A 288,358-nucleotide genomic window follows, 5' to 3' on the forward strand; every position below is an offset into this window, starting at 1 on the left:
TTAAGGAATACCTAGGATAGGTTAAGTAATCCCTCTCACCCCACCCCCCCTAAGTTTTAGATGCACTATTGTTAAGTGACTGTCCCACTGGATGTCATAAGGTGAATGCACCAATTTGTAAGTCGCTCTGGATAAGAGCGTCTGCTAAATGACCTAAATGTAAATGTAAGAATAGTGTGCCATTAGGTACACAGCCATAGGACCATAGAGAATAGGGTGCCATTAGGTACACAGCCATAGGACCATAGAGAATAGGGTGCCATTAGGTACACAGCCATAGGACCATAGAGAATAGGGTGCCATAGGACCATAGAGAATAGGGTGCCATAGAGAATAGGGTACCATAGGACCATAGAGAATAGGGTGCCATAGAGAATAGGGTACTATAGGACCATAGAGAATAGGGTGCCATAGAGCAATAGAGAATAGGGTGCCATAGGACCATAGAGAATAGGGTGCCATAGAGCAATAGAGAATAGGGTGCCATAGGACCATAGAGAATAGGGTGCCATTAGGTACACAGCCATAGGACCATAGAGAATAGGGTGCCATTAGGTACACAGCCATAGGACCATAGAGAATAGGGTGCCATTAGGTACACAGCCATAAGACCATAGAGAATAGGGTGCCATAGGACCATAGAGAATAGGGTGCCATTAGGTACACAGCCATAGGACCATAGAGAATAGGGTGCCATTAGGTACACAGCCATAGGACCATAGAGAATAGGGTGCCATTAGGTACACAGCCATAGGACCATAGAGAATAGGGTGCCATTAGGTACACAGCCATAGGACCATAGAGAATAGGGTGCCATTAGGTACACAGCCATAGGACCATAGAGAATAGGGTGCCATTAGGTACACAGCCATAGGACCATAGAGAATAGGGTGCCATTAGGTACACAGCCATAGGACCATAGAGAATAGGGTGCCATTAGGTACACAGCCATAGGAATGACCGGAATCAGAATCTCCTGGTGACTGGATGCTGGACTCTCTTAGGCCTCGTCTTCTCTCCAGGCTTCATGTTCACGTAGTCACTCCTCATCACAACGTGTTGTCTCCTCATCACAACGTGTTGTCTCCTCTCCTCATCACAACGTGTTGTCTCCTCTCCTCATCACAACGTGTTGTCTCCTCATCACAACGTGTTGTCTCCTCATCACAACGTGTTGTCTCCTCTCCTCATCACAACGTGTTGTCTCCTCATCACAACGTGTTGTCTCCTCTCCTCACCACAACGTGTTGTCTCCTCATCACAACGTGTTGTCTCCTCATCACAACGTGTTGTCTCCTCTCCTCATCACAACGTGTTGTCTCCTCATCAAAACGTGTTGTCTCCTCTCCTCATCACAACGTGTTGTCTCCTCATCAAAACGTGTTGTCTCCTCTCCTCATCACAACGTGTTGTCTCCTCTCCTCATCACAACGTGTTGTCTCCTCATCAAAACGTGTTGTCTCCTCTCCTCATGACAACATGTTGTCTCCTCTCCTCACCACAACGTGTTGTCTCCTCATCACAACGTGTTGTCTCCTCATCACAACGTGTTGTCTCCTCATCACAATGTGTTGTCTCCTCGTGTTGTCTCCTCACCACAACGTGTTGTCTCCTCGTGTTGTCTCCTCACCACAACGTGTTGTCTCCTCATCACAACGTGTTGTCTCCTCACCACAATGTGTTGTCTCCTCACCACAACGTGTTGTCTCCTCACCACAACGTGTTGTCTCCTCGTGTTGTCTCCTCACCACAACGTGTTGTCTCCTCACCACAACGTGTTGTCTCCTCACCACAACGTGTTGTCTCCTCACCACAACGTGTTGTCTCCTCATCACAACGTGTTGTCTCCTCGTGTTGTCTCCTCATCACAACGTGTTGTCTCCTCACCACAACGTGTTGTCTCCTCACCACAACGTGTTGTCTCCTCTCCTCATCACAACGTCTTGTCTCCTCACCACAACGTGTTGTCTCCTCTCCTCATCACAACGTGTTGTCTCCTCACCACAACGTGTTGTCTCCTCACCACAACGTGTTGTCTCCTCTCCTCATCACAACGTGTTGTCTCCTCACCACAACGTGTTGTCTCCTCTCCTCATCACAACGTCTTGTCTCCTCTCCTCATCACAAAGTGTTGTCTCCTCTCCTCATCACAACGTGTTGTCTCCTCTCCTCATCACAACGTGTTGTCTCCTCATCACAACGTGTTGTCTCCTCTCCTCATCAATAATATAATAATATATGCCATTTAGCAGACGCTTTTATCCAAAGCGACGTACAGTCGTGTGTGCATACATTCTACGTATGGGTGGTCCCGGGAATCGAACCCACTACCCTGGCGTTACAAGCGCCAGGCTCTACCAACTGAGCTACAGAAGGTCCACAACGTCACAACGTGTTGTCTCCTCTCCTCATCACAACATGTTGTCTCCTCTCCTCATCACAACGTGTTGTCTCCTCATCACAACGTGTTGTCTCCTCTCCTCACCACAACGTGTTGTCTCCTCACCACAACGTGTTGTCTCCTCACCACAACGTGTTGTCTCCTCATCACAACGTGTTGTCTCCTCATCACAACGTGTTGTCTCCTCGTGTTGTCTCCTCATCACAACGTGTTGTCTCCTCTCCTCATCACAACGTGTTGTCTCCTCTCCTCATCACAACGTGTTGTCTCCTCTCCTCATCACAACGTGTTGTCTCCTCATCACAACGTGTTGTCTCCTCACCACAACGTGTTGTCTCCTCATCACAACGTGTTGTCTCCTCTCCTCATCACAACGTGTTGTCTCCTCTCCTCATCACAACGTGTTGTCTCCTCATCACAACGTGTTGTCTCCTCATCACAACGTGTTGTCTCCTCTCCTCATCGTGTTGTCTCCTCACCACAACGCGTTGTCTCCTCTCCTCATCACAACGTGTTGTCTCCTCTCCTCATCACAACGTGTTGTCTCCTCTCCTCATCACAACGTGTTGTCTCCTCTCCTCATCACAACGTGTTGTCTCCTCATCACAACGTGTTGTCTCCTCATCACAACGTGTTGTCTCCTCACCACAACGTGTTGTCTCCTCACCACAACGTGTTGTCTCCTCTCCTCACCACAACATGTTGTCTCCTCTCCTCATCACAACGTGTTGTCTCCTCTCCTCCTCTCCTCATCACAACGTGTTGTCCACGCTAAATTCCAAGCATCTGCCTCTAACCCTAGGAAGCTCTTTGCCACCTTCTCCTCCCTCCTGAATCCTCCCCCCCCCCCTCCTCCCTCTCTGCAGATGACTTCGTCAACCATTTTGAAAAGAAGGTCGACGACATCCGATCCTCGTTTACTAAGTCAAACGACACCGCTGGTTCTGCTCACACTGCCCTACCCTGTGCTCTGACCTCTTTCTCCCCTCTCTCTCCAGATGAAATCTCGCGTCTTGTGACGGCCGGCCGCCCAACAACCTGCCCGCTTGACCCTATCCCCTCCTCTCTTCTCCAGACCATTTCCGGAGACCTTCTCCCTTACCTCACCTCGCTCATCAACTCATCCCTGACCGCTGGCTACGTCCCTTCCGTCTTCAAGAGAGCGAGAGTTGCACCCCTTCTGAAAAAACCTACACTCGATCCCTCCGATGTCAACAATTACAGAACAGTATCCCTTCTTTCTTTTCTCTCCAAAACTCTTGAACGTGCCGTCCTTGGCCAGCTCTCCCGCTATCTCTCTCTGAATGACCTTCTTGATCCAAATCAGTCAGGTTTCAAGACTAGTCATTCAACTGAGACTGCTCTCCTCTGTATCACGGAGGCGCTCCGCACTGCTAAAGTTAACTCTCTCTCCTCTGCTCTCATCCTTCTAGATCTATCGGCTGCCTTCGATACTGTGAACCATCAGATCCTCCTCTCCACCCTCTCCGAGTTGGGCATCTCCGGCGCGGCCCACGCTTGGATTGCGTCCTACCTGACAGGCCGTTCCTACCAGGTGGCGTGGCGAGAATCTGTCTCCTCACCACACGCTCTCACCACTGGTGTCCCCCAGGGCTCTGTTCTTGGCCCTCTCCTATTCTCGCTATACACCAAGTCACTTGGCTCTGTCATAACCTCACATGGTCTCTCCTATCATTGCTATGCAGACGACACACAATTAATCTTCTCCTTTCCCCCTTCTGATGACCAGGTGGCGAATCGCATCTCTGCATGTCTGGCAGACATATCAGTGTGGATGACGGATCACCACCTCAAGCTGAACCTCGGCAAGACGGAGCTGCTCTTCCTCCCGGGGAAGGACTGCCCGTTCCATGATCTCGCCATCAAGGTTGACAACTCTATTGTGTCCTCCTCCCAGAGCGCCAAGAACCTTGGCGTGATCCTGGACAACACCCTGTCGTTCTCAACCAACATCAAGGCGGTGGCCCGTTCCTGTAGGTTCATGCTCTACAACATCCGCAGAGTACGACCCTGCCTCACACAGGAAGCGGCGCAGGTCCTAATCCAGGCACTTGTCATCTCCCGTCTGGATTACTGCAACTCGCTGTTGGCTGGGCTCCCTGCCTGTGCCATTAAACCCCTTCAACTCATCCAGAACGCCGCAGCCCGTCTGGTGTTCAACCTTCCCAAGTTCTCTCACGTCACCCCGCTCCTCCGTTCTCTCCACTGGCTTCCAGTTGAAGCTCGCATCCGCTACAAGACCATGGTGCTTGCCTACGGAGCTGTGAGGGGAACGGCACCTCAGTACCTCCAGGCTCTGATCAGGCCCTACACCCAAACAAGGGCACTGCGTTCATCCACCTCTGGCCTGCTCGCCTCCCTACCACTGAGGAAGTACAGCTCCCGCTCAGCCCAGTCAAAACTGTTCGCTGCTCTGGCCCCCCAATGGTGGAACAAACTCCCTCACGACGCCAGGACAGCGGAGTCAATCACCACCTTCCGGAGACACCTGAAACCCCACCTCTTTAAGGAATACCTAGGATAGGATAAGTATTCCCTCTCCCCCCCCCTTTAAGATTTAGATGCACTATTGTAAAGTGACTGTTCCACTGGATGTCATAAGGTGAATGCACCAATTTGTAAGTCGCTCTGGATAAGAGCGTCTGCCAAATGACTTAAATGTAAATGTCTCCTCATCACAACGTGTTGTCTCCTCTCCTCACCACAACGTGTTGTCTCCTCTCCTCACCACAACGTGTTGTCTCCTCTCCTCATCACAACGTGTTGTCTCCTCTCCTCATCACAACGTGTTGTCTCCTCACCTCATCACAACGTGTTGTCTCCTCATCACAACGTGTTGTTTCCTCTCCTCATCACAACGTGTTGTCTCCTCACCTCATCACAACGTGTTGTCTCCTCTCCTCACCACAACGTGTTGTCTCCTCATCACAACGTGTTGTCTCCTCACCTCATCACAACGTGTTGTCTCCTCACCTCATCACAACGTGTTGTCTCCTCACCTCATCACAACGTGTTGTCTCCTCACCTCATCACAACGTGTTGTCTCCTCATCACAACGTGTTGTCTCCTCATCACAACGTGTTGTCTCCTCATCACAACGTGTTGTCTCCTCACCACGTGTTGTCTCCTCACCACAACGTGTTGTCTCCTCATCACAACGTGTTGTCTCCTCATCACAACGTGTTGTCTCCTCTCCTCATCACAATGTGTTGTCTCCTCATCACAACGTGTTGTCTCCTCATCACAACGTGTTGTCTCCTCTCCTCATCACAACATGTTGTCTCCTCTCCTCATCACAACGTGTTGTCTCCTCTCCTCATCACAACGTGTTGTCTCCTCTCCTCATCACAAAGTGTTGTCTCCTCATCACAAAGTGTTGTCTCCTCATCACAACGTGTTGTCTCCTCTCCTCATCACAACATGTTGTCTCCTCATCACAACGTGTTGTCTCCTCTCCTCATCACAACGTGTTCTCTCCTCATCACAACGTGTTGTCTCCTCACCACAACGTGTTGTCTCCTCACCACAACGTGTTGTCTCCTCACCACAACGTGTTGTCTCCTCACCACAACGTGTTGTCTCCTCACCACAACGTGTTGTCTCCTCTCCTCACCACAACGTGTTGTCTCCTCTACTCATCACAACGTGTTGTCTCCTCTCCTCATCACAACGTGTTGTCTCCTCTCCTCATCACAACGTGTTGTCTCTCTCCTCACAACGTGTTGTCTCATCACAACGTGTTGTCTCCTCATCACAACGTGTTGTTCCTCTCCTCATCACAACGTGTTGTCTCCTCCTCATCACAACGTGTTGTCTCCTCTCATCACAACGTTGTTGTCTCACAACTCCTCATCACAACGTGTTGTCTCCTCATCACAACGTGTTGTCTCCTCTCCTCATCACAACGTGTTGTCTCCTCATCACAACGTGTTGTCTCCTCATCACAACGTGTTGTCTCCTCTCCTCACCACAACGTGTTGTCTCCTCATCACAACGTGTTGTCTCCTCTCCTCACAACGTGTTGTCTCCTCTCCTCACCACAACGTGTTGTCTCCTCTCCTCATCACTGCCAACGTGTTGTCTCCTCTCCTCATCACACGTGTTGTCTCCTCACGTGTTGTCTCCTCTCCTCTCATCACAACGTGTTGTCAGTCATGTGTTGTCTCTCCTCATCACAACGTGTTGTCTCCTCTCCTCATCACAACGTGTTGTCTCCTCTCCTCATCACAACGTGTTGTCTCCTCTCCTCATCACAACGTGTTGTCTCCTCATCACAACGTGTTGTCTCCTCATCACAACGTGTTGTCTCCTCATCACAACGTGTTGTCTCCTCACAACGTGTTGTCTCCTCATCACAACGTGTTGTCTCCTCATCACAACGTGTTGTCTCCTCTCCTCACCACAACGTGTTGTCTCCTCTCCTCACCACAACGTGTTGTCTCCTCTCCTCATCACAACGTGTTGTCTCCTCATCACAACGTGTTGTCTCCTCTCCTCATCACAACGTGTTGTCTCCTCTCCTCATCACAACGTGTTGTCTCCTCTCCTCATCACAACGTGTTGTCCTGGGAATCGAACCCACAACGTGTTGTCTCCATGCTCCTACCAACTGAGCACAACGTGTTGTCTCCTCTCCTCTCAACGTGTTGTCTCCTCTCCTCATCACAACGTGTTGTCTCCTCTCCTCATCACAACGTGTTGTCTCCCACAACGTGTTGTCTCTCCTCATCACAACGTGTTGTCTCCTCATCACTCTCCTCACCACAACGTGTTGTCTCCTCACCACAACGTGTTGTCTCCTCACCTCACCACAACGTGTTGTCTCCTCTCCTCATCACAACGTGTTGTCTCCTCTCCTCATCACAACGTGTTGTCTCCTCTCCTCACCACAACGTGTTGTCTCCTCTCCTCATCACAACGTGTTGTCTCTCTCCTCATCACAACGTGTTGTCTCCTCTCTCACCACAACGTGTTGTCTCCTCACCACAACGTGTTGTCTCCTCTCCTCATCACAACGTGTTGTCTCCTCATCACAACGTGTTGTCTCCTCATCACAACGTGTTGTCTCCTCTCCTCATCACAACGTGTTGTCTCCTCTCCTCATCACAACGTGTTGTCTCCTCATCACAACGTGTTGTCTCCTCATCACAACGTGTTGTCTCCTCACCACAACGTGTTGTCTCCTCACCACAACGTGTTGTCTCCTCTCCTCATCACAACGTGTTGTCTCCTCTCCTCATCACAACGTGTTGTCTCCTCATCACAACGTGTTGTCTCCTCTCCTCATCACAACGTGTTGTCTCCTCTCCTCACCACAACGTGTTGTTGTCTCCTCACCACAACGTGTTGTCTCCTCTCCTCTCCTCACTCACAACGTGTTGTCTCCTCTCCTCATCACAACGTGTTGTCTCCTCATCACAACGTGTTGTCACAACGTGTTCTCTCCTCATCACAACGTGTTGTCTCCTCTCCTCATCACAACGTGTTGTCTCCTCTCCTCATCAACGTGTTGTCTCTCTCCTCATCACAACGTGTTGTCTCCTCTCCTCGTGTTGTCTCCTCTCCTCATCACAACGTGTTGTCTCCTCTCCTCATCACAACGTGTTGTCTCTCTCCTCACTCACCACAACGTGTTGTCTCCTCTCCTCATCACAACGTGTTGTCTCCTCTCCTCACCACAACGTGTTGTCTCCTCTCCTCATCACAACGTGTTGTCTCCTCTCCTCATCACAACGTGTTGTCTCCTCTCCTCCTCACAACGTGTTGTCTCCTCTCCTCATCACAACGTGTTGTCTCCTCTCCTCACCACAACGTGTTGTCTCCTCACCACAACGTGTTGTCTCCTCTCCTCATCACAACGTGTTGTCTCCTCTCCTCATCACAACGTGTTGTCTCCTCACCACAACGTGTTGTCTCCTCATCACAACGTGTTGTCTCCTCTCCTCATCACAACGTGTTGTCTCGTGTTGTCTCCTCATCACAACAACGTGTTGTCTCCTCATCACAACGTGTTGTCTCTCATCACAACAATGTTGTGTTGTCTCCTCCTCACAACGTGTTGTCTCCTCATCGTGTTGTCTCTCCTCATCACAACGTGTTGTCTCCTCACCACAACGTGTTGTCTCCTCTCCTCACAACGTGTTGTCTCCTCACCACAACGTGTTGTCTCCTCATCACAATGTGTGTTCTCTCATCACAACGTGTTGTCTCCTCACAACGTGTTGTCTCCTCACCACATAACGTGTTGTCTCCTCACCACAACGTGTTGTCTCCTCCACAACGTGTTGTCTCCTCATCACAACGTGTTGTCTCCTCATCACAACGTGTTGTCTCCTCATCACAACGTGTTGTCTCCTCATCACAACGTGTTGTCTCCTCATCATAACGTGTTGTCTCCTCATCATAACGTGTTGTCTCCTCATCATAACGTGTTGTCTCCTCATGGCAGCTGGAGGCGGATCATAACGTGTTGTCTGTACATGTGTCAGCATGGGTGCTTGTGGTGGGTTTGATGTGGATCGGTGTCAGCATGAGGGCTTGGGGTGGGTTTGATGTGGATTCGTATCAGCATGGGGGCTTGTGGTGGGTTTGGGTTTGATGTGGATTCGTATCAGCATAGGGACTTGTGGTGGGTTTGGGTTTGATGTGGATTCGTATCAGCATAGGGACTTGTGGTGGGTTTGATGTGGATCGGTGTCAGCATGAGGGCTTGGGGTGGGTTTGATGTGGATTCGTATCAGCATGGGTGCTTGGGGTGGGTTTGATGTGGATTCGTATCAGCATGGGGGCTTGGTGATGTGGATCAGTGTCAGCATGGGGGCTTGGGGTGGGTTTGATGTGGATTCGTATCAGCATGGGGGCTTGGTGATGTGGAATCGGTGTCAGCATGGGGGCTTGTGGTGGGTTTGATGTGGATTCGTATCAGCATGGGGGCTTGGTTTGATGTGGATCGGTGTCAGCATGGGGGCTTGGTGATGTGGATCGGTGTCAGCATGGGGGCTTGTGGTGGGTTTGATGTGGATTCGTATCAGCATGGGTTTGGGGCGTATCAGCATGGGGGCTTGGGGTTTGATGTGGATTCGTATCAGCATGGGGGCTTGGTGATGTGGATCGGTGTCAGCATGGGGGCTTGGTGATGTGGATCGGTGTCAGCATGGGGGCTTGGTGATGTGGATCGGTGTCAGCATGGGGGCTTGGTGATGTGGATCGGTGTCAGCATGGGGGCTTGGTGATGTGGATCGGTGTCAGCATGGGGGCTTGGTGATGTGGATCGGTGTCAGCATGGGGGCTTGGTGATGTGGATCGGTGTCAGCATGGGGGCTTGGTGATGTGGATCGGTGTCAGCATGGGGGCTTGGTGATGTGGATCGGTGTCAGCATGGGGGCTTGGTGATGTGGATCGGTGTCAGCATGGGGGCTTGGTGATGTGGATCGGTGTCAGCATGGGGGTTTGGTGATGTGGATCGGTATCAGCATGGGGGCTTGGTGGGTTTGATGTGGATCGGTGTCAGCATGGGGGCTTGGTGATGTGGATCGGTGTCAGCATGGGGGCTTGGTGATGTGGATCGGTGTCAGCATGGGGGCTTGGTGATGTGGATCAGTGTCAGCATGGGGGCTTGGTGATGTGGATCGGTGTCAGCATGGGGGCTTGGTGATGTGGATCAGTGTCAGCATGGGGGCTTGGTGATGTGGATCGGTGTCAGCATGGGGGCTTGGTGATGTGGATCAGTGTCAGCATGGGGGCTTGGTGATGTGGATCGGTGTCAGCATGGGGGCTTGGTGATGTGGATCGGTGTCAGCATGGGGGCTTGGTGATGTGGATCAGTGTCAGCATGGGGGCTTGGTGATGTGGATCGGTGTCAGCATGGGGGCTTGGTGATGTGGATCGGTGTCAGCATGGGGGCTTGGTGATGTGGATCAGTGTCAGCATGGGGGCTTGGTGATGTGGATCGGTGTCAGCATGGGGGCTTGGTGATGTGGATCGGTGTCAGCATGGGGGCTTGGTGATGTGGATCGGTGTCAGCATGGGGGCTTGGTGATGTGGATCGGTGTCAGCATGGGGGCTTGGTGATGTGGATCGGTGTCAGCATGGGGGCTTGGTGATGTGGATCGGTGTCAGCATGGGGGCTTGGTGATGTGGATCGGTGTCAGCATGGGGGCTTGGTGATGTGGATCAGTGTCAGCATGGGGGTTTGGTGATGTGGATCGGTGTCAGCATGGGGGCTTGGTGATGTGGATCGGTGTCAGCATGGGGGCTTGGTGATGTGGATCGGTGTCAGCATGGGGGCTTGGTGATGTGGATCGGTGTCAGCATGGGGGCTTGGTGATGTGGATCGGTATCAGCATGGGGGCTTGGTGATGTGGATCGGTGTCAGCATGGGGGCTTGGTGATGTGGATCGGTGACTTGCCATCTGCCTGTTTGTCTGTATTATCTTAAAAGCCAAATCAAAGGATCATAAACATTGATCCTCCCAAAAAATATTTGTTTCTAGAGCACAACGTGTACTTCAAAAGTAGCTATAACTAGTATAGGCCCAACATGCTGTATCTCAGCCAATTAAAAACGAGGAAACTTCACCTCAGATGATCTGTAGAGGAGGATATATAGAGGAGCATACCAGACATGAACACTTTCTTAACCCGTCTCCTCCCTCCTTTCATCTACCCTGATTTTCACGTGGACTTAACATGTGACATCAATAAGGGATCATAGCCTTCACGTGTACTTAACATGTGACATCAATAAGGGATCATAGCCTTCACGTGGACTCAACATGTGACATCAATAAGGGATCATAGCCTTCACGTGGACTTAACATGTGACATCAATAAGGGATCATAGCCTTCACGTGGACTGAGACAGACCAGCTGTGTCACGGAAAGAGCAGGTGTTCCTAATGTTTTGTCCACTCAGTTACTACAGTAGTGTACTAGCTTGTGACACGCTGGAGTAGCAGAGTAGCAGAGTGCAGCGGTTGTTTACGCCTCACATCACACAGCCCTGTTTGCTCAGTCAGGAAGTGGTTTATAAAATGAATCTCTGAACCCATCTGGTTTGTATATGAAGATACAATTAACCCATCTGTGACAGCAGATAGAATATAAATAAAAGTATAGGAGTAAACTACAGTATATCCATTCACTACAGCAGCACAACATTCACTACAGCAGCACAACATTCACTACGGCCGCACAACATTCACTACGGACGCACAACATTCACTACAGCCGCACAACATTCACTACAGCCACACAACATTCACTACAGCCCCACAACATTCACTACAGCAGCACAACATTCACTACAGCCACATAAAATTCACTACAGCCGCACAACATTCACTACAGCCCCACAACATTCACTACAGCCCCACAACATTCACTACAGCAGCACAACATTCACTACAGCCGCACAACATTCACTACAGCAGCACAACATTCACTACAGCCCCACAACATTCACTACAGACATACAACATTCACTACGGCCGCACAACATTCACTACAGCCGCACAACATTCACTACAGCAGCACAACATTCACTACAGCCACATAAAATTCACTACAGCCGCACAACATTCACTACAGCCCCACAACATTCACTACAGACATACAACATTCACTACAGCCGCATAACATTCACTACAGCCCCACAACATTCACTACAGACATACAACATTCACTACAGCCCCATAACATTCACTACAGCCCCACAACATTCACTACAGCCGCACACACAGCCCCATAACATTCACTACAGCCCCATAACATTCACTACAGCCCCACAACATTCACTACAGCCCCACAACATTCACTACAGCCCCACAACATTCACTACAGCCCCACAACATTCACTACAGCCCCACAACATTCACTACGGCCCCACAACATTCACTACGGCCGCACAACATTCACTACAGCCCCATAACATTCACTACGGCCGTACAACATTCACTACGGCCCCATAACATTCACTACAGCCCCATAACATTCACTACAGCCGCACAACATTCACTACAGCCCCACAACATTCACTACGGCCGCACAACATTCACTACAGCCGCACAACATTCACTACAGACATACAACATTCACTACAGCCCCATAACATTCACTACAGCTGCACAACATTCACTACAGCCGCACAACATTCACTACAGCCGCACAACATTCACTACGGCCGCACAACATTCACTACAGCCCCACAACATTCACTACAGCCCCACAACATTCACTACAGCCCCACAACATTCACTACAGCCCCACAACATTCACTACAGCCGCACAACATTCACTACAGCCGCACAACATTCACTACAGCCCCATAACATTCACTACAGCCCCACAACATTCACTACAGCCGCACAACATTCACTACAGCCCCATAACATTCACTACAGCCCCACAACATTCACTACGGCCGCACAACATTCACTACAGCCCCACAACATTCACTACAGCCGCACAACATTCACTACAGCCGCACAACATTCCCTACAGCCGCACAACATTCACTACAGCCGCACAACATTCACTACAGCCCCACAACATTCACTACAGCCGCACAACATTCACTACAGCCCCATAACATTCACTACAGCCCCATAACATTCACTACAGCCGCACAACATTCACTACAGCCCCACAACATTCACTACAGCCCCACAACATTCACTACAGCCCCATAACATTCACTACAGACATACAACATTCACTACGGCCACACAACATTCACTACAGCCCCATAACATTCACTACAGACATATAACATTCACTACAGCCCCATAACATTCACTACAGACATATAACATTCACTACGGCCGCACAACATTCACTACAGACATACAACATTCACTACAGCCCCACAACATTCACTACCCACAACATTCACTACAGCCCCATAACATTCACTACAGCCCCATAACATTCACTACAGCCCCACAACATTCACTACAGCCCAACAACATTCACTACTGCCCCACAACATTCACTACAGCCCCACAACATTCACTACAGCCCCATAACATTCACTACAGCCGCACACACAGCCCCATAACATTCACTACAGCCCCACAACATTCACTACAGCCCCATAACATTCACTACAGCCGCACACACAGCCCCATAACATTCACTACAGCCCCACAACATTCACTACAGCCCCATAACATTCACTACAGACATACAACATTCACTACAGCCCCATAACATTCACTACAGACATATAACATTCACTACAGCCCCATAACATTCACTACAGACATATAACATTCACTACGGCCGCACAACATTCACTACAGACATACAACATTCACTACAGCCCCACAACATTCACTACAGCCCCATAACATTCACTACAGCCCCATAACATTCACTACAGCCCCACAACATTCACTACAGCCCAACAACATTCACTACAGCCCCACAACATTCACTACAGCCCCACAACATTCACTACAGCCCCATAACATTCACTACAGCCGCACACACAGCCCCATAACATTCACTACAGCCCCACAACATTCACTACAGCCCCACAACATTCACTACAGCCCCATAACATTCACTACAGCCCCATAACATTCACTACAGCCGCACAACATTCACTACAGCCGCACAACATTCACTACAGCCGCACAACATTCACTACAGCCGCACACACAGCCGCACAACATTCACTACAGCCGCACAACATTCACTACAGACATACAACATTCACTACAGCCCCATAACATTCACTACAGACATACAACATTCACTACAGCCCCACAACATTCACTACAGCCCCACAACATTCACTACAGCCCCACAACATTCACTACAGACATACAACATTCACTACAGCCCCACAACATTCACTACAGCCCCACAACATTCACTACGGCCGCACAACATTCACTACGGCCGCACAACATTCACTACAGCCCCATAACATTCACTACAGCCCCATAACATTCACTACAGCCGCATAACATTCACTACAGCCGCACAACATTCACTACAGCCCCACAACATTCACTACAGCCCCATAACATTCACTACAGACATACAACATTCACTACAGCCCCATAACATTCACTACAGCCGCACAACATTCACTACAGCCCCACAACATTCACTACAGCCCCATAACATTCACTACAGACATACAACATTCACTACGGCCACACAACATTCACTACAGCCCCATAACATTCACTACAGACATACATTTACTACAGCCCCATAACATTCACTACAGACATACAACATTCACTACAGCCCCATAACATTCACTACAGACATACAACATTTACTACAGCCGCACAACATTCACTACGGTCGCACAACATTCACTACAGACATACAACATTCAATACAGCCCCACAACATTCACTACAGCCCCATAACATTCACTACAGACATACAACATTCACTACAGCCCCACAACATTCACTACAGCCCCACAACATTCACTACAGCCCCATAACATTCACTACAGCCCCACAACATTCACTACAGCCCCACAACATTCACTACAGCCCCATAACATTCACTACAGACATACAACATTCACTACAGCCCCATAACATTCACTACAGACATATAACATTCACTACAGCCCCATAACATTCACTACAGACATATAACATTCACTACGGCCGCACAACATTCACTACAGACATACAACATTCACTACAGCCCCACAACATTCACTACAGCCCCATAACATTCACTACAGCCCCATAACATTCACTACAGCCCCACAACATTCACTACAGCCCAACAACATTCACTACAGCCCCACAACATTCACTACAGCCCCACAACATTCACTACAGCCCCATAACATTCACTACAGCCGCACACACAGCCCCATAACATTCACTACAGCCCCACAACATTCACTACAGCCCCATAACATTCACTACAGCCCCATAACATTCACTACAGCCGCACAACATTCACTACAGCCGCACAACATTCACTACAGCCGCACAACATTCACTACAGCCGCACACACAGCCGCACAACATTCACTACAGCCGCACAACATTCACTACAGACATACAACATTCACTACAGCCCCATAACATTCACTACAGACATACAACATTCACTACAGCCCCACAACATTCACTACAGCCCCACAACATTCACTACAGACATACAACATTCACTACAGCCCCACAACATTCACTACAGCCCCACAACATTCACTACAGCCCCACAACATTCACTACGGCCGCACAACATTCACTACAGCCCCATAACATTCACTACAGACATACAACATTCACTACAGCCCCATAACATTCACTACAGCCGCACAACATTCACTACAGCCCCACAACATTCACTACAGCCCCATAACATTCACTACAGACATACAACATTCACTACAGCCCCATAACATTCACTACAGCCGCACAACATTCACTACAGCCCCACAACATTCACTACAGCCCCATAACATTCACTACAGACATACAACATTCACTACGGCCACACAACATTCACTACAGCCCCATAACATTCACTACAGACATACAACATTTACTACAGCCCCATAACATTCACTACAGACATACAACATTTACTACAGCCCCATAACATTCACTACAGACATACAACATTTACTACAGCCGCACAACATTCACTACGGTCGCACAACATTCACTACAGACATACAACATTCAATACAGCCCCACAACATTCACTACAGCCCCATAACATTCACTACAGACATACAACATTCACTACAGCCCCACAACATTCACTACAGCCCCACAACATTCACTACAGCCCCATAACATTCACTACAGCCCCACAACATTTACTACAGCCCCACAACATTTACTACAGCCCCACAACATTCACTACAGCCCCACAACATTGACTACAGCCCCACAACATTGACTACAGCCCCACAACATTCACTACAGCCCCACAACATTCACTACGGCTGCACAACATTCACTACAGCCCCACAACATTCACTACAGCCGCACAACATTCACTACAGCCGCACAACATTCACTACAGCCGCACAACATTCACTACAGCCCCACATTACATTACATTTAAGTCATTTAGCAGAAGCTCAGCCCCACAACATTCACTACAGCCCCACAACATTCACTACAGCCGCACAACATTCACTACAGCCGCACAACATTCACTACAGCCGCACAACATTCACTACAGCCGCACAACATTCACTACAGCCGCACAACATTCACTACAGGCGCACAACATTCACTACAGCCCCACAACATTCACTACAGTCCCACAACATTCACTACAGCCCCACAACATTCACTACAGCCGCACAACATTCACTACAGCCCCACAACATTCACTACAGCCACACAACATTCACTACAGCCACACAACATTCACTACAGCCCCACAACATTCACTACAGCCCCACAACATTCACTACAGCCCCATAATATTCACTACAGCCGCACACACAGCCCCATAACATTCACTACAGCCCCACAACATTCACTACAGCCCCATAACATTCACTATAAGCCCCACAACATTCACTACAGCCGCACAACATTCACTACAGCCGCACAACATTCACTACAGCCGCACACACAGCCCCATAACATTCACTACAGCCCCATACCATTCACTACAGCCCCACAACATTCACTACAGCCCCACAACATTCACTACAGCCCCACAACATTCACTACAGCCCCATAACATTCACTACAGACATACAACATTCACTACAGCCCCACAACATTCACTACAGCCCCACAACATTCACTACAGCCCAACAACATTCACTACAGCCCAACAACATTCACTACAGCCCCACAACATTCACTACAGCCCCACAACATTCACTACAGCCCCACAACATTCACTACAGCCCCATAACATTCACTACAGCCGCACAACATTCACTACAGCCGCACAACATTCACTACAGCCGCACACACAGCCCCATAACATTCACTACAGCCCCATAACATTCACTACAGCCACACAACATTCACTACAGCCACACAACATTTACTACAGCCGCACAACATTCACTACAGCCGCACACACAGCCCCATAACATTCACTACAGCCCCATAACATTCACTACAGCCACACAACATTCACTACAGCCACACAACATTCACTACAGCCACACAACATTTACTACAGCCGCACAACATTCACTACAGCCACACAACATTTACTACAGCCGCACAACATTTACTACAGCCGCACAACATTCACTACAGCCCCACAACATGTTTGCTTTGTACAAAATGTTGTTCCTAAATCACTGTCACGAGATCTGTTAAAAACCTTTATCATCTCAGAATGTTCTTGTTTTTTTGTGTGCTTTCTTAAATGAATGACAACTCAAGTAACAGAATATAAGGTATTTTAGTTTCCATGAATGACAGGTCATAATGCAGTCGACGTGACAACTAAATTACGCACGGAAAAAAACAAGCTTCATTTCTAGAAATGAGTGAATAAATGACTGTAAAATATGAAAATCTCGATCTCACCATCTTTCTCTTTGCAGTTGTTCTGTTCTGTACATGAAAGGTGTAACGACAGACGGACCGCTGTCATCCATACGCTACATTCCATCATCTACATCCCTGCAGAGCACAACGTTTCTCATTCACCCCGACGTTAGGAAACTGTTTTACCTCAGAAACCCAGAGAGGGGGGGGGGGGGCTTTGTAAAACCACACAACACACCCACTCTCACTGAACGACATTATGTATTCACCTTATGACATCCAGTGGAACAGCCACTTTACAATAGTGCATCTAAATCTTAAAGGGGGGGGTGAGAAGGATTACTTATCCTATCCTAGGTATTCCTTAAAGAGGTGGGGTTTCAGGTGTCTCCGGAAGGTGGTGATTGACTCCGCTGTCCTGGCGTCGTGAGGGAGTTTGTTCCACCATTGGGGGGCCAGAGCAGCGAACAGTTTTGACTGGGCTGAGCGGGAACTGTACTTCCTCAGTGGTAGGGAGGCGAGCAGGCCAGAGGTGGATGAACGCAGTGCCCTTATTTGGGTGTAGGGCCTGATCAGAGCCTGGAGGTACTGAGGTGCCGTTCCCCTCACAGCTCCGTAGGCAAGCACCATGGTCTTGTAGCGGATGCGAGCTTCAACTGGAAGCCAGTGGAGAGAGCGGAGGAGCGGGGTGACGTGAGAGAAATTTCATCAAATTTCCGGTGGGTCAGAAGTTTACATACAGTCAATTAGTAATTGATAGCATTGCCTTTAAATTGTTTAACTTGGGTCAAATGTTTCGGGTATCCTTCAACAAACTTCCCACAATAGGTTTGGTGAATTTTGACCCATTCCTCCTGACAGAGCTGGTGTAACAGAGTCAGGTTTGTTGGCCTCGTTGCTCGCACACGCTTTTTCAGTTCTGCCCACATATTTTCTATAGGATTGAGGTCAGGGCTTTGTGATGGCCATTCCACTCGTTTTACTGTGGATACAGGTGTTTGGAAATTGCTCCCAAGGATGAACCAGACTTGTGGAGGTCTACAATTATTTTCTGAGGTCTTCATTGATTTCTTTAGATTTTTCCTATGATGTCAAGCAATGAGTTTGAAGGTAGGCCTTGAAATACATCCACAGGTACACCTCCAATTGACTCAAATGATGTCAATTAGCCTATCAGAAGCTTCTAAAGCCATGACATCATTTTCTGGAATTTTCCAAGTTGTTTAAAAGGCACAGTCAACTTAGTGTATGTAAACTTCTGACCCGGTGGAATTGTGACACAGTGAAATTGTTGGAAAAAATGACTTGTGTCATGCGCAAAGTAGATGTCCTAACCGACTTGCCAAAACTATACTTTGTTAACAAGACATTTGTGGAGTGGTTGAAAAACGAGTTCATGATTCCAACCTAAGTGTATATAAATTTCGACTTCAACTGTGTCAGCTTTTTGAGTCTTCCATGCCTTGTCTTCAACACCCTTCTCCCTCCCTCTTCTCCCTCACTACACCCTATAAATGACATCATGGCTGCTGTACTCTGAAGAGCTGTAAACATGTTTTTAAGTCTGTGTCTGCATCCCAAATAGCACCCTATTCTATATAGTGCCCTACTTTTGTAAATGTCCCCTGCAAGGCAAACCCCTGCTCTCTGGGTCTGACTCGGAGTTGGGTTAGGAGAGAGTTGATACAGCGAACAGACTGAAGAGGAAGTGAGAGGTTTAACCACAATGTGGTGATGGTTCCACAGAACTACCAGGGGTGGTAATCATAGTCACACCAAAGCATAGACCTTATACAGCATTAAAGAAGGAAACCTCTTTCCTAGTTTAGATATCTTTATCTCTAGTTTAGATATCAGTGTGGTGTGAGCTCTGGTAGTGCAGCGTGTGAGCCTATAGGGAGGAGGTCAGAGACCTGGCAGTGTGGTGTGAGCCTATAGGGAGGAGGTCAGAGACCTGGCAGCGTGGTGTGAGCCTATAGGGGGAGGTCAGAGACCTGGCAGTGTGGTGTGAGCCTATAGGGAGGAGGTCAGAGACCTGGCAGCGTGGTGTGAGCCTATAGGGGGGAGGTCAGAGACCTGGCAGTGTGGTGTGAGCCTATAGGGGGAGGGAGGCAGCGTGGTGTGAGCCTATAGGGAGGAGGTCAGAGACCTGGCAGTGTGGTGTGAGCCTATAGGGAGGAGGTCAGAGACCTGGCAGTGTGGTGTGAGCCTATAGGGGGGAGGTCAGAGACCAGGCAGTGTGGTGTGAGCCTATAGGGGGAGGTCAGAGACCTGGCAGTGTGGTGTGAGCCTATAGGGAGGAGGTCAGAGACTTGGCAGTGTGGCGCCAGGACAACAACCTCTCCCTCAACGTCAGCAAGACAAAGGAGCCGATCGTGGACCACAGGAAACGGAGGGGCGAGTACGCCCCCAACCACATCACTAAGCTGTAGAGGAGCGTGTCGAGAGCTTCAAGTTCCTCGGTGCTATTCCTCTGCCATCATCTGGGTTAAGCGCCGCAATGTGGCGGGAGGGGGCACAAACTTGGATATGTTGGCTAAAGTTTCGAGTTCCTCGTGCCATTTGGCTGAATTTCGTTTTTTTCCTCCAGTGGTTTTACTTCATCACTGAGCTGTTCTGAATATGTACTGTATTTAGTTCCTCAACTCTGTCGTAAGGACAGCGTTCTTCTGGTAATGCTGTAGTTATAGCTTTCATCCACTAGGTGGCATATGCTATCCAAAAGGCAGGAGGATATCTGTCATCATAAGGTCTTGGTTTGAACATTTATTTGGTAAGAAGGAAGAGCCAGTCACAGTTTAACACCTCTCCCCTGCAAGGCAAACCCCTGCTCTCTGGGTCTGACTCGGAGGTGGGTTAGGAGAGAGTTGATACAGCGAACAGACTGAAGAGGAAGTGAGAGGTTTAACCACAATGTGGTGGGGGTTCCACAGAACTACCAGGGGTGGTAATCATAGTCACACCAAAGCATAGACCTTATACAGCATTAAAGAAGGAAACCTGTGTCCTCTTTGCCCTAGTTTAGATATCTGTTATCTCTGGTAGTGTGGTAAGTAAGAAGAGGAGAACGTAATGTCAGTGTCCGTTGAGACAACTAAAGTGACATTCCATCGTTCCTCTAAATCAAAGGGTCAAATAAAGTAGCTGTAGTGATGCCATTTCAGCCCCTGGACATACAGTAACCAGGTCTCCACTCAGTCCCTGGACATACAGTAACCAGTGGTCTCCACTCAGTCCCTGGACATACAGTAACCAGTGGTCTCCACTCAGCCCCTGGACATACAGTAACCAGTGGTCTCCACTCAGCCCCTGGACATACAGTAACCAGGTCTCCACTCAGCCCCTGGACATACAGTAACCAGTGGTCTCCACTCAGCCCCTGGACATACAGTAACCAGGTCTCCACTCAGTCCCTGGACATACAGTAACCAGTGGTCTCCACTCAGCCCCTGGACATACAGTAACCAGTGGTCTCCACTCAGCCCCTGGACATACAGTAACCAGGTCTCCACTCAGTCCCTGGACATACAGTAACCAGTGGTCTCCACTCAGCCCCTGGACATACAGTAACCAGTGGTCTCCACTCAGCCCCTGGACATACAGTAACCAGGTCTCCACTCAGCCCCTGGACATACAGTAACCAGGTCTCCACTCAGCCCCTGGACATACAGTAACCAGTGGTCTCCACTCAGCCCCTGGATATACAGTAACCAGTGGTCTCCACTCAGCCCCTGGATATACAGTAACCAGGTCTCCACTCAGCCCCTGGACATACAGTAACCAGTGGTCTCCACTCAGCCCCTGGATATACAGTAACCAGTGGTCTCCACTCAGCCCCTGGACATACAGTAACCAGTGGTCTCCACTCAGCCCCTGGACATACAGTAACCAGGTCTCCACTCAGCCCCTGGTCTCCACTCAGCCCCTGGACATACAGTAACCAGGTCTCCACTCAGCCCCTGGACATACAGTAACCAGTGGTCTCCACTCAGCCCCTGGACATACAGTAACCAGACATACAGTCTCCACTCAGCCCCTGGACATACAGTAACCAGTGGTCTCCACTCAGCCCCTGGACATACAGTGGTAACCAGGTCTCCACTCAGCCCCTGGACCAGTGGTCTCCACAGTAACCCAGGTCTCCACTCAGCCCCTGGACATACAGTAACCAGTGGTCTCCACTCAGCCCCTGGACATACAGTAACCAGTGGTCTCCACTCAGCCCCTGGACATCCACAGTACAGTAACCAGTGGTCTCCACTCAGCCCCTGGACATACAGTAACCAGGTCTCCACTCAGCCCCTGGACATACAGTAACCAGTGGTCTCCACTCAGCCCCTGGACATACAGTAACCAGTGGTCTCCACTCAGCCCCTGGACATACAGTAACCAGTGGTCTCCACTCCACTCAGCCCCTGGATATACAGTAACCAGTGGTCTCCACAGCCCCTGGATATACAGTAACCAGTGGTCTCCACTCAGCCCCTGGACATACAGTAACCAGTGGTCTCCACTCAGCCCCTGGATATACAGTAACCAGTGGTCTCCACTCAGCCCCTGGATATACAGTAACCAGTGGTCTCCACTCAGCCCCTGGGAGTGGTCTCCATCAGCCCCTGGACATACAGTAACCAGTGGTCTCCACTCAGCCCCTGGACATACAGTAACCAGTGGTCTCCACTCAGCCCCTGGATATACAGTAACCCTGGATATACAGTAACCAGTGGTCTCCACTCAGCCCCTGGATATACAGTAACCAGGTCTCCACTCAGCCCCTGGACATACAGTAACCAGTGGTCTCCACTCAGCCCCTGGATATACAGTAACCAGTGGTCTCCACTCAGCCCCTGGATATACAGTAACCAGTGGTCTCCACTCAGCCCCCCCTGGATCAGCCCCTGGATATACAGTAACCAGGTCTCCACTCAGCCCCTGGACATACAGTAACCAGTGGTCTCCACTCAGCCCCTGGATATACAGTAACCAGTGGTCTCCACTCAGCCCCTGGACATACAGTAACCAGTGGTCTCCACTCAGCCCCTGGACATACAGTAACCAGGTCTCCACTCAGCCCCTGGACATACAGTAACCAGTGGTCTCCACTCAGCCCCTGGACATACAGTAACCAGGTCTCCACTCAGTCCCTGGATATACAGTAACCAGGTCTCCACTCAGCCCCTGGACATACAGTAACCAGTGGTCTCCACTCAGCCCCTGGATATACAGTAACCAGTGGTCTCCACTCAGCCCCTGGATATACAGTAACCAGTGGTCTCCACTCAGCCCCTGGACATACAGTAACCAGTGGTCTCCACTCAGCCCCTGGACATACAGTAACCAGTGGTCTCCACTCAGCCCCTGGATATACAGTAACCAGTGGTTTCCACTCAGTCCCTGGATATACAGTAACCAGGTCTCCACTCAGCCCCTGGACATACAGTAACCAGTGGTCTCCACTCAGCCCCTGGATATACAGTAACCAGTGGTCTCCACTCAGCCCCTGGACATACAGTAACCAGTGGTCTCCACTCAGCCCCTGGACATACAGTAACCAGTGGTCTCCACTCAGCCCCTGGATATACAGTAACCAGTGGTCTCCACTCAGCCCCTGGACATACAGTAACCAGTGGTCTCCACTCAGCCCCTGGACATACAGTAACCAGGTCTCCACTCAGCCCCTGGACATACAGTAACCAGGTCTCGACTCAGCCCCTGGACATACAGTAACCAGTGGTCTCCACTCAGCCCCTGGACATACAGTAACCAGTGGTCTCCACTCAGCCCCTGGACATACAGTAACCAGGTCTCGACTCAGCCCCTGGACATACAGTAACCAGGTCTCGACTCAGCCCCTGGATATACAGTAACCAGGTCTCGACTCAGCCCCCCCCCCCCCCTCCTCAGATGATCCCGCAGGTGAAGAAGATGTGAAGGTTCAGGGTTGGCGTGGTTATACGAGGTCTGCGTTTGTGAGGCCGGTTGGACGTACTGCCAAATTCTCTAAAAGAATGTTGGAGGCGACTTATGGTAGAGAAATTAACATTCATGTCTCTGGCAACAGTTCAGCGGGACATTCCTGCAGTCATGCATGCCAATTGCATTCACCCTCAAAACTCCCCAGCACAAGATGCACCAGTGTAATGATCATGCTGTTTAATCAGCTTCATGATATGATAAACCTGTCAGGTGGATGGATTATCTTGGTGAAGGAGAAATGCTCACTGACAGGGATGTAAACAAATTTGTGCACAAAATTTGAGAGAAATAAACTTTGTGTGCGTATGGAACATTTTCTGGGATCTTTTTTTTCAGCTCATGAAAACATGGGACCAACACTTATATTTTTGTTCAGTGTAAAACAGTCATACTAGTTAATACATTGACTTGTATTTAAAAACATAAATTTCTGAGGATTTAGTTTAACCTCATGTTTCAATAAAATGCATAAGCCTGTTAAATTAACCATAAACCAGTACAGCCATTTCAATACTGAGCCTGCTAACTGTAGCCTGCTAACTGTAGCCTGCTAACTGTAGCCTGTTAACTGAGCCTGCTAACTGCGCCTGTTAACTGAGCCTGCTAACTGAGCCTGTTAACTGAGCATGCTAACTGAGCATGCTAACTGTAGCCTGCTAACTGTAGCCTGCTAACTGAGCCTGCTAACTGTAGCCTGCTAACTGTAGCCAATAATCTAATAGTGCATGACCCTGCTGGTCATTTATGAACATTTGAACATCTTGGCCATGTTCTGTTATAATCTCCACCCGGTACAGCCAGAAGAGGACTGGCCACCCCTCATAGCCTGGTTCCTCTCTAGGTTTCTTCCTAGGTTCTGGCCTTTCTAGGGAGTTTTCTCTAGCCACCGTGCTTCTACACCTGCATGGTTTGCTGTTTGGGGTTTTAGGCTGGGTTTCTGTACAGCACTTTGTGATATCAGCTGATGTAGGAAGGGCTTTATAAATACATTTGATATATGAAATTTGATAATCGCAACCCTATAGGCTTGACAGGCTAGCATTAGCGTAGTTAGCATAGCGTTAGAGGTATAATATAATACAGCTCTGTTATATATAACACTTGGGTTGGGAGTAGAAAATAAAGCACGATATTACCTCAGTAGAGCGAAAAATCAATAAGTTAAAACAGAATATTAGCTGGCGACATTTTGTCTTTTGTTATTCTACGGCATAGCCTAGCTTAGCTTAGCCTAGCATAGCTTAGCCTAGCATAGCATAGCTTAGCCTAGCTTAGCCGCAAACCCAGTCATCTCTATGACAAGATCGCTAACAGTTTTCACTCGATCAATTTCACTCAGCCCCTGGAGACCGCCGGCCAAGATGTAGCTGCCCCCCCTGCAGACCGCCGGCCAAGATGTAGCTGCCCCCCCCCCTGCAGACCGCCGGCCAAGTTGTAGCTGGCCCCCCCTGCAGACCGCCGGCCAAGTTGTAGCTGGCCCCCCTGCAGACCGCCGGCCAAGTTGTAGCTGGCCCCCCTGCAGACCGCCGGCCAAGATGTAGCTGCCCCCCCCCCCCCTGCAGACCGCTGACCCTGCAGACCGCTGACCAAGATGTAGCTGGCCCCCCTGCAGACCGCCGACCAAGTTGTAGCTGGCCCCCCTGCAGGCCGCCGACCAAGTTGTAGCTGGCCCCCCTGCAGACCGCCGACCAAGTTGTAGCTGGCCCCCCTGCAGACCGCCGGCCAAGATGTAGCTGCCCCCCTGCTGACCGCCGACCAAGTTGTAGCTGGACCCCCCTGCAGACCGCCAGGCCAAGTTGTAGCTGGCCCCCCCTGCAGACCGAAACAACCCAACCCAACCCTGAAACCACCCATGGATCAGCCAAAAGGCCTGGTTCCACCCTCTTCAAAAAATCTCACCGGACTGAAACATACAGTTGAAGTCGGAAGTTTACATACACCTATGTTGGAGTCATTAAAATGTGTTTTTCAACCACTCCACAAATGTCTTGTTAACAAACTATAGTTTTGGCAAGTCGGTTAGGACATCTACTTTGTGCATGACACAAGTCATTTTTCCAACAATTGTTTACAGATAGATTATTTCACTTATAATTCACTACATCACAATTCCAGTTTTCAGAAGTTTACATACACTAAGTTGACTATGCCTTTAAACAGCTTGGAAAATTCCAGAAAATGATGTCATAGCTTTAGAAGCTTCTGAGGCTAATTGACATCATTTCAGTCAATTGGAAGTGTACCTGTGGATGTATTTCAAGGCCTACCTTCAAACTCAGTGCCTCTTCGCTTGACATCATGGAAAATCAGCCAATAACTTTTGCAGACCTCCACAAGTCTGGTTCATCCTGGGAACAATTTCCAAACGCCTGAAGGTACCACGTTCATCTGTACAAACAATAGTACGCAAGTATAAACACCATGGGACCACGCAGCCGTCATACCGCTCAGGAAGGAGACGCGCTCTGTCTCCTAGAGATGAACGTACTTGGTGCGAAAAGTGCAAATCAATCCCAGAACGACAGCAAACGACCTTGTGAAGATGCTGGAGGAAACAGGCACAAAAGTATCTATATACACAGTAAAACGAGTCCTATATCGACATAACCTGAAATGCTGCTCAGCAAGGAAGAAGCCACTGCTCCAAAACCGCTTTTAAAAAGCCAGTCTACAGTTTGCAACTGCACATGGGGACAAATATCATACCTTTTGGAGAAATATCATCTGGTCTAATGGAACAAAAATATAACTGTTTGGCCATAATGACCATCGTTATGTTTGGAGGAAAAAGGGGGAGGCTTGCAAGCCGAAGGACAGTGAAGCACGGGGGTGGCAGCATCATGTTGTGGGGGGGGGTGTTGCTACAGGAGGAACTGGTGCACTTCTCAAAATAGATGCCATCATGAGGAAGGAAAATTATGTGGATATATTGAAGCAACATCAAGACATCAGTCAGGAAGTTAAAGCTTGGTCGCAAATGGATCTTCCAAATGGACAATGACCCCAAGCATACTTCCAAAGTTGTGGCAAAATGGCTTAAAGACATCAAAGTCAAGGTATTGGAGTGGCCATCACAAAGCCCTGACCTCAATCCTATAGAACATTTGTGGGCAGAACTGAAAAAGTGCAAGCAAGGAGGCCTACAAACCTGACTTTGTTACACCAGCTCTGTCAGGAGGAATGGGCCAAAATTCACCCTACATATTGTGGGAAGCTTGTGGAAGGCTACCCAAAACTTTTGACCCAAGTTAAACAATTTAAAGGCAACTCTACCAAATATTAATTGAGTATGTAAACTTAGGAATTGTGGAAAACTGAGTTTAAATGTATTTGGCTAAGGTGTATGTGTAACCGATGTGAAATGGCTAGCTAGTTAGCGGTGGTGCGCGCTAATAGCGTTTCAATCGGTGACATCACTATCTTTGAGACCTTGAAGTAGTAGTTCCCCTTGCTCTGCAAGGGCCGTGGCTTTTGTGGAGCGATGGGTAACGATGCTTCGTGGGTGTCAGTTGTTGATATGTGCAGAGGGTTTCTGTTTCGAGCCCGGGTTGGGGCGAGGAGAGGGACGGAAGCTTAACTGTTACATATGTAAACTTCAGACTTCAACTTTATCATGTCCATCAATGCAAGGTTCGGGCTCCTCACAAACACCTACACATTTCACTTCCAGAACTCAAACTGGTGAATTCTGTTTGAACTTGACACCAGTGTTCTTCAACATAACCTCTTCAACATAACCTCATAACATAATGCTGTCAACTTCAACAGATTCAAACTCATCCTCTTATCTTTCTCAATCTCCTCTCTCTCACTCCAATCTTTCTCCGTTAACCAATTTCCTGACTCCTTCTGAAAATATGACACTTTCCCAAGTCAAACACTCTTTTCAGGCTCCTTGAAAGCTAAACCCTGTATTCCCGCCACTTCAAACCAGAGACGCTCTTTACCTGAAGGCCTTCATGCCTGTCTGCCTGCTTTAAATAGCAAGCCGTGGCCACGTGACTCACTCTCTCTATGAGCGATTCATTTCCAGAGAGAAGTTGTACCTAATAAACTGTCCAGTGTGTGTATACGATTGCCTATCAAATAAATGGCGTTTTGTTTTAGCTTGGTTTGGTTGATTGGTCAAGAATGATTGCAGGGTTGGTTTCGGGCTGGACAGGAAACAGGAATTCGGGAACGCGCATCCATGTAGGCGCACTCCCGGCTGATTTCCCCGGAATGGAGCAGCGGTGAAAACCGTTCACTTCTGAACACCACAATATTGCATTGACACCCGGATTTGCGACACATTTAAGCCTACCAGTTTTTACGTTGGATTCCCGAGGAAAACGTTCTGGATTTGTGACAGTAAGTAAACGTTATCCGTTTCCTTTCTCTCTCGTTAAAGTCACCTTTATTTTCTAGCGCTGCATTTTCTAAATGATCTCAGATGTACATTGCATTGATTTACTGGAGGTTAAAATGCTGTACAATGTTGAATGTTACACTATTACATCGGATTACCACATCAGGTTACCATGAAATAGCCCAGATTTCTACAGCGGTGAGATATTGAGACATTTGGAAACACAAATGGCACATTTTGAATGCAATAATAAACCTGGATTTATCGCTAGGCCGAAAACGCACTAGGAGACCTTGCTACCATGCTCATGCATTTCAACGAAGGCAGCAGATTAGAATTGAAGGCATCTGCAGCTGGCAATTGAGTATGTAGTTTATGCCGCAGGATGGACAAGCACAGAGAGAAAGCCTTGGATAGCTCCTGGCCTGTGAACACTATTGCCGTAGAGAATAATGCCAAGTAAAGGTTTAGATTTAGTATCCTAGTCCTAATAGGGAACATGTTCCTAGTTTTTGTCTTTCGTGAATGTAAACAGTTAATTAGACAGATGATCGAGGCGCGGCGAGGCATTGACATGGGCGTGTTCTCGTCCCAGTGTTAAATGTCTGTGGGTTTGACATCCTGTCATTTCCAGACTCTCATCGCAGAACTGTTGCTTCATCTCGGACGCAATACCGAATGGGACACCTTATTAAAATGCTATTCTCAACAAACTATTCATCTTTACAAAATGTATATTAGGCTGGTTTTAGTGGTTAAAGAGAGCCCCTGTAGTGATGTTCCCTTGCCTCAGTCTGATGAGAGGCCTGTCTGATCCTCAGCATGTGCCTAAAATCTAGGTATACGGTCAGATAAAATAAAATAAAAATGTATAGACAAGCGTCCCCGGTAAATGATGACGTAGGGCCGGGTTGACTTTATCTGACGGTGTCACGCTGCTTCTACACTCAGGATTTCTAACTGGAGAATGAGCATCTAGTTTGATAATCCGCAATATTCCCAGACGAACACATGCCAGTTGTAATGTAAACCAGACTAAAATCTGGTTGTTTTTATTGGCTGAACGGGTTAATGTCATAAACATATGTAGGTTGCATTCTACACCCTGATCTCTGCATCTGCTGAATCCACCTTTCACAATAGGGCCGGAGAGCAGGGCCGGAGAGTAGGGCCAGAGAGCAGGGCCGGAGAGTAGGGCCGGAGAGGAGGGCCGGAGAGTAGGGCCAGAGAGTAGGGCCAGAGAGTAGGGCCAGAGAGTGGGGCCGGAGAGTGGGGCCGGAGAGCGGGGCCGGAGAGCGGGGCCGGAGAGCGGGGCCGGAGAGCGGGGCCGGAGAGCGGGGCCGGAGAGCGGGGCCGGAGAGCGGGGCCGGAGAGCGGGGCCGGAGAGCGGGGCCGGAGAGCGGGGCCGGAGAGCAGGGCCGGAGAGCAGGGCCGGAGAGCAGGGCCGGAGAGCAGGGCCGGAGAGCAGGGCCATAAAATGAACAACTACTGGTACAGCTGTGCTGTATTGCGTTGGATCCAGTGATGAATCTCTGCAGTGATTCGTATGTGAACATTTGCTTATGTGTGTCCTGTTTCCTTTGTGTCAGGTAGGGTAGACAACTCTATCAGATAACCCTACATAACCCTACACTGAGTGTACAAAACACTAAGAACACCTTCCTAATATTGAGTTGCACCCCACCCCCACCCCCAAACGAGAGGTTTGCCCTCAACAGCCTCAATTCGTCAGGGCATGGACTGTCGAAAGCGTTCCACAGGGATGCTGGTCCTTGTTGACTCCGATGCTTCCCACATTTGTGTCAAGTTGGCTGGATGTCCTTTGGTTGGTGGAACATTCTTGATACACACAGGAATTTGTTGAGTGTGGAAAACCCAGCAGCGTTGCAGTTCTTGACACAAACCAGTGCACCTGGTACCTACTACCATACACCTGTTCAAAGGCATTTAGAGTTTTTGTCTTGCCCATTCACCCTCTCAGATACTCAACTAGTCTAAAGAAGGCCAGTTTTATTGCTTCTATAATCAGAAGAACAGTTTTCAGCTGTGCTAACATAATTGCAAAAGGGTTTTCTAATGATCAATTAGCCTTTTACAATGATAAACTTGAATTGCTGATAATGGGCCTCTGTACACCGTTTCCAGCTACGGTAGTCATGAACAATGTCTACACTGTCTTTCTGATCAATTTGATCTTATTTTAATGGACAAAAGCATATTTTTATTTCAAAAACAAGGACATTTCTAAGTGACCCTGAACTTGTGAACAGTTGTGTATATTTGCACTTCCTGTTTTGTACTTCCTGCTTCGCTCCCACGGGGACACTTGCAATGGCTGCATCTTTGAATTGAATGGGGATGCCTGTTCTATTCCTTCTATTTCTATGGCGGCACATGCAGTTGGGAGGAGATGAGAAAATGTGCTTTCAAAAAATACTTTTTTGAGACTGAGGGGAAAAAAATCTAACAGGCATTTGTCATCGGTGAGGAATCTCAAGTCCTTCCATCCTCATCTGAAACAGCTGGTCTCTGCTGTGGAGGGGTCCTATAGACATCTAGCTGGTCTCTGCTGTGGAGGGGTCCTATAGACATCTAGCTGGTCTCTGCTGTGGAGGGGTCAGGGGATCTATAGACATCTAGCTGGTCTCTGTTGTAGGGGAGGGAACCTATAGACATCTAGCTGGTCTCTGTTGTGGAGGGAACCTATAGACATCTAGCTGGTCTCTGCTGTGGAGGGGTCAGGGGAACCTATAGACATCTAGCTGGTCTCTGTTGTAGAGGGAACCTATAGACATCTAGCTGGTCTCTGTTGTGGAGGGGTCAGGGGACCTATAGACATCTAGCTGGTCTCTGTTGTGGAGGGGTCAGGGGACCTATAGACATCTAGCTGGTCTCTGTTGTGGAGGGGTCAGGGGAACCTATAGACATCTAGCTGGTCTCTGTTGTGGAGGGGTCCTATAGACATCTAGATGGTCTCTGTTGTAGAGGGGACCTATAGACATCTAGCTGGTCTCTGTTGTAGAGGGGACCTATAGACATCTAGCTGGTCTCTGTTGTGGAGGGGACCTGTAGACATCTAGCTGGTCTCTGTTGTAGAGGGGTCAGGGGACCTATAGACATCTAGCTGGTCTCTGTTGTAGAGGGGTCAGGGGACCTGTAGACATCTAGCTGGTCTCTGTTGTAGAGGGGTCAGGGGACCTGTAGACATCTAGCTGGTCTCTGTTGTGGAGGGGTCCTATAGACATCTAGCTGGTCTCTGTTGTGGAGGGGTCCTATAGACATCTAGCTGGTCTCTGTTGTGGAGGGGTCCTATAGACATCTAGCTGGTCTCTGTTGTGGAGGGGTCAGGGGACCTATAGACATCTAGCTGGTCTCTGTTGTGGAGGGGTCCTATAGACATCTAGCTGGTCTCTGTTGTGGAGGGGTCCTATAGACATGTAGCTGGTCTCTGTTGTGGAGGGGTCAGGGGACCTATAGACATCTAGCTGGTCTCTGTTGTGGAGGGGTCCTATAGACATCTAGCTGGTCTCTGTTGTGGAGGGAACCTATAGACATCTAGCTGGTCTCTGTTGTGGAGGGAACCTATAGACATCTAGCTGGTCTCTGTTGTGGAGGGGTCAGGGGACCTATAGACATCTAGCTGGTCTCTGTTGTGGAGGGGTCAGGGGACCTATAGACATCTAGCTGGTCTCTGTTGTGGAGGGGTCAGGGGAACCTATAGACATCTAGCTGGTCTCTGTTGTGGAGGGGTCCTATAGACATCTAGATGGTCTCTGTTGTAGAGGGGACCTATAGACATCTAGCTGGTCTCTGTTGTAGAGGGGACCTATAGACATCTAGCTGGTCTCTGTTGTAGAGGGGACCTATAGACATCTAGCTGGTCTCTGTTGTGGAGGGGACCTGTAGACATCTAGCTGGTCTCTGTTGTAGAGGGGACCTATAGACATCTAGCTGGTCTCTGTTGTAGAGGGGTCAGGGGACCTATAGACATCTAGCTGGTCTCTGTTGTAGAGGGGTCAGGGGACCTATAGACATCTAGCTGGTCTCTGTTGTAGAGGGGTCAGGGGACCTATAGACATCTAGCTGGTCTCTGTTGTAGAGGGGTCAGGGGACCTGTAGACATCTAGCTGGTCTCTGTTGTGGAGGGGTCCTATAGACATCTAGCTGGTCTCTGTTGTGGAGGGGTCAGGGGACCTATAGACATCTAGCTGGTCTCTGTTGTGGAGGGGTCAGGGGACCTATAGACATCTAGCTGGTCTCTGTTGTGGAGGGGTCAGGGGAACCTATAGACATCTAGCTGGTCTCTGTTGTGGAGGGGACCTATAGACATCTAGCTGGTCTCTGTTGTAGAGGGGACCTATAGACATCTAGCTGGTCTCTGTTGTAGAGGGGACCTATAGACATCTAGCTGGTCTCTGTTGTAGAGGGGTCAGGGGACCTATAGACATCTAGCTGGTCTCTGTTGTAGAGGGGTCAGGGGACCTGTAGACATCTAGCTGGTCTCTGTTGTGGAGGGGTCCTATAGACATCTAGCTGGTCTCTGTTGTGGAGGGGTCAGGGGACCTATAGACATCTAGCTGGTCTCTGTTGTGGAGGGGTCAGGGGACCTATAGACATCTAGCTGGTCTCTGTTGTGGAGGGGTCCTATAGACATCTAGCTGGTCTCTGTTGTGGAGGGGTCCTATAGACATCTAGCTGGTCTCTGTTGTGGAGGGGTCAGGGGACCTATAGACATCTAGCTGGTCTCTGTTGTGGAGGGGTCCTATAGACATCTAGCTGGTCTCTGTTGTGGAGGGGTCAGGGGACCTATAGACATCTAGCTGGTCTCTGTTGTGGAGGGGTCCTATAGACATCTAGCTGGTCTCTGTTGTGGAGGGAACCTATCGACATCTAGCTGGTCTCTGTTGTGGAGGGGTCCTATAGACATCTAGCTGGTCTCTGTTGTGGAGGGAACCTATAGACATCTAGCTGGTCTCTGTTGTGGAGGGAACCTATAGACATCTAGCTGGTCTCTGTTGTGGAGGGGACCTGTAGACATCTAGCTGGTCTCTGTTGTAGAGGGGTCAGGGGAACCTATAGACATCTAGCTGGTCTCTGTTGTGGAGGGGTCAGGGGACCTATAGACATCTAGATGGTCTCTGTTGTGGAGGGGTCAGGGGACCTATAGACATCTAGATGGTCTCTGTTGTGGAGGGAACCTATAGACATCTAGCTGGTCTCTGTTGTGGAGGGGACCTGTAGACATCTAGATGGTCTCTGTTGTGGAGGGGTCAGGGGACCTATAGACATCTAGCTGGTCTCTGTTGTGGAGGGGTCAGGGGACCTATAGACATCTAGATGGTCTCTGTTGTGGAGGGGTCAGGGGACCTATAGACATCTAGATGGTCTCTGTTGTGGAGGGGTCCTATAGACATCTAGATGGTCTCTGTTGTGGAGGGGTCAGGGGTCCTATAGACATCTAGATGGTCTCTGTTGTGGAGGGGTCCTATAGACATCTAGATGGTCTCTGTTGTGGAGGGGTCAGGGGACCTATAGACATCTAGATGGTCTCTGTTGTGGAGGGGTCCTATAGACATCTAGATGGTCTCTGTTGTGGAGGGGTCCTATAGACATCTAGATGGTCTCTGTTGTGGAGGGGTCAGGGGTCCTATAGACATCTAGCTGGTCTCTGTTGTGGAGGGGTCAGGGGACCTATAGACATCTAGCTGGTCTCTGTTGTGGAGGGGTCCTATAGACATCTAGATGGTCTCTGTTGTGGAGGGGTCAGGGGTCCTATAGACATCTAGATGGTCTCTGTTGTGGAGGGGTCCTATAGACATCTAGCTGGTCTCTGTTGTGGAGGGGTCCTATAGACATCTAGCTGGTCTCTGTTGTGGAGGGTTCAGGGGTCCTATAGACATTTCTTTTGTTGTTGATTTATTTCACCTTTATTTAACCAGGTAGGCCAGTTGAGAACACCTTTATTTAACCAGGTAGGCCAGTTGAGAACACCTTTATTTAACCAGGGAGGCCAGTTGAGAACACCTTTATTTAACCAGGTAGGCCAGTTGAGAACACCTTTATTTAACCAGGTAGGCCAGTTGAGAACACCTTTATTTAACCAGGTAGGCCAGTTGAGAACACCTTTATTTCACCAGGTAGGCCAGTTGAGAACACCTTTATTTAACCAGGTAGGCCAGTTGAGAACACCTTTATTTAACCAGGTAGGCTAGTTGAGAACACCTTTATTTAACCAGGTAGGCCAGTTGAGAACACCTTTATTTAACCAGGTAGGCCAGTTGAGAACACCTTTATTTCACCAGGTAGGCCAGTTGAGAACACCTTTATTTCACCAGGTAGGCCAGTTGAGAACACCTTTATTTAACCAGGTAGGCCAGTTGAGAACACCTTCATTTAACCAGGTAGGCCAGTTGAGAACACCTTTATTTAACCAGGTAGGCCAGTTGAGAACAAGTTCTCATTTACAACTGCTACCTGGCCAAGATAAAGCAAAGCAGTTCGACACAGACAACAACACAGAGTTACACATGGAGTAAAACAAACATACAGTCAATAATACATTAGAAAAAGTCTATATACGTTGTGAGCAAATGAGGTGAGATAAGGGAGATAAAGTAAATACAATATAGCAAGTAAAACACTGGAATGGTAGATGTGCAGAAGATGAATGTGCAAGTAGAGATACTGGGGTGCAAAGGAGCAAAATAAATAAATAAAAACATTAGGGAATAGGTAGTTGTTTGGGCTAAATTATAGATGGGCTATGTACAGGTGCAGTGATCTGTGAGCTGCTCTGACAGCTGGTGCTTAAAGCTAGTGAGGGAGATAAGTGTTTCCAGTTTAAGAGATTTTTGTAGTTCGTTCCAGTCATTGGCAGCAGAGAACTGGAAGGAAAGACGGCCAAAGGAGGAGCAGGAGGATGCGTTTCTCTATATATATTATAGAGAAACGGATCCCCCTGCTCCCGCTGGCTTTTCATACTGTACCCGCCTGCTGTACCTGCCTGCTCACGCTGGCTTTTCATACTGTACCCGCCTGCTCACGCTGGCTTTTCATACTGTACCCACCTGCTCCCGCTGGCTTTTCATACTGTACCCGCCTGCTCCCGCTGGCTTTTCATACTGTACCCGCCTGCTCCCGCTGGCTTTTCATACTGTACCCGCCTACTCCCGCTGGCTTTTCATACTGTACCCGCCTGCTCCCGCTGGCTTTTCATACTGTACCCGCCTGCTCCCGCTGGCTTTTCATACTGTACCCGCCTGCTCCCGCTGGCTTTTCATACTGTACCCGCCTGCTCCCGCTGGCTTTTCATACTGTACCCGCCTGCTGTACCCGCCTGCTCACGCTGGCTTTTCATACTGTACCCACCTGCTCCCGCTGACTTTTCATACTGTACCCGCCTGCTGTACCCGCCTGCTCACGCTGGCTTTTCATACTGTACCCGCCTGCTTTTCATACTGTACCCGCCTGCTCCCGCTGGCTTTTCATACTGTACCCGCCTGCTGTACCCGCCTGCTCACGCTGGCTTTTCATACTGTACCCGCCTGCTTTTCATACTGTACCCACCTGCTCCCGCTGGCTTTTCATACTGTACCCGCCTGCTGTACTAGCCTGCTAACGCTGGCTTTTCATACTGTACCCGCCTGCTTTTCATACTGTACCCTCCTGCTCCCGCTGGCTTTTCATACTGTACCCGCCTGCTGTACCCGCCTGCTCACGCTGGCTTTTCGTACCATACCTGCCTGCTCCCGCTGGCTTTTCATACTGTACCCGCCTGCTCCCGCTGGCTTTTCATACTGTACCCGCCTGCTCACGCTGGCTTTTCGTACCATACCTGCCTGCTCCCGCTGGCTTTTCATACTGTACCCGCCTGCTCACGCTGGCTTTTCATACTGTACCCGCCTGCTTTTCATACTGTACCCGCCTGCTCCCGCCTGCTTTTCATACTGTACCCGCCTGCTCACGCTGGCTATTCATACTGTACCCGCCTGCTCACGCTGGCTTTTCATACTGTACCCGCCTGCTCACGCTGGCTATTCATACCGTACCCGCCTGCTCACGCTGGCTATTCATACTGTACCCGCCTGCTCCCGCTTGCTCCCACTTGCTTTTCATACTGTACCCACCTGCTGTACCCGCCTGCTCACGCTGGCTTTTCATACTGTACCCGCCTGCTTTTCATACTGTACCCGCCTGCTCCCGCCTGCTTTTCATACTGTACCCGCCTGCTCACGCTGGCTATTCATACTGTACCCGCCTGCTCACGCTGGCTTTTCATACTGTACCCGCCTGCTCACGCTGGCTATTCATACCGTACCCGCCTGCTCACGCTGGCTATTCATACTGTACCCGCCTGCTCCCGCTTGCTCCCACTTGCTTTTCATACTGTACCCACCTGCTGTACCCGCCTGCTCACGCTGGCTTTTCATACTGTACCCGCCTGCTCACGCTGGCTATTCATACTGTACCCGCTTGCTGTACCCGCCTGCTCCCGCTTGCTTTTCATACTGTACCCGCATGCTCCCGCTTGCTTTTCATACTGTACCCGCTTGCTTTTCATACTGTACCCGCCTGCTCACGCTGGCTTTTCATACTGTACCCGCCTGCTCACGCTGGCTATTCATACTGTACCCGCCTGCTCACGCTGGCTTTTCATACTGTACCCGCCTGCTCACGCTGGCTATTCATACCGTACCCGCCTGCTCACGCTGGCTATTCATACTGTACCCGCCTGCTCCCGCTTGCTTCCACTTGCTTTTCATACTGTACCCACCTGCTGTACCCGCCTGCTCACGCTGGCTTTTCATACTGTACCCGCCTGCTTTTCATACTGTACCCGCCTGCTCCCGCCTGCTTTTCATACTGTACCCGCCTGCTCACGCTGGCTATTCATACTGTACCCGCCTGCTCACGCTGGCTTTTCATACCGTACCCGCCTGCTCACGCTGGCTATTCATACTGTACCCGCCTGCTCCCGCTTGCTCCCACTTGCTTTTCATACTGTACCCACCTGCTGTACCCGCCTGCTCACGCTGGCTTTTCATACTGTACCCGCCTGCTCACGCTGGCTATTCATACTGTACCCGCTTGCTGTACCCGCCTGCTCCCGCTTGCTTTTCATACTGTACCCGCCTGCTCCCGCTTGCTTTTCATACTGTACCCGCTTGCTTTTCATACTGTACCCGCCTGCTCACGCTGGCTTTTCATACTGTACCCGCCTGCTCACGCTGGCTATTCATACCGTACCCGCCTGCTCACGCTGGCTTTTCATACTGTACCCGCCTGCTCCCGCTGGCTTTTCATACTGTACCCGCCTGCTGTACCCGCCTGCTCCCGCTGGCTATTCATACCGTACCCGCCTGCTGTACCCGCCTGCTCACGCTGGCTATTCATACCGTACCCGCCTGCTCACGCTGGCTTTTCACACCGTACCCGCCTGTTCCCGCTTTCTCTTGAGCTACGTTGTGTATAATGTAGCCTTAATAGGTGTGGGACCATTTGCAGGCAGATACGCCCGATCAATATTTATTTCTAGGTAATGTAGTAGGCCTAAACTATATTTTCGGGTTGCACCACACCTCGCGTCAGTTGGATGCCTTTTTCCACTCAGCTTTTGGGGAGGCAGTTCTCACTGACGCTGCTTTCATCCTGCCAACCTGTCACTCATGCCAGGTGGCAGTTTAGTTTTTTGGAGAGGATCCTCAAAAGTAGCCCTTCTCTCTCTCCTCTCTCTTCTCTCAACTCTTCTCTCTCTCCTCTCTCTTCTCTCAACTCTTCTCTCTCTCCTCTCTCTTCTCTCAACTCTTCTCTCTCTCCTCTCTCTTCTCTCAACTCTTCTCTTCTCTCAACTCTTCTCTCTCTCTCCTCTCTCAACTCTTCTCTCTCTCTTCTCTCAACTTCTCTCTCTCTCTCAACTCTCTCCTCTCTCAACTCTTCTCTCTCTCCTCTCTCTTCTCTCAACTCTTCTCTCTCTCCTCTCTCAACTCTTCTCTCTCTCTCCTCTCTCAACTCTTCTCTCTCTCCTCTCTCAACTCTTCTCTCTCTCCTCTCTCAACTCTTCTCTCTCTCCTCTCTCAACTCTTCTCTCTCTCCTCTCTCAACTCTTCTCTCTCTCCTCTCTCAACTCTTCTCTCTCTCCTCTCTCAACTCTTCTCTCTCTCCTCTCTCAACTCTTCTCTCTCTCTCTCTCTCCTCTCTCAACTCTTCTCTCTCTCCTCTCTCCTCTCTCAACTCTTCTCTCTCTCCTCTCTCCTCTCTCAACTCTTCTCTCTCTCCTCTCTCCTCTCTCAACTCTTCTCTCTCTCCTCTCTCCTCTCTCAAATCTTCTCTCTCTCCTCTCCTTTCTCAACTCTTCTCTCTCTCCTCTCCTTTCTCAACTCTTCTCTCTCTCCTCTACTTTCTCAACTCTTCTCTCTCTCCTCTCTCCTCTACTTTCTCAACTCTTCTCTCTCTCCTCTCTCCTCTACTTTCTCAACTCTTCTCTCTCTCCTCTCTCCTCTACTTTCTCAACTCTCTCTCTCTCCTCTCTCCTCTCCTTTCTCAACTCTTCTCTCTCTCCTCTCTCCTCTCCTTTCTCAACTCTTCTCTCTCTCCTCTCCTTTCTCAACTCTTCTCTCTCTCTCTCTCCTCTCCTTTCTCAACTCTTCTCTCTCTCTCTCTCTCCTCTACTTTCTCAACTCTTCTCTCTCTCCTCTCTCCTCTCCTTTCTCAACTCTTCTCTCTCTCCTCTCTACTTTCTCAACTCTTCTCTCTCTCCTCTCTCCTTTCTCAACTCTTCTCTCTCTCCTCTCTCCTCTCTCAACTCTTCTCTCTCTCCTCCTCTCCTTTCTCAACTCTTCTCTCTCTCCTCCTCTCCTTTCTCAACTCTTCTCTCTCTCCTCCTCTCCTTTCTCAACTCTTCTCTCTCTCCTCTCTCCTTTCTCAACTCTTCTCTCTCTCCTCCTCTCCTTTCTCAACTCTTCTCTCTCTCCTCCTCTCCTTTCTCAACTCTTCTCTCTCTCCTCCTCTCCTTTCTCAACTCTTCTCTCTCTCCTCCTCTCCTTTCTCAACTCTTCTCTCCTTATTTCACAGCTCTCCTCAAAAGTAGCCGATCTCTCTTCTCTCCTCTACCTTCTCAACTCTTCTCTCTCTCTCTTCTCTCTCTCTCTACCTTCTCTACCTTTTCAACTCTACATGAAAACACTGACTTGAAATGAATATGTGGTAGAATGAATGTAGTGTTTCTGTGTGATTGAACCTAACTTGAGAGTAAGGCTGTAGTTTTATCTGTGAGAGACTTACTCACGTTGTGTTTCTGTGTGATTGAACCTAACTTGAGAGTAAGGCTGTAGTTTTATCTGTGAGAGACTCAGTCACGTTGTGTTTATATGACTAGCCACTGTGTGTGTTTTAGTATGTCGTAATACTAAGCAGTCATGCACACAGAGCCAGAGTGAAGGTTTTGTTATGGAATAGACAGGAGGTCATTATAAACAGGTGTCCTGTCCCCTTCACTTGTAAAACATTAGCCAGAAGAACAGTTAGGTTGACTTCGAGAGACACTGTAAAATGTCCTAGGATACGTTCCAAATAGCACCATATCAGGATAGGCAACCCTGTTCCTGGAGTGCCTCAGGATAGGCAACCCTGTTCCCGGAGTGCCTCAGGATAGGCAACCCTGTTCCCGGAGTGCCTCAGGATAGGCAACCCTGTTCCCGGAGTGCCTCAGGATAGGCAACCCTGTTCCCGGAGTGCCTCAGGATAGGCAACCCTGTTCCCGGAGTGCCTCAGGATAGGCAACCCTGTTCCCGGAGTGCCTCAGGATAGGCAACCCTGTTCCCGGAGTGCCTCAGGATAGGCAACCCTGTTCCCGGAGTGCCTCAGGATAGGCAACCCTGTTCCCGGAGTGCCTCAGGATAGGCAACCCTGTTCCCGGAGTGCCTCAGGATAGGCAACCCTGTTCCCGGAGTGCCTCAGGATAGGCAACCCTGTTCCCGGAGTGCCTCAGGATAGGCAACCCTGTTCCCGGAGTGCCTCAGGATAGGCAACCCTGTTCCCGGAGTGCCTCAGGATAGGCAACCCTGTTCCCGGAGTGCCTCAGGATAGGCAACCCTGTTCCCGGAGTGCCTCAGGATAGGCAACCCTGTTCCCGGAGTGCCTCAGGATAGACAACCCTGTTCCCGAGTGCCTCAGGATAGACAACCCTGTTCCTGGAGTGCCAAGTGCCAAATGTACTGCCAGATTTTGTTCCAATTAGGCACCACACCTGACAGACGGAGCTACTTGATTGGTCTTTAACCTCTTGCTCCTACCTGACACGCAGGCGTCCCATCTAGACATCTGGAAATGCAAATGCGCTACGCTAAATGCTAATAGTACTAGTTAAAACTCAAACGTTCATTAAAATACACATGCAGGGTATTGAATTAAAGCTACACTCGTTGTGAATCCAGGCAACAAGTCAGATTTTTTAAATGCTTTTCGGCGAAAGCATGAGAAGCTATTATCTGATAGCATGTAACACCCCAAAAGACCCGCAGGGGACGTAAACAAAATAATTAGCATAGTCAGCGCTACACAAACCGCACAAATAAAATATAAAACATTCATTACCTTTGACCATCTTCTTTGTTGGCACTCCTAGATGTCCCATAATCACTATTGGGTCTTTTTTTCCGATTAAATCGGTCCATATATAGCCTAGATATCGATCTATGAAGACTGTATGATAAACGGAAAAAAATAGCGTCTTGTAACGTCATTTTTTAAAATTAAAATAGTCGACGATAAACTTTCACAAAACACTTCGAAATACTTTTGTAATGCTACTTTAGGTATTAGTACACGTTAATAAGCGATCAAATTGATCACGAGGTGATGTATATTCTTTAGCTGTCCGTCTGGAAATAATGTCCGGGTAAATCTCAACCAAAATATCCGGTCGGAGACCTGAACAAATGGCTTGTCTCTTCTTCGTTTGACCAAGAAACAAAGCCGAGGCAAATGACAAGACTGTTGACATTGTGTGGAAGCTGTAGGTATTGCAACCTCAGCCCCATTTAATGTGGTTCGCCTTTAACAATGGGTTGATGTGGCGGATGGATATATTTTTCCATTTTCAGTGATCAGATTTTCCTGCACTTTTCGATGAAACGCACGTTCTGTTATAGTCACAGCCGTGATTTAACCAGTTTTATAAACTTCTGAGTGTTTTCTATCCACACATACTAATCATATGCATATACTATATTCCTGGCATAGCAGGGCGCTGAAATGTTGCGCGATTTTTTAACAGAATGTTCGAAAAAGTAGAGGGTCGACTTAAGAGGTTAAACCCAACACACCTGGTTGGAACCCAACCCGCCTGGTCTTCCCCGGTCGGGTTGGAACCCAACACGCCTGGTCTTCCCCGGTCGGGTTGGAACCCAACACGCCTGGTCTTCCCCGGTCGGGTTGGAACCCAACACGCCTGGTCTTCCCCGGTCGGGTTGGAACCCAACACGCCTGGTCTTCCCCGGTCGGGTTGGAACCCAACACGCCTGGTCTTCCCCGGTCGGGTTGGAACCCAACACGCCTGGTCTTCCCCGGTCGGGTTGGAACCCAACACGCCTGGTCTTCCCCGGTCGGGTTGGTCTTCTTCTCGCTCCTCTGTCCCCATCGGACTGACACACTGTGTGGGGTGTCATATCTTCACATACACTATTCAAGGAAACCCATCCTACTGCCACACATGTCTGGGCAGGTGAGAGAAATCAGGAGACCATTTTTTTCTCTCTACCTCCTTCCGTATTCCCTCTACTGGCTGTAGTGTACTAAACAGGGCTTTAGACAGGGCTTTAGACAGGGCTTTAGACGGGGCTTTAAACGGGGCTTTAAACGGGGCTTTAAACGGGGCTTTAGACAGGGCTTTAAACGGGGCTTTAGACGGGGCTTTAGACGGGGCTTTAGACGGGGCTTTAGACGGGGCTTTAAACAGGGCTTTAAACAGGGCAAAGTCCACCAGTGTCAGTTGCACCAATAAGCGCACTGCAATCCTCCAGAATGACTGAGTGATACTTAAGACCAGTACACTTACACACAACCCTGAATTTGTGTCCCAAATGGCAACCTATTCCAGGACCCTGGTCTACAGTAGTGCACTATGCCCCCTGGATCCTGGTCTACAGTAGTGCACTATGCCCCCTGGGTCCTGGTCTACAGTAGTGCACTATGCCCTCTGGGTCCTGGTCTACAGTAGTGCACTATGCCCTCTGGGTCCTGGTCTACAGTAGTGCCCTCTGGGTCCTGGTCTACAGTAGTGCCCTCTGGGTCCTGGTCTACAGTAGTGCCCTCTGGGTCCTGGTCTACAGTAGTGCCCTCTGGGTCCTGGTCTACAGTAGTGCCCTCTGGGTCCTGGTCTACAGTAGTGCCCTCTGGGTCCTGGTCTACAGTAGTGTCCCTCTGGGTCCTGGTCTACAGTAGTGCCCTCTGGGTCCTGGTCTACAGTAGTGCCCTCTGGGTCCTGGTCTACAGTAGTGCCCTCTGGGTCCTGGTCTACAGTAGTGCCCTCTGGGTCCTGGTCTACAGTAGTGCCCTCTGGGTCCTGGTCTACAGTAGTGCCCTCTGGGTCCTGGTCTACAGTAGTGTCCTGGTCTCTGTGCCCTCTGGGTCCTGGTCTACAGTAGTGCCCTCTGGGTCCTGGTCTACAGTAGTGCCCTCTGGGTCCTGGTCTACAGTAGTGCCCTCTGGGTCCTGGTCTACAGTAGTGCCCTCTGGGTCCTGGTCTACAGTAGTGCCCTCTGGGTCCTGGTCTACAGTAGTGCCCTCTGGGTCCTGGTCTACAGTAGTGCCCTCTGGGTCCTGGTCTACAGTAGTGCCCTCTGGGTCCTGGTCTACAGTAGTGCCCTCTGGGTCCTGGTCTACAGTAGTGCACTGTGCCCTCTGGGTCCTGGTCTACAGTAGTGCCCTATGCCCTCTGGGTCCTGGTCTACAGTAGTGCCCTATGCCCCCTGGGTCCTGGTCTACAGTAGTGCCTCTGGGTCCTGGTCTACAGTAGTGCCCTCTGGGTCCTGGTCTACAGTAGTGCCCTCTGGGTCCTGGTCTACAGTAGTGCCTCTGGGTCCTGGTCTACAGTAGTGCCCCCTGGGTCCTGGTCTACAGTAGTGCCCCTGGGTCCTGGTCTACAGTAGTGCCCCCTGGGTCCTGGTCTACAGTAGTGCCCTCTGGGTCCTGGTCTACAGTAGTGCCCTCTGGGTCCTGGTCTACAGTAGTATGTAGGGAATAGGGTGCTGTTTGGGACACACTCCCTGCTCCCTCACCAGCAACAAGAAGATTACATTTTGCTTTTCATAAAGTGACAAAATCAGTGCTTTTCTCTTTGTCCCAAAACAACTTACTTCATTGGAAATAGACAGCGTGAATAAATCTCTGGTGGTACTCCAGTCCCGTCCAATAGACAGGTTTTATGATGGTGTTTGTGTTTTCTCTGTGAAATGTCAGCGCCAGGGTGTGTTGACCTAGCATGATGTCACCGTTCAGGAAAAAGAGACGTGTGCTAAGTACCCACAACACACCCTGTCTCTGACATTTTAGAGTGAGACTGTATACACACACACACAGGAAGTACCAGTGACGTGCTCAATATGGAAGTGGATGCTAAGGTACAGGACTGTTTTGATAGCAGACTGGATGGAGCATGTGACAGGTTTCATCCCAAAACATTTGAGGAGTTCATTAATCAATGCATTGACGATGTTGTCTGCAAAGTGACCGTACGTACATACCCCAACCAGAAGCCATGGATTACTGGCAACATCCACACTAAGCTAACAGCTGGACCTGCCATTTTCAAAGAGCGGGAAACTAATCAGGATGCTTATAAGAAATCCTGCTAAGACGTCTGACGAACCATCAAACAGTCAAAACATAAGTCCAGGACTAAGATCGAACCTTACTAGGCTCTGATGCTCTTACAAGCCCTGCCACATCTATCACAGATTACAAAGGGAAATCCAACCGTGAGCTGCACAGTGACACGAGCCTACCAGATAAGCTAAATACATTCTATGCTTGCATCGAGGCAAGCAATATTGAACCATGCATGAGAACAACAGCTGTTCTAGACAACTGGTTGATCTCACTTTCCATGGCCGACCTTTTAAACAGGTTAACATTCGCAAGGCCACAGGGCCAAATGGAATACCAGATACCACGTCCTCAGAGCATGCACTGACCAGCTGCCAAGTGTCTTCAATTACATTTTCAACCTGTCCCTGACCCGGTCTATAATAGCAACATGTTTTAAGCAGACCACCATAGTCCCCGTGTCCAGAACGCCAAGGTAACCTGCCATATGTAATGATGATGATGTTCATTGATCTCAGCATTCAACACGGTTCTCCCTCCAAGCTCAGGACCCAGTTACTGAACACCTCCGTCTGCAGCTGGAACCTGGACTTACTGACAGGCCTCCCCAGGGGGTGAGGGTAGGTGACATCCTCCACTCTGACCAACACGGGGGCCCATCACTGGGTGTACTTAATCCCGTCCTGTACACCATATTCACCCACGATTGTGTGGTCGCGCACAACGCCATCAAGTGGTGGGACTGAGATCTGACCGTGTGGTGCCATAACCTCAACGGGATCAAGACAAAGGAGCTGATTGTGGACTACAGGAAAAGGCGGGCCAGACAGGCCCCTGTCAACATCGGCAGAGTTGCAAAGAAAAAGCCATATCTCAGACTGGCAAATAAAAATAAAATAAAAGATTAAGATGGGCTAAAGAACAGAGACACTGGACAGAGGAACTCTGCCTAGAAGGCCAGCATCCCGGAGTCGCCTCTTCACTGTTGACGTTGAGACTGGACAGAGGAACTCTGCCTAGAAGGCCAAGCATCCCGGAGTCGCCTCTTCACTGTTGACGTTGAGACTGGACAGAGGAACTCTGCCTAGAAGGCCAAGCATCAAGGAGTTGCCTCTTCACTGTTGACGTTGAGACTGGTGTTTTGAAGGGTACTATTTAATGAAGCTGCCAGTTGAGGACTTGTGAGGTGTCTGTTTCTCAAGCTAGACACTCTAATATACTTGTCCTCTTGCTCAGTTGTGCACCGGGGCCTCCCACTCCTCTTTCTTTTCTGGTTAGGGCAAGTTTGCGCTGTTCTGTGATGGGAGTAGCACACAGCGTTGTACGAGATCTTCAGTTTCTTGGCAATTTCTCAGAACAAGAATAGACTGACGAGTTTCAGAAGAAAGGTCTTTGTTCCTGACTGTTTTGAGCCTATAATCGAACCCACAAGTGCTGATCCTTCAGATACTCAACTAGACTAACGAAGGCCAGTTTTATTGCTTCTTTAATCAGAACAACAGTTTTCAGCTGTTCTAACATAATCGCAAATGGTTTTCTAATGATCAATTAGCCTTTTAGAATGATAAACTTGGATTAGCTAACACAACGTGCCATTGGAACACAGGAGTGATGGTTGTTGATAATGGGCCTCTGTACTTGGATTAGCAACTGCCATTGAACACAGGATATTCCATTAAGAATCACTTGGATTTAACCAGCATTGGAACACAGGATGATGGTCATTTACAACATTTAACAATGTCTGAACACTGTATTTCTGATCCATTTGATATTTTATTGGACAGGAGTGAAAATTCTGTACTTGGATTAGCTAACAAACGTGACCCCAAACCCATTGGAACACAGGAGTGATGGTTTCTGATAATGGGCCTCAAACTTGGATTAGCTGTGCCATTGGAACACAGGAGTGATGGTGATAATGGGCCTCTGTACTTGGATTAGCTAACACAACGTGCCATTGGAACACAGGAGTGATGGTGATAATGGGCCTCTGTACTTGGATTAGCTAACACAACGTGCCATTGGAACACAGGAGTGATGGTTGTTGATAATGGGCCTCTGTACGTCTATGTAGATATTCCATAAAGAAATCAGTAGTTTCCAGCTACAATAGTCATTTACAACATTAACAATATCTGCACTGTATTTCTGATCCATTTGATATTTTAATGGACAAAAAATTTGCTTTTTCAAAAACAAGGACGTTTCTAAGTGACCCCAAACCTTTGTGTGTGTGTGTGTGTGTGTGTGTGTGTCTTTTATATAAATACATGTGGGCCAAGCTCTGTCAGGTCAGATATGTCATCAGTCTGTGGGTCTGAACGGTCCATTTAGTATTAGTTTCCTGTGTCCCAAATGGCACCCTATTCCCTACACAGTGCACTACTTTTGGGTGTCCCTAATAGGCGCTGGTCAAAAGTAACGCACTATGTAGGGGATAGGTTGCTATTTTCTTCCCAGACATGGTGTAGGGTAAAGTCATCTAGTGTAATTCTCCCTGGCCCAGTTTAAGCAGGACTCTGCCTCGACCCTCTAATGATGGGCAGTTAGTGAGATCGAATGAAGAATAGGCGTGAAGGGTTGCTTAAAAGGCCTTTTTAAACTGGAGAAGGAATCCCGGACTCACTTCGAGAGGGAGATGGAAAAGCTGGTAGTGCTCTTTTTGAAGTCGGTTCGATTTATTATTAAAAAATAATCTTGATTGATTTCGGTTTGTTTTTATTTTAAATGTACTGTGCATTATGTGGGTTGAATGCTTTAACACAGAATAAACAATAAAGGTAGATATTGCCTATTAACCATTTACTCAAATCAAATCATGTTTGTCACGTGCGCTGAATACAACAGGTGTTGTAGACCTTACAGTGAAATGCTGAATACAACAGGTGTAGTAGACCTCACAGTGAAATGCTGAATACAACAGGTGTTGTAGACCTTACAGTGAAATGCTGAATACAACAGGTGTAGTAGACCTCACAGTGAAATGCTGAATACAACAGGTGTAGTTGACCTTACAGTGAAATGCTGAATACAACAGGTGTAGTAGACCTTACAGTGAAATGCTGAATACAACAGGTGTAGTAGTAGTGACATGCTGAATACAACAGGTGTAGTAGAACAGTGAAATGCTGAATACAACAGGTGTAGTAGACCTCACAGTGAAATGCTGAATACAACAGGTGTAGTAGACCTCACAGTGAAATGCTGAATACAACAGGTGTAGTAGACCTTACAGTGAAATGCTGAATACAACAGGTGTAGTAGACCTCACAGTGAATTGCTGAATACAACAGGTGTAGTAGACCTTACAGTGAAATGCTGAATACAACAGGTGTAGTAGACCTCACAGTGAATTGCTGAATACAACAGGTGTAGTAGACCTTACAGTGAAATGCTGAATACAACAGGTGTAGTAGACCTTACAGTGAAATGCTGAATACAACAGGTGTAGTAGACCTCACAGTGAATTGCTGAATACAACAGGTGTAGTAGACCTTACAGTGAAATGCTGAATACAACAGGTGTAGTAGACCGTACAGTGAAATGCTGAATACAACAGGTGTAGTAGACCTTACAGTGAAATGCTGAATACAACAGGTGTAGTAGACCTCACAGTGAAATGTTTACTAACAGGCTCTAACCAATAGTGCAGAAAAGTTGTTTGGTGATCAATAAATAAGTAAAGAAATAAAACAACAGTAAAAAGACAATGCAAACAGGCTGGGTAGCCATTTGATTACCTGTTCAGGTGTCTTATGGGTAAAAACTGCTGAGAAGCTTCCGGCTTGCCGTGCGGTAGGAGAGAGAACCGTCTATGACTAGGGTGGCTGGGGTCTTTGGCAATTTTTAGGTCCTTCCTCTGACACCGCCTGGTGTAGAGGTCCTGGATGTCAGGAAGCTTGGCCCCAGTGATGTACTGGGCCGTACCCTCTGTAGTGCCTTGCAGTCGGAGGCCGAGCAGTTGCCGTATCAGGCAGTGATGCAACTAGTCAGGATGCTCTCGATGGTGCAGCTGTATAACCTTTTGAGGATCTCAGGACCCATGCCAAATGTTTTTATATTCCTAAGGGAGAATAGGCTTCGTCGTGCCCTCTTCACGACTGTCTTGGTGTGTTTGGACCGTTCTAGTTTGTTGATGTGGACACTAAGGAACTTGAAGCTCTCAACCTGCTCCACTACAGCCCCTTCGATGAGAATGGGAGCGTGCTCGGTCCTCCTTTTCCTGTAGTCCACAATCATCTCCTTAGTCTTGGTTACGTTGAGGGACAGGTTGTTATTCTGGCACCACCCGGCCAGGTCTCTAACCTCCTCCCTATAGGCTGTCTCATCGTTGTCGGTGATCGGTGATCAGGCCTACAACTGTTGTGTTATCTGCAAACTTAATGATGGTGTTGGAGTCGTGCCTGGCCATGCAGTCGTGGGTGAACAGGGAGTAAAGGAGGGGACTGAGCACGCACCCCTGGCGGGCTCCAGTGTTGAGGATCAGCGTGGCAGATGAGTTGCTACCTACCCTTCACATTACTGTAATAAAATGTTTTATTTAATGCCTATCCTGTCACTATTGTAGTCTAAGTATCACTTAGATCATGTATTTTCATGTAGAACATTTTTAATTAAGTAAATAGGAAAACAAACACAGTAAAATTCAACATTTTGTATAAATGTAACCCTCTGTTGAATATCCTAACAAGCCAGAACCCCAAACGCTTGGTAATTAATACCCTTCCTGCAGAGCTGCAGAGTTCGCTCGGCTATACAACCTGCAAACCCATGTCATTCCCACCAAGCACCAGGTCAGACCAACCAGTTAAATAGTAGAGAATAATACACATGGTCCTTTGGGAGTATAAACTTGTATGTGTTAAACATGCTCACCATATGTTAGTAGCGTATCCTACTAAGGCATGGAAAGAGAGCTCAGTGGCTAGACTTAGGTAGCGACTCGGCTAATTTATTACCGCACCACCTGGCACCATGGCTGTACAGCTGCAGCTAGTTGGTAAAGGAAGAAACTGTTCTCTGTATCAACTCACCATCTTCTCTCTTCAGTATCAGTCTTAAAAGAAACAGACTGGACAAGTAGATGCACAATTAATTATGGTCATTGTAGTTTTATGAGCTAAACTATGTAGAATGTTGGCTTGTTGGAAACTACAACTCCCTACAACGTTGCACAGTTCAGGCTGGATCTGATTTATCTCTAGGGAAACTGCGATGTGTGCATTGAGCTCACAGAAGGAAAACGACAACAAAATGATATTCAAATCATTTAAGTTTAGTTGTTTAAAACCCGAGAAATAACAGACAATTTGGTTAATCGCTCGGCATTAGTAGTTACTAAGTCTTCCTCCCTCCCTCCCTCCCTCCCCTCCCTCCCTCCCTCCCTCCCTCCCTCCCTCCCTCCCTCCCTCCCTCCCTCCCTCCCTCCCTCCCTCCCTCCCTCCCTCCCTCCCTCCCTCCCTCCCTCCCTCCTAAAGATCCTTGCCTCTGATCTATTCTTCCTCAAGGCCACAACCGAGGCTTCAAAACTGGTTAGCTCAGCAAACTGGGGAGCTCAGAGCTCTCAACCAGTAATACTAAGAAGGAAAATAAAATAAACTTTGAACAGTTGGGACATTTTCCTTGGATGCAATTGATGTAATGTTGGTGTCTGGAAAATGTAAGCTCACTCTATTTTCCCCTGCAGCTGGTTGCTGTTGGCCAATGCTCTGATCCTGGTGTATTGGTCTGGGGGAGGAGTCTGAGTCTTGCAGGAAATCACGCACAGAAGAGCAGTATGGCTGGTGGAATTGTCATGCTGTAGGGTCATGTCAGGATGAGCCTGCAGGAAGGGTACCACATGAGGGAGGAGGATGTCTTCCCTGTAACGCACAGCATAGAGATTGCCTGCAATGACAACAAGCTCAGTCCGATGATGCTGTGACACACCGCCCCAGACCATGATAGACCCTCCACCTCCAAATCGAATCCCACTCCAGAGTACAGGCCTTGGTGTAAATGCTCATTCCTTCGACGATAAACGCGAATCCAACCATCGCCCCTGGTGAGACACAAACTGCAGCTCGTCTGGTCCAGCGACGGTGGGTTTGTGTCCATAGGCAACGTTATTGCCGGTGTTGTCTGGTGAGGACCTGCCTTACAACAGGCCTACAAGCCCTCAGTCCAGCCTCTCTCAGCCTATTGAGGACAGTCTGAGCACTGATGGAGGGATTGTACGTTCCTGGTGTAACTCGGGCAGTTGTTGCCATCCTGTACCTGTCCCGCAGGTGTAATGTTAGGATGTACCAATCCTGTGCAGGTGTTGTTACACGTGGTCTGCCACTGCGAGGACGATCAGCTGCCCGTCCTGTCTCCCTGTAGCTCGGTCTTAAGCATCTCACAGTAAAGACATTGCAATGTATTGCCCTGGCCACATCTTCAGTGCTCATGCCTCCTTGCAGCCTAAGGCACGTTCACACTAATGATCAGGGACCCTGGGCATCTTTATTTTGGTTGTGTTTCAGAGTCAGTAGAAAGGCCTCTTTAGTGTCCTAAGTTTTCATTACTGTGACCTTCATTGCCTACCATCTGTAAGCGTCTTAACGACCGTTCCACAGGTGCATGTTCATTAATTGTTTATGGTTCATTGAACAAGCATGGGAAACAGTGTTTAAACCCTTTACAATGAAGATCTGTGAAGTTATTTGTATTTTTCTGAATAATCTTTTCTGAATTATTATTATTAGAATTATCTTCGAAATACAGGGTCCTGAAAAAGGGACGTTTGCGTGTGGCGGTAGGGCGAGCGAATCAACTAGATGTATTGACCTTAGTAGGGAATCAACTAGATGTAGGGAATCAACTAGATGTATTGAACTTAGTAGGGAATCAACTAAATGTAGGGAATCAACTAGATGTATTGACCCTAGTAGGGAATCAACTAGATGTATTGACCTTAGTAGGGAATCAACTAGATGTATTAACCCTAGTAGGGAATCAACTAGATGTATTGACCTTAGTAGGGAATGAACTAGATGTATTGACCTTAGTAGCGAATCAACTAGATGTATTGACCCTAGTAGGGAATCAACTAGATGTAGGGAATCAACTAGATGTATTGAACTTAGTAGCGAATCAACTAGATGTATTGACCTTAGTAGGGAATCAACTAGATGTATTGAACTTAGTAGCGAATCAACTAGATGTATTGACCTTAGTAGGGAATCAACTAGATGTAGGGAATCAACTAGATGTATTGACCCTAGTAGGGAATCAACTAGATGTATTGACCCTAGTAGGGAATCAACTAGATGTAGGGAATCAACTAGATGTATTGGCCTTAGTAGGGAATCAACTAGATGTATTGACCCTAGTAGGGAATCAACTAGATGTATTGACCCGAGTAGGGAATCAACTAGATGTATTGACCCGAGTAGGGAATCAACTAGATGTAGGGAATCAACTAGATGTATTGGCCTTAGTAGGGAATCAACTAGATGTATTGACCCTAGTAGGGAATCAACTAGATGTATTGACCCGAGTAGGGAATCAACTAGATGTATTGACCCTAGTAGGGAATCAACTAGATGTATTGACCCTAGTAGGGAATCAACTAGATGTATTGACCCGAGTAGGGAATCAACTAGATGTAGGGAATCAACTAGATGTATTGGCCTTAGTAGGGAATCAACTAGATGTATTGACCCTAGTAGGGAATCAACTAGATGTATTGACCCTAGTAGGGAATCAACTAGATGTATTCACCCTAGTAGGGAATCAACTAGATGTATTGGCCTTAGTAGGGAATCAACTAGATGTATTCACCCTAGTAGGGAATCAACTAGATGTATTCACCCTAGTAGGGAATCAACTAGATGTATTCACCCGAGTAGGGAATCAACTAGATGTAGGGAATCAACTAGATGTATTGACCCTAGTAGGGAATCAACTAGATGTAGGGAGTCAACTAGATGTATTGACCCTAGTAGGGAATCAACTAGATGTATTGACCTTAGTAGCGAATCAACTAGATGTACTGACCTTAGTAGGGAATCTACTAAGTGTGTGTGTGTGTGTGTGTGTGTGTGTGTGTGTGTGTGTGTGTGTGTGTGTGTGTGTGTGTGTGTGTGTGTGTGTGTGTGTGTGTGTGTGTGTGTGTGTGTGTGTGTGTGTGTGTGTACCACTGTCTAGCCGTTAGCGAAGATGTTTTTGAAATGGATAGGGTTTCTACTAAGTGTGTGTGTACCACTGTCTAGCCGTTAGCGAAGATGTTTTTGAAATGGATAGGGTTTCTACTAAGTGTGTGTGTACCACTGTCTAGCCGTTAGCGAAGATGTTTTTGAAATGGATAGGGTTTCTACTAAGTGTGTGTGTACCACTGTCTAGCCGTTAGCGAAGATGTTTTTGAAATGGATAGGGTTTCTACTAAGTGTGTGTGTACCACTGTCTAGCCGTTAGCGATGATGTTTTTGAAATGGATAGGGTTTCTACTAAGTGTGTGTGTACCACTGTCTAGCCGTTAGCGATGATGTTTTTGAAATGGATAGGGTTTTCCCAAAAACCTCAATTAAATGTTAACAACAAAGTAACCTCTGCTTACCAGAGGTGATAGTATTGGCAGAATGATCGTATTGGCAGAATGATCGTATTTTCACCATTGGGTATTTGTTTAGCAAACTCTACCATCACGTGTGCTACAGAAACCCAGCCGAACAGCCTCTTGCTAGGTGCTCCCTGGATTTAAAAATAAATAAAAAATGAATACCTTTATTTCAACAAGGAACACAGACTGACACCAAGGTCTCTTTCACAGCTGGGCCCTGCGTACACATGTTTACACATACAGTTTAGGTACAATGATTAAACAACTACACAAGACAAACTAAGCCATCACAGATAACACGAAAACATACAGCACCAGATTACATTTACACATGTTTACTTGCATTACCTGAAATAGTTACAAGCAATAAAAAATAAAAATCCTCCAATCAATGTTTAAAATGGGCGACAGGGGGACAAGAGTCTCAGGTTTAAGTTTAGTCTTCAGGCTTATTCCATAGGTGAGGAGTGTAACAGGAAAAGGCTGCCATACCCAACTCTGTGGAAATCACATGGGCCTCACGTGTAAGCCATGCTGGAGACCTGGTTTTAGGATTTATAATTAAATCTCTTGTCCAGGTGGGTTAGGGCAGTGTGCAGTGTGGTTGAGATTGCGTCGTCTGTGGACCTATTTGGGCGGTAAGCAAATTGGAGTGGGTCTAGGGTGTCAGGTAGGGTGGAGGTGATATGGTCCTTGACTAGTCTCTCAAAGCACTTCATGATGACGGAAGTGAGTGCTACGGGGTAAAGGATAGATAATAGACAGTAGCAGCAGGGTATGTGATGAGTGAAAAGAGTTAGTGCCAAAAGGGTTGATGCTGGTATAGAAGTCCTGTATGGCAGGAAGCTTGGCCCCAGTGATGTCCTGGGCCGTACGCACAACCCTCTGTAGTGCTTTGCGGTTGGATGCCGAGCAGTTGCCATTTGATGCAGCCAGTGAAATACTCTCAATGGTGCAGCTGTAGAACCTTTTAAGGATCTGATGGCCCATGACAATGGTGCAGCTGTAAAACCTTTTAAGGATCTGATGGCCCATGACAATGGTGCAGCTGTAGAACCTTTTAAGGATCTGATGGCCCATGACAATGGTACAGCTGTAGAACCTTTTAAGGATCTGATGGCCCATGACAATGGTGCAGCTGTAGAACCTTTTAAGGATCTGATGGCCCATGACAATGGTACAGCTGTAGAACCTTTTAAGGATCTGATGGCCCATGACAAAGGTCTAGGGTGTCAGGTAGGGTGAGCTTGATTTTTAGCTGTTTACAAAGTTCGTCAATATGCATTTTAAAAGACTGTTTATCATCCAACCATGTCCCTAATCCCATATCCCTATTTTAAAAGACCGTTCATCATCCAACCATATCCCTAAGCATTTTAATAGGCTGTTTATCATCTAAGCTCGTAAGTGCAAGTGTATTTTCTACCAACTTTTTGAACCTATTAAAAATCATAATGTGTTTTCTTTGCATTTAAAACAAGTTTCAGCTGTATAAAAGACCCTTGTAATATCTTAAAATCTGTCTCCAATAGTGATAATGCTTGGTCAGCCGTTAAAGCGATAGAGTACATGACAGTGTCATCAGCATATAAATGAATTTTACACTTTATTATTTCATCACTGATATTGTTTATGTAGAGAGTGAACAGTAATGGACCAAGTATAGAACCTTGTGGGACCCCTTTAACCAACTCCAATGGCTTCGAACTGGATGCCGTCGACTCTAACAGCCGCACTTCTATCCTTTAGATAGTCATGAAACCAACGACAGGCATCCAGTCCCAGTCCTATTGACGACAGCTTACACAAAAGTATCGCATGGTCTACAGTGTCAAAAGCTTTAGATAAATCTATGAACAAGGCGGCACAGTACTTTCTATTATCTAGGGCGTTAGTAATGTCATTTACAACACGTACAGTGGCCGTAATAGTACAGTGTTTAGGTCTGAAGCCAGATTGATTACTAGAAAGAGTATTGTTAACAGTTAAAAAAAAGATTGAAATTAAAGGGTAACTATCCCCAAATATCTATATTTCTCAGATATTTCCCAGACCTCAAATGGTCTCCTGAAGTGGTTTAAGTGTTGTAGTCGACTTAACATCCAATTTAGTTTTTTCTTCTTCTCCATTAAAGTGTGATTTTGTGTGTTGAATGTATTTTTTAAGATAATGTGGACTATTTACAAAATGTTTTGCCCAGGGGCACATGGCTGGCTGCTTTTTCTATTTGTCTGGCCACTCTATGTACTTGTGGAAAACACTGATCAAGCAAATCAGCCCTCGCATCACCATAGTCCAAGGAGTCAAGGGTAGCCTAGTGGTTAGAGCCTGAAAATCTGCCAATGAGCTACAGCTAGCCTTGGCCCAGGGCTACTTTTTTCATCATGACAAGATCTGAAAGTTCTGTAAAGAACCAAGGATTTGTTCTAGTTTTCTTTTTTTTTTTAACTCAACATGTGTTTTAAAGTGTGCGTGTTTGTCTGCCAGCGATAGAGAAATGGATAAAGAGCGAGTTCAGGGTAGCTGCTAGAGGAGAAGGCAGAGTACTGCATTTCATGAAGAAAAGCTGGTTGGGAAAAATGTTTTTTTAAATGTCTCTAAATTATACAAGGATTAGTGTTAATCTGTTTGGTACCTCTAATCCATGCAGTAGAACAGTGATCACTGAGTCCCAGAACATTCAGGAGATGGAGGTGCCCAAAGGTGACCCATTTCTGCAACCATACCAGGTTACAACTGTATGTTGCAGCTCAGACCCTATTATACATAATCTGGAGTGTTTGTTGTGCCTGTCACCGGGTGACACATACCACCGGGTGACACATACCACCGGGTGACACATACCACCGGGTGACACATACCACCGGGTGACACCATACCACCGGGTGAGACACATACCACCGGGTGACACCGGGTGACATACCACCGGGTGCATACCACCGGGTGACGCATACCACCGGGTGACGCATACCACCGGGTGACACCACCGGGTGACACATACCACCGGGTGAGACGGGTGACACATATACCACCGGGTGAGACTCATACCACCGGGTGAGACTCATACCACCGGGTGAGACTCATACCACCGGGTGAGACACATACCACCGGGTGACGCCTACCACCGGGTGACGCCTACCACCGGGTGACGCATACCACCGGGTGACGCATACCACCGGGTGACACATACCACCGGGTGACACATACCACCGGGTGAGACATACCACCGGGTGAGACACATACCACCGGGTGAGACATACCACCGGGTGAGACATACCACCGGGTGAGACCGGGTGCGCACGGGTGACCACCACCGGGTGACGCATACCACCGGGTGACACGCATACCACCGGGGTAACACGCATACCACCGGGGTGACACGCCTACCACCGGGTGACACGCCTACCACCGGGTGACACACCACCGGGTGAGACGCCTACCACCGGGTGAGACGCCTACCACCGGGTGAGACGCGCCTACCACCGGGTGAGACGCGCCTACCACCGGGTGAGACGCGCACACCACCGGGTGAGGGTACCACCGGGTGAGACGCTACCACCGGGTGAGACGCCTACCACCGGGTGAGACGCCTACCACCGGGTGAGACGCCTACCACCGGGTGAGACGCCTACCACCGGGTGAGACGCCTACCACCGGGTGAGACGCCTACCACCGGGTGAGACGCCTACCACCGGGTGAGACGCCTACCACCGGGTGAGACGCACACCACCGGGTGAGAGCACACCACCGGGTGAGACAACCTAATCTTGAATACAGGGTGGTATGGGAATAATAATTTACACTTCAACTTTAAATTTTTTTAAACTTTTTTTTAAAAAAATGGTACCACAAAATATGGTTGGAGGTTCACACATCAGAGAATGTTGACTTGAATGGGAATATCAATTGTATATTACTTACAGTCCTCCATAGGAAATCATAGAAATACAGATACTAGAACAGACATTCCCAATTAAGTTGACGTTCAACGGTGGGTGGAGCGACGGTCATCTTTGTGGTAGTAATAGGAAGTTAAAATGTCTATTCAATTTTAAATGTCAATGGCGTACCAGCTAAATTGCAGTGGTCTGAAAGGACAGGTCCATTCTATAACTTGCGTTTCTATGATTGAAATGACAGCCAACATTAACTCAAGAGTCTCAATCTATGGCGGGCACAACGCATACACCTCAGATGTAAATGAGAGTTTAAGCTATAATATATGCAAAAAAAACAATACATTTTTTGGGGAAAAAAATAATATATATATATATTTTGTTTAGATCTAGGTTTGACAACCCCATTTGTAAGCTTTTGTATCAAACTCAACCGTTTTCTGGGAATGAAGACATGGATGTCTCATGGTATGGTGATGCAAAATGGGTCAACACCTCTAGGCCTGAATGTTGTGGTATTCAGGTCCTAAAAGTACCTTTCTGACCGCAAATATGTGTATGGAAAGTTGTTCAAATCAAAAACGGGCGCAGTCAAAAGTGATTTGAACTAGAATAGAACGACCCTATAGGAACTGTCGACTCTATCCTTCAGCTAGCACCAGTAGAGAGAGCAGGATGTACTATACAGCCTCCTCAACCCCCCCCCATTTCAACATCTCTGTCTAATTCAGTCTGCTGGTTCTTATCAGTACTTATCTTAATATGGTTCAGTGGGAGGGCAGGAAGGTCTTTAGTTTCCAACTGTCCCAGTTGCATCAGTATCAACGGATGTTATTCTAGTAAGAAGCAGTGGTGGTAGGAGACAGTAGAGTTGGTACTATACTGGTTAGGAGACACAGTAGAGGTGGTACTATACTGGTTAGGAGACACAGTAGAGGTGGTACTATACTGGTTAGGAGACACAGTAGAGGTGGTACTATACTGGTTAGGAGACACAGTAGAGGTGGTACTATACTGGTTAGGAGACAGTAGAGGTGGTACTATACTGGTATAGTGAGGTGGTACTATACTGGTATAGTGAGGTGGTACTATACTGGTATAGTGAGGTGGTACTATACTGGTATAGTGAGGTGGTACTATACTGGTATAGTGAGGTGGTACTATATGGTCCTTCTGTAGCTCAGTTGGTAGAGCATGGCGCTTGTAACGCCAGGGTAGTGGGTTCCATCCCCGGGACCACCCATACGTAGAATGTATGCACACATGACTGTAAGTCGCTTTGGATAAAAGCGTCTGCTAAATGGTATATATTATTATTATTATATTATATTATTATTATACTGGTATAGTGAGGTGGTACTATACTGGTATAGTGAGGTGGTACTATACTGGTATAGTGAGGTGGTACTATACTGGTATAGTGAGGTGGTACTATACTGGTATAGTGAGGTGGTACTATACTGGTATAGTGAGGTGGTACTATACTGGTATAGTGAGGTGGTACTATACTGGTAGTGAGGTGGTACTATACTGGTATAGTGAGGTGGTACTATACTGGTATAGTGAGGTGGTACTATACTGGTATAGTGAGGTGGTACTATACTGGTATAGTGAGGTGGTACTATACTGGTATAGTGAGGTGGTACTATACTGGTATAGTGAGGTGGTACTATACTGGTATAGTGAGGTGGTACTATACTGGTATAGTGAGGTGGTACTATACTGGTATAGTGAGGTGGTACTATACTGGTATAGTGAGGTGGTACTATACTGGTTAGGAGACGGTACTCTGCTGGTATAGTGAGGTGGTTCTATGCCGCCTTGGGGTGGGGTGAGGGCCTTGGGGTGAGGGCCTTGGGGTGGGGGTGAGGGCCTTGGGGTGGGGGTGAGGGCCTAATGGTGGGGTGAGGGCCTTGGGGTGGGGGTGAGGGCCTAATGTGGGGTGAGGGCCTTGGGGTGGGGGTGAGGGCCTTGGGGTGAGGGCCTTGGGGTGGGGGTGAGGGCCTTGGGGTGGGGGTGAGGGCCTAATGGTGGGGTGAGGGCCTAATGGTGGGGTGAGGGCCTAATGGTGGGGTGAGGGCCTTGGGGTGGGGGTGAGGGCCTAATGGTGGGGTGAGGGCCTAATGGTGGGGTGAGGGCCTAATGGTGGGGTGAGGGCCTAATGGTGGGGTGAGGGCCTTGGGGTGGGGGTGAGGGCCTAATGATGGGGTGAGGGCCTTGGGGTGGGGGTGAGGGCCTTGGGGTGAGGGCCTTGGGGTGGGGGTGAGGGCCTAATGGTGGGGTGAGGGCCTAATGGTGGGGTGAGGGCCTAATGGTGGGGTGAGGGCCTAATGGTGGGGTGAGGGCCTTGGTGGGGGTGGGGGTGAGGGCCTTGGGGTGGGGGTGAGGGCCTTGGGGTGGGGGTGAGGGCTAACGGTGGGGTGGGGGTGGGGGTGAGGGCCTAACGGTGGGGTGAGGGCCTAACGGTGGGGTGAGGGCCTAACGGTGGGGTGAGGGCCTAACGGTGGGGTGAGGGCCTAACGGTGGGGTGAGGGCCTAACGGTGGGGTGAGGGGGCCTAACGGTGGGGTGAGGGGGTGGGGGTGAGGGCCTTGGGGTGGGGGTGAGGGCCTTGGGGTGGGGGTGAGGGCCTTGGGGTGGGGGGTGAGGGCCTAATGGTGGGGTGAGGGCCTAATGGGGGGTGAGGGCCTAATGGTGGGGTGAGGGCCTAATGGTGGGGTGAGGGGGGGTGGGGGTGAGGGCCTAATGATGGGGTGAGGGCCTTGGGGTGAGGGCCTTGGGGTGGGGGTGAGGGCCTTGGGGTGGGGGTGAGGGCCTAATGGTGGGGTGAGGGCCTAATGGTGGGGTGAGGGCCTAATGGTGGGGTGAGGGCCTTGGGGTGGGGTGAGGGCCTAATGGTGGGGTGAGGGCCTAATGGTGGGGTGAGGGCCTAATGGGGGGGTGAGGGCCTAATGGTGGGGTGAGGGCCTTGGGGTGGGGGTGAGGGCCTAATGATGGGGTGAGGGCCTGGGGTGGGGGTGAGGGCCTTGGGGTGAGGGCCTTGGGGTGGGGGTGAGGGCCTAATGGTGGGGTGAGGGCCTAATGGTGGGGTGAGGGCCTAATGGTGGGGTGAGGGCCTAATGGTGGGGTGAGGGCCTTGGGGTGGGGGTGAGGGCCTTGGGGTGGGGGTGAGGGCCTAACGGTGGGGTGAGGGGATTTTTGAAACGGTGGGGTGAGGGCCTAACGGTGGGGTGAGGGTAACTGGGGTGAGGGTTCTTAACGGTGGGGTGAGGGCTAAACGGTGGGGTGAGGGCTTAAACGGTGGGGTGAGGGCCTAACGGTGGGGTGAGGGGAAAACGGTGGGGTGAGGGGCATGTTTAACGGTGGGGTGAGGGGGTGGGGGTGACTTGGGGTGGGGGTGAGGGCCTTGGGGTGGGGGTGAGGGCCTTGGGGTGGGGGTGAGGGCCTTGGGGTGGGGAACAGGGTTTCAACGGTGGGGGTGAGGGCCTGGGTTGACAGTGAGGTTAAGGGGGGGGGGGGGGTGACGGTGAGGGCCTTGGGGTGGGGGTGACGGTGAGGGCCTGGGGTGGGGGTGACGGTGAGGGCCTGGGGTGACGGTGAGGGCCTGGGGTGACGGTGAGGGCCAGGGGTGGGGGTGACGGTGAGGGCCTGGGGTGACGGTGAGGGCCAGGGGTGGGGGTGACGGTGGGGGTGACGGTGAGGGCCTGGGGTGGGGGTGACGGTGAGGGCCTGGGGTGGGGGTGACTGTGAGGGCCTTGGGTGACTGTGAGGGCCTTGGGTGACGGTGAGGGCCTGTGGGTGGGGGTGACTCTGAGGGCCTGGGGTGACGGTGAGGGAGTGGGGGTGATGGTGAGGGCCTGGGGTGATGGTGAGGGCCTGGGGTGGGGGTGATGGTGAGGGCCTGGGGTGGGTGCTTGGGCCCCATGTGTTTGTGGAAGCTGAGACACTTTTATAAATGACTGATCCCCGTAAAGCCGAGACGCGCCGTCTCTTGTCATGTGTTAAACCACTGGTGTTAAGTTCCTTCACCAAATAAAGTGAATAAGAACTTAAGATTTTTGAAAATAAGGTTCTTGGAAATGTTCTTAATTCCAAGATAGCTAAACCCTTGTCTTAAACTCAGGGCAGTGAGAGAAAACAGCTCAGGAAAGCAATGGAACATGTTTAATTCACTCACCAACTTCATCTGAAAGTTTCCGTATTGATTATTGTAAACACAAGAACGTGTTTCAGTACTCTGTAATCTCCCTAAGAGATAAGCTAACGTGATTGCCATTGCTAGCTAGATAGCTAGCTAAAATGGTTGCTTAGCAACAAACATCTTGAAAAGGATTTGTAAGACTGTATTTGCGAAGTTCGTAAGAAAATAATTAAATCTTAAAGATATTGTTGATGAATTGCACTTACAAACTATCTTCATGAAGTAAAAAAAAAGAAAGAAAAAACCTTAATAAGAAGCTTAAGTTTTTTACGTTAAGTGTTTTGTGAAGAAGTGCCCTGACACTTTTCGTGTCTTTTATCATTTCCAGGGTATACATGGACCCATGTCTCAGCCCTGTCACCTCCTGACCACAGTGCCACGCGTGTCTCCCTGCTGCCAACCGCTCTGGACACCAACACCCTATTAGGCTTTTATTACTAAAATCATCACAGGCTAACTATTGTTAGCATAGTCATCGATTTTTAAGCCATGCCTTATCACATGGAATGTGTGTGTGTGTGTGTGTGTGTGTGTGTGTGTGTGTGTGTGTGTGTGTGTGTGTGTGTGTGTGTGTGTGTGTGTGTGTGTGTGTGTGTGTGTGTGTGTGTGTGTGTGTGTGTGTGTGTGTGTGTGTGTGTGTGTGTGTGTGTGTGTGTGTGTGTGTGTGTGTGTGTGTGTGTGTGTGTGTGTGTGTGTGTGTGTGTGTGTGTGTGTGTGTGGACTTCTAGTGAGCATCCCCATCTGGGTCTATGACCAAGCAGCCCAAATCCCAAGACTAACCCATGGGATTCAGCGATGTGTGTGGGCTCCCTGCTAGGAGATGCTCGGTGAGCCTTGTGACTGTCAACAGTTAAAAAGAGGAAACTGCTACAGGGGTTCCTAGAGGCTGGCTCAGATTACCAATCAAAACATTTTCTGCTTCAGATATGGCTTGACTGTAGTAGTGTGGGCTTTGCCAGTAGTAGTGTGGGCTTTGCCTGTAGTAGTGTGGGCTTTGCCTGTAGTAGTGTGGGCTTTGCCTGTAGTAGTGTGGGCTTTGCCTGTAGTAGTGTGGGCTTTGCCTGTAGTAGTGTGGGCTTTGCCTGTAGTAGTGTGGGCTTTGCCAGTAGTAGTGTGGGCTTTGCCAGTAGTAGTGTGGGCTTTGCCTGTAGTAGTGTGGGCTTTGCCTGTAGTAGTGTGGGCTTTGCCTGTAGTAGTGTGGGCTAGTAGACTGGGATTTGGTGTGATTAGAGGCAAGCTTTGCTGTTGTCTGCCTAGCCCACTAGCTGGTTAACCCTAACTCTTGATGGTAGAACTTCCTCCTGGGGATTATCATAAACCCTTAATTAAGGTGTACTGTAGAACAGTCTCCTTGTGATTATCATAAACCCTTAAGGCCTGTAAAGTCCATGGAGAATAAGAGAACCTCCTCCCAGCCGACCACTGAGGCTAGGAAACACTGTCACCACCGATAAATCATTGAGAATGTCAAGAAGCATTTTTCTACGGCTGGCCATGCTTTCCACCTGGCTACCCCTACCCCGGTCTACAGCCCTGCACCCCCCACAGCAACTTGCCCAAGTCTCCCCCCCCCATTTCTCCTTCACCCAAATCCAGACAGCTGATGTTCTGAAAGAGTTGTAAAATCTGGATCCCGACAAATCAGCCGGGCTAGACAATCTGGACCCTCTCTTTCTAAAATGATCCACTGAAATTGTTGCAACCTTTATTACTAGCCTGTTCAACCCAAGATGCCCAAAGATTGGAAAGCTGCCGCGGTCATCCCCCTCTTCAAAGGGGGAGACACTGTAGACCCAAACTGTTACAGACTTATATCTATCCTACCCTGTCTTTCTAAGGTCGTCGATAGCCAAGTTAACAAACAGATCAGCGACCATTTCGAATCCCACCGTACCTTCGCCGCTATGCAAACTGGTTTCCGAGCTGGTCATGAGTGCACCTCAGCCACGCTCAAGGTCCTAAACGATATCATAACCGCTATAGATAAGAGACAATACTGTGCAGCCGTATTCATCGACTTGGCCAAGGCTTTTGACTCTGTCAATCACCACATCCTCATCGACAGACTCAACAGCCTTGGTTTCTCAAATGACTGCCTCGCCTGGTTCACCAACTACTTCTCAGAGTTCAGTGTGTCAAATCGGAGGGCCTGCTGTCCGGCCCTCTGGCAGTCTCTATGGGGGTGCCACATTGTTCAATCTCGGGCCGACTCTTTTCTCTCTATACATCAATGATGTCGCTCCTGCTGCTGGTGATTCTCTGATCCACCTCTACGCAGACGACACCATTCTGTATTCATCTGGCCCTTTGGACACTGTGTTAACAAACCTCCAGACGAGCTTCAATGCCATACAACTCTCCTTCCGTGGCCTCCAGCTGCTCTTAAATGCAAGAAAAACTAAATGCATGCTCTTCAACCGATCGCTGCCCGCACCTGCCCGCCCGTCCAGTATCACTACTCTGGACGGCTCGGACTTAAAATATGTGGACAACTACAAATACCTAGCCTCCAACACTCTGCTTCCAATTTGCTGAGTAGTCTACTACAGTGCCATGCGTTTTGTCACCAAAGCCCCATATACTAACCACCACTGCGACCTGTCTGCTCTCGTTGGCTGGCCCTCGCTACATATTTGTTGCCAAACTCACTGGCTCCAGGTCATCTATAAATCTATTCTAGGTAAAGCTCCGCCTTATCTCAGCTCACTGATCACCATAGCAGCACCCACCCATAGCACGTGCTCCAGCAGGTATATCTCACTGATCATCCCTAAAGCCTATTACTCCTTTGGCCGCCTTTCCTTCCAGTTCTCTGCTGCCAATGACTGGAACAATCTGCAAAAATCTCTGAAGCTGGAGACTCATATCTCCCTCACGAGCTTTAAGCATCAGCTGTCAGAGCAGCTCACAGATCACTGCACCTGTACACAGCCCATCTGTACACAGCCCATCTGTAAATATCCCATCTGTACACAGCCCATCTGTACAAATACATAGCCCACCTGTAAATAGCCCACCTGTAAATAGCCCACCTGTAAATAGCCCACCTGTAAATAGCCCACCTGTAAATAGCCCATCTGTAAATAGCCCACCTGTAAATAGCCCATCTGTAAATAGCCCATCCAACTACCTCATCCCCATATTGTTATTTTTTTCTCTCCTTTGCACCCCAGTATCTCTGCTAGCACATTCATCTTCTGCACATCTATCACTCCAGCGTTTTAATTGCTATAATTGTAATGCATTCTTATATTGGGGTGCAAAGGAGCAAGAAAAAAATAACAATATGGGGATGAGGTGGTTGGATGGGCTATTTAAAGATGGGCTATGTACAGGTGCAGTGATCTGTGAGTTGCTCTGACACATAATATATATATAATTTCTTCATAGGATTCATGTTATATTAAATATAGTGTATCCCATTTGGTCCAAACCTTTGTCCTAACAATGAGTCAGACATGAGGGATCCAATGGAATAGTCAAAAGACACTCACGGACCCCCCGCCAATCCCACGCCACACCAAATTGCCCCTGTTCAGAGAACCGTGATGGAGCTGCAGGGTCTCACTGTTGCTATATGGTAGTCTGTCTGTGTCGTGTATTTTAGGTTATATGGTAATTTGTTTGTTGAGGTTTGTAGTATGTCTGTCATGGGAACTTGTTCTCAACTGGTACCTGGTTAAATAAAGGTGAAATAAAATATTTAAAAAATAAATGAGTTGGTGTACATTAGGTTATAATTGCCCTGAGCTGCCTGTGTGGGTGTGGTCTGAGAGCTACACTAGCTGCCTGTGTGTGTGTGGTCACTACCCAGAGCTGCCTGTGTGGGTGTGGTCTGAGCTACCCTGGGCTTGCCTGTGTGGGTGTGGTCTGAGTGCTACCCTGGGCTGCCTGTGTGGGTGTGGTCTGAGTGCTACCCTGGGCTGCCTGTGTGGGTGTGGTCTGAGAGCTACCCTGAGCTGTCGGTCATGTCATTGGAGAGAGAAAGCTCGTCTATAATCTAATATAATAATATATGCCATTTGAGCTTTTATCAGTCAGTCAGTAATGGGGAATCTCTCTGTTACTGTTAGGATTGAGTATCAGTCACAGTAATGGAATTACCCTGAAACACCTTTAAAATGTATACCAAACAAAAACCATAGATTTCAAAGTTGAACAAACCGTCCGACTCTATACTGTCGTTATCGGCTGTGGAGCGGTTTTGTTATTTATTTTCATGGCTCTTGGCCTTGAGCCTTCAGAGACCATGTCTGGTTTCTCCGTTTAGACAAAACATTCTGCAGACAGAGATACTGGTCTGTCATGGTTCCCTGTTTGTATGTATGTAGCAGACAGAGATACTGGTCTGTCATGGTTCCCTGTTTGTATGTATGTTTAAGACAGAGATACTGGTCTGTCATGGTCCCCTGTTTGTATGTATGTATGTAGCAGACAGAGATACTGGTCTGTCATGGTCCCCTGTTTGTATGTATGTAGCAGACAGAGATACTGGTCTGTCATGGTCCCCTGTTTGTATGTATGTATGTAGCAGACAGAGATACTGGTCTGTCATGGTTCCCTGTTTGTATGTATGTATGTAGCAGACAGAGATACTGGTCTGTCATGGTCCCCTGTTTGTATGTATGTATGTAGCAGACAGAGATACTGGTCTGTCATGGTCCCCTGTTTGTATGTATGTATGTAGCAGACAGAGATACTGGTCTGTCATGGTCCCCTGTTTGTATGTATGTATGTAGCAGACAGAGATACTGGTCTGTCATGGTTCCCTGTTTGTATGTAGGTATTGCAGACAGAGATACTGGTCTGTCATGGTTCCCTGTTTGTATGTAGGTATGTAGCAGACAGAGAAACTGGTCTGTCATGGTCCCCTGTATGTATGTAGGTATGTAGCAGACAGAGAAACTGGTCTGTCATGGTCCCCTGTATGTATGTATGTATGTATGTATGTATGTATGTATGTATGTATGTATGTATGTATGTATGTATGTATGTATGTATGTATGTATGTATGTATGTATGTATGTATGTATGTATGTATGTATGTATGTATGTATGTATGTATGTATGTATGTATGTATGTATGTATGTATGTAGCAGACAGAGATACTGGTCTGTCATGGTTCCCTGTTTGTATGTAGGTATGTAGCAGACAGAGATACTGGTCTGTCATGGTCCCCTGTTTGTATGTATGTATGTAGCAGACAGAGATACTGGTCTGTCATGGTCCCCTGTTTGTATGTATGTATGTAGCAGACCGAGATACTGGTCTGTCATGGTCCCCTGTTTGTATGTATGTATGTAGCAGACAGAGATACTGGTCTGTCATGGTTCCCTGTTTGTATGTAGGTATGTAGCAGACAGAGATACTGGTCTGTCATGGTCCCCTGTTTGTTTGTATGTAGCAGACAGAGATGCTGGTCTGTCATGGTCCCCTGTTTGTATGTATGTAGCAGACAGAGATACTGGTCTGTCATGGTCCTCTGTTTGTATGTATGTATGTAGCAGACAGAGATACTGGTCTGTCATGGTCCCCTGTTTGTATGTATGTATGTAGCAGACAGAGATACTGGTCTGTCATGGTCCCCTGTTTGTATGTATGTAGCAGACAGAGATTCTGGTCTGTCATGGTCCCCTGTTTGTATGTAGGTATGTAGCAGACAGAGATACTGGTCTGTCATGGTCCCCTGTTTGTTTGTATGGATGTAGCAGACAGAGATACTGGTCTGTCATGGTCCCCTGTTTGTTTGTATGTATGTAGCAGACAGAGATACTGGTCTGTCATGGTCCCCTGTTTGTTTGTATGGATGTAGCAGACAGAGATACTGGTCTGTCATGGTCCCCTGTTTGTATGTATGTATGTAGCAGACAGAGATACTGGTCTGTCATGGTCCCCTGTTTGTATGTATGTATGTAGCAGACAGATATACTGGTCTGTCATGGTCCCCTGTTTGTATGTAGCAGACAGAGATACTGGTCTGTCATGGTCCCCTGTTTGTATGTATGTATGTAGCAGACAGAGATACTGGTCTGTCATGGTCCCCTGTTTGTATGTATGTAGCAGACAGATATACTGGTCTGTCATGGTCCCCTGTTTGTATGTATGTAGCAGACAGAGATACTGGTCTGTCATGGTCCCCTGTTTGTATGTATGTAGCAGACAGAGATACTGGTCTGTCATCGTCCCCTGTATGTATGTAGAAGACAGAGGCTGGTCTGTCATGGTCCCCTGTTTGTATGTAGCAGACAGAGATACTGGTCTGTCATGGTCCCCTGTATGTATGTATGTATGTATGTATGTATGTATGTATGTATGTATGTATGTATGTATGTATGTATGTATGTATGTATGTATGTATGTATGTATGTATGTATGTATGTATGTATGTATGTATGTATGTATGTATGTATGTATGTATGTATGTATGTATGTATGTATGTATGTATGTATGTATGTATGTATGTATGTATGTATGTATGTATGTATGTATGTATGTATGTATGTATGTATGTATGTATGTATGTATGTATGTATGTATGTATGTATGTATGTATGTATGTATGTATGTATGTATGTATGTATGTATGTATGTATGTATGTATGTATGTATGTATGTATGTATGTATGTATGTATGTATGTATGTATGTATGCAGACAGAGATACTGGTCTGTCATGGTCCCCTGTTTGTATGTATGTAGCAGACAGAGATACTGGTCTGTCATGGTCCCCTGTTTGTATGTATGTAGCAGACAGAGATACTGGTCTGTCATGGTCCCCTGTTTGTATGTATGTAGCAGACAGAGATACTGGTCTGTCATGGTCCCCTGTTTGTATGTATGTAGCAGACAGAGATACTGGTCTGTCATGGTCCCCTGTTTGTATGTATGTAGCAGACAGAGATACTGGTCTGTCATGGTCCCCTGTTTGTATGTATGTAGCAGACAGAGATACTGGTCTGTCATGGTCCCCTGTTTGTATGTATGTAGCAGACAGAGATACTGGTCTGTCATGGTCCCCTGTTTGTATGTATGTAGCAGACAGAGATACTGGTCTGTCATCGTCCCCTGTTTGTATGTAGCAGACAGAGACACTGGTCTGTCATGGTCCCCTGTATGTATGTATGTATGTATGTATGTATGTATGTATGTATGTATGTATGTATGTATGTATGTATGTATGTATGTATGTATGTATGTATGTATGTATGTATGTATGTAGCAGACAGAGATACTGGTCTGTCATCGTCCCCTGTTTGTATGTATGTATGTAGCAGACAGAGATACTGGTCTGTTTGTATGTAGCACACACACACAGTACCAGTCAAAAGTTTGGACACACTTACTCAGGGTTTGGACACACCTACTCAGGGTTTGGACACACCTACTCAGGGTTTGGACACACCTACTCAGGGTTTGGACACACCTACTCAGGGTTTGGACACACCTACTCATTCCAGGGTTATTCTTTATTTGTAGTATTTTCTACATTGTAGAATAATAGTGAAGACATCAAAACTATGAAATAACACATATGGAATCATGTAGTTGCCACCCTTTGCCTTGATGTCCGCTTCGCCCACTCCCACGCATTCTCTCAACCAGCTTCATGAGGTAGTCACCTGGAATGCATTTCAATTAACAGTCTTACTCTTTTTTTTGTATTCGGCACTTGGCAGACATTATGCAAATCAAAATGTCTACAGTAACAGATGTAGCTGACGGACATTATGCAAATCAAAATGTCTACAGTAACCGTTAGATGTAGCTGACCGACATTATGCAAATCAAATATGTCTACAGTAACAATGTAGCTGACCGACATTATGCAAATCAAATATGTCTACGGTAACAGATGTAGCTGACAGACATTATGCAAATCAAAATGTCTACAGTAACAGATGTAGCTGACAGACATTATGCAACTCAAATATGTCTACGGTAACAGATGTAGCTGACCGACATTATGCAAATCAAATATGTCTACAGTAACCGTTAGATGTAGCTGACCGACATTATGCAAATCGGACCTCTGGCAGTCTCTATGGGGGTGCCACAGGGTTCAATTCTTGGACCGACTCTCTTCTCTGTATACATCAATGAGGTCGCTCTTGCTGCTGGTGAGTCTCTGATCCACCTCTACGGAGACGACACCATTCTGTATACTTCCGGCCCTTCTTTGGACACTGTGTTAACAACCCTCCAGGCAAGCTTCAATGCCATACAACTCTCCTTCAGTGGCCTCCAATTGCTCTTAAATACAAGTAAAACTAAATCCATGCTCTTCAACCGATCGCTACCTGCACCTACCCGCCTGTCCAACATCACTACTCTGGACGGCTCTGACTTAGAATACGTGGACAACTACAAATACTTAGGTGTCTGGTTAGACTGTAAACTCTCCTTCCAGACCCATATCAAACATCTCAATCAAAGTTAAATCTAGAATTGGCTTCCTATTTACAGTCAACAAAGCATCCTTCACTCATGCTGCCAAACATACCCTTGTAAAACTGACCATCCTACCAATCCTCGACTTTGGCGATGTCATTTACAAAATAGCCTCCAATACCCTACTCAACAAATTGGATGCAGTCTATCACAGTGCAATCATTTTTTTCACCAAAGCCCCATATACTACCCACCATTGCGACCTGTACGCTCTCGTTGGCTGGCCCTCGCTTCATACTCATCGCCAAAGCCACTGGCTCCATGTCATCTACAAGACCCTGCTAGGTAAAGTCCCCCCTTATCTCAGCTCGCTGGTCACCATAGCATCTCCCACCTGTAACACACGCTGCAGCAGGTATATCTCTCTAGTCACCCCCAAAACCAATTCTTTCTTTGGCCGCCTCTCCTTCCAGTTCTCTGCTGCCAGTGACTGGAGTCAAGAACTGCAAAAATCTCTGAAACTGGAAACACTTATCTCCCTCACTAGCTTTAAGCACCAACTGTCAGAGCATCTTACAGATTACTGCACCTGTACATAGCCCACCTATAATTTAGCCCAAACAACTACCTCTTTCCCAACTGTATTTAATTTATTTATTTTGCTCCTTTGCACCCCATTATTTTTATTTCTACTTTGCACATTCTTCCATTGCAAAACTACCATTCCAGTGTTTTACTTGCTATATTGTATTTACTTTGCCACCATGGCCTTTTTTGCCTTTACCTCCCTTCTCACCTCATTTGCTCACATTGTATATAGACTTGTTTATACTGTATTATTGACTGTATGTTTGTTTTACTCCATGTGTAACTCTGTGTCGTTGTATCTGTCGAACTGCTTTGCTTTATCTTGGCCAGGTCGCAATTGTAAATGAGAACTTGTTCTCAACTTGCCTACCTGGTTAAATAAAGGTGAAATAAAATAAATAAATAAATAAAATAAAAATCAAATATGTCTACAGTAACAGATGTAGCTGACCGACATTATGCAAATCAAATATGTCTACAGTAACAGATGTAGCTGACAGACATTATGCAAATCAAATATGTCTACAGTAACAATGTAGCTGAGTCGGCAGAAAGCAGAGGAGGGGAGTGGCTTGATATTCAGTGTTGAGTCCACATGACTTCTTGTTCTGCAGTCTGAAATAATGTTCCTTCCTTCTTTTTAACCATCAGGGTTGTTTTCTGCCTGACCTTAGTGGGCGGTGAGCTTGGCTGGCTAGCTATACTACACCGAAGGTAAGAACTGTAGTAGTACTTATTCTATACTCAGGACAGACGTTCACACACAGTCCAACCATCTGTCGTACTATTTCCATACCCAGCTGTAACGTTACGCCCGTATTGCTTTGCTCTTTACGGGATATTTCCACTCTGAAGGGTGGAAGGGTAGAATCATTTGGAGGCTCTTCCTAAAGCCTTTCGCCAACCCCACAGTACAGTACACCGAGTCTGTGTCCCAAGTGGCACCCTATTGTCTATATGGCCCTATGCCCCCCTGGGAAAAGTAGTGCACTATAATAGGGACATTTGGGATGCATCCCACTAAATGAAATCCCCAACAGAAACAGGGCAGGTCCAGGAACCTCCAGACTCACGCGTTAGATAACTGTTACTGTGGCTGTGAAGTGGTGCTGTGAAATGGTGACCAGGCTAGACTAGTAGGTAACCAGGCTAGACTGCAGTAGTTATGGTAACCAGGCTAGACTGCAGTAGTTATGGTAACCAGGCTAGACTGCAGTAGTTATGGTAACCAGGCTAGACTGCAGTAGTTATGGTAACCAGGCTAGACTGCAGTAGTTATGGTAACCAGGCTAGACTGCAGTAGTTATGGTAACCAGGCTAGACTGCAGTAGTTAGTTTGGTGGGTGTGTTCCTGGAAGCAGAGATGAGTGTAGCCGTCTGCCTGGGCCTGGGAAGGACTACTGCTATCACTGACTGGATTGCAGTTTTTCTTAACTCTCTGCTGTGTCTGTCTGAAGCACCACTGTCATTACTGTAGCCCCAGCCACCTGACCAGTTTGGTACACCCATCAATCCATCCCTAGCCCCCAGAACCGACTCCGGCCTGGGAACCACACCGAGAGACTGGTAGGGCTGAAGAGACTGCTCCGCCACCTGAAAACATACACCCATCAATCCATCCCAGAGAACTGCTCCAGGGCCAGAGACTGCTCCGTAGGGCCAGGAGACTGCTCCGTAGGGCCAGAGACTGCTCCGTAGGGCCAGAGACTGCTCCGTAGGGCCAGAGACTGCTCCGTAGGGCCAGAGACTGCTCCGTAGGGCCAGAGACTGCTCCGTAGGGCCAGAACTGCTCCGTAGGGCCAGAGACTGCTCCGTAGGGCCAGAGACGGCTCCGTAGGGCCAGAGACTGCTCCGTAGGGCCAGAGACGGCTCCTAGGGCCAGAGGGCTCCGTAGGGCCAGAGACGGCTCCGTAGGGCCAGAGACGGCGCCATGGAGGCAGCTCTACAAGGTCAGCATGGGAGTGTGGGTGAACAGGATGCAGGGGAAGCTACAGTAGCAAATCTCCTGTAGCAACTGGAGCCAGACACTGTTAGGGGACCGGATGCAGGGAAGCTGTAGCAAATCTCCTGTTGCAACAGGATCATTCCCAGTAACACTACACCTGTTTGGCCTAATTAAGTGATAATGCCTGAAAGCCGGCAACAGCTGTCCATACTTTGTCTAGGACCTCCTAACACCCGTGCCAATATATCCTCCTAAAACCGTCTTCCAGGACCTAACACCCGTTCCAATATATCCTCCTAACACCGGCTTCCAGGATCTAACACCTGTGCCAATATATCATCCTAACACCGGCTTCCAGGACCTAACACCCGTTCCAATATATTCTCCTAACACCTGTGCCAATATATCCTCCTAACACCCATGGGTGCCAATATATCCTCCTAACACCCGTTCCAATATATCCTCCTAACACCTGTGCCAATATATCCTCCTAACACCGGCTTCCAGGACCTAACACCCGTGCCAATATATCCAACAACATGGCTTCAGCTAACACCAGCTTCCAGACCTAACACCCGTGCCAATATATCCTCCTAACACCAGCTTCCAAGACCTAACACCCGTTCCAATATATCCTCCTAAAACCGTCTTCCAGGACCTAACACCTGTGCCAATATATCCTCCTAACACCGGCTTCCAGGACCTAACTCCCGTTCCAATATATCCTCCTAACACCGGCTTCCAGGACCTAACACCTGTTAGGTGCAACGGGTTGCCAACATATTTAAATAATGATTTCCATATTTTCATTACAACATTTTATTTTGATTAATTTATTCATACTATTTCATCCTTCCACAAGATATAGTCCTGACAAATCTAGGGTTGTCTACCCATGCCGGCTGGTTGTTAGTTCTAAATCTAGGGTTGTCTACCCATGCCGGCTGGTTGTTAGTTCTAAATCTAGGGTTGTCTACCCATGCCGGCTGGTTGTTAGTTCCATCAGAGTCGTTCAGTCTTTTAATTTTGTTTCCTCCGGTATATGTGGACGTGACCCAGTCGTTCGTTCTAAATGTTCCATTGCCATACTGGCTGGCAACGTTCTTATCCCTTGCCTGCTAGCCATCTACAGCTAACTTACAGTCACATCAACGTTCTTATCCCTTGCCTGCTAGCCATCTACAGCTAACTTACAGTCACGTCAGCGTTCTTATCCCTTGCCTGCTAGCCATCTACAGCTAACTTACAGTCACGTCAACGTTCTTATCCCTTGCCTGCTAGCCATCTACTGCTAACTTACAGTCACGTCAACGTTCTTATCCCTTGCCTGCTAGCCATCTACAGCTAACTTACAGTCACGTCAACGTTCTTATCCCTTGCCTGCTAGCCATCTACTGCTAACTTAGTCAAGTCAACGTTCTTATCCCTTGCCTGCTAGCCATCTACAGCTAACTTACAGTCACGTCAACGTTCTTATCCCTTGCCTGCTAGCCATCTACTGCTAACTTAGTCAAGTCAACGTTCTTATCCCGCCTGCTAGCCATCTACAGCTAACTTACAGTCAAGTCAATGTTCTTATCCCTTGCCTGCTAGCCATCTACTGCTAACTTACAGTCAAGTCAATGTTCTTATCCCTTGCCTGCTAGCCATCTACTGCTAGCTTACAGTCAAGTCAATGTTCTTATCCCTTGCCTGCTAGCCATCTACTGCTAACTTACAGTCAAGTCAATGTTCTTATCCCTTGCCTGCTAGCCATCTACTGCTAACTTACAGTCACGTCAACGTTCTTATCCCTTGCCTGCTAGCCATCTACTGCTAACTTAGTCAAGTCAACGTTCTTATCCCTTGCCTGCTAGCCATCTACAGCTAACTTACAGTCAAGTCAATGTTCTTATCCCTTGCCTGCTAGCCATCTACTGCTAACTTAGTCAAGTCAACGTTCTTATCCCTTGCCTGCTAGCCATCTACAGCTAACTTAGTCACGTCAACGTTCTTATCCCTTGCCTGCTAGACATCTACTGCTAACTTAGTCGCGTCAACATCCCTTGCCTGCTAGACATCTACTGCTAACTTACAGTCGCGTCAACATCCCTTGCCTGCTAGACATCTACTGCTAACTTACAGTCGCGTCAACATCCCTTGCCTGCTAGACATCTACTGCTAACTTACAGTCGCGTCAACATCCCTTGCCTGCTAGACATCTACTGCTAACTCAGTGTAACAGTGTAGACAGAACTACAGTAGCTGCGTTTTGTTTAAGCTGTTTTCATCTACAGCTAACTCAGTGTAACAGTGTAGACAGAACTACAGTAGCTGTGTTTTGTTTAAGCTGTTTTCTAGAGACATTTTATTTGGATACATTTGTAACAGTGAGCTAATGAGGCGTGATTTCGCCCGTTCATAGAAAATGTGCTCTCTCATCATTACACTGTTGTTCAGGGGAGCTAGCCAACAACACAGCTAACACAATCACTTGAGATGGAAGCTGGAAAGACGGCAAACTAGCTGCACGTAGTTTCGTTTAACCTGTGTTCTTTGTATGTATCCATAAAAATGATTTTGACCGGCTGAGAAAAGCTGCCTGCCTGTCTGTCTCATCCCAACATGCTTCTTAGTATGGGACATAATAACCTGCCCAGGGACTGCAGTTGAAAATTTGCCAGCTGTCTAAAACCTTTTACTGAAACGTTGATTAATGTCCACTGTCCCTGTAAAAATAAACTCAAACATCTGGAACTTGAATTTGGATATTGAAACAATGTTGCAAATGTTGGAGGGACACTTTTTATACATTGTCTGCTTACACAACGGGTGGGTCTAATCCTGAATTCTGATTGGTTAAAAAGAAATATATTTAAAAAAAATCGCATTCTATATCTATGATGTACATCTATGACATTAAAATGCATTTTTTTTTTAAGTATATATTTTTTTTAACCAATCAGAATTCAGGATTAGACCCACCCGTTGTGTAAGGGGTCAGGGAGCATAATAGGCTTTCCATCATGACGCAAATACAAATTCATGAAACATTATTTTTGGAGAAAGAATATCAGGATAATTTCTGTAAATTATATCATAAATAGGACTGGTGGAGTTATGTCACACATGCAGTTAGTGCAGACATTTCCATATTCAGCATCTAAAATTACAACCAACTAATTGCATGCAGCATTACTGAGGAATCTGACCCAAAATGGAGGAGGAAAGGGGAGAAGGTGAGGAATCTGACCCAAAATGGAGGAGGAAAGGAGAGAAGGTGAGGAATCTGACCCAAAATGGAGGAGGAAAGGGAGAAGGTGAGGAATCTGGAGGAGGAGGAAAGGGGAGAAGGTGAGGAATCTGACCCAAAATGGAGGAGGAAAGGGGAGAAGGTGAGGAATCTGACCCAAAATGGAGGAGGAAAGGGGAGAAGGTGAGGAATCTGACCCAAAATGGAGGAGGAAAGGGGAGAAGGTGAGGAATCTGACCCAAAATGGAGGAGGAAAGGGGAGAAGGTGAGGAATCTGACCCAAAATGGAGGAGGAAAGGGGAGAAGGTGAGGAATCTGACCCAAAATGGAGGAGGAAAGGGGAGAAGGTGAGGAATCTGACCCAAAATGGAGGAGGAAAGGGGAGAAGGTGAGGAATCTGACCCAAAATGGCTAAAGAAAAATAAATATATAACATCTTCTTGCGAAGAGACGATCATTTTTTTATTTAACTAGGCAAGTCAGTTAAGAACAAATTCTTACTTACAATGACGGCCTACCAAAAGGCCTCCCGTGGGGGATGGGACCCTGGGATATTAAAGACCCTGGGATATTAAAAAAATATAAAATATAAATATAGGACAAAATGTACATCACAATGAGAGACACTACATAGAGACCGAAGACGGCAACATAGCAAGGCAGCAACACATGACAACAACATGGTAGCAACACAACAACAACATGGTAGCAACACAACAACAACATGGTAGCAACACAACACGATGACAACATGGTAGCAACACAACAACATGGTAGAAACACAACAACAACAACATGGTAGAAGCACAACAACAACAACATGGTAGCAACTTGACAACATGGTAGCAACACAACAACATGGTTGCAACATGACAACATGACAGCAACATGGTAGCAACACAAGCTCAGTTGGTAGAGCAACAACATGGTAGCGGGAACATGACAACATGACAGCAACATGGTAGCAACATGAAATGGCAACATGGTATTATACAACAACAACAACATGGTAGCAACATGACAACATGACAGCAACATGGTAGCAACACAACAACAACAACATGGTAGCAACACAACAACAACAACATGGTAGCAAACACGACAACAACATGGTAGCAACACGACATCAACAACATGGTAGCAACACAACAACAACAACATGGTAGCAAACACATCAACAACATGGTAGCAACACGACATCAACAACATGGTAAGCATGACAACAACATGGTACAAACAACATGGTAGCAACAACATGGTAGCAACAACAACATGGTAGCAACACAACAACAAGCAACAATGGTAGCAACATGACAACAACATGGTAGCAACACAACATGGTAGCAACACAACATGGTAGCAACACGACAACAACATAATATAATAACACATACATTTAGCAGGCTTTTATAGCAACAGTCATGTGACAACAACATGGTAGCAACGTTACAACATGCTACAGAAGGACAACATGGTAGCAACACAACATAGCAACAACACAACATGGTAGCAACACAACATGACAACATGGTAACATGGTAGCTGCTTCAAACAGGGTACAAACATTTGGCAGTCAACAGCACAAAGGCCAAGAAGGTAGAGACAATAATACATCACACAAAGCAGCCACAACTGTCAGTAAGTGTCAAAATCAAATAAAATCCAATTTTATTTATATAGCCCTTCGTACATCAGCTGATATCTCAAAGTGCTGTACAGAAACCCAGCCTAAAACCCCAAACAGCAAGCAATGCAGGTGTAGAAGCATGGTGGCTAGGAAAAACTCCCTAGAAAGGCCAAAACCTAGGAAGAAACCTAGAGAGGAACCAGGCTATGTGGGGTGGCCAGTCAGTCATTATAACAGAACATGGCCAAGATGTTCAAATGTTCATAAATGACCAGCATGGTCGAATAATAATAAGGCAGAACAGTTGAAACTGGAGCAGCAGCATGGCCAGGTGGACTGGGGACAGCAAGGAGTCATCATGTCAGGTAGTCCTGGGGCATGGTCCTTGGGCTCAGGTCAGTTGAAACTGGAGCAGCAGCATGGCCAGGTGGACTGGGGACAGCAAGGAGTCATCATGTCAGGTAGTCCTGGGGCATGGTCCTAGGGCTCAGGTCCTCCGAGAGAGAGAAAGAAAGGAGAGAATTAGAGAACGCACACTTAGATTCACACAGGACACCGAATAGGACAGGGAAGTACTTCAGATATAACAAACTGACCCTAGCCCCCGACACAAACTACTGCAGCATAAATACTGGAGGCTGAGACAGGAGGGGTTAGGAGACACTGTGGCCCCATCCGAGGACACCCCGGACAGGGCCAAACAGGAAGGATATAACCCCACCCCCACACCACTAGAGGGATATCTTCAACCACCAACTTACCATCCTGAGACAAGGCTGAGTATAGCCCACAAAGATCTCCGCCACAGCACAACCCAAGGGGGGGCCAACCCAGACAGGATGACCACAACAGGTGACGCACCCCCTGTCCATGATTGAATCTTTGAATGAAGAGATGGAGATAAAACTGTCCAGTTTTTACAGCACTTGTTTTGGTACAGCCCACATGTAGCTTTTTTAATTTAATAAGTCATAGTTAATCGAGCAATAATATAATACTTTTAACAAAGCTGTTCGTGTTTAATTTACATGGTGTTCAGAGATAGATGGGAGGGGTTGAGGGGAGCTGAAGGACTGGATGGTGTTCAGAGATAGATGGGAGGGGTTGAGGGGAGCTGAAGGACTGGATGGTGTTCAGAGATAGATGGGAGGGATTGAGGGGAGCTGAAGGACTGGATGGTGTTCAGAGATAGATGGGAGGGATTGAGGGGAGCTGAAGGCTGGGACTGGATGGTGTTCGGAGATAGATGGAAGGGGTTGAGGATATGGTGTTCAGAGATGGGAGGGGTTGAGGGGAGGACTGGATGGTGTTCAGAGATAGATGGGAGGGGTTGAGTGGAGCTGAAGGACTGGATGGTGTTCAGAGATAGATGGGAGGGGTTGAGGGAGCTGAAGGACTGGATGGTGTTCAGAGAGGGGTTGAGGGGAGCTGAAGGCTGGGACTGGATGGTGTTCAAAGATAGATGGGAGGGGTTGAGGGAGCTGAAGGACTGGATGGTGTTCAGAGATAGATGGGAGGGGTTGAGGGGAGCTGAAGGACTGGGACTGAAAAACAAAAGATAACTCATGTAAAATATACTGTCTGTGAAATGTTTGTAGTAGAAAGTGGAAGCCTAACTATCGTTGTTCATTTACTGCAATTATGGGAGGGGGGGTAGGGTTAGGGGACAAGAATAAAGAAGGAACATTTATAAAAATATCCATCTAATCTATCATCCAATCTATCATCTAATATATCTATCTATGAAAATGATGCAGAAAATCATTTGGATTGTGGCTTCTATCTGCAATATTAAAGCTGATCTACTTGCTAAAAACATCCAAATCAGATCTTTATGAAGTCAGAACATACAACACAATGAAACACACACACACACACACACACACACACACACACACACACACACACACACACACACTACAATGGCTTCTGGGCTCTGCTCTTCGGGATGACGACATGGGGCTGGAGGCAGGAAGTGATGGAATGATGTCATCAGACCCTAAGGACGTTGGCTAATGGAGGGCGGGAAGTCGGCCCGTTTATTCTCCTCGTCCTAGTTGTGTTCACTCGTCCTCCCTCATCCCCGATTCAGTTCTCTTACATTTCACTCTGCTGTTCTGCCCTGACTCTGTGGAGGAGTAAGGAGAGAGAGGTTAACTATCAGTGGGGTTAGAGGGAAAGGCTAGCAGAGTGGGGCTAGAGGAAAGGCTAGCAGAGTGGGGCTAGAGGAGGGAAAGGCTAGCAGAGTGGGGTTAGAGGGAAAGGCTAGCAGAGTGGGGTTAGAGGGAAAGGCTAGCAGAGTGGGGTTAGAGGGAAAGGCTAGCAGAGTGGGGTTAGTGGGGAGGGAAAGGCTAGCAGAGTGGGGTTAGAGGAAAGGCTAGCAGAGTGGGGTTTAGAGGGAAAGGCTAGCAGAGTGGGGTTTAGAGGGAAGGCTAGCAGAGTGGGGTTTAGAGTGGGGGGAAGGCTAGCGGAGTGGGGTTTAGAGGGGAAGGCTAGCAGAGTGGGGTTTAGCAGAGTGGGGTTAAAGGGCTAGCGGAGTGGGGTGGGGCTAGAGTGGGGAAAGGCTAGCAGAGTGGGGCTAGCAGAGTGGGGTTAGAGGGAAAGGCTAGCAGAGTGGGGTTAGAGGGAAAGGCTAGCAGAGTGGGGCTAGAGGGAAAGGCTAGCAGAGTGGGGTTAGAGGGAAAGGCTAGCAGAGTGGGGTTAGAGGGAAAGGCTAGCAGAGTGGGGTTAGAGGGAAAGGCTAGCAGAGTGGGGTTAGAGGGAAAGGCTAGCAGAGTGGGGCTAGAGGGAAGGCTAGCAGAGTGGGGTTAAAGGGAAAGGCTAGCAGAGTGGGGCTAGAGTGGGGGGGAAGGCTAGCAGAGTGGGGTTAAAGGGGCAGAGTGGGGTTAGAGGGAAAGGCTAGCAGAGTGGGGGTTAGAGGGAAAGGCTAGCAGAGTGGGGAAAGGCTAGCAGAGTGGGGCTAGAGGGGAAGGCTAGCAGAGTGGGGCTAGAGGGAAAGGCTAGCAGAGTGGGGCTAGAGGGAAGGCTAGCAGAGTGGGGTTAAAGGGAAAGGCTAGCAGAGTGGGGTTTAGAGGGGAAGGCTAGCAGAGTGGGGTTAAAGGGAAAGGCTAGCAGAGTGGGGCTAGAGGGAAGGCTAGCAGAGTGGGGTTAAAGGGAAAGGCTAGCAGAGTGGGGTTAGAGGGAAGGCTAGCAGAGTGGGGTTTAGAGGGGAAGGCTAGCAGAGTGGGGTTAGAGGGGGGCTAGTGGGGTTAGAGGGAAGGCTAGCAGAGTGGGGTTAGAGGGAAGGCTAGCAGAGTGGGGTTAGAGGGAAGGCTAGCAGAGTGGGGCTAGAGTGGGGGGGAAGGCTAGCAGAGTGGGGCTAGAGTGGGGTTAGGGGAAAGGCTAGCAGAGTGGGGTTAGAGGGAAAGGCTAGCAGAGTGGGGCTAGAGGGAAAGGCTAGCAGAGTGGGGTTAGAGGGAAGGCTAGCAGAGTGGGGCGAGAGGGAAGGCTAGCAGAGTGGGGCTAGAGGGGAAGGCTAGCAGAGTGGGGCTAGAGGGAAGGCTAGCAGAGTGGGGCTAGAGGGAAGGCTAGCAGAGTGGGGTTAGAGGGAAAGGCTAGCAGAGTGGGGCTAGAGGGAAAGGCTAGCAGAGTGGGGCTAGAGTGGGGTTAGAGGGAAAGGCTAGCAGAGTGGGGTTAAAGGGAAAGGCTAGCAGAGTGGGGCTAGAGGGAAGGCTAGCAGAGTGGGGCTAGAGGAAAGGCTAGCAGAGTGGGGCTAGAGGGGAAGGCTAGCAGAGTGGGGCTAGAGGGGGGAAAGGCTAGCAGAGTGGGGTTAGAGGGAAAGGCTAGCAGAGTGGGGCTAGAGTGGGGGAAGGCTAGCAGAGTGGGGTTAAAGGAAAGGCTAGCAGAGTGGGGCTAGAGGGGAAGGCTAGCAGAGTGGGGTTAAAGGGAAAGGCTAGCAGAGTGGGGTTAGAGGGGAAGGCTAGCAGAGTGGGGTTTAGAGGGAAGGCTAGCAGAGTGGGGCTAGAGGGGAAGGCTAGCAGAGTGGGGCTAGAGGGGAAGGCTAGCAGAGTGGGGCTAGAGGGGAAGGCTAGCAGAGTAGCAGAGTGGGGCTAGAGGGGAAGGCTAGCAGAGTGGGGCTAGAGTGGGGGGGAAGGCTAGCAGAGTGGGGCTAGAGGGGAAGGCTAGCAGAGTGGGGCTAGAGGGAAGGCTAGCAGAGTGGGGCTAGAGTGGGGGGGAAAGGCTAGCAGAGTGGGGCTAGAGGGGAAGGCTAGCAGAGTGGGGCTAGAGGGGAAGGCTAAAGGGAAAGCAGCAGAGTGGGGTTAGAGGAAAGGCTAGCAGAGTGGGGCTAGAGGGAAAGGCTAGCAGAGTGGGGCTAGAGGGAAAGGCTAGCAGAGTGGGGTGGGGCTAGAGGGAAAGGCTAGCAGAGTGGGGCTAGAGGGGAAGGCTAGCAGAGTGGGGTTAAAGGGAAAGGCTAGCAGAGTGGGGCTAGAGGGGAAGGCTAGCAGAGTGGGGCTAGAGGGAAAGGCTAGCAGAGTGGGGCTAGAGGGGAAGGCTAGCAGAGTGGGGTTAAAGGGAAAGGCTAGCAGAGTGGGGCTAGAGGGGAAGGCTAGCAGAGTGGGGTTAAAGGGAAAGGCTAGCAGAGTGGGGCTAGAGGGGAAGGCTAGCAGAGTGGGGTTAAAGGGAAAGGCTAGCAGAGTGGGGCTAGAGGGGAAGGCTAGCAGAGTGGGGTTAAGAAAGGAAAGGCTAGCAGAGTGGGGTTAAAGGGAAAGGCTAGCAGAGTGGGGTTAAAGGGAAAGGCTAGCAGAGTGGGGTTAAAGGGAAAGGCTAGCAGAGTGGGGTTAAAGGGAAAGGCTAGCAGAGTGGGGTTAAAGGGAAAGGCTAGCAGAGTGGGGTTAAAGGGAAAGGCTAGCAGAGTGGGGTTAAGGGAAAGGCTAGCAGAGTGGGGTTAAAGGGAAAGGCTAGCAGAGTGGGGTTAAAGGGAAAGGCTAGCAGAGTGGGGTTAAAGGGAAAGGCTAGCAGAGTGGGGTTAAAGGGAAAGGCTAGCAGAGTGGGGTTAAAGGGAAAGGCTAGCAGAGTGGGGCTAGAGGGGAAGGCTAGCAGAGTGGGGTTAAAGGGAAAGGCTAGCAGAGTGGGGTTAAAGGGAAAGGCTAGCAGAGTGGGGTTAGAGGGAAAGGCTAGCAGAGTGGGGTTAAAGGGAAAGGCTAGCAGAGTGGGGTTAAAGGGAAAGGCTAGCAGAGTGGGGCTAGAGGGGAAGGCTAGCAGAGTGGGGCTAGAGGGAAAGGCTAGCAGAGTGGGGCTAGAGGGAAAGGCTAGCAGAGTGGGGTTAAAGGGAAAGGCTAGCAGAGTGGGGTTTAGAGTGGGGGGGAAGGCTAGCAGAGTGGGGTTAAGAGGGAAAGGCTAGCAGAGTGGGGTTTAGAGGGAAAGGCTAGCAGAGTGGGGTTAGTTTAGGGAAAGGCTAGCAGAGTGGGGGTTAGAGGAAAGGCTAGCAGAGTGGGGTTAAAGGGAAAGGCTAGCAGAGTGGGGTTAAAGGGAAAGGCTAGCAGAGTGGGGTTAAAGGGAAAGGCTAGCAGAGTGGGGTTAAAGGGAAAGGCTAGCAGAGTGGGGTTAAAGGGAAAGGCTAGCAGAGTGGGGTTAAAGGGAAAGGCTAGCAGAGTGGGGTTAAAGGGAAAGGCTAGCAGAGTGGGGTTAAAGGGAAAGGCTAGCAGAGTGGGGTTAAAGGGAAAGGCTAGCAGAGTGGGGTTAGAGTGGGGGGAAAGGCTAGCAGAGTGGGGTTAAGGGAAAGGCTAGCAGAGTGGGGTTAAAGGGAAAGGCTAGCAGAGTGGGGTTAAAGGGAAAGGCTAGCAGAGTGGGGTTAAAGGGAAAGGCTAGCAGAGTGGGGTTAAAGGGAAAGGCTAGCAGAGTGGGGTTAGAGGGAAAGGCTAGCAGAGTGGGGCTAGAGGGAAAGGCTAGCAGAGTGGGGCTAGAGGGAAAGGCTAGCAGAGTGGGGCTAGAGTGGGGTTAAAGGCTAGCAGAGTGGGGCTAGAGGGAAAGGCTAGCAGAGTGGGGCTAGAGGGAAAGGCTAGCAGAGTGGGGCTAGAGGGAAAGGCTAGCAGAGTGGGGCTAGAGGGAAAGGCTAGCAGAGTGGGGCTAGAGGGAAAGGCTAGCAGAGTGGGGCTAAAGGGAAAGGCTAGCAGAGTGGGGCTAGAGGAAAGGCTAGCAGAGTGGGGTTAAAGGGAAAGGCTAGCAGAGTGGGGCTAGAGGGAAGGCTAGCAGAGTGGGGCTAGAGGGAAAGGCTAGCAGAGTGGGGCTAGAGGGAAAGGCTAGCAGAGTGGGGCTAGAGGGAAAGGCTAGCAGAGTGGGGCTAGAGGGAAAGGCTAGCAGAGTGGGGCTAGAGGGAAAGGCTAGCAGAGTGGGGCTAGAGGGAAAGGCTAGCAGAGTGGGGTTAGAGGGAAGGCTAGCAGAGTGGGGCTAGAGGGGAAAGGCTAGCAGAGTGGGGCTAGAGTGGGGAAAGGCTAGCAGAGTGGGGCTAGAGGGAAGGCTAGCAGAGTGGGGCTAGAGGGAAGGCTAGCAGAGTGGGGCTAGAGGGGGGAAGGCTAGCAGCAGAGTGGGGCTAGAGGGAAAGGCTAGCAGAGTGGGGCTAGAGGGGAAAGTGGGGCTAGAGGGAAAGGCTAGCAGAGTGGGGCTAGAGGGAAAGGCTAGCAGAGTGGGGCTAGAGGGGAAGGCTAGCAGAGTGGGGTTAGAGGGGAAGGCTAGCAGAGTGGGGCTAGCAGAGAGGGAAAGGCTAGCAGAGTGGGGCTAGAGGGAAGGCTAGCAGAGTGGGGCTAGAGGGAAAGGCTAGCAGAGTGGGGCTAGAGGGAAAGGCTAGCAGAGTGGGGCTAGAGGGAAAGGCTAGCAGAGTGGGGCTAGAGGGAAAGGCTAGCAGAGGGGGAGGGAAAGGCTAGCAGAGTGGGGCTAGAGGGAAAGGCTAGCAGAGTGGGGCTAGAGTGGGGAAAGGCTAGCAGAGTGGGGCTAGAGGGAAAGGCTAGCAGAGTGGGGTTAGGGAAAGGCTAGCAGAGTGGGGCTAGAGGGAAAGGCTAGCAGAGTGGGGTTAAAGGGAAAGGCTAGCAGAGTGGGGCTAGAGTGGGGGGAAAGGCTAGCAGAGTGGGGCTAAAGGGAAAGGCTAGCAGAGTGGGGCTAGAGGGAAAGGCTAGCAGAGTGGGGCTAGAGGGAAAGGCTAGCAGAGTGGGGCTAGAGGGAAAGGCTAGCAGAGTGGGGCTAGAGGGAAAGGCTAGCAGAGTGGGGCTAGAGGGAAAGGCTAGCAGAGTGGGGCTAGAGGGAAAAAGGCTAGCAGAGTGGGGCTAGAGGAAAGGCTAGCAGAGTGGGGCTAAAGGGAAAGGCTAGCAGAGTGGGGCTAGAGGGAAAGGCTAGCAGAGTGGGGCTAGAGGGAAAGGCTAGCAGAGTGGGGTTTAGAGGGAAAGGCTAGCAGAGTGGGGCTAGAGGGAAAGGCTAGCAGAGTGGGGTTAAAGGGAAAGGCTAGCAGAGTGGGGTTAAAGGGAAAGGCTAGCAGAGTGGGGTTAAAGGGAAAGGCTAGCAGAGTGGGGTTAAAGGGAAAGGCTAGCAGAGTGGGGTTAAAGGGAAAGGCTAGCAGAGTGGGGTTAGAGGGAAAGGCTAGCAGAGTGGGGTTAAAGGGAAAGGCTAGCAGAGTGGGGCTAGAGGGAAAGGCTAGCAGAGTGGGGTTAAAGGGAAAGGCTAGCAGAGTGGGGCTAGAGGGAAAGGCTAGCAGAGTGGGGCTAGAGGGAAAGGCTAGCAGAGTGGGGTTAGAGGGAAAGGCTAGCAGAGTGGGGCTAGAGGGAAAGGCTAGCAGAGTGGGGTTAGAGGGAAAGGCTAGCAGAGTGGGGCTAGAGGGAAAGGCTAGCAGAGTGGGGTTAAAGGGAAAGGCTAGCAGAGTGGGGCTAGAGGGAAAGGCTAGCAGAGTGGGGTTAAAGGGAAAGGCTAGCAGAGTGGGGTTAAAGGGGAAGGCTAGCAGAGTGGGGCTAGAGGGAAAGGCTAGCAGAGTGGGGTTAAAGGGAAAGGCTAGCAGAGTGGGGCTAGAGGGAAAGGCTAGCAGAGTGGGGCTAGAGGGAAAGGCTAGCAGAGTGGGGCTAGAGGGAAAGGCTAGCAGAGTGGGGCTAGAGGGAAAGGCTAGCAGAGTGGGGAGGGAAAGGCTAGCAGAGTGGGGCTAGAGGGAAAGGCTAGCAGAGTGGGGCTAGAGGGAAAGGCTAGCAGAGTGGGGCTAGAGGGAAAGGCTAGCAGAGTGGGGTTAAAGGGAAAGGCTAGCAGAGTGGGGTTAAGAGGGAAAGGCTAGCAGAGTGGGGTTAAAGGGAAAGGCTAGCAGAGTGGGGTTAAAGGGAAAGGCTAGCAGAGTGGGGTTAAAGGGAAAGGCTAGCAGAGTGGGGTTAAAGGGAAAGGCTAGCAGAGTGGGGTTAAAGGGAAAGGCTAGCAGAGTGGGGTTAGAGGGAAAGGCTAGCAGAGTGGGGTTAAAGGGAAAGGCTAGCAGAGTGGGGTTAGAGGGAAAGGCTAGCAGAGTGGGGTAGAGGGGGCTAGCAGAGTGGGGAAAGGCTAGCAGAGTGGGGTTAAAGGGAAAGGCTAGCAGAGTGGGGCTAGAGGGAAAGGCTAGCAGAGTGGGGCTAGAGGGAAAGGCTAGCAGAGTGGGGTTAGAGGGAAAGGCTAGCAGAGTGGGGCTAGAGGGAAAGGCTAGCAGAGTGGGGCTAGAGGGAAAGGCTAGCAGAGTGGGGTTAAAGGGAAAGGCTAGCAGAGTGGGGCTAGAGGGAAAGGCTAGCAGAGTGGGGCTAGAGGGAAAGGCTAGCAGAGTGGGGCTAGAGGGAAAGGCTAGCAGAGTGGGGTTAAAGGGAAAGGCTAGCAGAGTGGGGTAGAGGGAAAGGCTAGCAGAGGAAAGGCTAGCAGAGTGGGGCTAGAGGGAAAGGCTAGCAGAGTGGGGTTAGAGGGAAAGGCTAGCAGAGTGGGGTTAGAGGGAAAGGCTAGCAGAGTGGGGTTAGAGGGAAAGGCTAGCAGAGTGGGGTTAAAGGGAAAGGCTAGCAGAGTGGGGTTAGAGGGAAAGGCTAGCAGAGTGGGGTTAAAGGGAAAGGCTAGCAGAGTGGGGCTAAAGGGAAAGGCTAGCAGAGTGGGGCTAAAGGGAAAGGCTAGCAGAGTGGGGCTAGAGGGGAAGGCTAGCAGAGTGGGGCTAGAGGGAAAGGCTAGCAGAGTGGGGTTAGAGGGAAGGCTAGCAGAGTGGGGTTTAGAGGGAAGGCTAGCAGAGTGGGGCTAGCAGAGTGGGGGAAAGGCTAGCAGAGTGGGGTTAAAGGGAAAGGCTAGCAGAGTGGGGTTAAAGGGGAAAGGCTAGCAGAGTGGGGTTAAAGGGAAAGGCTAGCAGAGTGGGGCTAAAGGGAAAGGCTAGCAGAGTGGGGTTAAAGGGAAAGGCTAGCAGAGTGGGGCTAAGGGAAAGGCTAGCAGAGTGGGGTTAAAGGGAGCAAGGCTAGCAGAGTGGGGTTAAAGGGAAAGGCTAGCAGAGTGGGGCTAAAGGGAAAGGCTAGCAGAGTGGGGTTAAAGGGAAAGGCTAGCAGAGGGAAAGGCTAGAGGGAAAGGCTAGCAGAGTGGGGCTAGAGGGAAAGGCTAGCAGAGTGGGGTTAAAGGGAAAGGCTAGCAGAGTGGGGAGTGGGGTTAAAAGGGAAAGGCTAGCAGAGTGGGGCTAGAGGGAAAGGCTAGCAGAGTGGGGCTAGAGGGAAAGGCTAGCAGAGTGGGGCTAGAGGGGAAGGCTAGCAGAGTGGGGCTAGAGGGAAAGGCTAGCAGAGTGGGGCTAAAGGGAAAGGGGCAGAGTAGAGGGGGCTAGCAGAGTGGGGCTAAAGGGGCTAGCAGAAAGGCTAGCAGAGTGGGGTTAAAGGGAAAGGCTAGCAGAGTGGGGTTAAAGGGAAAGGCAGAGTGGGGCAGGGAAAGGCTGCAGAGTGGGGCTAGAGGGAAAGGCTAGAAGTGGGGGGAAAGGCTAGCAGAGTGGGGCTAGAGGGGAAGGCTAGCAGAGTGGGGCTAAAGGGGAAGGCTTAAGTGGGGCTAGAGGGAAAGGCTAGCAGAGTGGGGTTAGAGGGAAAGGCTAGCAGAGTGGGGTTAGAGGGAAAGGCTAGCAGAGTGGGGTTAAAGGGAAAGGCTAGCAGAGTGGGGTTAAAGGGAAAGGCTAGCAGAGTGGGGTTAGAGGGAAAGGCTAGCAGAGTAGAGGGGGGCTAGAGGGGAAGGCTAGCAGAGTGGGGTTAAGGGGAAGGCTAGCAGAGTGGGGTTAAGGGGAAGGCTAGCAGAGTGGGGTTAGAGGGGAAAAGGCTAGCAGAGTGGGGTTAAAGTGGGGGGAAAGGCTAGCAGAGTGGGGTTAAAGGGGAAAGGCTAGCAGAGTGGGGTAGAGGGAAAGGCTAGCAGAGTGGGGCTAGAGGGGAAGGCTAGCAGAGTGGGGCTAGAGGGGAAGGCTAGCAGAGTGGGGCTAGAGGGGAAGGCTAGCAGAGTGGGGTTAAAGGGGAAGGCTAGCAGAGTGGGGTTAAAGGGGAAGGCTAGCAGAGTGGGGTTAAAGGGGAAGGCTAGCAGAGTGGGGTTAAAGGGGAAGGCTAGCAGAGTGTCTCACCAGTGTCGGGCTTTGATGCAGCTCATGGATACATTCCGCTCTGTTGCGCTGCTCGGGCTCAGTGAATTGAGTGTTGTGTTGCTCTACTTTAGACCAGAGCCCTAGGGGGAATACGGCGCCACTACTTTAGACCAGAGCCCTAGGGGGAATACGGTGCCACTACTTTAGACCAGAGCCCTAGGGGGAATACGGTGCCACTACTTTAGACCAGAGCCCTAGGGGGAATACGGTGCCACTACTTTAGACCAGAGCCCTAGGGGGAATACGGTGCCACTACTTTAGACCAGAGCCCTAGGGGGAATACGGTGCCACTACTTTAGACCAGAGCCCTAGGGGGAATACGGTGCCACTACTTTAGACCAGAGCCCTAGGGGGAATACGGTGCAACTACTTTAGACCAGAGCCCTAGGGGGAATACGGTGCCACTACTTTAGACCAGAGCCCTAGGGGGAATACGGTGCCATTTGGTAGGGAGGAAACTGGGAACAATAACCTGGCAGAGACAGGCTAGCTAGCAGAGTGGGGCCTTTCCTTTTGGTGTTGGTTGGATAGACTTCAGCTCCATCAAAACTAATTCAGGCACGGGGTTCAGCCTGCCTGAGTTGGCTCTGGAGCGCTCCTGGCTGGCTGGTAGGCTCATGTGGCCCATTATTGTGTGGACATTAGTCATATTTGTGTTTACTCCGGCTAGGGAGAGCACAACCATGTCAATCAGTTTGTCTGACGACATACTGGAGTGGTATTGAACAAGTGGCATTGTTCTTTGAAGGCCAAGCAGAGGAAGTGATATTGAACCAGCTAAACTACAATGCATGTACACAGAGTGTACAAAACATTAGGAACACCTTTTGCCCTCAGAACAGCCTTAATTCGTCAAGTTTCTCGTATGTTTCAAGAATGGTCCACCACCCAACCCAAAGGACATCCAGTCAACTGGACACAACTGTGGGAAAGCATTGGAGTCCGTATGGGCCTGCATCCCTGTGGAACGCTTTCAACACCTTATAGAGTCCATGACCCCGACGGATTCAGTCTGTTCTGAGGGGAAAAGGGGGGTTCAACTCGATATCAGGAAGGTGTTCTTAATGTCTTGTTCTGTCTGAACTGAAGGCCTTGCCCGTCAGAGGGGTTTAGGTTGAGACAGTGTTACAGTATTGAGTCCGGTAGTCCGGTAGTCATCTGAGTCCGGTAGTCCGGTAGTCATCTGAGTCCGGTAGTCCGGTAGTCATCTGAGTCCGGTAGTCATCTGAGTCCGGTAGTCCGGTAGTCATCTGAGTCCGGTAGTCCGGTAGTCATCTGAGTCCGGTAGTCATCTGAGTCCGGTAGTCATCTGAGTCCGGTAGTCATCTGAGTCCGGTAGTCATCTGAGTCCGGTAGTCCGGTAGTCATCTGAGTCCGGTAGTCATCTGAAGGCAGAGCGAGGCAAGGAGAGGGCTCAGGCATTGACAAAGTGGTATCGAACCAGCTTCTCCAGTACATGTATGTCTGAACGTCTCACCAGGCAGTGACAGGAAAGGGGTTTAGTGGCTTTCGATTTCTGGGAATAACAGGTGTCCTTGAGACAGTGGAGGAGACAGATACACCCCTGTAACCTATACTACAAGGCCAAGGACTTCTGTAGTGTGTGGGGGACATTTTTCCCCAGTTTCGATCTTGTCTCATTGCTACAACTCCCCAACGGACTCTAAAGAGGTGAAGGTCGAGTCATGCGTCCTCCGGTACGACCCCACAAACCTTCTTCACACCCATCTGCTTAACCCGGAAGCCAACTGCACCAATGGGTTGAAGGAAACACTGTTTAGCCTGCAGGCACCCGGTTCGCCACAAGGAGTCGCTAGAGCATGATAAACAAGTAAACCCCCACCCACCCCACCAAACCCTCCCCTATCTGGACGGCGCTGGGCCTATTGTGCCCCGCCCTATGGGGACTCCTGGTCACAGCCGGTTGTGACACCGCCTGGGATCGAACCCTGGTCTGTAGCGACGCCACAAGCACTGCAATGCAGTGTCTTAGACCGCTGCACCACTCGGGAGGTCTTTATTAAATCAAATTAAAATTAAAATAAAGTGCATGTTTTATGGAGAACAACGGAGAGTTGATAAAAATACATCTGAATTCACAGTAACTCACTGCAATATTAATGTGTAAGTTACTCTGGGCCTTGCCCTATACATTTAAGTCATTTAGCAGACGCTCTTATCCAGAGCGACTTACAAATTGGTGCATTCACCTTATGACATCCAGTGGAACAGTCACTTTACAATAGTGCATCAGAAAATACACTTTGTCTCCTGCTTTGAACTTTGGCACAGATGATATGAGAGCAACTCTGAGACACGGGTGCAGGTGTTTGTTTTGAAAAAAAGCTAATTGCGGAGGAGGCTGATTTGACAACTGTATGTAGTCAGGATGTGTAGTGCCAGTTTCTGAGAAAAAGCCACCAGAGAACAGGAACCATCTTTCCCCAGAAAGTGACAAGGTCACAATCTGAAGATCTGTTCTGCTTCCTCTTGACAACTTTGTTGACCGAGATGGTCCTGGATGAGCAGCAGCTGGTGTCTAACAACAGTGAAGTCATCAAAGGGCGCCTTGAAGTTATCCGTCAGCTTCTGGATGAAGTCAACGTGGTTGGGAACATGTTTGTCTTTGAAGATTGGTAATCCTGGGCTGCTGCTATCATATCGCAGAACTCTGCTATCATATCCCACCTATCTCCTGATTCTGCCTCCTCAACCCTCCTCTCCTCCCTCTCTGCATCCCTTGACTCTCTATGTCCCCTATCCTCCAGGCCGGCTCGGTCCTCCCCTCCCGCTCCGTGGCTCGATGACTCATTGCGAGCTCACAGAACAGGGCTCCGGGCAGCCGAGCGGAAATGGAGGAAAACTCGCCTCCCTGCGGACCTGGCATCCTTTCACTCCCTCCTCTCTACATTTTCCTCCTCTGTCTCTGCTGCTAAAGCCACTTTCTACCACGCTAAATTCCAAGCATCTGCCTCTAACCCTAGGAAGCTCTTTGCCACCTTCTCCTCCCTCCTGAATCCTCCGCCCCCTCCCCCCTCCTCCCTCTCTGCAGATGACTTCGTCAACCATTTTGAAAAGAAGGTCGACGACATCCGATCCTCGTTTGCTAAGTCAAACGACACCGCTGGTTCTGCTCACACTGCCCTACCCTGTGCTCTGACCTCTTTCTCCCTCTCTCTCCAGATGAAATCTCGCGTCTTGTGACGGCCGGCCGCCCAACAACCTGCCCGCTTGACCCTATCCCCTCCTCTCTTCTCCAGACCATTTCCGGAGACCTTCTCCCTTACCTCACCTCGCTCATCAACTCATCCCTGACCGTTGGCTACGTCCCTTCCGTCTTCAAGAGAGCGAGAGTTGCACCCCTTCTGAAAAAACCTACACTCGATCCCTCCGATGTCAACAATTACAGACCAGTATCCCTTCTTTCTTTTCTCTCCAAAACTCTTGAACGTGCCGTCCTTGGCCAGCTCTCCCGCTATCTCTCTCTGAATGACCTTCTTGATCCAAATCAGTCAGGTTTCAAGACTAGTCATTCAACTGAGACTGCTCTCCTCTGTATCACGGAGGCGCTCCGCACTGCTAAAGCTAACTCTCTCTCCTCTGCTCTCATCCTTCTAGATCTATCGGCTGCCTTCGATACTGTGAACCATCAGATCCTCCTCTCCACCCTCTCCGAGTTGGGCATCTCCGGCGCGGCCCACGCTTGGATTGCGTCCTACCTGACAGGTCGCTCCTACCAGGTGGCGTGGCGAGAATCTGTCTCCTCACCACGCGCTCTCACCACTGGTGTCCCCCAGGGCTCTGTTCTTGGCCCTCTCCTATTCTCGCTATACACCAAGTCACTTGGCTCTGTCATAACCTCACATGGTCTCTCTTATCATTGCTATGCAGACGACACACAATTAATCTTCTCCTTTCCCCCTTCTGATGACCAGGTGGCGAATCGCATCTCTGCATGTCTGGCAGACATATCAGTGTGGATGACGGATCACCACCTCAAGCTGAACCTCGGCAAGACGGAGCTGCTCTTCCTCCCGGGGAAGGACTGCCCGTTCCATGATCTCGCCATCACGGTTGACAACTCCATTGTGTCCTCCTCCCAGAGCGCCAAGAACCTTGGCGTGATCCTGGACAACACCCTGTCGTTCTCAACTAACATCAAGGCGGTGGCCCGTTCCTGTAGGTTCATGCTCTACAACATCCGCAGAGTACGACCCTGCCTCACACAGGAAGCGGCGCAGGTCCTAATCCAGGCACTTGTCATCTCCCGTCTGGATTACTGCAACTCGCTGTTGGCTGGGCTCCCCGCCTGTGCCATTAAACCCCTTCAACTCATCCAGAACTCCGCAGCCCGTCTGGTGTTCAACCTTCCCAAGTTCTCTCACGTCACCCCGCTCCTCCGTTCTCTCCACTGGCTTCCAGTTGAAGCTCGCATCCGCTACAAGACCATGGTGCTTGCCTACGGAGCTGTGAGGGGAACGGCACCTCAGTACCTCCAGGCTCTGATCAGGCCCTACACCCAAACAAGGGCACTGCGTTCATCCACCTCTGGCCTGCTCGCCTCCCTACCACTGTGGAAGTACAGCTCCCGCTCAGCCCAGTCAAAACTGTTCGCTGCCCTGGCCCCCCAATGGTGGAACAAACTCCCTCACGATGCCAGGACAGCGGAGTCAATCACCACCTTCCGGAGACACCTGAAACCCCACCTCTTTAAGGAATACCTAGGATAGGTTAAGTAATCCCTCTCACCCCACCCCCCCTAAGTTTTAGATGCACTATTGTTAAGTGACTGTCCCACTGGATGTCATAAGGTGAATGCACCAATTTGTAAGTCGCTCTGGATAAGAGCGTCTGCTAAATGACTTAAATGTAATGTAAATGTAATATCGCAGAACTCTGCTATCATATCGCAGAACTCTGCTATCATATCGCAGAACTCTGCTATCATATCGCAGAACTCTGCTATCATATCGCAGAACTCTGCTATCATATCGCAGAACTCTGCTATCATATCGCAGAACTCTGCTATCATATCGCAGAACTCTGCTATCATATCGCAGAACTCTGCTATCATATCGCAGAACTCTGCTATCATATCGCAGAACTCTGAGTTAGAAAGTCCCACTAGACATTTCCATGCTAAACATACTGGGTTAGCCCTGTGCTCAACATACTGGGTTAGCCCCATGCTAAACATACTGGTTTAGCCCCGTGCTAAACATACTGGGTTAGCCCCATGCTCAACATGCTGGGTTAGCCCCATGCTCAACATACTGGGTTAGCCCCGTGCTCAACATACTGGTTTAGCCCCGTGCTCAACATACTGGTTTAGCCCCGTGCTCAACATACTGGGTTAGCCCCGTGCTCAACATACTGGGTTAGCCCCTTGCTCAACATACTGGGTTAGCCCCTTGCTCAACATACTGGGTTAGCCCCGTGCTCAACATACTGGGTTAGCCCCGTGCTCAACATACTGGGTTAGCCCCGTGCTCAACATACTGGGTTAGCCCCGTGCTCAACATACTGGGTTAGCCCCATGCTAAACATACTGGGTTAGCCCCATGCTAAACATACTGGGTTAGCCCCATGCTAAACATACTGGGTTAGCCCCATGCTAAACATACTGGGTTAGCCCCGTGCTCAACATACTGGGTTAGCCCCGTGCTCAACATACTGGTTTAGCCCCGTGCTCAACAGACTCTCCAGTGCGTGATAAAGCTAGTGTACACATGCCTCTACTGGATATTGATTGCACACACACAGTTGATTCAATTCTGAAATATCCGGAGAATAATTTCTCTCTCTCCATTACTGTAAGTGCACCATGTCTGACTCGTTGGTGTAAGTGCACCATGTCTGACTCGTTGGTCTAAGTGCACCATGTCTGACTCGTTGGTCTAAGTGCACCATGTCTGACTCGTTGGTGTAAGTGCACCATGTCTGACTCGTTGGTGTAAGTGCACCATGTCTGACTTGTTGGTGTAAGTGCACCATGTCTGACTCGTTGGTGTAAGTGCACCATGTCTGACTCGTTGGTGTAAGTGCACCATGTCTGAGTGCACCATGTCTGACTCGTTGGTGTAAGTGCACCATGTCTGACTCGTTGGTGTAAGTGCACCATGTCTGACTCGTTGGTCTAAGTGCACCATGTCTGACTCGTTGGTCTAAGTGCACCATGTCTGACTCGTTGGTCTAAGTGCACCATGTCTGACTCGTTGGTCTAAGTGCACCATGTCTGACTCGTTGGTCTAAGTGCACCATGTCTGACTCGTTGGTCTAAGTGCACCATGTCTGACTCGTTGGTCTAAGTGCACCATGTCTGACTCGTTGGTCTAAGTGCACCATGTCTGACTCGTTGGTCTAAGTGCACCATGTCTGACTCGTTGGTCTAAGTGCACCATGTCTGACTCGTTGGTCTAAGTGCACCATGTCTGACTCGTTGGTCTAAGTGCATTATGATCTACAGCTTGTCAATATCAAGCTCAGGCTTTTCCTTTCTCAGAGTCTATACGACTAGAGTCCTACTGTGTTTCTGTGACTGTTTTGGTTTAGACTTACATGATACATGGGCACCTGATGACAGGACCTGTATACACCTACACCTTTTTACACCTAAGCGGTGTTCGAATCCTCATACTAAGCCCACTAACTGCACTATTTGTGATGTTAATTGAGTATGTAGTGTGCTTATTGGTCATAGTATGGATATAGTTAGTATGCCAAAAGTTCCCAGATGTTGTATTGCTCAAACCAACATCTACACTATACAAGTGGTGGACACTATTTCTGTTCTTTGTGGGCCCATAATGCAATTCTTCAGAAAATGGCCGTGGCTTCACAACATTTTCCGATTTATTCAGCCGAAGTCTGACGAGAGCGGAGACGAATTCATTGCTTAAACTGATTGCTCAACATTTTCGTAACATTTGTCAATGTGATGACTTTTCAAATAAGTTACCTTACACGTTTATGTTGGCTGACAATTAGTTAGCTACGCTGTCCTTATGAACCACATAGCATATCATTACAGCAGTATGTACTGGTATGTTAGCTACACTGTCCTTATGAACCACATAGCATATCATTACAGCAGTATGTACTGGTATGTTAGTTACACTGTCCTTATGAACCACATAGCATATCATTACAGCAGTATGTACTGGTATGTTGTACGCTGTCCTTATGAACCACATAGCATATCATTACAGCAGTATGTACTGTTATGTTAGTTAGCTACGCTGTCCTTATGAACCACATAGCATATCATTACAGCAGTATGTACCGTTAGCTATGTCCTTATGAACCACATAGCATATCATTACAGCAGTATGTATATGAACCTTATGAACCACATAGCATATCATTACAGCAGTATGAACCACATAGCATATCATTGGTATGTTAGTTAGCTACGCTGTCCTTATGAACCACATAGCATATCATTACAGCAGTATGTACCGGTATGTTAGTTAGCTACGCTGTCCTTATGAACCACATAGCATATAATTACAGCAGTATGTACTGGTATGTTAGTTAGCTACGCTGTCCTTATGAACCACATAGCATATCATTACAGCAGTATGTACCGGTATGTTAGTTAGCTACGCTGTCCTTATGAACCACATAGCATATCATTACAGCAGTATGTACTGGTATGTTAGCTACGCTGTCCTTATGAACCACATAGCATATCATTACAGCAGTATGTACTGGTATGTTAGCTACGCTGTCCTTATGAACCACATAGCATATCATTACAGCAGTATGTACTGGTATGTTAGTTAGCTACGCTGTCCTTATGAACCACATAGCATATCATTACAGCAGTATGTACTGGTATGTTAGCTACGCTGTCCTTATGAACCACATACCAGTACATACTGCTGTAATGATATGCTATGTTAGCTAGCTACCTAACGTTAGTTAGCGAGCTAATATATCAAACTTGCCAGTGTATTAACTTTTATACTTTTATATTTATATTTTATTTATCTAACTAACCAACATTTATTGACTTGATTATTCACGTCAATCTTAGCTTTAGATAAGTGTTATAGTCGTTGTGCGTTCTCAGTGGACATTGTTAATGAAGTCGTATGATGTCTGGCTCGTCATTTGTTAGCTATGCTAGTAATAAGTTGCATAGCAACAGCATTAACCTCTGGTAGACGGGCAAAGCGCTAGTAACTGCTTTCAATATACTTTGTATCTCTCATTAACTCGTGTTTCCTACATTTTGGTAGTTATCTACCTGTACAACGCCAGGACCAATGTACTTTCAGTCAGTCCATTTTCCACAATGTCCTCCTCCTTCAGACCTTAAGTGTGTTCATAATTCAATTCCATTACTCCTCTATACTCCCCTCAGATAGATTCGAGACGATGTCCGTCAGTAAATGTAACATGCTCTCCTCAGTGAAGTGCAAGTAGTATGAATTCCCTGACTTCTGCAGAGGAGTCACTGTTAATATGCTCTACGGCCCACTGCAGTCGTGGGTTTATCCATGCACCTTTTTGAATGCCCTGCATGAATAATCCTACTATTGCCGTAGTGGCTGTAGAAGCATTTACTACGATACGGCCACTGCGGAAGTCAGGGCTTTGCTGAGCAGAGCTGTTGTACAGGACTTCCTGCCCTCATCTACCGTCAACCGGACATGTCAATACGGAGCCCTCCGCATTGTTACAACATTTAGGCGGCGCGGTACGGAACTCAATTTGGCCTCCGCATGGCAATTGCATCACACCCATCCATACGGCGCGTCCATTTTCAGATCAAATGTGCTTTTAGCCTCACTCCCCTTCTTGGACTGTGCAGTGCATTAGTCTCTGCCTCTGCAGGGGATTAGTCTCTGCCATCCCTGCTGCCTCTACAGTGCATTAGTCTCTGCCTCTACAGGGGATTAGTCTCTGCCATCCCTGCTGCCCCTGCAGGGGATTAGTCTCTGCCTCTACAGTGGATTAGTCTCTGCCTCTGCAGTGGATTAGTCTCTGCCTCTGCAGTGGATTAGTCTCTGCCTCTGCAGTGGATTAGTCTCTGCCTCTGCAGTGGATTAGTCTCTGCCTCTACAGTGGATTAGTCTCTGCCTCTACAGGGGATTAGTCTCTGCCTCTACAGGGGATTAGTCTCTGCCTCTGCAGTGGATTAGTCTCTGCCTCTACAGGGGATTAGTCTCTGCCTCTACAGGGGATTAGTCTCTGCCTCTGCAGTGGATTAGTCTCTGCCTCTACAGGGGATTAGTCTCTGCCTCTGCAGTGGATTAGCCTCTGCAGTGGATTAGTCTCTGCCTCTGCAGTGGATTAGTCTCTGCCTCTGCAGTGGATTAGTCTCTGCCTCTGCAGTGGATTAGTCTCTGCCTCTACAGTGGATTAGTCTCTGCCTCTACAGTGGATTAGTCTCTGCCTCTACAGGGGATTAGTCTCTGCCTCTACAGGGGATTAGTCTCTGCCTCTACAGGGGATTAGTCTCTGCCTCTACAGTGGATTAGTCTCTGCCATCCCTGCTGCCTCTGCAGGGGATTAGTCTCTGCCTCTGCAGTGGATTAGTCTCTGCCTCTGCAGTGGATTAGTGTCTGCCTCTGCAGTGGATTAGTGTCTGCCTCTGCAGTGGATTAGTGTCTGCCTCTGCAGTGGATTAGTGTCTGCCTCTACAGTGGATTAGTCTCTGCCTCTACAGTGGATTAGTCTCTGCCTCTACAGTGGATTAGTCTCTGCCTCTACAGTGGATTAGTCTCTGCCTCTACAGTGGATTAGCCTCTGCCTCTACAGTGGATTAGTCTCTGTCTCTACAGGGGATTAGTCTCTGTCTCTACAGTGGATTAGTCTCTGTCTCTACAGTGGATTAGTCTCTGTCTCTACAGTGGATTAGTCTCTGTCTCTGCAGTGGATTAGTCTCTGTCTCTGCAGTGGATTAGTCTCTGTCTCTACAGGGGATTAGTCTCTGCCTCTACAGTGGATTAGTCTCTGCCTCTACAGTGATTAGTCTCTGCCTCTACAGTGATTAGTCTCTGCCTCTACAGGGGATTAGTCTCTGCCTCTACAGGGGATTAGTCTCTGCCTCTACAGTGGATTAGTCTCTGCCATCCCTTCTGCCTCTACAGTGGATTAGTCTCTGCCATCCCTGCTGCCTCTGCAGGGGATTAGTCTCTGCCTCTGCAGTGGATTAGTCTCTGCCTCTGCAGTGGATTAGTCTCTGTCTCTGCAGGGGATTAGTCTCTGCCATCCCTGCTGCCTCTACAGTGGATTAGTCTCTGCCTCTGCAGTGGATTAGTCTCTGTCTCTACAGTGGATTAGTCTCTGCCTCTGCAGGGGATTAGTCTCTGCCTCTGCAGGGGATTAGTCTCTGCCTCTGCAGGGGATTAGTCTCTGCCTCTGCAGGGGATTAGTCTCTGCCTCTGCAGGGGATTAGTCTCTGCCATCCCTGCTGCCTCTGCAGGGGATTAGTCTCTGCCTCTGCAGGGGATTAGTCTCTGCCTCTGCAGTGGATTAGTCTCTGCCATCCCTGCTGCCCCTGCAGGGGATTAGTCTCTGCCATCCCTGCTACCTCTACAGTGGATTAGTCTCTGCCTCTGCAGTGGATTAGTCTCTGCCTCTGCAGTGGATTAGTCTCTGCCTCTGCAGTGGATTAGTCTCTGCCTCTGCAGTGGATTAGTCTCTGCCTCTGCAGTGGATTAGTCTCTGCCTCTGCAGTGGATTAGTCTCTGCCTCTGCAGTGGATTAGTCTCTGCCTCTGCAGTGGATTAGTCTCTGCCTCTGCAGTGGATTAATCTCTGCCTCTGCAGTGGATTAATCTCTGCCTCTGCAGTGGATTAGTCTCTGCCTCTGCAGTGGATTAGTCTCTGCCTCTACAGTGGATTAGTATCTGCCTCTGCAGTGGATTAGTATCTGCCTCTGCAGTGGATTAGTCTCTGCCTCTGCAGTGGATTAGTCTCTGCCTCTGCAGTGGATTAGTCTCTGCCTCTGCAGTGGATTAGTCTCTGCCTCTGCAGTGGATTAGTCTCTGCCTCTACAGTGGATTAGTCTCTGCCTCTACAGTGGATTAGTCTCTGCCTCTACAGTGGATTAGTCTCTGCCTCTACAGTGGATTAGTCTCTGCCTCTGCAGGGGATTAGTCTCTGTCTCTGCAGGGATTAGTCTCTGCCTCTGCAGTGGATTAGTCTCTGTCTCTGCAGTGGATTAGTCTCTGTCTCTACAGTGGATTAGTCTCTGCCTCTACAGTGGATTAGTCTCTGCCTCTACAGTGGATTAGTCTCTGCCTCTACAGTGGATTAGTCTCTGCCTCTACAGTGGATTAGTCTCTGCCTCTGCAGTGGATTAGTCTCTGTCTCTACAGTGGATTAGTCTCTGCCTCTACAGTGGATTAGTCTCTGTCTCTACAGTGGATTAGTCTCTGCCTCTACAGTGGATTAGTCTCTGTCTCTGCCTCTACAGTGGATTAGTCTCTGCTCTCTACAGTGGATTAGTCTCTGCCATCCCTGCTGCCTCTGCAGTGGATTAGTCTCTGCCTCTACAGTGGATTAGTCTCTGCCATCCCTGCTGCCTCTACAGTGGATTAGTCTCTGCCTCTACAGTGGATTAGTCTCTGCCATCCCTGCTGCCTCTACAGTGGATTAGTCTCTGCCTCTACAGTGGATTAGTCTCTGCCATCCCTGCTGCCTCTGCAGTGGATTAGTCTCTGCCTTTGCAGTGGATTAGTCTTGGCCTCTGCAGTTGATAGCCGGGTCTGGTCTATTCAATACAGATCTAGAGCTTGTCTGGTCTATTCAATACAGATCTAGAGCTAGTCTGGTCTATTCAATACAGATCTAGAGCTAGTCTGGTCTATTCAATACAGATCTAGAGCTCGTCTGGTCTATTACTGTCTGGTCAGTCTGTGGTCTGATGAGAGGTCATTGTCTAGCATCCAAAGGCATTATCCTAGTCATATTAGATAGTTATTAACATCTTTTTAAATGTTCCATATTTCAACATTTGTAACAGATATTATAATCTCAGCTCGCAATCTCAGTGCATTTTAGAACCGTGTCTTCCTGTCATATTAGCATGTGGAGTTGTGCATTTTAGAACCGTGTCTTCCTGCTCACTGCGTTTAGTAACATTCCCTCGTTGGCCTTCCACCGTGAGCACGCTGCTGCGCCTGTGAAGAAATAGGAGTTGATCAACATGTTTAAACTAAACGTTCTGGTCTGTTCCATCAACCTTACACAGCGTGAACCTCCACTACACTACTTTGATACTGAACATGGGATCATCATGTACTTCACTGCGGTATCAGACGATCCCACTAGAGGTCTGTTCCATCAACCTTACACAGCGTGAACCTCCACTACACTACTTTGATACTCATCCTGGGGATTTAGAAGTGAGTAAATACAATTGGCCACTGAAAAATAAGTGGGTATATGGAGTACACCTGGTATAGTCTAAACTACAGCATTTTATACAACATGAAGCCTAGTGCCTGGTTACTACAGAATAGTAGAATAGTCCCAGAACAATGACTGTTTTAGTTTGAGGATGCCTGCCCAGTCAGCAGTTGGGTCCCATTTGAGTTGTATCTGTACTTAATAACATGAGAGCTCCTACACCCAGCTAGTCTCATGACAGAGCCAGAGGAGAGAGGAGGAGAGGAGAGGAAGAGGGAAGGAGAGGAGAGGTCAGGGGAGGAGAGGTCAGGGGAGGAGAGGTCAGGGGAGGAGAGGTCAGGGGAGGAGAGGTCAGGGGAGGAGAGGTCAGGGGAGGAGAGTCAGGGGAGGAGAGTCAGGGGAGGAGAGTCAGGGGAGGAGAGTCAGGGGAGGAGAGTCAGGGGAGGAGAGTCAGGGGAGGAGAATCAGGGGAGGAGAATCAGGGGAGGAGAATCAGGGGAGGAGAATCAGGGGAGGAGAATCAGGGGAGGGAAGGAGAGTCAGGAGAGGGAGGAGAGTCAGGGGAGGAGAGTCAGGGGAGGAGAGTCAGGGGAGGAGAATCAGGGAAGGAGAATCAGGGAAGGAGAATCAGGGGAGGAGAATCAGGGGAGGAGAATCAGGGGAGGAGAATCAGGGGAGGAGAATCAGGGGAGGAGAATCAGGGGAGGAGAGTCAGGGGAGGGAAGGAGAGTCAGGGGAGGGAAGGAGAGTCAGGAGAGGGAGGAGAGTCAGGGGAGGAGAGGGAGGAGAGTCAGGGGAGGGAAGGAGAGTCAAGGGAGGGAGAGGGAGAGGCAGGGAGGGAGAGGGAGAGAGGGAGAGGCAGGGAGGAGAGGGAGATAATATCAAGTCTTACTAAGGTGCTGTGCAGAGACCAACAAACCCATTTATGTTCAGTAGAAGACTGTACAGATACAGTGGGGAGAACAAGTATTTCCACTGTACATGTATGTGTTATTATACAACACAGAAATATAGGAAGCTGTTTTTGGATTTGTCTGTATTGTCAAGGAGTTTATGCTGGTTTAAAAATAGTAAAATATACGTGTGTGTGTGTGTGTGTGTGTGTGTGTGTGTGTGTGTGTGTGTGTGTGTGTGTGTGTGTGTGTGTGTGTGTGTGTGTGTGTGTGTGTGTGTGTGTGTGTGTGTGTGAACAGCAGCATTGGATGAACAAACCAGCCATCCTCCATACCATTTCCACAGTTCTTGGCAACCGTCCAATAGGAATTGAGGTTGTTTCTTCCCCTGTCCTCGTCCTGCTACATTTGCTACAGACAAACCACTGTCCGCAGGGTCGACAGAAAGCATATGTTTCCAGTATTTTTAAACCTAACTTGCGTTTCCCTTGAAAAAACGTTTGTGGGGACTCTTCAGGCATCTTTTGATGCTGGCGGGTGGGAGTCTGGTGGGCGGAGGGAGGGAGTCTGGCGGGCGGAGGGAGGGAGCTACATTAGGAGGCTGGCGGGCGGAGGGAGGGAGTCTGGCGGGCGGAGGGAGGGGGTCTGGCGGGTGGAGGGAGGGAGCTACATTAGGGGGCTGGTGGGCGGAGGGAGTCTGGCGGGCGGAGGGAGGGAGTCTGGCGGGCGGAGGGAGGGAGCTACATTAGGAGGCTGGTGGGCGGAGGGAGGGAGTCTGGCGGGCGGAGGGAGTCTGGCGGGCGGAGGGAGCTACATTAGGGGGCTGGCGGGTGGAGGGAGGGAGTCTGGCGGGCGGAGGGAGCTACATTAGGGGGCTGGCGGGCGTAGGGAGGGAGTCTGGCGGGCGTAGGGAGGGAGTCTGGCGGGCGGAGGGAGGGAGGGTGTCTGGCGGGCGGAGGGAGGGAGGGAGGGAGTCTGGCGGGCGGAGGGAGGGAGGCAGTCTGGCGGGCGGAGGGAGGGAGGGAGTCTGGCCAACTTCTGCTGAGCTAGTTTTGAGTGTTTACCTCCTTCACTCCATATATTGCGTTTTGCTCCCTCTACTTCTCGTTCTCTCTCGCTTTTCTTGTGGCAACAGGTCACATATTGCTGCTGGGATGGCACACTGTGGTATTTCACCGAGTAAATATGGGAGTTTATCAAAATTGGGTTTGTTTTCAAATTCTTTGGGTCTGTGTAATCTGAGGGAAATAAATGTCCTCTCTGTCAACTGTTTATTTTCAGCAAACTTAACATGTGTAAATATTTGTATGAACATAAGATTCAACAACTGAAACATAAGCTGAACAAGTTCCACAGACATGTGACTAACATAAATGGAATAATGTGTCCCTGAACAAAGGGGGGAGGGTCAAAATCAAAAGTAACAGTCAGTATCTGGTGTGGCCACCAGCTGCATTAAGTACTGCAGTGCACCTCCTCCTCATGGACTGCACCAGATTTGCCAGTTCTTGCTGTGAGATGTTACCCCACTCTTCCACCAAGGCACCTGCAAGTTCCCGGACATTTCTGGGGGGGAATGGCCCTAGCCCTCACCCTCCGATCCAACTGGTCCCAGACGTACTGAATGGGATTGAGATCCTGGCTCTTCGCTGGCCATGGCAGAACACTGACATTCCTGTCCTGCAGGAAATCCCGCACAGAACGAGCAGTATGGCTGGAGGCATTGTCATGCTGGAGGGTTATGTCAGGATGAGCCTGCAGGAAGGGTACCACATGAGGGAGGAGGATGTCTTCCCTGTAACGCACAGCGTTGAGATTGCCTGCAGTGACAACAAGCTCAGTCCGATGATGCTGTGACACACCGCCCCAGACCATGATAGACCCTCCACCTCCAAATCGATCCCGCTCCAGAGTACAGGCCTCAGTGTAACGCTCATTCCTTTGACGATAAACGCGAATCCGACCATCACCCCTGGTGAGACAAACCGCGACTCGTCAGTGAAGAGCACTTTTTGCCAGTCCTGTCTGGTCCAGCGACAGTGGGTTTGTGTCCATAGGCGACATTGTTGCCGGTGATGTCTGGTGAGGACCTGCCTTACAACAGGCCTACAAGTCCTCAGTCCAGCCTCTCTCAGCCTATTGCTGACAGTCTGAGCACTGATGGAGGGATTGTGCTGTCTGGTGAGGACCTGCCTTACAACAGGCCTACAAGCCCTCAGTCCAGCCTCTCTCAGCCTATTGCTGACAGTCTGAGCACTGATGGAGGGATTGTGTGTTCCTGATGTGTAACTCGGGCAATTGTTGTTGCCATCCTGTACCTGTCCCGCAGCTGTGATGTTCAGATGTACCGATCCTGTGCAGGTGTTGTTACACGTGGTCTGCCACCGTGAGGACGATCAGCTGTCCGTCCGGTCTCCCTGTAACGCTGTTTTAGGCGTCTCACAGTACACACATGGCAATGTATTACCCTGTCCACATCTGCAGTCCTCATGCTTCCTTGCAGTCTAAAGCACGCAGATGAGCAGGGACACGGGGGGGGGGGGGGGGGATCTTTCTTTTGGTGTTTTTCAGAGTCAGTAGAAAGGCCTCTTTAGCGTCCTACATTTTCATATCTGTGACCTTAATTGCCTACCGTCTGTAAGCTGTTAGTGTCTTAATCACTACCATTGTGTCACTGAGTTGTCATAATGCTTCAGCAAATGCACATTATCCCAGAGGGTGTTAGAAGACACAATGTAAGTAACCTAATTAATGTCCCTCTAACTGACCTGAAGGCCTCTGCTGATCCTACAACTAGTGTATGCAGCAGTCATGTGCCTATGAAGCAGATTTACACTGTTAGCACTGAGGCGGTGTGCCCTAGTAGGAAGTCCACTGTGAGCAGCTCACTAACATACATAACATGAGAATATTTACTTCTGCTAAGCTTCCCTGTAAAGCAATGAAAACAAGTAAGCATCCCGGAAGAAACGTGCTCAAAATAACCCACATTAACATATGTAGCTTAAGAAGCAAGGTTTATGAAATGAATGTCTACAAAATAAAACAAAACAAAATAAACAATTGGCTGATTTCTTTAGATTTTCCCATGATGTCAAGAAAAGAGCCACTGAGTTTGAAGGTAGGCCTTGAAATACATCCACAGGTACACCTCCGATTGACTCAAATGATGTCAATTAGCCTATCAGAAGCTTCTAAAGCCATGACATCATTTTCTGTAATTTTCCAAACTGTTTAAAGGCACAGTCAACTTAGTGTATGTAAACTTCTGGCCCACTGGATTTGTGATTCTGTGAATTATAAGTGAAATAATCTGTCTGTAAACAATTGTTGGAAAAATGACTTGTGTCATGCACAAAGTAGATGTCCTAACTGACTTGCCAAAATTATAGTTTAACAAGAATATGTTTTAATGACTCCAACCTGTATGTAAACTTCCAACTGAAACTATATACACATGTATTTAGTACTGTAGATATGTGGTAGTGGTGGTTTAGGGGCCTGAGGGAACACAGTCTGTTGTGAATTCTGTAATGAATGTATTGTAATGTTTTAAAATGTTATAACTGCCTTAACTTTGCTGCACCCCAGGAAGACTTGCTGTTCCTTGGCTCTCTTGCTTGCACGCTCTCTCTCGCTCGCTCGCTCTTTCCCTCTCTCTCTCGCTCTTTCCCTCTCTCTCTCTCGCTCTTTCTCTCGCTCTCTCCCTCTCTTTCCCTCTCTCTCTCTCTCTCGCTCTTTCTCTCGCTCTCTCCCTCTCTTTCCCTCTCTCTCTCTCGCTCTTTCTCTCGCTCTCTCCCTCTTTCCCTCTCTCTCTCTCTCTCTCTTGCTCTTTCCCTCTCTCCCCCTCGATTCTTCTAAGGGAAATAAATGACTGTTTTCAATAAAGACAGAAAAGCTATAAGCTGTTGGCACCGGACAATAAGAATAGTACTGTGATGGCTTCCATATGGCCCAGAGAGGGACTGACGGGGCCTCGGTGGCAGCCAGGGTCTGAACTGTCTTAGGTTCAATATCTGTTTGCCTTGCAACTTCTATGGGTATCTTAACCTTGTGCATTTCTAGGAGTCTCCTTTTGCCTTTGGTGTCTCCAGACAGCCTTCCAGGTGTGAGGTCTGGAATATCAGGAGGTGATCAGAACAGCCTTCCAGGCCTGGAGTATCAGGAGGTGATTAGAACAGCCTTCCAGGTCTGGAATATCAGGAGGTGATTAGAACAGCCTTCCAGGTCTGGAATATCAGGAGGTGATTAGAACAGCCTTCCAGGTCTGGAATATCAGGAGGTGATTAGAACAGCCTTCCAGGTCTGGAATATCAGGAGGTGATTAGAACAGCCTTCCAGGCCTGGAATATCAGGAGGTGATTAGAACAGCCTTCCAGGTGTGAGGTCTGGAGTATCAGGAGGTGATTAGAACAGCCTTCCAGGTCTGGAATATCAGGAGGTGATTAGAACAGCCTTCCAGGCCTGGAATATCAGGAGGTGATTAGAACAGCCTTCCAGGTGTGAGGTCTGGAGTATCAGGAGGTGATTAGAACAGCCTTCCAGGTGTGAGGTCTGGAATATCAGGAGGTGATTAGAACAGCCTTCCAGGTCTGGAATATCAGAACAGCCTTCAGGTCTGGAATATCAGGAGGTGATTAGAACAGCCTTCCAGGTCTGGAATATCAGGAGGTGATTAGAACAGCCTTCCAGGTCTGGAATATCAGAACAGCCTTCCAGGTCTGGAATATCAGAACAGCCTTCCAGGCCTGGAATATCAGGAGGTGATTAGAACAGCCTTCCAGGTGTGAGGTCTGGAGTATCAGGAGGTGATTAGAACAGCCTTCCAGGTGTGAGGTCTGGAATATCAGGAGGTGATTAGAACAGCCTTCCAGGTCTGGAATATCAGAACAGCCTTCCAGGTCTGGAATATCAGGAGGTGATTAGAACAGCCTTCCAGGTCTGGAATATCAGGAGGTGATTAGAACAGCCTTCCAGGTCTGGAATATCAGAACAGCCTTCCAGGTCTGGAATATCAGAACAGCCTTCCAGGTCTGGAATATCAGAACAGCCTTCCAGGTCTGGAATATCAGGAGGTGATTAGAACAGCCTTCCAGGTCTGGAATATCAGGAGGTGATTAGAACAGCCTTCCAGGTCTGGAATATCAGGAGGTGATTAGAACAGCCTTCCAGGTCTGGAATATCAGGAGGTGATTAGAACAGCCTTCCAGGTCTGGAATATCAGGAGGTGATTAGAACAGCCTTCCAGGTCTGGAATATCAGGAGGTGATTAGAACAGCCTTCCAGGTGTGAGGTCTGGAGTATCAGGAGGTGATTAGAACAGCCTTCCAGGTCTGGAGTATCAGGAGGTGATTAGAACAGCCTTCCAGGTGTGGAGTATCAGGAGGTGATTAGAACAGCCTTCCAGGTGTGGAATATCAGGAGGTGATCAGAACAGCCTTCCAGGTCTGGAGTATCAGGAGGTGATTAGAACAGCCTTCCAGGTGTGGAGTATCAGGAGGTGATTAGAACAGCCTTCCAGGTGTGGAGTATCAGGAGGTGATTAGAACAGCCTTCCAGGTGTGGAGTATCAGGAGGTGATTAGAACAGCCTTCCAGGTGTGGAGTATCAGGAGGTGATTAGAACAGCCTTCCAGGTGTGGAGTATCAGGAGGTGATCAGAACAGCCTTCCAGGTGTGGAATATCAGAACAGCCTTCCAGGTCTGGAATATCAGAACAGCCTTCCAGGTCTGGAATATCAGGAGGTGATTAGAACAGCCTTCCAGGCCTGGAATATCAGGAGGTGATTAGAACAGCCTTGTAGTTGCCGATGTCAGCCTCTACTGGTTTACACTGTGGTGGTGTTGCAGTAGACCTGGGGGGTGTTCTCTGGGGGGGTTGTTCTCTGTGGGGGTTGTTCTCTGGGAGGTGTTCTCTGGGGGGGGGTGTTCTCTGGGGGGGTTGTTTTCTTGGGGGGTTGTTTTCTGGGGGTTGTTCTCTGGGGGTTGTTCTCTGGGGGTTGTTCTCTGGGGGTTGTTCTCTGGGGGGGTGTTCTCTGGGGGGTGTTCTCTGGGGGTGTTCTCTGGGGGTTGTTGATCTCTGCACCAGACAGGATGCTCTTGCCAGCAGACTTGGGGTCCAACATGTACGCTGCAGTGTGTACAGGCTTCAATACAGACTGCTTTCTCTAGGATTTGCTTGACCTTCACTTGAACTCTGAACTCTGCATCCAGCAAATGCTGTTATTGATAAGGTATCTGATTCATCGTTTTCACCTCGAATAGAATAGTAGAGGTAGAGTGACAAGGTTGCTAGGATAGGATAAGTAATCCTTCTCACCCCCCCCTTTAAGATTTAGATGCACTATTGTAAAGTGACTGTTCTACTGGATGTCATAAGGTGAATGCACCAATTTGTAAGTCGCTCTGGATAAGAGCGTCTGCTAAATGACTTAAATGTAAATGTAATGCTTGTTGTGAGCGCTGAGGGAACTTTATGCACTGTTTTCAAAAATGTTTTATTTATTTTACTAGGCAAGTCAGTTAAGAACAAATTCTTATTTTCAATGATGTCCTAGGAACAGTGGGTTAACTGCCTGTTCAGGGGGCAGAACAACAGATTTGTACCTTGTCAGCTCGGGGATTTGAACTTGCAACCTTCCGGTTACTAGTCCAACGCTCTAACCACTAGGCTACCTGCTGGTTACTAGTCCAACGCTCTAACCACTAGGCTACCTGCTGGTTACTAGTCCAACGCTCTAACCACTAGGCTACCTGCTGGTTACTAGTCCAACGCTCTAACCACTAGGCTACCTGCTGGTTACTAGTCCAACGTTAACCACAGGCTACCTGCTGGTTACTGTTCCAACGCTCTAACCACTAGGCTACCTGCTGGTTACTGTTCCAACGCTCTAACCACTAGGCTACCTGCTGGTTACTAGTCCAACGCTCTAACCACTAGGCTACCTGCTGGTTACTAGTCCAACGCTCTAACCACTAGGCTACCTGCTGGTTACTGTTCCAACGCTCTAACCACTAGGCTACCTGCTGGTTACTAGTCCAACGCTCTAACCACTAGGCTACCTGCTGGTTACTAGTCCAACGCTCTAACCACGCGGTTACTAGTCCAACGCTCTAACCACTAGGCTACCTGCCGGTTACTAGTCCAACGCTCTAACCACTAGGCTACCTGCCGGTTACTAGTCCAACGCTCTAACCACTAGGCTACGCTGCCGCCTCTACACTCTAACCACTAGGCTACCTGCCGGTTACTAGTCCAACGCTCTAACCACTAGGCTACCTGCCGGTTACTAGTCCAACGCTCTAACCACTAGGCTACCTGCCGGTTACTAGTCCAACGCTCTAACCACTAGGCTACGCTGCCGCCTCTACACTCTAACCACTAGGCTACGCTGCCGCCTCTACGCTCTAACCACTAGGCTACCCTGCCGCCTCTACGCTCTAACCACTAGGCTACGCTGCCGCTCTAACCACTAGGCTACCTGCTGGTTACTAGTCCAACGCTCTAACCACTAGGCTACGCTGCCGCCTCTACGCTCTAACCACTAGGCTGCCCTGCCGCCTCTACGCTCTAACCACTAGGCTACGCTGCCGCCTCTACGCTCTAACCACTAGTCTACCCTGCCACCAGTTCTGTATCTTTGTTTTGTCTTCACATATGATTTGGCACAGTATCTGCAAATGTACACAGCTTTTCCTACTACATTAGCTGTAGTGAAATGTCTCCACACATCAGATAGTGCCCGTGGCATTTCCCTGTAAATATTAGAAACATGAGTTTCCTTCTGTAGGTCCATAGGTCCTTCTGTAGCTCAGTTGGTAGAGCATGGCGCTTGTAACGCCAGTGTAGTGGGGTTCGATCCCCTGGACCACCCATACGTAGAATGTATGCACACATGACTGTAAGTCGCTTTGGATAAAAGCGTCTGCTAAATGGCATATATTATTATATTATTATTATATTATTATTATATATTATGAGTTTTAAAAAACAAATACAATTCTATGTACAGATAAATAGTTAAGCAGTGAGATTAAACAACTCCTTTGTAAGATGCATGTTTTAAAATGAAACATGTATGGAAACAGGTGAATTAAAACTCCTCAGTTAGTAGGCTGAAGCAAGCTAAAACCCACATGGTAGCAAAAACTAACTAGCAGAAATTGTTAACCAGTTAAAATGATTTAAACACACATTGCTGTAGGCTACTATTTACTAGTTAACAAAAATCATGTATGTCATATAAAATATATTCACCCCCACCCAGTACTGTAATCAAAATTTAACAGGAAGCATGTAGTCCTTGGCTCAGACAGTGTAGTAGTGTGGGCTCAATAGCATCTCATTAGTGTGCAAGATCTTGACAATCAGCTGTACATGTGATGGAAGAATGCACTGTACATGCAGAGGGTAGCAATTCCATTGAATTGGGGATAGTTTAACCAAAATATACCATAAGACATAGAATTGCCTTATGTGTATCCCACAAAAAGGTTCACTGTTATAAGCAAACTTTTTAAAAATGAATTTTAAGCAAAATTGCAGAATGTTTCTGAACTTTATTTTTTACAAGAAGGTTGATCTTGACCTTTGAGCCACTTGGCAAGCAAGTTAGCAAATGAAAAATGCATAGCTGGAGCCCTGATATAATTTATTTCTTATATAGTTCACTTGTAGTTATAAGCAGTAGTATATACGGTATATATTGTCCAAACCTAATATCCATCCTTGTGTGTATGACTCATGTCTCTACTGCAGCAACAACAACATCTGGAATTATTGACCTGCTGGAGTCACTCACATATTCATTTTCTCTTTTAAAAAAAAAAAAATGTCCTGTCCTCTGCTCTGTCTCTGTCAGTGAGCCAGGCCTCCACGGAGAGCATTACTACACATGTTTTCCTCTTTGAAACGGAGAGGGAGGGAAAAAGTCTGGATCTAATTTGGACTGTACTTCTTGCTCTGGTTCTTCTTCAATACCGCAGGCAGAGAGAGGAGAGTTGGACTGGCTGGGCTGAGAGCTGTGGTTGTGTTCAGAGTTAGATGTTTGTTTTCTGAAGGGGGAACTACTGGAAGAATATAAGTTCAGGTTCTGTTGATACTCACAGCTGTGGAATTTTCATATTTAGTAGCATTGCCTTTAAATTGTTTAACTTGGGTCAAATGTTTTGGGTAGCCTTCCACAAGCTTCCCACAATAAGTTGGGTTAATTTTGGCCCATACCTCCTGACAGAGCTGGTGTAGCAGAGTTAGGTTTGTAGGCCTCCTTGCTCGCACATGCTTTTTCAGTTCTGCCTACAAATCTTCTATAGGATTGAGATCAGGGCTTTGTGATGGCCACTTCAATACCTTGACTTTGTTGTCCTTAAAATTGTATGCTTGGGGTCATTGTCTATTTGGAAGATCCATTTACGACCAAGCTTTAACTTCCTGACTGATGTCTTGAGATGTTGCTTCAATATATCCACATAATGTTCCTTCCTCATGATGCCATCTATTTTGTGAAGTGCACCAGTCTCTCCTGCAGCAAAGCACCCCCACAACATGATGCTGCCACCCCTGTGCTTCCCGGTTGGGATGGTGTTCTTTGTCTTGCGAGCATCCCCCTTTTTCCTCCAAACATAACGATGGTCATTATTGCCAAACAGTTCTATTTTTGTTTCATCAGATCAGAGGACATTTCTCCAAAAGGTACGATCTTTGTCCCCATGTGCAGTTGCAAACTGTAGTCTGGCTTTTTCAAAGCGGTTCTGGAGCAGTAAATTCTTCCTTGCTGAGCGGCCTTTCAGGTTTGTCGATATAGGACTCGTTTTACTGTGGATATTGATACTTTTGTACCTGTTTCCTCCAGCATGTTCACAAGGTCCTTTGCGGTTGTTCTGGGATTGATTTGCACTTTTCGCACCAAAGTACGTTCATCTCATTCCTAAGCAGTATCACGGCTGCGTGGTCCCATGGTGTTTATATTTGCGTGGTCCCATGGTGTTTATATTTGCGTGGTCCCATGGTGTTTATATTTGCTATTGTTTGTACAGATGATGTGTTTGGAAAATGCTCCCAAGGATAAACCAGACTTGTGGAGGTCTACAATTTTGTTTTTGAGGTCTTGGCTGATTTCTTTTGATTTTTCCATGATGTCAAGCGAAGAGGCACTGATTTTTACGGTAGGCCTTGAAATAATCCACAGGTACACCTCCAATTGACTCAAATGATGTCAATTAGCCTAAAAAATGACTTGTGTCATGCACAAAGTAGATGTCTTAACCGACTTACCAAAAGCTGTGGTTTGTTTTAACAAGAAATTTGTGGAGTGGTTGAAAAACGAGTTTTAATGACCCCAACCCATGGGTATGTAAACTTTTGACTTCAACTGTATGTGCATATTATTTGTGATTGGAAGATGGCGCCAACAGAGATGGTCGCTTCACTTTTAGTCCTTTGGAAACTATGCAGCATTTCTTTTATTTAAAAAAAATGTTTTTGTTTCATTGTTATCTCTGGAAATCTTAACTTCTTAACCTTAACAATTTCAATGGTTGAAATTGTTAACAGCCAGTGAAAGTGCAGGGCACCAAATTCAAAACAACAGATTAAATTAAAAGTTCTCAAACATAGAAGTATCTTATAACATTTTAAATGTAATCTTGTCATTTATCCCACCACAGTGCCCGATTTCAAATAGGCTTTCCCGTGAAAGCACCACAAACGATTATGTTAGGTCAGAGCCAAGTCACAGAAAAACAGCCATTTTTCCAGCCAAAGAGTGGAGTCACAAAAGTCTGAAATAGAGAGAGAATTAATCACTAACCTTTGATGATCTTCATCAGATGACACTCATAAGACCTCATGTTACACAATACATGTATGTTCGGTAAAGGTCATATTTCTATAAAAACATCTCAGTATACATTGGGCGCGGTTCCAGAAACATCTGGTGATTTTGCAGAGAACCACATCAATTTACAGAAATACTCATTATAGATGTTGATGAAAATACAAGTGTTATACATGGAAATATAGATGAACTTCTCCTTGATGCAACTGCTGTGTCAGATTTCAAAAAAGCTTTCAGAAAAAAGCAAACCACGCAATAATCTGAGTAACGGCGCTCAGAGACCCAACAAGCCAAGAATATATCCGCCATATTGTGCAGTCAACAGAAGTCCGAAATATCATTATAAATATTGCCTTACCTTTGATGCACTCACAGGAATCCCAGTTCCACAATAAATGTTTGATTTGTTCGATAATGTCCATTTATGTCCAAATAGCTACTTTCGTTAGCGTGTTTGGTAAACAAATCAAAACTCACGAAGCGCGTTCACGAGTTGCAGACGAAATGTAAAAAAGTTCCGTTACAGTTCGTAGAAACATGTCAAACGATGTATAGAATCTTTAGGATGTTTTTAACAAATCTTCAATAATGTTCCAACCCGAGAATTCCTTTGTCTTCAGAAAAGCAATGGAACGGGAGGTAAGGAGCTACCTCTCATGTGAATGCGCTTGACCAGCTCGTGGCTGCTGCCAGACCTCTAACTCATTCCCCTCTCATTCATCCCCCCTTCACAGTAGAAGCCTCAAACAAGGTTCTAAAGATGGTTGACAGCTAGTGCAAGTCTTAGGAAGTGCAACATGACCAATATCCCACTGTATCTTCAAGTTGAGTTGAAAATCGACCAACCTCAGATTTCCAACTTCCTGGTTGGATGTTTCCTCAGGTGTTTGCCTTCCATATGAGTTCTGTTATACTCCCAGACATCATTCAAACCGTTTTAGAAACTTCAGAGTGTTTTCTATCCAAATATACTAATAATATGCATATATTAGCAACTGGGACTGAGGAGCAAGTAGTTTACTCTGGGCACCTCTGGGCACCTTATTCATCCAAGCTACTCAATAATGTCCCCAGCCATAAGTCTTCTTACAAACAGCCAGGAAGAAGTATTGGATATAAAAGCGATGTCAACTTACCAACAGTACGACCAGGAATACGACTTTCCCGAAGTCGATCATCTGTTTCCATCCAGGACGTGGGATCTAATCCCAGAATCAAAAACAACAACTCTGCAGAACGGTCTCTTGGTCTCAGGCTCCGTAGACGTGCACATCGCCCCGCTCCCGAGTATACGACTCGCCAATGTCCAATCTCTTGACAATAAGGTAGATGAAATTCGAACAAGTTTTGCCTTCCAGAGAGACATCACATTGTAATATTCTCAGTTTCACGGAAGGATGGCTCTCTCAGGATATGTTGTCGGAATCGGTTCAGCCACCAGGCTTCTCCTTCTCTTCTTTCCATGTTTCTCTTCTCTGGGAGCTTCATGATTAACATTTACATTTACATTTAAGTCATTTAGCAGACGCTCTTATCCAGAGCGACTTACAAATTGGTGCATTCATCTTATGACATCCAGTGGGACAGTCACTTAACAATAGTGCATCTAAATCTTAGGGGGGGGTGAGAAGGATTACTTAACCTATCCTAGGTATTCCTTAAAGAGGTGGGGTTTCAGGTGTCTCCGGAAGGTGGTGATTGACTCCGCTGTCCTGGCGTCGTGAGGGAGTTTGTTCCACCATTGGGGGCCAGGGCAGCGAACAGTTTTGACTGGGCTGAGCGGGAGCTGTACTTCCTCAGTGGTAGGGAGGCGAGCAGGCCAGAGGTGGATGAACGCAGTGCCCTTGTTTGGGTGTAGGGCCTGATCAGAGCCTGGAGGTACTGAGGTGCCGTTCCCCTCACAGCTCCGTAGGCAAGCACCATGGTCTTGTAGCGGATGCGAGCTTCAACTGGAAGCCAGTTGAGAGAACGGAGGAGCGGGGTGACGTGAGAGAACTTGGGAAGGTTGAACACCAGACGGGCTGCGGCGTTCTGGATGAGTTGAAGGGGTTTAATGGCACAGGCAGGGAGCCCAGCCAACAGCGAGTTGCAGTAATCCAGACGGGAGATGACAAGTGCCTGGATTAGGACCTGCCCCGCTTCCTGTGTGAGGCAGGGTCGTACTCTGCGGATGTTGTAGAGCATGAACCTACAGGAACGGGCCACCGCCTTGATGTTAGTTGAGAACGACAGGGTGTTGTCCAGGATCACGCCAAGGTTCTTGGCGCTCTGGGAGGAGGACACAATGGAGTTGTCAACCGTGATGGCGAGATCATGGAACGGGCAGTCCTTCCCCGGGAGGAAGAGCAGCTCCGTCTTGCCGAGGTTCAGCTTGAGGTGGTGATCCGTCATCCACACTGATATGTCTGCCAGACATGCAGAGATGCGATTCGCCACCTGGTCATCAGAAGGGGGAAAGGAGAAGATTAATTGTGTGTCGTCTGCATAGCAATGATAAGAGAGACCATGTGAGGTTATGACAGAGCCAAGTGACTTGGTGTATAGCGAGAATAGGAGAGGGCCAAGAACAGAGCCCTGGGGGACACCAGTGGTGAGAGCGCGTGGTGAGGAGACAGATTCTCGCCACGCCACCTGGTAGGAGCGACCTGTCAGGTAGGACGCAATCCAAGCGTGGGCCGCGCCGGAGATGCCCAACTCGGAGAGGGTGGAGAGGAGGATCTGATGGTTCACAGTATCGAAGGCAGCCGATAGATCTAGAAGGATGAGAGCAGAGGAGAGAGAGTTAGCTTTAGCAGTGCGGAGCGCCTCCGTGATACAGAGGAGAGCAGTCTCAGTTGAATGACTAGTCTTGAAACCTGACTGATTTGGATCAAGAAGGTCATTCAGAGAGAGATAGCGGGAGAGCTGGCCAAGGACGGCACGTTCAAGAGTTTTGGAGAGAAAAGAAAGAAGGGATACTGGTCTGTAATTGTTGACATCGGAGGGATCGAGTGTAGGTTTTTTCAGAAGGGGTGCAACTCTCGCTCTCTTGAAGACGGAAGGGACGTAGCCAACGGTCAGGGATGAGTTGATGAGCGAGGTGAGGTAAGGGAGAAGGTCTCCGGAAATGGTCTGGAGAAGAGAGGAGGGGATAGGGTCAAGCGGGCAGGTTGTTGGGCGGCCGGCCGTCACAAGACGCGAGATTTCATCTGGAGAGAGAGGGGAGAAAGAGGTCAGAGCACAGGGTAGGGCAGTGTGAGCAGAACCAGCGGTGTCGTTTGACTTAGCAAACGAGGATCGGATGTCGTCGACCTTCTTTTCAAAATGGTTGACGAAGTCATCTGCAGAGAGGGAGGAGGGGGGAGGGGCGGAGGATTCAGGAGGGAGGAGAAGGTGGCAAAGAGCTTCCTAGGGTTAGAGGCAGATGCTTGGAATTTAGCGTGGTAGAAAGTGGCTTTAGCATCAGAGACAGAGGAGGAAAATGTAGAGAGGAGGGAGTGAAAGGATGCCAGGTCCGCAGGGAGGCGAGTTTTCCTCCATTTCCGCTCGGCTGCCCGGAGCCCTGTTCTGTGAGCTCGCAATGAGTCATCGAGCCACGGAGCGGGAGGGGAGGACCGAGCCGGCCTGGAGGATAGGGGACATAGAGAGTCAAGGGATGCAGAGAGGGAGGAGAGGAGGGTTGAGGAGGCAGAATCAGGAGATAGGTGGGAGAAGGTTTGAGCGGAGGGAAGAGATGATAGGATGGAAGAGGAGAGAGTAGCGGGGAGAGAGAGCGAAGGTTGGGACGGCGCGATACCATCCGAGTAGGGGCAGTGTGGGAGGTGTTGGATGAGAGCGAGAGAGAAAAGGATACAAGGCAGTGGTCGGAGACTTGGAGGGAGTTGCAATGAGGTTAGTGGAAGAACAGCATCTAGTAAAGATGAGGTCGAGCGTATTGCCTGCCTTGTGAGTAGGGGGAAGGTGAGAGGGTGAGGTCAAAGAGGAGAGGAGTGGAAAGAAGGAGGCAGAGAGGAAAGAGTCAAAGGTAGACGTGGGGAGGTTAAAGTCGCCCAGAACTGTGAGAGGTGAGCCGTCCTCAGGAAAGGAGCTTATCAAGGCATCAAGCTCATTGATGAACTCTCCGAGGGAACCTGGAGGGCGATAAATGATAAGGATGTTAAGCTTGAAAGGGCTAGTAACTGTGACAGCATGGAATTCAAAGGAGGCGATAGACAGATGGGTAAGGGGAGAAAGAGAGAATGACCACTTGGGAGAGATGAGGATCCCGGTGCCACCACCCCGCTGACCAGACGCTCTCGGGGTGTGCGAGAACACGTGGGCGGACGAAGAGAGAGCAGTAGGAGTAGCAGTGTTGTCTGTGGTGATCCATGTTTCCGTCAGTGCCAAGAAGTCGAGGGACTGGAGGGAGGCATAGGCTGAGATGAACTCTGCCTTGTTGACCGCAGATTGGCAGTTCCAGAGGCTACCGGAGACCTGGAACTCCACGTGGGTCGTGCGCGCTGGGACCACCAGAGTAGGGTGGCCGCGGCCACGCGGTGAGGAGCGTTTGTATGGTCTGTGCAGAGAGGAGAGAACAGGGATAAACAGACACATAGTTGACAGGCTACAGAAGAGGCTACGCTAATGCAAAGGAGATTGGAATGACAAGTGGACTACACGTCTCGAATGTTCAGAAAGTTAAGCTACGTAGCAAGAATCTTATTGACTAAAATGATTAAAATGATACAGTACTGCTGAAGTAGGCCAGCTGGCAGTGGGTGCGTTGTTGACACTACACTAATCAAGTCGTTCCGTTGAGTGTAATAGTTTCTGCAGTGTTGCTATTCGGGGGCTAGCAGTGTTGTTTACGTTACGTTGCGTTAAAAGAACGACAATAGATGGCTAGCGAACCTAGAAAATCGCTCTAGACTACACAATTATCTTTGATACAAAGACGGCTATGTAGCTAGCTAAGTAGCTAGCTACGATCAAACAAATCAAACCGTTGTACTGTAATGAAATGAAGTGAAAATGTGATACAACCTGTGAATGCGACCGGGTAGTTGAGTTCTATACAGAAGACGTTGGCTAGCGTTGGCTAGCTGTTGGCTAGCTAGCAGAGTCACCTACGTTAAGGACGACAAATAGCTGGCTAGCTAACCTCGGTAAATTAAGATAATCACTCTAAGACTAGACACTCTAAACCTAAACAACACAATTATCTTGGATACGATGATACGAAGACAGCAAAGACAGCTATGTAGCTAGCTAACACTAAACTAATCAAGTCGTTCAGTTGAGTAATAGTTTTCCCAGTGCAGCTAATCAGTGGACGTTAGCTAGCTGGCTAGTGAAGACTACGTTAGGACGGCGAAATACGATAATTACCCAATTATCTTTGATACAAAGACGGCTATGTAGCTAGCTGAGAGGAAATTGCTAGGATAAGACAAATCAAACCGTTGTGATATAATGAAATATAATGAAAAAGTTATACTACCCGTTGGAGCGACGTGCAGATGCGACCACTCGCTCCAACCGGAACCGGAAACCTAACACTAATGGTGTAATCATAACATACAGGAACTCAAATCCTTCTGCTCACCCAACCTAGAATTCCTTACAATCAAATGCCGGCCATATTACCTCCCCAGATAATTCCCGTCAGTTATCGTCACGGCTGTGTACATTCCCCCTCAAGTAGACAACAAGACGGCGCTCAAGGAACTACACTGAACTCTATGTAAACTGGAAACAATATCCTGAGGCCTGGGGATATGGGGATTTTAACAAAGCAAATTTGAGCAGAAGGATACCTTAATTCAATCAGCATATTGATTGCACTGCGTGTGGGAGCAATGCACTCTACCTTCCGAGATGCATCCCCCGCTCTCCCGTCGGCAAATCCGACCACGACGCCATCTTTCTCCCACCGTCTTAATTGGCAGAAACTCAAACAGGATGTACCAGTGACTAGAACCATTCAAAGCAGGTCTGACCAATTGGAATCCACGCTTCAAGATTGTTTCGATCACGCTGACTGAAATATGTTCTGGTCAGCCTCAGAAAACAACATTGACCTATACGCTGACTCGGTGAGTGAGTTTGTAAGATGGTGATGTTGTACCTACTAAGACTAAAACCTACCAGAAACCGTGGCTGGATTGCGGCAGAACTGAAAGTGCGAACAACCGCATTTAACCATGGAAAGAGGTCTGGGAATATGGCAGAATATGAACAGTGTAGTTATTCACTCCGCAAAGCAATCAAATATGCGAAATGCCGGTACAGGGACAAAGTGGAGTCGCAATCCAACGGCTCAGACACAAGACGTATGTGGCAGGGTCTACAGGAAATCACGGACTACAAAAAGAAAACCACCAGGGACACTAACGTCACTAACGTCATGCTTCCAGACAAACTAAACACCTTCTTTGCCCGCTTTGAGGATAATACAGTGCCTCCGTGGCTGACATGAGTAAAACATTTTAAGCGTGTTAACCCTCGCAAGGCTGCTGGCCTAAACGGCATCCCTAACCGCGTCCTCAGAGCATGGACAGACCTGCTGGCTGGTGTGTTTACGGACATTTTCAATCGCTCCCTATTCCAGTCTGCTGTCCCCACATGCTTAAAGATGGCTACCATTGTTCCTGTACCAAAGAAGGCAAACTGAAATAAATGACTACCGCCCCGTAGCACTCAAGTCTGTCATCATAAAATGCTTTGAGAGACTAGTCAAGGATCACCTCCACCTTACTGGCTACCTTAGACCCACTTCAGTTTGCCTACCGCCCCAACAGATCCACAGACGATGCAATCGCCATCACTCTGCCCTACCCCATCTGGACAAGAGCAATACCTAATGTAACAGCTTCTATCTCAAGGCCATCAGACTGCTAAACAGCCACCACTAACATCACTAACTCGGAGAGAATGCTGACCCAATCACTGGCCACTGGATCACTCGTCACGTTAAACGATGCCACTTTTTAATGTTTAATGTTTTTAATCTTTACTCAGATATAAACTCAGCAAAAAAAATAAACGTCCATTTTTCAGGACTTTTTCAGGACCCTGTCTTTCAAAGATAATTCGTAGAAATCCGAAACTTCACAGATCTTCATTGTAAAGGGTTTAAACACTGTTCCCAAGCTCGTTCAATGAGTCATGAACAATTAATGAACACGCACCTGTGGAACGGTCGTTAAGACACTAACAGCTTACAGACGGTAGGCAATTAAGGTCACAGTTATGAAAACTTAGGACACTATAAAGGCCTTTCTACTGACTCTGAAAAACACCAAAAGAAAGATGCCCAGGGTCCCTGCTCATCTGTGTGAATGTGCTTTAGTTATGCTGCAAGGAGGCATGAGGACTGTAGATGTGGCCAGGGCAATAACTTGTCCGTACTGTGAGACCGTATGGACAACTGATCGTCCTCACCGTGGCAGACCACGAGTAACAACACCTGCACAGGATCGGTTCATCTGAACATCACACCTGCGGGACAGGAACAGAATTGCAACAACAACTGCCCGAGTGCTCAGACTGTCAGCAATAGGCTGAGAGAGGCTAGACTGAAGGCTGGTAGGCCTGTTGTAAGGCAGGTCCTCACCAGAAAAATCACCGGCAACAACGTTGCCTATGGGCACAAACCCACCATCGCTGGACCAGACAGGACTGGCAAAAAGTGCTCTTCACTGACGAGTCGTAGTTTTGTCTCACCAGGGGTGATGGTCGGATTCACATTTATCGTTGAAGGAATGAGCGTTACACCGAGGCCTGTACTCTGGAGCGGGATCGATTTTGGAGGTGGAGGGTCCGTCACGGTCTGGGGCAGTGTGTCACAGCATCATCGGACTGAGCTTGTTGTCATTGCAGGCAATCAACGCTGTGCGTTACAGGGAAGACATCCTCCTCCCTCATGTGGTACCCTTCCTGCAGGCTCATCCTGACATGACCCTCCAGCATGACATTTCCACCAGCCATACTGCTCGTTCTGTGTGTGATTTCCTGCAAGACAGGAATGTCAGTGTTCTGCCATGGCCAGCGAAGAGCCCGGATCTCAATCCCATTGAGCACGTCTGGCTAGGGCATTTCCCCCCAGAAATGTCCGGGAATTTGCAGGTGCCTTGGTGGAAGAGTGGGTTAACATCTCACAGCAAGAACTGGCAAATCTGATGCAGTCCACGAGGAGGAGATGCACTGCAGTACTTAATGCAGCTGTTGGCCACACCAGATACTGACTGTTACATTTGATTTCGACCCCACCCCCCCTTTTTGTTCAGGGACACTGTAACGGCGTTCCTCTATCTCCTCCTCTGACGAAGAGGTAGAACAAGGATCGGACCAAAATGCAGCGTGATGATGATTCATGATATTTTAATGAAGGAAAAAACAATACAATGAAAAGTGAAAACCGAGACAGGAACAATCACCCAGCAAACAGCCCTATCTGGTGCAAACCCAAAGACAGGAACAATCACCCACCAAACAGCCCTATCTGGTGCAAACCCAAAGACAGGAACAATCACCCACCAAACAGCCCTATCTGGTGCAAACCCAAAGACAGGAACAGTCACCCACCAAACAGCCCTATCTGGTGCAAACACAAAGACAGGAACAATCACCCAGCAAACAGCCCTATCTGGTGCAAACACAAAGACAGGAACAATCACCCACCAAACAGACCTATCTGGTGCAAACACAAAGACAGGAACAATCACCCAGCAAACAGCCCTATCTGGTGCAAACACAAAGACAGGAACAATCACCCAGCAAACAGCCCTATCTGGTGCAAACACAAAGACAGGAACAATCACCCAGCAAACAGCCCTATCTGGTGCAAACACAAAGACAGGAACAATCACCCAGCAAACAGCCCTATCTGGTGCAAACACAAAGACAGGAACAATCACCCACCAAACAGCCCCATCTGGTGCAAACACAAAGACAGGAACAATCACCCACCAAACACTCACAGAATATGGCTGCCTAAATATGGCTCCCAATCAGAGACAATGAATAATCACCTGACTCTGATTGAGAACCGCCTCAGGCAGCCGTAGACTAATTAGACACCCCACAAAACCCCAAAACAAAAAACACACCACAATAACCCATGTCACACCCTGGCCTGACCAAATAAAGAAAGAAAACACAAAATACTAAGACCAAGGCGTGACAGACACGTTCAATTTCTGTTAGTCACATGTTTGTGTAAGTTGTTCAGTTTATGTCTCAGTTGTTGAATCTTGTTATGTTCGTACAAATATTTACAAATGTTAAGTTTGCTGAAAATGAACGCAGTTGACAGTGAGAGGATGTTTTTTTTGCTGCAAAGTTTATATACTGTATTTTATAGCATCTATATATATAGATATTCATCCCTTCAGATTTGTGTGTATTAGGTCGTTTTGGATTACTTGTTAGATATTGTCGGAACTAGAAGCATCATCTCATATGCATATGTATATACTGTACTCTACATCATCGACTGCATCCTTATGTAATACATGTATCACTAGCCACTTTAAACAATGCTACCTTATATAATGTTACTTACCCTACATTATTCATCTCATATGCATATGTATATACTGTACTCTACATCATCGACTGCATCCTTATGTAATACATGTATCACTAGCCACTTTAACTATGCCACTTTGTTTACTTTGTCTACATACTCATCTCATATGTATATACTGTACTCGATACCATCTACTGTATGCTGCTCTGTACCATCACTCATTCATATATCCTTATGTACATATTCCTTATCCCCTTACACTGTGTATAAGACAGTAGTTTTGGAATTGTTAGTTAGATTACTTGTTGGTTATCACTGCATTGTCGGAACTAGAAGCACAAGCATTTCGCTACACTCGCATTAACATCTGCTAACCATGTACGTGTTATCTAGATATATATTTATATATTTTATTATCTATATTTATATATTAACATCTGTATATAACTAATAACTAATAACATAAATAATAATAATAAAATAATATGTCAATATAGATACAGACTATTATAGTTATTGTATCTATTTTGTTTGTTATTTATAAGCACACACCCCTGTGGGACTCCTGTGTCGAGGGTCAGCGCGGCGGAGGTGTTGTGTACCCTTCACCTGGGGTCGGCCCGTCAGGAAGTCCAGGATCCAGTTGTTCAGACCCAGAGTCCTACGCTTGGCGACGAGGTTGGACTCATATAGTGGTGTTGAACGTCGAGCTGTAGTCCATGAACAGCATTCCCACATAGGTATTCCACATAATCTAAGTGGGTGAGGGGAGCATTTGATATAGTCTATGGATCTGTTGGGTAGGTGTTGGAGTGGGTTCAGGGAGTCTGGGATGATGGAGTTACTGTGATCCATGACCAGCTCCTCAAAGCACTTCATGATTACAGATGTGAGTGCTACAGGGCACGTTTTATTAATTAATGTTAATAATGTATATTAATATGAATTAATAATGAATTAATAACGTAGTTATTGTGGCATGACGCCTAAGAGTTCTTAGGAACAGGAATGATGGTGGTCATCTTAAAACATGTGGGATTACAGACTGGGACAAGGAGAGGTTGAAAATGACTGTGAATTTGCTTGCTCTGACAACGCTGCCAGGAAAACCTCTGGGGCCTTGCGGGTGTTGACCTGATTTAAAGACGTCTGCCTCCGAGCGAGTTCAAATCATCTGGGTCAGTGACGACACCCGCTCTTTGTTTGTGTCAAAGTCGTGCATAAAAATGCGTTGTGTTGATAGAGAGGCAACGTTGGGCAGATCACGGTTGGGTCTTCCTTTTGTAAATCATGATGGACCTGAGCCCCCTGCCACATGTGGTGGGTGGCGGATCCTGTGTAATAGGATTCCTCCATATTCCTATATTGTCCTTTTCCTCGTTTGATGTCTCTGCCCAGTCACTTATTCCTGTTCTCGGCCGTAACACCAGGGTGGTCTACGATACAGTACCGTTTAATCTGGGGACAATAAAACTACTCAGTGCAATTAGATACCTTGTTCAAGAGCAGAGCTGCCATGATTAGTGTGCTGCTGCCTGACCCTACCAGGGCTAACCAAGCAGAGACTGCCAGGAAGTGGAATGAGGAGTCTGAGTCGTGTCTTGAAACAGCCTTCCTGCCTGTCTGTCTAACATTCTAACACATTCCACAAGGAGTGGGAGCTGGGAACCACTGTTGCCACGCGTCCCAAATTGAACCCTATTCGCCAATATAGTGCACTCCTATTGATGGGGCTCTGTAGGGTTCCATCTGGTTCCATCTGGGACACGACCCTGGTCTGCCCGGTATGTCCTCCCTCCTTTACTGTTATTGCCCCAAAGCGGGGGGGTTCAATATATTTGTTCAGTTTAACTGCACATGTCTCCGCCTTCATTTCCTATGACCGAAAATGGCTTCTGGACATGAGAACAGCGTTCACTAACCTTGATTATGGACAACCGTTTCTACTTCAGTCTACAGCTCTAGATATAATTTTTTTTTCTGGACGAAGGATGTTACCCGGGTTCATTTGCATAATTTGTGGAATTAAATTGGCGCGTGTGTGTTTATTAGTCATGCTACTTATTTGTCACACATACACAGTGTATTCAGAGACCAGTTTGAGGAGCAGCTCCAGAGACTAGTTTGAGGAGCAGAGACTAGTTTGAGGAGCAGAGACTAGTTTGAGGAGCAGAGACTAGTTTGAGGAGCAGAGACTAGTTTGAGGAGCAGAGACTAGTTTGAGGAGCAGCTCCAGAGACCAGTTTGAGGAGCAGAGACTAGTTTGAGTAGCAGAGACTAGTTTGAGGAGCAGAGACTAGTTTGAGGAGCAGCTCCAGAGACTAGTTTGAGGAGCAGAGACTAGTTTGAGGATCAGCTCCAGAGACCAGTTTGAGGAGCAGCTCCAGAGACTAGTTTGAGGAGCAGCTCCAGAGACTAGTTTGAGGAGCAGCACCAGAGACTAGTTTGAGGAGCAGAGACTAGTTTGAGGAGCAGAGACTAGTTTGAGGAGCAGAGACTAGTTTGAGGAGCAGAGACTAGTTTGAGGAGCAGAGACTAGTTTGAGGAGCAGAGACTAGTTTGAGGAGCAGAGACTAGTTTGAGGAGCAGAGACTAGTTTGAGGAGCAGAGACTAGTTTGAGGAGCAGAGACTAGTTTGAGGAGCAGAGACTAGTTTGAGGAGCAGAGACTAGTTTGAGGAGCAGCTCCAGAGACTAGTTTGAGGAGCAGCTCCAGAGACTAGTTTGAGGAGCAGAGACTAGTTTGAGGAGCAGAGACTAGTTTGAGGAGCAGCTCCAGAGACTAGTTTGAGGAGCAGCTCCAGAGACTAGTTTGAGGAGCAGCTCCAGAGACTAGTTTGAGGAGCAGAGACTAGTTTGAGGAGCAGAGACTAGTTTGAGGAGCAGCTCCAGAGACTAGTTTGAGGAGCAGAGACTAGTTTGAGGAGCAGAGACTAGTTTGAGGAGCAGAGACTAGTTTGAGGAGCAGCTCCAGAGACTAGTTTGAGGAGCAGCTCCAGAGACTAGTTTGAGGAGCAGCTCCAGAGACTAGTTTGAGGAGCAGCTCCAGAGACTAGTTTGAGGAGCAGAGACTAGTTTGAGGAGCAGAGACTAGTTTGAGGAGCAGAGACTAGTTTGAGGAGCAGCTCCAGAGACTAGTTTGAGGAGCAGCTCCAGAGACTAGTTTGAGGAGCAGCACCAGAGACTAGTTTGAGGAGCAGAGACTAGTTTGAGGAGCAGAGACTAGTTTGAGGAGCAGAGACTAGTTTGAGGAGCAGAGACTAGTTTGAGGAGCAGAGACTAGTTTGAGGAGCAGAGACTAGTTTGAGGAGCAGAGACTAGTTTGAGGAGCAGAGACTAGTTTGAGGAGCAGAGACTAGTTTGAGGAGCAGAGACTAGTTTGAGGAGCAGAGACTAGTTTGAGGAGCAGCTCCAGAGACTAGTTTGAGGAGCAGCTCCAGAGACTAGTTTGAGGAGCAGAGACTAGTTTGAGGAGCAGAGACTAGTTTGAGGAGCAGCTCCAGAGACTAGTTTGAGGAGCAGCTCCAGAGACTAGTTTGAGGAGCAGCTCCAGAGACTAGTTTGAGGAGACTAGTTTGAGGAGCAGAGACTAGTTTGAGGGCAGCAGAGACTAGTTTGAGGAGCAGAGACAGTTTGAGAGAGACTAGTTTGAGGAGCAGAGACTAGTTTGAGGAGCAGAGACTAGTTTGAGGAGCAGAGACTAGTTTGAGGAGCAGCTCCAGAGACTAGTTTGAGGAGCAGCTCCAGAGACTAGTTTGAGGAGCAGCTCCAGAGACTAGTTTGAGGAGCAGAGACTAGTTTGAGGAGCAGAGACTAGTTTGAGGAGCAGAGACTAGTTTGAGGAGCAGCTCCAGAGACTAGTTTGAGGAGCAGCTCCAGAGACTAGTTTGAGGAGCAGCTCCAGAGACTAGTTTGAGGAGCAGCTCCAGAGACTAGTTTGAGGAGCAGAGACTAGTTTGAGGAGCAGAGACTAGTTTGAGGAGCAGAGACTAGTTTGAGGAGCAGCTCCAGAGACTAGTTTGAGGAGCAGAGACTAGTTTGAGGAGCAGCTCCAGAGACTAGTTTGAGGAGCAGCTCCAGAGACTAGTTTGAGGAGCAGCTCCAGAGACTAGTTTGAGGAGCAGAGACTAGTTTGAGGAGCAGAGACTAGTTTAGTTTGAGGAGCAGAGACTAGTTTGAGGAGCAGAGACTAGTTTAGTTTGAGGAGCAGAGACTAGTTTGAGGAGCAGAGACTAGTTTGAGGAGCAGAGACTAGTTTGAGGAGCAGCTCCAGAGACTAGTTTGAGGAGCAGAGACTAGTTTGAGGAGCAGCACCAGAGACTAGTTTGACGAGCAGAGACTAGTTTGAGGAGCAGCTTCAGAGACTAGTTTGCAGGAGTTTGGGGCAGAGACTAGTTTGAGGAGCAGAGACTAGATTGAGGAGCAGCTTCAGAGACTAGTTTGAGGAGCAGCTCCAGAGACTAGTTTGAGGAGCAGCTCCAGAGACTAGTTTGAGGAGCAGCTCCAGAGACTAGTTTGAGGAGCAGCTCCAGAGACTAGTTTGAGGAGCAGAGGATAGTTTGAGGAGCAGCTCCAGAGACTAGTTTGAGGAGCAGAGGATAGTTTGAGGAGCAGAGGATAGTTTGAGGAGCAGAGACTAGTTTGAGGAGCAGCTCCAGAGACTAGTTTGAGGAGCAGCACCAGAGACTAGTTTGAGGAGCAGCTCCAGAGACTAGTTTGAGGAGCAGCTCCAGAGACTAGTTTGAGGAGCAGCTCCAGAGACTAGTTTGAGGAGCAGCACCAGAGACTAGTTTGAGGAGCAGAGACTAGTTTGAGGAGCAGAGACTAGTTTGAGGAGCAGCTCCAGAGACCAGTTTGAGGAGCAGCTCCAGAGACTAGTTTGAGGAGTAGAGACTAGTTTGAGGAGCAGCTCCAGAGACCAGTTTGAGGAGCAGCTCCAGAGACTCGTTTGAGGAGCAGAGACTAGTTTGAGGAGCAGCTCCAGAGACTAGTTTGAGGAGCAGAGACTAGTTTGAGGAGCAGCTCCAGAGACTAGTTTGAGGAGCAGAGACTCGTTTGAGGAGCAGAGACTAGTTTGAGGAGCAGCTCCAGAGACTAGTTTGAGGAGCAGAGACTAGTTTGAGGAGCAGCTCCAGAGACTAGTTTGAGGAGCAGCTCCAGAGACTAGTTTGAGGAGCAGTTTGAGTAGCAGCTCCAGAGACTAGTTTGAGGAGCAGTTTGAGTAGCAGCTCCAGAGAGTTTGAGGAGCAGCTCCAGAGTTTGAGGAGCAGCTCCAGAGACTAGTTTGAGGAGCAGCTCCAGAGACTAGTTTGAGGAGCAGCTCCAGAGACTAGTTTGAGGAGCAGCTCCAGAGACTAGTTTGAGGAGCAGCTCCAGAGACTAGTTTGAGGAGCAGAGACTAGTTTGAGCAGAGACTAGTTTGAGGAGCAGCTCCAGAGACTAGTTTGAGGAGCAGAGACTAGTTTGAGGAGCAGCTCCAGAGACTAGTTTGAGGAGCAGAGACTCGTTTGAGGAGCAGCTCCAGAGACTCGTTTGAGGAGCAGCTCCAGAGACTAGTTTGAGGAGCAGCTCCAGAGACTAGTTTGAGGAGCAGCTCCAGAGACTAGTTTGAGGAGCAGAGACTAGTTTGAGGAGCAGATCCAGAGACTATTTTGAGGAGCAGCTCCAGAGACTAGTTTGAGGAGCAGCTCCAGAGACTAGTTTGAGGAGCAGAGACTAGTTTGAGGAGCAGCTCCAGAGACTAGTTTGAGGAGCAGCACCAGAGACTAGTTTGAGGAGCAGCTCCAGAGACTAGTTTGAGGAGCAGCTCCAGAGACTAGTTTGAGGAGCAGCTCCAGAGACTAGTTTGAGGAGCAGCTCCAGAGACTAGTTTGAGGAGCAGCTCCAGAGACTAGTTTGAGGAGCAGAGACTAGTTTGAGGAGCAGCTCCAGAGACTAGTTTGAGGAGCAGCTCCAGAGACTAGTTTGAGGAGCAGCTCCAGAGACTAGTTTGAGGAGCAGCTCCAGAGACTAGTTTGAGGAGCAGCTCCAGAGACTCGTTTGAGGAGCAGAGACTAGTTTGAGGAGCAGCTCCAGAGACTAGTTTGAGGAGCAGAGACTCGTTTGAGGAGCAGCTCCAGAGACTCGTTTGAGGAGCAGCTCCAGAGACTCGTTTGAGGAGCAGAGACTCGTTTGAGGAGCAGCTCCAGAGACTAGTTTGAGGAGCAGCTCCAGAGACTAGTTTGAGGAGCAGTTTGAGTAGCAGCTCCAGAGACTAGTTTGAGGAGCAGCTCCAGAGACTACTTTGAGTAGCAGCTCCAGAGACTAGTTTGAGGAGCAGCTCCAGAGACTAGTTTGAGGAGCAGCTCCAGAGACTAGTTTGAGGAGCAGAGACTAGTTTGAGGAGCAGAGACTAGTTTGAGGAGCAGAGACTAGTTTGAGGAGCAGCACCAGAGACTAGTTTGAGGAGCAGCTCCAGAGACTAGTTTGAGGAGCAGCTCCAGAGACTAGTTTGAGGAGCAGCTCCAGAGACTAGTTTGAGGAGCAGAGACTAGTTTGAGGAGCAGCTCCAGAGACTAGTTTGAGGAGCAGAGACTAGTTTGAGGAGCAGAGACTAGTTTGAGGAGCAGCTCCAGAGACTAGTTTGAGGAGCAGCACCAGAGACTAGTTTGAGGAGCAGAGACTAGTTTGAGGAGCAGCTCCAGAGACTCGTTTGAGGAGCAGAGACTAGTTTGAGGAGCAGCTCCAGAGACTAGTTTGAGGAGCAGAGACTCGTTTGAGGAGCAGCTCCAGAGACTCGTTTGAGGAGCAGCTCCAGAGACTCGTTTGAGGAGCAGCTCCAGAGACTCGTTTGAGGAGCAGAGACTAGTTTGAGGAGCTGAGACTAGTTTGAGGAGCAGCTCCAGAGACTAGTTTGAGGAGCAGCTCCAGAGACTAGTTTGAGGAGCAGTTTGAGTAGCAGCTCCAGAGACTAGTTTGAGGAGCAGCTCCAGAGACTACTTTGAGTAGCAGCTCCAGAGACTAGTTTGAGGAGCAGCTCCAGAGACTAGTTTGAGGAGCAGCTCCAGAGACTAGTTTGAGGAGCAGAGACTAGTTTGAGGAGCAGAGACTAGTTTGAGGAGCAGCTCCAGAGACTAGTTTGAGTAGCAGCTCCAGAGACTAGTTTGAGGAGCAGCTCCAGAGACTAGTTTGAGGAGCAGCTCCAGAGACTAGTTTGAGGAGCAGAGACTAGTTTGAGGAGCAGAGACTAGTTTGAGGAGCAGCTCCAGAGACTAGTTTGAGGAGCAGCTCCAGAGACTAGTTTGAGGAGCAGCTCCAGATACTAGTTTGAGGAGCAGCTTCAGAGACTAGTTTGAGGAGCAGAGACTAGTTTGAGGAGCAGAGACTAGTTTGAGGAGCAGAGACTAGTTTGAGGAGCAGAGACTAGTTTGAGGAGCAGCTCCAGAGACTAGTTTGAGTAGCAGCTCCAGAGACTAGTTTGAGGAACAGCTCCAGAGACTAGATTGAGGAGCAGCTCCAGAGACTAGTTTGAGGAGCAGAGACTAGTTTGAGGAGCAGCTCCAGAGACTAGTTTGAGGAGCAGCTCCAGAGACTAGTTTGAGGAGCAGCTCCAGAGACTAGTTTGAGGAGCAGCTCCAGAGACTAGTTTGAGGAGCAGCTTCAGAGACTAGTTTGAGGAGCAGAGACTAGTTTGAGGAGCAGAGACTAGTTTGAGGAGCAGAGACTAGTTTGAGTAGCAGCTCCAGAGACTAGTTTGAGTAGCAGCTCCAGAGACTAGTTTGAGGAACAGCTCCAGAGACTAGTTTGAGGAACAGCTCCAGAGACTAGATTGAGGAGCAGCTCCAGAGACTAGTTTGAGGAGCAGAGACTAGTTTGAGGAGCAGCTCCAGAGACTAGTTTGAGGAGCAGCTCCAGAGACTAGTTTGAGGAGTAGCTCCAGAGACTAGTTTGAGGAGCAGAGACTAGTTTGAGGAGCAGAGACTAGTTTGAGGAGCAGAGACTAGTTTGAGGAGCAGCTCCAGAGACTAGTTTGAGGAGCAGAGACTAGTTTGAGGAGCAGAGACTAGTTTGAGGAGCAGCTCCTGAGACTAGTTTGAGGAGCAGAGACTAGTTTGAGGAGCAGAGACTAGTTTGAGGAGCAGCTCCAGAGACTCGTTTGAGGAGCAGAGACTAGTTTGAGGAGCAGCTCCTGAGACTAGTTTGAGGAGCAGAGACTAGTTTGAGGAGCAGCTCCAGAGACTCGTTTGAGGAGCAGAGACTAGTTTGAGGAGCAGCTCCAGAGACTAGTTTGAGGAGCAGCACCAGAGACTAGTTTGAGGAGCAGCTCCAGAGACTAGTTTGAGGAGCAGCTCCAGAGACTAGTTTGAGGAGCAGCACCAGAGACTAGTTTGAGGAGCAGAGACTAGTTTGAGGAGCAGAGACTAGTTTGAGGAGCAGCTCCTGAGACTCGTTTGAGGAGCAGAGACTAGTTTGAGGAGCAGCTCCTGAGACTAGTTTGAGGAGCAGAGACTAGTTTGAGGAGCAGCTCCAGAGACTCGTTTGAGGAGCAGAGACTAGTTTGAGGAGCAGCTCCTGAGACTAGTTTGAGGAGCAGAGACTAGTTTGAGGAGCAGCTCCAGAGACTAGTTTGAGGAGCAGCTCCACAGACTAGTTTGAGGAGCAGAGACTAGTTTGAGGAGCAGCTCCAGAGACTAGTTTGAGGAGCAGAGACTAGTTTGAGGAGCAGCTCCAGAGACTAGTTTGAGGAGCAGAGACTAGTTTGAGGAGCAGCTCCAGAGACTAGTTTGAGGAGTAGAGACTATATATATATATATGCCATTTAGCAGACGCTTTTATCCAAAGCGACTTACAGTCATGTGTGCATACATTCTACGTATGGGTGGTCCCGGGGATCGAACCCACTACCCTGGCGTTACAAGCGCCATGCTCTACCAACTGAGCTACAGACTAGTTTGTGGAGCAGCTCCAGAGACTCGTTTGAGGAGCAGAATATCCTACCACCTGTCAGACTGCGTGAGAGCAGCTCCTCAGAAAGCTGGTACAGGAATGAAACATGCTTTTTGAAGCCAAGTCATAGTACAACAGATTACTATTCTAAATGCAACCATTTTTTTTATAACTGTTTTGATTGCCACAATTTTTAAAAGAGCTACTGTTTTTATTTCTCAACCTCAATTTGTAATCAGTCATTCGAATGCGTAGGCTATAGTCAACGGTAGGCAGGCTATCCAGGTGTCACCCACCACTTTACATGCTTGAGTCAGTATAATTTTTTGAAACCAATTCATGTCAGCAACCCATCCAAGTTGTTGCTATTAGATTTCCCATCAGTTTCTAACTGAGATGTTCATCCCCTCCCATTAGGTGCACTGTTTACAATGGGTTTTCTTGTGAACTGTGTTTTCCTGTAGACTGCATTTTGGCAAATGAACCATGTGTCTGACAACCAGTAATTCTCAATGAGGACCACTTCTGTTCTCTGGGTCCAGGCCACTGTTTAGAAGTGTTTTCCTGTGAAGTGTCTTGGACCAGGCCCCCCCATTGACCAAATGTCTTGGACCGGGCCTGGGCCCCCGCTGACCAAATGTCTTGGACCGGGCCTGGGCCCCCGCTGACCAAATGTCTTGGACCGGGCCTGGGCCCCCGCTGACCAAATGTCTTGGACCGGGCCTGGGCCCCCGCTGACCAAATGTCTTGGACCGGGCCTGGGCCCCCACTGATCTGAAGCAGATCTAACATCTGCTGTAGCAGCGCCGTATAATTCTGATCTCAGTCGTCTGGCACGGTACGGTAGTCCTCAGTCACGTCCTGTAGGGATATGAAAGCAGATGCATTCAGCCCTTGTTCCAGAAACATCCCTCCTTTCATCAGCTGACCCGTTATCCTCCCTGTCTTGCTCTGTATCCCCCCTGTCTTCCTCTGTATCCTCTGTGTCTTTCTCTGTATCCTGCCTGTCTTTACATCCTCCCTGTCTTCTCTGTATCCTCCCTGTCTTTCTCTGTATCCTCCCTGTCTTTCTCTGTATCCTCCCTGTCTTTCTCTGTATCCTCCCTGTCTTCCTCTGTATCCTCCCTGTCTTTCTCTGTATCCCCCCTGTCTTTCTCTGTATCCTCCCTGTCTTCCTCTGTATCCTCCCTGTCTTCCTCTGTATCCTCCCTGTCTTCCTCTGTATCCTCCCTGTCTTCCTCTGTATCCTCCCTGTCTTCCTCTGTATCCTCCCTGTCTTTCTCTGTATCCTCCCTATCTATCTCTGTATCCTCCCTGTCTTTCTCTGTATCCTCCCTGTCTTCCTCTGTATCCTCCCTGTCTGTCTCTGTATCCTCCCTGTCTGTCTCTGTATCCTCCCTATCTATCTCTGTATCCTCCCTGTCTTTCTCTGTATCCTCTCTGTATCCTCCCTGTCTTTCTCTGTATCCTCTCTGTATCCTCCCTGTCTATCTCTGTATCCTCCCTGTCTATCTCTGTATCCTCCCTGTCTTTTCTCTGTATCCTCCCTGTATCCTCCCTGTCTTTTCTCTGTATCCTCCCTGTATCCTCCCTGTCTTTTCTCTCTCTCCATCTATTTTCTCTGTGGTTCAGACAGTGGTATTAGGGCCTCTCATAGCCCAACATGCTGTGTACCACTCTCTCCTAGAGAGGGAGGAGAATGAGAGGGAGTAGGAGCAAGGACAGGCAGTGGCCGCCTTAGCCCAACCCCCTCTTAGTCTCATCTTCCTGCTGTCCTCAACCCAAATGACAGGCCTGCTAACCACAGGGAGCTAATTGTAGCGCAGTTTGGAGCCTCTAATCGCTGTCTGGGTGCGTTTTCACTCTCTCTCGCTCTCTCTCTAGGGAGGAGACAAGCCGTTATTATATGTCTTTATAGGTCTATGGGAGGAACTCAGCTGTCCAGGAATAAACCAGGAGAGAATGAAGAACATTTGTTTTGAGTTTGGGAGGAGTGGAGAGAAGATTCCAAATATATTTTAGTATTTTAGTAGAGCGCTGAGCGCTAAAAATCTCTCTTGGGGGGGGGGGGGGATGCCCTGCCCTGCCCTGCCCTGCCCTGCCCTGCCCTGCCCTGCCCTGCCCTGCCCTGCCCTGCCCTGCCCACAACTCACCAAAGTAGAGTCAGCTGAAGAGGCGTGGTTGATGTTCTAATCTCACAGCACCATTTAATCCCTGTTGTCCTCATCTCACAGCACAGCACCATTTAATCCCTATTGTCCTCATCTAACAGCACCATTTAATCCCTGTTGTCCTCATCTCACAGCACCATTTAATCCCTGTTGTCCTCATCTCACAGCACAGCACCATTTAATCCCTATTGTCCTCATCTAACAGCACCATTTAATCCCTGTTGTCCTCATCTCACAGCACCATTTAATCCCTGTTGTCCTCATCTCACAGCACAGCACCATTTAATCCCTGTTGTCCTCATCTCACAGCACCATTTAATCCCTGTTGTCCTCATCTCACAGCACAGCACCATTTAATCCCTGTTGTCCTCATCTCACAGCACAGCACCATTTAATCCCTGTTGTCCTCATCTCACAGCACCATTTAATCCCTGTTGTCCTCATCTCACAGCACAGCACCATTTAATCCCTGTTGTCCTCATCTCACAGCACAGCACCATTTAATCCCTGTTGTCCTCATCTCACAGCACAGCACCATTTAATCCCTGTTGTCCTCATCTCACAGCACAATTTAATCCCTGTTGTCCTCATCTAACAGCACCAGTACTGACCCTGTATATAACTACTGACCCTGTATATAGTTACTGACCCTGTATATAACTACTGACCCTAGAACTGACCCTGTATATAACTACTGACCCTGTATATAACTACTGACCCTGTATATAACTACTGACCCTGTATATAGCTACTGACCCTGTATATAGCTACTGACCCTGTATATAGCTACTGACCCTGTATCAAATCAAATCAAATGTATTTATATAGCCCTTCGTACATCAGCTGATATCTCAAAGTGCTGTACAGAAACCCAGCCTAAAACCCCAAACAGCAAACTATGCAGGTGTAGAAGCACAGTGGCTAGAGAAAACTCCCTAGAAAGGCCAAAATCTAGGAAGAAACCTAGAGAGGAACCAGGCTATGTGGGGTGGCCAGTCCTCTTCTGGCTGTGCCGGGTGGAGATTATAACAGAACATGGCCAAGATGTTCAAATGTTCATAGATGACCAGCATGGACGAATAATAATAAGGCAGAACAGTTGAAACTGGAGCAGCAGCACGGCCAGGTGGACTGGGGACAGCAAGGAGTCATCATGTCAGGTAGTCCTGAGGCATTGTCCTAGGGCTCAGGTCCTCCGAGAGAGAGAAGGAAAGAGAGGAGAGAATTAGAGAACGCACACTTAGATTCACACAGGACACCGAATAGGACAGGAGAAGTACTCCAGATATAACAAACTGACCCTAGCCCCCCGACACAAACTACTGCAGCATAAATACTGGAGGCTGAGACAGGAGGGGTCAGGGGGTGACGCCGGCCCAGGTCATAGTAGGATTAAAGTGCTACTGTAGGGGTCTCCTACTGCCTCAGTGGGCCACACAGCCTGACACTGACACATCACAAGACCTCAGACCCAACTAGGGGAGGGAAATTATCCATAACAAAAAGAGAAAATCATTTTAAGAGGATTTAAGATCTGGAGCAGAGGTCTCCAATATTTATATGAGAGGATTGTTTGTCAGGGCAGAGATTATACTTCCATAGAGGGAGCTAGAAAGCTATGAGACGGGAACACTGACTAAACGAGCTCACACACACACACACACACACACACACACACACACACACACACACACACACACACACACACACACACACACACACACACACACACACACACACACACACACACACACACACTGACTAAACAAACTGACACACACACACACACACACACACACACACACACACACACACACACACACACACACACACACACACCCAGAGATGTGGAGAAGGCGTGAGATTAGGGAACTGACCACCAGAGGGCTGTAAAACATCAGAATGTTCCTAAGACACACATTACAATCCAAATCTGTTCTATTGTGACGCTGTCATCACTTTAATGACAAACAATCCCATACAGCATACTGCAAAAGATGTAGCCAAGGACCCACGGCAGGGGTTGACGACAAGGATAACAACTAGAGTCTAGATTGAGATGCATGATGAAGGTGCTTTGAGAAGGTTTCGACACACCGGGGTGGAGTCGGTAGCTAGGTGTGACTGGAATCCGAGGTTACCATGGAAATGTAGGGTTCCACGCTGTGCCTGTTGGAGCTGAATGAACGGGACTGACATGCGATGCCGTGTGGCCTTAATAGCTTCCTTTATATCCATCTACCCAGAACTCCCAATGTCCCAGCCACTAAGCACTCCGCCACATGCTAAAATACAACTAACATTACCGTGTGTGTGTTTCAGATGGAGCAGCTGTCAGACGAGGAGCTGGACCATACAGAGGGAGGAGGAGAGGAGGACAGTGACAAAGAAGATCAAGATCTAGACCAGATGTTTGGAGCCTGGCTGGGAGAGCTGGATAAACTCACACAGGTAACTAACCCTAACAGGTAACTAACCCTAACAGGTAACTAACCCTATCCCTGGCTGGGAGAGCTGGATAAACTCACACAGGTAACTAACCCTGGCTGGGAGAGCTGGATAAACTCACACAGGTAACTAACCCTGGCTGGGAGAGCTGGATAAACTCACACAGGTAACTAACCCTAACAGGTAACTAACCCTAACAGGTAACTAACCCTATCCCTGGCTGGGAGAGCTGGATAAACTCACACAGGTAACTAACCCTATCCCTGGCTGGGAGAGCTGGATAAACTCACACAGGTAACTAACCCTAACAGGTAACTAACCCTATCCCTGGCTGGGAGAGCTGGATAAACTCACACAGGTAACTAACCCTGGCTGGGAGAGCTGGATAAACTCACACAGGTAACTAACCCTGGCTGGGAGAGCTGGATAAACTCACACAGGTAACTAACCCTGGCTGGGAGAGCTGGATAAACTCACACAGGTAACTAACCCTATCCCTGGCTGGGAGAGCTGGATAAACTCACACAGGTAACTAACCCTGGCTGGGAGAGCTGGATAAACTCACACAGGTAACTAACCCTAACAGGTAACTAACCCTGGCTGGGAGAGCTGGATAAACTCACACAGGTAACTAACCTTAACAGGTAACTAACCCTGGCTGGGAGAGCTGGATAAACTCACACAGGTAACTAACCCTAACAGGTAACTAACCCTAACAGGTAACTAACCCTATCCCTGGCTGGGAGAGCTGGATAAACTCACACAGGTAACTAACCCTGGCTGGGAGAGCTGGATAAACTCACACAGGTAACTAACCCTAACAGGTAACTAACCCTAACAGGTAACTAACCCTAACAGGTAACTAACCCTAACAGGTAACTAACCCTAACAGGTAACTAACCCTAACAGGTAACTATCCCTAACAGGTAACTATCCCTAACAGGTAACTAACCCTAACAGGTAACTAACCCTAACAGGTAACTATCCCTAACAGGTAACTATCCCTAACAGGTAACTATCCCTAACAGGTAACTAACCCTAACAGGTAACTAACCCTAACAGGTAACTAACCCTAACAGGTAACTAACCCTAACAGGTAACTAACCCTAACAGGTAACTAACCCTAACAGGTAACTAACCCTATCCCTGGCTGGGAGAGCTGGATAAACTCACACAGGTAACTAACCCTGGCTGGGAGAGCTGGATAAACTCACACAGGTAACTAACCCTAACAGGTAACTAACCCTAACAGGTAACTAACCCTATCCCTGGCTGGGAGAGCTGGATAAACTCACACAGGTAACTAACCCTGGCTGGGAGAGCTGGATAAACTCACACAGGTAACTAACCCTAACAGGTAACTAACCCTAACAGGTAACTAACCCTAACAGGTAACTAACCCTAACAGGTAACTAACCCTAACAGGTAACTAACCCTAACAGGTAACTATCCCTAACAGGTAACTAACCCTAACAGGTAACTAACCCTAACAGGTAACTATCCCTAACAGGTAACTATCCTAACAGGTAACTAACCTAACAGGTAACTAACCCTAACAGGTAACTAACCCTAACAGGTAACTATCCCTAACAGGTAACTATCCCTAACAGGTAACTATCCCTAACAGGTAACTAACCCTAACAGGTAACTAACCCTAACAGGTAACTAACCCTAACAGGTAACTAACCCCTAACAGGTAACTAACCCTAACAGGTAACTAACCTAACAGGTAACTAACCCTATCCCTGGCTGGGAGAGCTGGATAAACTCACACAGGTAACTAACCCTGGCTGGGAGAGCTGGATAAACTCACACAGGTAACTAACCCTAACAGGTAACTAACCCTAACAGGTAACTAACCCTATCCCTGGCTGGGAGAGCTGGATAAACTCACACAGGTAACTAACCCTGGCTGGGAGAGCTGGATAAACTCACACAGGTAACTAACCTAACAGGTAACTAACCTAACAGGTAACTAACCTAACAGGTAACTAACCCTAACAGGTAACTAACCTAACAGGTAACTAACCCTAACAGGTAACTATCCCTAACAGGTAACTATCCCTAACAGGTAACTAACCTAACAGGTAACTAACCTAACAGGTAACTATCCCTAACAGGTAACTATCCCTAACAGGTAACTATCCCTAACAGGTAACTAACCCTAACAGGTAACTAACCCTAACAGGTAACTAACCCTAACAGGTAACTAACCCTAACAGGTAACTAACCCTAACAGGTAACTTCCAAAATACATTTGGTTGGTTATGTATGACCTTTATTCTGTATTTACTAACCTGATTTATATTGTGTTTGTATTATTCCAAGTCACCATTATATATACCACCAGGTCACCATTATATATACCACCAGGTCACCATTATATATACCACCAGGTCACCATTATATATACCACCAGGTCACCATTATATATACCACCAGGTCACCATTATATATACCACCAGGTCACCATTATATATACCACCAGGTCACCATTATATATACCACCAGGTCACCATTATATATACCACCAGGTCACCATTATATATACCACCAGGTCACCATTATATATACCACCAGGTCACCATTATATATACCACCAGGTCACCATTATATATACCACCAGGTGACCATTATATATGCCACCAGGTCACCATTATATATGCCACCAGGTCACCATTATATATAACACCAGGTCACCATTATATATACCACCAGGTGACCATTATATATGCCACCAGGTCACCATTATATATGCCACCAGGTCACCATTATATATAACACCAGGTCACCATTATATATACCACCAGGTCACCATTATATATACCACCAGGTCACCATTATATATACCACCAGGTCACCATTATATATACCACCAGGTCACCATTATATATACCACCAGGTCACCATTATATATACCACCAGGTCACCATTATATATACCACCAGGTCACCATTATATATACCACCAGGTCACCATTATATATACCACCAGGTGACCATTATATATACCACCAGGTCACCATTATATATACCACCAGGTCACCATTATATATACCACCAGGTGACCATTATATATACCACCAGGTCACCATTATATATACCACCAGGTCACCATTATATATATACCACCAGGTCACCATTATATATATACCACCAGGTCACCATTATATATACCACCAGGTCACCATTATATATACCACCAGGTCACCATTATATATACCACCAGGTCACCATTATATATAACACCAGGTCACCATTATATATGCCACCAGGTCACCATTATATATACCACCAGGTCACCATTATATATACCACCAGGTCACCATTATATATACCACCAGGTCACCATTATATATACCACCAGGTCACCATTATATATACCACCAGGTGACCATTATATATACCACCAGGTGACCATTATATATACCACCAGGTGACCATTATATATACCACCAGGTCACCATTATATATACCACCAGGTCACCATTATATATACCACCAGGTCACCATTATATACCACCATAATTTGTAAATAAATAAATAAAAAATCCTACAATGTGATTTTTCTGGATTTCTTTTCTCGTTTTGTCTGTGTACCTATGATGAAAATTACAGGCCTCTCTCATCTTTTTAAGTGGGAGAACTTGCACAATTGGTGGCTGACTAAATACTTTTTTGCCCCACTGTATAATAATACAACATTAAGTTATTCAAGTATAAATTACCAAAGTTATGATAGATAAACATAGATTTTCTGTTAATTACCTGAATTACTGAAGATTCAGGTAACTTTGGTAAATTACCTGTAGCTTTGCAACCCGAACCACGATAACCAGTAAATGAATGTAATATTTGACATATTTAACAGAAATTACCGTAACCAAACATTCTAGATTACCGGGGAAATATGGGCATTAACCGTAACTTTAATCCTGAATTAATGTGGAATTGATAAACATTGGCAGATGTCAGTGAGCTCGTAGAGAAGACGTCCATTCACGATTCCTCTGTCCCCTGTACAGAGTCTGGATGATGGCTTCACAGAGACGGTAAAGAAGGCCCCTCAGAAAGCCCCTCTGAGACAGGAGACCAACATGGCTAACTTCTGCAACCGCTTCTCCATGTACAACATCAACGGTAAATACAAGTTTTATATATATATATGTACACACACACACACACACACACACACACACACACACACACACACACACACACACACACACACACACACACACACACACACACACACACACACACACACACACACACACACACACACGCACACACACGCACATACAGACACACATACATACACACACATGTTTGAAATGCTAATTTATTGAAGAAATTAAACTTCTTCAACATTCACGCACATACACGCACATACAGACACACATACATACACGCATACATACACGCACACATACACGCACACATACACGCACACATACACGCACACACACACACACACACACACATACATACATACATACATACATACATACATACATACATACATACATACATACATACATACATACATACATACATACATACATACATACATACATACATACATACATACATACATACATACATACATACATGCACGCACACACACACATACATACATACACACACACTAACTAACTAACTAACTAACTAACTACCGGTCAAAAGTTTTAGAACACCTACTCATTTCAAGGGTTTTAATTAAATTTTTACTATTTTCTACATTGTAGAATAATAGTGAAGACATCAAAACTATGGAATCATGTCGTAACCAAAAAAGTGTTAATATATTTTAGATTAGATTCTTCAAAGTAGTCACCCTTTACCTTGATGACCGCTTTGCACACTCTTGGCATTCTCTCAACCAGCTCCATGAGGTAGTCACCTGGAATGCATTTCAATTAACAGGTGTGCCTTAAGTTCATTTGTGGAATTTCTTTCCTCAATGCATTTGAGCCAATTGTGTTGTGACAAGGTAGGGATGGTTAACAGAAGATATCCCTATTTGGTAAAAGTCCAAGTCCATATTATGGCAGGAACATTTCAGATAATCAAAGAGAAACGACCTTCCATTATTACTTTAAGACATGAAGGTCAGTCAATACGGAACATTTCAAGAACATTTCAAGAACTTTTAAAGTTTCTTCAAGTGCAGTCGCAGAAACCATCAAGCGCTATGATGAAACTGGCTCTCATGAGGACCGCCACAGGAATGGAAGACCCAGAGTTACCTCTGCTGCAGAGGACAAGTTCATTAGAGTTACCTGTGTCTCATGAGGACCGCCACAGGAAAGAGAGACCCAGAGTTACCTCTGCTGCAGAGGATAAGATCATTAGAGTTACCTGTCTCTCATGAGGACCGCCACAGGAAAGAGAGACCCAGAGTTACCTCTGCTGCAGAGGATAAATTCATTAGAGTTACTAGCCTCAGATTGCAGCCCAAATAAATGAGCCACAGAGTTCAAGTAACAGACATCTCAACATCAACTGTCTGCTTGAATCAGGCCTTCATGGTTGAATTGCTGCAGAGAAACCACTACTAAAGGACACCAATAATAAGAAGAGACTTGCTTGGGCCAAGAAACACGAGCAATGGACATTAGACCGTTGGCAATCTGTCCTTTGGTCTGATGAGTCCACATTTGAGATTTTTGGTTCCAACCGCCGTGTCTTTGTGAGACACAGAGTAGGTAAACGGGTGATCTCCGCATGTGTGGTTCCCACCATGAAGCATGGAGGAGGAGGTGTGTTGGTGACATGGAATCAGCATGGCTACCACAGCATTCTGCAGCGATACGCCATTCCATCTGGTTTGCGCTTAGTGGGACTTTCATTTGTTTTTCAACAGGACAAGGACTCAACACACCGTCAGGCTGTGTAAGGGCTATTTGACCAAGGAGAGTGATGGAGTACTGCCAAGAAGGAGAGTGATGGAGTACTGCCAAGAAGGAGAGTGATGGAGTACTGCATCAGATGACCTGGCCTCCACAATCTCCACCCGACCTCAAACCAACTGAGATGAGTTGGTTTGAGGTCGGGTGCTCAGCATATGTGGGATCTCCTTGAGGACTGTTGGAAAAGCATTCCTCATGAAGCTGGTTGAAAGAATGCCAAAAGTGTGCAAAGCTGTCATCAAGGCAAAGGGTGGCTATTTGAAGAATCTAATCTAAAATATATTTGTTTAACACTTTTTGGTTACGACATGATTGGCTACTTTTGAAGAATCTCAAAATATAAAAGAGATATTTTGATTTGTTTAACACTTTTTTCTGTTGGTATTATTTCATAGTTTTTGATATTATTATTATTATTCTACAATGTAGAAAAGAGTCAAAATAAAGAAACCCTTGAATGAGTAGGTGTGTCCAAACTTTTGACTGGTATTGTATGTGCACACACGGTATAAGTGTGTGTGTGTGTGTGTGTGTGTGTGTGTGTGTGTGTGTGTGTGTGTGTGTGTGTGTGTGTGTGTGTGTGTGTGTGTGTGTGTGCATCAGTGATGACATCAGCTGTGGTCCCCTAGGGGTCCATTCCTGGTTCTATTTTGTTTCTCCTTTGTATGCTAGGCAAAATCATTAGTGAAAATCAGTAGCTGAACAAGACCAATGACTGTGTTGATGTGGATGTTTCCTCTTCTTCCAGAGGCTCTAAACCAGGGTGGAGACGGTGTCGACCTGGATTCCCTGATGGCAGACCTGTGTTCCATAGAGCAGGAGCTGACCATCACCGGCAAGCCAAACGCCAAGCTCCGCCAAAAACCCACCGCCGGGCACAGCAGCAAGGGGCACGGTGGAGCTGGAGGGAGTGGAGGAGGCACCTCCAGCAGTGGGGACAGTACCTCCTCCAGTACCCGGGCCTCACCGGCCTCTACGGTGGCAGCTCGCCACGGGCGCCCCATGGCTTCCAACCTGTCCCTGGATGATATCACGGCCCAGCTGGAGCAGGCGTCTCTCAGTATGGACGAGGCTGCTAGACAGAGCTCCCACTCCCTGGCCAGCGCCTCTTCCAGCTCCACCTACTCCACCATGCGGAGGCCCGCCTCCCACCATCACACACACCGCCGGACAGGCTCAGTGGGGACGGTCAGCGAACACGAGGTCCGGTCTTTCTCCCTCTCGTCTCGGTCGTCGGTGAACTCTGCTTCGGCCAGCAGCATGGATTCTCTGGATAGGCCCTCGGAACAGGACGGGGCCACTCCTACACAACAGGGACCCAATCAGGGCCCCCCTGGCAACACCGAGGTAGGCTGCAGACACCCTAAATCTAATCCATACACACTAAATAACTAAGTACTGGTTTACCTCACTGCTTTTCTATCTAGTGATACATTTACAGGTTAACCTCACTGCTTTACGGCTCGAAGGACCATGACAGAAATGAAGCTACTTTAACTATACTAGTGGTATAGGGTTATGAAGTAGCTTGACAACATGTGGGCTGTTAGATGAACTCATTTCCCTTTGGGGATTAACATGGTACAGCTCCATCTCCCAGAGCCGTGTGGTACAGGTGTGGAGAGTGTGGTACAGGTGTGGTACAGGTGTGGTACAAGTGTGGTACAGGTGTGGAGAGTGTGGTACAGGTGTGGTACAGGTGTGGAGAGTGTGGTACAGGTGTGGAGAGTGTGGTACAGGTGTGGAGAGTGTGGTACAGGTGTGGAGAGTGTGGTACAGGTGTGGAGAGTGTGGTACAGGTGTGGAGAGTGTGGTACAGGTGTGGAGAGTGTGGTACAGATGTGGAGAGTGTGGTACAGGTGTGGAGAGTGTGGTACAGGTGTGGAGAGTGTGGTACAGGTGTGGAGAGTGTGGTGCAGGTGTGGAGAGTGTGGTGCAGGTGTGGAGAGTGTGGTGCAGGTGTGGAGAGTGTGGTGCAGGTGTGGAGAGTGTGGTGCAGGTGTGGAGAGTGTGGTGCAGGTGTGGAGAGTGTGGTACAGGTGTGGAGAGTGTGGTACAGGTGTGGAGAGTGTGGTACAGGTGTGGAGAGTGTGGTACAGGTGTGGAGAGTGTGGGGTACAGGTGTGGAGAGTGTGGGGTACAGGTGTGGAGAGTGTGGTACAGGTGTGGAGAGTGTGGTACAGGTGTGGAGAGTGTGGTACAGGTGTGGAGAGTGTGGTACAGGTGTGGTACAGGTGTGGTACAGGTGTGGTACAGGTGTGGTACAGGTGTGGAGAGTGTGGTACAGGTGTGGAGAGTGTGGTACAGGTGTGGAGAGTGTGGTACAGGTGTGGAGAGTGTGGTACAGTTGTGGTACAGGTGTGGAGAGTGTGGTACAGGTGTGGTACAGGTGTGGTACAGGTGTGGAGAGTGTGGTACAGGTGTGGAGAGTGTGGTACAGGTGTGGAGAGTGTGGTACAGGTGTGGAGAGTGTGGCACTGGTGTGGAGAGTGTGGCACAGGTGTGGAGAGTGTGGCACAGGTGTGGAGAGTGTGGCACAGGTGTGGAGAGTGTGGCACAGGTGTGGAGAGTGTGGCACAGGTGTGGAGAGTGTGGCACAGGTGTGGAGAGTGTGGCACAGGTGTGGAGAGTGTGGCACAGGTGTGGAGAGTGTGGCACAGGTGTGGAGAGTGTGGCACAGGTGTGGAGAGTGTGGCACAGGCGTGGAGAGTGTGGCACAGGCGTGGAGAGTGTGGCACAGGCGTGGAGAGTGTGGCACAGGCGTGGAGAGTGTGGTACAGGCGTGGAGAGTGTGGTACAGGCGTGGAGAGTGTGGTACAGGCGTGGAGAGTGTGGTACAGGCGTGGAGAGTGTGGTACAGGCGTGGAGAGTGTGGTACAGGCGTGGAGAGTGTGGTACAGGCGTGGAGAGTGTGGTACAGGCGTGGAGAGTGTGGTACAGGCGTGGAGAGTGTGGTACAGGCGTGGAGAGTGTGGTACAGGCGTGGAGAGTGTGGTACAGGTGTGGTAGAGGTGTGGAGAGTGTGGTAGAGGTGTGGAGAGTGTGGTAGAGGTGTGGAGAGTGTGGTAGAGGTGTGGAGAGTGTGGTAGAGGTGTGGAGAGTGTGGTAGAGGTGTGGAGAGTGTGGTAGAGGTGTGGAGAGTGTGGTAGAGGTGTGGAGAGTGTGGTAGAGGTGTGGAGAGTGTGGTAGAGGTGTGGTACGAGTGTGGTACAGGTGTGGAGTGTGGTACAGGTGTGGAGAGTGTGGTACAGGTGTGGTACAGGTGTGGAGTGTGGTACACGAGTGTGGTACGAGTGTGGTACAGGTGTGGTACAGGTGTGGAGAGTGTGGTACAGGTGTGGAGAGTGTGGTACAGGTGTGGTACAGGTGTGGAGAGTGTGGTACAGGTGTGGTACAGGTGTGGTACATGTGTGGTACAGGTGTGGAGAGTGTGGTACAGGTGTGGTACAGGTGTGGAGAGTGTGTGATCACTGCAGTGGAAAGGAGATGTTTCCATTTAATAAAATATGCAGATTTTCCCACGAGAGATGTTTCCTTCAAATTTTACTTTTTGTGGATAAAAGGTTTTGTAGAATAATAGCGAAGACATCACAACTATGAAATAATACATATGGAATCATGTAGTAACCAAAAAAGTGTTAAACAAATATATTTTAGATTAGATTCTTCAAAGTAACCACCCCATATAATTTTCATTAGTTTGTTACTTTAGGCTATAAGTAAAAATGTAAAACAATGTAGAGACAGTACAGTGGTCATGTACTGAATGTAGAGACAGTACAGTGGTCATATACTGAATGTAGAGACAGTACAGTGGTCATGTACTGAATGTAGAGACAGTACAGTGGTCATGTACTGAATGTAGAGACAGTACAGTGGTCATATACTGAATGTAGAGACAGTACAGTGGTCATGTGCTGAATGTAGAGACAGTACAGTGGTCATGTACTGAATGTAGAGACAGTACAGTCGTCATGCACTGAATGTAGAGACACAGTGGTCATGGTCATGCTGAATGTAGAGACAGTACAGTGGTCATATGCTGAATGTAGAGACAGTACAGTGGTCATATGCTGAATGTAGAGACAGTACAGTGGTCATGTGCTGAATGTAGAGACAGTACAGTGGTCATGTACTGAATGTAGAGACAGTACAGTCGTCATGTACTGAATGTAGAGACAGTAGTGGTCAGTCGTCATGTACTGAATGTAGAGACAGTACAGTGGTCATGTGCTGAATGTAGAGACAGTACAGTGGTCATATGCTGAATGTAGAGACAGTACAGTGGTCATATGCTGAATGTAGAGACAGTACAGTGGTCATGTGCTGAATGTAGAGACAGTACAGTGGTCATGTACTGAATGTAGAGACAGTACAGTGGTCATGTACTGAATGTAGAGACAGTACAGTGGTCATGTACTGAATGTAGAGACAGTACAGTGGTCATGTACTGAATGTAGAGACAGTACAGTGGTCATGTACTGAATGTAGAGACAGTACAGTGGTCATGTACTGAATGTAGAGACAGTACAGTGGTCATGTACTGAATGCAGGGACAGTGGAGTGGTCATGTACTGAATGTAGAGACAGTACAGTGGTCATGTACTGAATGCAGGGACAGCGCAGATATTCCTGTAAAATTTGGAAATAAATCTGCACCTCTTGAATGTTGAGTTATTTGACAAAAGGTAAGTGTCATAGAACCTGCAGAATTGGATCTTTATGATATGAAATCTCAATGTTTTACCTGCATGTGACAGGGACGCTGCTTCTTCCCCTGACCGTTCCAGCCCAGGACATCTGGCTTCTTCTCCTAACCGTTCCAGCCCAGGACATCTGGCTTCTTCCCCTGACCGTTCCTGCCCAGGACATCTGGCTTCTTCTCCTGACCGTTCCACCCAGGACATCTGGCTTCTTCCCCTAACCGTTCCAGCACAGAACATCTGGCTTCTTCCCCTAACCGTTCCAGCACAGAACATCTGGCTTCTTCCGCTAACCGTTCCAGCCCAGGACATCTGGCTTCTTCTCCTAACCGTTCCAGCCCAGGACATCTGGCTTCTTCCTCTAACCGTTCCAGCCCAGGACATCTGGCTTCTTCCTCTAACCGTTCCAGCCCAGGACATCTGGCTTCTTCCTCTAACCATTCCAGCTCAGGACATCTGGCTTCTTCCTCTAACCGTTCCAGCCCAGGACATCTGGCTTCTTCCCCTAACCGTTCCATCCCAGGACATCTGGCTTCTTCCTCTAACCGTTCCAGCCCAGGACATCTGGCTTCTTCCCCTAACCGTTCCAGCCCAGGACATCTGGCTTCTTCCGCTAACCGTTCCATCCCAGGACATCTGGCTTCTTCCTCTAACCGTTCCAGCCCAGGACATCTGGCTTCTTCCCCTAACCGTTCCAGCCCAGGACATCTGGCTTCTTCTCCTAACCGTTCCAGCCCAGGACATCTGGCTTCTTCTCCTAACCGTTCCAGCCCAGGACATCTGGCTTCTTCCCCTAACCGTTCCAGCCCAGGACATCTGGCTTCTTCTCCTGACCGTTCCAGCCCAGGACATCTGGCTTCTTCTCCTGACCATTCCAGCCCAGGACATCTGGCTTCTTCTCCTAACCGTTCCAGCCCAGGACATCTGGCTTCTTCCGCTAACCGTTCCAGCCCAGGACATCTGGCTTCTTCTCCTAGGGGGATCGTCTGAGACCAGCCATCCGGACACCTGATGAAACTGGCTTTGCAACACCAAAGAATTTCTATCTCAGAGAAGCTCATATGCCAGTTCATCGTCCTCTCCAGGATCTAGATAATACTCAGCCTAGTATATTTTAGAAGTGTGAGGCCTATAGTTGTTGAAGCCAATTACAACAATGTCGATTGTCACTCCAAACATATTGAGCAACAGTTTTCTTGTTCTCCGCTGTTGCCATGACTCGTTACAGTAGCCTGAGCTATTTAAGAAACTATTAATCCACAACGGACTATGAAGAGAATATTCCGTGCCACCCAGCCAAATTGGAGTTGATTACAACGCAAAGACCGTCAATAACCCTACAGAACTGGGAGAAAATGGCATGCAGCATAAAGCCATGGAATGCGTTGATTGGGGCGGCAGGGTAGCCTAGTGTTAGAGGAGGTAGCCTAGTGGTTAGAGGAGGTAGCCTAGTGGTTAGAGGAGGTAGCCTAGTGGTTAGAGGAGGTGGTAGCCTAGTGGTTAGAGGAGGCGGGTAGCCTAGTGGTTAGAGGAGGCGGGTAGCCTAGTGGTTAGAGGAGGCGGGTAGCCTGGTGGTTAGAGGAGGCGGGTAGCCTGGTGGTTAGAGGAGGCGGGTAGCCTGGTGGTTAGGAGGCGGGTAGCCTGGTGGTTAGAGGAGGTTAGAGGAGGCGGGTAGCCTGGTGGTTAGAGGAGGCGGGTAGCCTGGTGGTTAGAGGAGGCCTGGTGGTTAGAGGAGGCGGGTAGCCTGGTGGTTAGAGGAGGCGGGGGTAGCCTGGTGGTTAGAGGAGGCGGGGTAGCCTGGTGGTTAGAGGAGGCGGGGGTAGCCTGGTGGTTAGAGCCTGGTGGAGGGCGGGGGTAGCCTGGTGGTTAGAGGAGGCGGGGGTAGCCTGGTGGTTAGAGGAGGCGGGGTAGCCTGGTGGTTAGAGGAGGCGGGGGTAGCCTGGTGGTTAGAGGAGGCGGGGGTAGCCTGGTGGTTAGAGGAGGCGGGGGTAGCCTGGTGGTTAGAGGAGGCGGGGTAGCCTGGTGGTTAGAGGAGGCGGGGGTAGCCTGGTGGTTAGAGGAGGCGGGGGTAGCCTGGTGGTTAGAGGAGGGGGTAGCCGGGGGTAGCCTGGTGGTTAGAGGAGGCGGGGGTAGCCTGGTGGTTAGAGGAGGCGGGGGTAGCCTGGTGGTTAGAGGAGGCGGGGGTAGCCTGGTGGTTAGAGGAGGCGGGGGTAGCCTGGTGGTTAGAGGAGGCGGGGGTAGCCTGGTGGTTAGGCGGGGGTAGCCTGGTGGGCGAGGGGGTAGCCTGGTGGTTAGGCGGGGTAGCCTGGTGGGACGAGGCGGGGGTAGCCTGGTGGTTAGAGGAGGCGGGGGTAGCCTGGTGGTTAGAGGAGGCGGGGGTAGCCTGGTGGTTAGAGGAGGCGGGGGTAGCCTGGTGGTTAGAGGAGGCGGGTAGCCTGGTGGTTAGAGGAGGCGGGTAGCCTAGTGGTTAGAGGAGGCGGGTGGCCTAGTGGTTAGAGGAGGCGGGTGGCGGGTAGCCTAGTGGTTAGAGGAGGGAGGCGGGTAGCCTAGTGGTTAGAGGAGGGAGGCGGGTAGCCTAGTGGTTAGAGGAGGGAGGCGGGTAGCCTAGTGGTTAGAGGAGGGAGGCGGGTAGCCTAGTGGTTAGAGGAGGGAGGCGGATAGCCTAGTGGTTAGAGGAGGGAGGCGGGTAGCCTAGTGGTTAGAGGAGACAGGTGGCCTAGTGGTTAGAGCGTTGGACTAGTAACCAAAAGGTTACAAGGTCAAATCCCCCAGCTGACAGTGGGTTAACTGCCGCTGAACAGACAGTTAACTCACTGTTCCTCGGCCGTCATTGAAAATAAGAATTTGTTCTTAACTGACTTGCCTAGTAAAATAAAGGTAAAATAAAAAATAAATTGTCCAATGCATTTATTCATTCAAAACTCCACCCTTTCGTACCACCGGCTGTTGCAAATAGCAAAAAGTATTTGACAAGTCTCCGGACCTGTAGATTTACCATTACGTTAGAGCACCAAGATTACAATTTCTGAGTTTGATGTGTTAATATCGAGCCTTAGGTCTGTTGCTGGATAACAACAGATTGAGTTAAATTAACAATGATTTTATTCCACCACTGTGTTACAATGATTCCGATCTACTTCTTTCTGATTCTGATCATTTTGCTTCTTTTTTTGGGATCAGATATTTCTCTGCTTTCACAACTGATATCAAATGCACAATTTGTTCATTGCCAATCACTGATTTCACTAATGTTCCTTGTCTCTTCTTCTTCTTCTCTCTCTCTCTCCTTCTGCAACAAGCACTCCTATCTGGACAGGGAAACATCCCTGATTCTGAAAAATATAGCCGGAAAACCCTCTCACTTGCTGACCAAGGTGACTGTCTTTCTCCTTCGCTTGTCTCTTCGTCCTGCATGCAAATCAAGCTATTCTCTCATTGGTGTCTTATTAGCCACATCCTCCATGCAACAATGTAACCCCTCCCTCTCGTGATGTCATACCCTCTGGTTGTTGAATAGATGGGTTTTTATCTTCTATAAGATAGTTCTTTCTATACACTAGAAGTTCCAAAACTTTTGGGGTCCCCCTTCCAGCATTGGGGAACATCTCGCCTGACCCCTGACCCCACCTCGTCTATTTCTATTTGAACAAGCACCGTTTGTGACACAAACTGTTGGTGGAGAGAACAATTTGCCAGTTTTAAAGCTTATTTCCTGCAGTTCTACACGTTGTCATGGTGGAGAGAACAACATTTGGCAGTTTTAAAGCTCATTTTCTTGAGATTTGATTCATTTTGCCATGTCTAATGTGTATTCAACTATCTAAGGGCTAAAAACTTCTAACACGTTTATAAATATCTCTCTGAGGTCTGTAATGACTGACAAGAGGAACTGATGATGTAATACCTCAGTTGGAAAATTGCACCTTGTGCATTCTACTATTATTCCCTTCAGGAAGTACATTTTTAAAGCCGGATTGAGTTCCTTTTAAAATTAAACACCTGGGGGAGGAGGACCCACGGCTATAGAGAAGGATTATACAGTGTCTCTAGACTAGTTATTATAATGTGATAGTGTAGTGATGACCTCTACAGACCATGAGAGGGAGACGGTCATTTTCCCCAAGCATCCTCCTGCATGTTGCATGCCGTCCCTCTCTTCGTCCCCTGTCACCCTCCTCATGATAGCTACCCCTCCTTTTCCTGATTGCTCCCCATCCTCCTCCTCCTCTTCCTGATGGCTCCCCATCCTTTAAGATGACTAAACTGCTTGGAAACATAGTATTTAGCTAAAGGTATGGAAATGGACACTGTCTGAACTCGACTGACCCAGCCTCCCAAACCAAGTCAACATGTGTCTGTCTGGACTGACCCAGCCTCCCAAACCAAGTCAACATGTGTCTGTCTGGACTGACCCAGCCTCCCAAACCAAGTCAACATGTGTCTGTCAGGACTGACCCAGCCTCCCAAACCAAGTCAACATGTGTCTGTCTGGACTGACCCAGCCTCCCAAACCAATTCAACATGTCTGTCGGGACTGACCCAGCCTCCCAAACCAAGTCAACATGTCTGTCTGGACCCCAAACCAAGTCAACATGTGTCTGTCTGGACTGACCCAGCCTCCCTAACCAAGTCAACATGTCTGTCTGGACTGACCCAGCCTCCCAAACAGAGTCAACATGTGTCTATCTAGACTGACCCAGCCTCCCAAACCAAGTCAACATGTCTGTCTGGACTGACCCAGCCTCCCAAACCAAGTCAACATGTCTGTCTGGACTGACCCAGCCTCCCAAACCAAGTCAACATGTGTCTGTCTGGACCCCAAACCAAGTCAACATGTGTCTGTCTGGACTGACCCAGCCTCCCAAACCAAGTCAACATGTGTCTGTCTGGACCCCAAACCAAGTCAACATGTGTCTGTCTGGACTGACCCAGCCTCCCAAACCAAGTCAACATGTGTCTGTCTGGACTGACCCAGCCTCCCAAACCAAGTCAACAAGTAACAAGTCTGTCTGGACTGACCCAGCCTCCCAAACCAAGTCAACAAGTCTGTCTGGACTGACCCATCCTCCCAAACCAAGTCAACATGTCTGTCTGGACTGGAGATATGGAGAGTAGAACCTCCCAAACAGAGAACAGGATATGGAGATCTAGAACACATGGAAACAGAGAACCAGGATCTGGAGATGTAGAACACACGGAAACAGAGAACCAGGACCTGGAGTTCTAGAACACACGGAAACAGAGAACCAGGATATGGAGAACAGCACAGTGGAAACAGAGAACCAGGATATGGAGATGTAGAACACATGGAAACAGAGAACCATGATATGGAGATGTAGAACACACGGAAACAGAGAACCAGGATATGGAGGTGTAGAACATATGGAAACAGAGAACCAGGATATGAAGATTATATGATGATTTGGAGTTAAGTCAGTTGGACTAATAGGACTATAGAGTTTACGTAGGGTCACAGTTAACGTGTTTCAGGTAAGGTGTCAGAACAGAACTAGTGACTCCAGGTCAGTCCGTGCTCTATATCCGCCTCCTGACTCCAGATCAGTCCTGGCTCTATATCCGCCTCCTGACTCCAGATCAGTCCTGGCTCTATATCTGCATCCTGGTTCCAGGTCAGTCCTGGCTCTATATCCGCCTCCTCCTCCAGATCAGTCCTGGCTCTATATCCGCCTCCTGGTTCCAGGTCAGTCCTGGCTCTATATCCGCCTACTGGTTCCAAGTCAGTCCTGGCTCTATATCCACTCCTGGTTCCAGGTCAGTTTGTGCTCTATATCCAGCCTCCTGGTTCCAGGTCAGTCCTGGTAACTATATCCGACTCCTGGTTCCAGGTCAGTCTGTGTAACTATATCTGACTCCTGGTTCCAGATCAGTCTGTGCTCTATATCTGACTCCTGGTTCCAGATCAGCCTGTGCTCTATATCTGACTCCTGGTTCCAGATCAGTCCTGGCTCTATATCCGACTCCTGGTTCCAGATCAGTCCGTGCCTATATCCGACTCATGGTTCCAGATCAGTCCTACTCTATAGCGGCTCCTGCTGTTGGTCATTGACATGCCAAACAGTCTGGCCCCACCAGTTCTCCAAATGGGATCACTCATTTATATATCTATATTATTATTATTACAGTAGACTATGGTCAAAGTTGACAGTAACAGGTCAAGGGTCAGATATGAACAAAATATAATATTGCAATATTTTTACTGATCTAACAAACTTAGGTCAACATTTACAGTTCCGTCAACAGTAAATAGTGGTTACTTCTCAGAAGGTATTAAATTGTCAAGAGGATTAAAACAAGGTTGTCCACTATCGGCATATCTATTTATTATGGATTTTAAAATGTTAGCTATTAAAATCAGATCAAACAGATGTATCAAGGCATTAGAATACAGGGCTTAAAAACATAGGCGCTGTATGCTGATAATTCACTTTTTCTTTTAAATCCCAATTTGCATCCCTGCACAGCCTCATAGAGGATCTAGATACTTTTTCTAAATTCTCTGGATTAAAACCAAATTATGATAAATAAATAACAAGTAAATTATTCCTCCAATACATTTTAATAGAAAATTTGCAACAAAAAAATAAGATCTTGCTACCTGGAAAGGACCTTTCTATTTGTGGAGAGTAACTATACAACAGCACTAGTTCCTCCAGACAGTAACTATACAACAGCACTAGTTCCTCCAGACTGTACCTATACCAGAACTAGTTCCTCCAGACTGTACCTATACAACAGCACTAGTTCCTCCAGACGGTAACTATACAACAGCACTAGTTCCTCCAGACGGTAACTATACAACAGCACTAGTTCCTCCAGACTGTAACTATACAACAGCACTAGTTCCTCCAGACAGTAACTATACAACAGCACTAGTTCCTCCAGACAGTAACTATACAACAGCACTAGTTCCTCCAGACAGTAACTATACAACAGCACTAGTTCCTCCAGACTGTACCTATACCAGAACTAGTTCCTCCAGACTGTAACTATACAACAGCACTAGTTCCTCCAGACTGTAACTATACAACAGCACTAGTTCCTCCAGACGGTAACTATACAACAGCACTAGTTCCTCCAGACGGTAACTATACAACAGCACCAGTTCCTCCAGACGGTAACTATACAACAGCCAGTTCCTCCAGACTGTAACTATACAACAGCACTAGTTCCTCCAGACGGTAACTATACAACAGCACTAGTTCCTCCAGACAGTAACTATACAACAGCACTAGTTCCTCCAGACGGTAACTATACAACAGCACTAGTTCCTCCAGACAGTAACTATACAACAGCACTAGTTCCTCCAGACTGTAACTATACTCTCCAACAGTACTAGTTCCTCCAGACTGTAACTATACAACAGCACTAGTTCCTCCAGACTGTACCTATACCAGAACTAGTTCCTCCAGACTGTAACTATACAACAGCACTAGTTCCTCCAGACTGTACCTATACCAGTACTAGTTCCTCCAGACAGTACCTATACCAGAACTAGTTCCTCCAGACTGTACCTATACCAGTACTAGTTCCTCCAGACTGTAACTATACAACAGCACTAGTTCCTCCAGACTGTAACTATACAACAGCACTAGTTCCTCCAGACTGTACTAGTTCCTCCAGATGGTACTAGTTCCTCCAGATGGTACTAGTTCCTCCAGACAGTATCTAGACCAGTACTAGTCCCTTCAGACAGTACTAGTCCCTCCAGACAGTACTAGTTCCTCCAGACAGTAACTAGAACAGGACTAGTTCCTCCAGACAGTACTCTCGCTCCCTCACCTCTCGCTCCCTCCCTCCCACCCACCCACCCACCCACTCTCCCTCCCTCCCACTCTCCCTCCCTCCCTCCCTCTCGCTCCCTCCCTCGCTCCCTCCCACTCTCCCTCCCACTCTCCTCCCTCCCTCGCTCCCTCCCTCCCACTCTCGCTCCCTCCCTCCCACTCTCGCTCCCTCCCTCGCTCCCTTCCACCGTTCTCTCTTTCCTCCTCCCCCTCACTCCCTGTCTCGCTCCCTCTTGCTCCCTCCCTCCCACTCTCGCTCCCTCACTCCCTCCCTCCCTCCCTCCCTCTCGCTCCCTCACTCCCTCCCTCCCACTCTCGCTCCCTCCCACTCTCGCTCCCTCCCTCGCTCCCTTCCACCCTTCTTTCCTTCCTCCCTCCCTCGCTCTCTCACTCCCTGTCTCCCTCCCTCTCTTGCTCCCTCCCTCGCTCTCTCCCTTGCTCCCTCCTTCTCTTTCTCCATCCCTCGCTCCCTTACTCTCTCCACCTCAGTCATGTCTGAGAAGCTGTGGTGGTCTTTTGTAATTGCTCCAAACAACAGGTCAGCATGGCTCTGACATTTATTTCCATAAATGCCGCAGGACTAGCACCTGCTGCCCCCCACTCGGCCTAGAGAACCGTCTCTTTCTCCCTCTCTCGTCCCCTCCCTCGTTCCGTCTCTCGTTCCCTCCCTTGCTCCAAGGTCGTTGTTTTGTTCTAATGATTTAATTTTATCTTAATAATTAACGTCTCTGAGAAGCTCAGTAGCTCAGCGGTTTATGAGTGTCAGTTCCTGGATCCAGAGAAGGACGTGACCAGACCTGTGATGCTGCATCCTGCCTCAGAGCTCCACCATGTCAGTGATACCTGACTGAGAAACAGCAGCCGACAGACTCCATTCAGCCATCCTCCCCTACTCTCCACCCATCCTCCCCTACTCTCCACCCATCCTCCCCACTCTCCACCCATCCTCCCATACTCTCCACACATCCTCCCATACTCTCCACCCATCCTCCCCCACTCTCCACCCATCCTCCCCTACTCTCCACCCATCCTCCCCCACTCTCCACCCATCCTCTCCCCTACTCTCCACCCATCCTCCCCTACTCTCCACCCATCCTCCCCTACTCTCCACCCACCCTCCCCTACTCTCCACCCATCCTCCCCCACTCTCCACCCACCCTCCCCTACTCTCCACCCACCCTCCCCCCACTCTCCACCCACCCTCCCTAAGCTCCACCCACCCTCCCCTACTCTCCACCCACCCTCCCCTACTCTCCACCCACCCTCCCCTACTCTCCACCCACCCTCCCCTACTCTCCACCCACCCTCCCCTACTCTCCACCCATCCTCCCCTACTCTCCACCCATCCTCCCCTACTCTCCACCCATCCTCCCATACTCTCCACCCATCCTCCCCCACTCTCCACCCATCCTCCCCCACTCTCCACCCATCCTCCCCTACTCTCCACCCATCCTCCCCACTCTCCACCCATCCTCCCCCACTCTCCACCCATCCTCCCCCACTCTCCACCCATCCTCCCCCACTCTCCACCCACCCTCCCCTACTCTCCACCCACCCTCCCCTACTCTCCACCCATCCTCCCCCACTCTCCACCCACCCTCCCCTAAGCTCCACCCACCCTCCCCTACTCTCCACCCATCCTCCCATACTCTCCACCCATCCTCCCCTACTCTCCACCCATCCTCCCCCTACTCTCCACCCATCCTCCCCCACTCTCCACCCATCCTCCCCCACTCTCCACCCATCCTCCCCCACTCTCCACCCATCCTCCCCCACTCTCCACCCATCCTCCCCCACTCTCCACCCATCCTCCCCCACTCTCCACCCATCCTCCCCCACTCTCCACCCATCCTCCCCCACTCTCCACCCATCCTCCCCCACTCTCCACCCATCCTCCCCTACTCTCCACCCATCCTCCCCTACTCTCCACCCATTCTCTCCACCCACCCTCCCCTACTCTCCACCCACCCTCCCCTACTCTCCACCCACCCTCCCCTACTCTCCACCCATCCTCCCCCACTCTCCACCCATCCTCCCCCACTCTCCACCCATCCTCCCCCACTCTCCACCCATCCTCCCCCACTCTCCACCCATCCTCCCCACTCTCCACCCATCCTCCCCACTCTCCACCCATCCTCCCCCACTCTCCACCCATCCTCCCCTACTCTCCACCCATCCTCCCCTACTCTCCACCCATCCTCCCCTACTCTCCACCCATCCTCCCCTACTCTCTCCACCCATTCTCTCCACCCACCCTCCCCTAAGCTCCACCCATCCTCCCCTACTCTCCACCCATCCTCCCCACTCTCCACCGATCCTCCCCCACTCTCCACCCATCCTCCCCTACTCTCCACCCATCCTCCCCCACTCTCCACCCATCCTCCCCTACTCTCCACCCATCCTCCCCTACTCTCCACCCATCCTCCCCTACTCTCCACCCATTCTCTCCACCCACCCTCCCCTACTCTCCACCCACCCTCCCCTACTCTCCACCCATCCTCCCCTACTCTCCACCCATCCTCCCCTACTCTCCACCCATCCTCCCCTACTCTCCACCCATCCTCCCCTACTCTCCACCCATCCTCCCCTACTCTCCACCCATCCTCCCCTACTCTCCACCCATCCTCCCCTACTCTCCACCCATTCTCTCCACCCACCCTCCCCTAAGCTCCACCCATCCTCCCCTACTCTCCACCCATCCTCCCCACTCTCCACCCATCCTCCCCCACTCTCCACCCATCCTCCCCTACTCTCCACCCATCCTCCCCCACTCTCCACCCATCCTCCCCCACTCTCCACCCATCCTCCCCTACTCTCCACCCATCCTCCCCTACTCTCCACCCATTCTCTCCACCCACCCTCCCCTACTCTCCACCCACCCTCCCCTACTCTCCACCCATCCTCCCCTACTCTCCACCCATCCTCCCCTACTCTCCACCCATCCTCCCCTACTCTCCACCCATCCTCCCCTACTCTCCACCCATCCTCCCCTACTCTCCACCCATCCTCCCCTACTCTCCACCCATCCTCCCCTACTCTCCACCCATCCTCCCCCACTCTCCACCCATCCTCCCCACTCTCCACCCATCCTCCCCCACTCTCCACCCATCCTCCCCTACTCTCCACCCATCCTCCCCACTCTCCACCCATCCTCCCCCACTCTCCACCCATCCTCCCCTACTCTCCACCCATCCTCCCCCACTCTCCACCCATCCTCCCCCACTCTCCACCCATCCTCCCCTACTCTCCACCCATCCTCCCCTACTCTCCACCCATCCTCCCCTACTCTCCACCCATTCTCTCCACCCACCCTCCCCTAAGCTCCACCCATCCTCCCCTACTCTCCACCGATCCTCCCCCACTCTCCACCGATCCTCCCCCACTCTCCACCCATCCTCCCCCACTCTCCACCCATCCTGCCCTACTCTCCACCCATCCTCCCCCACTCTCCACCCATCCTCCCCCACTCTCCACCCATCCTCCCCCACTCTCCACCCATCCTCCCATACTCTCCACCCACCCTCCCCTACTCTCCACCCATCCTCCCCTACTCTCACCCCATCCTCCCCCACTCTGAACCCACCCTCCCCTAAGCTCCACCCACCCTCCCCTACTCTCCACCCATCCTCCCATACTCTCCACCCATCCTCTCATACTCTCCACCCATCCTCCCCTACTCTCCACCCATCCTCCCCCCACCCATCCTCCCCTACTCTCCACCCATCCTCCCCTACTCTCCACCCATCCTCCCCTACTCTCCACCCATCCTCCACCACTCTCCACCCATCCTCCCCCACTCTCCACCCATCCTCCCCTACTCTCCACCCATCCTCCCCTACTCTCCACCCATCCTCCCCCACTCTCCACCCATCCTCCCCACTCTCCACCCATCCTCCCCACTCTCCACCCATCCTCCCCACTCTCCACCCATCCTCCCCCACTCTCCACCCATCCTCCCCCACTCTCCACCCATCCTCCCCCACTCTCCACCCATCCTCCCCCACTCTCCACCCATCCTCCCCACTCTCCACCCATCCTCCCCCACTCTCCACCCATCCTCCCCACTCTCCACCCATCCTCCCCCTACTCTCCACCCATCCTCCCCCACTCTCCACCCATCCTCCCCTAAGCTCCACCCACCCATCCCCTACTCTCCACCCACCCTCCCCTAAGCTCCACCCACCCTCCCCTAAGCTCCACCCACCCTCCCCTACTCTCCACCCACCCTCCCCTACTCTCCACCCACCCTCCCCTACTCTCCACCCATCCTCCCCTACTCTCCACCCATCCTCCCCTACTCTCCACCCATCCTCCCCTACTCTCCACCCATCCTCCCCTACTCTCCACCCATCCTCCCCTACTCTCCACCCATCCTCCCCTACTCTCCACCCATCCTCCCCTACTCTCCACCCATCCTCCCCTACTCTCCACCCATCCTCCCCTACTCTCCACCCATCCTCCCCCACCCATCCACCCATCCTCCCCCACTCTCCACCCATCCTCCCCTACTCTCCACCCATCCTCCCCTACTCTCCACCCATCCTCCCCTACTCTCCACCCATCCTCCCCTACCTTCCAGCAGCCGACAGACTCCATGCAGTCGTATTAATATTCCACTTCTCCTCTGCATGGTGAGTCAGTCCAAAACGTTACACGTTGCCCCAGCAACCCAGATACGAACGGAAGGCAACTTCAAAAAGGATTATGTACAGTAAATAGGTTAGAGAACTGTCTATCATGAGGCGCAGCCGTCTGACAGACTGACACCATTTAATGTTGTGACGGTCCCTCGTCACGTTCAGTGTGTCTGATGTGAATGGTAATAAATCACATGGAATCTCCTCTCATATAAAGCTCTTCCTGTCACCCCTCCCCCTCCATTTATATTTATGTTAATGCCGCAGTTGCTAGGGCAGCCATGTAGAATGGGGGGGGGGGTTAGGGGTGCTGCTGATAAGAGGCTTGGGCCTTAATTCTCCCCCCTCCATCCTCCCCCCTCCCCTACACCCACCTGTCCCATTCCATCCTTCCCCTACACCCCACCTGTCCCCTCACTCAGCTATAAAATGGCATAGTTAAAACCACCAGGATCCCCTTGGTTAAAGGGTGGAACCACCAGAATCCCCTTGGTTAAAGGATGGAACCACCAGAATCTCCTTGGTTAAAGGATGGAACCACCAGAATCCCCTTGGTTAAAGGGTGGAACCACCAGAATCCCCTTGGTTAAAGGGTGGAACCACCAGAATCCCCTTGGTTAAAGGGTGGAACCGCCAGAATCCCCTTGGTTAAAGGGTGGAACCGCCAGAATCCCCTTGGTTAAAGGGTGGAACCGCCAGAATCCCCTTGGTTAAAGGGTGGAACCGCCAGAATCCCCTTGGTTAAAGGGTGGAACCGCCAGAATCCCCTTGGTTAAAGGGTGGTACCGCCAGAATCCCCTTGGTTAAAGGGTGGAACCGCCAGAATCCCCTTGGTTAAAGGGTGGAACCGCCAGAATCCCCTTGGTTAAAGGGTGGAACCGCCAGAATCCCCTTGGTTAAAGGGTGGAACCGCCAGAATCCCCTTGGTTAAAGGGTGGAACCGCCAGAATCCCTTGGTTAAAGGGTGGAACCGCCAGAATCCCCTTGGTTAAAGGGTGGAACCGCCAGAATCCCCTTGGTTAAAGGGTGGAACCGCCAGAATCCCCTTGGTTAAAGGGTGGAACCGCCAGAATCCCCTTGGTTAAAGGGTGGAACCGCCAGAATCCCCTTGGTTAAAGGGTGGAACCGCCAGAATCCCCTTGGTTAAAGGGTGGAACTGCCAGAATCCCCTTGGTTAAAGGGTGGAACCACCAGAATCCCCATGGTGAGGACAGCGCTGTCAGGGATTATGTTCTGATGGAGAGGGATAACAGTCTCTGTGTGTGTACGTGTTGGTACAGCCAGTCCCTCCTCCCCCCCTCCACGTCAGATCCTCTCCTGTTCTCAGTTTCTGTCAGGACTCCCTGACAAGGTGCTTGTCTGAGTGGGCTGTCCCACTACAACTGGTTTTCAACCGGCTTGGAATAGATTCAGATGATCTGTCTTCTTATTAGTCTTATCAATGTCTGATTGGAAGCTCCTCATCTGGCAGTAAAAAGAGACTAACAGGATTGGTTTATTAACTACGGGACAGGAAGAGACTAACAGGATTGGTTTATTAACTACGGGACAGAGAGACTAACAGGATTGGTTTATTAACTACGGGACGGGAAGAGACTAACAGGATTGGTTTATTAAATACGGGACAGGAAGAGACTAACAGGATTGGTTTATTAACTACGGGACGGGAAGAGACTAACAGGATTGGTTTATTAACTACGGGACAGGAAGAGACTAACAGGATTGGTTTATTAACAACGGGACAGAGAGACTAACAGGATTGGTTTATTAACTAGGGACAGGAAGAGACTAACAGGATTGGTTTATTAACTACAGGACTTTGTTGTTGTTTTTTACTGTGAGAAGTCCTGTCTGCTTCGGGTTGTTTGGAGGAAGTGCTTTGGACCTGAAAGGACTGAAAAGACTGCTGCTACAGATTATATTGCTACTTCACTTCCTGTGATATTCTTCTGACGGAGGATACAGATCCTGTAATCTACTGTGGACACAATTGGTTCAAAATGTAGCTTTCAATCCAAAATGCTAATCTGGCTGTGTACGAAACAACGGGAGGATTATATAAAACAGCAGCCATCGCTGAAAGACGAGGCATTGTTCTGACAAAAACGAGACAGATTATTTTATTTTTTTGACCCGAACACTCACTACCGTTCTCTACTTTCTAGAAACCGTGAAATATACATTTTTATTTCTCCATAAAGGAACGCAGAAAAACGGTCTGTTTTTAGAGTGAGAATGGCGTCTTGTTGGAGAAGCCAGGTAAGTGGGAGAGCACCGGAGGAGTGGGGGGGTTCCCACCATTCTAGACAAGGGGAACAAGAGGAAGAGAGAGAGGAGTGGGGGGGTTCCCACCACTCTAGACAAGGGGAACAAGAGGAAGAGAGAGAGGAGTGGGGGGGTTCCCACCACTCTAGACAAGGGGAAGAGAGAGAGAGGAGTGGGGGGTTCCCACCACTCTAGACAAGGGAAGAGAGAGGAGTGGGGGGTTCCCACCACTCTAGACAAGGGGAACAAGAGGAAGAGAGAGAGGAGTGGGGGGTTCCCACCACTCTAGACAAGGGGAACAAGAGGAAGAGAGAGAGGAGTGGGGGGTTCCCACCACTCTAGACAAGGGGAACAAGAGGAAGAGAGAGAGGAGTGGGGGGGTTCCCACCACTCTAGACAAGGGGAACAAGAGGAAGAGAGAGAGGAGTGGGGGGGTTCCCACCACTCTAGACAAGGGGAACAAGAGGAAGAGAGAGAGGAGTGGGGGGTTCCACCACTCTAGACAAGGGGAACAAGAGGAAGAGAGAGAGGAGTGGGGGGGTTCCCACCATTCTAGACAAGGGGAACAAGAGGAAGAGAGAGAGGAGTGGGGGGGTTCCCACCACTCTAGACAAGGGGAACAAGAGGAAGAGAGAGAGGAGTGGGGGGGTTCCCACCACTCTAGACAAGGGGAACAAGAGGAAGAGAGAGAGGAGTGGGGGGGTTCCCACCACTCTAGACAAGGGGAACAAGAGGAAGAGAGAGAGGAGTGGGGGGGGTTCCCACCATTCTAGACAAGGGGAACAAGAGGAAGAGAGAGGAGTGGGGGTTCCCACCACTCTAGACAAGGGGAACAAGAGGAAGAGAGAGAGGAGTGGGGGGGTTCCCACCACTCTAGACAAGGGGAACAAGAGGAAGAGAGAGAGGAGTGGGGGGGTTCCCACCACTCTAGACAAGGGGAACAAGAGGAAGAGAGAGAGGAGTGGGGGGGTTCCCACCACTCTAGACAAGGGGAACAAGAGGAGAGAGAGAGGAGTGGGGGGGTTCCCACCACTCTAGACAAGGGGAAGAGAGAGAGGAGTGGGGGGGTTCCCACCACTCTAGACAAGGGGAACAAGAGGAAGAGAGAGAGGAGTGGGGGGGTTCCCACCATTCTAGACAAGGGGAAGAGAGAGAGGAGTGGGGGGGTTCCCACCACTCTAGACAAGGGGAAGAGAGAGAGGAGTGGGGGGGTTCCCACCACTCTAGACAAGGGGAACAAGAGGAAGAGAGAGAGGAGTGGGGGGGTTCCCACCATTCTAGACAAGGGGAAGAGAGAGAGGAGTGGGGGGGTTCCCACCACTCTAGACAAGGGGAACAAGAGGAAGAGAGAGAGGAGTGGGGGGGTTCCCACCATTCTAGACAAGGGGAAGAGAGAGAGGAGTGGGGGGGTTCCCACCACTCTAGACAAGGGGAACAAGAGGAAGAGAGAGAGGAGTGGGGGGGTTCCCACCATTCTAGACAAGGGGAAGAGAGAGAGGAGTGGGGGGGTTCCCACCATTCTAGACAAGGGGAAGAGAGAGAGGAGTGGGGGGGTTCCCACCACTCTAGACAAGGGGAAGAGAGAGAGGAGTGGGGGGGTTCCCACCATTCTAGACAAGGGAAGAGAGAGAGGAGTGGGGGGTTCCCACCATTCTAGACAAGGGGAAGAGAGAGAGGAGTGGGGGTTCCCACCACTCTAGACAAGGGGAAGAGAGAGAGGAGTGGGGGGTTCCCACCATTCTAGACAAGGGGAAGAGAGAGAGGAGTGGGGGGTTCCCACCATTCTAGACAAGGGGAAGAGAGAGAGGAGTGGGGGGTTCCCAACACTCTAGACAAGGGGAACAAGAGGAAGAGAGAGAGGAGTGGGGGGTTCCCACCATTCTAGACAAGGGGAAAGAGAGAGAGGAGTGGGGGGTTCCCACCACTCTAGACAAGGGGAACAAGAGGAAGAGAGAGAGGAGTGGGGGGTTCCCACCATTCTAGACAAGAGGAAGAGAGAGAGGAGTGGGGGGTTCCACCACTCTAGACAAGGGGAACAAGAGGAAGAGAGAGAGGAGTGGGGGGTTCCACCACTCTAGACAAGGGGAACAAGAGGAAGAGAGAGAGGAGTGGGGGGTTCCCACCACTCTAGACAAGGGAACAAGAGGAAGAGAGAGAGGAGTGGGGGGGTTCCACCACCAGAGAGGAGTGGGGGGTTCCCACCACTCTAGACAAGGGAACAAGAGGAAGAGAGAGAGGAGTGGGGGTTCCCACCACTCTAGACAAGGGGAACAAGAGGAAGAGAGGAGTGGGGGGGTTCCCACCATTCTAGACAAGAGGAAGAGAGAGAGGAGGGGGGTTCCCACCACTCTAGACAAGGGGAACAAGAGGAAGAGAGAGAGGAGTGGGGGTTCCCACCACTCTAGACAAGGGGAACAAGAGGAAAGAGAGAGGAGTGGGGGGTTCCCACTCTAGACAAGGGGAACAAGAGGAAGAGAGAGAGGAGTGGGGGGTTCCCACCACTCTAGACAAGGGGAAGAGAGAGAGGAGTGGGGGTTCCCACCACTCTAGACAAGGGGAACAAGAGGAAGAGAGAGAGGAGTGGGGGGTTCCCACCATTCTAGACAAGGGGAAGAGAGAGAGAGGTGGGGGGTTCCCACCACTCTAGACAAGGGGAACAAGAGGAAGAGAGAGAGGAGTGGGGGGGTTCCCACCATTCTAGACAAGGGGAAGAGAGAGAGGAGTGGGGGGTTCCCACCACTCTAGACAAGGGGAAGAGAGAGAGGGAGTGGGGGGTTCCCACCACTCTAGACAAGGGGAAGAGAGAGAGGAGTGGGGGGTTCCCACCACTCTAGACAAGGGGAACAAGAGGAAGAGAGAGGAGTGGGGGTTCCACCATTCTAGACAAGGGGAAGAGAGAGAGGAGTGGGGGGTTCCACCCACTCTAGACAAGGGGAACAAGAGGAGAGAGAGAGGAGTGGGGGGTTCCCACCATTCTAGACAAGGGGAAGAGAGAGGAGTGGGGGGTTCCCACCACTCTAGACAAGGGGAACAAGAGGAAGAGAGAGAGGAGTGGGGGGTTCCCACCATTCTAGACAAGGGGAAGAGAGAGAGGAGTGGGGGGTTCCCACCACTCTAGACAAGGGGAACAAGAGGAAGAGAGAGAGGAGTGGGGGGTTCCCACCACTCTAGACAAGGGGAAGAGAGAGAGGAGTGGGGGGGTTCCCACCACTCTAGACAAGGGGAACAAGAGGAAGAGAGAGAGGAGTGGGGGGGTTCCCACCACTCTAGACAAGGGGAAGAGAGAGAGGAGGGGGGGTTCCCACCACTCTAGACAAGGGGAACAAGAGGAAGAGAGAGAGGAGTGGGGGGGTTCCCACCATTCTAGACAAGGGGAAGAGAGAGAGGAGTGGGGGGGTTCCCACCATTCTAGACAAGGGGAAGAGAGAGAGGAGTGGGAGGGTTCCCACCACTCTAGACAAGGGGAAGAGAGAGAGGAGTGGGGGGGTTCCCACCACTCTAGACAAGGGGAACAAGAGGAAGAGAGAGAGGAGTGGGGGGGTTCCCACCATTCTAGACAAGAGGAAGAGAGAGAGGAGTGGGGGGGGTTCCCACCACTCTAGATAAGGGGAACAAGAGGAACAGAGGGGGGGTCAGGTCCCTCGACTACTCTCCTGTAGTCCTGCTGTTCCTTGTGTGCACCTGTGTTGTTGTTTGTCTGTGTATTAATGTGTGTGTGTTTCCGTAGGAAGAACAGGCTGCCAAGACCAAGGCAGAGAAGATCCGTGTGGCTCTGGAGAAGATCAAGGAGGCACAAGTTAAAAAGGTGAGTTCACTTCCTGTCTGTCTCCTCTGTTACTATCTATAACATAACAGGTGAGTTCACTTCCTGTCTGTCTCCTCTGTTACTATCTATAACATAACAGGTGAGTTCACTTCCTGTCTGTCTCCTCTGTTACTATCTATAACATAACAGGTGAGTTCTCTTCCTGTCTGTCTGCTCTGTTACTATCTATAACATAACAGGTGAGTTCTCTTCCTGTCTGTCTCCTCTGTTACTATCTATAACATAACAGGTGAGTTCACTTCCTGTCTGTCTGCTCTGTTACTATCTATAAGTGGGTCAGGCCAGTGTTAAACAGCTCTACTCTGTTTCTGGGTCAGGCCGGTGTTAAACAGCTCTACTCTGTTTCTGGGTCAGGCCGGTGTTAAACAGCTCTACTCTGTTTCTGGGTCAGGCCGGTGTTAAACAGCTCTACTCTGTTTCTGGGTCAGGCCGGTGTTAAACAGCTCTACTCTGTTTCTGGGTCACCCGGTGTTAAACAGCTCTACTCTGTTTCTGGGTCAGGCCGGTGTTAAACAGCTCTACTCTGTTTCTGGGTCAGGCCAGTGTTAAACAGCTCTACTCTGTTTCTGGGTCAGGCCGGTGTTAAACAGCTCTACTCTGTTTCTGGGTCAGGCCAGTGTTAAACAGCTCTACTCTGTTTCTGGGTCAGGTGTTAAACAGCTCTCCTCTGTTTCTGGGTCAGGCCAGTGTTAAACAGCTCTACTCTGTTTCTGGGTCAGGCCAGTGTTAAACAGCTCTACTCTGTTTCTGGGTCAGGCCAGTGTTAAACAGCTCTACTCTGTTTCTGGGTCAGGCCGGTGTTAAACAGCTCTACTCTGTTTCTGGGTCAGGCCAGTGTTAAACAGCTCTACTCTGTTTCTGGGTCAGGCCGGGCCAGTGTTAAACAGCTCTACTCTGTTTCTGGGTCAGGCCAGTGTTAAACAGCTCTACTCTGTTTCTGGGTCAGGCCGGTGTTAAACAGCTCTACTCTGTTTCTGGGTCAGGCCAGTGTTAAACAGCTCTACTCTGTTTCTGGGTCAGGCCGGGCCAGTGTTAAACAGCTCTACTCTGTTTCTGGGTCAGGCCAGTGTTAAACAGCTCTACTCTGTTTCTGGGTCAGGCCGGGCCAGTGTTAAACAGCTCTACTCTGTTTCTGGGTCAGGCCGGGCCAGTGTTAAACAGCTCTACTCTGTTTCTGGGTCAGGCCGGTGTTAAACAGCTCTACTCTGTTTCTGGGTCAGGCCGTGCCAGTGTTAAACAGCTCTACTCTGTTTCTGGGTCAGGCCAGTGTTAAACAGCTGAGGTCATAGTGGACAGGCAGGACCCAGGCGCTCTATCTCGCCGTCTCCTCCCCGGTCTCCTCCTATCCCCCTTCCTCTCTCTCTTTTTATCAATCTTACTCTCTATGCCACTCTGCGTAATGTAATGGAATAACCCTTCTGGAGTTAAGCCCGTATCTGAGCTGGTGGATTAGCGAACGGCCCGGCTGGGCTTTAATACGGCCTGCTCTGCCCTGCCTGCTGTGGGACGTGAAGGGAGAGTGGCCCGGCTGGGCTTTAATACGGCCTGCTCTGCCCTGCCTGCTGTGGGACGTGAAGGGAGAGTGGCCCGGCTGGGCTTTAATACGGCCTGCTCTCCACCCCCTGCCTGCTGTGGGACGTGAAGGGAGAGTGGCCCGGCTGGGCTTCCACCCATACGGCCTGCTCTGCCCTGCCTGCTGTGGGACGTGAAGGGAGAGTGGCCCGGCTGGGATACGGCCTGCTCTGCCCTGCCTGCTGTGGGACGTGAAGGGAGAGTCCACCCGGCTGGGCTTTAATACGGCCTGCTCTGCCCTGCCTGCTGTGGGACGTGAAGGGAGAGTGGCCCGGCTGGGCTTTAATCCACGGCCTGCTCTGCCCTGCCTGCTGTGGGACGTGAAGGGAGAGTGGCCCGGCTGGGCTTTAATACGGCCTGCTCTGCCCTGCCTGCTGTGGGACGTGAAGGGAGAGTGGCCTGGCTGGGCTTTACCCATACGGCCTGCTCTGCCCTGCCTGCTGTGGGACGTGAAGGGAGAGTGGCCCGGCTGGGCTTTAATACGGCCTGCTCTGCCCTGCCTGCTGTGGGACGTGAAGGGAGAGTGGCCCGGCTGGGGATACGGCCTGCTCTGCCCTGCCTGCTGTGGGACGTGAAGGGAGAGTGGCCCGGCTGGGCTTTAATACGGCCTGCTCTGCCCTGCCTGCTGTGGGACGTGAAGGGAGAGTGGCCCGGCTGGGGTTTAATACGGCCTGCTCTGCTGCCTGCTGTGGGACGTGAAGGGAGAGTGGCCCGGCTAGGCTTTAATACGGCCTGCTCTGCCCTGCCTGCTGTGGGACGTGAAGGGAGAGTGGCCCGGCTGGGCTTTATACGGCCTGCTCTGCCCTGCCTGCTGTGGGACGTGAAGGGAGAGTGGCGCTCGCCACCTGTCAGACTGACCTGACAATTACTTGAAGAAAACGCTCAGGCGTCTGGTCACCTGTTTACCATTCTGAGCTTGTGGCCCGTGAGTGAATGTGTGTGTAAAGGGACGTGTGTGTGAATGTGTGTGTGTCTGTGACCTGTGAGTGAATGTGTGTGTGTAAAGGGACGTGTGTGTGAATGTGTGTGTCTGTGACCTGTGAGTGAATGTGTGTGTGTCTGTGACCTGTGAGTGAATGTGTGTGTGTCTGTGACCTGTGAGTGAATGAGTGTGTGTCTGTGACCTGTGAGTGAAGTGAATGTGTGTGTCTGTGACCTGTGAGTGAATGTGTGTGTGTCTGTGACCTGTGAGTGAATGTGTGTGTGTCTGTGACCTGTGAGTGAATGTGTGTGTGTCTGTGACCTGTGAGTGAATGTGTGTGTGTCTGTGACCTGTGAGTGAATGTGTGTGTGTCTGTGACCTGTGAGTGAATGTGTGTGTGTCTGTGACCTGTGAGTGAATGTGTGTGTCTGTGACCTGTGAGTGAATGTGTGTGTGTCTGTGACCTGTGAGTGAATGTGTGTGTGTCTGTGACCTGTGAGTGAATGTGTGTGTCTGTGACCTGTGAGTGAATGTGTGTGTGTAAAGGGATGTGTGTGTGTAAAGGGTGTGTGTGTGTGTGTGTGTGTGTGTGTGTGTGTGTGTGTGTGTGTGTGTGTGTGTGTGTGTGTGTGTGTGTGTGTGTGTGTGTGTGTGTGTGTGTGTGTGTGTGTGTGTGTGTGTGTGTGTGTGTGTGTGTGTGTGTGTGTGTGTGTGTGTGAGAATGAGACCTGTGTGTGTGTGAGACCTGTGAGTGAATGAGTGTGTGTAGGGAAGTGTGTGTGTGTTTGTGTGCACTTGAGAGAGAAAGTAGTCCGATTGCCACACTAATCCCGTAGCGCCACCCGCAGGTCTGGCAGGAAGGAGGGTCAGTCACTTCCTACTAGGCTGCTGTAGGTGTCGTCCCTACTAGGCTGCTGTAGGTGTTGTCCCTACTAGGCTGCTGTAGGTGTCGTCCCTACTAGGCTGCTGTAGGTGTCGTCCCTACTAGGCTGCTGTAGGTATCGTCCCTACTAGGCTGCTGTAGGCAACGTTCCTACTAGGCTGCTGTAGGTGTCGTCCCTACTAGGCTGCTGTAGGTGTCGTTCCCTACTAGGCTGCTGTAGGTGTCGTTCCTACTAGGCTGCTGTAGGTGTCGTCCCTCTAGGCTGCTGTAGGTGTCGTCCCTACTAGGCTGCTGTAGGTGTCGTCCCTACTAGGCTGCTGTAGGTGTCGTCCCTACTAGGCTGCTGTAGGTGTCGTCCCTACTAGGCTGCTGTAGGTGTCGTCCCTACTAGGCTGCTGTAGGTGTCGCCCCTACTAGGCTGCTGTAGGTGTCGTCCCTACTAGGCTGCTGTAGGTGTCGTCCCTACTAGGCTGCTGTAGGTGTCGTCCCTACTAGGCTGCTGTAGGTGTCGTCCCTACTAGGCTGCTGTAGGTGTCACCCCCTACTAGGCTGCTGTAGGTGTCGTCCCTACTAGGCTGCTGTAGGTGTCGTCCCTACTAGGCTGCTGTAGGTGTCGTCCCTACTAGGCTGCTGTAGGTGTCGTCCCTACTAGGCTGCTGTAGGTGTCGTCCCTACTAGGCTGCTGTAGGTGTCGTCCCTACTAGGCTGCTGTAGGTGTCGTCCCTACTAGGCTGCTGAGAGAACTGGTGGTTAACAGCAGAGAGAAAACACGCTCTGCTTTTATCATTGTTTCTATACAGCATTTTAAACATTGGTTCTAGGCACTTTGTGATGTATAAAGAGCTTTATAAATACATGGGATTTGACCCGATACAGATACAAGTAGCCACGCAGAGATCAAACACGCGCAGAGATCAAACACGCGCAGAGATCAAACACTCGCAGATCAAACACGCGCATCAAACACGCGCAGAGATCAAACACACGCAGAGATCACCCACACGCGCAGAGATCAAACACACGCAAAGATCAAACACACGCAGAGATCAAACACGCAGAGATCAAACACACGCAGAGATCAAACACGCGCAGAGATCAAACACGCGCAGAGATCAAACACGCGCAGAGATCATACACGCGCAGAGATCATACACGCGCAGAGATCAAACACGCGCAGAGATCAAACACGCGCAGAGATCAAACACGCGCAGAGATCAAACACGCGCAGAGATCATACACGCGCAGAGATCATACACGCGCAGAGATCAAACACGCGCAGAGATCACGCGTGCGCGAGCAGAGGCGATACATACATATACTGTAGATAGTATGACAGTTATCCTCAGTAATCCCTTCAAATTAAAGCTTACAGTCTGCACTATAACCTCATAGTCATTGTTTGATTTGAAATCCAAACTTGTGGAATTTAGAGTCATAAGAACAAATGCCTCCCTGTCCCAATAATTACAGAGGACACTGTACCTGCTGACCCCACTGTCCCAGTAATTACAGAGGACACTGTACCTGCAGTCTCCCTATCCCAATAATTACAGAGGACACTGTACCTGCAGGCTTCCCTGTCCCAATAATTACAGAGGACACTTTACCTGCTGACCCCACTGTCCCAATAATTACAGAGGACACTGTACCTGCAGGCTTCCCTGTCCCAATAATTACAGAGGACACTGTACCTGCAGGCTTCCCTGTCCCAATAATTACAGAGGACACTGTACCTGCAGTCTCCCTGTCCCAATAAGATTTAGAGTCTGTGTCAGTAATCAATCTGATTCAGTAGAGTAGTAACCAGAATGACATCATGTCCTCATCAATCTGATTCATTAGAGTAGTAACCAGAATGACATCATGTCCTAATCAATCTGATTCAGTAGAGTAGTAACCAGAATGACATCATGTCCTAATCAATCTGATTCAGTAGAGTAGTAACCAGAATGACATCATGTCCTAATCAATCTGATTCAGTAGAGTAGTAACCAGAATGACATCATGTCCTAATCAATCTGATTCAGTATAGTAACCAGAATGACATCATGTCCTAATCAATCTGATTCAGTAGAGTAGTAACCAGAATGACATCATGTCCTAATCAATCTGATTCAGTAGAGTAGTAACCAGAAATGATCAATCTGATTCAGTAGAGTAGTAACCAGAATCATCATGTCCTCAAATCAATCTGACATCATGTCAATATCTGATTCAGTAGTAACCAGAATGACATCATGTCCTAATCAATCTGATTCAGTATAGTAACCAGAATGACATCATGTCCTAATCAATCTGATTTAGTAGAGTAGTAACCAGAATGACATCATGTCCTAATCAATCTGATTCAGTAGAGTAGTAACCAGAATGACATGTCCTAATCAATCTGATTCAGTAGAGTAGTAACCAGAATGACATCATGTCCTAATCAATCTGATTCAGTAGAGTAGTAACCAGAATGACATCATGTCCTAATCAATCTGATTCAGTAGAGTAGTAACCAGAATGACATCATGTCCTAATCAATCTGATTCAGTAGAGTAGTAACCAGAATGACATCATGTCCTAATCAATCTGATTCAGTAGAGTAGTAACCAGAATGACATCATGTCCTCATCAATCTGATTCAGTAGAGTAGTAACCAGAATGACATCATGTCCTAATCAATCTGATTCAGTAGAGTAGTAACCAGAATGACATCATGTCCTCATCAATCTGATTCAGTAGAGTAGTAACCAGAATGACATCATGTCCTAATCAATCTGATTCAGTAGAGTAGTAACCAGAATGAAATCATGTCCTCATCAATCTGATTCAGTAGAGTAGTAACCAGAATGACATCATGTCCTCATCAATCTGATTCAGTAGAGTAGTAACCAGAATGACATCATGTCCTCATCAATCTGATTCATTAGAGTAGTAACCAGAATGACATCATGTCCTAATCAATCTGATTCAGTAGAGTAGTAACCAGAATGACATCATGTCCTCATCAATCTGATTCAGTAGAGTAGTAACCAGAATGACATCATGTCCTCATCAATCTGATTCAGTAGAGTAGTAACCAGAATGACATCATGTCCTCATCAATCTGATTCAGTAGAGTAGTAACCAGAATGACATCATGTCCTCATCAATCTGATTCAGTAGAGTAGTAACCAGAATGACATCATGTCCTAATCAATCTGATTCAGTAGAGTAGTAACCAGAATGACATCATGTCCTAATCAATCTGATTCAGTAGTAACCAGAATGACATCATGTCCTAATCAATCTGATTCAGTAGAGTAGTAACCAGAATGACATCATGTCCTAATCAATCTGATTCAGTAGAGTAGTAACCAGAATGACATCATGTCCTAATCAATCTGATTCAGTATAGTAACCAGAATGACATCATGTCCTAATCAATCTGATTCAGTAGAGTAGTAACCAGAATGACATCATGTCCTAATCATGTCCTAATCAATCTGATTCAGTAGAGTAGTAACCAGAATGACATCATGTCCTAATCAATCTGATTCAGTAGAGTAGTAACCAGAATGACATCATGTCCTAATCAATCTGATTCAGTAGAGTAGTAACCAGAATGACATCATGTCCTAATCATGTCCTAATCAATCTGATTCAGTAGAGTAGTAACCAGAATGACATCATGTCCTAATCATGTCCTAATCAATCTGATTCAGTAGAGTAGTAACCAGAATGACATCATGTCCTAATCAATCTGATTCAGTAGAGTAGTAACCAGAATGACATCATGTCCTAATCAATCTGATTCAGTAGAGTAGTAACCAGAATGACATCATGTCCTAATCAATCTGATTCAGTAGAGTAGTAACCAGAATGACATCATGTCCTAATCATGTCCTAATCAATCTGATTCAGTAGTAACCAGAATGACATCATGTCCTAATCAATCTGATTCAGTAGTAACCAGAATGACATCATGTCCTAATCAATCTGATTCAGTAGAGTAGTAACCAGAATGACATCATGTCCTAATCAATCTGATTCAGTAGAGTAGTAACCAGAATGACATCATGTCCTAATCAATCTGATTCAGTATAGTAACCAGAATGACATCATGTCCTAATCAATCTGATTCAGTAGAGTAGTAACCAGAATGACATCATGTCCTAATCATGTCCTAATCAATCTGATTCAGTAGAGTAGTAACCAGAATGACATCATGTCCTAATCAATCTGATTCAGTAGAGTAGTAACCAGAATGACATCATGTCCTAATCAATCTGATTCAGTAGAGTAGTAACCAGAATGACATCATGTCCTAATCAATCTGATTCAGTAGAGTAGTAACCAGAATGACATCATGTCCTAATCAATCTGATTCAGTAGAGTAGTAACCAGAATGACATCATGTCCTAATCAATCTGATTCAGTAGAGTAGTAACCAGAATGATATCATGTCCTCATCAATCTGATTCAGTAGAGTAGTAACCAGAATGACATCATGTCCTAATCAATCTGATTCAGTAGAGTAGTAACCAGAATGACGTCATGTCCTCATCAATCTGATTCAGTAGAGTAGTAACCAGAATGACATCATGTCCTCATCAATCTGATTCAGTAGAGTAGTAACCAGAATGACATCATGTCCTCATCAATCTGATTCATTAGAGTAGTAACCAGAATGACATCATGTCCTAATCAATCTGATTCAGTAGAGTAGTAACCAGAATGACATCATGTTCTAATCAATCTGATTCAGTAGAGTAGTAACCAGAATGACATCATGTTCTAATCAATCTGATTCAGTAGAGTAGTAACCAGAATGACATCATGTCCTCATCAATCTGATTCAGTAGAGTAGTAACCAGAATGACATCATGTCCTCATCAATCTGATTCAGTAGAGTAGTAACCAGAATGACATCATGTCCTAATCAATCTGATTCAGTAGAGTAGTAACCAGAATGACATCATGTCCTAATCAATCTGATTCAGTATAGTAACCAGAATGACATCATGTCCTAATCAATCTGATTCAGTAGAGTAGTAACCAGAATGACATCATGTCCTAATCATGTCCTAATCAATCTGATTCAGTAGAGTAGTAACCAGAATGACATCATGTCCTAATCAATCTGATTCAGTAGAGTAGTAACCAGAATGACATCATGTCCTAATCAATCTGATTCAGTAGAGTAGTAACCAGAATGACATCATGTCCTAATCAATCTGATTCAGTAGTAACCAGAATGACATCATGTCCTAATCAATCTGATTCAGTAGTAACCAGAATGACATCATGTCCTAATCAATCTGATTCAGTAGAGTAGTAACCAGAATGACATCATGTCCTAATCAATCTGATTCAGTAGAGTAGTAACCAGAATGACATCATGTCCTAATCAATCTGATTCAGTAGAGTAGTAACCAGAATGACATCATGTCCTAATCAATCTGATTCAGTAGAGTAGTAACCAGAATGACATCATGTCCTAATCAATCTGATTCAGTATAGTAACCAGAATGACATCATGTCCTAATCAATCTGATTCAGTAGAGTAGTAACCAGAATGACATCATGTCCTAATCAATCTGATTCAGTAGAGTAGTAACCAGAATGACATCATGTCCTAATCAATCTGATTCAGTAGAGTAGTAACCAGAATGACATCATGTCCTAATCAATCTGATTCAGTAGAGTAGTAACCAGAATGACATCATGTCCTAATCAATCTGATTCAGTAGAGTAGTAACCAGAATGACATCATGTCCTCATCAATCTGATTCAGTAGAGTAGTAACCAGAATGACATCATGTCCTAATCAATCTGATTCAGTAGAGTAGTAACCAGAATGACATCATGTCCTAATCAATCAGATTCAGTAGTAACCAGAATGACATCATGTCCTAATCAATCTGATTCAGTAGAGTAGTAACCAGAATGACATCATGTCCTAATCAATCTGATTCAGTAGAGTAGTAACCAGAATGACATCATGTCCTCATCAATCTGATTCAGTAGTAACCAGAATGACATCATGTCCTAATCAATCTGATTCAGTAGAGTAGTAACCAGAATGACATCATGTCCTAATCAATCTGATTCAGTAGAGTAGTAACCAGAATGACATCATGTCCTAATCAATCTGATTCAGTAGAGTAGTAACCAGAATGACATCATGTCCTCATCAATCTGATTCAGTAGAGTAGTAACCAGAATGACATCATGTCCTAATCAATCTGATTCAGTAGAGTAGTAACCAGAATGACATCATGTCCTAATCATGTCCTAATCAATCTGATTCAGTAGAGTAGTAACCAGAATGACATCATGTCCTAATCAATCTGATTCAGTAGAGTAGTAACCAGAATGACATCATGTCCTAATCAATCTGATTCAGTAGAGTAGTAACCAGAGCGACATCATGTCAGTAATCAATCTGATTCAGTAGAGTAGTAACTGTTTACCTGCTGTACTCACCCTGTGTATTGTCCTCTAGCTGGTGACTAGCTTTTACTGAACCATCACATTGAACACTATTGGTCTGTTTGTCCGATGTGACTAACACTTCTGTGAAAAGTGTCTTGGACTGACAGCTTTGTCTAGTGTTTGCCTTGGCGGTGATCAGCTCGCGTGGATTATTCTAGATTTCTTCTCATTCCAGAATAGGAATCTAACCATTCCTGTGTCTCCTCCCCTCCAGCTGGTGATCAGAGTGCACCTGTCAGACGAGAGCTCTAAAACCATGATGGTGGACGAGAGGCAGACGGTCAGACAGGTTCTGGACAGCTTGTTGGACAAGTCCCACTGTGGCTTCAGTCCCGACTGGTCCCTGGTCGAGACCATCAACGAACTGCAGATGGGTAGGTGGAGCAAGGCACACACACACACGCACACGCACGCACACGCACACGCACGCACACGCTCACTCAAACACACACACACACGCTCACTCAAACACACACACACACGCTCACTCAAACACACACACACACTCAAACACACACACACACACGCTCACTCAAACACACACACACACACGCTCACTCAAACACACACACACGCTCACTCAAACACACACACACACACGCTCACTCAAACACACACACACACACACGCTCACTCAAACACACACACACACACGCTCACTCAAACACACACACACACACGCTCACTCAAACACACACACACACACGCTCACTCAAACACACACACACGCTCACTCAAACACACACACACACACGCTCACTCAAACACACGCTCACTCAAACACACACACGCTCACTCAAACACACACACACGCTCACTCAAACACACACACACGCTCACTCAAACACACACACACACACACACGCTCACTCAAACACACACACACGCTCACTCAAACACACACACACGCTCACTCAAACACACACACACGCTCACTCAAACACACACACACACACGCACACTCACACACACACACACACACGCTCACTCAAACACACACACGCTCACTCAAACACACGCTCACTCAAACACACACACACACACGCTCACTCAAACACACACACACACACGCTCACTCAAACACACACACACACACACACGCTCACTCAAACACACACACACACGCTCACTCAAACACACACACACACGCTCACTCAAACACACACACACACACACGCTCACTCAAACACACACACACACGCTCACTCAAACACACACACACACACACGCTCACTCAAACACACACACACACGCTCACTCAAACACACACACACACGCTCACTCAAACACACACACACACACACACACACGCTCACTCAAACACACACACACACACACGCTCACTCAAACACACACACACACACACGCTCACTCAAACACACACACACACACACGCTCACTCAAACACACACACACACACGCTCACTCAAACACACACACACACGCTCACTCAAACACACACACACACACGCTCACTCAAACACACACACACACACGCTCACTCAAACACACACACACACACACGCTCACTCAAAACACACACACACACACGCTCACTCAAACACACACACACGCTCACTCAAACACACACACACGCTCACTCAAACACACACACACGCTCACTCAAACACACACACACGCTCACTCAGTGTTAAAACACACACACACACACACACACACACACACACACACACACACACACACACACACACACACACACACACACACACACACACACACACACACACACACACACACCCTCACTCAAACACACACACGCTCACTCAAACACACACACACACACGCACTCACACACGCACGCTCACACACACACGCACACTCACACACACACGTGAAGGGAGACACACGCTCACTCACACGCACGCTCACTCACACACACGCTCACTCAAACACACACACACACACGCTCACTCAAACACACACTCACTCACTCACTCAAACACACACACACACACGCTCACTCAAACACACACACACACACGCTCACTCAAACACACACACACACACGCTCACTCAAACACACACACACACACACACACGCTCACTCAAACACACACACGCTCACTCAAACACACACACACGCTCACTCAAACACACACACACGCTCACTCAAACACACACACACGCTCACTCAAACACACACACACGCTCACTCAAACACACACACACACACACACACACACACACGCTCACTCAAACACACACACACACACACGCTCACTCAAACACACACACACACACACGCTCACTCAAACACACACACACACACACGCTCACTCAAACACACACACACACACACGCTCACTCAAACACACACACACACACACGCTCACTCAAACACACACACATGCTCACTCAAACACACACACACACACGCTCACTCAAACACGCTCACTCAAACACACACACACACACACGCTCACTCAAACACACACACACACACACGCTCACTCAAACACACACACACGCTCACTCAAACACACACACACGCTCACTCAAACACACACACACGCTCACTCAAACACACACACACGCTCACTCAAACACACACACACGCTCACTCAAACACACACACACGCTCACTCAAACACACACACACGCTCACTCAAACACACACACACGCTCACTCAAACACACACACACGCTCACTCAAACACACACACACGCTCACTCAAACACACACACGCTCACTCAAACACACACACACACACGCACACTCACACACGCACGCTCACACACACACGCACACTCACACACACACACACACGCTCACTCACACGCACGCTCACTCACACACACGCTCACTCAAACAACACACACACACACACACGCTCACTCAAACACACACACACTCACTCACTCAAACACACACACACACACGCTCACTCAAAACACACACACACACACGCTCACTCAAACACACACACACACACACGCTCACTCAAACACACACACACACACACACACACACGCTCACTCAAACACACACACGCTCACTCAAACACACACACACGCTCACTCAAACACACACACACGCTCACTCAAACACACACACACGCTCACTCAAACACACACACACACACACACACACACATACACACGCTCACTCAAACACACACACGCTCACTCAAACACACACACACACACACACACGCACACTCACACACGCACACACACACACACACACATACACACACACACACGCACGCACGCTCACTCACACACACGCTCACTCAAACACACACACACGCTCACTCAAACACACACACACGCTCACTCAAACACACACACACACACTCACTCACTCACTCACACACACACACACACACGCTCACACACACACACACGCTCACTCACATACACACACACGCTCACTCACATACACACACACGCTCACTCACACACACACACACGCTCACTCACACACACACACACGCTCACTCACACACACACACACGCTCACTCACACACACACACACACGCTCACTCACACACACACACGCTCACTCACACACACACACACACACACGCTCACTCACACACACACACACGCTCACTCACACACACACACACGCTCACATACACACACACGCTCACTCACACACACACACACGCTCACTCACACACACACACACGCTCACTCACACACACACACACGCTCACTCACATAAACACACGCTCACTCACACACACACACACGCTCACTCACATACACACACGCTCACTCACATACACACTCACACACGCTCACTCACATACACACCCTCACTCACATACACACTCACACACACACGCTCACTCACATACACACACACGCTCACTCACACACACACACACGCTCACTCACACACACACGCTCACATACACACACACACACACTCACACACACACACACTCACACACACACGCTCACTCACATACACACACACGCTCACTCACATACACACACACGCTCACTCACATACACACACACGCTCACTCACATACACACACACACACGCTCACTCACATACACACACACACACGCTCACTCACATACACACACACGCTCACATACACACACACGCTCACACACACACACACGCTCACTCACATACACACACACGCTCACTCACATACACACACACGCTCACATACACACACTCACACACACACACACGCTCACTCACATACACACACACGCTCACATACACACACTCACACACACACATACACTCACACACACACACACACGCTCACTCACACACGCTCACATACACTCACTCACACACATACATACAGTCACTCACACACATACATACAGTCACTCACTCACACACACACACACGCTCACATACACTCACTCACACACATACATACAGTCACTCACTCACACACATACATACAGTCACTCACTCACACACATTTCTCATCAGCTGCTTCTCTGACGGTCTCTGGTTTGATTGTATTTGTTTTATCCTCACTGATCAGCATCAGACACAGAAGAGTTGATTTTTCTGAAATGCCACCCATAGCTCTGGCCTCAGGGGATTTACTAGTAGCTGCCACCCATAGCTCTGGCCTAAGGGGATTTACTAGTCGCTGCCACCCATAACTCTGGCCTCAGGGGATTTACTAGTCGCTGCCACCCATAGCTCTGGCCTCAGGGGATTTACTAGTAGCTGCCACCCATAGCTCTGGCCTAAGGGGATTTACTAGTCGCTGCCACCCATAGCTCTGGCCTCAGGGGATTTACTAGTCGCTGCCACCCATAACTCTGGCCTAAGGGGATTTACTAGTCGCTGCCACCCATAACTCTGGCCTAAGGGGATTTACTAGTCGCTGCCACCCATAGCTCTGGCCTAAGGGGATTTACTAGTTGCTGCCACCCATAGCTCTGGCCTCAGGGGATTTACTAGTCGCTGCCACCCATAGCTCTGGCCTCAGAGGATTTACTAGTCGCTGCCACCCATAGCTCTGGCCTCAGGGGATTTACTAGTCGCTGCCACCCATAGCTCTGGCCTCAGGGGATTTACTAGTCGCTGCCACCCATAGCTCTGGCCTCAGGGGATTTACTAGTCGCTGCCACCCATAACTCTGGCCTAAGGGGATTTACTAGTCGCTGCCACCCATAGCTCTGGCCTCAGGGGATTTACTAGTCGCTGCCACCCATAACTCTGGCCTCAGGGGATTTACTAGTAGCTGCCACCCATAACTCTGGCCTCAGGGGATTTACTAGTCGCTGCCACCCATAACTCTGGCCTCAGGGGATTTACTAGTAGCTGCCACCCATAACTCTGGCCTCAGGGGATTTACTAGTCGCTGCCACCCATAGCTCTGGCCTCAGGGGATTTACTAGTAGCTGCCACCCATAACTCTGGCCTAAGGGGATTTACTAGTCGCTGCCACCCATAACTCTGGCCTAAGGGGATTTACTAGTCGCTGCCACCCATAGCTCTGGCCTAAGGGGATTTACTAGTTGCTGCCACCCATAGCTCTGGCCTCAGGGGATTTACTAGTAGCTGCCACCCATAGCTCTGGCCTCAGGGGATTTACTAGTCGCTGCCACCCATAGCTCTGGCCTCAGGGGATTTACTAGTCGCTGCCACCCATAGCTCTGGCCTCAGGGGATTTACTAGTCGCTGCCACCCATAGCTCTGGCCTCAGGGGATTTACTAGTCGCTGCCACCCATAACTCTGGCCTAAGGGGATTTACTAGTCGCTGCCACCCATAGCTCTGGCCTCAGGGGATTTACTAGTCGCTGCCACCCATAACTCTGGCCTCAGGGGATTTACTAGTAGCTGCCACCCATAACTCTGGCCTCAGGGGATTTACTAGTCGCTGCCACCCATAACTCTGGCCTCAGGGGATTTACTAGTAGCTGCCACCCATAACTCTGGCCTCGGGATTTACTAGTCGCTGCCACCCATAGCTCTGGCCTCAGGGGATTTACTAGTCGCTGCCACCCATAGCTCTGGCCTCAGGGGATTTACTAGTCGCTGCCACCCATAGCTCTGGGGATTTACTAGTCGCTGCCACCCATAGCTCTGGGGATTTACTAGTCGCTGCCACCCATAGCTCTGGCCTCAGGGGATTTACTAGTAGCTGCCACCCATAGCTCTGGCCTCAGGGGATTTACTAGTAGCTGCCACCCATAGCTCTGGGGATTTACTAGTCGCTGCCACCCATAGCTCTGGCCTCAGGGGATTTACTAGTCGCTGCCACCCATAGCTCTGGCCTCAGGGGATTTACTAGTCGCTGCCACCCATAGCTCTGGCCTCAGGGGATTTACTAGTCGCTGCCACCCATAGCTCTGGCCTAAGGGGATTTACTAGTCGCTGCCACCCATAGCTCTGGCCTAAGGGGATTTACTAGTCGCTGCCACCCATAGCTCTGGCCTAAGGGGATTTACTAGTCGCTGCCACCCATAGCTCTGGCCTAAGGGGATTTACTAGTCGCTGCCACCCATAGCTCTGGCCTAAGGGGATTTACTAGTCGCTGCCACCCATAGCTCTGGCCTAAGGGGATTTACTAGTCGCTGCCACCCATAGCTCTGGCCTCAGGGGATTTACTAGTCGCTGCCACCCATAGCTCTGGCCTCAGGGGATTTACTAGTCGCTGCCACCCATAGCTCTGGCCTCAGGGGATTTACTAGTCGCTGCCACCCATAACTCTGGCCTAAGGGGATTTACTAGTCGCTGCCACCCATAGCTCTGGCCTAAGGGGATTTACTAGTCGCTGCCACCCATAGCTCTGGCCTAAGGGGATTTACTAGTCGCTGCCACCCATAGCTCTGGCCTCAGGGGATTTACTAGTCGCTGCCACCCATAACTCTGGCCTCAGGGGATTTACTAGTCGCTGCCACCCATAACTCTGGCCTAAGGGGATTTACTAGTCGCTGCCACCCATAACTCTGGCCTCAGGGGATTTACTAGTCGCTGCCACCCATAACTCTGGCCTCAGGGGATTTACTAGTCGCTGCCACCCATAACTCTGGCCTCTGGGGATTTACTAGTCGCTGCCACCCATAACTCTGGCCTAAGGGGATTTACTAGTCGCTGCCACCCATAACTCTGGCCTCAGGGGATTTACTAGTCGCTGCCACCCATAACTCTGGCCTCTGGGGATTTACTAGTCGCTGCCACCCATAACTCTGGCCTCTGGGGATTTACTAGTCGCTGCCACCCATAACTCTGGCCTCAGGGGATTTACTAGTCGCTGCCACCCATAACTCTGGCCTAAGGGGATTTACTAGTCGCTGCCACCCATAACTCTGGCCTCAGGGGATTTTTGCCACCCATAACTCTGGCCTAAGGGGATTTAGTAGCTGCCACCCATAACTCTGGCCTCAGGGGATTTACTAGTAGCTGCCACCCATAACTCTGGCCTCAGGGGATTTACTAGTCGCTGCCACCCATAACTCTGGCCTCAGGGGATTTACTAGTAGCTGCCACCCATAACTCTGGCCTCAGGGGATTTACTAGTAGCTGCCACCCATAACTCTGGCCTCAGGGGATTTACTAGTAGCTGCCACCCATAACTCTGGCCTCAGGGGATTTACTAGTAGCTGCCACCCATAACTCTGGCCTCAGGGGATTTACTAGTCGCTGCCACCCATAACTCTGGCCTCAGGGGATTTACTAGTAGCTGCCACCCATAACTCTGGCCTAAGGGGATTTACTAGTAGCTGCCACCCATAACTCTGGCCTAAGGGGATTTACTAGTCGCTGCCACCCATAACTCTGGCCTCAGGGGATTTACTAGTAGCTGCCACCCATAACTCTGGCCTAAGGGGATTTACTAGTCGCTGCCACCCATAACTCTGGCCTCAGGGGATTTACTAGTCGCTGCCACCCATAACTCTGGCCTAAGGGGATTTACTAGTCGCTGCCACCCATAACTCTGGCCTCAGGGGATTTACTAGTAGCTGCCACCCATAACTCTGGCCTAAGGGGATTTACTAGTCGCTGCCACCCATAGCTCTGGCCTCAGGGGATTTACTAGTCGCTGCCACCCATAGCTCTGGCCTAAGGGGATTTACTAGTCGCTGCCACCCATAGCTCTGGCCTCAGGGGATTTACTAGTCGCTGCCACCCATAGCTCTGGGGGCCTACCACCCATAACTCTGGGGATTTACTAGTAGCTGCCACCCATAACTCTGGCCTAAGGGGATTTACTAGTCGCTGCCACCCATAGCTCTGGGGATTTACTAGTAGCTGCCACCCATAACTCTGGCCTAAGGGGATTTACTAGTCGCTGCCACCCATAACTCTGGCCTAAGGGGATTTACTAGTCGCTGCCACCCATAGCTCTGGCCTAAGGGGATTTACTAGTCGCTGCCACCCATAACTCTGGCCTAAGGGGATTTACTAGTCGCTGCCACCCATAACTCTGGCCTAAGGGGATTTACTAGTCGCTGCCACCCATAGCTCTGGCCTAAGGGGATTTACTAGTCGCTGCCACCCATAGCTCTGGCCTAAGGGGATTTACTAGTCGCTGCCACCCATAGCTCTGGCCTAAGGGGATTTACTAGTCGCTGCCACCCATAGCTCTGGCCTAAGGGGATTTACTAGTCGCTGCCACCCATAACTCTGGCCTAAGGGGATTTACTAGTCGCTGCCACCCATAACTCTGGCATAAGGGGATTTACTAGTCGCTGCCACCCATAACTCTGGCCTAAGGGGATTTACTAGTCGCTGCCACCCATAGCTCTGGCCTCAGGGGATTTACTAGTCGCTGCCACCCATAGCTCTGGCCTAAGGGGATTTACTAGTCGCTGCCACCCATAGCTCTGGCCTCAGGGGATTTACTAGTAGCTGCCACCCATAGCTCTGGCCTCAGGGGATTTACTAGTCGCTGCCACCCATAGCTCTGGCCTAAGGGGATTTACTAGTCGCTGCCACCCATAGCTCTGGCCTCAGGGGATTTACTAGTCGCTGCCACCCATAGCTCTGGGGATTTACTAGTCGCTGCCACCCATAACTCTGGGGATTTACTAGTAGCTGCCACCCATAACTCTGGCCTAAGGGGATTTACTAGTCGCTGCCACCCATAGCTCTGGGGATTTACTAGTAGCTGCCACCCATAACTCTGGCCTAAGGGGATTTACTAGTCGCTGCCACCCATAACTCTGGCCTAAGGGGATTTACTAGTCGCTGCCACCCATAGCTCTGGCCTAAGGGGATTTACTAGTCGCTGCCACCCATAACTCTGGCCTAAGGGGATTTACTAGTCGCTGCCACCCATAACTCTGGCCTCAGGGGATTTACTAGTCGCTGCCACCCATAACTCTGGCCTCAGGGCATTTACTAGTCGCTGCCACCCATAGCTCTGGCCTAAGGGCATTTACTAGTCGCTGGCACCCATAGCTCTGGCCTAAGGGGATTTACTAGTCGCTGCCACCCATAGCTCTGGCCTAAGGGGATTTACTAGTCGCTGCCACCCATAGCTCTGGCCTCAGGGGATTTACTAGTAGGCTGTGATTCGATGATAAATTAACAGGCACCGCATAGATTATATGCAACGCAGGACAAGCTAGTTAACCTAGTCATATCATCAACCATGTGGAGTTAACTAGTGATTATGTTAAGATTGATTGTTTTTTATAAGATAAGTTTAATACTAGCTAGCACCTTACCTTGGCTCCTTGCTGCACTCGCATAACAGGTAGTCAGCCTGCCACGCAGTGGAGTGCAATGTGCAATGTAATCGGCCATCATACCGATTGTAATGAAAACTTGAAATGGGCCTAATTCATAGGCCATGCCGACCTCTACTATGTATGGGGAATACGGATCGAGTATGGGGGATAAACCCAGAGTATGGGGGATAAACCCAGAGTATGGGGGATAAACCCAGAGTATGGGGGATAAACCCAGAGTATGGGGGTACGCCCAGAGTATGGGGGGGGTACGCCCAGAGTATGGGGGGTACGCCCAGAGTATGGGGGATACGCCCAGAGTATGGGGGGTACGCCCAGAGTATGGGGGGTACGCCCAGAGTATGGGGGGGTACGCCCAGAGTATGGGGGATAAACCCAGAGTATGGGGGGGATAAACCCAGAGTATGGGGGGGATAAACCCAGAGTATGGGGGGGATAAACCCAGAGTATGGGGGAGTACGCCCAGAGTATGGGGGAGTACGCCCAGAGTATGGGGGAGTACGCCCAGAGTATGGGGGAGTACGCCCAGAGTATGGGGGAGTACGCCCAGAGTATGGGGGGATACGCCCAGAGTATGGGGGGATACGCCCAGAGTATGGGGGGATACGCCCAGAGTATGGGGGGATACACCCAGAGTATGGGGGAATACAGTTGAAGTCAGAAGTTTACATACACTTAGTTTGGAGTCATTAACCACTCCACACATTTCTTGTTAACAAACTATAGTTTTGGCAAGTCGGTTAGGACATCTACTTTGTGCATGACACAAGTAATTTTTCCAACACTTGTTTATAGACAGATTATTTCACTTATAGTTCACTGTATCAAAATTCTAGTGGGTCAGACGTTTACATACACTAAGTTGACTGTGCCTTTAAATAGCTTGGAAAATTCCAGAAAATTATGTCATGGCTTTAGAAGATTTTGATAGGCTAATTGACATCATGTGAGTCAATTGGAGGTGTACCTGTGGATGTATTTCAAGGCCTACCTTCAAACTCTTTGCCTCTTCGCTTGACATCATGGGAAAATCAAAAGAAATCAGCCAAGACCTCCACAAGTCTGTTTCATCCTTGGGAGAAATTTCCAATCACCTGAAGGTACCATGTTCATCTGTACAAACACCATGGGACCACGCATCTGTCATACTGCTCAGGAAGGAGATGCGTTCTGTCTTCTAGAGATGAACATGCTCTGGTGTGAAAATTGCAAATCAATCCCAGAACAACAGCAAAGGACCTTGTGAAGATGCTGGAGGAAACAGGTACAAAATTATGAATATCCACAGTAAAACGAGTCCTATATCGACATAACCTGAAAGGCTGCTCAGCCAGGAAGAAACCACTGCTCCAAAACCGCCATAAAAAAGCCAGACTACGGTTTGCAACTGCACATGGGGACAAAGATTGTACTTTTTGGAGAAATGTCCTCTGGTCGGATGAAACAAATATAGAACTGTTTGGCCATAATGACCATTGTTATGTTTAGAGGAAAAAGGGAGAGGCTTGCAAGCTGAAGAACACCATCCCAACCGTGAAACACGGGGGTGGCTGCATCATGTTGTGGGGGTGCTTTGCTGCAAGACGGACTGGTGCACTTCACAAAATAGACGGCATCATGAGGTAGGAATATTATGTAGATATATTGAAGCAACATCAAGTCAGGAAGTTAAAGCTTGGTCGCAAATGGGTCTTCCAAATGGTCAGGGTCCCCAAGCATACTTCCAAAGTTGTGGCAAAATGGCTTAAGGACAACAAAGTCAAGGAATTGGAGTGGCCATCACAAAGCCCTGACCTCAATCCTATAGAACATTTGTGGGCCAAACTGAAAAGGTGTGTGCGAGAAAGGAGGCCTGACTCCGTTACACTAGCTCTGTCAGGAGGAATGGGCCAAAATTCACCCAACTTATTGTGGGAAGCTTGTGGAAGGCTACCCGAAACGTTTGACCCAAGTTAAACAATTTAAAGGCAATGCTACCAAATACTAACTCCGTGAATGTAAACTTCTGACCCACTGGGAATGTGATGAAAAAAATAAAAGCTGAAATAAATCATGCTCTCTACTATTATTCTGACATTTTACATTCTTAAAATAAAGTGGTGATCCTAACTGACCTAAAACAGGGAATTTTAACTGCGATTAAATGTCAGGAATTGTGAAAATCTGATTTTAAATGTATTTGGCTAAGGTGTATGTAAACTTCCGACTTCAACTGTATCTCCAGAACATGGTGACTTATTTATCTATCAATACCCCAAATCTGTTTTACAGATTGAGCCTATTACAGCCTAACACTATATTCTCTCTCTTTCTCCACTTCCTCCCAGAGCGTATCTTTGAGGACCATGAGAACCTGGTGGAGAACCTTCAGAACTGGACCAGAGACAGTCAGAACAGACTGATGTTCATAGAACGCATCGAGAAGTACGCCCTCTTCAAGAACCCTCAGGTGAGACAGCCAGTCAATACAGCCCAATACACTACAGCCAGCAACTACATGTTGGACCGGTTTCCCACACACTAATGAAGACTAGTCCTGGACACTAATGAAGACTAGTCCTGGACACTAATGAATACTAAACCTGGACACTAATGAAGACTAGTCCTGGACACTAATGAAGACTAGTCCTGGACACTATAATGAAGACTAGTCCTGGACACTAATGAATACTAAACCTGGACACTAATGAAGACTGGTCCTGGACACTATAATGAAGACTAGTCCTGGACACTAATGAGGACTAGTCCTGGAGACTAATGAAGACTAGTCCTGGACACTAATGAAGACTAGTCCTGGAGACAAACGAAGACTAGTCCTGGAGACTAATGAAGACTAGTCCTGGACACTAATGAAGACTAGTCCTGGAGACAAACGAAGACTAGTCCTGGAGACTAATGAAAACTAGTCCTGGACACTAATGAAGACTAGTCCTGGAGACAAATGAAGACTAGTCCTGGAGACAAACGAAGACTAGTCCTGGAGACAAACGAAGACTAGTCCTGGACACTAATGAAGACTAGTCCTGGACACTAATGAAGACGAGTCCTGGACACTAATGAAGACGAGTCCTGGACACTAATGAGGACTAGTCCTGGACAGTAATGATGCAGAAATACACTGACTGAGGCTAAACTGCCTTAAAATACGCTACACCAAAATAGATATAAACAGTGTCTGATACTACTGTTTGTATGTACACAAAGTCACTCGACAGACACACAGACACCAGTGTGTTCTTCAGATCTAGGTCAGTATGTTGTAGATGGTGGTACAGTGATTTGTAGATTGTGAGCTGGTGAGCACTGTTGTCTCCATGGTGAACTAGCTTCGTAAGATTGTCTCCATGGTGAACTAGCTTCGTAAGATTGTCTCCATGGTGAACTAGCTTCGTAAGATTGTCTCCATGGTGACCTAGCTTCGTAAGATTGTCTCCATGGTGAACTAGCTTCGTAAGATTGTCTCCATGGTGAACTAGCTTCGTAAGATTGTCTCCATGGTGAACTAGCTTCGTAAGATTGTCTCCATGGTGACTGACTGCTAAAGGAACATTGATGGATTGTACATTGCTCAAAGAAATAAAGGGAACACTAAAATAACACATCCTAGATCTGAATTTATTAAATATTCTTATTTTCTTATTTATCTTTTCTTTACATAGTTGAATGTACTGATAACAAAATCACACAAAAATGATCAATGGAAATCAAATTTATCAACCCATGGAGGTCTGAATTTGGAGTCACACTCAAAGTTAAAGTGGAAAACCACACTACAGGCTGATCCAACTTTGATGTAATGTCCTTTAAAGAGGTCAAAATGAGGCTCAGTAGTGTGTGTGGCCTCCACGTGCCTGTATGACCTCCCTACAACTCCTGGGCATGCTCCTAATGAGGTGGCGGATGGTCTCCTGAGGGATCTCCTCCCAGACCTGGACTAAAGCATCCGCCAACTCCTGGACAGTCTGTGGTGGATGGAGCTAGACATGATGTCCCAGATGTGCTCAATTGGATTCAGGTCTGGGGAACGGGCGGGCCAGTCCATAGCATCAATGCCTTCCTCTTGCAGGAACTGCTGACACACTCCAGCCACATGAGGTCTAGCATTGACTTGCATTAGGAGGAACCCAGGGCCAACCGCACCAGCATATGGTCTCACAAGGGGTCTGAGGATCTCATCTCGGTACCTAATGGCAGTCAGGCTACCTCTGGCGAGCACATGGAGGGCTGTGCAGCCCCCCAAAGAAATGCCACCCCACACCATGACTGACCCACCGCCAAACAGGTCATGCTGGAGGATGTTGCAGGCAGCAAAATGTTCTCCACGGCGTCTCCAGACTGTCACGTCTGTCACATGTGCTCAGTGTGAACCTGCTTTCATCTGTGAAGAGCACAGGGCGCCAGTGGCGAATTTGCCAATCTTGGTGTTCTCTGGCAAATGCCAAACGTCCTGCACGGTGTTGGGCTGTAAGCACAACCCCCACCTGTGGACGTCGGGCCCTCATACCACCCTCATGGAGTCTGTTTCTGACCGTTTGAGCAGACACATGCACATTTGTGTCCTGCTGGATGTCATTTTGCAGGGCTCTGGCAGTGCTCCTCCTGCTCCTCCTTGCACAAAGGCGGACGTAGCGGTCCTGCTGCTGGGTTGTTGCCTTCCTACGGCCTCCTCCACATCTCCTGATGTACTGGCCTGTCTCCTGGAAGCGCCTCCATGCTCTGGACACTACGCTGACAGACACAGCAAACATTGCCACAGCTCGCACTGATGTGCCATCCTGGATGAGCTGCACTACCTGAGCCACTTGTGTGGGTTGTAGATTCAGTCTCATGCTACCACTAGAGTGAAAGCACCGCCAGCATTCAAAAGTGACCAAAACATCAGCCAGGAAGCATAGGAACTGAGAAGTGGTCTGTGGTCACCAACTGCAGAACCACTCCTTTATTGGGGGGTGTCTTGCTAATTGCCTATAATTTCCACCTGTTGTCTATTCCATTTGCACAACAGCATGTGACATTTATTGTCAATCAGTGTTGCTTCTTAAGTGGACAGTTTGATTTCACAGAAGTGTGATTGACTTGGAGTTACATTGTGTTGGTTAAGTGTTCCCTTTATTTTTTTGAGCAGTGTATATTTTTATCGGGTTACTGGCAGGGTAGCCTAGTGGTTAGAGCGTTGGGTCAGTAACCAGCAGGTAGCCTAGTGGTTAGAGCATTGGACTAGTAACCAGCAGGTAGACTAGTGGTTAGAGCATTGGACTAGTAACCAGCAGGTAGCCTAGTGGTTAGAGCGTTGGGTCAGTAACCAGCAGGTAGCCTAGTGGTTAGAGCATTGGACTAGTAACCAGCAGGTAGACTAGTGGTTAGAGCATTGGACTAGTAACCAGCAGGTAGCCTAGTGGTTAGAGCATTGGATTCTAAACCAGCAGGTAGCCTAGTGATTAGAGCGTGGGACTAGTAACCAGCAGGTAGCCTAGTGGTTAGTGTTGGACTAGTAACCAGCAGGTAGCCTAGTGGTTAGAGCGTTGGACTAGTAACCAGCAGGTAGCCTAGTGGTTAGAGCGTTGGACTAGTAACCAGCAGGTAGCCTAGTGGTTAGTGTTGGACTAGTAACCAGCAGGTAGCCTAGTGGTTAGAGCGTTGGACTAGTAACCAGCAGGTAGCCTAGTGGTTAGAGCGTTGGACCAGTAACCAGCAGGGTAGCCTCGTGGTTAGAGCGTTGGACTAGTAACCAGCAGGTAGCCTAGTGGTTAGAGCGTTGGACTAGTAACCAGCAGGTAGCCTAGTGGTTAGAGCGTTGGACTAGTAACCAGCAGGTAGCCTAGTGGTTAGAGCGTTGGACTAGTTAGAGTGTTGGACTAGTAACCAGCAGGTAGCCAGCAGGTAGCCTAGTGGTTAGAGCGTTGGACTAGTAACCAGCAGGTAGCCTAGTGGTTAGAGCGTTGGACTAGTAACCAGCAGGTAGCCTAGTGGTTAGAGCGTTGGACTAGTAACCAGCAGGTAGCCTAGTGGTTAGAGCGTTGGACTAGTAACCAGCAGGTAGCCTAGTGGTTAGAGCGTTGGACTAGTAACCAGCAGGTAGCCTAGTGGTTAGAGCGTTGGACCAGTAACCAGCAGGTAGCCTAGTGGTTAGAGCGTTGGACTAGTAACCAGCAGGTAAGTGGTCAAATCAAAGGTAGCCAAATAGTAACCAGCAGGTAGTAGTGGTTTGTCACATAGCCATGGTTAGCAGATGTTAATAGCCTAGTGGTTAGAGCGTTGGACTAGTAACCAAGGTAGCTTGTGCGTTGGACTAGTAACCAGCAGGTAGCCTAGTGGTTAGAGCGTTGGACTAGTAACCAGCAGGTAGCCTAGTGGTTAGCGTTGGACTAGTGGTAGCCTAGTGGTTAGAGCGTTGGACTAGTAACCAGCAGGTAGCCTAGTGGTTAGAGTGTTGGACTAGTAGCGTTGGACTGGTAACCAGCAGGTAGCCTAGTGGTTAGAGCGTTGGACTAGTAACCAGCAGGTAGCCTAGTGGTTAGAGCGTTGGACTAGTAACCAGCAGGTAGCCTAGTGGTTAGAGCGTTGGACTAGTAACCAGCAGGTAGCCTAGTGGTTAGAGCGTTGGACTAGTAACCAGCAGGTAGCCTAGTGGTTAGAGCAGGTAGTTGGACTAGTAACCAGCAGGTAGCCTAGTGGTTGGTTAGGTAGCCTAGTGGTTGGACTAGTAACCAGCAGGTAGCCTAGTGGTTAGAGCGTTGGACTAGTAACCAGCAGGTAGCCTAGTGGTTAGAGCGTTGGACTAGTAACCAGCAGGTAGCCTAGTGGTTAGAGCGTTGGACTAGTAACCAGCAGGTAGCCTAGTGGTTAGAGCGTTGGACCAGTAACCAGCAGGGTAGCCTCGTGGTTAGAGCGTTGGACTAGTAACCAGCAGGTAGCCTAGTGGTTAGAGCGTTGGACTAGTAACCAGCAGGTAGCCTAGTGGTTAGAGCGTTGGACTAGTAACCAGCAGGTAGCCTAGTGGTTAGAGTGTTGGACCAGTAACCAGCAGGTAGCCTAGTGGTTAGAGCGTTGGATTCTAAACCAGCAGGTAGCCTAGTGGTTAGAGTGTTGGACTAGTAACCAGCAGGTAGCCTAGTGGTTAGAGTGTTGGACTAGTAACCAGCAGGTAGCCTAGTGGTTAGAGCGTTGGACTAGTAAACAAAAGGATTGTTGTTTTTAACTGACTTGCCTAGTTAAATAAAGTATAGTTAAATATCTAAATCTAAATTTGACTATCATACCCTGATTTAACCCTTTTCTGGAAAATCACAGAACTATTTGTTGGGGCGGAAGGAGACGTGTGAGATGGCAGACAGGAACAAGGAAGCACTACTGGAGGTACAGTGATCTCAACATAGCAAACAAACTGATGGACACAACTTGACTTATTCAGCTCATTTCAAAATGTTACGTGTGTGTGTGTGTGTGTGTGTGTGTGTGTGTGTGTGTGTGTGTGTGTGTGTGTGTGTGTGTGTGTGTGTGTGTGTGTGTGTGTGTGTGTGTGTGTGTGTGTGTGTGTGTGTGTGTGTGTGTGTGTGTGTGTGTGTGTGTGTGTGTGTGTGTGTGTGTGTGTGTGTGTGTGTGTGTGTGTGTGTGCTCTCTGCGGCAGGAGTGTTTTTGTGGCAGCGCCGTCTCTGTACCTGAGATGGAGGGAGTACTCTGGCTGAAGGAGGATGGAAAGAAGAGCTGGAAGAAGAGATACTTCCTGCTCAGAGCCTCTGGGATCTACTATGTACCTAAAGGAAAAGCCAAGGTACGTCCCTGGAACACACTGACTGTACTATATTAAATATTTACACACTTACAAACAGAAAATAAGTACAACATTCTCCCCAATGGGGGCTGAATGCAAATGATCAACTGGTTAAGAAAAGTACAATTGAGTGTTTTCAGAAAACTAGTAATGAAAGTTGGTTTAGTTTCTGAAAAGAATACACAGGAAATAGAAAGTTGGTTTAGTTCCTGACAATAATACACAGGAAATAGAAAGTTGTCCCATCGAAGCCCATCCATGTCCCATTGAAGCCCATCCATGTCCCATCGAAGCCCATCCATGTCCCCTCGAAGCCCATCCATGTCCCATCGAAGCCCATCCATGTCCCATCGAAGCCCATCCATGTCCCATCGAAGCCCATCCATGTCCCATCGAAGCCCATCCATGTCCCCTCGAAGTCCCATCGAAGCCCATCCATGTCCCATCGAAGCCCATCCATGTCCCATCGAAGCCCATCCATGTCCCATCGAAGCCCATCCATGTCCCATCGAAGCCCATCCATGTCCCATCGAAGCCCATCCATGTCCCCTCGAAGCCCATCCATGTCCCCTCGAAGCCCATCCATGTCCCCCATCCATGTCCCCTCGAAGCCCATCCATGTCCCCTCGAAGCCCCAGTCCCAGCCCATCCATGTCCCATCGGCCCATCCAGTCCCCCATCCATGTCCCATGCCCATCCAGCCCATCCATGTCGAAGCCCATCCATGTCCCATCGAAGCCCATCGAAGCCCATCCATGTCCCCTCGAAGCCCATCCATGTCCCATCGAAGCCCATCCATGTCCCATCGAAGCCCATCCATGTCCCATCGAAGCCCATCCATGTCCCATCGAAGCCCATCCATGTCCCATCGAAGCCCATCCATGTCCCATCGAAGCCCATCCATGTCCCATCGAAGCCCATCCATGTCCCATCGAAGCCCATCCATGTCCCATCGAAGCCCATCCATGTCCCATCGAAGCCCATCCATGTCCCATCGAAGCCCATCCATGTCCCATCGAAGCCCATCCATGTCCCATCGAAGCCCATCCATGTCCCATCGAAGCCCATCAAGTCCCATCGAAGCCCATCCATGTCCCCTCGAAGCCCATCCATGTCCCCTCGAAGCCCATCGAAGCCCATCCATGTCCCATCAAAGCCCATCCATGTCCCCTCGAAGCCCATCCATGTCCCCTCGAAGCCCATCGAAGCCCATCCATGTCCCATCGAAGCCCATCCATGTCCCATCGAAGCCCATCGAAGCCCATCCATGTCCCCTCGAAGCCCATCCATGTCCCCTCGAAGCCCATCGAAGCCCATCCATGTCCCCTCGAAGCCCATCGAAGCCCATCCATGTCCCCTCGAAGCCCATCGAAGCCCATCCATGTCCCCTCGAAGCCCATCGAAGCCCATCCATGTCCCCTCGAAGCCCATCGAAGCCCATCCATGTCCCCTCGAAGCCCATCCATGTCCCCTCGAAGCCCATCCATGTCCCATCGAAGCCCATCCATGTCCCCTCGAAGCCCATCCATGTCCCCTCGAAGCCCATCCATGTCCCCTCGAAGCCCATCGAGTCCCATCGAACCCATCGAGTCCCATCGAGTCCCATCGAAGCCCATCCATGTCCCCTCGAGTCCCATCCATGTCCCATCGAGTCCCATCCATGTCCCATCGAGTCCCATCCATGTCCCATCGAGTCCCATCCATGTCCCATCGAGTCCCATCCATGTCCCATCGAGTCCCATCCATGTCCCATCGAAGCCCATCCATGGCCCATCGAAGCCCATCCATGGCCCATCGAAGCCCATCCATGGCCCATCGAAGCCCATCCATGTCCCCTCGAAGCCCATCGAAGCCCATCCATGTCCCCTCGAAGCCCATCGAAGCCCATCCATGTCCCATCGAAGCCCATCGAAGCCTATCCATGTCCCATCGAAGCCCATCGAAGCCCATCCATGTCCCATCGAAGCCCATCGAAGCCCATCCATGTCCCCTCGAAGCCCATCGAAGCCCATCGAAGCCATCTTGAAGTGCATGGTGTTCCTGGAATCGGACCTAGATTATTTAATGCACAGTACCAGTACCAGTTAGCCTATTGTCCGGATTATATCGTCTCTCAGATTAAAGATACAAAAAGCCTCTAAAACCCTAACGGCTCCCTATTCCTACATAAGTAGTGCACTAAATAGGGAATAGTGCTCTGATTAACTGTGGTGCACTAAATAGGGAATAGTGCTCTGATTAACAGTAGTGCACTAAATAGGGAATAGTGCTCTGATTAACTGTGGTGCACTAAATAGGGAATAGTGCTCTGATTAACTGTGGTGCACTAAATAGGGAATAGTGCTCTCATTAACTGTGGTGCACTAAATAGGGAATAGTGTTCTGATTAACTGTAGTGCACTAAATAGGGAATAGGGTGCCATTTGGGATGCATGGTGCACTAAATAGGGAATAGTGTTCTGATTAACTGTAGTGCACTAAATAGGGAATAGGGTGCCATTTGGGATGCATGTTCTGTCTGTCCAGCTGGGATCTCTATTAACTACACTCCCACATACTGGGGTCACAGCTACAGCCATGTTACTATATTACACTACCCAGGGCGAGGATTAAACACTACACATACATACATGCATAGACAGAAGGGCAGGCCAACAGACAGAAGGGCAGGCCAACAGACAGAAGGGCAGGCCAACAGACAGAAGGGCAGGCCAACAGACAGAAGGGCAGGCCACCAGACAGAAGGGCAGGCCACAGACAGAAGGGCAGGCCACCAGACAGAAGGGCAGGCCACCAGACAGAAGGGCAGGCCACCAGACAGAAGGGCAGGCCACCAGACAGAAGGGCAGGCCAACAGACAGAAGGGCAGGCCAACAGACAGAAGGGCAGGCCAACAGACAGAAAGGCAGACAGACCAACAGGCCGACAGACCAACAGGCAGAAAGGCCGACAGACCAACAGGCAGAAAGGCAGACAGACCGACAGGCCGACAGACCAACAGGCCGACAGACCAACAGGCCGACAGACCAACAGGCAGAAAGGCCGACAGACCGACAGACCAACAGGCAGACAGACCAACAGGCAGAAAGGCCGACAGACCAACAGGCAGACAGACCAACAGGCAGAAAGGCCGACAGACCAACAGGCAGAAAGGCCGACAGACCAACAGGCCGACAGACCAACAGGCAGAAAGGCCGACAGACCAACAGGCCGACAGACCAACAGGCCGACAGACCAACAGGCCGACAGACCAACAGGCCGAAAGGCCGACAGACCAACAGGCAGACAGACCGACAGATCAACAGGCAGACAGACCAACAGGCAGACAGACCAACAGGCAGACAGACCAACAGGCAGAAAGGCCGACAGACCAACAGGCCGACAGACCAACAGGCCGACAGACCAAAAGGCAGAAAGGCCGACAGACCAACAGGCAGACAGACCAACAGGCAGAAAGGCCGACAGATCAACAGGCAGACAGACCAACAGGCAGAAAGGCCGACAGACCAACAGGCAGAAAGGCCGACAGACCAACAGGCAGACAGACCAACAGTCAGACAGACCGACAGACCAACAGGCCGACAGACCAACAGGCCGACAGACCAACAGGCAGACAGACCGACAGGCAGACAGACCGACAGGCAGACAGGCCGACAGACCAACAGGCCGACAGACCAACAGGCCGACAGACCAAAAGGCAGAAAGGCCGACAGACCAACAGGCAGACAGACCAACAGGCAGAAAGGCCGACAGATCAACAGGCAGACAGACCAACAGGCAGAAAGGCCGACAGACCAACAGGCAGAAAGGCAGACAGACCAACAGTCAGACAGACCGACAGACCAACAGGCCGACAGACCAACAGGCAGAAAGGCCGACAGACCAACAGGCAGACAGACCAACAGGCAGAAAGGCCGACAGATCAACAGGCAGACAGACCAACAGGCAGAAAGGCCGACAGACCAACAGGCAGAAAGGCAGACAGACCAACAGGCCGACAGGCAGACAGACCAACAGGCAGAAAGGCAGACAGACCAACAGGCAGACAGACCAACAGGCAGAAAGGCAGACAGACCAACAGACAGACAGACCAACAGGCAGAAAGGCAGACAGTTTACCGAAGTACTCTGTGTCCTCATTGACCCTCTGAATGCCACAGGCAGGGAGAGGAGGAGAGAAAAGGTCACTAAGCACATCATTTCCTGTTTATAAGTGTGATAGTAAAGCAATCAACAGCAGTAGCTGCAGCAAGATGACCAACGTCCCTCTAAGTCAATCTTCTGTAAAGCGCCACCCAGTGGACAGTGCGGTGAAGTGAAAGCCAATGACAGTCAACTGTAAATCCTCCATCTGTTCTCTCCCGCTGGCAGGCTTCCAGAGAACTGGTGTGTTTCCTGCAGCTGGATCATGTTAATGTGTACTACGGACAGGACTACCGCAGCAAGTACAAGGCTCCCACAGACTACTGCCTGGCCCTCAAGGTGAGAGCCACTAGACCAATACCACCTGCAATACTCTGTTGATATAGTAACACTGCTACCACCTAGCCCTAACAGACTACCACTTAATCTACTACTACTAAAACTACTAGCAGACGCTCTTATCCAGCGCGACTTACAAATTGGTGCATTCACCTTATGACATCCAGTGGAACAGTCATTTTACAATAGTGCATCTAAATTTTAAAGGGGGGGGGTGAGAAGGATTTACTTATCCTGTCCTAGGTATTCCTTAAAGAGGTGGGGTTTCAGGTGTCTCCGGAAGGTGGTGATTGACTACCACCTAGCCCTAACCCCACAGACTACCACTAAAACTACTACTACTAAAACTACTACTACTAAAACTACTACTACTAAAACTACTACCACTAAAACTACTACTACTAAAACTACTACTACTAAAACTACTACCACTAAAACTACTACTATTAAAACTACTACCACTAAAACTACTACCACTAAAACTAAAACTACTACTACTAAAAACTACCACTAAAACTACTACTAAAACTACTACTACTAAAACTACTAAACTACTACTAAAACTACTAAACTAAAACTACTACTAAAACTACTACCACTAAAACTACTACTAAAACTACTACCACTAAAACTACTACTACTAAAACTACTACCACTAAAACTACTACTACTAAAACTACTACCACTAAAACTACTACCACTAAAACTACTACCACTAAAACTACTACTACTACTACGAAAACTACTACTAAAACACTAAAACTACTACTAAAACTACTACTACTAAAACTACTACTACTAAAACTACTACCACTAAAACCCCACTAAAAGACTACCACTAAACTACTAAAACTACTACTACTACCACTAAAACTACCACTAAAACTACTACTATTAAAACTACTACTACCACTAAAACTACTACTACCACTAAAACTACCACTAAAACTACTACTACCACTAAAACTACCACTAAAACTACTACTACCACTAAAACTACCACTAAAACTACTACTATTAAAACTACTACTACCACTAAAACTACTACTACCACTAAAACTACCACTAAAACTACTACTACTAAAACTACTACTACTATTAAAACTACTACTACCACTAAAACTACTACTACCACTAAAACTACTACTACTAAAACTACTACTACCACTAAAACTACTACTAAAAACTACTACTAAAACTACTACTACCACTAAAACTACTACTACTAAAACTACTACTAAAACTACTACAACTACCACTAAAACTACTACCACTAAAACTACTACCACTACTACCACTACTACTACCATTAAAACTACCACTAAAACTACTACCACTTAAACTACTACCACTTAAACTACGAGAGGAGAGGGGGGTGGGGGGATACCTGGAGAGAGGGAGGGGATACTTGGGGAGAGAGAGGAGGGAATACTTGAGGAGAGAGAGGAGGGAATACTTGAGGAGAGGAGAGAAATGGAAGGAGAGGAAGGAGAGAGACAAGGGAGAGGAGAGAGACAAGGGAGAGGAGAGAGACTGAGAAGAGGAGAAAGACTAGGGAGAGGAGAGAGACTAGGGAGAGGAGAGAGACTAGGGAGGAGGAAGGAGAGGGGGAAGGGGGAGAAATGGAAGGAGAGGAGAGAGACAGGGGAGGAGGAGAGAGACTGAGAAGAGGAGAAAGACTAGGGAGAGGAGAAAGACTAGGGAGAGGAGAGAGACTAGGGAGAGGAGAGAGACTGAGAAGAGGAGAAAGACTAGGGAGAGGAGAGAGACTAGGGAGAGGAGAGAGACTAGGGAGGAGGAAGGAGAGGGGGAAGGGGGAGAAATGGAAGGAGAGGAGAGAGACGGGGGAGGAGGAGAGAGACTGGGGAGGAGGAGAGAGACTGAGAAGAGGAGAAAGACTAGGGAGAGGAGAGAGACTAGGGAGAGGAGAGAGACTAGGGAGGAGGAAGGAGAGGGGGAAGGGGGAGAAATGGAAGGAGAGGAGAGAGACGGGGGGAGGAGGAGAGAGACTGGGGAGGAGGAGAGAGACTGAGAAGAGGAGAGAGACTAGGGAGGAGGAAGGAGAGGGGGAAGGGGGAGAAATGGAAGGAGAGGGGGAAGGGGGAGAAATGGAAGGAGAGGAGAGAGACGGGGGAGGAGGAGAGAGACTGGGGAGGAGGAGAGAGACTGAGAAGAGGAGAGAGACTAGGGAGGAGGAAGGAGAGGGGGAAGGGGGAGAAATGGAAGGAGAGGGGGAAGGGGGAGAAATGGAAGGAGAGGAGAGAGACTGGGGAAGGGGGAGAAATGGAAGGAGAGGAGAGAGACTGGGGAGGAGGAGAGAGACTGGGGAGGAGGAGAGAGACTGGGGAGGAGGAGAGAGACGGGGGGAGGAGGAGAGAGACGGGGAGGAGGAGAGAGACTGGGGAGGAGGAGAGAGACGGGGGAGGAGGAGAGAGACGGGGGGAGGAGGAGAGAGACGGGGGAGGAGGAGAGAGACGGGGGGAGGAGGAGAGAGACGGGGGAGGAGGAGAGAGACTGGGGAGGAGGAGAGAGACGGGGGGAGGAGGAGAGAGACGGGGGAGGAGGAGAGAGACGGGGAGGAGGAGAGAGACGGGGAGGAGGAGAGAGACTGGGAGGAGGAGAGAGACTGGGGAGGAGGAGAGAGACTGGGGAGGAGGAGAGAGACTGGGGAGGAGGAGAGAGACTGGGGAGGAGGAGAGAGACTGGGGAGGAGGGAGAGACTGGGGAGGAGGAGAGAGACTGGGGAGGAGGAGAGAGACTGGGGAGGAGGAGAGAGACTGGGGAGGAGGAGAGAGACTGGGGAGGAGGAGAGAGACTGGGGAGGAGGAGAGAGACTGGGGAGGAGGAGAGAGACTGGGGAGGAGGAGAGAGACTGGGGAGGAGGAGAGAGACTGGGGAGGAGGAGAGAGACTGGGGAGGAGGAGAGAGACTGGGGAGGAGGAGAGAGACTGGGGAGGAGGAGAGAGACTGGGGAGGAGGAGAGAGACTGGGGAGGAGGAGAGAGACTGGGGAGGAGGAGAGAGACTGGGGAGGAGGAGAGAGACTGGGGAGGAGGAGAGTGACTGAGAAGAGGAGAGTGACTAGGGAGAGGAGAGAGACGGAGAAGAGGAGAGAGACTGGGGAGGAGGAGAGGGACTGAGAAGAGGAGAGGGACTGAAGAGGAGAGGGACTAGGGAGAGGAGAGAGACGGAGAAGAGGAGAGAGACTAGGGAGGAGGAAGGAGACGAGAACCTTCTCATAATCCAGTGAACCACCACTGTTTCTCTTGTCAGGACTCTTTAAAATAAAAAAGTCTGACTGTAAAGCCGTGTTAATTATGAACCAAATATTTCACTTCCGTTTCCTCAGGAAAGCAACCTAGTAATCAGAGAAGGTTTCTATTCTGGTCTGATGGTAATGTTTCCATGTAATCCCTGATGGGAGTAACTGGGTACAGTAGATGGATTGAGGATGTTGAATCGCTGCCCTCAGTCTTCCTGTCAGAGGAGACTGTATTCAGTGGGACACTGCCATCTAGTGGTCAGTGTATAAACCTCCTGAGAAATCTGTATTGTTGAATACAACAGGTGTAGTAGACCTTACAGTGAAATGCTGAATATAACAGGTGTAGTAGACCTTACAGTGAAATGCTGACTACAACAGGTGTAGTAGACCTCACAGTGAAATGCTGACTACAACAGGTGTAGTAGACCCCACAGTGAAATGCTGAATATAACAGGTGTAGTAGACCTCACAGTGAAATGCTGAATACAACAGGTGTAGTAGACCTTACAGTGAAATGCTGAATACAACAGGTGTAGTAGACCTTACAGTGAAATGCTGAATACAACAGGTGTAGTACACCTCACAGTGAAATGCTGAATACAACAGGTGTAGTAGACCTTACAGTGAAATGCTGAATACAACAGGTGTAGTAGACCTCACAGTGAAATGCTGACTACAACAGGTGTAGTAGACCTCACAGTGAAATGCTGAATACAACAGGTGTAGTAGACCTTACAGTGAAATGAACCAATAGTGCAAAATAGGTATTAGGTAGATAGAGTAAAAAGACAGGCTATATACAGTAGAGGCTCTATACAGTAGAGAGGCTCTATACAGTAGAGAGGCTCTATACAGTAGAGAGGCTCTATACAGTAGAGGCTCTATACAGTAGAGGCTCTATACAGTAGAGGCTCTATACAGTAGAGGCTCTATACAGTAGAGGCTATATACAGTAATAATAATAATAAATGCCATTTAGCAGACGCTTTTATCCAAAGCGACTTACAGTCATGTGTGCATACATTCTACGTATGGGTGGTCCCGGGGATCGAACCCACTACCCTGGCGTTACAAGCGCCATGCTCTACCAACTGAGCTACAGAAGGACCACAGTAGAGAGGCTATATACAGTAGAGAGGCTATATACAGTAGAGGCTATATACAGTAGAGGCTATATACAGTAGAGGCTATATACAGTAGAGGCTATATACAGGAGAGGCTATATACAGGAGAGGCTCTATACAGGAGAGGCTCTATACAGTAGAGGCGCTCTGTACAGTAGAGGCTCTGTACAGTAGAGGCTCTATACAGGAGAGGCTCTATACAGGAGAGGCTCTATACAGGAGAGGCTCTATACAGGAGAGGCTCTATACAGGAGAGGCGCTATACAGGAGAGGCGCTATACAGGAGAGGGGCTATACAGGAGAGGGGCTCTGTACAGTAGAGGGGCTCTGTACAGTAGAGGGGCTCTGTACAGTAGAGGGGCTCTGTACAGTAGAGGGGCTCTGTACAGTAGAGGGGCTCTGTACAGGCACCGGTTAATCGGGCTGGGGTTTTAGCCCAGAACTGAAACCGTGCATAATTTTGTCAGCAGAATCTGTCCGTGAGATTATAGCTCAATTAAAGAAACAGATGAGAGAAATGCCAGCATGCTATCTACATGGTCGTTAATATATCCCATTGTCTCTCTGTCCGTTCAGCATCCTCAGATCCAGAAGAAATCCCAGCATGCTATCTACATGGTCGTTAATATATCCCATTGTCTCTCTGTCCGTTCAGCATCCTCAGATCCAGAAGAAATCCCAGCATGCTATCTACGTGGTCGTTAATATATCCCATTGTCTCTCTGTCTGTTCAGCATCCTCAGATCCAGAAGAAATCCCAGCATGCTATCTACATGGTCGTTAATATATCCCATTGTCTCTCTGTCCGTTCAGCATCCTCAGATCCAGAAGAAATCCCAGTTCATCAAGTACCTGTGTTGTGATGACGTCAGAACCCTACACCAGTGGATCAATGGGATACGCATCGCCAAGGTAACGTTACGTTACCTCAGCAACAACTTGACGTAAGAGAGTAATGTAAAGCAGAGCCATAGAATGGGTTCTCACAGAACATCTTGTACAGAATACCTCGATGGCCAAACTCAAAAGTATTTGGCTCTGATGAAAAGATGTAGGAACATCTGACAAAGCTGGGGAATGTTCACTAGGAACCGAACAGAAGCAAGCGGAACGAAACGGGGAGGGACCTACCTGAATGTGTTCAATAGAAACTCTTGTTCTCTTGTTGCGAAACGTTTTATGCTTGGAGTAAAGCGTTTCTATTGCAAACCATTTTGCTGAGGAAATCGACTAATGAGTCTGACCGACTAATCAATACACCTGACCTGCTAATGAATACACCTGACCGGCTAATCAATACACCTGACCGGCTAATCAATACGCCTGCCCGACTAATCAATACACCTGACCTGCTAATGAATACACCTGACCGGCTAATGAATACACCTGACCTGCTAATGAATACACCTGACCGGCTAATGAATACACCTGACCGGCTAATGAATACACCTGACCTGCTAATGAATACACCTGACCGGCTAATCAATACACCTGACCGGCTAATCAATACGCCTGCCCGACTAATCAATACACCTGACCTGCTAATGAATACACCTGACCTGCTAATGAATACACCTGACCGGCTAATGAATACACCTGACCGGCTAATGAATACACCTGACCGGCTAATGAATACACCTGACCGGCTAATGAATACACCTGACCTGCTAATGAATACACCTGACCGGCTAATCAATACACCTGACCGGCTAATGAATACACCTGACCTGCTAATCAATACGCCTGCCCGACTAATCAATACACCTGACCTGCTAATGAATACACCTGACCTGCTAATGAATACACCTGACCGGCTAATGAATACACCTGACCTGCTAATGAATACACCTGACCGGCTAATCAATACGCCTGACCGGCTAATCAATACGCCTGACCGGCTAATCAATACACCTGACCGGCTAATCAATACGCCTGCCCGACTAATCAATACACCTGACCTGCTAATGAATACACCTGACCGGCTAATGAATACACCTGACCTGCTAATCAATACGCCTGCCCGACTAATCAATACACCTGACCTGCTAATGAATACACCTGACCTGCTAATGAATACACCTGACCGGCTAATGAATACACCTGACCACCTGACCTGCTAATGAATACAACTGACCACCTGACCTGCTAATGAATACACCTGACCTGCTAATGAATACACCTGACCGGCTAATGAATACACCTGACCACCTGACCTGCTAATGAATACAACTGACCACCTGACCTGCTAATGAATACACCTGACCTGCTAATGAATACACCTGACCTGCTAATGAATACACCTGACCTGCTAATGAATACACCTGACCTGCTAATGAATACACCTGACCTGCTAATGAATACACCTGACCTGCTAATGAATACACCTGACCTGCTAATGAATACACCTGACCTGCTAATGAATACACCTGACCTGCTAATGAATACACCTGACCTGCTAATGAATACACCTGACCTGCTAATGAATACACCTGACCTGCTAATGAATACACCTGACCTGCTAATGAATACACCTGACCTGCTAATGAATACACCTGACCTGCTAATGAATACACCTGACCTGCTAATGAATACACCTGACCTGCTAATGAATACACCTGACCTGCTAATAAATACACCTGACCGGCTAATGAATACACCTGACCTGCTAATGAATACACCTGACCACCTGACCTGCTAATGAATACACCTGACCTGCTAATGAATACACCTGACCACCTGACCTGCTAATGAATACAACTGACCACCTGACCTGCTAATGAATACAACTGACCACCTGACCTGCTAATGAATACACCTGACCTGCTAATGAATAAACCTGACCTGCTAATGAATACACCTGACCTGCTAATGAATACACCTGACCTGCTAATGAATACACCTGACCTGCTAATGAATACACCTGACCTGCTAATGAATACACCTGACCTGCTAATGAATACACCTGACCTGCTAATGAATACACCTGACCTGCTAATGAATACACCTGACCACCTGACCTGCTAATGAATACACCTGACCAGCTAATCAATACACCTGACCTGCTAATGAATACACCTGACCTGCTAATGAATACACCTGACCTGCTAATGAATACAACTGACCACCTGACCTGCTAATGAATACACCTGACCTGCTAATGAATACACCTGACCTGCTAATGAATACACCTGACCTGCTAATGAATAAACCTGACCTGCTAATGAATACACCTGACCTGCTAATGAATACACCTGACCTTCTAATGAATACACCTGACCTGCTAATGAATACACCTGACCTGCTAATGAATACACCTGACCTGCTAATGAATACACCTGACCTGCTAATGAATACACCTGACCTGCTAATGAATACACCTGACCTGCTAATGAATACAACTGACCACCTGACCTGCTAATGAATACACCTGACCTGCTAATGAATACACCTGACCTGCTAATGAATACACCTGACCTGCTAATGAATACACCTGACCTGCTAATGAATACACCTGACCTGCTAATGAATACACCTGACCTGCTAATGAATACACCTGACCACCTGACCTGCTAATGAATACACCTGACCTGCTAATGAATACACCTGACCACCTGACCTGCTAATGAATACACCTGACCTGCTAATGAATACACCTGACCACCTGACCTGCTAATGAATACACCTGACCTGCTAATGAATAAACCTGACCTGCTAATGAATACACCTGACCACCTGACCTGCTAATGAATACACCTGACCTGCTAATGAATAAACCTGACCTGCTAATGAATACACCTGACCACCTGACCTGCTAATGAATACACCTGACCTGCTAATGAATACACCTGACCACCTGACCTGCTAATGAATACACCTGACCACCTGACCTGCTAATGAATAAACCTGACCTGCTAATGAATACACCTGACCTGCTAATGAATACACCTGACCACCTGACCTGCTAATGAATACACCTGACCTGCTAATGAATACACCTGACCTGCTAATGAATACACCTGACCACCTGACCTGCTAATGAATACACCTGACCTGCTAATGAATAAACCTGACCACCTGACCTGCTAATGAATACACCTGACCACCTGACCTGCTAATGAATACACCTGACCTGCTAATGAATACACCTGACCACCTGACCTGCTAATGAATACACCTGACCTGCTAATGAATACACCTGACCACCTGACCTGCTAATGAATACACCTGACCTGCTAATGAATAAACCTGACCTGCTAATGAATACACCTGACCACCTGACCTGCTAATGAATACACCTGACCTGCTAATGAATAAACCTGACCTGCTAATGAATACACCTGACCACCTGACCTGCTAATGAATACACCTGACCTGCTAATGAATACACCTGACCACCTGACCTGCTAATGAATACACCTGACCTGCTAATGAATAAACCTGACCTGCTAATGAATACACCTGACCACCTGACATGCTAATGAATACACCTGACCTGCTAATGAATACACCTGACCTGCTAATGAATACACCTGACCACCTGACCTGCTAATGAATACACCTGACCTGCTAATGAATACACCTGACCTGCTAATGAATACACCTGACCACCTGACCTGCTAATGAATACACCTGACCTGCTAATGAATAAACCTGACCACCTGACCTGCTAATGAATACACCTGACCTGCTAATGAATAAACCTGACCTGCTAATGAATACACCTGACCACCTGACCTGCTAATGAATACACCTGACCACCTGACCTGCTAATGAATACACCTGACCACCTGACCTGCTAATGAATACACCTGACCACCTGACCTGCTAATGAATACACCTGACCTGCTAATGAATACACCTGACCTGCTAATGAATAAACCTGACCTGCTAATGAATACACCTGACCACCTGACCTGCTAATGAATACACCTGACCTGCTAATGAATACACCTGACCACCTGACCTGCTAATGAATACACCTGACCTGCTAATGAATAAACCTGACCTGCTAATGAATACACCTGACCTGCTAATGAATACACCTGACCACCTGACCTGCTAATGAATACACCTGACCTGCTAATCAATACACCTGACCTGCTAATGAATACACCTGACCTGCTAATGAATACACCTGACCTGCTAATGAATACACCTGACCTGCTAATGAATAAACCTGACCTGCTAATGAATACACCTGACCTGCTAATGAATACACCTGACCTGCTAATGAATACACCTGACCTGCTAATGAATACACCTGACCGGCTAATGAATACACCTGACCGGCTAATGAATACACCTGACCACCTGACCTGCTAATGAATACACCTGACCTGCTAATGAATACACCTGACCTGCTAATGAATACACCTGACCGGCTAATGAATACACCTGACCGGCTAATGAATACACCTGACCTGCTAATGAATACACCTGACCTGCTAATGAATACACCTGACCTGCTAATGAATACACCTGACCTGCTAATGAATACACCTGACCTGCTAATGAATACACCTGACCTGCTAATGAATACACCTGACCTGCTAATGAATACACCTGACCGGCTAATGAATACACCTGACCTGCTAATGAATACACCTGACCACCTGACCTGCTAATGAATACACCTGACCTGCTAATGAATAAACCTGACCTGCTAATGAATACACCTGACCACCTGACCTGCTAATGAATACACCTGACCTGCTAATGAATAAACCTGACCTGCTAATGAATACACCTGACCACCTGACCTGCTAATGAATACACCTGACCTGCTAATGAATAAACCTGACCTGCTAATGAATACACCTGACCTGCTAATGAATACACCTGACCACCTGACCTGCTAATGAATACACCTGACCTGCTAATGAATAAACCTGACCTGCTAATGAATACACCTGACCACCTGACCTGCTAATGAATACACCTGACCTGCTAATGAATACACCTGACCTGCTAATGAATACACCTGACCACCTGACCTGCTAATGAATACACCTGACCTGCTAATGAATACACCTGACCTGCTAATGAATACACCTGACCTGCTAATGAATACACCTGACCTGCTAATGAATAAACCTGACCTGCTAATGAATACACCTGACCACCTGACCTGCTAATGAATACACCTGACCTGCTAATGAATACACCTGACCACCTGACCTGCTAATGAATACACCTGACCTGCTAATGAATAAACCTGACCTGCTAATGAATACACCTGACCACCTGACCTGCTAATGAATACACCTGACCTGCTAATGAATACACCTGACCTGCTAATCAATACACCTGACCTGCTAATGAATACACCTGACCTGCTAATGAATACACCTGACCTGCTAATGAATACAACTGACCACCTGACCTGCTAATGAATACACCTGACCTGCTAATGAATACACCTGACCGGCTAATGAATACACCTGACCGGCTAATGAATACACCTGACCGGCTAATGAATACACCTGACCTGCTAATGAATACACCTGACCTGCTAATGAATACACCTGACCTGCTAATGAATACACCTGACCTGCTAATGAATACAACTGACCACCTGACCTGCTAATGAATACACCTGACCTGCTAATGAATACACCTGACCGGCTAATGAATACACCTGACCGGCTAATGAATACACCTGACCGGCTAATGAATACACCTGACCTGCTAATGAATACACCTGACCTGCTAATGAATACACCTGACCTGCTAATGAATACACCTGACCTGCTAATGAATACACCTGACCGGCTAATGAATACACCTGACCGGCTAATGAATACACCTGACCTGCTAATGAATACACCTGACCTGCTAATGAATACGCCTGACCGGCTAATCAATACGCCTGCCCGACTAATCAATACGCCTGCCCGACTAATCAATACGCCTGTCCGACTAATCAATACACTCATGTTGTCTGTTGATCTATGTGTCTCTGTCTCCAGTATGGGAAGACCCTGTATGTGAACTACCAGGAGGCTATGAAGAGGACTGAGGCAGCCTACGACTGGTCTTCTCTCTCTAGCTCCTCTATCAAGTCTGGATCCAGCTCCTCCAGCCTGCCTGGTGAGTGGTGGTGGACAGACACAACAACACACAAGTATAGCAGGGCTGAGGTCGATTCTTATCTCAATTCAGTCATGAATTTCAGTTTACTTCCTGAAATGACTGAATTAGAATTGATTAGACACTAACCCGTTAGCAGTTACCCACTGACTTAGCAGTATGTATACGATTTCTACTTGCTCTAATTCTCATTCCTCTGTCTCCCTCTCCTCCCTCTTTCCCTACTCCTCTCCCCTCTCTCCCTTCCTTCCTTCTTCTCTCCTACCCCTCTCCCCCTCTTTCCTCTCTCTCCCTCTCCTTCCTCCTTCCTTCCCTCCCTACTCCTCTCCCCTCCCTTTCTCCCTCTCCCTCCCTTCCTTCCTCTCTCCCCCTCTTTCCTCTCTCCCCCTCTTTCCTCTCGCCCTCCCTTTCCTCTCTCCCTCCCTCCCTCTTTCCTCTCTCCCTCCCTTTCCTCTCTCCCTCCCTCTCCTCTCTCCCTCCCTATTTCCTCTCTCCCTCCCTCTTTCCTCTCCCTCCCTCTTTCCTCTCCCTCCCTCTTTCCTCTCTCCCTGCCTCTTGCCTCTCTCCCTGCCTCTTTCCTCTCTCCCCTCTCTCCCTGCCTCTTTCCTCTCTCCCTGCCTCTTCCCTCTCTCCCTGCCTCTTTCCTCTCTCCCTCCCTATTTCCTCTCTCCCTCCCTATTTCCTCTCTCCCTCCCTCTTTCCTCTCCCTCCCTCTTTCCTCTCTCCCTCCCTCTTTCCTTTCTCCCTGCCTCTTGCCTCTCTCCCTGCCTCTTTCCTCTCTCCCCTCTCTCCCTGCCTCTTTCCTCTCTCCCTGCCTCTTCCCTCTCTCCCTGTCTCTTTCCTCTCTCGCTCCCTCTTTCCTCTCTCCCTCCCTCTTTCCTCTCTCCCTGCCTCTTTCCTCTCTCCCTCCAGAGTCCCAGTCTACCCACTACAGTAGTGATAGTGGTGTTGCTGTGTCAGAGAACAACCTGCCAGGCCACAGCCGCTCTCAGAGCCAGGTCAGCTCCATCTTCTCCGAGGCCTGGAAGAGAGGCACCCAGGATGAGGTACCGCCTGTACTGACACCCTCACCTTACCCTGTCACCTGTCTCTATTGACCTGCCTCAGTATTCCTCACCTGTCACCTGTCTCTATTGACCTGCCTCAGTATTCCTCACCTGTCACCTGCCTCAGTATTCCTCACCTGTCTCTATTGACCTGCCTCAGTATTCCTCACCTGTCACCTGTCTCTATTGACCTGCCTCAGTATTCCCCACCTGTCTCTATTGACCTGCCTCAGTATTCCTCACCTGTCACCTGTCTCTATTGACGTGCCTCAGTATTCCTCACCTGCCTCAGTATTCCCCACCTGTCTCTATTGACCTGCCTCAGTATTCCTCACCTGTCACCTGTCTCTATTGACCTGCCTCAGTATTCCTCACCTGTCACCTGTCTCTATTGACCTGCCTCAGTATTCCTCACCTGTCACCTGTCTCTATTGACCTGCCTCAGTATTCCTCACCTGTCACCTGTCTCTATTGACCTGCCTCAGTATTCCTCACCTGTCACCTGTCTCTATTGACCTGCCTCAGTATTCCTCACCTGTCTCTATTGACCTGCCTCAGTATTCCTCACCTGTCACCTGTCTCTATTGACCTGCCTCAGTATTCCTCACCTGTCACCTGTCTCTATTGACCTGACTCAGTATTCCTCACCCGTCACCTGTCTCTATTGACCTGCCTCAGTATTCCTCACCTGTCTCTATTGACCTGACTCAGTATTCCTCACCTGCCACCTGTCTCTATTGACCTGCCTCAGTATTCCTCACCTGTCACCTGTCTCTATTGACCTGCCTCAGTATTCCTCACCTGCCACCTGTCTCTATTGACCTGCCTCAGTATTCCTCACCTGTCACCTGTCTCTATTGACCTGCCTCAGTATTCCTCACCTGTCTCTATTGACCTGCCTCAGTATTCCTCACCTGCCACCTGTCTCTATTGACCTGCCTCAGTATTCCTCACCTGTCACCTGTCTCTATTGACCTGCCTCAGTATTCCTCACCTGCCACCTGTCTCTATTGACCTGCCTCAGTATTCCTCACCTGTCACCTGTCTCTATTGACCTGCCTCAGTATTCCTCACCTGTCTCTATTGACCTGCCTCAGTATTCCTCACCTGTCACCTGTCTCTATTGACCTGACTCAGTATTCCTCACCTGTCACCTGTCTCTATTGACCTGCCTCAGTATTCCTCACCTGTCTCTATTGACCTGCCTCAGTATTCCTCACCTGTCACCTGTCTCTATTGACCTGCCTCAGTATTCCTCACCTGTCACCTGTCTCTATTGACCTGCCTCAGTATTCCTCACCTGTCTCTATTGACCTGACTCAGTATTCCTCACCTGTCTCTATTGACCTGCCTCAGTATTCCTCACCTGTCACCTGTCTCTATTGGCGTGCCTCAGTATTCCTCACCTGTCACCTGTCTCTATTGACCTGCCTCAGTATTCCTCACCTGTCACCTGTCTCTATTGGCGTGCCTCAGTATTCCTCACCTGTCACCTGTCTCTATTGACCTGCCTCAGTATTCCTCACCTGTCACCTGTCTCTATTGACCTGCCTCAGTATTCCTCACCTGTCACCTGTCTCTATTGACCTGCCTCAGACTTCCTCACCTGTCACCTGTCTCTATTGACCTGCCTCAGACTTCCTCACCTGTCACCTGTCTCTATTGACCTGCCTCAGTATTCCTCACCTGTCTCTATTGACCTGCCTCAGTATTCCTCACCTGTCTCTATTGACCTGCCTCAGTATTCCTCACCTGTCTCTATTGACCTGCCTCAGTATTCCTCAGAAGCCCAGTTCTCTACTCTTGTGTTTCAGAAGCCCAGTTCTCTACTCTTGTGTTTCAGAAGCCCAGTTCTCTACTCTTGTGTTTCAGAAGCCCAGTTCTCTATTCTTGTGTTTCAGAAGCCCAGTTCTCTACTCTTGTTTCAGAAGCCCAGTTCTATTCTTGTGTTTCAGAAGCCCAGTTCTCTACTCTTGTGTTTCAGAAGCCCAGTTCTCTACTCTTGTGTTTCAGAAGCCCAGTTCTATTCTTGTGTTTCAGAAGTCCAGTTCTCTACTTGTGTGTTTCAGAAGCCCAGTTCTCTACTCGTGTGTTTCAGAAGCCCAGTTCTCTACTCTTGTGTTTCAGAAGCCCAGTTCTCTACTCTTGTGTTTCAGAAGCCCAGTTCTCTACTCTTGTGTTTCAGAAGCCCAGTTCTCCACTCTTGTGTTTCAGAAGCCCAGTTCTCTACTATTGTGTTTCGAAGCCCAGTTCTAGCCCAGTTGTCCATTTATTTTGTCTTTGTTTTCTGCTGAATGTAATGCCTCAATATAGTGACAAATGAACATGTCTTTCAGTGTTCAATGCGAGACAAATTAACATGTTTTCCCCCGTGTGGCAAAGTTTTTCAAATAACATCATGTTTTTGTTTTCTAGCATAGTAGTAATTAAATCATTAATACAATATCATCTAACACATACATGTCTCTCTCTGTGTCTCTCTCTCGCTCTCTTTCTTGCTCTCTCTCTCGCTCTGTATCTTTCTCGCTCTCTCTCTCGCTCTCTCATCTCGGTCTCTCGCTCTCTGTGTCTCCTCTCGCTCGCTCTCTCTCGCTCTCTGTGTCTCGCTCTCTTTCTCTCTCGTCTCTCTGTCTCTATGTCTCTCTCTAGTTAAGGATGGAGTCAGTGAGCAGACCCTATCCCCTGATGCTGCCCTCCATGCACCAGTCAGCCCCCCCATCCCGAACTAGCTACACCAGTGTCTCCCCCGAATCCTCCCACTCTCCCCCCGACCCTCCACCTCCTTCTCCTCCCCCACTTCCCCACCCCCCTCACCAGGCTGCTCCTACCAACTTTGTCAAGTACAGCACCATCGCCCGCCTGCAGGGTGGCGCCAACCAGGCTGCCAATCATTACAGTGCCCAACCAATGGGCCAGCAGCAAGGCCCTCCGGCCCCGCCCCTCCAGTCTGTCAAACCCAACTACAACACGCTCCCATTGGCTCCCACTAACTACAACACCATGCCATTGGCTCCGAGCAACCCTCCCCCTCCTCCCCCTTGCTCCATGCCTGCTCCAGGCTCTGCCATGGCCTCTCTGAGGTTCAGCCTCCCCAGCTCTGTTCCTCAGTTCATCCCCCTCCTCCCCCTCAGGCCCAAACACTGCCCCCCTCCTCCCCCAGAAGAGGACCACCAGTGCCCCCTCTCAGTAACACTGGGTTGCAGCAGTTCCTGGCCCAAAAATTCCCCAATATGAACTATGATTTCTCTGAGCTGGATGGCCAACCTGAGTCCCCTCCTCCTCCTCCCCCTCCTGCCCTCTCCCCCTGTCACCCATACTGCCACCCCCCACACCTCCCAAAACCTTCTCTGGTGTCTTCCCGCCCCAGACCGCTCCTAAGACCTTTGGTCCAGGGATCCCCTTGTCCCCAGTGTCGCCCTACCCTCCTTCTGGTCCAATGAAAAAGCAGCAAAGCTTCTCCACAGGCCATTCGCCCAATCAGCCGCCTTCCACGATGCCCAAACAGCACATATTCTCCTCTAAAACCCTCCCTCTGTCCGCCCCCATCTCCCCCACTCCCTCCCTGGCCAAACAGATAGTCAACCAGTTCCCAGGAGCCCCCTGCCCCCCAGTCCCCCCCGGCGGTCAAGGCTAAACCAAGATGGCAGCCAGGGAGTCAGATCCCCCCAGTCCCCAGAATTCCCCCTTCCTCCTCCTCTCCCTCCTTCTGAGATGTGCTCCCCCATTAAGAAGTCTCCCTCCACCTCATCAACCGGCTCCTTCGGGAAGAGGGGGCCTCCTCCCACCCCCCAGCGCGCCTCCTCCATCAAGTCTAACTCCTCAGGGGAGTACCAGGAAGAGGCCCAGGTCCAGAGGCAGCCTAAGAAAGTGGAGTCTCTGGTCAGTAAGTTTGCCCAGCCTGGCCTCGGCTCCTGCAACTCCTCCACCGCCACCTTCTCTGGGTCTCCTGCTAAAGATTTGGGGTCTCCTGCTCCTCCTGCTCCTCCTAAACCAGGCAAGCTGAACCTGTCAGCTCTCCCTCTAGTCCTCCAGGGTCTACAGACAGGGCAGCACCGCCAGCCTAGTGAAGACTTCCCCTCTCTTCCTCAGTACCGCCAGCCAAGTGAAGACTTCCCCTCTCTTCCTCAGTACCGCCAGCCCAGTGAAGACTTCCCCTCTCTTCCTCAGTACCGCCAGCCTAGTGAAGACTTCCCCTCTCTTCCTCAGTACCGCCAGCCTAGTGAAGACTTCCCCTCTCTTCCTCAGTACCGCCAGCCTAGTGAAGACTTCCCCTCTCCTCCTCAGTACCGCCAGCCTAGTGAAGACTTCTCCTCTCTTCCTCAGTACCGCCAGCCCAGTGAAGACTTCCCCCCTCCTCCTCCCGACTCTGAGCTGCTCCCCCCGCCCCCACTCCTCTCTGAGCTCCTCCCCCCGCCCCCCCTCCTCGCTGAGCTCCACCCGGGGGCCCCCAGGGTCGCAGTGGTAAACCCCCAGCCGCAGGCCATGCCCATCTCCCACCCCGTCAGCCAATCATCATGGAAGACCCAGTCACTCAAGAAGACTCCGCCTCTGACACTGCACAGGCTGTCCCGGAGTCACACGGTCCAGGAGCCCTTACCTCTGTCCCCCCATACCAGCACCAGCATACCCCCAGCCTCCTTTGCCTGTCCCCTGCCCCCCACCTCCCCCGGGGTACCTAAGGGGGGCGGTACCCTCTCCTCGGTCCAACCCAACTTCCTGGAGGACCTGAACCGGACCTTGAAGAGGAAGTCCCTCACGCGGCACGGCTCCTCCCGGCTGGAACCGGTCTCCATGGACGACATGGCCCTGCCTCCTCCACCCCCTCCGGACCAACATAGGGGGGGGCAGGGCGGGGGCCACGGGTACATGTCCTCAGGCTATGCAACGTTACGGCGGGGGCCGCGCCCTGCCCCGCCCAAACGGGACGAAAGCACCAAACTGACGGGTGAGTGGTAGCTAAGGGGAAGAGGAGGACTTGGGCCGAGCTGCCCAGACTATGGGACCCATCAAGGTCCCAGTCTACAGACTGACTACAGCCTATGGACCCATCAAGGTCCCAGTCTACAGACTGACTACAGCCTATGGACCCATCAAGGTCCCAGTCTACAGACTGACTACAGCCTATGGACCCATCAAGGTCCCAGTCTACAGACTGACTACAGCCTATGGCCCATCAAGGTCCCAGTCTACAGGCTATGGGACCCATCAAGGTCCCAGTCTACAGGCTATGGGACCCATCAAGGTCCCAGTCTACAGGCTATGGGACCCATCAAGGTCCCAGTCCACAGGCTATGGGACCCATCAAGGTCCCAGTCTACAGGCTATGGACCCATCAAGGTCCCAGTCTACAGACTGACTACAGCCTATGGACCCATCAAGATCCCAGTCTATAGACTATGGGACCCATCAAGGTCCCAGTCTACAGGCTATGGGACCCATCAAGGTCCCAGTCTACAGGCTATGGACCCATCAAGGCTACAGTCTACAGACTGACTACAGACTATGGACCCATCAAGGTCCCAGTCTACAGCCTATGGACCCATCAAGGCTACAGTCTACAGACTATGGACCCATCAAGGCTACAGTCTACAGACTGACTACAGACTATGGACCCATCAAGGTCCCAGTCTACAGACTGACTACAGACTATGGACCCATCAAGGTCCCAGTCTACAGACTGACTACAGCCTATGGACCCATCCAGGCTACAGTCTACAGACTGACTACAGCCTATGGACCCATCCTGACTACAGCCTATGGACCCATCAAGGCTACAGTCTAGAGACTATATGGACCCATCAAGGCTACAGTCTACAGACTATATGGACCCATCAAGGCTACAGTCTACAGACTATATGGACCCATCAAGGCTACAGTCTACAGACTATGTGGACCCATCAAGGCTACAGTCTATAGACTATATGGACCCATCAAGGTCCCAGTCTACAGGCTATGGGACCCATCAAGGCTACAGTCTACAGACTATATGGACCCATCAAGGCTACAGTCTAGAGACTATATGGACCCTACAAACCAAACGGACCCGAAACGTTCTTATTATACAATAAGAAACGTCCATTATGGTGTGCACTAATGAATACGACCCATAACTCTGCCTGTCTCCTCTCCCCTCCTCTCGTCTCCCCTCCTCTCCCCTCCTCTCCTCTCCCCTCCTCCCCTCCTCTCCTCTAGTCTCCTCTAGTCTCCTCTCGTCTCCTCTCCCCTCCCCTCCTCTCGTCTCCTCTCCCCTCCCCTCCTCTCGTCTCCTCTCCCTCCCCTCTCTCTCTCCCCTCCTCTCCCTCCCCTCCTCTCGTCTCCCCTCCTCTCCCCTCCCTCCTCTCCCCTCCTCTCCTCTCCTCTCCTCTCCTCTCCTCTCGTCTCCCCTCCTCTAGTCTCCCCTCCTCTCCCCTCCTCTCCTCTCCCCTCCTCTCCCCTCCTCTCCCCTCCCTCCCCTCCTCTCCCCTCCCCCCCTCTCCCCTCTCCTCTCCTCTCCTCTCCTCTCCTCTCGTCTCCTCTCCCCTCCTCTCCCCTCCCCTCCTCTCCTCTCCTCTCCTCTCCTCTCCTCTCGTCTCCTCTCGTGCCACACAGACAGGACTGAGCTGGATGAAGAATCCTGTTCCTTGTAAATCCCAGATTGTTATTCCATCCTTTTGTCTACGTCATAATAACCCTATGAAACGAGAGAGCAAGTTAAACCACCTATCAAGCTTTTCCACATGTTTGTGCCGCTTTGCATTGAAATATAACTAAAAAATAAACAAGACTTCAGCTGCAATATAAACAGGTACTGCATGGACATGTTGTTACCTTAGCAACTGTTTGGGGTTTGGGAGGGATGTATAGACGTGTATGATCATACAGTCAGTAGTATTCACCCCTTGGATTTGATCATATTGTTTTTGCGTTACAGACTGGGATTGAAATTTTAATTCATTGTGATTTTTTTTTGTAATTGATTTACACAATACTCTAATGTCAAAAAAAATCTTTTTATTTTAGTTTTAGTTGTTAATTCAAAATAAAACACTGTTCTTTAGAAAGGTATTCCCCCACCTGAGTCAATACACGTTAGAAAAACATTTGTCAGCGATTACAGCTGTGAGTCTTCATGGGTGAGTCTCTAAGAGTCATTACAGCTGTGAGTCTTCATGGGTACGTCTCTAAGAGTCATTACAGCTGTGAGTCTTTCTGGGTAAGTCTCTAAGAGTCATTACAGCTGTGAGTCTTCATGGGTACGTCTCTAAGAGTCATTACAGCTGTGAGTCTTTCTGGGTAAGTCTCTAAGAGTCATTGCAGCTATGAGTCTTCATGGGTGAGTCTCTTAAGAGTCATTACAGCTGGGAGTCTTCATGGGCATGTCTCTAAGAGTCATTACAGCTGTGAGTCTTCATGGGTAAGTATGTAAAGCCATTATCACATTGCAGACCTTTAAATGCTCAAATCAGTTTTGAAATACTGCCTGTCCAAGCAATTACAAGTGACCACATCAGATTTGTACGTGTTCAGACAGCAGTCATTGGCTAACATGGTACTGATGGATGTGTGTGCAGTGGTGTAGGATCTTAATTTGAGCCAGTTTCCTAAAGCAGAAAAAGAATCCGGCAGCAACAGGAAATGTGAATTATAATGGGGATTATAATTAATGGCACTTCTTCTTTCTTTAGGGCGAAAAAAATTGAACATTTTAAAGTGGAAATTACAAACTTTAGAAGCCTTTTCAAACGTTGAGTACACTACAAATGTGCACATGCAGGAAATTTCTCAGCAACAAAAGATTGATCAAATCAAGATCCTACATCTGTTTTCTAGCACATTCACAAATTCAATTGTAAATTAACACGCTAGTTAGCTAGCACATGTGCTTGTCAACCTGTCAACAGAGTAGCCAAGATATGGCACAGAACAGTCTAAATACCATTGTGATTACAAATAAATCCGATTTGACCGTTCAGACACAAGTTGCTTGGCCAGAAATCCTATCTGTATGTGGATTGAAGTATCCGATTCCATGTGCTTTTTTGGCTGTTCAGACTTCAGGAAGAAGCACCCCCCCCCACCCCCCCCCCCCCCAAAGAAATGCAACAAAATAGGATTTGAGTCACTTCAAACTGCCAATGTGAACTTAAGCTTAAGAGCTTTGCACATCTGGATTGTCAATTGTCAACTCTGTCAATGTTTTGGCGATCATGGCTAGACAGTCATTTTCAGGTGTTGCCATACATCGCCAAGCAGATGTAATTCAAACCTGTTTTAGGTTATTGTCCTCGGCCATCTCCCAGGAACATTCAATATCTTCCTTGTGTTTTAGGTTATTGTCCTGCTGAGAGGTGACTTCATCTCCCAGTGTAGATTTGGCCTTGTGTTTTAGGTTATTGTCCTGCTGAGAGGTGACTTCATCTCCCAGTGTAGAGTTGTTTGTGTTTTATTTGGCCTTGGTTTTAGGTTATTGTCCTTGTCCTTCCGGCAGGTTAGGGGAATCATCTCCCAGCTGGAATGCAGAGGGGAAGCATATTTTCCTCCAGGATTTTGCTTTCTGTTTTATCCTGTTTTAAAAACTCCCCAGTGTAGATTTGGCCTTGTGTTTTAGGTTTTGTCCCGACTTCATCTCCCATGATTTGTCCAGGTTATTGTCCTGCTGAGAGGTGATACCCATACCATGATGCAGCCACCGCCATGCTGGGAAATAAGGAGGCCGTTAGTGATGCGTTGTGTTGAATTTGCACCAGACCAGAAGGCTTTGTATTTAGGCCAAAAAAGTTCCATTGAATCCCACTTTGTGACACAAAACAAAATGTTCAAGTCCAAGGGTGGGTGAATACTTCCGATACCCACTGTACGTGGGGAGAACGGTAACTTTTACTTTTGTCTTTTTATATAAGATGATTTAATATACCTGAAATATATTATTATTTTTAAAGTTGTGTTTTTAAAAGCATAGTGAGTGAATATGAACCGTGAGTAGTAGACCAGGATTGATGTGGAGATGGCTCTGGTCCAGGGTGTTACGTGTGGCAGGTTCAGCTTCAGCAAGCCACACGTAACACCCTGGACCAGAGCTGGTGTAGAGACAGACAGGTGTGTATAGGAGCAGTATATAGGGAGGATCCCTGGTGTAGTTGGATATGGGACACTAGACTAACACCCTCCATGTGATTGTCTGAAATGACACCCTATTCACTACATAGTGTATAGGGCCCATAGGGCTCTGGTCAAAAATAGTGCACTATGTAGGGAATAGGGTGCTGTTTCGGACACCGCCTGTCTGTCTGTGGAGTGTAAAGATGTGTTGATTCTAATCACAATCTTTTTGTAAATTGCATCAAAATGTTTTAAATGTCTCCATCGGATTTATGTTACTGTTCAACTGGAAGATGATTGGCTGATGTCTTAATGATCCTCTCAGGTGGTCACTGCTTTGATTGGACGGGATGAAATGCTGCACAATGAAGGTTCACCTCTGTGAATGGCTGTTATGTTGATTGGGGCGGGTCTGACCTGCTCTCTCTCTCTCTGTTTCTATTGGTCACATTAGTGATCCATCTGTCTGTAACTGCAGCTACTGTCTCAAAAGACCTCCTTTTGGTCGTTACTAGTTAATACACCCACAAAGTCATAATTATGTATAAACCCCGTCTATTTCTAAAATGTTTATTCTTAAAATCTGATTTTAAACCTAACCACAATGATAACCTAATGCCTAAACTTAAATGAAGACTAAAAAACAAACAAAAGTTTGTTTTCATGAATTTTTTTACGATATAGCCAAATGCCCTGACTTTGTGGCTGTGATACAGACAGGAAGTACACTAAACTACAGGAAGTGCCAGGTCACATGACAGAACAATTATAGAATGAAGTGCAGGTTCTAGAACCATCTCTGGACCAGACCAGTTGGCCATGCAGCTCCTGATTTGAGGGTGGGGACGGACACACTAATGCCTTCTATTTTACCGTCATTATGTCCCTAATGGCAACAATATTCCCTATGTAGTGCACTACTTTTGGCCAGACCACTGTCCATAGGACCTTGCGGTAGACTAGCGTCCTGTTTAGGAGGTGTACTTGTACATCAAGCTGCCTCACACTACGGAAACAGGAGATAGACTAGCGTCCTGCCTCACACTACAGAAACAGGAGATAGACTAGTGTCCTGTCCTGTCTCACTACAGATACAGGAGATTGACTAGTGTCCTGTCCTGTCTCACTACAGAAACAGGAGATTGACTAGTGTCCTGCCTCACACTACAGAAACAGGAGATTGACTAGTGTCCTGCCTCACACTACAGAAACAGGAGATTGACTAGCGTCCTGCCTCACTACAGAAACAGGAGATAGACTAGTGTCCTGCCTCACACTACAGAAACAGGAGATTGACTAGTGTCCTGCCTCACACTACAGAAACAGGAGATAGACGAGCGTCCTGCCTCACTACAGAAACAGGAGAAACAGAGCCAACCTTTCTGACTCTGACGAGGCTGACTTACCACACAGGTAATATTGGGTCATACAGAAACAGGAGATTGAGTCTCATACTACAGAAACAGTGGATGGGGACGGTCTACTGTGTCAGTGGACAGAAACAGGAGATAGACTAGTGGTGGGGACCTCACACTACAGAAACAGTGAGATTGACGGTCCTGCCTCACACTACAGAAACAGGAGATGGGGACGGTCTACCTGCCTGACTAGTGGACAGGAGATAGACTAGTGTCCTGCCTCACGGATACAGAAACAGGACTGATTGATAGTGGATGGGGACCTCACTGTGTGTTAGTGGATGGGGACGGTGTCCTGCCTCACTACAGAAACAGGGGATAGTCTAGTGTGTGTCACACTACAGAAACAGGAGGGGACGGTCTCCTGCCTCATGTTAGCTGATGGGGACAGTCTACTGTGTGATAGTGGATGGGGACTTCTACTGTGTGTTAGTGGATGGGGACGGTCTACTGTGTGTTAGTGGATGGGGACGGTCTACTGTGTGTTAGTGGATGGGGACGGTCTACTGTGTGTTAGTGGATGGGGACGGTCTACTGTATGTTAGCTGATGGGGACGGTCTACTGTGTGATAGTGGATGGGGACGGTCTACTGTGTGTTATTGGATGGGGACTGTCTACTGTGTGTTAGTGGATGGGGACGGTCTACTGTGTGTTAGTGGATGGGGACGGTCTACTGTGTGTTAGCGGATGGGGACGGTCTACTATGTGTTAGTGGATGGGGACGGTCTACTGTGTGATAGCGGATGGGGACGGTCTACTGTGTGTTAGCGGATGGGGACGGTCTACTGTGTGTTAGCGGATGGGGACGGTCTACTGTGTGTTAGCGGATGGGGACGGTCTACTGTGTGATAGTGGATGGGGACGGTCTACTGTGTGTTAGTGGATGGGGACGGTCTACTGTATGTTAGTGGATGGGGACAGTCTACTGTGTGATAGTGGATGGGGACGGTCTACTGTGTGTTAGTGGATGGGGACGGTCTACTGTGTGTTAGTGGATGGGGACGGTCTACTGTGTGTTAGCGGATGGGGACGGTCTACTGTGTGTTAGCGGATGGGGACGGTCTACTGTGTGTTAGCGGATGGGGACGGTCTACTGTGTGTTAGTGGATGGGGACGGTCTGTTTGTGGTGATCTGATCCTCTGTCTGTCTGCATACCTTCTGTGTTGTGTGGGTTCAACTCGTCAGTCAGTACCTACCAATTAGAATCACTAAGGTCATTAGAGATCAGTCAAACTGAAACGTTGTGTAGAGTGGAAGGTAGGCATGTGTACTACATCATACACAATGTGTGTACTACATCATACACAATGTGTGTACTACATCATACACAATGTGTGTACTACATCATACACAATGTGTGTACTACATCATACACAATGTGTGTACTACATCATACACAATGTGTGTACTACATCATACACAACGTGTGTAGAGTGGAAAGTAGGCATGTGTACTACATCATACACAATGTGTGTACTACATCATACACAACGTGTGTACTACATCATACACAATGTGTGTACTACATCATACACAATGTGTGTACTACATCATACACAACGTGTGTAGAGTGGAAGGTAGGCATGTGTACTACATCATACACAATGTGTGTACTACATCATACACAACATGTGTACTACATCATACACAACGTGTGTAGAGTGGAAGGTAGGCATGTGTACTACATCATACACAACATGTGTAGAGTGGAAAGTTAACGTGTACTACATCATACACAACGTGTGTAGAGTGGAAAGTTAACGTGTACTACATCATACACAACGTGTGTAGAGTGGAAAGTTAACGTGTACTACATCATATACAACGTGTGTAGAGTGGAAAGTTAACGTGTACTACATCATACACAACGTGTGTAGAGTGGAAAGTTAACGTGTACTACATCATACACAACATGTGTAGAGTGGAAAGTTAACGTGTACTACATCATACACAACGTGTGTACTACATCATACACAACGTGTGTAGAGTGGAAAGTTAACGTGTACTACATCATACACAACGTGTGTACTACATCATACACAACGTGTGTAGAGTGGAAAGTTAACGTGTACTACATCATACACAACGTGTGTAGAGTGGAAAGTTAACGTGTACTACATCATACACAACATGTGTAGAGTGGAAAGTTAACGTGTACTACATCATACACAACGTGTGTACTACATCATACACAACGTGTGTAGAGTGGAAAGTTAACGTGTACTACATCATACACAACGTGTGTAGAGTGGAAAGTTAACGTGTACTACATCATACACAACATGTGTACTACATCATACACAACATGTGTAGAGTGGAAAGTTAACTACATCATCATACCTCTCTGCCTTTTGCATCTATAAACAGGAAGTGATATCAGCAGCATTTAAACAGGACTGTCCTTCATTTCAGGTCTTCAGTCATTTCAGAACAAGAACAACGAAGATAAACCGTGAAAAACAGCCTAAACGTTATTATCTGTATCTGAAGGCCAAACTAGATTTTTAACGTCGGGAATATTCTTAGATACTTTGCCGTAACAGGGAAAATAAAAACCTAAAATACATTTAAACTGAACAATAAAAATGCGTAAATCATACCTCTGCATGTCTCGGTGCATTTTTGACATATGACCCTATGAAATCTCACAGTTTCAACTTGAATTGTAAGGGGATGTGTTGTGAAGTGTGAAGTATGTTGTGAAGTGTGTGTACACTGAGTGGGACAAACATTAAGAACACCTGCTCTTTTCATGACAGACTGACCAGGTGAATCCCAGGTGAAGGAGCAGTCCACCTGGCCATGCTCCTGCCAGTTTATTGATGTCACCATGCTGGTCATTTTAAATCCTTGGCCACGTTCTGTTATTCTCCATCAGTGTAGATGAAGGAGGAGGACCTGACATGATGGCTCCTTGTTCCCCAGTCCACCTGAAGGATGTTTGAAGCCTTGAGACATGACATCTTGGTCATGTTCTGTTATAATCTCTACCCGGCACAGCCAGAAGAGGACTGTGCCATTCAGAGGGAGGAAAGTGCTTTTACACCTGCATTGTTTGCTGTTTGGGGTTTTCCCCATTATCCTGAATCCTGTGATATACAACAGATTGTTGTGGGAAGTTCTGGGAACAAAAAACTGAATTGGTTCTCGATAATTGTTTCCAGCTTCATCAGCATGGTTGTTTTGGAAACCGGCAATTAGTTTTAAGTCGAGTACAAAAAGTTATAGTTAAGTCAAATTAATTTCAATGTTTTCCTATGCTTAGTGAACAAAATAAAGGGTGTGCAATATAGAAGGGTAGTCAGTGGACACTGAACCTTGTTTGAGTCAAGTAGGTCACATGACCAAGGCGCTATTGAAATTCGAATGTTAAAAAAAAGTTTGTACTTTGTTTACGCTCCCTAAGTAATTCGACTAGAAATACAAAATGCTGCTCACATTTCCAGATGTTTATTCGCTTTGGAAAGCGAATTAATGTCCTAATCGTGAAAATAAAACCTGGGCAATGGTGTGCGCAATTTTGTCCAACATCATGACACTTATTTGGAGTCTGTGGCTCCAGTATTTGAATGCGTGAATATCCGCCGAACATCCAACTTAAAAATGTTTTTACCTCGATGTAAATTATCCTGTTAAAAACTGTGAACTTCATCTTGAAGGAATCCACTTTGTCCCTCTGTCCAACTCGATGGTTCTCCCTCCCTTTCTTTGACTCATTGAGCAAATTCAGATGATCAAAACTATCCGCTAGGTAGTCAACCTGCGCGAGCCGTTCCTCAGTGGCGGGTTTTGGTAGAGGCAGACGCCCAGGGCGGCACCTGCGCGAGCCGTTCCTCAGTGGCGGGTTTTGGTAGAGGCAGACGCCCAGGGCGGCACCTGCGCGAGCCGTTCCTCAGTGGCGGGTTTAGGTAGAGGCAGACGCCCAGGGCGGCACAAAAAAACTAAAAATAACATTCCTAATGGTGACATTTGCGAGATCGGTTTTCTATCGCTCATTTTCACGTTACACCAATGATAGGATGTCACCGTGTGGGACAGTGGGTCAATAAACCTTGTTGAAGTGGGTAATATTCATATGTAAACATAGTGAATTGTAATTGGATGCATTTTACCGACATACTGTGTTATGATTGGTATTTAGTTTGTGTGTTTCTTGTTTGAAGTGCAATAGTGAAATAATCAGGTTTTCTTCTATATAAGTGTGTTATTCTATTTGTGTCTTTGTGTGTATGTTGGGGTGGCAGGTAGCCTAGTGATTAGAGCGTTGGGCGGCAGGTAGCCTAGCGGTTAGAGCGTTGGGTGGCAGGTAGCCTAGCGGTTAGAGCGTTGGGCGGCAGCTAGCCTAGCGGTTAGAGCGTTGGGCGGCAGGTAACCTAGCGGTTAGAGCGTTGGGCGGCAGGTAGCCTAGCGGTTAGAGCGTTGGGCGGCAGGTAGCCTAGCGGTTAGAGCGTTGGGCGGCAGGTAGCCTAGCGGTTAGAGCGTTGGGCGGCAGCTAGCCTAGCGGTTAGAGCGTTGGGCGGCAGGTAACCTAGCGGTTAGAGCGTTGGGCGGCAGGTAGCCTAGCGGTTAGAGCGTTGGGCGGCAGATAGCCTAGCGGTTAGAGCGTTGGGCGGCAGGTAGCCTAGCGGTTAGAGCGTCCCATTAGAAGGCCTGGAAACACCTTTTTGATATAATCGACAGACTGGATCACATCCTGGAGAGTGGCGTGGAGCTCAGGCACCTTGTCCTTCGCTGCCTCCCTGTGTAGGAAGCAGTTGTTCCACGTCACACTCTGTTCTCTCTCCAGGATCTGCTTTACTACCCCGGAGTGCTTTCCAGTCATGGCAGCTGCCCCATCAGTGGTCACACCACCCATCCCTGACCAGTCCCACGGAGCCCAGGTACAGATCAACTGTGTTAAAGACAGCCTCTGACCAGTCCCACAACCCATTATCCCAGTCACATTAACAACCCATTATCCCAGTCACATTATCCAACCCATTATCCCAGTCACATTAACAACCCATTATCCCAGTCACATTATCCAACCCATTATCCCAGTCACATTATCCAACCCATTATCCCAGTCACATTATCCAACCCATTATCCCAGTCACATTATCCAACCCATTATCTCAGTCACATTAACAACCCATTATCCCAGTCACATTAACAACCCATTATCCCAGTCACATTAACAACCCATTATCCCAGTCACATTAACAACCCATTATCCCAGTCATATTATCCAACCCATTATCCCAGTCACATTATCCAACCCATTATCCCAATCACATTAACAACCCATTATCCCAGTCACATTATCCAACCCATTATCCCAGTCACATTATCCAACCCATTATCCCAGTCACATTAACCCATTATCCCAGTCACATTATCCAACCCATTATCCCAGTCACATTAACAACCCATTATCCCAGTCACATTATACAACCCATTATCCCAGTCATATTAGCAACCCATTATACCAGTCATATTATCCAACCCATTATACCAGTCACATTATCCAACCCATTATCCCAGTCACATTAACAACCCATTATCCCAGTCACATTAACAACCCATTATCCCAGTCATATTATCCAACCCATTATCCCAGTCACATTATCCCACCCATTATCCCAGTCACATTAACAACCCATTATCCCAGTCACATTAACAACCCATTATCCCAGTCACATTATCCAACCCATTATCCCAGTCACATTAATAAGCCATTATCCCAGTCACATTAACAACCCATTATCCCAGTCACATTATCCAACCCATTATCCCAGTCACATTAACAACCCATTATCCCAGTCACATTAACAACCCATTATCCCAGTCACATTAACATCCCATTATCCCAGTCACATTATCCCAGTCACATTAACAACCCATTATCCCAGTCACATTATCCAACCCATTATCCCAGTCACATTAATAAGCCATTATCCCAGTCACATTAACAACCCATTATCCCAGTCACATTATCCAACCCATTATCCCAGTCACATTAACAACCCATTATCCCAGTCACATTAACAACCCATTATCCCAGTCACATTAACATCCCATTATCCCAGTCACATTATCCCAGTCACATTAACAACCCATTATCCCAGTCACATTATCCAACCCATTATCCCAGTCACATTAACAACCCATTATCCCAGTCACATTAACAACCCATTATCCCAGTCACATTATCCAACCCATTATCCCAGTCACATTAACAACCCATTATCCCAGTCACATTATCCAACCCATTATCCCAGTCACATTAACAACCCATTATCCCAGTCACATTAACAACCCATTATCCCAGTCACATTAACAACCCATTATCCCAGTCACATTAACAACCCATTATCCCAGTCACATTAACAACCCATTATCCCAGTCACATTAACATCCCATTACCCCAGTCACATTATCCCAGTCACATTAACAACCCATTATCCCAGTCACATTATCCAACCCATTATCCCAGTCACATTAACAACCCATTATCCCAGTCACATTATCCAACCCATTATCCCAGTCACATTAACAACCCATTATCCCAGTCACATTATCCAACCCATTATCCCAGTCACATTATCCAACCCATTATCATAGTCACATTATCCAACCCATCCCACTAGAGGTCTGTTCCATCAACCTAACACAGCGTGAACCTCCACTACACTACTTTGATACTGAACATGGGATCATCATGCACTTCACTGCGGTATCAGACGATCCCACTAGAGGTCAGCAGTAAACAGAAACAGTTATTTTGATCCCCTTTTATTTAATGTTTAAATGACATTGTGGAAATGGAAATCTCTATCATTTTATGGTACACATAATACAAACAAAAAAACACACTTTTTAAAAAATTATTTTTTTTCCAAACTGCTTTGGAACCAAATAGAACGTAACGAGTTTCAGGCTGAAAGATCTGGGTTATCGTCATATCTTGGGTAGAGGTCTTCAACTGCCATCGCCATTAAAAACTCTGTCGACACAAGACACGGGAATAATTGTCACTCGGGAATAGTTTAAAGTTGATAGTTATGAACCAGACCGTTAGACATTTGTAATTAGTGCTAGCTATTATGATAATTAACTAGTTATTGCGGTTAATGATAATTCGAGTTGAGTTCATAAAGCTCTCACCTTCGGTGTAGTCCATGTCTGGTCGCGTTGAGACGAAGGCCCAGGCCAGACCCACTAACAGGGCTATCACCAGGTTGACCACAATCCAGGGCTGGAGGATTTGGTGCTCTGAACCAGGGGGCCTGGAGGGAGGGAGAGAGGGAGAGAGAGAGGGGGTTAGAGGAAGAGGAGGGAGAGAGGAGGGGGTTAGAGGAAGAGGAGGGAGAGAGGAGGGGGTTAGAGGAAGAGGGAGAGAGGAGGGGTTAGAGGAAGAGGAGGGAGAGAGGAGGGGGTTAGAGGAAGAGGAGGGAGAGAGGAGGGGGTTAGAGGAAGAGGAGGGAGAGAGGAGGGGTTAGAGGAAGAGGAGGGAGAGAGGAGGGGGTTAGATGAAGAGGAGGGAGAGAGGAGGGGGTTAGAGGAAGAGGAGGGAGAGAGGAGGGGGTTAGAGGAAGAGGGAGAGAGGAGGGGGTTAGAGAAAGAGGAGGGAGAGAGGAGGGGGTTAGAGGAAGAGGAGGGAGAGAGGAGGGGGTTAGAGGAAGAGGAGGGAGAGAGGAGGGGGTTAGAGGAAGAGGAGGGAGAGAGGAGGGGGTTAGAGGAAGAGGAGGGAGAGAGGAGGGGGTTAGAGGAAGAGGAGGGAGAGAGGAGGGGGTTAGAGGAAGAGGAGGGAGAGAGGAGGGGGTTAGAGGAAGAGGAGGGAGAGAGGAGGGGTTAGAGGAAGAGGAGGGAGAGAGGAGGGGGTTAGAGGAAGAGGAGGGAGAGAGGAGGGGGTTAGAGGAAGAGGAGGGAGAGAGGAGGGGGTTAGAGGAAGAGGAGGGAGAGAGGAGGGGGTTAGAGGAAGAGGAGGGAGAGAGGAGGGGGTTAGAGGAAGAGGAGGGAGAGAGGAGGGGGTTAGAGGAAGAGGAGGGAGAGACAGAAGTAATATCTACTTCACTTGCTTTCACAATATTAACATATGTTTCCCAATACCAATCAAAGCCTCTTGAAATGAATTTAATTTACATTTAATTGAATTGAGAGGGAGGGAGGGGCGCTGGGGGACAGAGACAACACAAAGCTCAGACTCTAGACATGTTTCCTGAAGGTAATTAAGATTGTCCTAGCTACAGATGGAAGATGACGTAACAGGTGACCCATGATGAGTGCTTGTGTCCACACGGCCTGTTGTATGTCTCCAATCTCCTGTACTCGGCTGCTCTGCTATAAATAATGTCTCTGTTGTACCTTGTGCTCTTTGTTATATATATATATATACACAGTGTTTATTACGCTTGTTGTTGCTGTTATGTTTTTATTTCCAAAGGGAAGGGAAGTCTGAAGCTTCAGTTTTAGTAACCCAATAGTAGACTACAGTTATGTGTCTGGGGTAACAGTATTAGTAACCCAATAGCAGACTACAGTTATGTGTCTGGGGTAACAGTATTAGTAACCCAATAGCAGACTACAGTTATGTGTCTGGGGTAACAGTATTAGTAACCCAATAGCAGACTACAGTTATGTGTCTGGGGTAACAGTATTAGTAACCCAATAGCAGACTACAGTTATGTGTCTGGGGTAACAGTCTTCAGTATTAGTAACCCAATAGTAGACTACAGTTATGTGTCTGGGGTAACAGTCTTCAGTATTAGTAACCCAATAGTAGACTACAGTTATGTGTCTGGGGTAACAGTATTAGTAACCCAATAGTAGACTACAGTTATGTGTCTGGGGTAACAGTATTAGTATCCCAATAGCAGACTACAGTTATGTGTCTGGGGTAACAGTATTAGTAACCCAATAGTAGACTACAGTTATGTGTCTGGGGTAACAGTATTAGTAACCCAATAGCAGACTACAGTTATGTGTCTGGGGTAACAGTATTAGTAACCCAATAGCAGACTACACTTATGTGTCTGGGGTAACAGTCTTCAGTATTAGTAACCCAATAGTAGACTACAGTTATGTGTCTGGGGTAACAGTCTTCAGTATTAGTAACCCAATAGTAGACTACAGTTATGTGTCTGGGGTAACAGTCTTCAGTATTAGTAACCCAATAGTAGACTACAGTTATGTGTCTGGGGTAACAGTATTAGTAACCCAATAGTAGACTACAGTTATGTGTCTGGGGTAACAGTATTAGTAACCCAATAGCAGACTACAGTCATGTGTCTGGGGTAACAGTCTTCAGTATTAGTAACCCAATAGCAGACTACAGTTATGTGTCTGGGGTAACAGTATTAGTAACCCAATAGTAGACTACAGTTATGTGTCTGGGGTAACAGTCTTCAGTATTAGTAACCCAATAGCAGACTACAGTTATGTGTCTGGGGTAACAGTATTAGTAACCCAATAGCAGACTACAGTTATGTGTCTGGGGTAACAGTATTAGTAACCCAATAGTAGTCTACAGTTATGTGTCTGGGGTAACAGTATTAGTAACCCAATAGCAGACTACAGTTATGTGTCTGGGGTAACAGTATTAGTAACCCAATAGCAGACTACAGTTATGTGTCTGGGGTAACAGTCTTCAGTATTAGTAACCCAATAGTAGACTACAGTTATGTGTCTGGGGTAACAGTCTTCAGTATTAGTAACCCAATTGTGCACTATGTAAGGTTGCCATGGGCCCTGGTCACTATGTAAGGGACAGGTTGCCATGGGCCCTGGTCACTATGTAAGGGACAGGTTGCCATGGGCCCTGGTCACTATGTAAGGGACAGGTTGCCATGGGCCCTGGTCACTATGTAAGGGACAGGTTGCCATGGGCCCTGGTCACTATGTAAGGGACAGGTTGCCATAGGCCCTGGTCACTATGTAAGGGACAGGTTGCCATGGGCCCTGGTCACTATGTAAGGGACAGGTTGCCATAGGCCCTGGTCACTATGTAAGGGACAGGTTGCCATGGGCCCTGGTCACTATGTAAGGGACAGGTTGCCATGGGCCCTGGTCACTATGTAAGGGACAGGTTGCCATGGGCCCTGGTCACTATGTAAGGGACAGGTTGCCATGGGCCCTGGTCACTATGTAAGGTTGCTATGGGCCCTGGTCACTATGTAAGGTTGCTATGGGCCCTGGTCACTATGTAAGGGACAGGTTGCCATGGGCCCTGGTCACTATGTAAGGTTGCTATGGGCCCTGGTCACTATGTAAGGGACAGGTTGCCATGGGCCCTGGTCACTATGTAAGGTTGCTATGGGCCCTGGTCACTATGTAAGGGACAGGTTGCCATGGACCCTGGTCACTATGTAAGGGACAGGTTGCCATGGGCCCTGGTCACTATGTAAGGGACAGGTTGCCATGGACCCTGGTCACTATGTAAGGGACAGGTTTCCATGGGCCCTGGTCACTATGTAAGGGACAGCTTGCCAATGGCCCTGGTCACTATGTAAGGGATTGGTTGCTATGGGCCCTGGTCACTATATAAGGATAGGTTGCCATTGTAGACCTCCACCACAGAGCTGTGCAGTGCTCACCACAGGGTCTCGTTGGCAGTGGGGTAGAGGTTAATACGATCGCTGGTCATCTGCTGACTGAGGGACAGGATGAGCGCTGTAAAGTACACTGGAAACCCCAGAGAAGGAAGGAGAAAACATCATATGACACAGAATATGTTTTGTCTTTGTCTACTACGCGGTTAACTAACAGAAGAGGCTACAGATGTTGTAATGAACTAGTAAGGAGAGGAACCTACAGAAGGAGGCCAGAGCAGCCGGGTCCAGAGTGAGGAATCCCCTTAGAGCCATGGAGGCCTTCGCCAGGTTCACCCTGCAACACAGAGCATGGAGATCAGACAGAGGAGCAGCTAGACTACAGGAACAGAATAGAAACTAGACTACAGGAATAGAAACTAGACTACAGGAATAGAAACTAGACTACAGGAACAGTATAGAAACTAGACTACAGGAACAGTATAGAAACTAGACTACAGGACTAGTATAGAAACTAGACTACAGGAATAGAAACTAGACTACAGGAACAGTATAGAAACTAGACTACAGGAACAGTATAGAAACTAGACTACAGGAACAGTATAGAAACTAGACTACAGGAACAGAATAGAAACTAGACTACAGGAATAGAAACTAGACTACAGGAACAGTATAGAAACTAGACTACAGGAACAGTATAGAAACTAGACTACAGGAACAGTATAGAAACTAGACTACAGGAACAGAATAGAAACTAGACTACAGGAATAGAAACTAGACTATAGGAACAGAATAGAAACTAGACTACAGTATAGAAACTAGACTACAGTATAGAAACTAGACTACAGTATAGAAACTAGACTACAGGAACAGTATAGAAACTAGACTACAGTATAGAAACTAGACTACAGGAATAGTATAGAAACTAGACTACAGTATAGAAACTAGACTACAGTATAGAAACTAGACTACAGGAACAGTATAGAAACTAGACTACAGGAACAGTATAGAAACTAGACTACAGTAACAGTATAGAAACTAGACTACAGGAACAGTATAGAAACTAGACAACAGTGTAGAAACTAGACAACAGGAACAGTATAGAAACTAGACTACAGGAACAGTATAGAAATTAGACTACAGGAACAGTATAGACTACAGGAACAGTATAGAAACTAGACTACAGTATAGAAACTAGACTACAGTATAGAAACTAGACTACAGGAACAGTATAGAAACTAGACTACAGGAACAGTATAGAAACTAGACTACAGGAACAGTATAGAAACTAGACTACAGGAACAGTATAGAAACTAGACTACAGGAACAGTATAGAAACTAGACTACAGTATAGAAACTAGACTACAGTATAGAAACTAGACTACAGGAACAGTATAGAAACTAGACTACAGGAACAGTATAGAGACTAGACTACAGGAACAGTATAGAAACTAGACTACAGGAACAGTATAGAAACTAGACTATAGGAACAGTATAGAAACTAGACTACAGGAACAGTATAGAAACTAGACTACAGGACTAGTATAGAAACTAGACTACAGGAACAGTATAGAAACTAGACTACAGGAACAGTATAGAAACTAGACTACAGTATAGAAACTAGACTACAGTATAGAAACTAGACTACAGTATAGAAACTAGTCTACAGTATAGAAACTAGACTACAGTATAGAAACTAGACTACAGTATAGAAACTAGACTACAGTATAGAAACTAGACTACAGTATAGAAAATAGACTACAGTATAGAAACTAGACTACAGGAACAGTATAGAAACTAGACTACAGGAACAGTATAGAAACTAGACTACAGTATAGAAACTAGACTATAGGAACAGTATAGAAACTAGACTACAGTATAGAAACTAGACTACAGTAACAGTATAGAAACTAGACTACAGGAACAGTGTAGAAACTAGACTACAGGAACAGTATAGAAACTAGACTACAGTATAGAAACTAGACTACAGTATAGAAACTAGACTACAGTAACAGTATAGAAACTAGACTACAGGAACAGTATAGAAACTAGACTACAGTATAGAAACTAGACTACAGGAACAGTATAGAAACTAGACTACAGTATAGAAACTAGACTACGGTATAGAAACTAGACTATAGGAACAGTATAGAAATTAGACTACAGGAACAGTATAGAAACTAGACTACAGTATAGAAACTAGACTACAGTATAGAAACTAGACTACAGTATAGAAACTAGACTACAGTATAGAAACTAGACTACAGTATAGAAACTAGACTACAGTATAGAAACTAGACGACAGGAACAGAATAGAAACTAGACTACAGGAATAGAAACTAGACTACAGGAACAGAATAGAAACTAGACTACAGTATAGAAACTAGACTACAGGAACAGAATAGAAACTAGACTACAGTATAGAAACTAGACTACAGGAACAGTATAGAAACTAGACTACAGTATAGAAACTAGACAACAGGAACAGTATAGAAACTAGACTACAGTATAGAAACTAGACTACAGTATAGAAACTAGACTACAGTATAGAAACTAGACTACAGTATAGAAACTAGACTACAGTATAGAAACTAGACTACAGTATAGAAACTAGACTACAGTATAGAAACTAGACTACAGGAACAGTATAGAAACTAGACTACAGTATAGAAACTAGACTACAGGAACAGTATAGAAACTAGACTACAGGAACAGTATAGAAACTAGACTACAGGAACAGTATAGAAACTAGACTACAGTATAGAAACTAGACTACAGTATAGAAACTAGACTACAGGAACAGTATAGAAACTAGACTACAGGAACAGTATAGAAACTAGACTACAGGAACAGTATAGAAACTAGACAACAGGAACAGTATAGAAACTAGACTACAGGAACAGTATAGAAACTAGACAACAGTGTAGAAACTAGACAACAGGAACAGTATAGAAACTAGACTACAGGAACAGTATAGAAACTAGACAACAGGAACAGTATAGAAACTAGACTACAGTATAGAAACTAGACTACAGTATAGAAACTAGACTACAGTATAGAAACTAGACTACAGTATAGAAACTAGACTACAGGAACAGTATAGAAACTAGACTACAGTATAGAAACTAGACTACAGTATAGAAACTAGACTACAGGAACAGTATAGAAACTAGACTACAGTATAGAAACTAGACTACAGGAACAGTATAGAAACTAGACTACAGGAACAGTATAGAAACTAGACTACAGGAACAGTATAGAAACTAGACTACAGTATAGAAACTAGACTACAGTATAGAAACTAGACTACAGGAACAGTATAGAAACTAGACTACAGGAACAGTATAGAAACTAGACTACAGGAACAGTATAGAAACTAGACAACAGGAACAGTATAGAAACTAGACTACAGGAACAGTATAGAAACTAGACAACAGTGTAGAAACTAGACAACAGGAACAGTATAGAAACTAGACTACAGGAACAGTATAGAAACTAGACAACAGGAACAGTATAGAAACTAGACTACAGGAACAGTATAGAAACTAGACTACAGGAACAGTATAGAAACTAGACTACAGTAACAGTATAGAAACTAGACAACAGTGTAGAAACTAGACAACAGGAACAGTATAGAAACTAGACTATAGGAACAGTATAGAAACTAGACTACAGGAACAGTATAGAAACTAGACTACAGTATAGAAACTAGACTACAGTATAGAAACTAGACTACAGTATAGAAACTAGACTACAGTATAGAAACTAGACTACAGTATAGAAACTAGACTACAGGAACAGTATAGAAACTAGACTACAGTATAGAAACTAGACTACAGTATAGAAACTAGACGACAGGAACAGAATAGAAACTAGACTACAGGAATAGAAACTAGACTACAGGAACAGAATAGAAACTAGACTACAGTATAGAAACTAGACTACAGGAACAGAATAGAAACTAGACTACAGTATAGAAACTAGACTACAGGAACAGTATAGAAACTAGACTACAGTATAGAAACTAGACAACAGGAACAGTATAGAAACTAGACTACAGTATAGAAACTAGACTACAGTATAGAAACTAGACTACAGGAACAGTATAGAAACTAGACTACAGTATAGAAACTAGACAACAGGAACAGTATAGAAACTAGACTACAGGAACAGTATAGAAACTAGACAACAGTGTAGAAACTAGACTACAGTATAGAAACTAGACTACAGGAACAGTATAGAAACTAGACTACAGGAACAGTATAGAAACTAGACTACAGGAACAGTATAGAAACTAGACAACAGGAACAGTATAGAAACTAGACTACAGGAACAGTATAGAAACTAGACAGGAACAGTATAGAAACTAGAAACTAGACAACAGGAACAGTATAGAAACTAGACTACAGGAACAGTATAGAAACTAGACTACAGGAACAGTATAGAAACTAGACAACAGGAACAGTATAGAAACTAGACTACAGGAACAGTATAGAAACTAGACTACAGGAACAGTATAGAAACTAGACAACAGGAACAGTATAGAAACTAGACTACAGGAACAGTATAGAAACTAGACAACAGGAACAGTATAGAAACTAGACTACAGGAACAGTATAGAAACTAGACAACAGTGTAGAAACTAGACAACAGGAACAGTATAGAAACTAGACTACAGGAACAGTATAGAAACTAGACTACAGGAACAGTATAGAAACTAGACAACAGGAACAGTATAGAAACTAGACTACAGGAACAGTATAGAAACTAGACTACAGTAACAGTATAGAAACTAGACAACAGTGTAGAAACTAGACAACAGGAACAGTATAGAAACTAGACTACAGGAACAGTATAGAAACTAGACAACAGTATAGAAACTAGACTACAGGAACAGAATAGAAACTAGACTACAGTATAGAAACTAGACTACAGTATAGAAACTAGACTACAGTATAGAAACTAGACTACAGTATAGAAACTAGACTACAGTATAGAAACTAGACGACAGGAACAGTATAGAAACTAGACGACAGGAACAGAATAGAAACTAGACTACAGGAATAGAAACTAGACTACAGGAACAGAATAGAAACTAGACTACAGTATAGAAACTAGACTACAGGAACAGAATAGAAACTAGACTACAGTATAGAAACTAGACTACAGGAACAGTATAGAAACTAGACTACAGTATAGAAACTAGACAACAGGAACAGTATAGAAACTAGACTACAGTATAGAAACTAGACTACAGTATAGAAACTAGACTACAGTATAGAAACTAGACTACAGTATAGAAACTAGACTACAGTATAGAAACTAGACTACAGGAACAGTATAGAAACTAGACTACAGGAACAGTATAGAAACTAGACTACAGTATAGAAACTAGACTACAGGAACAGTATAGAAACTAGACTACAGGAACAGTATAGAAACTAGACTACAGGAACAGTATAGAAACTAGACTACAGTATAGAAACTAGACTACAGTATAGAAACTAGACTACAGGAACAGTATAGAAACTAGACTACAGGAACAGTATAGAAACTAGACTACAGGAACAGTATAGAAACTAGACAACAGGAACAGTATAGAAACTAGACTACAGGAACAGTATAGAAACTAGACAACAGTGTAGAAACTAGACAACAGGAACAGTATAGAAACTAGACTACAGGAACAGTATAGAAACTAGACAACAGGAACAGTATAGAAACTAGACTACAGTATAGAAACTAGACTACAGTATAGAAACTAGACTACAGTATAGAAACTAGACTACAGTATAGAAACTAGACTACAGGAACAGTATAGAAACTAGACTACAGTATAGAAACTAGACTACAGTATAGAAACTAGACTACAGGAACAGTATAGAAACTAGACTACAGTATAGAAACTAGACTACAGGAACAGTATAGAAACTAGACTACAGGAACAGTATAGAAACTAGACTACAGGAACAGTATAGAAACTAGACTACAGTATAGAAACTAGACTACAGTATAGAAACTAGACTACAGGAACAGTATAGAAACTAGACTACAGGAACAGTATAGAAACTAGACTACAGGAACAGTATAGAAACTAGACAACAGGAACAGTATAGAAACTAGACTACAGGAACAGTATAGAAACTAGACAACAGTGTAGAAACTAGACTACAGTATAGAAACTAGACTACAGGAACAGTATAGAAACTAGACTACAGGAACAGTATAGAAACTAGACTACAGGAACAGTATAGAAACTAGACAACAGGAACAGTATAGAAACTAGACTACAGGAACAGTATAGAAACTAGACAACAGTGTAGAAACTAGACAACAGGAACAGTATAGAAACTAGACTATAGGAACAGTATAGAAACTAGACTACAGGAACAGTATAGAAACTAGACTACAGTATAGAAACTAGACTACAGTATAGAAACTAGACTACAGTATAGAAACTAGACTACAGTATAGAAACTAGACTACAGGAACAGTATAGAAACTAGACTACAGTATAGAAACTAGACTACAGTATAGAAACTAGACGACAGGAACAGAATAGAAACTAGACTACAGGAATAGAAACTAGACTACAGGAACAGAATAGAAACTAGACTACAGTATAGAAACTAGACTACAGGAACAGAATAGAAACTAGACTACAGTATAGAAACTAGACTACAGGAACAGTATAGAAACTAGACTACAGTATAGAAACTAGACAACAGGAACAGTATAGAAACTAGACTACAGTATAGAAACTAGACTACAGTATAGAAACTAGACTACAGGAACAGTATAGAAACTAGACTACAGTATAGAAACTAGACAACAGGAACAGTATAGAAACTAGACTACAGGAACAGTATAGAAACTAGACAACAGTGTAGAAACTAGACTACAGTATAGAAACTAGACTACAGGAACAGTATAGAAACTAGACTACAGGAACAGTATAGAAACTAGACTACAGGAACAGTATAGAAACTAGACAACAGGAACAGTATAGAAACTAGACTACAGGAACAGTATAGAAACTAGACAACAGTGTAGAAACTAGACAACAGGAACAGTATAGAAACTAGACTACAGGAACAGTATAGAAACTAGACTACAGGAACAGTATAGAAACTAGACAACAGGAACAGTATAGAAACTAGACTACAGGAACAGTATAGAAACTAGACTACAGGAACAGTATAGAAACTAGACAACAGGAACAGTATAGAAACTAGACTACAGGAACAGTATAGAAACTAGACAACAGGAACAGTATAGAAACTAGACTACAGGAACAGTATAGAAACTAGACAACAGTGTAGAAACTAGACAACAGGAACAGTATAGAAACTAGACTACAGGAACAGTATAGAAACTAGACTACAGGAACAGTATAGAAACTAGACAACAGGAACAGTATAGAAACTAGACTACAGGAACAGTATAGAAACTAGACTACAGTAACAGTATAGAAACTAGACAACAGTGTAGAAACTAGACAACAGGAACAGTATAGAAACTAGACTACAGGAACAGTATAGAAACTAGACAACAGTATAGAAACTAGACTACAGGAACAGTATAGAAACTAGACTACAGTATAGAAACTAGACAACAGGAACAGTATAGAAACTAGACTACAGGAACAGTATAGAAACTAGACTACAGGAACAGTATAGAAAACGGGTACTACTGTGATTCAATCCCCCGCTGTTGGGGGGGAACATGTGTAGACCCCTAGACAAACCTGTTGGGGGGTGGGGGGGGGGGCATATGTGTTGACCCCTAGACAAACCTCTTACACGAGAGGACAACGTTTCTATATCAAAGTGCTCACAGAGAGATACAGAAACAGAAGGTTTAACCAATGATCCTTACCTGTCGAAGGCAGACACTGTGCTGATAGCCAACAGTAGGTAGAGGAGAGACTGAGCAGGGTAGGACCTTACCTGTCGGAGGCAGACACTGTGCTGATAGCCAATAGTAGGTAGAGGAGAGACTGAGCAGGGTAGGACCTTACCTGTCGGAGGCAGACACTGTGCTGATAGCCAACAGTAGGTAGAGGAGAGACTGAGCAGGGTAGGACCTTACTTGTCGAAGGCAGACACTGTGCTGATAGCCAACAGTAGGTAGAGGAGAGACTGGGCAGGGTAGGACCTTACCTGTCGAAGGCAGACACTGTGCTGATAGCCAACAGTAGGTAGAGGAGAGACTGAGCAGGGTAGGCCAAGGAGTGGTACTGCTGTAGCAGGTTAGGTAGGGTGGTGAACTGCTCCCCAGCCAAAACATACACCACCACAGTGTTCCACACTGCATAGCCAGCCAGGAAGCCATGGGAAAACAGACCTATCACTCTGGAGAGAGACACACACACACAGAGAGAGAGAATTAGATAAAGTGTCAGTTATCACATCCAAGATCTCTGCAAGGCATGTAGCTCACCTGAAGCCACTGTGTAACTCACCTGAAGCCACTGTGTAGCTCACCTGAACCCACTGTGTAACTCACCTGAAGCCACTGTGTAACTCACCTGAAGCCACTGTGTAACTCACCTGAACCCACTGTGTAACTCACCTGAAGCCACTGTGTAACTCACCTGAAGCCACTGTGTAACTCACCTGAACCTACTGTGTAGCTCACCTGAACCCACTGTGTAGCTCACCTGAACCCACTGTGTAACTCACCTGAACCCACTGTGTAGCTCAACTGAACCCACTGTGTAGCTCACCTGAAGCCACTGTGTAACTCACCTGAAGCCACTGTGTAACTCACCTGAAGCCACTGTGTACTCTCATGGCTACGTCCCTGGTCGTCCAGAGGGGTCTGGTCTCCATGTAATCCTCCATGTGGTCAGGTAGATGTGCGTTGTGTTTGGGCGGGTCAGTCGCCTGGAAACGCTCTGAAAGAACATCGAGACAACAACTGGTTAAACTCCTGACCAGGGTCTGAGTTCCAAAGGAGAGAGCCAGTTACCCCGGACACAGATTTAGTCGGCCAGGACTACGAAGCATGCTCTCCGTTGAAATAGTTTGCTAGTCGCAGGCAGACAGACAGCTAGTCGCAGGCAGACAGATAGCTAGTCGCAGGCAGACAGACAGACTCGTATAGACTAGTGATTTACATAAGAAGTTAAATACTTTGTGAGAGTTTGCAGCGCCGTTCTGCCGTTGTTTAGAGATATAAGTCTCTGCCGACACCAAGATTTGGTTGCACGTTCCGATTTTATGTTAATATAAGAGAGACAGAACACTCACTGTTTCTCTCCACAAACACTTTGCCGACCGGCTGGCTGTGGCCCAGAGGAGAAGAAAACAGGGAATGCTGGGGGATAGCATGGTGCAAACCACTGACGATGTCACCTTCCTCCACTCCCAGGTCATTGGCGTAATGCATGTCAATCTTGGACTTCCTGTTGTGGGGGGGGGGGGGGGGTGCAGATAGTAACGTGTCAAGATGGAGATTATGAAGACGTTCCAGGCCGCTTACCGTGCAGATATATCATCAACAGGTCATTAAGGTATATCGATGGGGGTTCCTGAAACACATATTCAATGTGGCGACCTGGAACGTCCCCGTAGATTCAACAGTCCAGAACTCACTTCTTCCTCTTGGTTTTTGTCCTGGTGACGGCTTGTTCCTCCCCGTCCGTGTGCTGGTCCATCCCATCCCCATTCACCAGCTCCGGCTCCTCCATGTCTGAGATAGATTAGATAAGTAGATAGGTAGATAGATAAGATTAGGTAGGTAGATAGATAAGATTAGGTAGGTAGGTAGATAAGATTAGGTAGGTAGGTAGATAAGATAAGGTAGGTAGGTAGGAAGATAAGGTAGGTAGGTAGGAGGTAGATAAGATAAGGTAGGTAGGTAGGTAGATAAGATAAGGTAGGTAGATAAGTAGGTAGGTAGGTAGGTAGGTAGGTAAGGTAGGTAGGTAGGTAGGTAGGATAAGGTAGGTAGGAAGATGGGTTGATTGATAGATTAGACATAATTTACCAGCCATTTGAGAATAGATAATTACGCATGGAGATGAGAGAGGTTTAAAGGCTTTCTATACATCTAATTATGGAGTAGTACAGTCCGTGGTAGACTCTCTGTTAAATCAGGACCAACTAACGAACAGCTGTGACAACTGTCTACACACCAGGCAGAGCATCTCTTTGGGCTGTAGTCTGATAAATAAAAGGCTTAGACATACAGGACCAGCTACCTAGACACAGATTCAACATGCAGTCTACACACCAGGCAGAGCATCTCTTTGGGCTGTAGTCTGATAAATAAAAGGCTTAGACATACAGGACCAGCTACCTAGACTCAGATTCAACATGCAGTCTACACACCAGGCAGAGCATCTCTTTGGGCTGTAGTCTGATAAATAAAAGGCTTAGACATACAGGACCAGCTACCTAGACTCAGATTCAACATGCAGTCTACACACCAGGCAGAGCATCTCTTTGGGCTGTAGTCTGATAAATAAAAGGCTTAGACATACAGGACCAGCTACCTAGACACAGATTCAACATGCAGTCTACACACCAGGCAGAGCATCTCTTTGGGCTGTAGTCTGATAAATAAAAGGCTTAGACATACAGGACCAGCTACCTAGACTCAGATTCAACATGCAGTCTACACACCAGGCAGAGCATCTCTTTGGGCTGTAGTCTGATAAATAAAAGGCTTAGACATACAGGACCAGCTACCTAGACTCAGATTCAACATGCAGTCTAACACCAGGCAGAGCATCTCTTTGGGCTGTAGTCTGATAAATAAAAGGCTTAGACATACAGGACCAGCTACCTAGACACAGATTCAACATGCAGTCTACACACCAGGCAGAGCATCTCTTTGGGCTGTAGTCTGATAAATAAAAGGCTTAGACATACAGGACCAGCTACCTAGACTCAGATTCAACATGCAGTCTACACACCAGGCAGAGCATCTCTTTGGGCTGTAGTCTGATAAATAAAAGGCTTAGACATACAGGACCAGCTACCTAGACTCAGATTCAACATGCAGTCTACACACCAGGCAGAGCATCTCTTTGGGCTGTAGTCTGATAAATAAAAGGCTTAGACATACAGGACCAGCTACCTAGACACAGATTCAACATGCAGTCTACACACCAGGCAGAGCATCTCTTTGGGCTGTAGTCTGATAAATAAAAGGCTTAGACATACAGGACCAGCTACCTAGACTCAGATTCAACATGCAGTCTACACACCAGGCAGAGCATCTCTTTGGGCTGTCGTCTGATAAATAAAAGGCTTAGACATACAGGACCAGCTACCTAGACTCAGATTCAACATGCAGTCTACACACCAGGCAGAGCATCTCTTTGGGCTGTCGTCTGATAAATAAAAGGCTTAGACATACAGGACCAGCTACCTAGACTCAGATTCAACATGCAGTCCGTGGGTCTTAAGCACTTACAAATTCAGAACTTATTTTACGAATAAACATAGATATATATTTATTTTTTTGTAGGACGTAACATATATGAAATTGCTGACGTAGTGCACAATTATGAGGGACCCATTTAGAATTTTGTAAGCACTACTTTCAAAACTACTGGCCTAAAAGGATACAAAAGCTCTAAAGCATGACTTTAAGCCTTGTCCTTTCTCAATGGAGATCTCTTTAGTCCAGGCAACATCTGGAAACCCTTTCTCAATGGAGATCTCTTTAGTCCAGGCAACATCTGGAAACCCTTTCTCAATGGAGATCTCTTTAGTCCAGGCAACATCTGGAAACCCTTTCTCAATGGAGATCTCTTTAGTCCAGGCAACATCTGGAAACCCTTTCTCAATGGAGATCTCTTTAGTCCAGGCAACATCTGGAAACCCTTTCTCAATGGAGATCTCTTTAGTCCAGGCAACATCTGGAAACCCTTTCTCAATGGAGATCTCTTTAGTCCAGGCAACATCTGGAAACCCAGGCCACAAAGTAGGAGGGTTACCGTTAGGAGGGTTACCGTTAGGAGGGTTACCGTTAGGAGGGTTACTGTTAGGAGGGTTACCGTTAGGAGGGTTACCGTTAGGAGGGTTACCGTTAGGAGGGTTACTGTTAGGAGTGTTACTGTTAGGAGTGTTACTGTTAGGAGGGTTACCGTTAGGAGGGTTACCGTTAGGAGGGTTACCGTTAGGAGGGTTACCGTTAGGAGGGTTACCGTTAGGAGGGTTACCGTTAGGAGGGTTACCGTTAGGAGGGTTACCGTTAGGAGGGTTACCGTTAGGAGGATTACCGTTAGGAGTGTTACCGTTAGGAGGGTTACCGTTAGGAGGATTACCGTTAGGAGGGTTACCGTTAGGAGGGTTACCGTTAGGAGGGTTACCGTTAGGAGGATTACCGTTAGGAGGGTTACCGTTAGGAGGATTACCGTTAGGAGGGTTACCGTTAGGAGGGTTACCGTTAGGAGGGTTACCGTTAGGAGGGTTACCGTTAGGAGGGTTACCGTTAGGAGGATTACCGTTAGGAGGGTTACCGTTAGGAGGGTTACCGTTAGGAGGGTTACCGTTAGGAGGGTTACCGTTAGGAGGGTTACCGTTAGGAGGGTTACCGTTAGGAGGGTTACCGTTAGGAGGGTTACCGTTAGGAGGGTTACCGTTAGGAGGGTTACCGTTAGGAGGGTTACCGTTAGGAGGGTTACCGTTAGGAGGGTTACCGTTAGGAGGGTTACCGTTAGGAGGGTTACCGTTAGAAGGGTTACCGTTAGGAGGGTTACCGTTAGGAGGGTTACCGTTAGGAGGATTACCGTTAGGAGGGTTACCGTTAGGAGGGTTACCGTTAGGAGGGTTACCGTTAGGAGGGTTACCGTTAGGAGGGTTACCGTTAGGAGGGTTACCGTTAGGAGGATTACCGTTAGGAGGGTTACCGTTAGGAGGGTTACCGTTAGGAGGGTTACCGTTAGGAGGGTTACCGTTAGGAAGATGTGACGCCAGACAACACCCACCGACCGACCAACCGGTCCAGGCAACAGCAGGGTTACCGTTAGGAAGATGTGACGCCAGACAACGTGACCGGGAAGGTAGTTTTATTTTATTTTACCAGACGTTTGAGAAATTTACCGGATCCATATGCATTGGGGTGTAAAACCCAATAGGGTGTCCTGACACAGCGTTCAGAATGACAGAAATCACATGAACATTATGGTGATGTATCTTAACATTATGGTGATGTATCTATCAGAACATTATGGTGATGTATCTATCAGAACATTATGGTGATGTATCTATCAGAACATTATGGTGATGTATCTATCAGAACATTATGGTGATGTATCTTAACATTATGGTGATGTATCTTAACATTATGGTGATGTATCTTAACATTATGGTGATGTATCTATCAGAACATTATGGTGATGTATCTATCAGAACATTATGGTGATGTATCTATCAGAACATTATGGTGATGTATCTTAACATTATGGTGATGTATCTTAACATTATGGTGATGTATCTATCAGAACATTATGGTGATGTATCTATCAGAACATTATGGTGATGTATCTATCAGAACATTATGGTGATGTATCTATCAGAACATTATGGTGATGTATCTATCAGAACATTATGGTGATGTATCTTAACATTATGGTGATGTATCTTAACATTATGGTGATGTATCTATCAGAACATTATGGTGATGTATCTATCAGTATCTATCAGAACATTATTGAACATTATGGTGATGTATCTATCAGAACATTATGGTGATGTATCTATCAGAACATTATGGTGATGTATCTTAACATTATGGTGATGTATCTTAACATTATGGTGATGTATCTATCAGAACATTATGGTGATGTATCTATCAGAACATTATGGTGATGTATCTTAACATTATGGTGATGTATCTATCAGAACATTATGGTGATGTATCTATCAGAACATTATGGTGATGTATCTATCAGAACATTATGGTGATGTATCTATCAGAACATTATGGTGATGTATCTATCAGAACATTATGGTGATGTATCTATCAGAACATTATGGTGATGTATCTTAACATTATGGTGATGTATCTTAACATTATGGTGATGTATCTATCAGAACATTATGGTGATGTATCTATCAGAACATTATGGTGATGTATCTATCAGAACATTATGGTGATGTATCTTAACATTATGGTGATGTATCTTAACATTATGGTGATGTATCTATCAGAACATTATGGTGATGTATCTATCAGAACATTATGGTGATGTATCTTAACATTATGGTGATGTATCTATCAGAACATTATGGTGATGTATCTTAACATTATGGTGATGTATCTATCAGAACATTATGGTGATGTATCTATCAGAACATTATGGTGATGTATCTATCTTAACATTATGGTGATGTATCTTAACATTATGGTGATGTATCTATCTTAACATTATGGTGATGTATCTATCAGAACATTATGGTGATGTATCTATCAGAACATTATGGTGATGTATCTTAACATTATGGTGATGTATCAGAACATTATGGTGATATATCTATCAGAACATTATGGTGATATATCTATCAGAACATTATGGTGATGTTCCTATCAGAACATTATGGTGATGTATCTATCAGAACATTATGGTGATGTATCTATCAGAACATTATGGTGATGTATCTATCAGAACATTATGGTGATGTATCTATCAGAACATTATGGTGATGTATCTATCAGAACATTATGGTGATGTATCTATCAGAACATTATGGTGATGTATCTATCAGAACATTATGGTGATGTATCTATCAGAACATTATGGTGATGTATCTATCAGAACATTATGGTGATGTATCTTAACATTATGGTGATGTATCTATCAGAACATTATGGTGATGTATCTTAACATTATGGTGATGTATCTATCAGAACATTATGGTGATGTATCTATCAGAACATTATGGTGATGTATCTTAACATTATGGTGATGTATCTTAACATTATGGTGATGTATCTTAACATTATGGTGATGTATCTATCAGAACATTATGGTGATGTATCTATCAGAACATTATGGTGATGTATCTATCAGAACATTATGGTGATGTATCTTAACATTATGGTGATGTATCTTAACATTATGGTGATGTATCTATCAGAACATTATGGTGATGTATCTTAACATTATGGTGATGTATCTATCAGAACATTATGGTGATGTATCTTAACATTATGGTGATGTATCTATCAGAACATTATGGTGATGTATCTTAACATTATGGTGATGTATCTATCAGAACATTATGGTGATGTATCTTAACATTATGGTGATGTATCTATCAGAACATTATGGTGATGTATCTATCAGAACATTATGGTGATGTATCTATCAGAACATTATGGTGATGTATCTATCAGAACATTATGGTGATGTATCTTAACATTATGGTGATGTATCAGAACATTATGGTGATGTATCTATCAGAACATTATGGTGATGTATCTATCAGAACATTATGGTGATGTATCTATCAGAACATTATGGTGATGTATCTATCAGAACATTATGGTGATGTATCTATCAGAAAATTATGGTGATGTATCTATCAGAACATTATGGTGATGTATCTTAACATTGTGGTGATGTATCTATCAGAACATTATGGTGATGTATCTATCAGAACATTATGGTGATGTATCTTAACATTATGGTGATGCATCTTAACATTATGGTGATGTATCTTAACAGAACATTATGGTGATGTATCTTAACATTATGGTGATGTATCTATCAGAACATTATGGTGATGTGTCTATCAGAACATTATGGTGATGTGTCTTAACATTATGGTGATGTATCTTAACAGAACATTATGGTGATGTATCTTAACATTATGGTGATGTATCTATCAGAACATTATGGTGATGTATCTTAACATTATGGTGATGTATCTATCAGAACATTATGGTGATGTGTCTTAACATTATGGTGATGTATCTTAACAGAACATTATGGTGATGTATCTTAACATTATGGTGATGTATCTATCAGAACATTATGGTGATGTATCTTAACATTATGGTGATGTATCTTAACATTATGGTGATGTATCTATCAGAACATCATGGTGATGTATCTATCAGAACATTATGGTGATGTATCTTAACATTATGGTGATGTATCTATCAGAACATTATGGTGATGTATCTATCAGAACATTATGGTGATGTATCTAACAGAACATTATGGTGATGTATCTATCAGAACATTATGGTGATGTATCTATCAGAACATTATGGTGATGTATCTATCAGAACATTATGGTGATGTATCTATCAGAACATTATGGTGATGTATCTTAACATTATGGTGATGTATCTATCAGAACATTATGGTGATGTATCTTAACATTATGGTGATGTATCTAACAGAACATTATGGTGATGTATCTATCAGAACATTATGGTGATGTATCTATCAGAACATTATGGTGATGTATCTTAACATTATGGTGATGTATCAGAACATTATGGTGATGTATCTAACAGAACATTATGGTGATGTATCTATCAGAACATTATGGTGATGTATCTATCAGAACATTATGGTGATGTATCTATCAGAACATTATGGTGATGTATCTTAACATTATGGTGATGTATCTTAACATTATGGTGATGTATCTATCAGAACATTATGGTGATGTATCTATCAGAACATTATGGTGATGTATCTTAACATTATGGTGATGTATCTATCAGAACATTATGGTGATGTATCTATCAGAACATTATGGTGATGTATCTATCAGAACATTATGGTGATGTATCTTAACATTATGGTGATGTATCTTAACATTATGGTGATGTATCTTAACATTATGGTGATGTATCTTAACATTATGGTGATGTATCTTAACATTATGGTGATGTATCTTAACATTATGGTGATGTATCTATCAGAACATTATGGTGATGTATCTTAACATTATGGTGATGTATCTATCAGAACATTATGGTGATGTATCTATCAGAACATTATGGTGATGTATCAGAACATTATGGTGATGTATCTTAACATTATGGTGATGTATCTTAACATTATGGTGATGTATCTTAACATTATGGTGATGTATCTTAACATTATGGTGATGTATCTATCAGAACATTATGGTGATGTATCTTAACATTATGGTGATGTATCTATCAGAACATTATGGTGATGTATCTATCAGAACATTATGGTGATGTATCTTAACATTATGGTGATGTATCTTAACATTATGGTGATGCATCTTAACATTATGGTGATGCATCTTAACATTATGGTGATGCATCTTAACATTATGGTGATGCATCTTAACATTATGGTGATGCATCTTAACATTATGGTGATGCATCTTAACATTATGGTGATGCATCTTAACATTATGGTGATGCATCTTAACATTATGGTGATGCATCTTAACATTATGGTGATGCATCTTAACATTATGGTGATGCATCTTAACATTATGGTGATGCATCTTAACATTATGGTGATGCATCTTAACATTATGGTGATGCATCTTAACATTATGGTGATGCATCTTAACATTATGGTGATGCATCTTAACATTATGGTGATGCATCTTAACATTATGGTGATGCATCTTAACATTATGGTGATGCATCTTAACATTATGGTGATGTATCTTAACATTATGGTGATGCATCTTAACATTATGGTGATGCATCTTAACATTATGGTGATGCATCTTAACATTATGGTGATGTATCTTAACATTATGGTGATGTATCTTAACAGAACATTATGGTGATGTATCTTAACAGAACATTATGGTGATGTGTCTTAACATTATGGTGATGTATCTATCAGAACATTATGGTGATGCATCTTAACAGAACATTATGGTGATGTATCTTAACAGAACATTATGGTGATGTATCTATCAGAACATTATGGTGATGCATCTTAACATTATGGTGATGTATCTTAACAGAACATTATGGTGATGTGTCTTAACATTATGGTGATGTATCTATCAGAACATTATGGTGATGTATCTATCAGAACATTATGGTGATGCATCTTAACAGAACATTATGGTGATGTATCTATCAGAACATTATGGTGATGTATCTATCAGAACATTATGGTGATGTATCTATCAGAACATTATGGTGATGTATCTATCAGAACATTATGGTGATGTATCTTAACATTATGGTGATGTATCTATCAGAACATTATGGTGATGTATCTTAACATTATGGTGATGTATCTTAACATTATGGTGATGTATCTTAACATTATGGTGATGTATCTTAACATTATGGTGATGCATCTTAACATTATGGTGATGCATCTTAACATTATGGTGATGCATCTTAACATTATGGTGATGTATCTTAACATTATGGTGATGTATCTATCAGAACATTATAATAATAATAATAATATATGCCATTTAGCAGACGCTTTTATCCAAAGCGACTTACAGTCATGTGTGCATACATTCTACGTATGGGTGGTCCCGGGGATCGAACCCACTGCCCTGGCGTTACAAGCGCCATGCTCTACCAACTGAGCTACAGAAGGACCACCCATTAACATTATGGTGATGTATCTTAACAGAACATTATGGTGATGTATCTATCAGAACATTATGGTGATGTATCTATCAGAACATTATGGTGATGTATCTATCAGAACATTATGGTGATGTATCTATCAGAACATTATGGTGATGTATCTATCAGAACATTATGGTGATGTATCTATCAGAACATTATGGTGATGTATCTTAACATTATGGTGATGTATCTTAACATTATGGTGATGTATCTATCAGAACATTATGGTGATGTATCTATCAGAACATTATGGTGATGTATCTATCAGAACATTATGGTGATGTATCTTAACATTATGGTGATGTATCTTAACATTATGGTGATGTATCTATCAGAACATTATGGTGATGTATCTATCAGAACATTATGGTGATGTATCTTAACATTATGGTGATGTATCTATCAGAACATTATGGTGATGTATCTTAACATTATGGTGATGTATCTATCAGAACATTATGGTGATGTATCTATCAGAACATTATGGTGATGTATCTATCTTAACATTATGGTGATGTATCTTAACATTATGGTGATGTATCTATCTTAACATTATGGTGATGTATCTATCAGAACATTATGGTGATGTATCTATCAGAACATTATGGTGATGTATCTTAACATTATGGTGATGTATCAGAACATTATGGTGATGTATCTTAACATTATGGTGATATATCTATCAGAACATTATGGTGATGTTCCTATCAGAACATTATGGTGATGTATCTATCAGAACATTATGGTGATGTATCTATCAGAACATTATGGTGATGTATCTATCAGAACATTATGGTGATGTATCTATCAGAACATTATGGTGATGTATCTATCAGAACATTATGGTGATGTATCTATCAGAACATTATGGTGATGTATCTATCAGAACATTATGGTGATGTATCTATCAGAACATTATGGTGATGTATCTATCAGAACATTATGGTGATGTATCTTAACATTATGGTGATGTATCTATCAGAACATTATGGTGATGTATCTTAACATTATGGTGATGTATCTATCAGAACATTATGGTGATGTATCTATCAGAACATTATGGTGATGTATCTTAACATTATGGTGATGTATCTTAACATTATGGTGATGTATCTTAACATTATGGTGATGTATCTATCAGAACATTATGGTGATGTATCTATCAGAACATTATGGTGATGTATCTATCAGAACATTATGGTGATGTATCTTAACATTATGGTGATGTATCTTAACATTATGGTGATGTATCTATCAGAACATTATGGTGATGTATCTTAACATTATGGTGATGTATCTATCAGAACATTATGGTGATGTATCTATCAGAACATTATGGTGATGTATCTTAACATTATGGTGATGTATCTATCAGAACATTATGGTGATGTATCTTAACATTATGGTGATGTATCTATCAGAACATTATGGTGATGTATCTATCAGAACATTATGGTGATGTATCTATCAGAACATTATGGTGATGTATCTATCAGAACATTATGGTGATGTATCTTAACATTATGGTGATGTATCAGAACATTATGGTGATGTATCTATCAGAACATTATGGTGATGTATCTATCAGAACATTATGGTGATGTATCTATCAGAACATTATGGTGATGTATCTATCAGAACATTATGGTGATGTATCTATCAGAAAATTATGGTGATGTATCTATCAGAACATTATGGTGATGTATCTTAACATTGTGGTGATGTATCTATCAGAACATTATGGTGATGTATCTATCAGAACATTATGGTGATGTATCTTAACATTATGGTGATGCATCTTAACATTATGGTGATGTATCTTAACATTATGGTGATGTATCTTAACATTATGGTGATGTATCTATCAGAACATTATGGTGATGTGTCTATCAGAACATTATGGTGATGTGTCTTAACATTATGGTGATGTATCTTAACAGAACATTATGGTGATGTATCTTAACATTATGGTGATGTATCTATCAGAACATTATGGTGATGTATCTTAACATTATGGTGATGTATCTATCAGAACATTATGGTGATGTGTCTTAACATTATGGTGATGTATCTTAACAGAACATTATGGTGATGTATCTTAACATTATGGTGATGTATCTATCAGAACATTATGGTGATGTATCTTAACATTATGGTGATGTATCTTAACATTATGGTGATGTATCTATCAGAACATCATGGTGATGTATCTATCAGAACATTATGGTGATGTATCTTAACATTATGGTGATGTATCTATCAGAACATTATGGTGATGTATCTATCAGAACATTATGGTGATGTATCTAACAGAACATTATGGTGATGTATCTATCAGAACATTATGGTGATGTATCTATCAGAACATTATGGTGATGTATCTTAACATTATGGTGATGTATCTATCAGAACATTATGGTGATGTATCTATCAGAACATTATGGTGATGTATCTATCAGAACATTATGGTGATGTATCTATCAGAACATTATGGTGATGTATCTATCAGAACATTATGGTGATGTATCTATCAGAACATTATGGTGATGTATCTATCAGAACATTATGGTGATGTATCTTAACATTATGGTGATGTATCTATCAGAACATTATGGTGATGTATCTTAACATTATGGTGATGTATCTATCAGAACATTATGGTGATGTATCTTAACATTATGGTGATGTATCAGAACATTATGGTGATGTATCTAACAGAACATTATGGTGATGTATCTATCAGAACATTATGGTGATGTATCTATCAGAACATTATGGTGATGTATCTATCAGAACATTATGGTGATGTATCTTAACATTATGGTGATGTATCAGAACATTATGGTGATGTATCTAACAGAACATTATGGTGATGTATCTATCAGAACATTATGGTGATGTATCTATCAGAACATTATGGTGATGTATCTATCAGAACATTATGGTGATGTATCTTAACATTATGGTGATGTATCTTAACATTATGGTGATGTATCTATCAGAACATTATGGTGATGTATCTATCAGAACATTATGGTGATGTATCTTAACATTATGGTGATGTATCTATCAGAACATTATGGTGATGTATCTATCAGAACATTATGGTGATGTATCTATCAGAACATTATGGTGATGTATCTTAACATTATGGTGATGTATCTTAACATTATGGTGATGTATCTTAACATTATGGTGATGTATCTTAACATTATGGTGATGTATCTTAACATTATGGTGATGTATCTTAACATTATGGTGATGTATCTATCAGAACATTATGGTGATGTATCTTAACATTATGGTGATGTATCTATCAGAACATTATGGTGATGTATCTATCAGAACATTATGGTGATGTATCAGAACATTATGGTGATGTATCTTAACATTATGGTGATGTATCTTAACATTATGGTGATGTATCTTAACATTATGGTGATGTATCTTAACATTATGGTGATGTATCTATCAGAACATTATGGTGATGTATCTTAACATTATGGTGATGTATCTATCAGAACATTATGGTGATGTATCTATCAGAACATTATGGTGATGTATCTTAACATTATGGTGATGTATCTTAACATTATGGTGATGCATCTTAACATTATGGTGATGCATCTTAACATTATGGTGATGCATCTTAACATTATGGTGATGCATCTTAACATTATGGTGATGCATCTTAACATTATGGTGATGCATCTTAACATTATGGTGATGCATCTTAACATTATGGTGATGCATCTTAACATTATGGTGATGCATCTTAACATTATGGTGATGCATCTTAACATTATGGTGATGCATCTTAACATTATGGTGATGCATCTTAACATTATGGTGATGCATCTTAACATTATGGTGATGCATCTTAACATTATGGTGATGTATCTTAACATTATGGTGATGCATCTTAACATTATGGTGATGCATCTTAACATTATGGTGATGCATCTTAACATTATGGTGATGTATCTTAACATTATGGTGATGCATCTTAACATTATGGTGATGCATCTTAACATTATGGTGATGCATCTTAACATTATGGTGATGTATCTTAACATTATGGTGATGTATCTTAACAGAACATTATGGTGATGTATCTTAACAGAACATTATGGTGATGTGTCTTAACATTATGGTGATGTATCTATCAGAACATTATGGTGATGCATCTAACAGAACATTATGGTGATGTATCTTAACAGAACATTATGGTGATGTATCTATCAGAACATTATGGTGATGCATCTTAACATTATGGTGATGTATCTTAACAGAACATTATGGTGATGTGTCTTAACATTATGGTGATGTATCTATCAGAACATTATGGTGATGTATCTATCAGAACATTATGGTGATGCATCTTAACAGAACATTATGGTGATGTATCTATCAGAACATTATGGTGATGTATCTATCAGAACATTATGGTGATGTATCTATCAGAACATTATGGTGATGTATCTATCAGAACATTATGGTGATGTATCTTAACATTATGGTGATGTATCTATCAGAACATTATGGTGATGTATCTATAAGAACATTATGGTGATGTATCTTAACATTATGGTGATGTATCTTAACATTATGGTGATGTATCTTAACATTATGGTGATGCATCTTAACATTATGGTGATGCATCTTAACATTATGGTGATGCATCTTAACATTATGGTGATGCATCTTAACATTATGGTGATGTATCTTAACATTATGGTGATGTATCTATCAGAACATTATAATAATAATAATAATATATGTATTTAGCAGACGCTTTTATCCAAAGCGACTTACAGTCATGTGTGCATACATTCTATTATGGGTGGTATCGAACCCACTGCCCTGGCGTTACAAGCGCCATGCTCTACCAACTGAGCTACAGAAGGACCACCCATTAACATTATGGTGATGTATCTTAACAGAACATTATGGTGATGTATCTATCAGAACATTATGGTGATGTATCTATCAGAACATTATGGTGATGTATCTATCAGAACATTATGGTGATGTATCTTAACATTATGGTGATGTATCTATCAGAACATTATGGTGATGCATCTTAACATTATGGTGATGTATCTTAACATTATGGTGATGTATCTATCAGAACATTATGGTGATGTATCTTAACATTATGGTGATGTATCTATCAGAACATTATGGTGATGTATCTATCAGAACATTATGGTGATGTATCTTAACTTTATGGTGATGTATCTTAATAGAACATTATGGTGATGTATCTTAACATTATGGTGATGTATCTTAACATTATGGTGATGTATCTATCAGTACATTATGGTGATGTATCTTAACATTATGGTGATGTATCTTAACATTATGGTGATGTATCTATCAGTACATTATGGTGATGACCATCCTAAACAGACCACCTGGGGAAACACCATTCTAAACAGCACACCTGGGAAACACCATTCTAAACAGCACACCTGGGAAACACCATTCTAAACAGCACACCTGGGAAACACCATTCTAAACAGCACACCTGGGGAAACACCATTCTAAACAGCACACCTGGGAAACACCATTCTAAACAGCACACATGGGAAACACCATTCTAAACAGCACACCTGGGAAACACCACTCTTAACAGAACAGCACACCTGGGACAACACCATTCTAAACAGAACAGCACACCTGGGACAACACCATTCTAAACAGAACAGCACACCTGGGACAACACCATTCTAAACAGCACATCTGGAAAACACCATTCTAAACAGACCACCTGGGGAAACACCATTCTGAACAGCACACCTGGGGAAACACCATTCTGAACAGCACACCTGGGGAAACACCATTCTAAACAGACCACCTGGGGAAACACCATTCTAAACAGACCACCTGGGACAACACCATTCTAAACAGCACACCTGGGAAACACCATTCTAAACAGACCACCTGGGGAAACACCATTCTAAACAGCACACCTGGGAAACACCATTCTAAACAGCACACCTGGGAAACACCATTCTAAACAGCACACCTGGGAAACACCATTCTAAACAGAACACCTGGAAAACACCATTCTAAACAGCCCACCTGGGGAAACACCATTCTAAACAGCACACCTGGGGAAACACCATTCTAAACAGACCACCTGGAAAACACCATTCTAAACAGCACACCTGGGACAACACCATTCTTAACAGAACAGCCCACCTGGGAAACACCATTCTAAACAGACCACCTGGGGAAACACCATTCTAAACAGCACACCTGGGAAACACCATTCTAAACAGCCCACCTGGGGAAACACCATTCTAAACAGCACACCTGGGAAACACCATTCTAAACAGCACACCTGGGAAACACCATTCTAAACAGCCCACCTGGGAAACACCATTCTAAACAGCACACCTGGGAAACACCATTCTAAACAGCCCACCTGGAAAACACCATTCTAGACAGACCACCTGGAAAACACCATTCTAGACAGACCACCTGGAAAACACCATTCTAAACAGAACAGCACACCTGGGACAACACCATTCTAAACAGCACATCTGGAAAACACCATTCTAAACAGACCACCTGGGAAACACCATTCTAAACAGCCCACCTGGGACAACACCATTCTAAACAGCCCACCTGGGACAACACCATTCTAAACAGCCCACCTGGGACAACACCATTCTAAACAGCCCACCTGGGACAACACCATTCTAAACAGCCCATCTGGGAAAACACCATTCTAAACAGCCCATCTGGGAAAACACCAGTCTAAACAGCCCATTTATCTCCTGTTGCTACCATGTTGTTGTCATGTTGTGTTGCTGCCTTGCTGTGTTGTTATGTGTTGCTGCCTTGCTGTGTTGTTATGTGTTGCTGCCTTGCCGTGTTGTTATGTGTTGCTGCCTTGCTGTGTTGTTATGTGTTGCTGCCTTGCTGTGTTGTTATGTGTTGCTGCCTTGCTGTGTTGTTATGTGTTGCTGCCTTGCTATGTTGTTGTCTTTAGGTCTCTATGTAGTGTTGTCTCTTGTCATGATGTTTAGTCTTATATTTATATGTTATATATTTTTGTATTTTTTATTTTAAATCCCAGCCCCCATCCCCACAGGACACCTTTTTTGCTAGGCCGTCATTGTAAATACTGACTTGCCTAGTTAAATAAAGGTTAAATAAAAAATACAAAAATATATACCAGAAAGCCTGAAATTGCCACAGAGGAATCGAGAATCGAGGAACCAGGCTATGAGAGGTGGCCAGTCCTCTTCTGGCTGTGCCGGGTGGAGATGATAAACCTAGAGAGGAACCAGGCTATGAGAGGTGGCCAGTCCTCTTCTGGCTGTGCCGGGTGGAGATGATAACAGAACATGGCCAAGATGTCTGTGAAAAACATCTAAGATATGTGAAGATAACGTGGCTCGAGCATCATTTAAAATGTTGAGACAAGAAGGGAGAGGTGTGTGTGTGTCTCTCTCTCCAGAATGTGCTCCACCGTCTCCAGCCAATTCGTGGGCTCTCATTGTGTGAATTGTTTGCCCGTTGATTGTAGATTTGGATCAATTCTCCATCACGTCACCAGGACTAAACATACCATTAACCCCTGTCATTTGGTTACATTCATTGCTGTTAATGCATGTATTAATTACAGTAATTTACCGTTCTCATTCTCACGTTGTTTGTGGCGTTCACAACCTGCTACAATTGTGAGAAACAAGTTTTTGATTATTTCATAACCATAATTTACGAATCTCCCCCTTCAATAATCACCCGTCTTCAGTGTGAAAGAGCAATGTTGCATTGGCCGAACACAACAAGATAGACTATCATTGGTCCAAACACGACAAGACCGACTATCATTGGTCCAAACACGACAAGACATACTATCATTGGTCCAAACTCGACAAGACCGACTATCATTAGTCCAACCACCACAAGACAGACTATCATTGGTCCAAACACAACTAGACAGTTGTGAAGAGGACACGACCACACCTATCCCCCCCCCCCAGGAGGCTGAAAATATTTGTCATGGGTCCCAGATCCTCAAAAATGTATACATCTGCACCATCGAGAGCATCTTGACTGGTTCCAACACAGCTTTGCATGGCAACTGCTCGTCATCCGACCATAAGGCACGACAGAGGGTAGTGCGTACGGCCCAGTACATCACTGGGGCCAAGCTTCCTGCCATCCAGGACCTCTATACCAGGCGGTGTCAGAGAAAGGCCCAAAAAATGGTCAAAGACTCCAGCCACCTTCTCTTTGCTACCGCACGGAGCGCCAAGTCTAGGTCCAAAAGACTCCTTAACAGCTTCTACCCCCAAGTCATTACACTATTTGCATGTTTTACACTGCTGCAACTGCTGCTATGCATAGTCCCTTCACCCCTACCTACATGTATATATTATTACCTTGACTAACCTGTACCCCTGCACATTGACTCGGTTCCCCAGGTATATAGCCTCGCTATTGTTATTTTACTTTTTTAACTTCAGTTTATTTGGGGTGCTAGGGTAACAGAACCTAGGGTAACAGAACCTAGGGTAACAGTACCTAGGGTAACAGTACCTAGAGTAACAGTACCTAGAGTAACAGTACCTAGGTTAACAGACCCTAGGGTAACAGAACCTAGAGTAACAGAACCTAGAGTAACAGAACCTAGGGTAACAGAACCTAGAGTAACAGTACCTAGGGTACTAGGGTAACAGTACCTAGGGTAACAGAACCTAGGGTAACAGAACCTAGAGTAACAGAACCTAGAGTAACAGAACCTAGGGTAACAGAACCTAGGGTAACAGTACCTAGGGTAACAGTACCTAGGGTAACAGTACCTAGGGTAACAGAACCTAGAGTAACAGTACCTAGAGTAACAGTACCTAGGGTAACAGAACCTAGGGTAACAGACCCTAGGGTAACAGACCCTAGAGTAACAGAACCTAGAGTAACAGAACCTAGAGTAACAGAACCTAGAGTAACAGAACATTTACATTTACATTTAAGTCATTTAGCAGACGCTCTTATCCAGAGCGACTTACAGTACCTAGGGTAAAAGAACCTAGAGTAACAGTACCTAGGGTACTAGGGTAACAGTACCTAGGGTAACAGAACCTAGGGTAACAGAACCTAGGGTAACAGAACCTATAGTAACAGAACCTAGAGTAACAGAACCTAGGGTAACAGAACCTAGGGTAACAGTACCTAGGGTAACAGAACCTAGGGTAACAGAACCTAGAGTAACAGAACCTAGAGTAACAGAACCTAGAGTAACAGAACAGAACCTAGGGTAACAGTACCTAGGGTAACAGTACCTAGGGTAACAGTACCTAGAGTAACAGTACCTAGGGTAACAGAACCTAGGTTAACAGAACCTAGGTTAACAGAACCTAGGTTAACAGAACCTAGGGTAACAGTACCTAGGGTAACAGTACCTAGGGTAACAGTACCTAGGTTAACAGTACCTAGGTTAACAGAACCTAGGGTAACAGAACCTAGAGTAACAGAACCTAGGGTAACAGTACCTAGGGTAACAGAACCTAGGGTAACAGAACCTAGAGTAACAGAACCTAGGGTACTAGGGTAACAGTACCTAGGGTAACATAACCTAGGGTACTAGGGTAACAGTACCTAGGGTAACAAAACCTAGGGTAACAGTACCTAGGGTAACAGAACCTAGAGTAACAGTAACAGAACCTAAGGTACTAGGGTAACAGTACCTAGGGTAACATAACCTAGAGTTACAGTACCTAGAGTAACAGAATTTAGGGTAACAGAACCTAGGGTACTAGGGTAACAGAACCTAGAGTAACATAACCTAGAGTAACAGTACCTAGGGTACTAGGGTAACAGAACCTAGAACCTAGAGTAACAGAACCTAGGGTACTAGGGTAACAGATCCTATGTTAACATAACTTAGGGTAACAGAACCTAGGGTACTAGGGTAACAGAACCTAGAACCTAGAGTAACAGAACCTAGGGTACTAGGGTAACAGAACCTAGAGTAACATAACCTAGAGTAACAGTACCTAGGGTACTAGGGTAACATAACCTAGAACCTAGAGTAACAGAACCTAGGGTACTAGGGTAACAGATCCTATGGTAACATAACTTAGGGTACTAGGGTAACAGATCCTAGGGTAACATAACCTAGGGTACCTTGGGTCTGAGCTTTCTTTTTCTTCTTCCTCTTCTGTGGTGGGACTTCCTGTGGTTCAGGGGTCAGAGGGATCGTCTCTGACTGCCTCCTACTGGCCAGTCCCTCCATCTCAATACCTGGCTCTGGAGGGCTGCCTGGGTAGCAGACAGCAGAACACACTGAGGAGGACACTTAGTTCAGTATACAGACATGAGTTGGCAAAAGGTTTCCAGCAAAGTAGCAGAATTGTGAAAACTTTTAGGATTTGATGGATTTTTTATAACATGTAAAGTAAATTTAAAAAAATAATACATTAATATTAGTATAGAAAATAGAATGACACAGCTGTCAAACATGATCCTGAATATAACCAATTTACTTAGTGAATACGGTTCATGTTTAATATCTTTCAGCATAAAGTATCATATCAATGTTTACACACTTTTATTTATTTGAACTAACATGTTGCCGTTGATGATCCGTTTTTGCTGGAGTCAATAGTTGGAGGAGTTCAGAGTTCATTGGAAATGATGTCATCCCAGCAAACCGGGAACATTCCCATGACATTAGTTAATAAGATTCCCAGTAAGTTCTAGTTAGGGTTTTATGTAACACTGCGATGATAACATCACCTACTTCTACTAATTAGCTGCTCAACAAAGACCTTAACTAGCTGAATCAGATATACTAAATTAGGGTTGGACTGATAACCTATAGGACAGTAGATCTCCAGGAAGAGGGTTGGATTGATAACCTACAGGAAGGTAGATCTCCAGGAAGAGGGTTGGACTGTTAACCTACAGGACAGTAGATCTCCAGGAAGAGGGTTGGACAGGACAGTAGATCTCCAGGAAGAGGGTTGGACTCATAACCTACAGGACAGTAGATCTCCAGGAAGAGGGTTGGACTCATAACCTACAGGACAGTAGATCTCCAGGAAGAGGGTTGGACTCATAACCTACAGGACAGTAGATCTCCAGGAAGAGGGTTGGACTCATAACCTACAGGACAGTAGATCTCCAGGAAGAGGGTTGGACTCATAACCTACAGGACAGTAGATCTCCAGGAAGCGGGTTGGACTCATAACCTACAGGACAGTAGATCTCCAGGAAGAGGGTTGGACTCATAACCTACAGGACAGTAGATCTCCAGGAAGAGGGTTGGACTCATAACCTACAGGACAGTAGATCTCCAGGAAGAGGGTTGGACTCATAACCTACAGGACAGTTGATCTCCAGGAAGAGGGTTGGACTCATAACCTACAGGACAGTAGATCTCCAGGAAGAGGGTTGGACTCATAACCTACAGGACAGTAGATCTCCAGGAAGAGGGTTGGACTCATAACCTACAGGACAGTAGATCTCCAGGAAGATGGTTGGACTCATAACCTACAGGACAGGTGATCTCCAGGAAGAGGGTTGGACTCATAACCTACAGGACAGTAGATCTCCAGGAAGTGGGTTGGACTCATAACCTACAGGACAGTTGATCTCCGGGGTTGGACTCATAACCTACAGGACAGTAGATCTCCAGGAAGACAGTTGGACTCATAACCTACAGGACAGTTGATCTCCAGGGTTGGACTCATAACCTAAAGGACAGTAGATCTCCAGGGTTGGACTCATAACCTACAGGGCAGTAGATCTCCTGGGTTGGACTCATAACCTACAGGACAGTAGATCTCCAGGGTTGGACTCATAACCTACAGGACAGTTGATCTCCAGGGTTGGACTCATAACCTACAGGACAGTTGATCTCCAGGGTTGGACTCATAACCTACAGGACAGTTGATCTCCAGGGTTGGACTCATAACCTAAAGGACAGTAGATCTCCAGGGTTGGACTCATAACCAACAGGACAGTAGATCTCCAGGGTTGGACTCATAACCAACAGGACAGTAGATCTCCAGGGTTGGACTCATAACCTACAGGACAGTTGATCTCCAGGGTTGGACTCATAACCTACAGGACAGTTGATCTCCAGGGTTGGACTCATAACCTACAGGACAGTTGATCTCCAGGGTTGGACTCATAACCTAAAGGACAGTAGATCTCCAGGGTTGGACTCATAACCAACAGGACAGTAGGTCTCCAGGGTTGGACTCATAACCTACAGGACAGTAGATCTCCAGGGTTGGACTCATAACCTACAGGACAGTAGATCTCCAGGGTTGGACTCATAACCTACAGGACAGTAGATCTCCAGGGTTGGACTCATAACCTACAGGACAGTAGATCTCCAGGGTTGGACTCATAACCTACAGGACAGTAGATCTCCAGGGTTGGACTCATAACCTACAGGACAGTAGATCTCCAGGGTTGGACTCATAACCTACAGGACAGTAGATCTCCAGGGTTGGACTCATAACCTACAGGACAGTAGATCTCCAGGGTTGGACTCATAACCTACAGGACAGTAGATCTCCAGGGTTGGACTCATAACCTACAGGACAGTAGATCTCCAGGGTTGGACTCATAACCTACAGGACAGTAGATCTCCAGGGTTGGACTCATAACCAACAGGACAGTAGATCTCCAGGGTTGGACTCATAACCTACAGGACAGTAGATCTCCAGGGTTGGACTCATAACCTACAGGACAGTAGATCTCCAGGGTTGGACTCATAACCTACAGGACAGTAGATCTCCAGGGTTGGACTCATAACCTACAGGACAGTAGATCTCCAGGGTTGGACTCATAACCTACAGGACAGTAGATCTCCAGGGTTGGACTCATAACCTACAGGACAGTAGATCTCCAGGGTTGGACTCATAACCTACAGGACAGTAGATCTCCAGGGTTGGACTCATAACCTACAGGACAGTAGATCTCCAGGGTTGGACTCATAACCTACAGGACAGTAGATCTCCAGGGTTGGACTCATAACCTACAGGACAGTAGATCTCCAGGGTTGGACTCATAACCTACAGGACAGTTGATCTCCAGGGTTGGACTCATAACCTACAGGACAGTAGATCTCCAGGGTTGGACTCATAACCTACAGGACAGTAGATCTCCAGGGTTGGACTCATAACCTACAGGACAGTAGATCTCCAGGGTTGGACTCATATCTTAATACAAAACTCCAAACTGGGCACAGTTGTAACGCAGTGTTTTTCATTCAGAACCTGTCATTCTCCATTCATTTGGATTGTAAACATCTCACACCACACAACCATTGATTCAGAATATAAGATTACTGTGACCTGTAATGGGAACATCACCATACATAACATAATGCTATATTTTCCATTTAGTCTTTATTTTTAAATTTACCCCCTTTTCTTCCCAATTTCATGGTAGCCAATTGTTGTTAGTAATTACTATCTTGTCTCATCGCTACAACTCCCGTACGGGCTCGGGAGAGACGAAGGTCGAAAGCCATGCGTCCTCCGAAACACAACCCAACCAAGCCGCATTGCTTCTTAACACAGCGCCCATCCAACCCGGAAGCCAGCCGCACCAATGTGTCAGAGGAAACACAGTGCGACCTGCACTGCGCCCGGCCCGCCACAGGAGTCGCTAGTGCGCGATGAGACAAAGATATCCCTACCGGCCAAACCCTCCCTAACCCATACGATGCTGGGCCAATTGTATGTCGCCCCATGGACCTCCCGGTCGCGGCCGGCTGCAACAGAGCCTTGGCTCAAACCCAGAGTCTCTGGTGGCACAGCTGGCACTGCGATGCGTCGCCCCACGGACCTCGCGGTCGCGGCCGGCTGCAACAGAGCCTTGGCTCAAACCCAGAGTCTCTGCCCTAGACCACTGCACCACCTGGGAGGCCCCAATTTAGTCTTTTTTAACAACCAGTCAATCCAATAGCAAACAATGCAACATTTCAAATCGCCCTTAGAAGTGTTGAATGTAACATGCTACAGTACTGTAGATTACAGTACATTATACAGTTTTTCACACTTATATTACCTTATATTACCCACCACAATTGACAGAAGGTCTCCAACTTCCATAATATCTATCCGATTAAAGGTGTGATCATGGAAGACATACTCTACAATCATTCACGCCCCCCAAAAAACTCAACTAAATGTATTTTCCAGATATAATTGCAACATGGGTGTCACTGTCTGTAATCAAATGAAACAAATGAAATGAATGAAAATAGAACATATCGTCTAGCACCCAGTAATTTGTGTCAAGCCTGTCTTGAACATTTGGCCATAAATTTTCATCCACATCACAGTAAATGTCCTCATTGTTCATGCACCATAGGTACATTGGTCTGCATTGATGTCGTCGCATGCCCCATCCGTGGCCAGGAGGGAGGCACGCTCATGGGGATGACGATCGTACACCTTCCAGCTCCAAGCAGAAAACAATTCCTCGATAGGGTTGAGGAAAGGAGAGTATAGCGGCTTTCTCCAAACAATGTGCGGGAGTGCGCACACGTGGCTATTCTGTGTTGAGTGGTTAACTAAGAAATGCTTAATGTAGAGTTATTAACTTTAGTTGATCTGCAAACGTTCTATATGTTTAGATTTTTAATACAAGGCTGCATGATGATTTGAAAAAGGTTCCAAAAGGCTCTGCTTTGTTTGTTTTTGCTCAGGCTGTACACACTTCATCAGTCTCTCATTCACAATTTGACTTGCACTTGATAATGCCTCGATTTTCCCCGCGGCTTCCCCGTTGTGTGGCCGTAATTCCAACAAAGTCTAGGATGCGATAGATCCCAAATTAATACAATCACTAGCATCAAAACATTTTGATGCAACGAGGCTGACACAACAGATCAGAACATTTAACTTAAAATGTTGATAAACGATTAGGCCATTTCTTCACATTATAAGCGCAGCAATGTGCAGTAACTGCAGTAAGCATGTTCCATTAGAAAAAAATCCAGGTTATCAAAAGTGACCACAAATGTGATTATGCATGTAATGCTTTTATTATAAAGGTGCATTTCTATGGTGAAAATGATCTTCCTTTATTGATTATAAAGACAAACAACCTGAGGATTAATTATAAACGCTGGTACTTTTAGTATGTATTCGTCTGCATGTTGTGACCACCTTGGAGCCATTGGATTACTGAACAAAATGTGCAAAAAAAATGAGTTTTTTGGGAAAGAGGGGCTTTATCGAACAAAACGAACATTTACTGTGTAACTGCAAGTCTTGTGAGTTCAACCATATGAAGATCATCAAAGGTAAGTGATTCATTTTGTCCCTATTTGTGACTTTATTGACTCATCCACTATTTTACATGGGGCGCTGTCCACAGATAATCGCATGGTATGTTTTCGCCGTAAAGCCTTTTTGAAATCTGAAACAGTGGCTGAATTAACAAGAAGTTCATCTTAAACCGACACCTGTATATTTTATTTATTTATTTATTTTATTATGAGTATTTCTGTATTTTGAATTTGGCGCTCTGCAATTTCACGCTAGCGTCCCACATACCCTAGAGAGGTTTTAAGCATATTTTAGTAATTCGATTTACTTTTGATACTTAACTATCTTTAAAACTAAATACTTTTAGACTTTTACTCAAGTAGTATTTTACTGAGTCATTAAGGTATCTTTACTTTTACAGAAGTATGACAACTGGTTACTTTTTCCACCATAACGTAAAATCACTCTGGACTGTCCACATTTAAACTGTGTTTGTAAATAAATTCAATCAAATTGGGAGGAGTTATTTGTGCCAGAAGGGCGTAGGCCTATATGGGCACGCTGAAGGCAACGGCCCCAACCACTACACCACCCCAGGCCACGATTGAACTCAAATTTGACCTTAGTATACACTTGACGTATGTTGTAGCCTAGTGGAGACCATCTTGTGTTATTAAGCTGAATGTTGCAGTAGTAGTAGGCATTTGAGCGAGCGAGAGACAATATTATTTTGATAACAGGCCTGATGACTAGACATCCTCCGCAATGAAAAGATAACTGCTCATTTTCAAGAATTGACGAGGCTCATTTGAATTTCCTGATGCAACAGGAAAATTCTGTGACAAAAGAGTGATCACGTTACGATCTAACATCTGTAGAATAATTCGCACAACTGTACAGAACATGTTTTTGTGAACATGTTTTTGTGATGTCCCAACAATGTTCTCAGCAGACTGTTCCCACAAATGATATTACCAAATGAAGATAAATGACATAAACACAATGGAAAAATACTTTTGGAGTACCTTAAATGATATAATGTGCAGAAAACTACATTTATGGCCATTGTCCATTGATGTTGATGGGTCATTTATAACAAAATCTTTAGATATTGACAATCATTTCAATAACTATTTCACTAGGAAAGTGGAAAAAACTCAAAGTTTGTATAAAAGAAAGAGAAGGATTGCTGAGGTGGCAGGTAGCCTAGTGGTTAGAGCGTTGGGCCAGTAACCAGAAAAATTATGGTTTTACTAGTAACCAGCAGGTAGCCTAAAGGTCAAGGTTATTGTTTTAAGTCAAAAGTTTGGACTGACACATTCAATGGTTTTTTCAGTTAATCCACTGTTCCTTTTGTCATTGTAATAGAATTTGAAGACATCAAAACTATGGGAAAAGGACTGTTTTAACAGTCAAAAAAAAGTGAAGACATTAAACAAATCAAAATATATTTTATATTTGACATTCTTTAAAGTAGCCACCCTTGATGACAGCTGTGCACACTCTTGGCATTCTCTCAACCAGCTTCATGAGTAATGCTTTTCCAACTGTCTTGAAGGAGTTCCCACATATGCTGAGCACTTGTTGTCTACTTTTTATTCACTTTATTCAGTCCAACTCATCCCTAACCATCTCTTGCTGGCTGCTTTTCCTTTACTCTGCGGTCCAACTCGTCCTAACTCATCTCAGTTGGTTTGAGGTCGGGTGATTGTGGAGGCCAGGTCATCTGATGCAGCACTCAATCACTCTCCTTGGTCAAATAGCCCTTACACAGCCTGGAGGTGTGTTTTGGGTAATTTTCCTGTTGAGGAAAAAATGATATTCCCACTAAGCGTAAACCAGATGGGATGGCGTATCGCTGGAGAATGCTGTGGTAGCCATGCTGATTCCGTGTCACCAACACACCTCCTCCTCCATGCTTCACGGTGGAAACCACACATGCTGAGATTATCCATTTACCTACTCTACATCTCACAAAGACACGGCGGTTGGAACCAAAAGTCTCAAATTTGGACTCATCAGACCAAAGGACAGATTTCCACCAAGTCTCTTCTTATTTTGGTGTCCTTTAGTAGTTGGTTCTTTGCAGCAATTCAACCATGAAGTTCTGATTCACCCAGTCTCTTCTGAACAGTTGATGTTGAGATGTGTCTGTTACTTGAATTCTGTGAAGCATTTATTTGAGCTGCAATTTCTGAGGTTGGTAACTCCAATGAACTTCTCCTCTGCAGCAGAGCTAACTCTGGGTCTTCCATTCCTGTGGTGGTCCTCATGAGAGACAGGTAACTCTAATGAATGTATCCTCTGCAGCAGAGCTAACTCTGGGTCTTCCTTTCCTGTGGTGGTCCTCATGAGAGCCAGTTTCATCATAAAGCTTGATGGGTTTTGTGACTGCACTTGAAGAAACTTTCAAAGTTCTTGAAATCTTCTATATTGACTGACCTTCATGTCTTAAAGTAATGATGGATAGTCATTTCTCTTCGCTTATCTGAGCTGTTCTTACCATAATATGGATTTGGTCTTTTACCAAATAGGGCTATCTTCTGTATACCCCCCCTATCTTGTCACAACACAACTGATTGGCTCACAAATTCACTTTTAACAAGGCAAGTTCCAGGTGACTACCTCATGAAGCTGGTTGAGAGAATGCCAAGAGTGTGCAAAGCTGTCACCAAGGCAAAATGTGGCTACTTTGAAGAACCTCAAATAAAAATATATTCTGATTGGTTTCACACTTTTTTTGGTTACTACATGATTCCATATGTGTTATTTCATAGTTTCAATATCTTCACTATTATTCTACAATGTAGAAAATAGTTTTAAAAAATAAAGAAAAATCCTAGAATGAGTAGGTGTTGTAAACCTTTTGACGGGCAATATCAACAATATATATCAGCCAGATAACCATGAAGGTAAACTATTGAGCAGACTGTATTGCCATCCCTTGTTGCTATATCATTAACCTAAAGTGTGTCCCCACGGGAAGTTAAAGGAATTCAAGTGCCTGAAAATAGTAAAGCACCCTTTGTTGACTAACAGCCATCCAATCAGATTGCTTCCTGCTAAAATGGAGAGAATTGTTTTTGACCAAAATGCAATGCTATTTTTTTTTCTTCAGAGAACAAGTTAACTACTTACTTTCACATAGAGAAGGGCAATCAACGTGCACCGACTCAGATGACTGATGATTGCTTAAAATAAATATATCTTTTTTTTTTTACCAAAACAGAGGCGGGGTGTCCACTTTGTTATTGTTTCAATTGCAGATTGTCCCTTTAATCAGATATATTATTCTATATTGCCTCTATTCTATATATATTCTTTATCAGTCCACCCACCTTCTGGGTCTTCCACATCACCGGCTTCCTTCTTCCATTTCTTCTTCTTGGTTGATTTGGTGATTGGCATCACGTCTGGATGGATCAATCAAACAATGAAGTTCATTGATCAAAGGTTTAATAGGGTTTAAGTAGCTATCTCTCATTAACATATCTCTCATTAACATATCTCTCATTAACATAACTCTCATTAACATAAGGTATCTGAGGGCATCTCTCATTAACATATCTCTCATTAGCATATCTCTCATTAACATGAGGGATCTGAGGGCAGCGACACAATAGACCTTGCAGACACCTGAACACACTAAACACATGACAATGCAGTCAATCTACAAAACATTAGGTGTACAAAACATTAGGAACACCTTGCTAATATTAAGTTGCACCCCTGACCTTTTGCCTTCAGAGCACCCTCATTTTGTTCGGGGTCACGGACTCTCCAAGTTGTCGAAAGCGTTCCACAGGGATGCTGGCCCATGTTGACTAAAACGTTTCCTACAGTTATGACAAGTTGGCTGGATGTCCTTTGGGTGGTGGACCATTCTTGATACACACAGGAAACTGTTGTGTGAAAACCCCCAGAAATGTTGCAGTTCTTGACACAAACCAATGAGCCTGGCACCTGCTACCATACCCTGTTCAAAGGTACTTCAATCTTTAGTCTTGCCCATTCACCCTCTGAATGACACACAAACACAATCCATGTCTCAATTGTCTCAAGGCTTGTACCCTTCTCATCCCCTTCATCTACATTGAGTGATGTGGATTTAACAAGTGACATCAATAAGGGATCATAGCTTTCACCTGGTCAGTCTCTGTCATGGAAAGAGCAGGTGTACCTAATGTTTTGTCCACTCAGTGCATATATATATATGATGTGTACAGTACATCTAGTAAGTATAGACCGTCTGGTAAACAAAGACACGTGTCTTTCAGAGAAACAAGACAAGACAAGACAAGACAGACAGGCAGGCAGACAGACAGGCAGACAGGCAGCAGGCAGACAGTAAGGCAGAGCAGACAGACAGACAGACAGACAGACAGACAGACAGACAGACAGACAGACAGACAGACAGACAGACAGACAGACAGACAGACAGACAGACAGACAGACAGACAGACAGACAGACAGACAGACAGACAGACAGACAGACAGACAGACAGACAGACAGACAGACAGATAGGCAGATAGGCAGATAGACAGACAGACAGACAGACAGACAGACTCACCGGCTCTGTCTTGACTGCGTTCGGCAACAACCATGAAAAGAGTCCAGAGGAGAAAACAACAACAACAATAATATCAGATACAAATCAACAAAAGTATCTTAGTCCACTTCAATCCTCCAAAAGGTACCACTTCTTTGGCTTCCCTCTCCAACCGCACGTCTCCTATGGTGTCATCCACTGGACTGTCTCCTAGCACTGAGACGAGACTGTCTCTTCTCAGAAACAGCTTAGATTGACCCGAGGATAAGCAGGTTGGTTGTGAGAGCCTATTGGTTGGCTATAAGCAGGTTGATTAGGTTGTGACAGCCTATCGGTTGGCTAGCTGTCAAACCTGTACCAGACCCGTAGCTGATAGAGAACACAATAAGTGTATTAACTAGGTAACTAGGTAAACTAGGTCTATGATAATTACCTCCTCCCTATTCCACCTACGGAGAGGCCTACTCTACCTGGGCTCCAGAGAGAAACGGGAGGCAGCTAGCGAGAGAGAAGGAAGAGTGAGTGAGTGAGTGAGAGAGAGAGAGAGAGAGAGAGAGAGAGAGAGAGAGAGAGAGAGAGAGAGAGAGAGAGGGACCACTAGAGCCATTTAGGTCTATAGGAAGTGATCCTATTATCTCTCCTATAGTCTGCTTTTCAAGTATACAAGGGCTCAATGATGGCACTATGGTGACATCAGCTGGCACCACAAGGGTTGACCTTATTAGCTGACACTACGAGGGTGGGCCATATTAGATGACACTACGAGGGTTGACCTTATTAGCTGACACTACGAGGGTGGCACCATATTAGATGACACTACGAGGGTTGACCTTATTAGCTGACACTACGAGGGTGGCACCATATTAGATGACACTACGAGGGTTGACCTTATTAGCTGACACTACGAGGGTGGCACCATATTAGATGACACTACGAGGGTGGGCCATATTAGATGACACAACGAGGGTGGACCATATTAGATGACACTACGAGGGTGGGCCATATTAGATGACACAACGAGGGTTGACCATATTAGATGACACTACGAGGGTGGGCCATATTAGATGACACTACGAGGGTGGGCCATATTAGATGACACAACGAGGGTTGACCATATTAGATGACACTACGAGGGTGGGCCATATTATATTAGATGACACTACGAGGGTGGACCATATTATATTAGATGACACTACGAGGGTGGGCCATATTAGATGACACTACGATGGTTGACCATATTATATTAGATGACACTACGAGGGTGGACCATATTATATTAGATGACACTACGAGGGTGGACCATATTATATTAGATGACACTACGAGGGTGGACCATATTATATTAGATGACACTACGAGGGTGGGCCATATTATATTAGATGACACTACGAGGGTGGACCATATTATATTAGATGACACTACGAGGGTGGGCCATATTAGATGACACTACGAGGGTGGGCCATATTAGATGACACTACGAGGGTGGGCCATATTAGCTGACACTACGAGGGTTGACCATATTAGATGACACTACGAGGGTGGGCCATATTAGATGACACTACGAGGGTGGGCCATATTAGCTGACACTACGAGGGTTGACCATATTAGATGACACTACGAGGGTGGGCCATATTAGATGACACTACGAGGGTTGACCTTATTAGCTGACACTACGAGGGTGGACCATATTAGCTGACACTACGAGGGTGGGCCATATTAGATGACACTACGAGGGTGGGCCATATTAGCTGACAGTTTTTTATTTTATTTTTTATTTTACCTTTATTTAACCAGGTAGGCAAGTTGAGAACAAGTTCTCATTTACAATTGCGACCTGGCCAAGATAAAGCAAAGCAGTTCGACAGATACAACGACACAGAGTTACACATGGAGTAAAACAAACATACAGTCAATAATACAGTATAAACAAGTCTATATACGATGTGAGCAAATGAGGTGAGATAAGGGAGGTAAAGGCAAAAAAGGCCATGGTGGCAAAGTAAATACAATATAGCAAGTAAAACACTGGAATGGTAGTTTTGCAATGGAAGAATGTGCAAAGTAGAAATAAAAATAATGGGGTGCAAAGGAGCAAAATAAATACATTAATTAAATACAGTTGGGAAAGAGGTAGTTGTTTGGGCTAAATTAGAGGTGGGCTATGTACAGGTGCAGTAATCTGTGAGCTGCTCTGACAGTTGGTGCTTAAAGCTAGTGAGGGAGATAAGTGTTTCCAGTTTCAGAGATTTTTGTAGTTCGTTCCAGTCATTGGCAGCAGAGAACTGGAAGGAGAGGCGGCCAAAGAAAGAATTGGTTTTGGGGGTGACTAGAGAGATATATCTGCTGGTGCATGTGTTACAGGTGGGAGATGCTATGGTGACCAGCGAGCTGAGATAAGGGGGGACTTTACCTAGCAGGGTCATGTAGATAACATGGAGCCAGTGGGTTTGACGACGAGTATGAAGCGAGGGCCAGCCAACGAGAGCGTACAGGTTGCAATGGTGGGTAGTATATGGGGCTTTGGTGACAAAACGGATTGCACTGTGATAGACTGCATCCAATTAGCTGAGTAGGGTATTGGAGGCTATATTTTTTTGTAAATGACATCGCCAAAGTCGAGGATCGGTAGGATGGTCAGTTTTACAAGGGTATGTTTGGCAGCATGAGTGAAGGATGCTTTGTTGCGAAATAGGAAGCCAATTCTAGATTTAACTTTGGATTGGAGATGTTTGATATGGGTCTGGAAGGAGAGTTTACAGTCTAACCAGACACCTAAGTATTTGTAGTTGTCCACGTATTCTAAGTCAGAGCCGTCCAGAGTAGTGATGTTGGACAGGCGGGTAGGTGCTGGTAGCAATCGGTTGAAGAGCATGCATTTAGTTTTACTTGTATTTAAGAGCAATTGGAGGCCACGGAAGGAGAGTTGTACGGCATTGAAGCTTGCCTGGAGGGTTGTTAACACAGTGTCCAAAGAAGGGCCGGAAGTATACAGAATGGTGTTGTCTGCGTAGAGGTGACTCACCAGCAGCAAGAGCGACATCATTGATGTATACAGAGAAGTGAGTCGGTCCAAGAATTGAACCCTGTGGCACCCCCATAGAGACTGCCAGAGGTCCGGACAGCAGACCCTCCGATTTGACACACTGAACTCTATCAGAGAAGTAGTTGGTGAACCAGGCGAAGCAATCATTTGAGAAACCAAGGCTGTCGAGTCTGCCGATGAGGATGTGGTGATTGACAGAGTCGAAAGCCTTGGCCAGATCAATGAATATGGCTGCACAGTAATGTTTCTTATCGATGGCGGTTAAGATATCGTTTAGGACCTTGAGCATGGCTGAGGTGCACCCATGACCAGCTCTGAAACCAGATTGCATAGCAGAGAAGGTATGGTGAGATTCGAAATGGTCGGTAATCTGTTTGTTGACTTGGCTTTCGAAGACCTTGGAAAGGCATGGTAGGATAGATATAAGGTCTGTAGCAGTTTGGGTCAAGAGTGTCCCCCCCTTTGAAGAGGGGGATGACCGCAGCTGCTTTCCAATCTTTGGGAATCTCAGACGACACGAAAGAGAGGTTGAACAGGCTAGTAATAGGGGTGGCAACAATTTCGGCAGATAATTTTTTAGAAAGAAAGGGTCCAGATTGTCTAGCCCGGCTGATTTGTAGAGGTCCAGATTTTGCAGCTCTTTCAGAACATCAGCTGAATGGATTTGGGAGAAGGAGAAATGGGGAAGGCTTGGGCGAGTTGCTGTTGGGGGTGCAGTGCTGTTGACCGGGGTAGGAGTAGCCAGGTGGAAAGCAAGGCCAGCCGTAGAAAAATGCTTATTGAAATTCTCAATTATGGTGGATTTATCAGTGGTGACAGTGTTTCCTATCTTCAGTGCAGTGGGCAGCTGGGAGGAGGTGTTCTTATTCTCCATGGACTTTACAGTGTCACAGAACTTTTTTGAGTTAGTGTTGCAGGAAGCAAATTTCTGCTTGAAAAAGCTAGCCTTGGCTTTTCTAACTGCCTGTGTATAATGGTTTCTAGCTTCCCTGAACAACTGCATATCACGGGGGCTGTTTGATGCTAATGCAGAACGCCATAGGATGTTTTTGTGTTGGTTAAGGGCAGTCAGGTCTGGGGAGAACCAAGGGCTATATCTGTTCCTGGTTCAAAATTTCTTGAATGGGGCATGTTTATTTAAGATGGTTAGGAAGGCATTTAAAAAAAATATCCAGGCATCCTCTACTGACGGGATGAGATCAATATCCTTCCAGGATACCCCGGCCAGGTCGATTAGAAAGGCCTGCTCGCTGAAGTGTTTCATGGAGCATTTTACAGTGATGAGTGGAGATCGTTTGACGGCTGACCCATTACGAATGCAGGCAATGAGGCAGTGATCGCTGAGATCTTGGTTGAACACAGCAGAGGTGTATTTAGAGGGGAAGTTGGTTAGGATGATATCTATGAGGGTGCCCGTGTTTAAGGCTTTGGGGAGGTACCTGGTAGGTTCATTGATAATTTGTGTGAGATTGAGGGAATCAAGTTTAGATTGTAGAATGGCTGGGGTGTTAAGCATGTTCCAGTTTAGGTTGCCTAGCAGCACGAGCTCTGAAGATAGATGGGGGGCAATCAGTTCACATATGGTGTCCAGAGCACAGCTGGGGGCAGAGGGTGGTCTATAGCAGGCTATAGAGAGGTGGATTTTTAAAAGTAGAAGTTCAAATTGTTTGGGTACAGACCTGGATAGTAGGACAGAACTCTGCAGGCTATCTTTGCAGTAGATTGCAACACCGCCCCCTTTGGCAGTTCTATCTTGTCTGAAAATGTTGTAGTTTGGAATTAAAATTTCTGAATTTTTGGTTGTCTTCCTAAACCAGGATTCAGACACAGCTAGAACATCCGGGTTGGCAGAGTGTGCTAAAGCAGTGAATAGAACAAATTTAGGGAGGAGGCTTCTAATGTTAACATGCATGAAACCAAGGCTATTACGGTTACAGAAGTCGTCAAAAGAGAGCGCCTGGGGAATAGGAGTGGAGCTAGGCACTGCAGGGCCTGGATTCACCTCTACATCGCCAGAGGAGATTTTGCTGACAACACCAACACAATTACATATCTAGGGTACTAATTGTCATTTTGAATCGTGCTGGTCAGAGAGAAAATAAATAACGAGATGTTTTAAGATAGAACCACTAACCTGGACATGGGATTAGAACCACTGACCTGAGCATGGGAATAGAACCACTAACCTGGGCATGGGAATAGAACCACTAACCTGGGCATGGGAATAGAACCACTAACCTAGACATGGGATTAGAACCACTAACCTGAGCATGGGAATAGAACCACTAACCTAGGCATGGGAATAGAACCACTAACCTGGGCATGGGAATAGAACCACTAACCTGGGCATGGGAATATAATTACTAACCTGGGCATGGGAATAGAACCACTAACCTGGGCATGGGAATATAATTACTAACCTGGACATGGGATTAGAACCACTAACCTGGGCATGGGAATATAATTACTAACCTGGACATGGGAATAGAACCACTAACCTGGGCATGGGAATATAATTACTAACCTGGACATGGGATTAGAACCACTAACCTGGGCATGGGAATATAATTACTAACCTGGGCATGGGAATAGAACCACTAACCTGGGCATGGGAATATAATTACTAACCTGGACATGGGATTAGAACCACTAACCTGGGCATGGGAATATAATTACTAACCTGGACATGGGATTAGAACCACTAACCTGGGCATGGGATTAGAACCACTAATCTGGACATGGGAATAGAACCACTAACCTGGGCATGGGAATAGAACCACTCATCTGGGCATGGGATTAGAACCACTAACCTGGACATGGGAATAGAACCACTAACCTGGGCATGGGAATATAATTACTAACCTGGACATGGGAATAGAACCACTAACCTGGGCATGGGAATAGAACCACTAACCTGGACATGGGAATAGAACCACTAACCTGTGCATGGGAATAGAACCACTCATCTGGGCATGGGATTAGAACCACTAACCTGGACATGGGAATAGAACCACTAACCTGGGCATGGGAATATAATTACTAACCTGGACATGGGAATAGAACCACTAACCTGGACATGGGAATAGAACCACTAACCTGGGCATGGGAATATAATTACTAACCTGGACATGGGAATAGAACCACTAACCTGGACATGGGAATAGAACCACTAACCTGGGCATGGGATCAGAACCACTAATCTGGACATGGGAATAGAACCACTAACCTGGGCATGGGAATAGAACCACTCATCTGGGCATGGGATTAGAACCACTAACCTGGACATGGGAATAGAACCACTAACCTGGGCATGGGAATATAATTACTAACCTGGACATGGGAATAGAACCACTAACCTGGGCATGGGAATAGAACCACTAACCTGGACATGGGAATAGAACCACTAACCTGGGCATGGGATTAGAACCACTAACCTGGGCATGGGAGTATAATTACTAACCTGGACATGGGAATAGAACCACTAAACATGCAACACTGGATTTTTGCATATACAAACAACAACTGTTGTGGATCCTTGCAACCACATAAAAAAAAACGAACAAAACGAACCAATAACTGAAGCCTAATAACTCAGGTCTACCTGATGTCTCTGTATTCAACCCAGTTAAATAATTAGCCCCAAACATGAGACCCACCTGCTCCCACAGCCCAGTTCTCCAGAGGAGGAAAAAGTGTTTGTGACTTACCGCCTGTGACTTACCGCCTGAAACGTCTGTTCTTACCGCCTGTGACTTAACGTCTGTTCTTACCGCCTGTGACTTAACGTCTGTGACTTAGTCTGTTTTTACCGCCTGTGACTTAACGTCTGTTCTTACCGCCTGTGACTTAACATCTGTGACTTACCGCCTGTGACTTACCGCCTGTGACTTACCACCTGTGACTTATCGTCTGTTCTTATCGGCTGTGACTTAACGTCTGTTGTTCCCACCTGTGACTTACCGCCAGTGACTTACCGCCTGTGACTTAACGTCTGTTCTTACCGCCTGTGACTTACCACCTGTGACTTATCGTCTGTTCTTACCGGCTGTGACTTAACGTCTGTTGTTCCCACCTGTGACTTACCGCCAGTGACTTACCACCTGTGACTTATCGTCTGCTCTTACCGCCTGTGACTTAACGTCTGTTCTTACCGCCTGTGACTTACCACCTGTGACATACCGCCTGTGACTTACCACCTGTGACTTACCGCCTGTGACTTACCGCCAGTGATTTACCGCCCGTGACTTACCGCCTGTGACTTAACGTCTGTTCTTACCACCAGTGACTTACCGCCTGTGACTTAACGTCTGTTCTTACCACCAGTGACTTACCGCCTGTGACATAACCTCTTCAGTCGACCCTTTACTTTTTCGAACATTCTGTTAAAAATCGCGCAACATTTCAGCGCCCTGCTACTCAGGCCAGGAATATAGTATATGCATATGATTAGTATGTGTGGATAGAAAACACTCAGACATTTATAAAACTGGTTAAATCACGGCTGTGACTATAACAGAACGTGCGTTTCATCGAAAAGTGCAAGAAAATCTGATCACTGAAAATGGAAATATATATCCATGCGCGACTTCCAGGAATTGTTCAAAGTGAACCGAATTACATGAGACCGAGGTTTCAGTGCCTACAGCTTCCACACGATGTCTAGAGTCTTGTCATTTGATTCAGCTTTGATTCTTGGTCAAACCGAATCAAGGGAACAGATTCCCTCCGGTCTCCGACCGGATGTTTTGGTCGAGCTCTCTTCAGACATCTTTTCGAGACGGACAGCTAAAGAATTTACATCGCCTCCTGATGAATTTTATCGCTTATTAACGTGTACTAATACCTAAAGTTGCATTACAAAAGTATTTCGAAGTGTTTTGTGAAAGTTTATTGTCGACTTTTTGAATTTAAAAAAATGACGTTACCTTATGAAACGCAATTTTTTTCCGTTTATCACACAGTCTTCATAGATCGATATCTAGGCTATATATGGACCGATTTAATCGAAAAAAAGACCCAATAGTGATTATGGGACATCTAGGAGTGCCAACAAAGAAGATGGTCAAAGGTAATGAATGTTTTATATTTTATTTGTGCGGTTTGTGTAGCGACGACTATGCTAATTATTATGTTTACGTCCCCTGCGGGTCTTTTGGGGTGTTACATGCTATCAGATAATAGCTTCTCATGCTTTCGGCGAAAAGTATTTTAAGAATCTGACTTGTTGCCTGGATTCACAACGAGTGTAGCTTTAATTCAATACCCTGCATGTGTATTTTAATGAACGTTTGAGTTTTAACTAATACTATTAGCATTTAGCGTAGCGCATTTGCATTTCCAGAGCTCTAGATGGGACGCCTGCGTGCCAGGTAGGAGCAAGAGGTTAACGTCTGTTTTTACCGCCTGTGACTTACCACCAGTGACTTACCACCTGTGACTTATCGTCTGTTCTTACCACCAGTGACTTACCGCCTGTGACTTAACGTCTGTTCTTACCGCCTGTGACTTACCGCCTGTGACTTACCGTCTGTTCTTACCGCCTGTGACTTAACATCTGTTCTTACCGCCTGTGACTTATCTGTTCTTACCACCTGTGACTTACTGCCTGTGACTTACCGCCTGTGACTTACCACCAGTGACTTACCGCCTGTGACTTAACGTCTGTTCTTACCACCAGTGACTTACCGCCTGTGACTTAACATCTGTTCTTACCGCCAGTGACTTACCGCCTGTGACTTAACATCTGTTCTTACCGCCTGTGACTTAACATCTGTTCTTACCGCCAGTGACTTACCGCCTGTGACTTAACATCTGTTCTTATCGCCTGTGACTTACCGCCTGTGACTTAACATCTGTTCTTACCGCCTGTGACTTACCGCCTGTGACTTAACATCTGTTCTTACCTCCAGTGACTTACCACCTGTGACTTACCGCCTGTGACTTACCGCCTGTGACTTATCATCTGTTCTTACCGCCTGTGACTTACCGCCTGTGACTTACCGCCTGTGACTTATCATCTGTTCTTACCGCCTGTGACTTACCGCCTGTGACTTACCGCCTGTGACTTAACATCTGTTCTTACCGCCTGTGACTTAACATCTGTTCTTACCGCCTGTGACTTATCTGTTCTTACCACCTGTGACTTACCGCCTGTGACTTATCATCTGTTCTTACCACCTGTGACTTACCGCCTGTGACTTAACGTCTGTTCTTACCGCCTGTGACTTACCGCCTGTGACTTTCCGCCTGTGACTTAACGTCTGTTCTTACCACCAGTGACTTACCGCCAGTGACTTACCGCCTGTGACTTAACATCTGTTCTTACCGCCTGTGACTTACCGCCTGTGACTTAACATCTGTTCTTACCGCCTGTGACTTACCGCCTGTGACTTAACATCTGTTCTTACCGCCTGTGACTTACCGCCTGTGGCTTATCATCTGTTCTTACCGCCTGTGACTTAACATCTGTTCTTACCGCCTGTGACTTACCGCCTGTGACTGTGACTTAACGTCTGTTCTTACCACCAGTGACTTACCGCCAGTGACTTACCGCCTGTGACTTAACATCTGTTCTTACCGCCTGTGACTTACCGCCTGTGACTTAACATCTGTTCTTACCGCCTGTGACTTACCGCCTGTGACTTAACATCTGTTCTTACCACCAGTGACTTACCGCCTGTGACTTAACATCTGTTCTTACCACCAGTGACTTACCGCCTGTGACTTAACATCTGTTCTTACCGCCTGTGACTTAACATCTGTTCTTACCACCAGTGACTTAACATCTGTTCTTACAGCCTGTGACTTAACATCTGTTCTTACAGCCTGTGACTTAACATCTGTTCTTACAGCCTGTGACTTATCATCTGTTCTTACCACCAGTGACTTACCGCCTGTGACTTATCAAATAAAATAAAATAAAATCAAATTGTATTTGTCACATACACATGGTTAGCAGATGTTAATGCGAGTGTAGCGAAATGCTTGTGCTTCTAGTTCCGACAATGCAGTGATAACCAACAAGTAATCTAACTAACAATTCCAAAACTACTGTCTTATACACAGTGTAAGGGGATAAGGAACATGTACATAAGGATATATGAATGAGTGATGGTACAGAGCAGCATACAGTAGATGGTATCGAGTACAGTATATACATATGAGGTGAGTATGTAGACAAAGTAAACAAAGTGGCATAGTTAAAGTGGCTAGTGATACATGTATTACATAAGGATGCAGTCGATGATGTAGAGTACAGTATATACATATGCATATGAGATGAATAATGTAGGGTAAGTAACATTATATAAGGTAGCATTGTTTAAAGTGGCTAGTGATATATTTACATCATTTCCCATCAATTCCCATTATTAAAGTGGCTGGAGTTGGGTCAGTGTCAATGACAGTGTGTTGGCAACAGCCACTCAATGTTAGTGGTGGCTATTTAACAGTCTGATGGCCTTGAGATAGAAGCTGTTTTTCAGTCTCTCGGTCCCAGCTTTGATGCACCTGTACTGACCTCGCCTTCTGGATGATAGCGGGGTGAACAGGCAGTGGCTCGGGTGGTTGATGTCCTTGATGATCTTTATGGCCTTCCTGTAACATCGGGTGGTGTAGGTGTCCTGGAGGGCAGGTAGTTTGCCCCCGGTGATGCGTTGTGCAGACCTCACTACCCTCTGGAGAGCCTTACGGTTGAGAGCGGAGCAGTTGCAGTACCAGGCGGTGATACAGCCCGCCAGGATGCTCTCGATTGTGCATCTGTAGAAGTTTGTGAGTGCTTTTGGTGACAAGCCGAATTTCTTCAACCTCCTGAGGTTGAAGAGGCGCTGCTGCGCCTTCTTCACGACGCTGTCAGTGTGAGTGGACCAATTCAGTTTGTCTGTGATGTGTATGCCGAGGAACTTAAAACTTGCTACCCTCTCCACTACTGTTCCATCGATGTGGATAGGGGGGTGTTCCCTCTGCTGTTTCCTGAAGTCCACAATCATCTCCTTAGTTTTGTTGACGTTGAGTGTGAGGTTATTTTCCTGACACCACACTCCGAGGGCCCTCACCTCCTCCCTGTAGGCCGTCTCGTCGTTGTTGGTAATCAAGCCTACCACTGTTGTGTCGTCCGCAAACTTGATGATTGAGTTGGAGGCGTGCGTGGCCACGCAGTCGTGGGTGAACAGGGAGTACAGGAGAGGGCTCAGAACGCACCCTTGTGGGGCCCCCGTGTTGAGGATCAGCGGGGAGGAGATGTTGTTGCCTACCCTCACCACCTGGGGGCGGCCCGTCAGGAAGTCCAGTACCCAGTTGCACAGGGCGGGGTCGAGACCCAGGGTCTCGAGCTTGATGACGAGCTTGGAGGGTACTATGGTGTTGAATGCCGAGCTGTAGTCGATGAACAGCATCAGGTATTCCTCTTGTCCAGGTGGGTTAGGGCAGTGTGCAGTGTGGTTGAGATTGCGTCGTCTGTGGACCTATTTGGGCGGTAAGCAAATTGGAGTGGGTCTAGGGTGTCAGGTAGGGTGGAGGTGATATGGTCCTTGACTAGGCTCTCAAAGCACTTCATGATGACGGAAGTGAGTGCTACGGGGCGGTAGTCATTTAGCTCAGTTACCTTAGCTTTCTTGGGAACAGGAACAATGGTGGCCCTCTTGAAGCATGTGGGAACAGCAGACTGGTATAGGGATTGATTGAATATGTCCGTAAACACACCGGCCAGCTGGTTTGCGCATGCTCTGAGGGCGCGGCTGGGGATGCCGTCTGGGCCTGCAGCCTTGCGAGGGTTAACACGTTTAAATGTCTTACTCACCTCGGCTGTAGTGAAGGAGAGACCGCATGTTTTTGCTGCAGGCCGTGTCAGTGGCACTGTATTGTCCTCAAAGCGGGCAAAAAAGTTATTTAGTCTGCCTGGGAGCAAGACATCCTGGTCCGTGACTGGGCTGGGTTTCTTCTTGTAGTCCGTGATTGACTGTAGACCCTGCCACATGCCTCTTGTGTCTGAGCCGTTGAATTGAGATTCCACTTTGTCTCTGTACTGACGCTTAGCTTGTTTAATAGCCTTGCGGAGGGAATAGCTGCATTGTTTATATTCGGTCATGTTACCAGACACCTTGCCCTGATTAAAAGCAGTGGTTCGCGCTTTCAGTTTCACGCGAATGCTGCCATCAATCCACGGTTTCTAGTTAGGGAATGTTTTTATCGTTGCTATGGGAACGACATCTTCAACGCACGTTCTAATGAACTCGCACACCGAATCAGCGTATTCGTCAATATTTTTATCTGACGCAATACGAAACATGTCCCAGTCCACGTGATGGAAGCAGTCTTGGAGTGTGGAATCAGCTTGGTCGGACCAGCGTTGGACAGACCTCAGCGTGGGAGCCTCTTGTTTAAGTTTCTGCCTGTAGGCAGGGATCAACAAAATGGAGTCATGGTCAGCTTTTCCGAAAGGGGGGCGGGGCAGCAGGGCCTTATATGCGTCGCGGAAGTTAGAGTAACAATGATCCAAGGTTTTACCACCCCTGGTTGCGCAATCGATATGCTAATAAAATTTAGGGAGTCTTGTTTTCAGATTAGCTTTGTTAAAATCCCCAGCTACAATGAATGCAGCCTCCGGATAAATGGTTTCCAGTTTGCAAATAGTTAAATAAAGTTCGTTCAGAGCCATCGATGTGTCTGCTTGGGGGGGGGGATGTATACAGCTGTGATTATAATCGAAGAGAATTCTCTTGGTAGATAAACGTCTGTTCTTACCGCCTGTGACTTACCGCCTGTGACTTACCGCCTGTTACTTACCACCTGTGACTTACCGCCTGTTCTCTCCCCATTCTCTCCCCAGGCTCAGGGCCTGGCTGAGGATATAAAGGTTAAGTCCCAAAAGGCACCTTTTCTTCCTGTACAGTGTACTACAGGGAACATGGTTCCATAGGTCTGCCTACCTCAGTAGTCGGTGGGGGAGGGCAGCTCTGAGCCCCAGCTGGGGATACTGCTGCCTAATCCTGGTTAAATCCTCACAGGAGAGGATTACTGCTGAGGCATCTGAGGCAGAGATCACACTGACTACAGGTCTGGTGATGCAGAAGGGTTCGCCTGGTCCATGGATCTGTTGTTGCTGTGTTGCCAACTCCTGTGGTCATTGTCACGTGTGGGATTGTGAACAGGAAAAGTAGGATAGGGGAGAATCACAGACTGCCTTGTCTGAGTTGCCTGGTAATAGCAGCCCGACATGGTCATCACCGTCCTCTGGTCTCTTCTTCCCAAGACCGCATCACCTCATTCTGTTTCAACAGAAGACTTTAGTCTTGTGTCACATTCTCTTTTTTTATACACCGTAACCATAGCAACTGAAAAAGACAACGTTTCGATGACGTTTAATGAATACATTAATACATGTAATATGTAATACATTTTTTAAAAAGACACTCAAATAGAAACGTACATTTTGATAATAAACTACATGGACAGATATTCTGCACAAGATTAGCAGTACATTACATTCTCATGTCTGAAACTCAGTAGGAGTCAGGTTTTTCCAGTTTATCAAACTAGTCGCTTCAAACAAGTACTATGAAAGAAAACACCACATAACACAGTCTGTGGGCGTGTCCTCAACGCCAACCGGATCATCATAGGGTTCTGACCAATAGTATTGCATTTTTATAAACATTGGAGTCATTTTGAGATGTAAAATCTATTTTACAAGAGAGCCCTGTATACATTACAATAAAAACAGATGCAGGTCGTCCACACATTTCTTTGGTAGATAAAGCATACATATATATATATATATATATATATATATATATATATATATATATATATATATATATATATATATATATATATATATATATATATATATATATATATATATACATACAGTGGGGCAAAAAAGTATTTAGTCAGCCACCAATTGTGCAAGTTCTCCCACTTAAAAAGATGAGAGAGGCCTGTAATGTTCATCATAGGTACATGTAGTGTTCAATGACATCCAGGGATATGGTGCAACAAAAATGTTTATTCTTCTTATATCTAACAAATAAATGATTCTTCAATCAACTTAAAGCATAGAATACTTTATATGGAAAATACATATTATGACCTGTCTGTATGTCTGTATGTCTGTATGGTCAAAAAACTATACCGCTCCCGCATCTAGCAAGGACTCTCCCCTCCCGAAGGCCCAACTTCCTGCCTTTATCTGAACACACTTACCACAATACAATGAACAGGCGAGAGGGGGGGCCAAAAACTAAGTTACACTAACAACAAATTAATATATATCAATCAGGTAAATATAAATCATAAAGGTACGTACCTAGTATTTCATCATTTACATTAATATTTAATATATTTACACAAATATACATGGAGCTCCATATGTTCGGTCTTTTATACAGATATGTCCAAATCGGCTCTAACAGTAATTTAATGTAATTTTCATCATAGGTACACTTCAACTATGACAGACAAAATGAGAAGAAAAACAATCCAGAAAATCACATTGTAGGATTTTTAATGAATTTATTTGCAAATTATGGTGGGAAATAAGTATTTGGCCCACTGTATGTGTGTATAAAACTATATTATTATTATTATATATATTATATAATTCAGCACACAATAACTAAATAAACATATTTAATTAAATCAATCCCATTCAACTACAGAGATCCTGAATCAATAATGTAAACTGCCTGAGTTGGCACATCTAACTACAGTGAACTCTGCAGATTATCCCATAAATTTGGGGCAAAAAAATACAAAAACGCAGATTTTTCCCAAATCTGTGGAGACTGGAAGGGATCTCTAGTGTTGTCCATTCTTGAGAACGAGTTTGGTAACTTATGATTCTTATCTTAGTTAATGATGTAACATCTATACATTCATGTACATACTACCTCAACTGGGCCGACCAACCAGTGCCCCTGCACAGTGGCTAACTGGGCTATCTGCATTGTGTCCCACCACCCACCAACCCCTCTTTTACACTACTGCTACTCTCTGTTCATCATTTATGCATAGTCACTTTAACCATATCTACATGTACCTACTACCTCAATCAGCCTGACTAAACGGTGTCTGTATAGCCTCTCTACTGTATATAGCCTCTCTACTGTATATAGCCTCTCTACTGTATAGCCTCTCTACTGTATATAGCCTCTCTACTGTATGTAGCCTCGCTACTGTATATAGCCTCTACTGTATATAGCCTCTCTACTGTATATAGCCTCTCTACTGTATATAGCCTCTCTACTGTATATAGCCTCTACTGTATACAGCCTCTCTACTGTATATAACCTCTCTACTGTATATAGCCTCGCTACTGTATATAGCCTCGCTACTGTATATAGCCCCTCTACTGTATATAGCCTCTCTACTGTATATAGACTCTCTACTGTATATAGCCTCTCTACTGTATATAGCCTCTCTACTGTATATAGCCTCTCTACTGTATATAGCCTCTCTACTGTATATAGCCCCTCTACTGTATATAGCCTCTACTGTATATAGCCTCTCTACAGTATAGAGCCTCTCTACTGTATATAGCCCCTCTACTGTATATAGCCTCTCTACTGTATAGAGCCACTCTACTGTATAGAGCCCCTCTACTGTATATAGCCTCTCTACTGTATAGAGCCCCTCTACTGTATAGAGCCCCTCTACTGTATATAGCCCCTCTACTGTATATAACCCCTCTACTGTATATAGCCCCTCTACTGTATATAACCTCTCTACTGTATATAGCCTCTCTACTGTATAGAGCCTCTCTACTGTATATAGCCTCTCTACTGTATATAGCCTCTACTGTATATAGCCTCTCTACTGTATATATTTCACTGTAAGGTCTCTACTGTCAGCATTTATAGCCTACACCTGTTGTATTCTATTTCACTGTGAGGTCTATATATTTCACTGTAAGGTCTACTACACCTGTTGTGTTCAGCATTTCACTGTAAGGTCTACTACACCTGTTGTATTCAGCCCGTGACAAATAAACTTTGATTTGATACATTTAGAGGGAGTTTCTGTGAGATTGCAAATTGTTTAAAAAAATGTAAATATTTTTTGTAAATAATTGTAAATCAATTTTGTAAATTGATTGTAAATAAATTAAAGAGAATGCATCTATCAGATCGATTCAAGTCGATTTCGTCCTTTACGTTTGGAAGAGTAGGCTTTCCAATCAGCTGGGTCAAATTTAGATTAGTAGAAAAATCATTTTAACACTCAGCATCCTGCAAGGTTAAAATCTCCAACTGGGGTAGTAAAAAAGGCAAATAAATCAGAGAGTTCATTTAGTACAGCCAACTGAAGTCTTAAAGCCAACAATTCAAATTGTTTAGGACTGGAGGTACAAATGACAGCAATAGCAGAGCCCACCGTAGACCCCGGTGAAACAGAGCCCACCATTGTTATTTTCTAGGTGTTATTTCTGCCCTCCTCCTCCCCCTCTTCCTCCTCCTCTCCCTCTTCTTCATCTCCTGCCCTCCTCAACCCTCTCCTCTCCTAACCTCCTCCACCTCCTCTCCTGCCCTCTCCCCTCCTGCCCTAGCATTCTTCCTCCTCTCCTGCCCTCTCTCCGACTGCCCTCTCCCTCTCCTGCCCTCCCCCTCCTCCTATCCTGCCCTCCTTCCCCTCTCCTCCTCCTCCTCCTCTCCTGCCCTCCCCCATTCCCCTCTCCTCCACCTCTCCTGCCTTCCCCCTCCTCCTCTCCTCCCCATCCACCTCCTCCTCTCCTGCCCTCCTCCTCCTGTCCTGCCCTCCCCCATTCCCATCTCTTCCTTCTCTCCTGCCCTCCCCCTCCTCCTCTCCTCCCCATCCACCTCCTCCTCTCCTGCCCTCCCCCTTCTCCCCCTAGATGTTATTTCTGCCCTGTTGGACCAAGAAACACAAGAATTTCACTGCAAATCTGTGTGCGCCGACCAATAAACTTGGATTTTATTTGAAATACACATCACCTGAGAAATACATCATACTGAGTATTAGGTGAATCCATGACAGTCACAGATTTAGAGGAGTCCCCAGGACATAAACTGATTGTTTGTAGATATAAAGAGAGATGTCTCTGTGTGTCTCTCTCTCTCATATATATATATATATATATATACACTGCTCAAAAAAATAAAGGGAACACTAAAATAACACATCCTATATCTGAATGAATGAAATATTCTTATTAAATACTTTTTTCTTTACATAGTTGAATAGTTGAATGTGCTGACAACAAAATCACACAAACATTATCAATGGAAATCAAATTTATCAACCCATGGAGGTCTGGATTTGGAGTCACACTCAAAATTAAAGTGGAAAAACACACTACAGGCTGATCCAACTTTTATGTCCTTAAAACAAGTCAAAATGAGGCTCAGTAGTGTGTGTGGCCTCCACGTGCCTGTATGACCTCCTTAAGAGTATTTAACCAATCAAAATATATTTTAGATTCTTCAAAGTAGTCACTCTTTGCCTTGATGACAGCTTTGCACACTTGGGATTCTGTCCAATTTTTGTAGAAAATAGTAAACAAAGAAAAACCCTTGAATGAGCAGCTGTGTCCAAACATTTGACTGGTACTGTGTGTATATATATATATATGTGTATGTATGAAAACATATATATTTGTTTTATTGTCACATACATCTCAGGTACAATACAAATATACAGTACATAAAGGCACCTTCTAACTATACTGGACTCTACTTTCCAGTTTTAATGTCAACATTCAATGTATCGTTGGCTGTCTCTCCCTCCTAGTTGGTCTGAAACGTTCAACAACGCCTGTATATATATATATACTCTATATCCCCCATCTCCTCTCTCTGTATATATATATATATACTCGATATCCCCCATCTCCTCTCTCTGTATATATATATATATACTCTATATCCCCATCTCCTCTCTCTGTATATATATATATATATATACTCTATATCCCCCATCTCCTCTCTCTGTATATATATATATATATACTCTATATCCCCCATCTCCTCTCTCTGTATATACTGTATCTCCCTAGTTGGTCTATATCCCCATCGCTCTGTATATATATATATATACTCTATATCCCCCATCTCCTCTCTCTGTATATATATCTCTACTCCTAGTTGGTCTGAAATCGTTCTCTCTCTGTATATATATATATACTCTATATCCCCCATCTCCTCTCTCTGTATATACTGTCTCTCCCTCCTAGTTGGTCTGAAACGTTCAACAACGCCTGTATATATATATATATACTCTATATCCCCCATCTCCTCTCTCTGTATATACTGTATATCCCTCATCTCCTCTCTCTCTGTGTATATATATATCTCCCTCCTATATGGTCTGTAAACCTCAACAACGCTCTGAATATATATATATATCCCTCATCTCCTCTCTCTGAATATATATATATATCCCTCCCTCCTAGTTGGTCTGAAATATATATATATATCCCTCACCCCTCTCTCTGAATATATATATCCCCCATCCCCTCTCTCTGTATATACTGTATATCCCTCATCCCCTCTCTCTCTGTGTATATATATATATACTGTATATCCTGTATATCCCTCAACCCCTCTCTCTGAATATATATATATATCCCTCACCCCCTCTCTCTGAATATATATATATATATATATCCCTCAATATATATCTCTGAATATATATATATATCCCTCACCCCCTCTCTCTGAATATATATATATCCCTCACCCCCTCTCTCTGAATATACATATATATCTATATATCCAGTATATCCCTCATCCCCTCTCTCCCAATCCAAGTCATGCAGCAGGGATCCACTGTAGTTCCTTCTGGGCCATCCCTCCATCTCCTCTTCCTCTCCTCTTCCTCTCCTCTCCTCTCCTGCCCTCCCCCTCCTCTCTTGCCCTCCCCCTCCTCTTCTCTCCTGCTTTACCCCTTCCTTCCTCTCCTGCCCTCCCCTCCTCCCTCTCCCCCTCCTCCCTCTCCTCCTCCTCTCCTGCCCTCCCCTCCTCCCTCTCCTTTCTCTAGTCCTCAGTACTGAGCCATGCGGCAGGTATCCAATGTGGTCCCTCCTGAGCCAGCTGTATGGTATTGAACAGCTTCATACAGGCATCCTGCAGCTCCTCGTTGACTATGACGCGGTCAAAGTACTGACCGTACTTCCCCTCCATGAACCTGGCAGCATCCTCCATCTCCTCAAAGTCAACATCCTGAGGGGAAGGAGGAAGAGGGGTGGGGGAAGGAGATGCCAGGGAGGAGGAGGGGCCAGGGAGGTGTGGAGGAGGAGCCATGGAGGAGCAGAGAAGGGGCCAGGGAGGAGCAGAGGAGGGGCCAGAGAGGAGCGGAGGAGGGGCCAGGGAGGAGCAGAGGAGGGGCCAGGGAGGAGCGGAGGAGGAGCCATGGAGGAGCAGAGAAGGGGCCAGGGAAGGGGAAGGGGAGGGGCCAGAGAGGAGCGGAGGAGGAGCCATGGAGGAGCAGAGAAGGGGCCAGGGAGGAGCAGAGGAGGGGCCAGAGAGGAGCGGAGGAGGGGCCAGGGAGGAGCGGAGGAGGGGCCAGGGAGGAGCCAGACAGCATTATAAAAACAGAGGAACTCAAGCGTGTCTGACAAGACAGAATATGAGCAGGCGGGTCAGTATAGTATACTATAGTATATTTGAACGCATCAACATCAAATATATACACTGAGTGTACAAACCATTAAGAAAACCTTCCTGAGTCTATGTCATGGAAAGAGCAGGGGGTCCATAATGTTTTATCTATAGGGATGTGCATCTGGGCTCCGATACGATACAGGGACGATACGATTCATGGGGAGTTTGATTAGAGAACGAATCGATTCGAATCGGTTCGATGCGATACGATTCAATGCAATAACATTTGTTGCATAAACACATTAATCTTCCATTCTAAATTAAAACCTGCCACTAATGGAGATCATCAGCCGGACCTCTCTGAGCCCGGACCTCTCTGAGCCGGGCCTCTCTGAGCCGGGCCTCTCTGAGCTGGTCCTCTCTGAGCCGGGCCTCTCTGAGCCGGACCTGTCTGAACCGGGCCTCTCTGAGCTGGGCCTCTCTGAGCTTAATCTGTCTGAGCTGGGCCTCTCTGAACTGGGCCTCTGTGAGCTGGGCCTCTCTGAGCCGGACCTGTCTGAGCCTGACCTGTCTGAGCAGGACGTCTCTGAGCCGGACCTCTCTGAGCCGGACCTGTCTGAGCCGGGCCTCTCTGAGCCGGACCCGTCTGAGCCGGGCCTCTCTGAGCCGGGCCTCTCTGAGCTTAATCTGTCTGAACTGGGCCTCTCTGAGCTGGGCCTCTCTGAGCTGGTCCTCTCTGAGCTTAATCTGTCTGAGCCAGGCCTCTGTGAGCTGGGCCTCTCTGAGCTTAATCTGTCTGAGCTGGGCCTCTCTGAGTTGGGCCTCTCTGAGCTTAATCTGTCCGAGCTGGGCCTCTCTGAGCTTAATCTGTCTGAGCTGGACCTCTCTGAGCCGGACCTGTCTGAGCCGGACCTGTCTGAGCCGGGCCTCTCTGAGCCGGACCTCTCTGAGCCGGGCCTCTCTGAGCTTAATCTGTCTGAGCCGGACCTCTCTGAGCCGGACCTGTCTGAGCCGGGCCTCTCTGAGCCGGACCTCTCTGAGCCGGACCTCTCTGAGCCGGACCTGTCTGAGCCGGGCCTCTCTGAGCTTAATCACTCTGAGCTGGGCCTCTCTGAGCTGAATCTGTCTGTCTATGTTTGTCTACCACTACCACTATCAGATTAGAGCCATAAAGGACACTAGACATCTACCACCCCACTACCACTATCAGATTAGAGCCATAAAGGAGACTAGACATCTACCACCCCACTACCACTATCAGATTAGAGCCATAAAGGACACTAGACATCTACCACCCCACTACCACTATCAGATTAGAGCCATAAAGGACACTAGACATCTACCACCCCACTACCACTATCAGATTAGAGCCATAAAGGAGACTAGACATCTACCACCCCACTACCACTATCAGATTAGGCAATGTAGCCTATGTGGTTTTGTCCCCACAACGTTGAAATCACCATCACTAATGAACTTGTCATTTTTGCAGATGAAGTGTTTCAGTTAGTATTGTATCAATATGTCTGCGGATTAGCTATGACATAGCCTGTGAATTTATACTGTAGCACAACTTTGGTTTTTACCCCCATCTCAAAATCAAATGATTTTGACTATTTGGGAGTTTTTAGTGAGTTTTATTTTTCTCCGCCTGCTTTGGCCATGCAGTGCGCCTCGCAAAGTGATTGCTTGTCCACGTTATGAAATTATC

General features: G+C 47.1%; 3 protein-coding genes and 1 pseudogene across 8 annotated transcripts in view; 1 reads left to right on the forward strand and 3 right to left on the reverse strand.

The window, feature by feature from the left end:
- Positions 1–28,015: 28,015 nt before the first annotated feature.
- Positions 28,016–213,839, forward strand: LOC124033801 (annotated as a pseudogene).
- LOC123992656 (extensin-like) lies at positions 58,333–60,706 on the reverse strand. Its single transcript, XM_046294040.1, has 4 exons — positions 60,698–60,706; positions 59,839–60,396; positions 59,062–59,190; positions 58,333–58,545 (listed from the first exon to the last, which is right to left on the reverse strand). The coding sequence occupies exons 1-4, from the start codon at positions 60,704–60,706 to the stop codon at positions 58,333–58,335; spliced, it is 909 nt and encodes a 302-aa protein (XP_046149996.1).
- Positions 213,840–224,900: 11,061 nt separating the features above from the next.
- Positions 224,901–267,333, reverse strand: tmem237a (transmembrane protein 237a). Of its 2 annotated transcripts, none has more exons than XM_046347170.1 (11): positions 267,070–267,333; positions 265,837–265,911; positions 257,388–257,522; positions 238,265–238,361; positions 237,920–238,074; positions 237,438–237,564; positions 236,828–237,019; positions 228,929–229,002; positions 228,711–228,798; positions 225,283–225,404; positions 224,901–225,121 (listed from the first exon to the last, which is right to left on the reverse strand). In XM_046347170.1, exons 1-11 carry the CDS (start codon positions 267,101–267,103, stop codon positions 225,051–225,053), a joined length of 1,170 nt encoding a protein of 389 aa, XP_046203126.1. In that variant the 5' UTR covers positions 267,104–267,333; the 3' UTR covers positions 224,901–225,050. The 2 variants fall into 2 exon arrangements, with proteins under 2 accessions (XP_046203126.1, XP_046203039.1); XM_046347083.1 differs by having other exon boundaries at positions 257,388–257,546; positions 267,070–267,332.
- Positions 267,334–286,075: 18,742 nt separating this feature from the next.
- mpp4a (MAGUK p55 scaffold protein 4a) overlaps positions 286,076–288,358 on the reverse strand; it is an 89,433-nt gene continuing 87,150 nt past the window's right edge. For all 5 annotated transcript variants that reach the window (XM_046346651.1, XM_046346560.1, XM_046346482.1 and 2 more), the window contains one exon: positions 286,076–286,266. In XM_046346651.1, the coding sequence (XP_046202607.1) occupies positions 286,081–286,266 (186 nt within the window). In that variant the 3' untranslated portion in view covers positions 286,076–286,080. The remainder of the gene's footprint in view (positions 286,267–288,358) is intronic.

Source organism: Oncorhynchus gorbuscha, linkage group LG01 (assembly GCF_021184085.1).
Source record: "Oncorhynchus gorbuscha isolate QuinsamMale2020 ecotype Even-year linkage group LG01, OgorEven_v1.0, whole genome shotgun sequence".
Classification (NCBI taxonomy): Eukaryota; Metazoa; Chordata; class Actinopteri; order Salmoniformes; family Salmonidae; genus Oncorhynchus; species Oncorhynchus gorbuscha.

Coding starts and splice junctions, on each gene's coding strand:
- LOC123992656 (XM_046294040.1), bottom strand. Junction 59,191..59,838: donor CGTTTTCCCCTCACCCCACC/GTTAGGCCCTCA, acceptor ACCCCCCATTAG/GCCCTCACCCCACCATTAGG. Junction 58,546..59,061: donor TTAGGCCCCCTCACCCCACC/GTTAGGCCCTCA, acceptor CCCCACCATTAG/GCCCTCACCCCCACCCCAAG.
- tmem237a (XM_046347083.1), bottom strand. CDS start 267,103: ATGGTTGTTGCCGAACGCAGTCAAGACAGAGCCG. Junction 229,003..236,827: donor ACAGTGTCTGCCTTCGACAG/GTAAGGTCCTAC, acceptor TCTGTGTTGCAG/GGTGAACCTGGCGAAGGCCT. Junction 228,799..228,928: donor GGCTGCTCTGGCCTCCTTCT/GTAGGTTCCTCT, acceptor TGGGGTTTCCAG/TGTACTTTACAGCGCTCATC.